Source organism: Mobula birostris, chromosome 32 (assembly GCF_030028105.1).
Source record: "Mobula birostris isolate sMobBir1 chromosome 32, sMobBir1.hap1, whole genome shotgun sequence".
Classification (NCBI taxonomy): domain Eukaryota; kingdom Metazoa; phylum Chordata; class Chondrichthyes; order Myliobatiformes; family Myliobatidae; genus Mobula; species Mobula birostris.
This window is the reverse complement of record NC_092401.1, coordinates 7,453,582-7,725,437: the sequence shown is the minus strand read 5'-3', so window position 1 is coordinate 7,725,437 and position 271,856 is coordinate 7,453,582. Positions and strand designations below refer to the sequence as shown.

General features: G+C 44.3%; 3 protein-coding genes across 3 annotated transcripts; all 3 read left to right on the top strand.

Annotated features, from left to right (window-relative positions):
- Window positions 1-23,783: 23,783 nt before the first annotated feature.
- On the top strand, window positions 23,784-50,665 carry LOC140191226 (intercellular adhesion molecule 1-like). Its single transcript, XM_072248415.1, has 8 exons — window positions 23,784-23,926; window positions 26,716-26,991; window positions 29,127-29,438; window positions 30,992-31,285; window positions 33,719-34,000; window positions 40,168-40,413; window positions 42,705-42,986; window positions 45,422-50,665. Exons 1-8 carry the CDS (start codon window positions 23,872-23,874, stop codon window positions 45,646-45,648), a joined length of 1,974 nt encoding a protein of 657 aa, XP_072104516.1. The 5' UTR covers window positions 23,784-23,871; the 3' UTR covers window positions 45,649-50,665.
- Window positions 50,666-68,304: 17,639 nt separating this feature from the next.
- On the top strand, window positions 68,305-138,089 carry LOC140191124 (vascular cell adhesion protein 1-like). The gene is made up of 10 exons (XM_072248230.1): window positions 68,305-68,889; window positions 71,524-71,799; window positions 73,544-73,855; window positions 74,992-75,285; window positions 75,955-76,236; window positions 102,928-103,203; window positions 103,725-104,036; window positions 105,260-105,553; window positions 124,472-124,753; window positions 135,790-138,089. Exons 1-10 carry the CDS (start codon window positions 68,823-68,825, stop codon window positions 135,897-135,899), a joined length of 2,505 nt encoding a protein of 834 aa, XP_072104331.1. The 5' UTR covers window positions 68,305-68,822; the 3' UTR covers window positions 135,900-138,089.
- A 2,463-nt stretch (window positions 138,090-140,552) lies between these two features.
- On the top strand, window positions 140,553-228,927 carry LOC140191287 (intercellular adhesion molecule 1-like). Its single transcript, XM_072248559.1, has 8 exons — window positions 140,553-140,829; window positions 154,711-154,989; window positions 155,626-155,937; window positions 157,305-157,598; window positions 162,013-162,294; window positions 212,610-212,903; window positions 224,982-225,263; window positions 227,253-228,927. The coding sequence occupies exons 1-8, from the start codon at window positions 140,763-140,765 to the stop codon at window positions 227,432-227,434; spliced, it is 1,992 nt and encodes a 663-aa protein (XP_072104660.1). The 5' UTR covers window positions 140,553-140,762; the 3' UTR covers window positions 227,435-228,927.
- Window positions 228,928-271,856: the final 42,929 nt, after the last annotated feature.

Here is a 271,856-nt window from a genome sequence, read left to right as displayed (position 1 = left end):
ACTTGTTCATTTATTTACTGAGAAAAATGATCCAGTATTGCACTGTTAGTTTTGTTTGTGCTCAGCCTTACAACATTCTCTTATAGACTACTTGAGTTTTCCATGGTATGATAACAGTAGATGATTTTTGAACAAATATTTCAAAGCCTACTAAAGTTATTAATGGCAGTCCAGGTAATCCAAGAGTATTATTTTCAACTATTGATCATCAGTTAAACCCAACTCCATTGAGGGAATGGTTGCTGAAAGCATCTGAGGCTAAAAGTGAGTCTTTTGCTGCATTTTTTAAACAAAAAAGAAATAATAAAAGATGTAATGTAATACAGACCTCAAGAATGAAACTCGTTGAACCTCAACCAGCTCATCACTGTGAGCGAAAGTCCTTTATGAAGATATGCTCACCTGAACTTCAAGAAATAATTACTCAGCGAAAACTGTCCAGTTGTGTTAGAGAACACAGAAGAATACAGCACAGGAACAGGCCCTTCGTCCCACAATATTGTGCCAAAACAGCTGAAAAGTAAATCAAAAAACACCCAAACGCTGATCTCTCCTACCTACACAATGTCCATATCCTTCCATTTTCCTTTCAGTACATCCATGTGCCTATCCAAATGTCCCTTAAAAGCATCCAATGTCCTTGCCTCTACCACCGTATCAGGCTTCGTACGTCCAGGCTGTATACGACTTTGATCCATGAGATTGGGGTGTCACGCCCACCCACACCCTGGTTTCTGTGAATGCTGTATGATTTACTGCCCTTGGCAATCGCCCGTCGGCAAGAAGTAACAGATCGTACACTGAATACAATTATAAAAATTATATTTAAGAATGCTAATTTAAGCAAACAGTTCTTAAAGGAAAGAAAAAAACCCAAAAAAAAGCCCATTAATCTTAAACAGTCAAATGTGCACTTCAGTTGGAGCTCATTTTGAGCTTGTCTGTCACTCACGCGCTGGACCCTTGGTCTGCGTGAGAGCACATACCATCTTCCCAATGTTGCTCGAAGTCCATCTGGAACAATATTCTCCCATGAGAATATTGGTCCTTCCCCTCTGAAGCCTGTGCTTCCCCTCCTTAACCAACAGGGACGGCATCCTCAGCCATCTTCCCTCCTGTCTTCTCCCAGCTGCCACCAGTAAAGACCTCGACCCACACCCGTGTCCCTCACAAAAACTCGCAGCGCAGCGTCCTCCCGACCTGCACCATCCCGACTGGCTGACTCCACATTCCTAAGGTGGACAACAAAGCCTCTTTCCTCAGCTCAGACCCAAGCAGGCTGAAAGCAGAACAGACTGCTCTTGCAGAACAGCTAAAGTGAAATACTGTACCTACATCATAACAGTAAAAATCTTAGCCAGGGCGTTACACTCTCCCCCACCAACAATAGTCATGGCCTCAAGACTTCGAAATTTATCAACCCACCATTAATAACACAGTTCCAAAGGAATTTTGTGATGTCAGGACCTCCAATCCATTTGTGAGTGGTAGTGACGTATTTCATAAGGGGGATAGACACAACACACTGTTCCGCTGGTGTGCCAAAGGCCAGTCAATCTGCGGCCATTTCCTGACCCTTTGAGACCTCTTTGTCCCATCGTCAGCTCCCCCAGCTACAATCACCTCTTGTGATCCTTCCTGTCTTCTACAGAGTGCCTCTCCCTGTCTACCATATGTGTCTTCCGGCAGCTCAGGTAACCCTCCCCCCCCAAACAGTTTAAGCTGGTGCAACCAGACATTGTCACGCTCCGCTGGTGCTAACCGGCGAGACCTCTCTCAGAAAGGGGTGCCTTCGTTCGCTCCAATAGCGTGGCAAGTACTCCTGGAGAAACCAACATCAGTCTCGTCAGTAGAAAACGCATCTTCGTGTCCCAACATCTTCTCAGTTACTCTTCTTTTCCAGTCCTCGGACAATCCGGCAAATTCTGGGGTTCCTGTCACTCTAGCTACTCCTTCAAGACGTAACATGATAGGTTTAGACTGGGTGTATCACACAGTTCCCCGTTTCTGCTCATCATTCTGCTCAGGAGAAACCTGCACCTTCTCAAAAGCAGCTCTGAACACAGGGTGAATTGACAAGGTTTTCAAAAAGTTCACTCCATTTGTCTATTTGCATGCTACAGCGCTCGCCAACTATCAGCCCACCGGCCACCCCTCTGTGCAATACAACACTCACCAAATATCAGCCTAACATCCTCCCCTCCGTGAATACAACACTCACCGATTATCAGCCTAACATCCTCCCCTCCGTGAATACAGCGCTCACCAATTATCAGCCTAACATCCTCCCCTCCGTGAATACAGCGCTCACCGATTATCAGCCTAACATCCTCCCCTCCGTGAATACAGCGCTCACCAATTATCAACCTACCGTCCTCCCCTCCGTGAATACAACACTCACCAATTATCAGCCTAACATCCTCCCCTCCGTGAATACAACACTCACCAATTATCAGCCTAACATCCTCCCCTCCGTGAATACAACACTCACCAATTATCAGCCTAACATCCTCCTCTCTGTGAATACAACACTCACCAATTATCAGCCTAACATCCTCCCCTCCGTGAATACAACACTCACCAATTATCAGCCTAACATCCTCCCCTCCGTGAATACAACACTCACCAATTATCAGCCTAACATCCTCCCCTCCGTGAATACAGCGCTCACCAATTATCAACCTACCGTCCTCCCCTCCGTGAATACAGCGCTCACCAATTATCAACCTACCATCCTCCCCTCCGTGAATACAGCGCTCACCAATTATCAACCTACCGTCCTCCCCTCCGTGAATACAGCGCTCACCAATTATCAACCTAACATCCTCCCCTCTGTGAATACAGCACTCGCCAATTATCAACCTAACATCCTCCCCTCCGTGAATACAGCGCTCACCAATTATCAGCCTAACATCCTCCCCTCCGTGCAATACAACACTCACCAATTATCAATGGCCTCCCTGTTCACCGACGATCAATGATATCTCGCGGCCGGGTTCCACAGAACTCCCGTTGATACACACTGCTGCAGACTCCAGAGGTGACCTGTTGGACAACATGTGTAAACTCAACAATGAATGTGGAATGTAAACCAGGAACATAATTCCAACGAAGCGCAGACTGTAATGAATCGGAGACACAGTATACAATAAATGCAATCTCTATCTAAGCTTAAACAGGAGGAAGTCTGCAGATGCTGGAAATCCGAAATGCTGGAGGAACTCAGCAGGTCAGGCAGCATCTACTGAAAGCAATAAACAGTCAACGTTTCAGGCTGAGACCCTTCTTCAGGATCTAAGCATATTCGTTAGCAGAATATTAATTATAACTCTCTATAAATGAAAACAGTATACGCTTTGAAAAATGTTATACACAAAGCTTAAAGTAAATCTATTATCAAAGTACATATATGTCACTATACAGTATACTGTCCTGAGATTCATTTTCTTGCAAAGAAACGCAATGGAATCAATAAATGTTGAACACACATTATTACAGTGTGGCACGTATAAGGTTGAAAGAAATCAAATGCAGGCTTCATTACAATCGTTGGGTTTCGATTGATTTCATTTTAAAACTGTGTTAGGTTTTGGAAGTAACTTTAATTAAATTCACAGCATTGCCTTTCATTACTTACAATCTGCAGGGCTTTTGGGGGTAACTTAGCTTTCATTTGAAAGAGAAGCAGGAAGGACATTCTTTCCCAACTCCCTACACCACACTCCAGTCCAGTTGGTGGCGATAATGCACCTTCAAGTTGGACTGCTAACAGCCATAAAAAAAACAAAGTGCAAAAGAAGCCAAACTGCAAATACACAAAAAAAAATGACATGGTAGTGTAGTGGTTAACACAACTACAGTGGCATGGGTTCAATTCACTGCCTGTAATGTGTTAGTATGTTCTCCCCGCCACCACGTGGGTTTCCTCTGGGTGCTCTGGCTTCCTCCTACAATCCAAAGACTTTTTGGTTGGGAGGTTAATTGGCCATTGTAAACTGTCCCGTGATTAGCCTAGGATTCAATCAGGAGGATAACTGGGCAGCATGTCTCAAAGGGCCTATTCCATGCTGGGATGGCAGGACTTTCATATGATGAAAGACTGGATCGACCAGGCTTATACTCGTTGGAATTTAGAAGATTGAGGGGGGATCTTATTGAAACATATAAAATCCTAAAGGGATTGGACAGGCTAGATGCAGGAAGATTGTTCCCGATGTTGGGGAAGTCCAGAATGAGGGGTCACAGTTTGAGGATAAAGGGGAAGCCTTTTAGGACTGAGATTAGGAAAAAACTTCTTCACACAGAGAGTGGTGAATCTGTGGAATTCTCTGCCACAGGAAACAGTTGAGGTCAGTTCATTGGCTATATTTAAGAGGGAGTTAGATATGGCCCTTGTGGCTAAGGGGATCGGGGGTATGGGGGGAAGGCTGGTACAGGGTTCTGAGTTGGATGATCAGCCATGATCATACTAAATGGTGGTGCAGGCTCAAAGGGCCGAATGACCTGCTCCTGCACCTATTTTCTATGTTTCTATACTGTATCTCGATAAATAAATAAACACACAATAAATAAACAAGTAGGTGGACAAATAAATAAATAAATGATACTGGGATCATGCGTATCAGAGACCTTGACAGTGAATGCTTTCTTGTATCCGATGAGGAAGTGATCTGTCTGCTGGGAAATATGTTTACATTGAGTACCCCACAGTGAGTCACAGTCTGAGACAGGGTCACGCCAGTATCACCATCAACAGATTACGTCCAGGGCTGCTTGTTTCCTAAAAAAGCCTAACTCTCTTCACACCCACGGCTATGTGGCTCAGCACAACTTCAAAACTGCCTACAAATTCACCAACACCACCAGCTTTGATTGTGCGTCGGCAGTGGGGAGAGTCAGAAGCTTCAAATGCTGAGAAACCGAGGGAAGTTCAGCATATCACCGAATACTCAAACTGACCTTGAGAGATGCACTGTAGAAAGTATCATGACTGGTCTCGTCGTGGCTTGCTATGGCAATTCCAATGCACAGGAAAGCAAGAAGCTGCAGAGAGTCATTGACTACAGCCCAGGTCATCTGACATCTTCATCGAAAGTATCAACTTGAGGGGCTTCACGGTGGCATAGAGGTCAGCATAATGTTTTACTGAACCAACAAAAGATCAGGTTCAATTCCCACTGCTGTCTGCAAGGAGTCTGTACGTCTCTCTTCATTCTTTTGTATTTAAGAAAATATATGGCAAGATCCTGTTATTTAGTCCTTCTGCCCTGACAACATCCTGGTGTACTGGTATAGAATTCCTTCCAAAGCTAATATCTTCTGATGTTCACAGAAAGCTAGAAAGCACTGAAAAGGCAGTCCAAATGGAACCATAAGTAACCACTCATTCTCTTTGTATTCCAGAACATTGGAGCCATGGGCATTTCAATTATTTTTTTGTCATTCTTGCTAGTTGTCACCAAATTCCCAGCATTCACCAGAAAATGCTGGAGAGCTGGGATTAGGTAACCAAGCACACTTTCTACTCAGGCCTGTAATGCGAATTTGCAAGTTAACTATCACCCGTTTGAATTAAAATAAATTTGCAACTTTGGAGTTCAAAGTCATTTGAAACTTCCAGGCTGAAGAATCACTTGGGATAGGGATGTTGACAGAAATGACAATAAATGCATTGAATATAATGAAAGCAGCACTGATTGCGTTTGCTGGTCATAGAATATAGAACACAGAACACCAGCACGCGGTCTTGTACCGACTTTTTAACCTACTCTAATATCAATCTCATCCTTCCTTCCAGGGGTTCCCAAACTTTTTTTGTGCCAGGCATCAATACCAGTAAGCAAGGGGTCTGTGGATCCCAGACTGGGATTCCCTGTTTCCATCCTACATATCCCTCCATTTTCCTCTCGTTCATGTGCCTAAGATTTTATTAAATGCCCCTAATGTGTCTGCCTTTACCACTACCCTGGCAGCACATTCCATGCACCCGCCAGTCACTCTGTAAAAAACTTACCTCTTGCATCCACCTATAATTTCCTCCAATCATCGTAAAAAACGCCCCCTGTATTAGCCATTCATATCACATGCACAATCCTACACACTGAGTGCTGAGACAAAATACACAACCTGACTCAGCAAGGTCTGTTCAAAGATAAACTTCTGTGAACCATGATCCTCATTTCAAAGCTCAATATTTAAAGATTATTTCAATGGTTCAATTTAATTTCAGAGAATCTATACAAAATACAACCTGAGATTCTTACTCTATGCAGACATCTACAAAACAGGAATAAACCCAATGAATGAATGACGGAAAATGTTAGAACTCCAAAAACGTAGTGCTCCTGATAAATAACCCTGATGGATGGTAGGGAGACCCCTATGATCCTCTCAGCTGTTTTCAGTCCTTTGTGGAAACTTCTGGTCCGATGCTCTTCTGCTCCCATACCAGATGGAGATGCAGCTTGTCAGGATGCTGTCAGTGGAGCTCCTATAAAATGCAGTTAAGATGGGGGTAGGGAGCCAGCTAACCTGAATCTTCCTAGGAAGTGGAGACGCTGCTGTGTCTTCTTGTTCAGGGAGGTGATGCTGGAAACCTGAAATAGAGACAGTAAATATCAGGTCAGGCAGCATCTATGTGTAAGGGGGTTTCGTCTTTTATGTTACTGTGGAGGCTAATTAAAATGACTTCTTTGTTATGTTATAATCGGGAATGCTTCTTTGTTATGTTGAACGCTGAGAAAGCTTTGCGCTAGCAGCTTGTTGTGGGTTTAGGGGGTGATAAGAGGACGTTATGAACCAATTGGTATAGTTGTTATAACTTGGTGTATCTGGAAGATTTGTATGCACGGGGTTTTGAGGGAGAAGGCGGGAGAGCGAGACGGAGGATGGACCAGGCGCTGTGATGTCCACTAACGGGGTCAGACCCTAAGGAGGACGTTCGGTGAGGAGACGGAGATGGACTCATGTGGAGCGTCTGGTCGACCACCATTGTTGGTCCCAGGCAGCCGGTCGAGGTGGTCCGAGGGGTCGCAGGGTGAAGAAAAAGGTTCTAGAGCTCCAACTGTTTTGTGCACGAAGAGATTGAAGTTTGATAAGTGTGGTTCCTTTTATTTTGCTTTTATATTTTACTCTCTATTAAGTATATAGTTCCAGTAATATCTATAAACTGTAAATCATCTATTCATATCTGGTGTTTTGTCTGTCATTTGGGCGGGGTGGGATACATCACACAGCATCCACACAAACTAATTACCCAGTTTGGCGGGGCCGAGGGCTGTTTCCCTAGACGACAGCAAGCCGAGCGACCCTGAGAGTGGCCGGGGGGGGCTACATACGGAAGGAGAAATGTTAACAATTCAGACCGGAGACCATTTGACAGAACTGTTGTAATGAAGGATCTTCAGAGTGTTTCCAAAACTTTCTACTTTAATTCAGAGTACTGAGCTGTGTCTTGTGGAGTCTTTGCTTTAGTTTTTTTTTTAGGTTGGGAATACTGTAAATATAGTGTTTGATCCATTAGCCGAAGGGAAGTGTGGTCTTTATTCTGGCTGATTATAACTTTGAATAAACGCTAAGCTGCCTAGTTTACTGAGTATAACAGCTTCCCCAGCTCATAGATTCCTGCTTCCCTCGCTTGTGGATGAAAGCGGATGAATCTTCATTTGACCCAGTCGAGAAACTTCAACATTGTGATAGAACATCGTTCAGGCCAAAGAGTGGCTCAAGAACCCCTCCACACTGAAAAATAGAAATGCACAGGAACTCACTCTTCCTGCTCTTGTGCAACAGTCTGGAGGTTGAAGGTCAAAGTCAGCCAAGATCCAAAAATCAGCATGCCTAGAGCTCAAAGGCCTGACGACTGTAAGTCCAGGCCAAGTACCAGACGTTGAAGGTTTGTGTGTGAGAGTGGGTGGATTGAGAGTGAGAAAAGAGATTGTTTTGTTGTTTCCCTTGTGTTGTTCTTGTTGCTTGTCTGCTGTTGTGGAACATGGTGGTCATACCACATTGGCAATGGAATGTGTGCTAACATTTGCAGACTGCTTCCTGCACATCCTTGGTCTGTGTTGGTTGTTAACGGAAATCTCACTACCTGTTACATGTGAGAAACAAATGGACCAGAATCTTGATCTAACAGTTATGAACACTCTCTCTCTGGAGGAGCCTTAAGCAGTCAGAGCCAAGAGGAATTATTGAGTTTCTTTCAGTATGAGGCAGCCTCTCACTGGGTCTGTATAAAATAACACTTCACTAGGTAAACCAAATTTTACCTGAACTTGGACTTCAATGAAACAAAGGCACCAGACATGCTCTGAAATCCCTGTCGACAGATGAATCAGTATGTTGCTTAGTTTGGTCTTCATACTTATCAGAGAACGGATGGCGTGAGGTATCGTTGAGAAGGGCTGCTCAATTTGTTTCCGTTTTACTTTTCTTAGAAAAACCACAAAACTGTGTCAGGGTTTCCAGTAAAAGTGATGAATGTGGTGATGAGATTACAGAGGTCTGCAGCTCCAGCAGAAACACCGTTATCCACCCCACCCCCAACATTCTCCTATTTAGGGCAGCATCATGGAAGCTGACATACCTTATTTGTTCACATTTCCTGAGCAATATAAATGTCAAGGCAGGGATAAAACACAACTTGTGTGAAAGATGTGGAAGTATATTTGTATATTTTCAAATTAATGAAGATCCATTGTAAGTTGATATCTTATTCACAATGCACACACACCTCCAAGAGGAACACACCCTTGTTGTGGTCCTTGTCTGTGCCTCAATAATGCAGTGAGCCATGTTGATGGGAGTCAGGGCTTCATGATTTGGCTCTTGGTAGGTCACCCATGCCAAGCAGGTCAAAGGGCAGAGCCAGACGAAGAGTTGTTCACTGGTTCTCCAGGTTCAGGGCTTCAGATCAGGGCTAGCAACCCTAACTTGTGAAACAAAACTGTTTCAGAAACAGCAATAAAGAATCCTTCTACATCTAAGTCCAGCGGTATTCCTGAGTCTCCACCCGGGACTTGCATGACCGACAGTAGAGAAAACAGAGGAAGCTACTGACATGATGAAGGAAACCCTCAACACCACCTGAGCTGGAGGACCTTCATTGCTGCCCTAAACACCAGAAGTGTAATGGGTGGTAAGTAAGTCACAATTCACATAAAGTGACATGGCTGCCACTACAATAAATCCTGAGAGCTGAGTTGTTTTCACAAAGTTCTCTTTTACCCATATTTTCTTATCTTCTATTTTCGTGCACTGGAAATAGAACACTAACAGTACTGACTTGTAACTCATCCCAGGGTTTTTCTACCTGTGCCCCTGGAGCCTTCCTGCCTGCATTACTCATCGGGCAGAGAAGTTCCTCACTGCTACAGAGTGTCTGGGTGAGAACTCTGCAGGAGAGGGCTTGAGGCTGTGAACTGATTCAGGGCTAGTGTGTGGAGCGGACTGTAGACAGATGAGTTGTGTGATCACTCGAGCCGAGTAAGATGTTCTCCTTGCTGGTTCCTCAGGTGGCTGTGGTGGCCAGTCTGGGATCCACATGTTCTGGTGCAGTGTAGACACGAGCACATGGTGGCTGTGGTTGCTGGTTGGGTCTCTTGGTCGCTCAGTTTCTCCTTTTACAGTGGCCGCTTGTTTTCTGCAACACAGCAGAAATCGCTCTCATGTGGCGCAGCTCCCTCCTGAACAGATTTCCCCCAAGTGTCTCTACTGAGTGCAATGGCTTCCCAGATCTTAGATGTAATGTTGAATTCCTTCCAGCTGATGTCGATGTGACCTTTGAAGTGTTTTCTTTACACACCAAAGGCTCGTTGATCTTTCTTCAACTGGAAGTAAAGGATCTGTTTGGGGAAACGTGAGTTAGAGAATACTGCCAAGGTAAGGAACGTGGTCCACAGGTTCAAGGGTGATATCGTCAACTTTTATAAAAGGCTGAATAAGTGGCTGGTTGGGCGATATAGAACCCATGTCTCTTTTTTATATTCTAAACAGGACCCTGATCCCTATATGCCTTGGGAACGGCATTCAGGACACGTTGGAAAACTTCGTCAGGGTGTGTGTGATACTGTTGACATCCGCATACTGAAGCTCCATGATAGTGGTGGTGCTGACCTGGTTCTTGGTCTGGATCCAGATGAGGTTGAAAAGCCTGTTATCCATTCTATACACGATTGGGATTCCCTGGGGCAGGTCTTGTCCAATGAGATGAAGGGAGGCAGCAATAAAGATAGCAAATAGGTTGGTTGAATGATGCAGATCTGTTTGACTCCTGTCTTCACAGTGAAGAGTTCTGATTCAGTGTCATCATTGCTGAGTAATAGGGCTGTCATGAAGCTGTAGCCTCAGTGTTTCCAAGTACTTGTCAGGACAACCATGTTTTGACAGTATACACTAGAGAACTTGGCAGTCTACTGTATCAAATGCCTTTGTCATATCTATGAAAGCCAAGTAACAGGGTTGCCTTTGTTCATGGCATTTTTCCTATAATTGGTGTGCTGTGAAGATCGTGTCTGCAGTACCTTAAGGAGGGCAGAAACCACACTGTGATTCAAGGGGTACTTCTTCAGATAGTGGAAGGAGTTGGTTGACAGGAATACGTGCGAACACTTTCCCTGTTGTTGACGGGAGGAGCTGCTTCCGTATTTCCACAATCTGCCTCATCTCCCTTCTTGAATATGGTCTCTATTGGAGCATCCCTGCACTCTGAGGGCAGTTGTTCTTTTTCCCAGACCTTCAGGGGAAAGGCATGGAAGTGGGGCAGGAGTGTGGTTCATCTTCCTTGAGGATCTTCGCTGGGACCCCAGCTGGACCCATGGCTTTGTTGCTTTTCAGGCTCCTGGTGACATGACGGATGGACCTTGTTCATACTGGGTGGTCTCCCATGTCTTCTCTCACAGGTCTCTGAAGGATTTTGTTACCAACCTCTGGTATCGCAGTTCTGTCACAGATAAGGAATTCTTGAAAGTACTCTCTCTATCAAATATTCATACCTTTCCAACCCTTCATAAAGTTTCTTTTCCTAACTTTGAGCATAGGGAGTTTACTCCAAAGTAACTTGGGCCATAGACTGCTTTGATGGTGCTGAAGAAGCTTTTCGTGTCTGGATTTCCAAGACTTTACTCCCTCACCTTGTGCTCCTCTTTTGTCCTTGTTGCCAATGACTTTCTACCAGGCACAAAAGGCTTTCCTTCTTTATCTCCATGTCATTATCACCAAACCAATCCTGACGTTGTCTGGCCTGGTGTCCAAGGATGTTTTTGCAGGTGTTGAGAATGGTGGATTTAAGCAGATCCCAGTGTTCTTTGATATCCTCTGTATATTCCTGTTTGAGGTTTTCCCCAAACGAGGCCTGAGGGTTCTGCTGGTTTGCAGTGTCAGGCAGGCTCTTGAGTTTTATTCTTGGCCTGGTCTGCTTCTTATGAACCCTCTTTTTCATGAGTCTGACAGGCATGGTGGAGTGGGAGAAGTGGGGATATACATATGCTCCTGTATGCATCAACAGTACTAAGGTGACAGGCTCGCGAGCTTCAGGTTCCCAGCTGTGAACATCACCAACAGCCTGTCCTCATCCAACCATGCCAGGAAAGATCACCAATGCCCCTACTTCCTCAGGAGGTGGAAGGAGTTTGGCATGGCCTACACCAATTTTTATTGTTGCTCCATTGAAATCGTCCTATCTGGAGGCATTACAGCTTGGCAACAGCTCAGCGCATGATCAAAAGAAAGAGCAGAGAGTTGCAAACACCACTCATCACATCAGCGATCTCAGCCACCCCTCCATGGACCCTGTCCGAATGTCTCACTGCCTCAGTAAGGCAGTCAACCTGATCAAAGATCACACACACCCCAGACATTATCACTTTGTCCTCCTCCCATCGGGCAGAAAATAGAAAAGCCAGAAAGCATGTACCACCAAGGTGAAGACTAGATTCCATCCCACTTTTATAAGATTATTGAATGGTTTTCTAGTAGAATAAGATGGACTCTTAACCTCACAGTCTACCTTGTTATGACCTTGAACTTTAATGCCTACCTGCACTGCCCTGCCTCTGTAACTGTGACACTTTATTCTACACTCTATTATTGTTTTACCTCAATGTACTATTGTATTGGATTGATCTGCATGAACAGTACTCTAGATACATTTTTAACTGTGCCTTGGTACATGTGACAACAATGAACCTATTAACCAATTCACTTGGAACATCATCTAATCAGACATACCCGTCTGGTTTTTAAGGACATATCTCATAAATTTGAAGGGGGGAACAAATGGATGTGGTGAATTCTGATTTTTAATAACTTTCTACACTGACAATATGCTATAGTTTTAATATAATCATTTAGCTGCCTCATTGTTACCCTTTCTGGCTCTGGCAGTGCCTGGCTAAAGTATATTTCTAAGACCCAAGTACTGGCATCAGGAGATATAGAACTAGCCATTATTATTGGTTTCTGAATCTGTTTAGTAGCTGTTTGGAGTTTCTGTGATCTATTATTTATAACTTATTCCAAGAAAGAGGATAACCTTTTTTTTGTTTCCAGCTATGGATCTAGATTCTCAAAGTACAACGTACATTCTCCAGGATTGCGGTGACATGAACAAATTTGGCACCTGGATAGCTATTCAATTGTACTTCCTTATTAGGGCACTTTTAATCCTGCGGACATTAGGGTCAGTGATAATTAGTGCAGGTTTAAAGGGCCTTAATTTTTAAGTTACATCAGAATTAGGGTGCCTAATTATTTGGCCCTCACTGTGCCTGTTGCTTCACTACTGCATATGGATTTAAACTACCAGCAAAGAATCTCAATAATATACTTTAATCGGCTCACAGAAGTACTACTTCTACCAACTGTATTGCGCTGGGTTTCAAAGATATCGATGCCACCATTGCTTCTGAGAAACACACTTCCCACTGAGAGAGAATTCAGCTCCTCCTCCTCTTGACATATGTAGAGGAACAGAATCAACGGTTCTCGGTGGCATCCTTTCAAGGGGGCTTCTCAATAAAAGAACAAACTAGTTCCCCTCCATCATCACCCTCCTCCATCTGTTCATGAACTGTTCATCACCCTCAACACTTTCTCCTTCAGCTCCTCCCGCTTTCTTCAGAGTCAAGGGATTGCCATGGGCATCCACATGGGCGCCAGCTGGGCCTATTGTTTCTTTGGCTGCGTTGAACAGTCCATGTTCCAAGTCTTCCCCAGTAATTCTCAGCAAATATTCCATGCTACATTGATGACTGCATTGGTGCTGTTTCATGCACCCATGCTGAGCTCGTCAATATTATCAGCTTTGCCTCCACATCCATCCACACCTCCTTCCCCTTTCTCAATCTCTACATCTCTATCTTTGGAGACAAACTGTTGACCAACGTCTTTTATAAACCTACCAATTTGCACAACTCTCTTGACTATACCTCCTCCCAACTGGCCTCAGGTAAAAATACAGTTCCTTTTCTCAGTTCCTTCATCTATGTGCTACCTGTTCCTTTCCAGGACATTCATGATGTTCACCTTCTTCAAAGAACATGGTTTCCCTTCCTTTTCCATTGATACTTCACTGGCACGTACGTCCTCCATTTTCCAAATTTCCACAATCACCCTATCCACCCGCCATGTTAACAGTCATAGAGTTCCACTTGTCCTTACCAACCACCTCACCAGCACAAGCTGAACAAAAGACTGTGTCATACAAAGAATTAATCCATTTTACAATCAACATACTAGATTAAACTCTGCTGTCCTTCCAGTCTTAAGCATGAATAATACTGGTCACTAATCAGCTATCTGAAGAAGAGGCTTCAAGAATATTCAGGCCCAGTGTGTGAGTGGTAAAGACCAAGTCGAAATATGCGCTACCAGGTTTCGTCCAAAGTGCCAAATGGATTTCACCTTCCTCCTCAGACCCAGATTTACCAAATTTGATTCAGTCCTTTTTCTATAAAATGGCCAAGAAGACTGGATGTAGCAAAGATTATGGGACAGTTAACATATTGATTGTTGTGTTGAGTGTTTCATTTCTGGACTAGCTGTGCCTCCAGTCAAACTGTTCTAGTACAGTTACAACTCTGTCCTGTCAGCAAAGACTCCAACAAATCCAATCCAGCAAATTACGGTCTAAAGTGTAAAAATCACCAAGAATTACTTGGAACCAACGTCAATAAGACCAAGATTGTGGACTTCAGAAAGGGTCAGATGAGGGAACACAAGCCAGTCCTCATAGAAGGAACCTAAGTGGAGAGAGTGAGCAATTTCAACTTCCTGGGACTCGATATCCCTGAGGATCTATCCTGCGCCCAACATATCGATGTGGCGACAAAGAAGACATGGCAGCTGCTATATTTCATTTGGAGTTTACGGAGATTTGGTATTTCACCAAATACACTCTAAAATTTCTATAGATATACCATGGAGAGCATTCTCACTGGCTGCATTGTCGTCTGGTATGGGGGTTGGGGGAGCGCTTGGCTCCTGCAGAGGATCAATTTGTTGTTAAATTAGTCAGCTCCATCATGAGCACTAGCCTCCGTAGTATTCAGCACACCCTCTAGGAGCAATGATTCAAAAAAGTAGCGTCCATCATTAAAGACCCCATCACCCAGGTCAGGCCTTGTTCTCATTGCTGTCATAAGGAAAGAGTCACAGAAACCTGAAGTCATACACTCAGCAATTCAGGAACAGCTTCTTCTCCCCTCTCATCTGATTTCTGAATGAACATTGAACCCATAAACACTACCTCACTGCTCTTTCTTCCTACTTTTGAACTACTTAATGAATCTATTTAATATACATATACTTATGTAATGTACAGTTTTTTCCCTATTATTATATTTTACATTGTACCGCTGCTGCAAAGTCAACAAATTTCATGACAAATGCCGAGTGATATTAAACCTGAGTAACACGTACAAAATGCTGGAGGAACTCAGCAGGCCAGGCAGTATCAATGGAAAAGAGTAAACGGTCGATATTTTGGAGAGAGACCCTTCAACAGGAATGGAAAGAAGAGATGAGAAGTCAGAATAAGAAGGTGGGGGGAGGGGAGGAAGAAGCACCAGGTAAAAGGTGAAACCGGGAGACGGAGAGGTGAAGTAAGTAGCTGGGAAGTCGATTGGTGAAAAAGATAAAGCACTGTAGGACAGGGGATCTGTTCATACTGATTTCTCCAACTTCCAGTAATTGACACCTGTCCCGCAATCATCATTTCCCATATGAATTTCCCTCTCTCAAGTTATCTACATACCTGCCCAACATTTCCCTCTGGTGCTCTTCTGAATTCCTTTTCTTCCATTGTCTTCTACCCTCTCCTATCAGATTCCCCTTTCTCCAGCCCTTTATCATTTTCACCGAACCCACCCAAACACCCCCCCCCACAATGCAAGCAATAGCAAAAGCCCCAAAAAGAGACCTCGATCGATCTAGAGTCCTTCAAAATCTACAGTTCATAACCCAGCACCGATATTTAAGATAGACTATCTCTCTTCCTCTCTCTTCATCAAGGGAAAGAAAAGTTGCAAGGAGGGCTGACTCCAGCAACTCACTATTCTGCTGTTACAATTATCTGTGTCACTTCTTCAGCCCAACGACCCGAGAGTGAGAGCGAGATTGCGAGAGACCTTCCTCCGAAAACATTGCGCACTGCCCTCTGTCTCAATGCTTCAGTTTCACATGATGCATCTGTTGGCGAAATCGGTGAGCAAACAGGCCATCCACAAGCCTGCTCTTCCGGGCACCTGTCTTCCAAGCTGCTCCTGGAGATAGCCCAGTGTCAGGATGCATATGGCAGGGGCCGTACCTTGAACTGTAGAACACAGGCTCCAACAAACCTGCAACTACCTTGAAAAGGAAAGAAAGACATAAGACAAGAAGAATAAACTGATGAATATATTGTGACTATCACAAGAAATTGAAATAAATTGGCATTAAAGGGAAAACAGTTGAATGATTGGACTCAAATATCTTGCAAAGTTTGTTTAGAGACACTTGTTAGAGATCAGTCATCCCAAACCCAGATATCACTGATACCATTGGTCAGGCTATTGTCCTGGACATAACCATCTTCAGTTGCTTCATCGATGGCTTCTTTCTATCATAAGGTCAGAAGTGGGGATATTTGCTCATGATTTTAATTTGTTCAATTCTTCAGGAAAGGAAGCGGTCTGTGCCTGCACGCAGCAAGACCTAGACCACATTTTGGCATGACCTGATAAGTGGCAAGTTATACTTTGCCACAAGAGTGTCATGCAATTCCATTTTCAACCAAAGAGAATTGTTACAAGAATCTATCTCTTAGTAATAATGATCAGAGAGGCAGAGAGAGAATCTGAAAGTACCTTTATTGTTTCAATGGAAAAACATGGGAATTTACACAATTATTTACCTGTGTGCACACCTACTAAGTTTCCCTGACACTCCAAGAACAATCAGAGAAGAGAAGAGGTAATACCAAGAAAGGGAGTCCATGCTAACCACGTGTTCGCCATGGTCCTGTTCTGATATCCATGTGTCCATTTATTGCCCTTCTTCCATTAGTGATAACTGGGGTAATTTACTGCTCTTTGTTCTAAATCAGTTATGAAACTTATAACTAGCTCAAATCACTCAGGGCAGACACAGACCACACCCTTCATAAACCTACATGTTACATTACATCAAAGAACACCTCACAAATAACTTCTTATTTGGATATGATTTCTAGTCCAGCAGGTTACCTGGAAAATCATTTTAAAGCCACACTAGAATTGCTGGGGGTGGGAACCGAACTGAAGAGATGGAGGAGGAGGCGGTTGGCTCACAAATAGAGAAATCTTGGAGACAGTGCGAGAGAGAGGATAGGCAGGTGATAGGGAAGGGATGTGCTCAGACCGATTGTTTGAGATGTGGCTATTTTAATGCAAGGAGTATTATGAACAAAACGGATGAGCTTAGAACGTGGATCAGTACTTGGAGCTATGATGTTGTGGCCATTACAGAGAATTGGATGGCTCAGGGGCAGGAATGGTTACTTCGAGTGCCAGGTCTCAGATGTTTGAGAAAGGACAGGGACGGAGGCAAAAGAGGTGGGGGCGTGGCACTGTTGATCAGACATAGTGTCACGGCTGCAGAACAGGAGGAAGTCATGGAGGGATTGTCTACAGAATCTCTGCAGTTGGAGGTTAGAAACAGGAAGGAGTCAATAACTAGTGACCACCCATTAGTAACAGGGATATCGACAAGCAGACAGGGAGACAGATTCTGGAAAGGTGTAATAATAACAGGGTTGTTGTGGTAGAAGATATTAATTTCCCAAATATCGATTGGCATGTCCCTAGAGCAAGGGGTTTAGATGGGTTGGAGTTTGTTAGGTGTGTTCAGGAAGGTTTCTTGACACAATATGTAGATAAGCCTACAAGAGGAGAAGCTGTACTTGATCTGGTATTGGGAAATGAACCTGGCCAGGTGTCAGGTCTCTCAGTAGGAGAGCATTTTGGAGATAGTGAAAGTTGGATAAGTCACCAGGACCGGACGAGATGTAACCCAGGCTACTGTGAGAGGTGAGGGAGGAGATTGCTGAGCCTCTGGCAATGAACTTTGCATCATCAATGGGGACGGGAGAGGTTCTGAAGGATTGGAGGGTTGCGGATGTCGTTCCCTTATTCAAGACAGGGAGTAGAGATAGCCCAGGAAATTATAGACCAGTGAGTCTTACTTCAGTGGTTGCTAAGTTGATGGAGAAGATCCTGAGAGGCAGGATTTATGAACATTTGGAGAGGCATAATATGATTAGGAATAGTCAGCATGGCTTTGTCAAAGGCAGGTCATGCCTTATGAGCCTGATTGAATGTTTTGAGGATGTGACTAAACACATTGCTGAAGGTAGACCTGTAGGTATAGTGTATATGGATTTCATGTATCCTACCTGTTTCCTCAACACCACCTGCCCCTCCAACAATCTTCATATCATCTGCAAACTTTTAAACAAAGCCATCTATTCCATCATCTAAATTATTTACATAAAGCATAAAAGGAAGTGGTCCCAACACCGACCCCTGTGGAACACAACTAGTCACTGGTAGCCAACCAGAAAAGGATCCTTTTATTCCCACTCGCTGCCTCCTACCAATCAGCCAATGCTCTAACCATGTTAGTAACTTTCCTATAATGCCATGTGCTTGTAACTTGGTAAGTAGCCTCATGTGTGGCACCTTGTCAAAAGCCTTCTAAAAGTCCAAATATACAACATACACTACATCCCCTTTATCTAACCTACTTGTAATCTCCTCAAAGAATTACAACAGGTTCGTCAGGCAGGATTCTCCCTGAAGGAAACCACGCTGACTTTGTACTATCTTGTCCTGTGTCACCAAGTACTCCATCACCTCATCCTTAACAATTGACTCCAACAACTTCCCAACCACTGAGATCAGGCTAACTGGTCAATAATTTCCTTCTGCTGCCTTCCTCCTTTCTTGAGTGGAGTGACATTTGCAATTTTCCAGTTCTCTGGCACCATGCCAGAGTCCAATGATTTCTGAAAGATCATTTCTAATGCCACCACAATCTCTACAGCTATCTCCTTCAGAACCCTAGGATGCAGTTCATCTGGTCCAGGTGACCTATGTACCTTAAGGTCCTTCAGCTTTTTGTCACATATTCACCATTCTGTACATTGATACTCTCCCCATCAGTCACAAACTGAACCATCTAGAAAATGCCTGAGCTATTCTGTCACCTCCCGACCCTGACTGCTACCAAGCAGATAATGGCATGAGGCCTTGGGAACACCATCAGCAGGATGATACCAAACCCCTCTGTCAAGTCACACTCCATCTGATTTAGAAATACACTCAGTAGCCACTATATTAGGTACAGGAAGTTCCAAATAAAATGGCCACTGAGTGTATGTTTGTGGTCTTCTGCTGCAGTAGCCCGTCCACTTCAAAGTTCAAGGTGCTGTGCATTCAGAGATACTCTTTTGTACATCACTGTTGTAATGCAGGGTAGTGATTGTCATCTTTCCACCAGCTTGAACCATACTGGCCATTCTCCTCCAACCTCTGTTAACACATGGTGTTTTTGCCTACAGAACTACCATCCACTTAATGTTTTTTTTTGTTTCTTGCACCATTCTCTGTAAATTCTAGAGACTGTCGTGCATGAAAATCCCAGGAGATTAGCAGTTTCTGCGATATTCAAACATTGTCTAGCACGAATAATCATTTCATGGTCAAAGTCACTTAGAACACATTTCTTCCCCGGACTGATATTTGCTCTGAACAACAACTGAACCTCTTGACCATGCCTGCATGCTTTTATGCATTGGGTTGCTGCCTCGTGATTGGCTAATTAAATATTTGCATGAAGAAAGCAAGTGTACGGGTGTGTCTAATAAAGTGGCCACAGAAGAGATATCATTGTTACTGGGTCAAAGTCCTCGAAACTTTTTCAACAGAATTCTGGGAGTATCTTCACCAGAGGGACTTCAGTGGTTCTAGAAGTTGGCTGAACACCACATTCGTAAGCACAATTAAAGCTGGCATTGCTGGTCTAGATCTAGAGAAAATTAATACAAACAGCTCCTCCACAGATCCAGAAAACCAAATGAATTTCTTTTTTGTCTTCTTGTTTATCAGATATCCATGATCCACTTGTTGTGCCGTTCATGATTAGTGCTGTCTGCACTAATTCACCTAGACTTCTTCAATATCATCTTCCAAAAACTGCAACCCCTGTACCAAGATGAAGAAGGGGAGCAGGCATATATAAACATTGCTCTCTTCAACTGTTCCTTCAAGTGATCAATCTGAAATGGATGTCAAGGGATGCCTTTATCGGAAAACTCACGGTGGCTGCTGTTGGTGACTTGTAACACTTTCTCAAGGTTAATTAGAAAAGGGTATTAAATTCTGGCCTTTCCAGCAGCACCTAGATCCCAAAAGTTAATAAAAAAAGAAAGTAAGATATTCCAACACCATCGGAACAGCCCACTTTGGTAGATTAGCACATCATTGTCTGTTGTATGAAACAGTCACCTCCCCTGCCTCTGGCATACAGAAACTCCAGTAAATATTCCAATTATTTGGCATCTTCAGGAATTTGGTGGTGGCAGATGAATAGATTTGCTGGGCTATTGGATATTACTCCTAATATCCCAACACAATTTTATTTCACCTTTTTATATATTTACTCAATAGTATAATACCTTTTCCAGTGAACTTAATAAGTTTCAGAAACGTGGGAAAATACATGAGCACTCTAGACTCTCAATGTCTCTCATCATCTCGTACACCTCTGTCAGGTCACCTCTCATCCTCCATCACTCCAAGGAGAAAAGGCCAAGTTCAATCAACCTATTCTCATAAGGCATGCTCCCCAATTCAGGCAACACCCTTGTAAATCTCCTCTGCATCCTTTCTATGGTTACCACATCCTTCCTGTCGTGAGGCGACCAGAATTGAGCACAGTGCTCCAAGTGGGGTCTGACCAGGGTCCTATATAGCTGCAACATTACTTCCCAGCTCTTAAACTCAATCCCACAATTGATGAAGGCCAATGCACCATATGCCTTCTTAACCACAGAGTCAACATCGGGTGTCATGGCCCAAACTGAACCATGGCAGGCATCCATGTAAGGCACTCCAATTAGCTGGAGTATGGCTAGCTGCTGATGTCCCTTTAAGACTCAGGTTGCCAATTATTACCAACCATATTCCTGTACTCAGAAGCCTTATGCTGAGCACTCAGTGCTGAATCATAGGGTTTCCATCTCTAGTACTACTGTTCGTGATTTCGCCCTTCAATTTCATCTGAGTCATCTTGATTATTTCAAGTCTGAGTATGAGTTAATTCTCGACCTTACTCTGTACTTGGGTTCTCCGCCATCCATCGCTCCCTTGTTACTCTTCACTGTAGTGTTCTGATTTCTGTGTTGTCAGTAAAAGTGCGAATACCAGCAATTCTAAATATCACGTCTAAAAAGAGGTAATCCTACACTCCTATGTAGACAACTTTAACAACCACCCCTCTAAGTCTGGCCCCCCAAAAACTAAAGTAGTGCATGAACTCAGCAGGTCAAGCAGCATCGGTGGAGGCAAAGTGATGGTTGGCATCTTGGGCCAAACCTTGCATTAGGGCAGAAAACAGAATGAAGTTAGTCAGTATATAGATATGAGAGGGAAAATGAAATATGCATGGTTGAAGCTAAAAGCCCACACTGACAAGAAGTCTGAAAGGGTGGCACACAGTCTTCACATCCCAAACACAGAGTGACCTCTCGTTCTCTATGATGACATTATAGTTATAACCAACTACAGGTTGAGTACCCCTTATCCGAAATTCCACAAGGTGCTGGAAAGTTTCACAGACAATGCACAGGTCTCAGTGGACCAGTTTTGAAAACTTACCTCACATATGTAATGAACAGAAGTTAATGAAAAACACTGCATAAAGTGAAAAATGAAGATCTCGACTGTGTACTGAAAGAGTGGATTCGTCAGTGTCAGTGTGAATGTATGCCATTTAACAGGATGCTGATCATGAAACAAGCAAGATTCCATAGAAACCATAGAAACTACAGCACAGAAACAGGCCTTTTGGCCCTTCTTGGCTGTGCCAAACCATTTTCTGCCTAGTCCCACTGACCTGCACACAGACCATATCCCTCCATACACCTCCCATCCATGTATCTGTCCAATTTATTCTTAAATGTTAAAAAAGAACCCACATTTACCACCTCGTCTGGCAGCTCATTCCATACTCCCACCACTCTCTGTGTGAAGAAGCCCCCCCTAATGTTCCCTTTAAACTTTTCCCCCTTCACCCTTAACCCATGTCCTCTGGTTTTTTTCTCCCCTTGCCTCAGTGGAAAAAGCCTGCTTGCATTCACTCTATCTATACCCATCATAATTTTATATACTTCTATCAAATCTCCCCTCATTCTTTTATGCTCAAGGGAATAAAGTCCTAACCTATTCAACCTTTCTCTGTAACTGAGTTTCTTAAGTCCTGGCAACATCCTTGTAAACCTTCTCTGCACTCTTTCAACCTTATTTATATCCTTCCTGTAACTTGGTGACTAAAACTGAACACAATACTCCAGATTCGGCCTCACCAATGCCTTATACAACCTCATCATAACATTCCAGCTCTTATACTCAATACTTTGATTAATAAAGGCCAATGTACCAAAAGCTGTCTTTACGACCCTATCTACCTGTGATGACACTTTTAGGGAATTTTGTATCTGTATTCCCAGATCCCTCTGTTCCACTGCACTCCTCAGTGCCTTACTATTAACCCTGTATGTTCTATGTTGGTTTGTCCTTCCAACATGCAATACCTCACACTTGTCAGTATTAAACTCCATCTGCCATTTTTCAGCCCATTTTTCCAGCTGGTCCAAGTCCCTCTGCAGGCTCTGAAAACCTTCCTCACTGTCAACTACACCTCCAATCTTTGTATCATCAGCAAACTTGCTGATCCAATTTACCACATTATCATCCAGATCATTGATATAGATGACAAATAACAATGGACCCAGCATTGATCCCTGTGGCACACCACTAGTCACAGGATGAACAGCAAATTGAAGGCAATTGTAAATATTCAGCAGGGTATTTGCAGAAATTTAAGAAAAGGTGTAGCATTAAATTTTTTAAGATTAGACTGCAACTAGTGGGGCACTGTCTACACCACCCCGAGCTCCCTGCCAGCCTAGTCATCATATGGGAACCCAAGCATGGGAGGATGAACCCTGGGTGCCCTCCCAAGACTATGGTCAACATGCTCCTAGAAGACAGTGGCGCGGCTAATGTAGATCAACTGAATGTACTGATGAGGGAGAGGGAGAAGTGGAGAGTCTGTCATCGTGCCTGACGCTGGTCCCCTAGGCCTGAGTCGACTTAGTAGTAGTAGTCGTGATGATAAAGGTCTGTTGATCATGAAGCAGCAGAGAAATTCATTGATGAGTTTGCCAAGATTATCCTAATGAAAATCTAACTCACTGAATGGCTACATCAGTAATTCAGAGTTGGAAATGATAGTTTTTCCAAGCTATTTGATTGCATTATTCCAAATTCCTGAAAAATCCAAAATCCGAAACACTTCTGGCCACAAACATTTCAGATTTCCCTCCATCTGTATTACCTTAACCCAGGGGTGGCCAACCTTTCACATTCCATGCGGCAATTTTTTCACACACGGGTTCAGATGCGTTTTTTTCACACACGAGTTCTATACTAACATATTTTTACAAGAATTGGATGGGGTACAAGGGTTGTATGGCACATCTGAACTCGTGCATGAAAAAATTGACGCATGGAATATAACAGGTTGGCCACCCCTGCCTTAACCCGATCCGCGGAATGTTACAGTTGAGGCACCTACGCAAATTTACTTCTGACTCCCCCGCAATGACAGAAAGAACATCTCCTCTCACGTTGATATTCAAAATAAATTCTACAGTGAAGGTAGGTTAGTTTTAGTGACTGTCTTGGAGATGCAATACCAGGAAGAAGCTGACGCTGTACCGGAGAATTAAAGAGATTCAGAGCTGTTGTTGAGAGTTGAACTGTAAACATGGTAACAAACTGCGCATTTTGCACAATGCACAAACTTGTCATGTTCCAGAAAAGCAAGGTATTCATGAACCGAAGTTTTACTAGTCGATCAGTAGTTATGCAACAACTGTAGATGTCCGAATGTTAAATAAAGAGCCCGAGTTACTGCCGGGTGGGGTGCGGTCCGCGGAACTTTCATCCCGGAAGCGCTGCCACCTCGTCACTGCTCGATACCGCCAAGCGGATCAGTACTGGCTCTTCGCGTTCATCTCGGGACTTTGAAAAAAGTTAATCAAATTCGTTCCACGTTTTCGTTTGAGATTTGATGATTATGTATTCCAGGTCGATTTCCCTTTTTGCTTTACTCTTGGTGGTAACAGGTAGGTAACTTGGTTTTAAATATTAATCAAATATGTTCGCCCGGAGACACACAGCGTTAGAGTGTAACTACGCACACAACCTGTGCATTTCGGATTGTGTGCTACTGAGTGGTTTATTAAACATAGACGCCATCTCGTTTCCAATTTCCTCGGCAATATTTATTTTGGCAAAACAGAAATTTAACGTTAGCTTAAATTCCTCTGAAGAATGGCGAGGAAGATAGAAATGAAGACTTTAGCAACATATATCATTATTTTACTCATTACGTCAGAAGCACTTTCATTCCGTTTCCTAGTCCCTGGTACTCTGTATTCTTTCAGTACTCGGTACACTCTATCACCGTTGAGCGCTGGGCTGAGTCTGACCGCGGGTCCGGTTTTGACTCCGTTTACAACTCTATACCTTTGTGTAAAACTGCAATAGCCACCAAAGCGCACATAGCCCGAGTTCCTGTACGTCCTTCCGCTATAACAGTCTGACTAGTCACCATAACGCGCCCTGATGCAAGGTCTCCACCGGAAACGTCGTTCTTTCCTTTTCCCGACACAGAAGCGATCGACCCGCTGAGTTTGTTGTTCCAGATTCCCGCATCTACAGTCACCAGTGTCTCTATGTGCCCATTCTGCTCTGGCACCACACCAACCCTTGCAAATTACTTTCCCGGGGTCCCCCAAGGGCTTTGGGGCAGCTGGAAGAAACAACATTTTTAAAAAGCGCCAATGCTGGAAATCCGAAATAAAGGCAGTTATGAAGCAAGTTCTTCAACCAGAAATGTTAACTTTGTTTTTCCTTCCTGGTCTGCTGGGTGTTTCCAGCATTGTCTGGATCATTTCAGATGGAAGAGGCTGCAAGCAGCTTTTTCTCTCCCCATTTCTTAAGCAACAACACCTCCCAAAGGACATGGGAGCTGGTGCATGGGATCACCAACACTAGTACATTCCTCATCTGGTTACACATCATTCTGACCCGGAGATACACTCTGGCTTCTTCATTAGGTAACTCCTCTACCCGATAAAGTGGGCACTGAGTATGTTTTTAAACATTATTTTCTGTAAACACAAGAAACTGTTATGTGTGAAAATGCAAGGAGATCGGCAGTTTGTGAGATACTCAAGCCACCCCGTCTGGCACCAATAATCATTCCATGTTCAAAGTCATTTAGATCACATTTCCTATTCATTCTGATGTTTGGTCTGAACAACAATTGAACCTCTTGACCATGACTACATGCTTTTATGTTTTGAGTTGCTACCACATGATTTGCTGATTAGATGTTTGCATTAATGAGCAGCTGTACGGGTTTATCTAATAAAGTTGGCCACTAAGTGTATTGTGCCATCCCTTCATCATCACTGGGTATAAATCCTGGAACTCTGACCCCACCTTCACCTGAAGAGCCGAGGCAGGTCAAGAAAACGCCTCAGGGGATATTGGGCATAGTCCATAGTTGAATCACAAACGAGAGAAAATCTGTCACTGCTGGAAATCAAAGTAATACACGCAAAATGCTGGAGGAACTCAGCAGACCAGGCAGCATCTATGGAAAAGAATAAACAGTCAAAGTTTTGGGCCAAGACTGTTCATCAGGATGGTAGTTACCTGAAACATCACTGTCACAATAAGTGGAAAAAACAAACAACTTTCTTCCCCTTTTGATATGAAAATTACTCAGTTTCTCAGTGTGGCTCTTCAGAAAATCAATTTCCTGTCCAACATTTATACCTATGGTCCATTCTGAGAGGTAGCCATGACCTTCAGACACAAGAGGTTATTTCAGATAGTTAAGAGAAAATAATTGGCTTCATCACAGAAGATGGATGGTTGTGATGCTTTTCTGACTGGAGGACTGTGACCATTGGTGTTCTGCAAGTATCAGCCCAGGGATCTCTTGTTTGTAATATAAATTAATAACTTGGATGAGCATATGGATGGTCTGATCAGTAGGTTTGCAGAGAAGTTGATGGAGTACTGGAGAGTGATGAACATTGTCAAAGGATATAGCAGGAGTTAAAGGAGGTCGGCTGGAAATTTAGACAGACAAGTGTGAGGTGATGCATTTTTGGACATCAAATACTAGAGAAATATATACAGTAAATGGCAGGATACGAGAATATTGATGTAGAGAGGGATCTTGGAGTGGACGTCCATCACTCCCTTAAAATGGAAAGGGCAGTAAAGACAGTGTGAAATGTGCTCACCTTCACTGGTGGGAACACTGAGCATGAATGTTGACAGGTACATTGCAGCTGTACAAGACTTTTTTTTAAATGTTGTGGCATATTTAGAACTATAATTATGCTGAGAAAAAAATTAAATGTTTGATTTGTATAGAAATAGACAGGGCTGGGTGCAGACAACTAAATCCATTGACTAGGCACCTTATTTCTTCCCCATATCCCCAGATAAATATAATGGTATCTTTCTTAGCCTTCTGAAATAGATTTATTACCTTGACCTCCATAACCAAGTGTTGCAGGTATTCCCAATATCTCCATCTTGCATCCTGAATCTCCAAACACCTGTTGGAATCCCTAGCCAGAGCAAACATCAATCCTGTTTCAACTTGTCAAAATATCTTGACATTTCTGTGCACTTCAGTTTGATCTCCTCCAATTCTAGTTTACACTGATCTGTTAATTCCATCACTTCTGAAAGTCTGCAATATCAGGAATCAGTCTGGTGAATCTCCTCTTCACTGCCTCAATGGGAAGTACATCCATCGTTAGGTACAGAGATCAAAGCTGCACCCAGGACTACACTGAATGATTTCCCTGTGTCTCTCTGGCAGGTAAACTGAATGGATTTGAGGTTTCCATCAAAACAAACACCCCAGCGGTGGAATTTGGACACTCCCTGGAGGTGACCTGCAGTACAATGTGTAACAACCAAACAATGATTATGGAATACAAACCAGGGATGAATCCCAACAGAACTCATGGTGATAAGTTCATTACAGATCGATTTCTGAGTATCCAGAAATGGGATCTGACAGTGCCGTGTACTGTAATCTGCTCATCTGCAGGAAAAGCAGTGCAGGAGAGGAAACTGGTGGTTCCAGTGTACAGTAAGTGACATCTCTTGTTCTAAGTAAATCCCATAGCAGAATGTAACAGGATGAAAGGAAGCAAAATGAAATTAAGTTTCACAGAAAGATGCTGTCGTGTATCAGGTGAGGTAGAGAACGGCCTGCTGGGAAATGGATTTACACTTCACTCCCCCACAATGAGTTCACAGTCTGAAAGGGGTTTAGATATTGACATTGTACAGAGATAATTCTGCAGAAATGGAGCAATAACGTTCAGAGTGTATCAGGTCAGGAAACCTATGTCGCTATTTCACAGTCCAAAGTGTTAGGTGTATGAAGGAACTGAACTTGCTTCACCTGACATCTGGAAAATAGTAGATGATTAACCTCATTTATATCTGACCATATGGGAACCTCACTGGGTAGTCCTTTTCCACAAGATGTTTGTGGGTGACATGGTAGTGTAGTGGTTAACACAACACTTTACATGCATGGGTGACCCAGTTTCAATTCCCGTCACGGCCTGTCAGGAATTTGTACATTCTCCCTGTGACCATGTGGGTTTCCTCCGGGATCTCCAGTTTCCTCCCACAGTCCAATGATGTACTGCTTGGTAGGTTAATTGGTCTTTGCTAATTGTCCTCTGATAAGGCACAGATTAAATCGGGTCTGCTGGACAGCATGGCTCAAAGGACCAGAAAGGTGTCAGGGCGCTGGAGCAGGGATCCAATTGCAGACACAGTGATATTAATTAAGTAACAAATCCCAAAGTGCAAACAAAGTTGGCGTCAAAATTCAGGCAGAGATCAAAACATCCAGAGAAATCCAAAAACCAGAATCAGGAAAGAGGCAGAGCCTTATTCACTTGGAGAGAGTTCAGATACAAATGCTGGAAAGGCTCAGGAAAACTCACTGGCACAATCTGGCCACAAAAAGGTGAAAACACAGGACTGAAATACACTGAGAATAAACAGAGAGGCAGATGATAGGTGGAGCACGATGAGACACAGGTGGCAGCAATACAGGTAATAGTGAGAAACAGGTGAGGGAGTACTCAGTAATACAGGGCCGGAGTAGAGCAGGAGCGGGGACAGGAGCACATGGCAATACAAAACCACAGACTGACGGCTAGGGGGAAAACACACACAAAAAGACAGTTCAACTGGAGGTACTGACAAAAGGCCTTTTCCGCAGTGGATCTGAATAGGGAAGTAAGTAAGCAAATAGATAAATAAGTAAATAAATAAATAGATACATAGATAGATTACTTTACATACTTGATCATTAGAAGCTAGCCTGAGTCTTCACTCTCCCGAGGGAGCACTCTCAGAGGTAATAGTGATCAGAAGAGAAGAGTACTTCTGTTATGAAGTGTTTACCTGGGACTGTCAATGACCTGTACTATTGATTTAGTGATTATTTTTATTGATCAATCTGGATCTCCAGCTTGGATATATATGGTAACTATCTTTGCCTGTTTAATTGTTATTGGTCTGATATACTACTTTTGGAAGAAAAGAACCCAACAAACAGCAGAAACCAAGTCCAACAATAAGCAGATTTGCACCAGTAGCATTATACTGTTTACATTTTAACTTGTGCTGTAAATGCACCTTGTTATTTGTGGTAATATTACTTTATGTGTAGTCTGTTAGTTTACTATATGTGTACCGTGTTGTGCACCTTGCTCCAGAAGGATGTTGGTTTGTTTGGTGGTGTACATGTGTATGGTAAAATAACTTCATACTTGAGCACCACTTGTTATTGACATTCATTAAAGTTTGAAGAAATTTTTAACGAGGTAAACTTAATATTAAACAGTATTTCAAAGTTCTGAAGTCACCTGAAATGACAATGAATGGAAAGAAAGGTGGGACAAGTACAAAATGCTGGAGGAACTCAGCAGGCCAGGCAGCACCTGTGGAAAAGAGCAAACATTCAACATTTTGGGCCAAAATCCTTCTTCAGGACTGAGCAGGAAGTGGAGAAGCTGGGGGAGGGAAGAAGAAAGTACAAGGTGGCAGGTGATGGGTGAAACTGGGCAGGCAAGGAGATCAGGTGAGAGAGGGAAACAAATATTCTGTCTGGGTAGCTTCCAGCCTGATGGCATGACACAAGTATCATCTAGATTTGTAATTTGAATGAATTTTGTTAACATGATTCTCCTTTGACAGATCGAAACTTAAGCATTGTTCCGCCTCCTGAAGTGCTGGAAGTTAACAAACCATATCAGCTGGAGTGTACTGGCCCGAAGGTCTATCCAAAGAACAAACTCATACTCACCTGGCTCAGAGAGAATGAGACTATAGCAAATATTTCCACAGAGAAACCAGGTTTCCCAGATGATGGTCCACTGAAGAACGTCCTTCATTTCAATGCAAGTATCTCAGACGATGGACTGGTGTACACCTGCTTGGCAGAGTTGATCTTGGACTCTGACACAACCAAACGGATCGCAGGTGCATTTGTGACTCTGCAAACGTACTGTGAGTTCCATTTTGAAATTGAACTGCTACCCCACACCCCGCCCCTGAATCACCCCCTCCGGCTTTTATTAAGAATAGGCAAAAGTAAGCAGTGAGTGGTCCTGTTTTGAAAGTTTTCACATTTAGTTCTTGTTTTATCCGTTCAGCAAAACTTGTTTATCTTCAACCAAGACTGAAAGTTTACAACTTCAGAGAACCATGGAAGTAGAAGAGATTATTTGGCTGAAGGTCACTGAAACAATTCCAAACTCCTGCAAATTCTGCACTCTTACCTGATACTCCCGTGTTCCTCTTGGTGGTCAGTGCAGGTGGTGGTAATAGACAGAGTCATAGAAAAGTACAGCCCACCTAGTTTGTGCTGAACCATTTAATCTACCTGCTCCCATCAATCTGCATCAGCACCACAGCCCTCCATACCCCTACCAACCAGGTACCTACCCTAACTTGCCTGAAATGTTCAAATCGAGCTCACGTGCACCACTTGCACTGGCAGCTCGTTCCACGTTCTCACAGCCATTTGAATGAAGAAGTTTCCCCTCATGTTCCCCTTAAACTTTTCACCTTTCACCCTTAACCCATGACCTCTAGTTGTATTCCCACCCAACCTCTGTGGGAAAAGCCTGCTTGCATTTACCCTATCTTTACCCCTCACAGTTATGTATAACTCTATGAAATCTCCTCTCAATCTTCACCATTCCAAGGAATTAACTCCAAACCTATTCAATCTTTCCTCATAACTCAGGTCCTGCAGTCCAGGGCAAAATCCTTGTAAATTTTATCTTTACTTTTTCAAGTTTATTTACGTATTTCCAATAGGTGGGTGACCAGAAATGCACACAGTACTCCAAATTAGGCCTCACCAATGCCTTATGAAACTTCAGCATAACTTTCCATCTCCTGTACGCAACATTTTGATTTATGAAGGCAAATGTCCCGACCGCTTTCTTTATGACTATTCTTTAGGGATCAGCCCTTCTCTTGGGCCAGTACGGGCGAAACAAAGTAGATTGAAAGTCAACAACACAGAATTGGGCCTCCCGGCCCTTCGAGTCACGCTGCCCATCAATCCACCATTTTAACCTGAGCCTAATCACACACCCATTTACAATGACCAGTTCACCCACCAATCAGTACGTCTTTGGACTGTGGGAGGAAACCCACATGGTCACAGGAAAACGTACAAACTCCTTACAGGCAGCATCGGGAATTGAACAGGGATCACCTGCACTGTAAAGCGTTGTGCTAACCACTACACTACCGTGCCACCCCAAACTAGCTGCTCACTGAGACCACACTCTTGATAAGTCAGTGAGCGTTTACTCCTGTATCACTGCCCATGGGAGGAGCAGAGTTAGATTTTTGGGATGCCTGAAGAACAGGAAGAGTCAGAGGAAGAGCAAAGTATGGAACCTGCTCATACTGACATGGGTTTGATGAACTCCTGGTTGTGTACAGAGGCTTATAAAGATCTGGTCAGTTTTGCATCATTCCATCAGTATCTGAAACAGGCCAAGGCAAACCAATATGCAGTGAATTTCTTATGTGTATTACAGCTTTTCCAGAGCCTCCAAGGATCCTCAACAGAGACTCTGTAGAAGTAAATCAGGAGACCACATTGACGTGTGAGGTCTCAAATGTCTACCCTGCTGAGAAGGTGAGATTAAGGTGGTTTCAGGATGGTGAGGAATGGAATTCAGTTGTCAGTAGATCAAATCCCACCACAGTCCAGACAACAGCTACATGGATACCACGAGAGACCGGTCTGACTGAACTCAACTGCATGGCAGATTTTCAGGACTATCCATCAGTTTCATCAAAGAATGATAGCATTACCATTGACGTGTATGGTAAGTATGCTGGATAATTGAGCACTTTGACTAGACAGTAATGTTTTAGAGTTTCCTTCCTGCTCCTAGACAGTCAACAGGCAGCAACATGGAGCAGATTTGCAGTCAATCGGTATTTCAAACAAAAATGAATAGAATTCTGGGGAAAAAGGAATATAGGCTTTAAGGGAGGGAGCTTGGGGGGGGGGGGTTTGATGTTATTATTCCTGTTTATCTTCATGAGGGAGGGCATTGGGAGTTTGGGATTTGTTCTAGCTGCCGTTTTCCATGTTGGCGATCTGATAGCTTTTGTGTGTGGCAGGGGTTGGGAGGCTTGGGGTTTGATGTTCCAGCTGCTGTTTTCTATGTGGGCGATCTGTTAGCTTATTTTGTAAAAGGGAGGGGTGGAGTGTTTGCCCAGATTTGTTTCTTTTCCTTTTTCATGCAGGGAGTGGGTAGGTCAGTGGGAGGTGGTCAATGTCTTTTCTTTCAACTCCCACAGTTTTTCTGAAATTCATGGCTATCTGGGGAAGACGAATATCAGAGTTGTATTCTGAATACAAACTTTGACAATAAAATGAACCTTTGAATCAGTTGTAGTTATTTAGCCATGGGTTTATCAATGGAGCAGGTTCAATGGAGCATGAGACTGAGCCTAGACATTAATCAGAATCAGGTTCAACACCCTTGGCACATGTCATGAAATTTATTGTTTTGCAGCAGCAGTACAATGTTAAGCAGAATAACAAGAACAAATTATAAATTACAGTAAGATGTACATATCTATATTGCAAAAAGAGAGCAAAAATCAAATACTGAGGTAGTGCACATCCATTCAGAAATCTGATGTACCAGGATAAGATTGTATTGCAGAAGCAGCGACCGGCAATTGAATTTGTCAGAGATAGAAACTGAATGTGGGATCAAAGGCTGCCAGCAAACGTATCATTAGATAGAAAGGAGACAGAAGTTTGCAGCAAAGTTAAATCAGAATCAGGTTTATCATTATTGATATGTGTTGTGAATTTTGTTGATTTGTGGCAGCAGTACAGCGCAATAGATAAAATAATCTATAAGTCACAATTAGGTATTGTGTGTGTGTAACTGTATATCTAATTGCAATTTATCATTTAATTTATGTATTGCACTGTACTGCTGCTATAAATCCACAAATTTCACAACATATATATATTGTCAGTAAAATATATTCCACCCTCACAATACACCGAAGTACTTCATACCCAAGGAATTAATTCTGTGGATTATTTACCATTGCTTTGAAGGTAAAATGCCATCTGAAATGTCTGAGAAACCACTGGCTGGTTACTGGCCAAGTCAACCCTGTTGTGGTGGTGAATGACAATTTTCCAGGATTGCTCAGACTCAAAGACATTGTAAATAAATCTGTGTGTATATGTGCGTGTTTACATGTGTGTATGTGTTTACGTGTGTGTATATGAGTGTGTAAGGGGTTTCTTTTATGTTACTGCGTAGTCTAGTTAAAATGGCTTCTTTGTTATGTTAACTGCTGAGAAAGTCCTCCCGCTAGCAGTTTATTTGGATTATGTTACTGATGGGAAGGTGAAGAAACCAATTGGGATGGATGTTATGCTTTCTGTGTGTCTGTAAGTTAGTGTGTTGTGCGGGTTTTTGGGGAGAAGGCAGAAGAGAGAGAGAGAGAGAGAGACAGAGGATGGACCGGGTGCTGTGAGTCCGCTAACGGGGTCCGACCCCGAGCAGGAGTCCGAGGTCCAGGGTGTTCGGCGAGGAGAGGAGACAGAGATGGAGTCGTGTGGAGCATCTGGTCAACCACCGTTGTTGGTCCCAGGCAGCAGGTCGAGGAGGTCCGAGGGGAGACGCTGGGTGAAGAAGGGGGGTCCCAAGCTCCAACTGTTTGTGCATGTAGTGATTGAACTTCGAGAAGTGTGGTGCCTTTTACTTTCCTTTTATATTTTATTCTCTATTAATTATATAGTTCCAGTAATATCTATAAACTGTAATTCATTTAATCGTATATCGTGTATTGTCTGTTATTTGGGCGGGGTGGGGTACATCACACAGCATCCACACAAACTAATTACCCAGTTTGGCGGGGCCGAGGACTGTTTCCCTAGACGACAGCGAGCTGAGCGACCCTGAGGCTGGCCAGGGGGGCTACATGTGTGTTTATGTGTGTGTGTGCTGCAAAGTTCCACTCTGTCGGATGCACTGAACCAACGTGTCATTTGCTTTGATGAGATTGGGTCAGGAGTGAATGATGTTGGGAACTGTGGGAGGGGATTTTGATAATTCCCACAGCACTTTCTTTAGCCACTAGACACACAGTGAGGTAGGTGGGTGCTGTATCACAGACAGACTTCAAAAGAGTTCCATTTGCTACCTCAGTCTGGTGGTACAGAAGGGCTGCAAAAATCACTTTGAGAAAGTTTCTGACAATGTTTTCTGTTGTTACAGCTTTCTCCAACCCTGAAATCCAAATCCCGATCACCACTGAGGGAATTCCAGTGAATATTACCTGCAGTGTGTTAAACGTCTCAGGGGAACTTCAACTCAGACTGAAGAAGGGAAGTGAGATATTAGTGAACAGGTCAGCCAGTACTGGGCTGACTATCTACCACACTGTGAATCCACGAGCAGAGCTGAATGGACAGCAGTTCACCTGCGAGGCCAAGCTGACACTTCACCATCACCCCAATACCATTGTTAAACGACAGTCCACCACTCTCGATGTCCAGTGTAAGTGATCTGATTATCAACACTAAAGACTGTTGAGTTCTTTATTTCAAATGCAGATGAACGAACAACAAGCGCTCCTCCCACTCCATACAGAACTCTTCAAACTACGGGAGTGTCCTGCAGTCTTCCCCCTTCCTTTCCAGTGCTGAAGAAGGGTCTCAGCTTGAAATGTCATTTCCACAGATGCTGCCTGACCTGCTGAGTCCCTCCAGCATTGTGTGTGTGTTGCTTTGTGAGCGTTTGACTGGATCAATCATCTCTCCTATTTTGATGCATCAGTACTGTGGAGACACATGGGGCCATTGTACATTAGTGTCCTGTTGTACAATGGTGAACAGTATTCTCAGTCCACACACAGCAAAATCCCAATGCGGACCTGACCGTTTGCGGGACAGGGGAGAGGGTGAATGACAGAGTGAAGACTTTAAGATATGCAAGGTCATTTTTTGTCACATAGAGAGTGGTAGCTTCCTGGAACGTGCTCGCAGAAGCAGGTACGATTTAACTTTTAATAATATTTAGACTGGCAGGGAATAGAGGGACACAGACCATGTGCAGGCAGTTAGAATGGTATCATGGTCAGTGTTCACAAGATGGGCTGAAGGGCTGTACTGAGTTATATTTTATTTTTATTTTTATTTATTGAGATACAGCACAGAATAGGCCATTCTGGCCCTTTGAGCCTCACTGCCCAGTAATACCCTCATTTAACCCTAGCCTGATCATGGGACGCTTTACAACGAACAATTAACTTCCTAACCGATACATCTTTGGACCGTGGGAGGAAACCAGGGCACCCGGAGGGGACCCACACGGTGACAGGGAGAATGTACAGAATCCTTACGGGCAATGGCAGGAATTGAACCCCGTTGGCCTGTACTGTAAGGTGTTGTGCTAACCATCATGTCCTATGTTAAATTAGCTGAGGGTTAATTAGAAGGAAATATTAAAGCAATTCATCCAATCTGGGTTAATATGACAAATAATAAGGGAACACATCCGACATATGTGTCGGGATAGGAATCTCTTGTTTTTGATGGACAAGTTATGATTTGGGAGAATCAGCATGGCTCTGTATGTGGCAAACCTTGACTGAAAAATTGGTTAGAGTTTTTTGAAGAGGAGACCATGAGGATGGTGGTCAGGAGGGACAGGGCAGAGATGGTTAACTGGATTCACAAGTGGTTTGCCAGTCGGAAGCAGAGGGGAATGGTGGAAATCGGTTTCTTGGGCTGAAGGCCTTTGGTTAATGGTATCCTACAACGACTGCTACTGACATCTTTGTTCGTTATTTATACAGTAGAAACAATTTTGCTGTGAAGGTGTGAGTTTGCAGATGGTACCAATGGTATTGTAGGCAGTAAAGAATTATCAGTAACTTACAGAGACATCCTGGTTATCTAAGAGAGTGGGCCGAGGGCTGGTCAATGGTGTTCAATCCTGATCCATTTGAGGGTGGGGCTCATACAATGAATGGAACCACCCTGGCGAGTGTAGTGGAACAAGTATTGAACAGGCAGGGACTGCCAAAGAGTCACCTTCATAGACATAGATACGTAGTCACATGTGAGAAGTTGGGTGATGCAGGCTCGTAGACCCCGAATGGCCTGTAACCATACTATATTTCTAAATAAAATAAAATTATATCCTTGAATCATTACAACAGAGGCCATTCTGCCCATCAAGACCTTCCCTGCTCATTTCAAATTAATCCATTTAGCTCCATTAGCCTTCCAGCCTACTTTCCCTTGAGCCCATCCTTCAGCCTGATTGATTCTGCTCCCTCAGCCTTCAGGAAGAGAGTTCCACCTCACAAACACACTCCACATGAACGGGTTTTGCTCAACTCCCCACGGTTGCCGGGCACTCTGACTCGAGGGACTTCCAGCTATCCACTGACAGGGTCACCTGATCACTATTTGCTCTGTCTAAACCCGAACCAAGTCAAATCATCTTCAATTCAGTTCAAGTTTAATTGTCATTCAAACACAGATGAATACAGCCAAACAAGAGAGCGTTACTAATGGGGTCAAGGTGCTAAAACACATAACCAACAGTCACACACAAGAACACATTCACGGAATAAAAGAGTCTAGGTTTGCCTCCCACACATCACCCCCCCCCCCACCCGGAATCACCGCCGTTTGATGCCCAGTTCCTACATGTACAAATCAACAAACCCATACAGAACATCAGTAAATTACAACGACACAGATTATACACGTGTATAGTCCAGATCCCCAGTAACTGTGATCATCTCTCGACTGGCCCTGATGCCCAACGGCCGCTCGGCGATACATGGCGTAGAGGTCCAGTCCTCACAAATAGAGGAATATATCGAAAAATAATAAAGACACAAGCAGACAAATCTATATGCATATAGTCCAGACCCCTCAATTCAAATGGAATCTTCAGTCAACCACAACAGCGCTGTGCTGCTCACGGTAGAGCATGACGGCTCGGAAGCCTCACCCCCCCCCCCCCCCCCCCGGCGGCGGAAAAGCAAGTGACCCCGCGGCGTGAGGCCCAAGTTCATTCAGTGGCCCCTCTGACTCCCCGTGCTCTCTCTGACCCCCTTCCAATGACCCCTGTCTGACTGCCCCTCCCGTGACCGCTCTTTGCCCTCAACCTCCTGCGACCCCTCTATGACCTCCACCTCCAACAACTCCATTTCCTGACCTACCACTCCCCCCACACACATCACCTCACCCTTCCCAACTAAAATCTTGTATTTTTTGTTTTGCCGATTCGTTTCTTTGGAGCCAGGCAACACCGACATGGCCAACATCTGTTACCTGTTTCTGATTTCCCTTACAGCGCTGCTAAGTTTCCCTCGTGAACTAATGGCGCAGTCTGGTGAAGGTAATTGTGCAAAGCTTTTGGTAACTCAGTAACCGGTGAACAACTGGAATATACAGTATTCCCACGTCAGGGAGCAAACACCAAATGATTGTGTTGGCTTTGTTCTGCTCTTTGTGGATGGAGCATACCTGGTCAGCTTTCCACGTTGTGATACTGTAACCTGACTGAAGCATTTTGTCTCGAGGTTTCCTGTCACCTGGCCAGCCTGTTAACAAAGGTCAACATAACTCTGTCCTTTGTACGTTCCCTTCTGAACCCGAAGTTCCCCTATTCTGTGACAACTGGTTTTGTAACTTGTCACAAACTAGAGAAACGCGTCTCATGTTCCCACTCATCTCAGACATGTGCCCTCGTGTTGAAAGTTCAGAGTAAATTTACTGTCAGAGTTCATACATGTCACCACATAGAACCCTGAGATCATTTGCCTCTGGGCATCCTCAGCAAATCCACAGAATAGTAACTATAACAGGATCAATCAGACGTCAATAAACTGTGCAAATACAAATTGAAATAAATAGCAATAAATAACCAGAACATGAGATAATGGTTGTGATTTTATACACCTTTATAAGATCAGCTCTCAGTCTCATACACTCCAGATAATACAGTCCGAGGCTGTCCATCATGTCCCTGTGACTCAGTTCAATAGGACTTTTCAAGGAGCAAATGAAGAGGTGTGGGTGCCCTGGGACACTTCAGAAACAAAACACACAAAATGGTGGCAACACACAAGTCCGGCAAAGTTAACAGTTCAGATCGATGACTCTTTGTCAGGCACTTCTGGGGACCTCAGCTTGGCTATGCTGGATGTTCCAGAGAACATGGAGTGGGGAGAGGTTCGAGGGAATAAGAGATCCTGAATCCAGTCCGGGATGGGTTCTGATACCTGCCCAAAACTTCTAGAATGTGCTATCTGATTTCTAAATGACATTGAACCCATGAACACTACCTCACTACTTTTTGTTCTATACTACTTATTTTTATTTAACTATTTAGTAAACATAAAAATAAATATATATACTTGGTGTAATTCAGCTTTGTTTCTTTATAATTATTGGTAATCCGTTTCATTGTGCTGCTGCCGTTAAGGTTAACAAATCGTCATTGAGCTGTACCGGTGATATTAAATCTGATCTGTAACTTCTCACCTTTCCTTTCTGTTGCTATTTCCAAGGTGGGAATATTGGAATTATACAATTTCCACCAATATTGAAGTAACAATGCTCATTTTCTCTCCTTTGAGGATCTCAGGGGATGAATGGGCTCAGTGTAGGGAGGTGTAAAGGAGTTCAGGTTCAATATCAAAATGTATGATGCACTGCCACCTTGTGGGATTACTATGAACTGCAGACTTCCTCAGCTCTCCTCAAAAGCAGGATGTTACCAATGCTTAGCAGGCATTAATGCTGTAATGCACATCTTTCACTGTTCTAAATGTGAATCAGTGCCAACTACAGGCATGAGGCTTACTGCTGTTAACCCTTGACAGAGTTCAGCAAATTACTCAGTAGATGACAAAGTAATTCCATTAGGGATAACTGTTATACTGTACTGGTATTGATTGTGATGCTTATCCCAGGCTGGGTGCGTAGAACTTGCAGGCATTAGTTTAAGCTGAGAGGGGGGGAGAAGCAACAGGAACCCAAGGAGCAACATTTTCATCAAGAGGGTACATGGAATGAGCTACCAGATGAAAAAGTTTCAAAAGTTCATTTATTATCACAGTATGTACGCAGCATATGACTCTGAGACTCGTATTCTCCAGATAGCCAGGAAACAAAGTAAAATATGGAAGCCGTTCATGCCACAGAACAGAACTTACAAATCTCCCCAAATTTCAATGGCGACGGCAACAAGTGTCAAATCCTCCCTCCCCCATGCAGAAAAACAAATCACTGAACTGCCAGAACATCAACCCCCCTCGCTATGAAAAACTTACAAATTGGGCCAAATTTAAGTTGCACAGTGGCAACAAGATGATCAAACATCAAAATTAAATCACTGATACGGCATAAAGAAAGACCGTGCAAAAACACAGATTATAAAAGACATAAAACAGAAAAGAGTCGATAAATCACAGAGCCTCAGTAACTATGTTGGTAACATTTAAAAAACCATAAGATATAGGAGCAGAATTAGGCCATTTGGCCCATTGTGTCTGTTCTGTCATTTCATCATGGATGATCCATTTTCCCTCTCAGCCACAATCTCCTGCCTTCCCCCCGTATCCCTTCATGCCCCGACTAATCAAGAATCTATCAACCTCAGCCTTAAATATACCCAGTGACTTGGCCTCCACAACTGTCTGTGGCAACAAATTCAACAGATTCACCTCTCTCTGGCTGAAGAAGTTCTTCCTTATCTCCATTCGAAAAGGACACCCCTCTATTCTGTGGCTGTGTCCTCTGGCCCTGGACTCTGCCACTCTCCTCTCCAAATCCACTCTATCAAGACCGTTCAACATTCGATGGGTTTCAATGAGATTCCCCTCATCCTATTGAATTCCAGTGAGTTCAGACCCAGACCCATCAAAAGCTCATCTGACAAGCCTTTTAACGCAGGAATCATTTTCGTGAACCTCCTTTGTAACTTCTCCAGTTTCAGTACATCCTTTCTCAGATAAGGGGCCTAAAACTGCTCATAATACTCCGTGAGGTCTCACCAGTGCTTCATAAAGCCTTAACATTACCTCTTTGCTTTTATATTTGAGTCCTCTCAAAATGGTCTGAAAGGCACTTGGGCAGGTCCATGGATAGGAAAGGTTTAGTCACATTTAGATCAAACATGAGCATGTAAGTGACATTGACTATGGAATGATTGTTGGTGCCAGACAGTGTGGTTTGAGTATCTCAAGCTGCCAACCTCCAGAGATTTTCATGCACAAGGAGTTGCAGAGATTGGTGCAAAAAACAAAACCTATCCAGTAGGCGGTGCTTCAGTGGTCAAAATCACCTTGTTAACAGGAGAGTGCCAGACTGGTTCAAGCTGACAGGAAAGTGACAGGAACTCAAATAACCAGGTGTTACAACAGTGGTGTGCAGAAGAGCATCTCTGAATGCACAACATGTTGAAATGTGAAGAGGACGGGCTACAGCAGCAGAATACCATAGAAGGTCTTCAGGTATACCTAATAAAGTGGCCACTGAGTGTGTTTGACTTGCTGTGCTTGGTGGTAGCACAGGCTATTAAAGTAAAAGTCTCTCTACTCTGAGAAGTGGAACTTGGTCAGCACCAAAAATCACCAAGAAACGATCCTGTGCTCTTAACTTTCAGCTTTTAATTTCTATTTCCAACCAACTTTACAGATTCTCCAAGGAAAGCACAGATCTCGGGAAAGCAGGACTGGATTGAAGGGGAATCCCAGACTTTAACCTGTCGTGCAGATGCCAACCCAGTTATGAATGTGAGCTGGTTCAAAGATGGAAAAACGATCGGTAGTGGTGAGACACTGCACATTCCCTCAGTCCAACTGGGAGACAGTGGTCAGTACATGTGCAGAGTCCGCAATGATATTGGTTCCACCAACTCCTCTCATCGTGCAGAGATTTTGTGTAAGTATAGGAAGTTTCTTTGTGGAATAGACCATAAGACCATAAGACATGGGAGCAGAATAAGTTGCTTTATTCCCTGTCTGTACAATATCATTACACAGTCAGATCAAAAACAGAAGCAAAATATGCCCAGGGCACAAGGGTGAATTCTGTTCCTCTTCAGAATGGCAACTCTACAAAATGGAACTTCAGCTTAATGTCTGAGTTAAAGGACGGCACTGTGCCAATGTGCGACCTCCTGAGAACATCACTGTAAAGTCAGCCGAAATGAGGGGTGACAAACCCTTTTGGGGTCGTCTGTCTAAACTGGTGATGATCTTCTGAAAAATGTCTGTTGGGTGCCATGGTAATTTTGTGCTGAGATTATCAGGGATCAATTTCATTCACCATATACACAGCATGGATTAGGCATTTGCTCTGGTGTGTTGGTGAGTGAGTGACTGTGACAAAATACAACAACATTCAACACTACAAGGGAATAATATCAAAGATAAAGTTTAAAGCATGAATGTGGAATAAAACATGCATAAATATTTAAATACAATCATGGATTTACAACGTGAACAGCATTATCAAAAATGGCTTAAAGTGTTTTCAGTGCAGTGACGTGATGGGGTTAATAGATATCATTGATTACTAAATCAGTTAAAATAGTTATGAACTCTACGAAAGAAAAAGGATGAGTCCTATTTTCTAGAGTCAATACCTTTATTTATGACTGGGACTTTATTACTCTGTAGATAGAAGGTTGAGAAGAGATTGTATGGAGGAATCCAAAGTTATGAAGGGTCAATAGGGTAAATGCAAGCAGGCTTTTTCCACTGAAGTTGGAGTGATTACAACCAGAGGTCATGGGTTAGCGTAAAAGGTGAGGTTTAATGCAAACATGAGGGGAACTTTCTTCACTTAGAGGGACGTGATGGTGTGGATCAAGCTGCCAGCACAAGTGATGTTTACAAGCTCGACTTCAATGTTTATGCAAAGTTTGGATCAGTTCATGGATGGTAGGGATATGGAGGGCTATGGTCCTGGTGCAGGTCGATGGGAGAAGGCCGTTTACAAAGTTTTGGCATGGAATAGATGGGCCGAAGGGCCTATTCCTGTGCTGTACTTTTCTAGGACTCTATTACAATGTGTAATTGTTATTTACACATAAGTAACAATTCGTGCTTTCATTAAGTTACTATTAGTAAAAGTATAACAGAGACAGATTGAAATAAATGAAAAAACTCAAGGGGCATTGCTGCATGCCAACAAAGTTTCTTCCTGTGCCATCCTGGGCACACATGCCATAGGTTCACCACCACTCCGGCCTCGATATTGTGCTCCAGTCTCTGGCGTACAACTTCAATCCAGAACGGTTTGAAACAAGACTGGTGGTGCTCCCATGAGCCACAGTGGACACAGTGAGTTAGTGCTGAGATACTTCACCTCGTGGCATGAATGAGGGTTGGTGTTTCCTGGAGAAAACTGTGGCCTGGTGGTGAATCACACCCCCACCCCCTACCAGAGAAGCAGACAGTGGGACTGCTCCCTGCACAAGGCTCTCTTAAAATGCTTCTGGTTAAAAGGAGCTCATGCGGCTCGAAAGAATCTGTTGTTTCTCAGCCTGATGACGACGAGAGTTCTGGGCTCATTGCAGAGAGAGATGGTTTGTTTACTGAGAGTGAACTCTGGATTGAAGGCTCTCGGGACTTTGACCACAGCTGCTCTGAAGTGAGCTCAGCACACAGTCAAATTTCATTTTCCAGCATTTTGGAGTCACAGTGTAGTCATGTCCAGTCGCCTCATTATAGGAAAGATGAAGAAGCTTTAGAGATGGTGCAGAGGAGATTTACCAGGATGCTGCCTGGATTAGAGAGCATGTCTTCTGTGGAAAGGCTGAGTGAGCTCTTTGGAGCCAAGGAGGATGATTGCGTAAGATTGTAAGAGGCGACAGCCAGCGCGTAATTCCCCGGCAGGTAATGGCTGTAGCAGAGGACATCCTTTTATGATGAGCCACGGAGTCAGAGGCAAGTTTTTACATAGTCAGTAGGAAGTGTCTGGACTGCACTGTCAGGGGAGGGTGTTGAGACGGATACATAAGGGACATTTAAGAGAATTAGATAGGCACGTGAATGAGAGAAGAATGGAGGACGATGGGCTGTGTAGGAGGGAGGGGTTGGGTTGTCGATGGAATAGGTTTATAAAGGTCGGTACAACATCATGGGACAAAGGGCCCACCCCGTGCTGTACTGTTCTATGTCCTATGGGAGGGGATGGTTAATTTCACTCCTTTCACTCTTTTCCAGATAAACCACGAAACACAACTATATCAGTAAATAACAAAACTGTGTCTGGGTTTTCAGTCTTCATCAGAGTATATGATGAAGTTACAGTCACCTGTCACTCCAGTGGAAACCCCCAGGTAACACTGACGTGGGAAAGACCCGGTCAGGGAGTCACAGGGGAAACCGACCTTCCTGGGGTTCTCCACATTTCCCAGGCAACATCAGAACATCAAGGAATTTACAAGTGTAGAGCCAGCAATAAACTTGGAACAGATGAGAAGCAAGTGGAAATCAAGATGGAAGGTCAGTAAGTTACCTTTGTCACAGTGCATGGATGAGAAAATAAATAAATAAACCATTTCAGAGCTAAGGTATCATCCCTGAGTGATCACCAGTAAATGCTGAGAGTTATGACATGCCCAGGATAAACAAAGGTGTACGATCTCTCTCTATATCAGACTGTGTGTGGCTTGTCGGATGGTACTCCTGCCTCGAGTCGGGAGATTGGCGGTTCAATCCCTCTTGAGTAATTTGGGCATTAAAACCAGGCTAGTGTCCTGAGCAGTACTGAGAAAGCAGTCTCAGACATACCAGCTGTCAGATGGGGTGTTAAACTGAGCTTCTGTCTGATTCCTGAGATTGACATCCTGTTATTCATTATTTTCCCCTATTCCTCTGCACACCATCAGCAAAGGAGCAAATTTGCAAACATGAGAAAGTCTGCAGATGCTGGAAATCCAAAGCAACAACACAAAGTGCTGGATGAACCCAGCAGGCCAGGCGGCATCTGTGGAAAAGAATGAACAGTCGATGTTTCAGGCTGAGACTCTTCATCAGGTCCCTTCGTGAGTCCTATTGAAGGGTCTCGGTCCGAAACATCAACTGTTTTCCCTTTGCCACAGATTCTGCCTGGCCTGCCGAGTTCCTCCTGCATTTTTTGTGTGTTGAAATGGACAAACTACCTTTAAGAGTAATGAAGACAGAAAATGTTGGGATACTCAGCAGGTCCAACAGCATCTTGGAAGAGAGAAACAGAGCTTCAAGTTGGATCAGATGAAAGATCTGGAAGATTAACCCTGTTTACTTCTAAGTATTCCCATTCTAGTGTATTTATTTCACATTTCCAGCATCTGCAGTGTTTTGCTTTGAGATCTCTGCCTCAAACAGTGCTGCTTTGTAAACGGCCTCTTGGCTGTTCATACCAGTGGCCCCAGCAGCTGTTTCTCCAATCCCTCTGTGTTTGCTCAAAGAGTGCCCAGGCAGTTCCTACAGGAGGCGGGTTAAGGTCTGTGGTGCTGACTGTGGTTTAAGTGCTTTTAAATGTTCTTGATCTGGTGGTTCATTCATTTATAGATTATTGTCTGGGTGAGAGTGTTACTCTTGAGGTTCCTATAAAATCTCTCCCCTCTCACCGTAGCTAGCTGGTGGTGTAGTGGCATCAGCATTGGACTTTGGGACGGAAGGTCCCAAGTTTGAATCCAGCCGGCTCCTGTGCACACTTTCCATCCTTGCTGGGTTGAATGTTGAGCTAGCAAGTCGGCCTCGTAAAAAAGAAATTGCCTGCTACAAAAACATCAACAGCACTGACATCCTGGAGAGCCACTACCCTTGATAGTCTGACTGATGAAGGTCAGTGTGCCAAAAGCCTTTGTCACCATACTGTCTGCCTGTGACACCACTTTAAGGAAACTGAGGTCCCTCGATCTCTCTGTTCCGCAACACACTCCAGAGCTCTGCCGTTCACTGTCAAAGTCCTACACTAACTTCACTTCCCAAAATGCAACATCTCGCATTTATATATTGATTGAGTTCCAGCATGGGACAGTCCTTTCCGGCTCTTTCTGTTCTATTGCCACCTAGCAACCCCTGAATGAACCCTAGCCTAATCACGGGACAATTTACAATGACCAGTTAACCTACCAGCTCGTACGTCTTTGGACTGTGGGAGAAACTCAGAGGAAACCCATACAGTCACAGTGGGATCATGCAAACTCCTTACAGACAGTGGCAGGAACTGAACCTGGGTTGCTGGTCCTGTAAAGCGCTGTGCTAACCACAATGTTACCGTGCCTCCGTATCTGAATTAAACTCCATTTGCTATTCCTCTGTCTACTTACGTAGCTGATCAAGATTTCCCTGTAATTCCCGATAACCACCTCCACTGTCCATAATGCCACCTATTCTTCTTGTCATCTGTAAACTTCCTAAACATGTCCCTGTATGTTCTCGACCAAACAGCAATGGGCCTAGCTCTGAACCCTGGGCACACAGCTCATCACGGGCTTCCAACCTGAGGGAGCACTCTCTGAGGTGCTGCCTTCCAGCTGAGGCATTAAACAGCCTGCTTTCTCAGGCTTGTAGCTAAAACAAAATGACACAAACTCAAAGAGCAGATGATTTCTAATGGAATCCTGGTCACTACTTGCCCCTCAATCAGCATTATTAAAGCAGATGATGGCATTGCCACATGTTTGTTTCTGGTCTTGCTGGGTGAAATTTGACCTTCACAGTCATTACTCCTCAGAAATGATTTTTATTGGTTGTGAAGTACCACGTCAAAATGTTTCTTGTGTAGTATGTGTTTTTTAGAAAATCTGAGAAAGCATGGGAGAGTAAACAGTAAGGTACATGCAATCTACAAGATTCCGGGATTTTCAGAAGGATCAGTGGCTTTACAATTGATGTATTTGCCTGAGATGGTTAATGATTCTGTAATGGCTTTTGTGCATGTTCCCCAGATAATGTTTGGAAGATGGTGCTGATAATCTTGGTAATCATCCTAATACTGTTAGTCGTGCTGGTCGTCGCCTGCATCCGAAGAAACAGAGCTCAGAAAACAGGGCATTACAAGGTCAAGAATGCAGCACCCCATAGAAATCAGGAAACCCCTTCTGGGATTGATCAGGAATCTTTTCCTTTAACAGGAGTGAATTCAGACAGAGTTCTAAACAATAACCACTCATAAACTAATATACATGATGTTACACCGATCAATTCTGCACAGATAGAACAATAATTTAAAGAATATTGTTACTGAGGGAGACTGCTGATTCTAATACTACAGTCTACTGGCAACATATACTGTGCTAAATGCAGGGACATTCCCAAGAGTGTTGATTTCCGGGCTGTTTTAAATCAATTCATTCAAAAGTTGATTTGGATTTCTACGAACACGGAGTCACCACCTGAACATGGGCATCAAGACTATTTCAGCAATAAGGGCATCTGAGCCTGACAACTTTCCGTCCCACTCATGGAAATTACCGTTGGATAACAGATTTGTTCACATGTTGCAATCATCTTCTTCTGTGGTAACTATTTGCTTAAATGACACAAATATTGCCTTTATATTATGTTACAAGTGGATAAAATGTGAGGCAACACCTTTCGCAACATTCTCATCCTCTAGTTTAAATAGTCGATATTGGATTGCTTTCTATCCCTGTAATCTCCTCCAGTTACACAACTCCCCGAGGACTTTCTGGCTGCCCATTGCTGATTCATCCCTGCACTAGGGGGAGCTGTACTTGCAGCTGCCTTCAGAGTTAAACTCTGCAGTTCCCTTCCCAGACCACACAGTGTCTCTCTCTTGCTTTTTAATCATCCCCTGGTGTCGATCGGTGTCCGGTTCTGGGAGGAGCAGAATTAAACATAGGGTGAGGGGAAGGAAAATAGTTAGAAGACGAGAGGTGAAGCCAGGTGGGTGGGAATGGTATAGGGCTGGAGAAGGAGGAATCTGATAGGAGAGGTTAGTTGACCAGAGGAGAAAGGGAAAGAGGAGGAGCACCAGGGGGAGGTGATAGGCAGGTGTGAAAAGCCAAGGACAAATCAATATTCATTTTAAAGAAATATCATAATAAAGAGAGAATCAATTTTATTTGTCATATACAATTAGGAATGTTCTGTGTGTTGGTGTGACATGCAACAAAAACAACAATAGTAAAGACTAATATAAAATTAAAGTTCAAAGTAGAGATATGGTGTCAAATATGCATAAATATTGGCATATATTTGTCCACCCTTGTTCAACACTTGACTACCGTTCATGTTCTGCATTTAGAACAAGGTCAGATCTGGGAGGGAGAGTAACTCAAATAATCTTGCAGCCAGAATAGTTCTGAGAGTCCATTGAAATTGTGGTTACTGCCAGAGGAGCTTGTGCTCTGGAACTGGAATTGGAATGAGTGCATTATCGTCGTATGTACAGAGATACAGTGAAAAGCTTGCCTTGGTTACTGTACATACAGATCAATTCGTCACACAGTGCACTGAGGCAGTACGAGGGAAAACAATATCAGAACACAGAGTAAGGTGTAACAGTGACAGAGGGCGTAGTGCAGGCAGAAAATAAGGTACAAGAGCATAATGAGGCAGGTTGTGAGGTCAAGAGTCTATTGTACTGAAACAGCAGGGTAGAAGCAGTCCCTGAGCCTGTGCTATGTGCTTTCAGACTCTTGTATCTCCTGCCCATACGGAGAGGGGTGAAGAGAGAATGTCCGGGGTGGGAGGGGTCTTTGACGATGCAAGTTGCTGTACTCAGGCAGTGAGACATGTAGACAGAGTCTCTGAAAAGGAGGCTGGTTTCCATGATGTGCTGAGCTGTGTCCACACTGTTACATCCCTCAAGGAGATCAAAATCATTGTAGACTGTGTAGGTCCTTTGCCAAAAACTAAACCTAGACATCAATATTTATTAACTATTATGTGCACAGCGTCTAGGTTTCCAGAGGCAGTACCTCTTAGGAATATAACAGCCAAAACTGTGAAAAAGGCTCTTATAAAATTCTTCACTTATTTTGGGTTGCCTAAGGAAATACAATCGGATCAAGGTAGTAATTTTATGTCTAGATTGTTTCAGCAGATAGTTTATAAACTGAGAGCAAAACAGATTACCTCATCTGCATATCATCCAGAATCACAAGGAGCCTTGGAGAGATTTCATTCTACCCTTAAAAATATGATGAGGACATATTGTGTGGAAAATGAAAAGGATTGGGATGAAGGCGTACACTTATTACTTTTTGCAGTACGAGAGGCAGTGCAGGAATCATTAGGTTTTAGTCCTTTTTAACTTGTGTTTGGGCACAGAGTTCGAGGACCTTTAGCCTTGTTGAAGGAAAAGTGGATTAATAAAGAGGTACACACTAACTTGCTGGATTATGTTTTAAAATTTAAAGAAAGATTACATAAAGTTTGTAGGTTGGGCAAAGAAAATTTAAAATCAATTCAAGAAAAGATGAAGACTTGGTATGATAAGGAAGCTAGGATGAGGTCATTTAAGCCTGGAGATAAAGTGTTGGTTCTTTTCCTAGTGCAAACAAACCCATTACAAGCTAAATTTCATGGTCCTTATGAGATTAAATCCCAAGTAAATGATGTAGATTACGTGATTAAAAACTCCAGATTGAAGAAAACCAACACAGCTGTGTCATATAAATATGATAAAACTGTATTATGAGAAACAAAATGCTACTATGACTGTTGTGGTCAATAATAATGAATTTGATCCCACTGAAAGCTTAATGGATGATTCATCTGAAATTCATTTTAAACGCAACGTTATTTCAGCTGGATTACCAAACTCAGAAGTTCTGGAAAATATTGATGAAAAATTAGCTCATTGCCAGCCAGAGCAGAGAGAGCAGATGAAACAATTAATTTTTAAATATAGGGATTTATTTCCGGACGTTCCTAGAAGAACCACTATAGCTACACATGATGTAGATGTGGGAGATTCAAAGCCTATAAAACAACATCCATATAGAATGAATAGGGAAAATGTGAACTTGCTGAACAAGAAATTAAGTATATGTTAGAGAATAATATTACTGGACCTTCAAATTCGAATGGGAGTTCACTATGTGTTATGGTGACAATAGTATTAGGTTTTGTACAGATTACAGGAAGGTGAATGCTGTGACAAAGATTGATGCATAACCAGTCCCTAGGGTAGATGATTGTGTGGATAAGGTTGGACAAGCCAAGTTCCTTACAAAGATTGATTTGTTAAAAGGTTTTTGGTGTGTTCCATTGATGGATAGAGGTAGGGAGGTTTCTGCATTTGTAACTCCATCTGGGTTATGTGAATATAATGTTCTTCCATTTGGGATGAAGAATGCACCAGGTACTTTCCAGAGGATGATTAATAAGGTGATTCATGGGATAAAAGATACAGATGCCTATATTGATTATTTAGTTACGGGAAATAATATGTGGAAAACACATATTACTGCGGCGGTGGAGAAACTATTTGAAAGACTTTCAAAAGCTAACTTAACTATTAACTTAGCTAAAAGTGAATTTGGTCATGCCACAGTGACCTACCTTGATTATGTTGTGGGTCAGGGAAAATTAGCACCTGTTCAGGCGAAAGTTCAGGCAATTTTAGAAGTACCCAGTCCAACTGGTAGAAAAACTCTCAGAAGATTCTTGGGTATGGTAGGATATTACAGAAAATTTTGTAAGGATTTTGCGAACATTGCTCTTCCATTAACTAACCTCTTGAAGAAAAATGAAAAATTTGTTTGGACAGAGCTTTATCAAGAGGCCTTTGATAAATTCAAAACTATTGTATGTTTTCAACCTGTGCTCAAATCTCCTGACTTTGAAAAACCATTTTCATTAGCTGTAGATGCTAGTGATGAAGCTGCAGAAGCAGTGTTACTTCAAAGAGATGAGGGTGATGAAGTTGATCGTCCGGTAGCTTATATTTCTAAGGAATTTCATGTCCATCAAAGAAATTATTCAACAATAGAAAAGGAATTATTATCTCTTGTTTTGGCTTTACAACATTTTAAAGTGTATGTCAGTACTACTCATAAACCACTCACAGTTTATACCGATCATAATCCGTTAGTGCTTTTGAGTAAGATGAAAAACAAAAATAGAAGATTACTAAATTGGAGTTTAATGTTACAGGAGTACAATATTTTGACCACTCATATTAAAGGTAAAGATAATGTAATTGCTGATTGTCTATCTAGATGTTAAATGGACAATGTAATTTTTTTTATGGAGTGGTATTTTAACATTTGTAAGACTCCTACTGTATATTAGTTTGTAAAATGCTGAAAGATAATACTGTGTATATTGTGTATGTTGTAAATTTTATACCTTTGTATTTTTTTTGGTAAATTGTCAATTATTAAAATTTTGTTCTTTAAGAGACCAATTTTTTTGGTGGGAGGTGTTACATACCTCTAGGAGATCTTGTGACTTTCTTGTGAGAATGATGTAATGGTTTTTTTTTGGAGGTCACCTGATGTAATTTTCCCGCCGATGTGAGGTCACGTGATGACATGTTCACCACAGGTATAAAAGGGGAAGACCCCTGGTGATGCAGTTAGTTTAACAGTTAGAAAGTCAAGGAGATACTCCGCTCCACTGTGTTTTTGCAGTATGACGCAGTTTTGATTTTAAATGGAGTTTTATGTTCTAATGTAATGTACAGAAGTCTGGACCGGCAGTCTGATAATCACTGCCCGGTTTGTTAAAGTATCTTTTCAGTAACATTGAAGAGTGAAGACGGGACCCTGAAGGAGACGTTTGACGGGTTTGGAAAGGATCGACCATTATTGAATTCGTTCAAGAAAGAGTGATCTGCATGAGATAGCCTCTGCTAAAAGTGTCAGAAAGGCTGTGCAAGATTTATTCTACGAAGGAGAAAGGTCAGTGCCTTTAAAACTGTTTTATTTCCGTTCATCATGAATCCTGTGGAAAAGGCAGGATCCGACTGGGAGTGGCAGTGACGTCATGTCTGCGAGGAACTCGTTACTTCATGGAAGTCTCTCCTAATTGACTGTATAAATCTCTTGGACTTTAAAATTTACCATTCAAAGAACTGTGTTTGAATTTATCGCTTTAAGAACTAGTACTGAGTAGTGATTTACTGAATGGCTGCATTGCCGTTTACTTCCAGTTAGGGTTTTCGTTTTCTTTTTCATTGTTTATCAGGGTTTAATAAATGTTTGTTTGTTTATAAATCCTGACTCAATATATTCATTGTTGCCAATCACGTGACAACGCCCTTTGCAGTTTCTTGTGTTCACGGGCAGAGCAGTTGTCGTACCAAGCCAAGAGAGGCTGTTTCCCATGCTGCACCATATTAAAAATCGGTCAGCGTCAACGGGGTCACATCTACTTTCTTTAGCCTCCTGGGGAAGTAGAGGCATTGGTGACATTTCCTGGCCATGGGATCTGTGAGGATGGGCAAGGACAGACTCATCCACACTGCTGGGAACTTCAAGTCCTTAACAGTCTCAACCACAGGTTATGCAGACAGGTGCGTGTGCATCCCACCACCCTCCACCGACCAACTCCCACCCAGACCTCCTGAAGTCAATGACCAGCTCTTTGGTGTTGCCTGCACTGGGAAGGGTTGTTGTCTATCTGTCTCCTTCCTGTACACTGACTCAGTTGTTTGTCTATCTGTCTCCTTCCTGTACGCTGATTCAGTTATTTCTCTCTCTGTCTCCTTCCTGTACACTGATGCAGTTATTTGTCTATCTGTCTCCTTCCTGTACGCTGATTCAGTTATTTCTCTCTCTGTCTCCTTCCTGTACACTGATGCAGTTATTTGTCTATCTGTCTCCTTCCTGTACGCTGATTCAGTTATTTCTCTCTCTGTCTCCTTCCTGTACACTGACTCAGTGAGATACAGCCCAGTACGCAACCTATTAGTCAGGTATTCCCAAACTTTTTGATGTCATAGACCCCTACCATTAACTGAGGGGTCCGTGAACCCCCAGCTGGGAACCACTGGTATGAGTGGAGTTAGAGCAGAAATCTGGCAGAGTGTGGAATGCTCTACACCAGTGTAATACAGTGACAAACACATCCTCACCATTACTGTACCCCAGTGTTACACAATTACAGACCTGTCCGCACTAATACTATACCCCAATGTTACACAATGACAGACCCTTCTCCATCATTACTGTACCCCTGTGTTACAAAATTACATACCCTTCTCCACTATTACTGTACCCCAGAGTGTTACACAATTACTGACCTGTCCCCACCAGTACTGTACCCTAGCATCACACAATTACAGACCCTTCTCCAACAGTACTGTATCCCAGTGTTAGGGAATTGCAGTCTCTTCCCCATCATTACTGTACCCCAGTGTTACACAATTACAGACCTGCCCCACCGGTATTGTACCCCAGTGTTAAACAATTACATAGCTGTCCTCACCAGTACTGTACTCCAATATTAAACAATTACAGACCCGTCCCCACTGTTTCTGTACCCCAGCATTACACAATTACAGACCATTCCCCACCTGTACTGTACCCATATTACACAATTACATACACTTTCTCACCATTACTGTACCCAAGTGTGATACATTAACTGTCAGATGCCCATTTTATTCCTGTATCTCCTAATTTTTGCTGAATTACTTTTCGTGTTAAATTCATCTCATTTCTGCCTCAGTTTTGGATTCACCCAGTTCTGTTTCTGAAATCAAAATAATCAGACTCACTACTTTTCACTGCCTTAAGCATACTGTTTTTACATAACTACATTGTGGACTCAATCGAACTGCAAATACTTTATACTGTATTATAAACTGTTTCTGTTATATCATTACAAGCATATCAGTACGTGTTTCACTGTCATATCTTTAAGCTTTTGTTGCAGCCGGTGACTGGATATTTATTGTGTGTTTCATTACATAGACACCAATAAACCATGTCTTGTGCAGACAATATTTTCAGCACTGCTGTTCATGTTCCTACCACTCAGCAACATTGTCGATATTGATATAAAAGGGTGTTTCTAGCCAACACATTTGTATAAGTAAATTTTAATGAAATGAATGTGTACTTTGAAGAAAATGTGTTTTGTCAGTGAAGCACGATTAAACATCAATGTTGGTAAAAAGAATCTTTTCACACCATGGTTGGTGTTGGAAGTAACTGAAGCCATGTCTCACTCGGGTGTACTTGATCACACATCAGGCACAATGGCCAACACCCACAGGGTCTGCAGACGATACAGTATGGAACAGGCTCATCTGGCCCTTCGAGCCACACCACCAGCAGCCCACCGATTTAATCCTAGCCTCATCACGGGACAGTTTACAATGACCAATTAACCTCATAACCAGCAACCCACCCAGTTAATCGTACCCTCATCATGGGACAGTTTACAAAGAACAATTAACCTCATAACCAGTACGTGTTTGGACTGTGGGAGGAAACCAGAGCACCCGGGGAAAACCCACGCACTCCACGGGGAGGATGTACAGATGCCTTACAGAGGATGTTAGGACTGAACTCCTGATGCTCTGATCTATAATAGCGTTGTGCCAACCGCTAGGCCATTGTGGTGCCCTCAAGACTGTGCACCAGAACCAACCACCCAGTGCTTCATAGAACATAGAAGCAACAGTACAGGAATTGGCCATTTGGCCTGACCACATAAAAAGCAAATCAAAAACACCCAAACGTCTATCCCTCCGATCTACACCATGTCCATATTCCTCCTCCATCTTCCTTACATCCATGTGCCTATCCAAACGTCTCTTCAAAACCTCTAATGTATTAGCATCTACCACCATACCAGGCATTCACCACTCTGTGTAAAAACTGACCCCTCACATCCACCTGGAACCTGTCCCCTCTCACATTCAATGCCACCCGTCTGGCACTAGACATTTCAACCCTGGAAAACAGATACTGTTTGTCCACCCTATGTCTGCCTCTCTTGTACTTCTCTATCAGACTACCCCTTAGCCTTGGGCAATCCAGAAAAAGCAACCCAAGTTTATCCAGCCTGTCTTGATAGCATGTGCCCTCTGAACCAGGCAACATCCTGGTAAACCTCTTCTGCAGCCTCTTCAAAGCCTCAACATCCTTCATATCATGGGGCAACCAGAACGGTATGTCATTCTCCAGATGTGGCCTAATCAGAGTAATACTGGGCACAGATCCCTGCGGAACTCCACTACACACAGACCTCCAGTTCAAATAAGTCTCTTCAACCACTACCCTCTGAATTCTATGGGCAAGCCAGTTCTGAATCCAAACAGCCAATTTGCTGTGGACCCCATGCATCTTAATCTCCTGGACTAGCCTCCCATGAGAGACTTGGTCAAATTCCTTACTAAAATCCATGGAGACGACATCCACTGCACTACCCCCGTCAACCTCTCTAGACACCAGTCTCTGGTCTTCATCAACTCAGCCACATTAAGTTCTTTGCTGAGTCACGTCCTCCAGTTAAAATCTGTTACTCCTGGATTGCCTTAAAAGTAGTCATGGCCCTTGTCCTGTTCAGTAGTAAGTTGGTCACAGAGTGACACAACACAGAGATGTTCCCATTGGCCACTGTGTTCACGCCAACTGAGATTAAATTCCATCAGTCATGGCTCTGCCCACATTACCAACTCATCAATATCACCCAGCAGCCAATAACACTCCTGTCAACAAAACAGTCAATGTTCATCTCATCTGCACACTAACCAACTGCATTCACCTCCAAGTTCATACTTATAGCAGAAGGTAGGAAGGCCAGCAGCGATTCCTGTGGTACACCACAGGTCACAAGCTTCCAACCACAAAACCAACCACTTCATCATCCACACGTGCCAGTTCAGCATCTAATATGCCAGTTTTCCCTGGATGCCATGGGCAAGTCCCACTCTCATTCCATCTTTTACCGTGCGCGTCTGCATTACCTCTCTGTAATAGAGTACATTGAACCTTAAATGTGCCCATCCACTTCTCCACAACTTCCTTCAACTTGCATTCTGAATCCTTCAAGTCTGGCTTTGTTGAACATGGATGGATTGAGGTTTGGATTGGTGCAAACTCTGCTCTAAAATTTGGAGATTTTCTGAAGGTGATCGGTGGTACGTAGGTGGCTTCTCCCACAATGATTCTCTTTCTAAGTTTGGTTGGAACTTCTACATCAGGGGAAATGAGGTAAGGCCCAAACAGGAAAGCTCAGAACTCATTCACGTAGTTCATTAAAACTGGATGAAATGCCAGATTTATACTGTCCTTTCTGTGTTTAAATGCACTTGCTGGCCTCTCTCTCCCTGCATGTAGTTAATCCTGTTTTCAGGTGCCTTGTAAGCTACCTTCCACCTCTAGATATTGTCTATCCTCTGACTTTCCTTGATTTCAGAGAGTACTCTCTATCCTGAGACCTTCTCATTCTGTTTCTGACTCTGTGCAATGTGCCCCTTAATCACTGTAACCCATAAATGCAACTCTTTCTCTAAGCACTCCCTACTTAAATCCAAGATCAATTCATTGGTAATTTAATAATACAGTCTTGATTGAATCATCTGAATAACTAGTATAGAGGAAATAACACACTGAACCACTATTACACTAAGTGCAATCGTGTCCCACCTGCACTTTGGGAAGTCTGATCACTTGGCTGTACTTCTACTCCCTGAGTATAGGCAGACACTAAAGACTGCAGCACCAATAATGAGGATCAAGAAGGTATGGACCAGGAAGACACAGGAGCACCTACAGGGCTGCTTTGGACTGTGTACAGGGAGTTATCTTCAAGCCTGGATGAGTATGCCACACTTGTCACTGACTTCATTAAAACCTGTGTGGACGAGTGTGTGCCTATGAAAGCTTACTGTACATTCTCAAACCAAAAGCTGTGGGTGAACCAGGAGATTTGTAGTCTGCTGAGGGCTAGATCAGTGGCATTTAAGTCTGCTGACTCAGGTCTGTACAAGAAAACCGGGTATGACTTGCAGAAGGCTATTTCAAGAGCCAAGAAACAATTCCGGGAGAGGTTGGAGGTAATACTAGATACATGTCAACTCTGGCAGGGGCTGCAGGATATTATTTCCTACAAAGCAAAACCTAACGTTATGAATGGCATTGATGCTTCAGTACCAGACGAGCTCAACACCTATTATGCTCGCTTTGAAAATGAAAATAAAACCACAGCTATGAGAAAACCTGAAGCATTTTTATGCCACTGTGACGTCTGTCTCAGAGGCTGGCATCAGGCTGTCTTTGAAGAGGGTGAACCCTCACAAGGAAGCAGGGCCCAATGGAGTCCCAGGCCAGGCTCTGAAAACCTGAGCCAACAACTGGCAGGAGTGCTCAAAGACATTTTCAATCCTTCATTGTTACGGTCAGAATTTCCCACATGCTGCAAAAGGGCAACAATTATACCAGTGTCCAAGAAGGGCAGTGTGAGATGCCTCAATGACAATCGTCCAGTAGAGCTCACATGTGCATGTACAGTGATGAAATACTTTGAGAGGTTGGTCATGGCTAGAATCAGCACCTGACTCAGGAAAAACCTGGACCCACTGCAATTTGCCTACAGTCACAATAGGTCTACAACAGATGTGATCTGAATGGCTCTCCAGGCAGCCTTGGATGTCCTGGACAACGCAAATACTAATGTCAGAATGCTGTTCATTGACTGTAGCTCAGCATTTAACACCATCATTCCTACAGTCCTGATCGAAAAGCTACAAAACCTCGGCCTCTGTACCTCCCTCTGCAACTGGATTCTCGACTTCCTATGAGAGGCCGCAATCTGTGCTGATTGGAAGTGACATCTCCACCTCACTGACAGTTTACACAGGAATATGTTTCTTGGCCCACTGCTCTACTCTCTCTACACCCATGACAGTGTGGTTAGTATAGCTCAAACAGCATTCTAAATTTACAACCATTGTTGGCAGAATTTCAGATGGAGATGAGGGTGTACAGGAGTGAGGTATACCAGTTAGCAACAACATTGCACTCAACATCACCGAGACCAGAGAGCTGATTGTGAAGGGTGAGGTGAAGGAGCACAAACCAATCCTCATAGAGGGATCAGAAGTGGAGAGAGTGAGCAATTTCAAGTTCATGGGTGTTAATATCTGTGAGGATCTAACCTGGACCCAACATATTGATGCAGCTATAAAGAAGGCAAGACAGTGGCTTCATTATACTTCATTAGGAGTTTGAGGAGATTTGGTTTGTCAAATAAATTTCTACAAATGTACCACGGAGAGCATTCTAACTGGCTTTCCACCATCTGGGATGGTGGGGGGGGGGTAGGGGGTGGCTACAGCACAGGACTGAAATAAGTTGCAGGAACTTGTAAAATTAGTCAATTCCATCCCGGGCATCAACCATCGTGGTATCCAAGACATCTTCAAAGAGTGGTGCCTTCGGAAGGCGGAGTCCATCACTGAGGGTCCTCACCACCAGGGGCATGCCCTCTTATCATAGTTACCATCGGGAAGGAGGTACAGGAGCCTGAAGGCACACACTCAGTGATTCAGGAACAGCTTCTTCCTCTCTGCCATCTGAGTCCCGAATGGATGTTGCACACATGAACACTACCTCACTACTTTTTTACTTGTTTTTTGCACTACTTGTTTTAATGTAACTATTTAATAGACATATATAAACTTACTGTAACTCAGTTTAATTCTCTCTGTTTGTCATGTATTTCATTGTATTGCTGCCATAAAGACAACAAATTTCACAACATATGCCGGCAATATTAAACCTGATTCTTATTCTGAACTAACCCTTAGCAGAGCGAAGATGTTTTGAAGCAGGACAAGTTTTGTATTGAGTTTTTCAGCATGTTAAAACCTGTTATCTATTTTCCACTAATCTTCACACCATTTGAGCTGCACTAGAGTCGTCTTGCTGTTAATGTGCTGACTTGGTAACAGGTGCAACAGATAACACTAATACAGACTAGAAGTCTCTTTGTCAAGTAAGCAAACTCCTCAAGGCTTCCTTTCCAGCCTGTTGTCAGTTTGAAAGGTTCAGCTCTGACACTAAGAAACCACAGCACCTAAGGAATAAGAATTTCAGTCAAATCTTCATCTATTTTTGTTTCACTATGAGTTATGCAGGCATCTGCAAGTTATGACTTGTACAATGGTGGCATGATGTAGATTTTAACCAAGTGTACAGACCAACAGGACTGCACTTACTGACAGGATCACAGATCAGATCCTGAATGTCCAGCAATGGGGCTTCACATTGTCTTGCTGTGTATTCAGAAAACAGAGGAGGACAGAACAATTGGTCATGGCATCTTTTGTTCCAAACACACCTGATAACATAACATTTAAAGGAGAAATAAAAAGAAACCTGAATAGAAAGATATTGCCATGTATGAGGTAGTGATTGCATGCTGGGAAATGGATTTTCACTTCACACCCAGACAGTGAGTTCACAGTCTGAGACGGGTTCAGTGGAATGACATTGAACAGAGGCAACTCTCCAAAAAAAAAAGTGAAGGAAAACTCAAACTCAGGTCAGGGATGGGGTGCTGCCATTTCACAGTCCAGGGTGCTGATGCATAAGGACACTGTACCAACGACAACTTCAGACAAACAACAAAGGGAGACGTGCGTAAGGTGGAGCAGACTCTGTTTCCTGAGACTCAGCCTGGGCTCTCTGACAGCCCTGGGCTTGGCCAAGTTCCTTTAGGCCAAGCAGTTGTGGGCAGGCCTCCTGCAGTTTTCAGAGAGCGTGCTGAATTTCCTGAGATCTTGCTTGACCCTTATTAGTGTACTTGAAGTTTATTGGCTGCTCTCCCTGCCACCTTGTTAGGGTGACATCCTCAAAATAAGGCTTTAAGCCTTTCAGGACAGAAACAAAAAGAAATCTTCACCCAGACAGCAGTAGAGATTAGTGCAGGAAAGTGGTGCTGAGGATAAAGGCCATTAGCTCATTCTTTTTAAAACATTGGGGGTCTGTTTGCTATCTTCCAGCCTGTAGGAAATGCTTTCAGATCAGTGTCAGCCAGCATATCCACACTTGGTCACCTCTTCAAAGCCGTCAGATGCAGTTCATCAGGACTTGGGGACCTGCAGCCTTTTAGTTAGCTCAGTCCCTCCCTCTCAGTGTTTTTCACTGACACCTCTGTCAATTCCTTCTCTCACAGGATTTCCCCCCACCCGCTTCAGCCTGCAAAAGACCGACATCAATTTTCTTTATATATTCATTCAAGGGAAGTGGGTTTTGTGGCTGAGCCAGCATTTGATTGCCCATCCCTCGCTGCCCTAAGATGGTGACGATGAGCTGCCTCCTTGAACCACAACGGGCCTTGAGGTTTGAGCTTTCTCACTGAAGAATCTCTTACTACCTGTTTTCATATTCTGTGTCAGTTTGCTCCTGTATTCTGCCTCACTTTTCACGATAAAGCCTCCGTCCTCCTTTGCTGATTTCCCAAACCTCTGGCTCTGGCATTGTAATCAGCCTTCTCCTGTGATCTAATATACAAACCTTGACTTCTCTTGCCAGCCACCATCAGAACTCTTCTCTTTTTTGTGCCTTCATGAGAGATAAATATAGTGTTTACAACTATATACATGAATTCTTTGAAAAGTTATCCGTTTGTGGTTTATTGCCAAATACTTTAGTTAGTTTCCCAATCTATCTTAGTCATCTCACAACTCACGACTTCTCCAGTTTGCTTCCTTTTGATTTAACAGTCTGGTTTCAAATTGAGCTAAATGACCTTTGAACTTGATACGAAATTCTAAATGACCTTGTGAGATCTTCAAATTAACCATTTCTCATTAAACAAAAAAATGCTTACAACTAATGTGTTCCTTCATTGGTTTCTCGTCATGGAAGATATCCCAATAATCCAGAAACATGGGGTGGCATGGTAGCATACTGGTTAGCACAATGCTTTACAGTACAGGCGTCCCAGGTTCAATTCCCGCCCCACCTGTATTTTCTCCCATGACCACATAGGTTTCCTCCAGGTGCTCTGGTTTCCTCCCGAAGTATAAGATGTATTAGTTGGTGCTTATTAGTTATTGTAAATTGTCCCATGATTAGACTGGGATTAAATCAGGGGATTGTTGGGCAGTGTGGCTCAAAGAGCCTGATGGGCCTTGTCTGCATTGTATCTCATCAAAAAAACTGTTTTAAAAATCTTATATACTCCATAAATTTGTCCTGCACACTATTGCTGCTGATTGGTTTGCCCAGCCTGTATGCAGCTTCATGTCTCGTATAGTTAATGTGTTTTTCTAGTTACACACACTTCTAATCTCATGAATTTTATACCCCACCCACATGATGAGAACTATTTAAAGGCCAATATACTATTTGATTTTCTGAGCGACATTTTTTCCCTTTACTGTCTTTGTCCCATCCTTTGAAACCATTGCTGCCCAATTCCTTTTCCATTTGTCTGTCACTTCTAAAAGTAAACTCAAATACTTCATTCCCATCCTTGGCCATGTTACAACCCAACTATGAAATGGATATTTGATTGTGCCCTTTTGCTTTTGGTTATTCTGCTATTTCTTCATGTAAAGAACCTTCAAGTTTATCTTTGCTTCATGAATTCTCACTGGAGTTACACCTCTCTGTCCCTTCCTGATGCATTCAGCTGGTCTTTACCCATTTTGCTCACCTACACTATTGCTTAGTCCTTTAATTTTTAAAGTTTCCCCTCACCCCACTGCTCCCCTGTCCATGCCTCCAATCCCAATCCCTGATGATCAGTTTTAAGCCACAGATATTTAATTTACTTAGTCTCTGGCCCTGGCCCATTTCAAGTGAAAGCACCAATGTGACACTTCCCTCTTTCCTAGTATTGGTGTCCCATGAACTGGAAGATATTTCTCCCACAGCAATCTTTGCACCATGCATTCTCTCCTCCAAAATCATTCTCCTTGTCGTCAAGTTCTGCTTTTCCAATTCATCATTAGCTGCTCATGTTTCTTAGCAGAATCTTCATCTTTGTTTTATCAATGTCTTTGGCTCCCAGATGGAGAAAGTCCAGAGTGTTTCTCAGCATAACCACTGACAAAGGGCTTTATCGCTATAACAGAGTGATATCTGCACCTGCACGCTGGCAGAAAGCTATGGGCCAGGTTCTGCAAGGCTGCCCAGGCGCTCAGTGTTACCTGGATGATATCATTGTTACAGGCAAGGATGACAAGGAACATCTCCAAAGCCTCAAAACAGTGTTAAAAGCTCAGAGCATGTCGCGACAAGTGTGAGTTCTTTAAACCAAGCATCACTTACTGTGGCCACACAACTGATCAGCAGTGATGGATGGCCCAAGGTCAAAAGATGTGTCACAGCTGCAGTCCTTTTTAGGATTTGTAAGTGACTATAATAGGTCCCTGCCAAACCTGCTCCATCTCTTGAACTCACTACTATAGATCGAGAAGAAATGGCAGTGGACAAAGCAGTGTGAGGTGGCTTTCAAAAAGGTAAAGGAAATGGTGACATCAGATGCTGTAATTACACACTATGATCCCATCCTCATCACCATCTTTAAGTTTTGCAACTTCAAAACATTAAACTAATTCAAAGAAGACGCAAGTGTCCGGGAATGCGCACGTAACCGCATTTACTTTAATCAAAGGACACACGTATCACATGGTAGTATAATGACATGTGTAATTAACATATTTATACACATAACCTGGAATTAATTATTTAAATGAACAAGAATCCCTCATTAAACAACATACAGTACGAGGGGTGATTAATAAGTTCGTTTGATTTTGAGAAAAGATGGGACTCATTTGCTCGTTATTATCATTTGAGCTAATTGATAGATATTTTCCACAATCTAATTGCAAATTTTTTGGTATATTTTCTTTTCTTGCTGGCGGTTTGATGTTTATTTTTAGAATCTTTTTGTATGACGCATGGCTCCGGGGTTGTACACCTAATGGGTTCTTTTTTTTCCCTCACTTTTTCTGCTTAGTAGGTTTTTTTTGTTATCACAAAAATTTTTTTCAATCTTTAAGATAACGTCTTTTTTGAGACATTGTAAGTGTTGTTACTTCAATGTGCTCGTGTTATTTCTTTTGTCTAACATAACAATAAAAAGATCTGAAAAGAAAGATAAGTTCATGGCTTACGGTGGAAGGACTCAATTTTAGAAAACCTAGCACATTTATTTTTCCTACACTTACATACTTAGTCCAGCGGTCGTGGACCATACGGGTCCCTTCTTTGTAGAAGTTGACATCTTGGACCTTCAGAAAGTGGTCCACTGCAGGGGTGATTGATAAGTTTGTGGCCTAAGGTAGAAGGAGATGAGTTACTAACTTCAAACTTTCTGCATTTTCTCTCAGAGTTGAACTGCATGTGTATGTAACGAGAGCGGTATAACTCATCTCCATCTACCTTAGGCCATGAACTTACCAATTGCCCCTGCTATGGGCCACCTGGAGGTCCAAGACACTCTCGTTACATGCACGTGCAGTTCATCTCTTTGAGTGAGAATGCAGTAAGTTTGAAGTTAATAGCTCACCTCCTTCAACCTTAGGCTACGAACTTATCAATCACCCCTGCTGTGGACCACTTCTACAAAGAAGGGATCTGTATACTCCTCAACCGTTAGTCTAAGTGTGTACATGTAGGAGGGGACTACGTTGAAAAATAAATGTGCTAGATTTTCTAAAATTGACCCCTTCTACCTTAGGCCACAAACTTATCAATCACCCCTCATATATACATAATTACTCAAATATTATTGAAATATCACATACACACAGAAGTAAGTTCAAAACTTTGTTGATAGGAGCATAGCAGAGGGGTGAGGAAGCACCGAAGTCTCAAACTTGGCTGCAATCTAGAACCTGCAGACCGGAGAAGAGGAGCAACTCACTGTTGGTGGGGAGGAGCATTGCTGAAACTGTGGAAGTACTGTGTGTAAATTGTGCACAAGGACTGCTGTGTAAATTGTGCAAGATGTTCAGAAGTGGGAGGGTGCATCTTGTGGTCTTTCAGTTTCTGTTTGCTGGTTGTGAGGACTGGGATTTTTAACCAATAACTAACGGTGAGACTGTGCTTTATTCCAAGACATGAGCACTGGGACTGAAATGCTATTCCTGACAAGGAGTGTGATGCTCAGTTTGTTTTTATACAGGACACTTTAGCACTGGGGCTGATAGTAAATAGTTTTCTGATAGTAAACTCAAAGTGGTAATATATTTTGGACTTTATTGTGATTGTGGGGATCGCCTCTGATCTGAACTGCATATATGCACAACTGGACAATGAATGAACCCATGAATAATATCTCACTTTTTTGCCCTCTTTTTGCACTAAATTCATCTTCTTTAAATATACGACTATTTCTTATTGTAATTTATAGATTTTTATTTATTGCCACAAAACACCAAATTTCATGACTTACTACATGGCAGTGATATTGAATTTTGATTCTGATTCTGAGGAGGGAGATCAGAATTCAGTATGTGATTGAGTTTGGGCTTCTTTCATGGGAGAGGCTGTTTAATCTCATCCTTTGGCAAATTCACCACAAAACATAACTACGTGGTAAATACAGAAACTACTTTCCAGGAAGTCAATAAAAACACTTCGTGCATTAGAGTGAGATGATCTCAATCAAGGAATTCATCCTTCGGGACTTCTCCCCATTTTTCTTTGCTAAAAACTTAGATGAAAGCAAAAATGAAGGGTTATGTTCTGTGTAGGAGGGAAGGGTTAGATTGATCGGGGAGTAGGTTAAAAGTCGGCACAACATTGTGGGCCAAAGGGCCTGTATTGTGCTGTACTGTTCTATGTTTCCTGAGCAACATCAGAACATGAAGGAATTGATACTCATGGAGCTGGAAACGGACATTGAACTGATGAGAAGGAACTGGAAACTCAGGATTAAAAGTCAGCTATTTTATCTTATTCACAATTCACATTAGGGGATATGGTATATAATTAATGTTTCCTTCACTCCAAGTAAATCTCGAGAGCTGAGTTGCTTTACAAAGTTCTATTAACTGTAATCCATATTTCACCCTTTTCTTTATAAGTCTCTTCCATCCATGTGACTGAAAGCAGAACAAACTGAGAAAATAGTGCCTGTCTTTGACACCCTGCTCTGTAACCACTCTCCACGCTCATTCATATCAGAGCTCAAGCAGCCTCCCATCTGGTCATTTCTCATCTGCTGAAGAAGCTGCTCACCGCCACTCTGTTTTCCCAGACTGTCGGGGCAATAATTCTGGAAGAGGAGAGTGGACTCCATGAATCCACACGCTGCCAGACTGTGGGCAGTTCACTCATCTGTATCACACAACTGGCCTTCCAGTCCAGGGCAAGTTCAGTCCAAAACAAAAACAGAAACTGCTGCAAACACCGAGTAGCTTGACCTTGGAAATGTCGAGAGGAAGGAGAGACCTGACATGCACTGGAGTTGTGAGAAAAGAGATCAACAAGAACTTCCCAAGAATTAGAAGCAAAATACCCAGTGAATCAATAGAGGCGAAGCCTCCGATCATGTGATTTGTTCCTGCTGAAAAGAAAAAGGAGGAAATAGTTGATGACAAATAGCCGTTGAGCACTACAGCACAGAAACAGGCCCTTTGGCCCTTCTAGTCCATGTTGGCCTGTTTTGGTGCCTTATCCCATCTACCCCCAGCCAGATCATAGCCCTCCACACCCCTCCAATATCTATCTAAACTTCTCTTAAACTTTGCAATTGAACCTGCATCTGCTATTTCCACTGGCAGCTTGTTGCACATTTCCAACACCCTCTGAGTGAAGAAGTTCTCCCTCAGGTGGATCTTTCACTCGGTGACATGGGTTCCCAACCATTTTCATGCCATGGACCAATACCATTAGGCAAGGAGTCTGTGGACCCAGGCTGTGAACCCCTGATGTATGACCTCCAGTCTTAGAAAAAGTCTGTGTGCATTCATGCTATCTGTATCTCTCATTGTTTTATTTACTTCTATAAGATCTCCCCTCATTCTCCCTCATTCCAAAAAATAAAGTCTGAACCCATTCAACTCTCCCTATAAATCAGGTCCTCAAGTCCTGCAATGACTTTGAAAATTTTCTCTGCACTCTTTCAACCTTTAGTTTGTTAGGTGTGTTCAGGAAGGTTTCTTGACACAATATGTAGACAAGCTTACAAGAGGAGAGACTATACTTGATTTGGTATTGAGAAATGAACCTGGTCAGGTGTCAGATCTCTCAGTGGGAGAGCATTTTGGAGATCGTGATCACAATTCTATCTCCTTTACAATAGCATTGGAGAGAGATAGGAACAGACAAGTTAGAAAAGTGTTGAATTGGAGTAAGGGGAGTTATGAGGCTATCAGGCAGGAAATTGGAAAGTTGAATTGAGAACAGATATTCTCAGCAAAAAGTACAGAAGAAATGTGGCAAACGTTCAGGGAATATTTGTGTGGAGTTCTGCATAGGTACGTTCCAATGAGACAGGGAAGTTATGGTACGGTACAGGAACCGTGGTGTACAAAGGCTGTAATAAATCTAGTCAAGAAGAAAAGAAAAGCTTACAAAAAGTTTAGAGAGCTAGGTAATGTTAGAGATCTTGAAGATTATAGGGCTAACAGGAACGAGATTAAAAAGGAAATTAGGAGAGCCAGAAGGGGCCATGAGAAGGCCTTGGCGAGCAAGATTAAGGAAAACCCCAAGGCATTCTACAAGTATGTGAAGAGCAAGAGGATGAGATGTGAAAGAACAGGACCTATCAAATCTGTCAGTGGGTAAGTGTGTATGGAACCGGAAGAAATAACGTAGGTACTTAATGAATACTTTACTTCAGTATTCACTATGGAAAAGGATCTTGGTGATTGTAGTGCTGACTTGAAGTGGACTGAAAAGCTTGAGCATGTAGATATTAAGAAAGAGGATGTGCTGGAGCTTTTGGAAAGCATCAAGTTGGATAAGTCACCAGGAACAGACGAGATGTACCCCAGGCTACTGTGGGAGGCGAGGGATGAGATTGCTGAGCCTCTGGCGATGATCTTTGCATCATCAGTGGGGATGGGAGAGGTTCCAGAGTATTGGAGCGTTGTGGATGTTTTTTCTTTATTCAAGAAAGGGAGTAGAGATAGCCCAGGAAATTATAGACCAGGGAGTCTTACTTCAGTGGTTGGTAAATTGATGGAGAAGATCCTGAGAGGCAGGATTTATGAACATTTGGAGAGGTATAATATGATTAGGAATAGTCAGCATGGCTTTGTCAAGGGCAGGTTGTGCCTTATGAGCCTGACTGAATTTTTTGAGGATGTGACTAAACATATTGATGAAGGAAGAGCAGTAAATGTAGTGTATATGGATTTCAGCAAGGCATTTGATAAAGTACCCCATGCGAGGCTTATTGAGAAAGTAAGGAGGTATGGGATCCATCAGGACGTTGCTTTTTGGATCCAGAACTGGCTTGCCCACAGAAGGCAAAGAGTGGTTGTAGACGGGTCACATTCTGCATGAGGCATTTGATAAACTTCTCCATGTGAGTTTCATTCAGAAAGTAAGCAGGCATGGGATCCAAGGAGACCTTACTTTGTGGATTGAGAATTGGTTTGCACACAGAAAGCAAAGAGTGCTTGTAGATATTCTGCATGAAGGTCGGTGATCAGAGGTATTTTGCAGGGATCTGTTCTAGGGCCCCTACTCTTTGTGATTTTTATAAATGACCTGGATGAGGAAGTAGAAGGGTGGGTTAGTAAGTTTGCTGATGACACGAAAGCTGGGGGTGTTGTGGATAGTCTGGAGGGTTGTCAGAGGTTACAGTGGGACATCGATAGGATGCAGAACTGGCAGATGGAGCTCAAGCCAGATAAGTGTTAGGTGGTTCATTCTGGTAGGTCAAATTTGAAGACAGGATATAGTATTAATGGGAAGACTCTTGGCAGTGTGGAGGATCAGAGAAATGTTGGGATCGTGTTGATAGGACACTCAAAGCTGCTGCACAGGTTGACAGTGTTGTTAAGAAGGTGTATGGTGTGTTGGCATTCATCAACCATGGGATTGAGCTCAAGAGCCGTGAGGTAATGTTGCATTTATCTAAAACCTTAATTAGACCCCACTTGGAGTACTGGTCACCTCACTGCAGGAAGGATGTGAATGCTATGGAGAAAGTGCAGAGGAGATTTACAAGGATGTTGCCTGGACTGGGGAGCATGCCTTATGAGAATAGGCTGAGTGAACTTGCCTTTTCTCCTTGGAGCGATGGAGGATGATAGGTGACCTGATAGACCAGGTTACATGGTCGGCATAACATTGTGGGCCGAAAGTCCTGTAACGTGCTGTAGCCTGGATTGGGGAGCATGCCTTATGAGAATAGGTTGAGTGAACTTGCCTTTTCTCCTTGGAGCAATGGAGGATGAGAGGTGACCTGATAGACTAGGTTACATGGTCAGCATAATATTGTGGGCTGAAAGTCCTGTAACGTGCTGTAGATTTCCATGTCTATGTTCTATGTTCTTCTATAATTTTAACGTTACATCCCAACTACTATACTCAGTGCTCTGATTTATGAAGGCCATTGGGCCAAAAGCTCACTTTATGACCCCATATTCCTGTAACGCCACTTTCAAGCAATTATCAATCTGATAATTCGCTGATCCCTTTGTTCTACACTTCTCACTCTGTAAGTCCTATTCTGGTTTGTCCTCCCAAAGTGCAACACCTCGCACTTGTCTGCATTAAATTCCATCTGCCACTTCTCAGTCCATTTTTCCAACTAGTCCAGATCACACTTCATACTTTGATGTCCAGTATCTTGGTGTCATCCACAAATTTGCTGATCTATTTTACCACATTATCATCTCAATGTTTAATATGTATATATATTTATTGATTGAGATACAGTGTGGAGTAGTCCCTTAAGGCCCTTCGAGCCACAACATCCAGCAACCCCCAATTTAACCCCAGACTAATCATGGGACAATTTACAATGACCACTTACCTCACCAACAGTGTGTGTTTGGACAATTTACAATAACCCTACCACTGGTGTGTGTTTGGACTGTGGAAGGAAACCAAAGCGCCTGGAAAAGCAAAAATAGTGCAGGAGCGATTAACTGGGCCAGTCAAGGTGAAAAAGTTGAGCAAAGTTCAAAGTAAAATTTATTATCAAAGTACATATATGACAACATGTACAACCCAGAGATTCATTTCCTTGTGGGCATACTCAATACATCTTTAGAATAATAACCAAAACAGAATCAATGAAGGCCGCACAAACTTGGGCGTTCAGCTGGTGAGCAAAAGGCAGCAAATTGTGCAAATACAAAAAGAAGAAGAAAAGAATTAATAATATCGAGAACATGAGATGAAGAGTCCTGGAAGGTGAGTCCATTGGTTGTGTTTACATTACAATGATGGGGCAAGTGAAGTTATTCCCTCTGGTTCGAAAGCCTGATGGTTGAGGGGTAATAACAGTTCCTGAACATGGTGGTGTGAGTCCTGAGGCTCCTGTACCTTTTTTTCCTGATGACAACAGTGAGAAGAGAGCATGTCCTGGTTACTAGAGGTCCAGGATGATGGATGCTGCTTTCCTCTGACAACATTTCATGTAGATGTGCTCAGTGGTGGGGACGGCTTTACCTGTGATGTACTGGGAAGTATCGACTACTTTCTGGAGGATTCTCGTTCAAGGACATTGATGTTTCCATACCAGGCCGTGATGCAGCCAGTCACCACTCCCCATTACACATCTACAGAAGTTTGTCAAATCTTGCAGATGTTCAGCCAAGTCTACCAGCCTCTTGCTCTTTGCCGCCCAAGGAAGTTGTTGGCGTGTGACCGCCTCTCTCTTTCATCCTCGATGCAGTCGGAGAATGGTGCCGGAGTTCCGGTTTATACACTGGACTCTGTAGTTGACGTTATGATGTGTGTCTGGTTTCTTGTCACTACTATTTTTTTTCTTGCTACTTTGGGCGTTTTTGAATTGGGGCAGCCTGCAGAAAGCGAACACAGCTGACCTGAATATGCCTGGACTCTTAATTGTGCGTTTCAGTTTCTGTATTTTTCGCTCTTTTATTTGTTACATTTGCGCAATTTGTTTTTTTTATTCTGCTCGTGGGGCGGTTGATATTTTTCTCTGAACGGGTTCCACGGTTTTCTTTATTTCGTGGCTGTCTGCGCGGACAATGAATCTCAGAGTTGTACACTGCATAAGTACTTTGATAATAAATGTACTTCGATTCTCTGAATCCACCCACAAAGTGAAGTCGCCCTGAGCTCCCTGGATACCTCGTACTGACCATGAGAAATTAACTCTGTCCCACCATCACGGACGCTGATTGATGGCCGGAGCGGATATGTTTGGTCCCACCCACCGACATCGATAGCCGCGGATCACCAGTACAAGAGCCCGAACCTCGCCAGCTCCGGATCACGCCCTCCTTGACATGCACTCATTATGGGTTACACGCAGATTTCCGCGGGCGGTTATGTTTTATTTCTCACAGCACTTTCCGTCATAACAGGTAGGTCAAATACCTTTAAACGTAATAACTGTTCATTCATCTGTTTGAGCTCACAGAATCAGAAGCTGAATGTTTATAACTGTATGTTTCTGCGAGGCGGTTAGAGTGCGTCTCGTGAACGGATCTTCAACCGGCCACATTTGATGAAAGTGTCCCTTTATTCTGCATAACTTGCCGGGAGCGTTTCAGACCGTTTCACGGTTACTCGTTCCTTTTTTCACTGGGCGAAAGCTTAGCCGGTCGCAGACGCCACGCTTCGTTGGGCTCCTTCCTGTTCTCTGTGTTATCCAACTTCTATTAAGCTTCAGGTGACCGACTGCTACCCTGACATTCTCCTGTAAAATGTCCTGGCACAATTTTGAATACATCGTTCCCTCAACGATTGCAAACTGTCCAGGCACTGAGGCAGCAACGCAGCCCCAAACCATGACGATCCTTTCACCATGCCCACATTTCGGATGAGAATTTAGTGTTGGTGTGCCGTGCCATTTCTCCTCCGAACAGTTTCTGCCAAAAAGCTCAACTTTTGTTTCATCTGTCCACAGAACATTGCCCCAGAAGTGCTGTAAAACATTCAGGCGGTCTTTTGCAAACTTGAGACATGCAGCAATGGCTTTTTTTGGAGAACAGTAATTTCCTCCGTGATGTCCTTCCAGGAAAACCATTCTTTTTTTATATAGTGGACACATGTACAGAGACTTTAGCGAGTTCTAGAGATCTCTCCAAATCTTTTGCTGTTACTCTTGGGTTCTTTTTCATCTCCTTCAGCCCCGCACTTCAAGCTCTTGGTGTGATCTTTACAGGACGCCCATTCCCAGGGACAGTAGCAACAGTTTCCTCCATTTGCAGACGATTTCTCTTACTGTCGACTGATGAACACGTAGTTTTTGTAGAAGGCATTGCCCCAGAGGTTCACATACTTTTCCCAGCAAATACATGTAATATTGGGTCATTTTTCTCAATATATAAATAAACAAGTATAATGTTTTTGGTGTTACTTATTTAATTGGGTTCTATTTATCGAGTTTATGATTTGCATAAAGATCTGATCATATTTTAGGTTATATTCATGCAGAAGTAGAGACAATTCTACAGGGTTCACAAACTTTCCACCACCACTGTGTTTTATAAGATGGGCAGTTGCCGGCTTCCTATCTCATTTTTTGGCTTCACTTTATGAAAACTGCAGAAATTTATCATTAATAAATATTGTAAAGTTAGTCAGCTCCATCGTGGGTAGTAGGCTCCGTAGTATACAAGAAATCTTCAAGGACTGGTGCTTCAGAAAGGCAGCGTCCGGCATTAAGCAGACACATCACCCAGGGCATGCCCTCTTCTCATTGTTACCATCAGGAAGGAAGTACAGGAGCCTGAAGGCACACACTCAGTTCAGGAACAGCTTCTTCTCTTCCGCCATCCAATTTCTAAATGGACATTGACCCATGAGAACTACCTTACAAATTATTATTATTTCTGATTTTGCACTTATTTTAATTTAACTATTTAATAACCATACACCTTTACTGTATTATAGTTCTTTTCTATATTTATCATGTATTTGATTGTGCTGCTGCCGCACAGTTAACAAATCTCACAACATATGATGCTGATATTAAATCTGAATCTGATCATTTCTGCTGAATGATGCTTGACAAGACAGACCTTAATTATCTCGAGGCAAAACTTTTGCAGAATTCGGTAATCGACCATAATACTGTTTGACATCAGATCCACCCATTTTAGAACTGAGTAGTATCTAATCTTTTTGACTGAAAATATCCCTTCAGTTTGAATGTGCAAGGGCCAAAATTATACTACCAAAATCATCCTGTCTGAGATGTCACTGTGTTGGGATGGACAGTAGTTTTTGATGGACTCTAGATCTTGGTCTCGGGGGGTTTTGCTTGCATGGTGGGTGGTGGGTTGGGGGGTGCTTATGCTTTTGCTGGGGAGAGTGGAGTCAGAGGGATGGCTGATGATTTTGCTGCTTGTTCATGGGAGGAGGAGGCTCTTTAGGGTTAGAATGTTTTCTGTCATTCATTCTTTGGGTATTTCCTTCTGTTTCATGGATGTCTGTGAAGAGCAAGAACTTCAGGTTGTACACTATATGCATTATCTGATATTAAATGGAACCATTGAACCAAACATTTATTTTGTGTGGAACAGACAGTAATGAAGTTTGTTCAAACTGTGCACACAAGCGGTGCCCGTGTTTCCTACATAAATGCCACTGGTGTCTCAAAGTCTGTCTTCCTTTTCACATGTGTTTAGTAATTTGGTCTTCACTACATGTGAGTGAAGATTTTTCTCCACAGCTCAATCCCTGCACCCTGAAATTGCAATCCCTTGTTTACACTCATCAGCTGGGGAAAACGTACATCCTGCATCCAACCTCTCGAGATCTGTTAAAACATTATGCATTTGATTCAATTTTCTCTAATTCTTCCAAACCTCAATGTACGTGGGCATAGTTGTCTCAATCTCTCTTCATGTGCCAGTCCCGCCACCCCCGGAATCAGTCTGGTGAACCGTACCCTCACTGTCTGAACGGTAAGTATATCCATTCTCAGCTGAGATTGAACTGCACACAACACTTCACTGCACAGATTCCATTTCCCTGTGTGTCTCTGGCAGGTAAGCTGAATGGATTTGAGGTTTCAGTCAAACCAAACTCTCCAGTGGTGGAATTTGGACACTCCCTAGAAGTGACCTGCAGTACAACATGTAACAATCCATCGATAATTCTGGAATATAAACCAGGGGTAAAGCCCATCAGAACTCATGGTGATAAGTGGATTACAGACCGATTTCCAAGTGTCCAGAAATGGGATCTGACAGTGCCGTGTACTGTAATCTGTCCATCTGCAGAAAAGAAAATCAAGGAGAGCAAACGGGTGGTTCCAGTGTACAGTAAGTGACATCTCTTGTTCTAAATACGTCCCATAGCAGAGTATAACAGGATGAAAGGCAGAAACATTAAATTATGTATCACTTGAAAATGTTCCACAGAAACTGAGACTGTCATTGACATGGGGGGGGGGCACTGGGAGGACCCAAATGCAAGGCACAGACACTGAAGTACTAGGAACAGTACTTGACTAGAGAGCTGGGACAAGAAAACAGACTTGGGCTAGGACATTGGCTAGGCAAGTGGGACCAGGACAAAGAACTGGGAACTAGGAGCCTGGGCTTGGACTCCAAGCCGGAGACTGGATAAGGACCCAGAACCTGGGTCTTGACTTGGGCTCAGACCCCAGAACTAGGCGAGAACATGACATGGCTTGGGTACTTCAAGGTGAGGACATGACGAGGCTTGGGTTCAGACTCCGAGCCAGAGTCTGGACAAGGACCCATAACCTGGGTCCTGACTCGGGCTCGGACTCCGGAACTTGGTGAAGACATGATGTGGTCTTGGGAGACAGGACTAGACGAGGCTACAGGTCAGAACGAGAGACTCCTGGGCAGGACGGGGGAACTCCAGCACAGGACAAGGGAACTCCAGCACAGGACAAGGGACATGGACAGCACGAGAACACGAAGCCTTGACTTGGTACTCAGGAACAGCCGAGCCTTGGACTTGAGATGACAGGAACCTTGGAACCTTGGACTTGGGACATCAGGAACACAGAACACAGAGCCTTGGTTTTGGGGAGGACAGGAACACAGAGCCTTGGCCTCGAGCACGGGAACACAGAGCCTTGGACTTGAGAGACAGGAACATGGAACAGAGCCGTGACCCCTCCATGGGAACAGGACGTAGGGCCGGGACTCATACATGGAATGCTGAGCATGAGAAGAAGGCTCCCAACACTAGGTAGCAGCAAACAGCCAGACCTACCTAGTGAAGGCGTGGACACAGAAACAGTTCCTAACACTAGGTAGTGGCAAACAGCCGGACCTACCTAGTGAAGGCATGGACACAGAGACGGTTCCCAACACTAGGTAGCGGCAAATGGTCAGACCTACCGAGTGAAGGCGTGGAGACAGAAACAGTTCCTGACACTAGGTAGTGGCAAACAGCTGGACTTATCTAGCGAAGGCGTGGACACAGAGATGGTTCCCAACACTAGGTAACAGCAAACAGCTGGACCTACCTAGCGAAGGCATGGACACAGAGACAGTTCCAACTCAATGATAGACAGTTCCTTATCTTAACACAGCAAGGCTCCAGTCTCGTTCTGGTGGTTGAATTGACAAGGTTGCAGGCAAGGCTTCAGAAGGAAGGGGAAGGTAAGGGAACAGTCCCGCCTCAAGGTAACAGCAAAGACAGCCTGGCTTACCCAACAGAGGCAAGGACAGGAAGGGACAGATCCAACCACAGGGTAACAGCAAAGATAGCCTGACTTACCCCACAGAGGCAAGGAAGGGATACTGACAAGACAAACCTGCAACCACACTCAAACCCAGGGCCACTTATATTCCCAGCTCCAAGATCAGCATCAGGTGCCTACGATTGAACCCAACTGAAACAAGGATAGCCGGAAGACCCGGAGTCTGGAGTCCACAGACCGGACCGTGAACAGAAATGCAGACTTCACAGACCGGACCTTGACAGTCATAGGGTAGGAAGATCCACAAGCACACTGGTTGTTGGGTTAACTTTTGATTTGGAATGTTCCAATCTCTACCGTCAATCATGATTCTCCTTTAACAGATCGAGAGATAAGAGTTTTTCCACCTCCTAAAGTTCTGGAAGTTAACAAACCATATCAGCTGGAGTGCATTGGCCCGAAGGTCTATCCAAAGAACAAACTCGTACTCACCTGGCTCAGAGGGAGTGAGACTATAGCAAATATTTCCACAGAGGAACCAGGATTCCCTGAAGATGGTCCATTGAAGAACGTCCTTCATTTCAATCCAAATATTTCAGACGATGGACTGGTGTACACCTGCTTGGCAGAGTTGATCTTGCACTCCAATGCCAGAAAATCTGTCACAAATGCCTCTGTGACTCTGCGGACTTACTGTAAGTTCCACTTTAACAATTTGCTGCTGCTTTGGGAATAGCTTGAATGGAAATATCTCGTTGAAAGATGCTATGTTCTGATAATTTTCACATTGTATCTGGGGAAATGAGAAGCTGGGCATTTATGCAGCTGTCCAAGATGTTTAACTAACGGGGTGTAAATGTAAATTGTCTACAAGAGAAAATCTGCAGGTGCAAGGTATCCAAGCAACACACACAAAATGCTGGATGAACTCAGCAGGCCAGGCAGCATCTATGAAAAAAAGTACAGTTGACGTTTCAGGGCGAGACCCCTGGGCAGGAATAAATTGCCTGCTTTTTTAAAAAACATTTGGGGAGCCTTCAACGCAAATAGTTACAGTCTGAACTCCAGATTAAAAATTAGTTTCACTTGATTTCAGCCTGTCAGCGGAGGCCCTGGCCTGACACCCACTGTCAGTGTAGTGGGAGAAGGCAGAGTGGGTCCATTTGAAGGGAAGTCTGTCAACATCATGACAGATGTAAGAGGATGTGAGAGTCAGTCAGTTAGTGGTGCTTGGTCATGCAGTGGCAAGACAGCACAATGCCCATATGGCAAATCCTCCTACAGGAGGTGCTGGAAGCCCCTGTAGATATGAGATTAGTTGATGCTCAGTGCAGCCACTGCGGTTGGTTGTTTTCCAGTATCCTGTCTTCTGCCTAGATGGCGGCTGAATGCCCCCAACAGTGAAGGGGTGTCTGATGGAATTGCATTCACTCCCATTCCACACCTTGCTAGTCAGTAGAGGTACTGGTCAAAGAACACACCTTGATACAGGATCAACAAAATAACCTGCTAAATTTATTCCTCTAATCGCCAAACTGAAGCTGAAACTCAACTGGGATGTTAAAACAAGGTTCAAGTTAAGGTTACATTGAGTTTAATTAATGACTGCACAAGATCATAAGGACGACTGCTTGCAGCTGGAGCAGAAGGCAAAGTGAGAAACTTGAAATTAGAGGAAGAGAGGTCTCTCAAGAATGAAGTATATGACATTTAAGTGATGGATTAGGTGTAATAGCCTCCCAGGGTGTGTGACCCGGCCAGTCTCCAGCTTCATCTGTCAGTATTTACCACTGCAAACCAAACTGCAGTGAATTTCTTGTGTGTCTTGCAGCTTTTCCAGAGCTTCCGAGGATCCTCAGCAGAGACCCTGTAGAAGTGAATCAGGAGGTCACACTAACATGTGAGGTGCCAAACGTCTATCCAGCTGAGAAAATGAGATTACGATGGTTTTGGGGCGGTGAACGACAGAATTCAGTAACAAATCGGTCAGATGCCACCACAGTCAGGGCAACAACTACATGGACACCACGAAAGACCGGTCTGACTGAAGTCTCCTGCACAGCAGATTTTGAGGATTATCCATCAATTCCACTGAAGGATGATAGTATTTCCATTGAGGTTTACAGTGAGTATGTTCACAGCACTCAGACAAGGACCAGAACTTAGCTTCCTGTTGTTAGTCAGTGGTGTTTCCTCAAGCAGTTGTGTCAGCATTGATTAAACTGGCAGCCCGAGACACAAAACGTCCCCAGTCAATGGGGCCATTTCCCAGTGAAATGATTAGCTTTTAATTGGAAGATGAGCATAAAGCTGCAGATCTGTAACAAATTATGGTCTTACAGGGTGGTGGAGCAGGCTCAATGGGCTGTGTGACTAGGTCCTGTTCCCAGTTTTATCTTTGGTTGATGATGTTTCCTGAATATACTTACCTGAGAAGTTGTTAACAGTAAGTAAATCAGTCAGAATTTTCTGTGTAATGAAAACTGAAATTGTGCAATCAAAATCAAGAAACAAACATCTCACAAAGAAATAAAGAAGCAATTTGAAGTGAGACAAATTTAAAAAAACTACATGTGGTAGGAGTCCATTGTTCTGGGTCAGGGATGAATGCCAGCTGTGATATTGGGAATTGTGTGGGGATTTTGATAATTATCCAGCCACATGACACACAGACGGGTGGATGTGATGTTCCAGGCTGACCGTACAGATGCTTTAGCTACATTAGTCCAGTCAGGCAGAGGGAATGCAGGACTTGCTTTGAGAAAGTTTCGAACAATGTTTTCTGTTGTTACAGTTTTCTCCAACCCTGAAATCCAAATCCTGATCACCACTGAGGGTATTCCGGTGAATATTACCTGCAGTGTGTTTAACGTCTCAGGGGAACTTCAACTCAGACTGAAGAAGGGAAGTGAAATATTAGTGAACAGGTCAGCCAGTACTGGGCTGACTATCTACCACACTGTGAATCCACGAGCAGAGCTGAATGGACAGCAGTTCACTTGTGAGGCCGAGCTGACACTTCAGCATCACCCCAATACCATTGTTAAACGACAGTCAGCCACTCTCACTGTCCATGGTGAGTGACATCACACTGGTACCGCCGGGTAGTGATGTGTGAGGTTATCTGTTGCTAGTTATTTTCATTTTCTTTTTATCTTTGTGGTATATATCAACTAATTTTTTTTTAAACAGAAAAGTTTAATTAATAATTCTGGATATGCGTTGATAGTGGGGAAGAAAGCACAGGACTACAGGAGTTAACAATGTTCCAGACATGAGGTTCAGTGTTTAAAAAAACAACGGGCTACAACACTCGGACTTGGGCTATCTATATTTCTAATATTACTTAAAATATTTAACTGTTTTCCTGCTATCGTAATTATATGTGCTGTGCGTGACTGTTCCCATTGTGTTTTGCACCCTGGCCACGGAGGAATGGTCTTTCATTTGGCTGTATTCACGGGGATGGTTGAATGACAATTAAACTTGAACTTAAATGAAATAGGTATGGGGAAGTGTGTGTGTGTGTGTGTGTGTGTGTGTGTGTGTGTGTGTGTGTGTGTGGTGTGTGTGCTGTGTGGTGTGTGGTGTGTGGTGTGTGTGGTGTGTGGTGTGTGGTGTGTGTGCTGTGTGGTGTGTGGTTGTGTGTGTGTGTGTGTGATGTGTGTGGTGTGTGGTGTGTGTGTGTGTGTGTCTGTCTGTCTGTCTTTCAGGGGGGAAATAAAGCAAAGGAATACACAGTAAAAGAAATACAGGGATAAAGGGGACACAGTGTCGCCCACCGATCCCTGAATATTGCAGAGGATTGAGCTGAGGACATCAGAGGAATTCCTCCCTCTGAGTGAGACCCTGAGGGGAGGCCTGATAGAGGTTTAGATTAGATTATGAGGACACGCAGTCCTCTTTTAATGTCATTTAGTAATGCATGCCGGTAATGCAGGTTTATCGGATTATGAGAGGCCGAGACAGGGTAGTTAGTCAGTCATTTTCATCGGGGAGCAATATCAGGTGCTAAAGAACGTAGCATCAAGACGAACAGTTAAAAAGTTTAAAGGTGGTGTGTGGGTGAGTATTTAACAGAGTGGTAGGCGCAAAAGGGATGCAGGGTGTTGGTAGAATCAGTAGTATTTTAGTGATTGATCACACTGTGACCATGCAGGGAATGAAGGCATTATTGATCACTTACAGACAGATTGGTTTCGTTTAACTTGGCTTCATCATCGACACATGTTATGGACTGAAGGGCCAGTCCCTGTGCTTTATTATTCTATATTCCATCCACTGATGGCCTGAGCACCCCCAGAATGGAGAATCGTGTGCCCCTCTGCAATGTCAAAATTCTAATGTTATTCCTCCCCATTCCTCCTCCTCAAATCCTTCTCCCTCTCTTCTCCTTATCCTCCCCCTTAGGTCTTCTATTCTCCTGCCCGGCTTCCATTCATGCCTCATCTCTGCAGCTTGCTTGGTCTCTCTATCCTCACTCCTTCTCCTCTTTCCTGACACCTCAGTTTCTCCCTTCACCCTTCCCTACCCCCTTCCTCTCACTCTCTGTGCTGTTATCTCTCATCTTTTTTACCGTCTCTACCCACACCCCTCCCCGCCGTATCTTTGCTTGTACTCTGTCCCAAACGCTTTCATTTCCTGCTCCTTCTTCCTAATCAGAGTTTCAGATTGATACAGTAAAGAAACAAACTTTGGCCACCTGCCCGTGCCGACCATCGCTCACCCACTTGTATCGATCCTGTGCTCCTCCCATTGTCCTCCACCACCTACTGCCTCTTCCCTCTTGCATGAAGTTTCATAATTGTATGACCAATTTAATCTTTAATCATTCGCAGCAAATTTCAAAGTTACCTTCAAACATGCTACTGTGTGCGATAAAAATCTTTTGACAAATTTTACTTCTTGCATGCGTCTATTGCTTTTGCAATTTTTACCCTGTGATCTTGTGTTATATTTCAAACCTGGCTTTCAGAGCTAAGTTGCCCGATGTTTGGGAGCTTCCTTTAACGGTTTCTTTATGGTTGTCAACTCCAATTATTGCCAAAACAACCGCATTGGGCACTTTCAAGTTCCTGAGTATCAACTTTGCAGAGAATATATCCTGGGCCTGACATATCGATGCAGTTACAAAGAAGGCAGGACAGTGGCTTGATTTCATTCGGAGTCTGAGAAAATTTGGTATGGCACTGTGACAAAACAGGCTGGCAATGCTAATTCTCCCACTAACCTCGCCCCGTTGCCCGGTTAGTCACTCTTCCTCGTTCCGTCCCTGGTCTCGTTTCCCCAGTAGTTCACAAACTTTGCCCTCCCGCTCTGCAGTTTTTGGGAGTTCAGCACTTACGCACCCCACCAGTCAGACAATAGCTAGTTTGGCTAATCAAAATAATCCCCTCAGTTAACGTGCTGCACTGGTTTATAATAGATAAAAATAAGGATTCTGGACACAGACATTTCAAACAGTTCATTTATATTCAGTCATGGCATTACATTGGTTTGTGGACAGCACAACAGCCCCCCAAAAAACTGGAGGGGCAGTTTGGGGTGTCCTAAAGTAATCCCTGGGCTAGTGGGAGCAAGCGCACTGTGCCCTACCGAAGGCAACACCACTGGTGGGGAGGTATCATTCTTTTATATTCATCTGAGTATGTGTACACTGATTTATAAGTTTAACCAAGGCATTTGTTGTGGAATAAATCTTAGGAAGTTAGAATCCACATTTAAAAACTTCCAATTCTGCATCTGAAATAACTACTGTGGTCGGGCCACGTAATTACAACCCGCCTCCCCCGACCAACAGTAGAGTTTCCTGTTCCTTCTCGGCCAGCTGGAGGCAGATTTAAACCCTCCGCCTGGTTTTGCTAGAGAGGTTGTGGAGGTTGGAGTTGACAGTTATATTGGAAAGTTAAAGACAAAACGTGTCGTGGAGAAAGCTGTCAAAAGAAGCTGTAGAAAGCTGCGAACTCGATCAGCGCCGTCGTGGGCAAAAGCGCCCCCAGCATACAGAACAGTTTTAAGCAGCAACCGCTCAAAAAGGCGACATCCATCAGTAACGAAACCCATCACATGCTCCCTTCTCATTGCTACCATCAGGAAGGAGGTACAGAAGCCTGAAGGCACACACTCAACAATTCACTAACAGCTTCTTCCCCTCCACCACCCGATTCCTGAATGAGAATTTAAATCACGAGCACAAGAAACATAGAAAACCTACAGCACAATAAAGGCCCTTAGGCCCACAAAGTTGTGCCGAACATGTCCCTACCTTAGAAATTACTCGGCTTACCTATAGCTCTCTATTTTTCTAAGCTCTATGTACCCATCTAAAAGTCTCTTAGAAGACCCTATGGTATCAGCCTCCACCACCGTTGCCGGCAGCCCATTCCACGCACTCACCGCTCTCTGAGTAAAAATCTTACCCCTGACATCTCCTCTGTACCTACTCCCCAGCACCTTAAACCTCTGCCTTCTTGTGGCAACCATTTCAGCCCTGGGAAAAAGCCTCTGACTATCCACAGGATCAATGCCTCTCATCACCTTATACACCTCTATCAGGTCACCTCTCATCCTCCGTCACTCCAAGGAGAAAAGGCCAAATTCACTCAACCTATTCTCATAAGGCATGCTCTCCAATCCAGGCAACATCCTTGTAAATCTCCATTGCACCCTTTCTATGGCTTCCACATCCTTCCTGTAGTGAGGCGACCAGAACTGAGCACAGTACTCCAAGTGGGGTCTGACCAGGGTCCTATGTAGCAGCAACATTACCTCTCGGCTCCTAAATTCCACAATTGATGAAGGCCAATACACCCTATGCCTTCTTAACCACAGAGTCAACCTGCACAGCTGCTTTGAGAGCCCTATGGACTTGGACCTCAAGATCCCTCTGATCCTCCACACTGCCAAGAGTCTTACCATTAATACTATATTCTGCCATCATATTCGACCTACCAAAATGAACCACTTCACACTTATCTGGGTTGAAATCCATCTACCACTTCTCAGCCCAGTTTTGCATCCTATCAATGTCCCACTGTAACTTCTGACAGCCTTCCACACTATCCACAACACCCCTAACCTTTGTGTCATCAGTAAACTTACTAACCCATCCCTCCACTTCCTCATTCAGGTCATTTATAAAAATCACGAAGAGTAAGGGTCCCAGAACAGATCCCTGAGGCACACCACTGGTCACTGACCTCTATGCAGGATGTCACCCGTCTACAACCACTCTTTGCCTTCTCTAGGCAAGCCAGTTCTGGATCCACAAAGCAACGTCACCTTGGATCCCATGCCTCCTTACTTTCTCAATAAGCCTTGCACGGGGTACCTGAACAAATGCCTTGCTGAAATCTATTAACACTACATCTGCTGCTCTTCCTTCATCAATGTGTTTAGTCACATCCTCAAAAATTCAATCAGGCTCATACGGCACGACCTGCCCTTGACAAAGCCATGCTAACTACTCCTAATCATATTATACCTCCACAAATGTTCATAAATCCTGCCTCTCAGGATCTTCTCCATCAACATGCCAATCACTGAGGTAAGACTCACTGGCCTATAATTTCCTGGGCTATCTCTACTCCCTTTCTTGAATAAAGGGACAACATCTGCAACCCTCCAATCCTCCAGAACTTCTCCCATCCTCATTGATCTTTGCGTCATCATCGCCAGAGGCTCAGCAATCTTCTCCCTTGCCTCCCACAATAGCCTGGGGTACATCTCATCCAGTCCCAGCGACTTATCCAACTTGATGTTTTCCAAAAGCCCCAGCACATCCTCTTTCTTAATATCTACACGCTCAAGCTTTTCAGTCTGCTGAAAGTCATCACTACAATTACCAAGTTCCTTTTACCTTACTTTACTTTATACTTTATTGTCACCAAACAATTGATACTAGAACGTACAATCATCATAGTGATATTTGATTCTGCGCTTCCCGCTCCCTGGATTACAAATCGATAGTAAATATTAAAAATTTAAATTATAAATCATAAATAGAAAATAGAAAAATGGAAAGTAAGGTAGTGCAAAAAAACCGAGATGCAGATCTGGATATTTGGAGGGTACGGCCCAGATCCGGGTCAGGATCCGTTCAACAGTCTTATCACCGTTGGAAAGAAGCTGTTCCCAAATCTGGCCATACGAGTCCATAGTGAATACTGAAGTAAAGTATTCATTAAGTACCTCTGCTATTTCCTCCAGTTCCATACACACTTTCCCACTGTCACACTTGATAGGTCCTAATCTTTCACGTCCTATCCTCTTGCTCTTCACGTACTTGTAGAATGTCTTGGGGTTTTCCTTAATCCTGCCCGCCAAGGCCTGCTCACAGCCCCTTCTGGCTCTAATTTCCTTCTTAAGCTCCTTCCTATTAGCCTTATAATCTTCTAGCTCTCTAACATTACCTAGCTCTCTGAACATTTTGTAAGCTTTTCTTTTCTTCTTGACTAGATTTATTACAGCCTTTGTACACCACGGTTTCTGTATCCTACCATAACTTCCCTGTCTCATTGGAACGTACCTATGCAGAATTCCACACAAATATTCCCTGAACATTTGCCACATTTCTTTCGTATTTTTCCCTGAGAACATCTGTTCCCAATTCAAGCTTCCAATTTCCTGCCTGATAGCCTTATAACTCCCCTTACTCCAATTAAATGTTTTTCTAACTTGTCTGTTCCTATCTCTCTCCAATGCTATTGTAAAGGAGATAGAATTGTGATCACTATCTCCAAAATGCTCTCCCACTGAGAGATATGACACCTGACCAGGTTCATTTCCCAATACCAAATCAGGTACAGCCTCTCCTCTTGTAAGCTTATCTACATATTGTGTCAAGAAAATTTCCTGAACACACCTAACAAACTCTACCCCATCTAAACCCCTTGCTCTAGGGAGATGCCAAACAATATTTGGGAAATTAATATCTCCCATCATGACAACTGTTATTATTACACCTTTCCAGGATCTGTTTCCCTATCTGCTCCTCTATATCCCTGTTACTATTGGGCGGCCTATGAAAAAACACCCAGTAAAGTTATTGACCCCTTCCTGTTCCTAACCTCCACCTACAGAGACTCCGTAGACAATCCCTCCATGGTGTACACCTTTTCTGCAGCTGTGACACTATCTCTAATCAACAGTGCCACACCCCCACCTCTTTTGCCTCCCTCCCTGTCCTTTCTGAAACATCTAAAACCCAGCACTTGAAGTAACCATTCCCGTCTCTGAGCCATCCAAGTCTCTGTAATGGCCACCACAGCACATGTCCAAGTACTGATCCATGCTCTAAGCTCATCCGCTTTGTTCACAACACTCCTTGCGTTAAAATAGACATATCTCAAACTTTCGGTCTGAGCGCCTTCCTTCTCTACCACCTACCTATCCTTCCTCTCGCACTGTCTACAAGCTTTCTCAATTTGTGAGCCAACCTCCTCTTCCCCAGTCTCTTCATTTCAGTTCCCACCCCCCCCCAACAATTCTAGTTTAAACTCTCCCCAATAGCCTTAGCAAACCTCCCCGCCAGGGTATTGGTTCCCCTGGGATTCAAGTGCAATCCGTCCTTTTTGTACAGGTCACTCTTGCCCCAAAAGAGGTCCCAATGATCCAGAAATCTGAATCCCTGCCCCCTGCTCCAATCCCTCAGCCACGCATTTATCCTCCACCTCATTCTATTCCTATTCTCACTGTCCCGTGGCACAAGCAGTAATCCCGAGATTACTACCTTTGTGGTCCTGCTTCTCAACTTCCTTCCTAACTCCCTGTAGTCTTTTTTCAGGACCTCTTCCCTTTTCCTACCTATGTCATTAGTAACAATATGTACCACAACCTCTGGCTGTTCTCCCTCACACTGCAGGATACCTTGGACATGATCTGAAACGTCCCGGATCCTGGCACCTGGGAGGCAAACTACCATCCAAGTTTCTTTCCTGCATCCACAGAATCGTCTTTCTGACCCCCTAACTATAGAGTCCCCTATCACTACTGCCATCCTCCTCCTTTCCCTACCCTTCTGAGCCACAAGGCCAGACTCTGTGCCATAGGCACGGCCACTGTTTTTTCCCCCAGGTAGGCTGTCCCCCCCAACAGTATTCAAACAGGAGTACTTATTGTCAAGGGGTACAGCCACAGGTGTAATCTCTGGTACCTAACTCCTCCCCTTCCCTCTCCTGACTGTGACCCACTTGTCTGTTTCCCGTGGCCCCGGTGTGACCACCTGCCTATAACTCCTATCTATCACCTCCTCACTCTTCCTGACCAGGGGAAGGTCATCGAGCTGCACCTACAGTTCCCTAACTCGGTCCCTCAGGGGCTGCAGCTCAACACACCTGGAGCAGATATGGCTGTCCAGGAGGCTGGGAGACTCCAGGATCTCCCATGTCTGACACTGGGCACAGAAAACTGGCCTTATACTTCCTCCTTTACACAAATAACACCGGTAAGCCTACCTTGTCTTGTCCAAGTACTGCCTAAGCCCATTGAGCCAAAGCCCTATCACTCTGCTGCCTCTCACTCCGCTGCCCGCTGGATATAGCGGTCTTCTTTTTAAACCTTTCATGCTCTATTGTCTGACATCATGCGCCTGCGCAGTCTCGCCTCTCTTTTACCCCGAGTAGTAAAAAACTCCCTTCACTCCAAAAAATCAGCCGTTCACTCGCAGCCTTCTTGCTCCAAATCTCACTACTGAATAATCCTCACTACTTTTTCTCACAACTTATTTAATTTAACTATTCAGAATATTATATAGACTAGCTAAGTTTTAATTGATACATCTGACTTTAGCTACTCCTTCTCAAATTCTCAGGGTGAATTCAATCATATTATGATCACTTGTCCCTAAAGGTTCTTTTACCTTAAGCTGTCTCATCAATTCTGGTTCATTGCACAACACTAAATCTAGAATAGCTGATCCCCTCAACCAGAAGCTAACCCCTCTTGGGATCCAGCACTAACCTAATTTTCCCAATCTATTTGCATATTTAAGTTCCCCTTGACTATAGTAATATTGACCATTTGGGATCCATTTTCTATCTCCTGTTGCAATTTGTAGGCCACATCCTTACTACTGTTTGGGGGTCTGTATACAATTCCCATAAGGGTCTATTCACCCTTGCAGTTCCTTAGCTCTCTCCACAATGATTCAACACCTTCTGACCCTATGCCATCTATCTCTAATGATTTGATTTCATTTTTTACCAGCAGAGAAACACCATCCCCTCTAACTTACTTTCTGCCCTTTCAATACAATGTGTATCCTTGGACATTAAGCTCCCAGCTATAATGTTTCAGCCATGATTCAGTGATGCCTACAATATCATACCTGCCAACCTGCAACTGTGCTACAAGTTCATCTACCTTATTCTGTATACTCCACACATTCAAATACAACACCTTCAGTCCTGTATTCACCCTTTTTGATTTTGTCTGCCTTGTACATTGCGACTCATCCTGTTTATTGCAATTTTGCCCTATCAACAGCCTCTCCTCACTACACATTGCCTCTGTATACCAGTTACCTCATCTTTAGGACTGTTATCCACCTTTCCTATGATACCTCTTGCATTGAAATATATGCAACTGTGGACACTAGTCACACCATGTTCAAACTTTTAATTCCTAGCTTTGTCTGAGGTCTTACCAACATCTGCCTCCACAATCTCTCCACTAACCTTTCTGGCACTCTCGTTCCTATTCCCCTGCAACTCTAGTTTAAACCTCCTTGTGCAACACCAGCAATCCTTCCCGCTAGGATATTAGTGCCCTTCCAGTTCATCCATTCTGTACAGCTCCCACCTTCCCTGGATTGGATCATTTCTTCGACAGTTTGAATGGGGCACGACTGCACAAGCGCATGAAAGCTGGCCCATGAGACAGTGGGAGAGTTTAAAAACTGAGCAAATTAATGGAGCGGGCAACGGAGTAGTGGGAGACAGAGTAGGAAGGCTTTGGCTCTAGAGGCTTCAGTGAGCAGAGGCTGAGGAAGAGCTTGTTCCCAGTGAGGTAAGGCTGGGTAAGTTCCTTTAATTAATCTAATTAACTTAGGAATGGGTAATGGAGGCAGCAGTCAGGGCAGTCAAGTGCTCCATTTGCAGGATGTGGGAAGTCAGGGTGAGCACAATTGTCCCTGATGACTACACCTGTAAAAGGAGCATCCAGCTGCAGCTCCTGACAAACTGAGTTAGGGAACTGGAGCTGGAGCTGGATGAACTTCGGATCATTCGTGAGGCAGAGGCAGAAATAAACAGGAGTTACAGGGAGATAGTCACCCTTAAAAGTCAGGAGACAGGTAGCTGGATGACTGTCAGGAGAGGGAAGGGGAATAGACAGAATGAGCAGAGCACCTCTGTGACCATTCCCATCAATAATAAGTACATCATTTTGGATACTGTTGATGGGGACGACCTACCAGGGACAAGTTGCAGTGGTTGCGTCTCTGGCACCGTGACTGGACCCTCAGCTAAAAAGGGAAGGGGGGAAAAGAGGAGAGCAGTAGTGATAGGGAATTCGACAGTTAGGGGGACAGACAAGAGGTTCTGTGGAAGAGATCAAGAATCCAGGATGGTCTGTTGCCTCCCTGGTGCCAGGGTCTGCGATATCTCGGATTGAGTTCTCGGTATTCTCAAGAGGGAGGGTGAGCAGCCGGATGTCATGGTCCATGTAGGGACCAATGATGTGGGCAGGAAGAAGGAGGAGGTCCTGCAAGGAGAATTTAGGGAGTTAGGTGCAAAGTTGAAGGACAGGACCTCCAGGGTTGCAATCTCAGGATTACTACCTGCGCCACATGTTAGTGAGGCTAGAAATAGGAAGATAATGCAGCTAAATACGTGGCTAAGGAGATGGTGCAGGAGGGAGGGCTTCATGTTTCTGGACAATTGGGCCTTGTTCCGGGGAAGGTGGGACCTGTTCCGATGGGACGGGTTGCACCTGAACTGGGGGGGGGGGGGGAACTAACATCCTTGCAGGAAGGTTTTCAGGGGGAGGGGAACCAGAGTGTTAGAGCAGATAGTGAGGTTGAGGAGGATAAAGGTCATGCGAGAACTGCAAGTATAGTGCATGGAGTAAAGCCAGATCTAACATATAGAGAGGCTTTGAGGAAAGAGAAGCAGAATAAAGGGTGTAAAGGTAGTAAGGTAGAAGGGCTACAGTGCGTGTACCTCAATGCAAGAAGCATCAGGAACAAAGGTGATGAACTGAGAGCTTGGATACATACTTGGAATTGTGATGTAGTGGTCATTACAGAGACTTGTCTGGCACCAGGGCAGGATTGGATTCTCAATATTCCTGGATTTCAGTGCTTTAAAAGGGATTGAGGGGGGGAGAGAAAGGGGAGGAGGGGTGGCAATACTGGTCAGGGATAATATTACAGCTCCAGAAATGGTGGGTAATGTAGCAGGATACTCTTTTGAGTCAGTATGGGTAGAAGTCAGGAACAAGAAGGGAGCAGTTACTCTATTGGGAGTATTCTATAGGCCCCCTGGTAGCAGCAGAGATACCCAGGAGCAGATTGGGAGGCAGATTTTGGAAAGGTGCAAAAAATAACAGGGTTGTTATCACCAGTGACTTTAACTTCCCTGATATTGATTGACACCTGATTAGTTCCAATGGTTTAGATGGGCCAGAGTTTGTTAAGTGTGTCCAGGACGAATTCCTATCAAAGTATGGTGACAGGCCAAGTAGGGGGAATATCATACTAGATCTAGTATGAAGTAACAAACCAGATCAGGTCACAGATCTCTCAGTGGGTGAGCATCTGGGGGACAGTGACCACCGGTCCCTGGCCTTTAACATTATCACGGAACAGGATAGAATCAGAGAGGACAGGAAAATTTTTAATTGGGGAAGGGCAAATTATGAGGCTAGAATTTGCGGGTGTGAATTGGGATGACGTTTTTGCAGGGAAATGTACGATGGACATGTGGTTGATGTTTAGGGACCTCTTGCAGGATGTTAGGGATAAATTTGTCCCGGTGAGGAAGATAAAGAATGGTAGGGTGAAGGAACCATGGGTGACAAGCGAGGTGGAGAATCTAGTCAGGTGGAAGAAGGCAGCATACATGAGGTTTAGGAAGCAAGGATCAGATGGGTCTATTGAGGAATATAGGGTAGCAAGAATGAAGCTTAAGAAGGGGCTGAGGAGAGCAAGAAGGGGGCATGAGAAGGCCTTGGCGAGTAGGGTAAAGGAAAACCCCAAGGCATTCTTCAATTATGTGAAGAACAAAAGGATGACAGGAGTGAAGATAGGACCGATTAGAGATAAAGGTGGGAAGATGTGCCTGGAGGCTATGGAAGTGAACGAGGTCCTCAATGAATACTTCTCTTTGGTATTCACCAATGAGAGGGAACTTGATGACAGTGAGGACAATATGAGTGAGGTTGATGTTCTGGAGCATGTTGATATTAAGGGAGAAGAGGTGTTGGAGTTGTTAAAATACATTAGGACGGATAAGTCCCCGGGGCCTGACGGAATATTCCCCAGGCTGCTCCATGAGGCGAGGGAAGAGATTGCTGAGTCTCTGGCTAGGATCTTAATGTCCTCATTGTCGACGGAAATGGTACTGGAGGATTGGAGGGAGGCGAATGTTGTCCCCTTGTTCAAAAAAGGTAGTAGCGATAGTCCGGGTAATTATAGACCAGTGAGCCATATGTCTGTGGTGGGAAAGCTGTAGGAAAAGATTCTTAGAGGTAGGATCTATGGGCATTTAGAGAATCATGGTCTGATCAGGGACAGTCAGCATGGCTTTGTGAAGGGCAGATTGTGCTTAACAAGCCTGATAAAGTTCTTTGAGGAGGTGACCAGGCATACAGATGAGGGTAGTGCAGTGGATGTGATCTATATGGATTTTAGTAAGGCATTTGACAAGGTTCCATACGGTAGGCTTATTCAGAAAGTCAGAAGGCATGGGATCCAGGGATGTTTGGCCAGGTGGATTCAGAATTGGCTTGCCTGCAGAGGGTCGTGGTGGAGGGAGTATATTCGGATTGGAGGGTTGTGACTAATGGTGTCCCACAAGGATCGGTTCTGGGACCTCTACTTTTTGTTATTTTTATTAACGACCTGGATGAGGGGGTAGAAGTGTGGGTTGGCAAGTTTACAGATGACACAAAGGTTGGTGGTGTTGTGGATAGTGTAGAGGAGTGTCAAAGATCGCAGAGAGACATTGATAGGATGCAGAAATGGGCTGACAAGTGGCAGATGGAGTTCAACCTGGAGAAGTGTGAGGTGGTACACTTTGGAAGGACAAACTCCAAGGCAGAATACAAAGTAAATGGCAGGATACTTGGAAGTGTAGAGGAGCAGAGGGATCTGGCGGTACATGTCCACAAATCCCTGAAAGTTGCCTCACAGATAGATAGGATAGTTAAGAAAACTTATGGAGTGTTAGCATTCATAAGTCGAGGGATAGAGTTTAAGAGTCGCGATGTAATGATGCAGCTCTATAAAACTCTGGTTAGGCCACACTTGGAGTACTGTGTCCAGTTCTGGTCGCCTCAATATAGGAAGGATGTGGAAGCATTGGAAAGGGTACAGAGGAGATTTACCAGGATGCTGCCTGGTTTAGAGAGTATGCATTATGATCAGAGATTAAGGGAGCTAGGGCTTTACTCTTTGGAGAGAAGGAGGATGAGAGGAGACATGATAGAGGTGAACAAGATAATAAGAGGAATAGATAGAGTGGATAGCCAGCGCCTCTTCCCCAGGGCACCACTGCTCAATACAAGAGGACATGGCTTTAAGGTAAGGGGTGGGAAGTTCAAGGGGGATATTAGAGGAAGGTTTTTTACTCAGAGAGTGGTTGGTGCGTGGAATGCACTGCCTGAGTCAGTGGTGGAAGCAGATACACTAGTGAAGTTTAAGAGGTATTTAAGGTGGGGGTATATGGAGGTATTTAAGGTGGGGGTATATGGAGGTATTTAAGGTGGGGGTTTATATGGGAGGCAGGGTTTAAGGGTTGGCACAACATTGTGTGCCGAAGGGCCTGTACTGTGCTGTACTGTTCTATGTTCTATTTTCTATGAAGAGAGCCCAATGATTGAAAACTCTATGCCCCCTTCCTACACCAACTCCTTAGCCACATATTAACTGTATAATCTTCCTAGTTCTGGCCTCACTGGCACATGCCATGGATAGCAATCATGAGATCACAACTCTGAAGATCCTGTCTTTTAACTTAATACCTAACTCCCTGAACTCCCGATACAGAACTTGTTCCTCGCCCTACCCATGGCATTGGTACCTACCTGGACCACGACTTCTTGCTGTTCACCCTGCCACTTAAGAATGCTGAGGACTTGATCTGAGATATCCCAGACCTTGGCACCCAGGAGGCAACATACCATCTGGGAATCTTGTTCTTGCCCACAGAACCTCCCATCCGTTTCCCTAACTAATGAATCCTCTGTCACCACAGTGTGCCTCTTCTCCCCCTTCCCTTCTGAGTCACAGAGGCAGACTCAGTGCCAGAGTCCCGACCACTGTGACTTTCATCTGTTAGGGAATACCCACCTGACAGTATCCAAACTGATATACCGGTTGCTGAGGGGGATGGCCACAGGGGTACTCTGCACTTCCCTTCCTGACTGTCACCCAGTTTCCTGTGTCCTGCACCTTGGGTGTAACTCCCTCTCACTTCTGAACCATTACTTCCACAATGTTTTTGTCTTAGGTTTCAAAACTGTCTTTCAGAGCTGAGTTGCCTAGTGGGAACTTTCCTTAATGGTTTGAATGCTCTTGTACACAAGCCAGGTATCAAAGCGTTCGCAGATCTGAAAATCTCTCTTTCTGCCGATGGGGGGAGGTTTCTCCACTATGACTATATGAGAACATCAGTATCCTGTGGTTGGCAACGGTTCCACAGGCTTACTGCCGACTTCAACACAAAACAAACTCTTCAATTCTGACCTGCGCATAACCTCCCAGGACACTTGCCAACTCCAGTTACTGACAACTGCACTGGGCTAAGTTCCTGTTTCAAGCCTGGGTTAATAGGCAGGCTCCTCATCCCATCAGAACCATATGGGTGCACCGCGCTTACCAGTGAACTCGAAGTGAGAACTGCGTTTCAGACTCCAGTGTCTGCCTTTGAATTAGTTTAACGTTTTGAAGTTACAAAATATAACATTGGCATCAAGGTGCTTCAAAATGAACATGAGGTGGCCTTTGACCTGTTAAAGCACAATAAGATGTTTGAACTAAAAAAGAGACAGCGAGTAAGAGAATGCAGCCAACACACGCAGAGATGTCGAGTTTGAAAAAAGGCCATTAATGGAAAAATTCAGGGTTCATAAAGTGTGAGTACTGGATGATAATAATCATTAAAAATCAGAAATGGCCGGCTATTTCGGAAAGATCGACTTGTTGGATTACACCACGGGTAATTGGCTCATGTATACTGAGCTATTGTAACAGTATTTTGAAACAGATGAAATAGTCAATGAGAAATGAGTACCAATTTTGTTAAATGCTTTGAGTTTCAAGGCATACAGTTTGCTTCAAAGTTTACTGCTCCAACTAAACCAGCCAAACTGACCCTTCCTGATGTTGTCAAAGTAATACAGGAACACTTGAAACCAAAGCTATTGTTTATTGTAGAATGATTTGGGTTTCAGAAGTGGAATCAAAAAGAAGGGGAGTCCTTTTCAGCATATGTGGCTGAATTGAAGAGATTGTCTGTGCATTGTCAGTTTGCTAATTCGCTTAATGGTGCACTGGGAGATTGTTTCATTTGTAGAATCTCAAAAGAAAACATTCTAAAACTGCTCCTAACTGAAGCACAACTTGTATTTGAAAGTGCAGTTGAAATGGCTGTTTTAATGGAAACTGCAGACAGTGATGCAATTGAGTTGCACTCAGGAAGGAAAGTGAGCATGAATAACTTTGCAGCGTCTATACAGAAACCAACCTAGTCAAACAAGTTATGTTACCATTGTGCCAGCAGCTCATATACACCAAACAAATCCAGATTTAAAGGCGGAACTCGCAGAAAATGCAACAATTAGGTCAAATGCAAAGAGCATGTCAGGTGGACAAAAATAAATGGATTGCACAGGAAAGAGAAAGAGATAAAAAGTCAAGTTTTAGTTCCAAAAGCAGCACCAGTCTGTGTGTTGTTGATGAAAAATGTGAGAGTGATGAGAGTGAGACAGGACTATGTAGCCTTGAGATTTACAGTGTGTAAACAAACAACAGACAGCAATATGGCTTACACAGAGTGAATGGAAAATTTATGAAAATGGAATGAGATACTGGCTCAGCTGTCTCAGTCATTTCACATAGTAAGTTTGACCAGTATTTCAAAGACACTGAACTGAAGGCTGCAGATTTCCAACCAAGAATTTTATACTGAAGAAAAGATTATTCCTGTGGGAAAGATGTTATCCCATAAAAGTAGAAAAGCCTCTACGGCACTCTAAAATGATTATCTCATCATGGTTCTGTTGTTTCTGGGTGGTTTTAGTATGCTTATTAATTTCTGAATTTCTCGCAACAGATACTCTTCAGAAATCTATTCATTAGCCATAAAACACTAAGATATTGTGAAATTCATTACATAGATGTAAGTCAATTTTGAACATGAAGATGTGGGAATAAATATCAGGCACGAGGATTGAGTGGCAAATATGAGAATCAGGGAAAAATATGTGTTTTGAGAATAATCAATAGTTTTATAATCAATGTCAATGATTATATAAATTCAATTGTCAATGACTTGTACAACTGCCTTTGTGATTGTTTTATAGATTCACCCGGGTTACCAACATGGATAATTCCAGTAGTTCTACCTTTGGTAATTGCTGGAATCCTCATCACTCTATCACTGACCATCTGCAAGAAATGCAGACACGAAAGGCAATGAGCTGGGAGTCTAATTTAGAAAAACAATGCTGGAAATGTAATGTAATGCACAAGTGTTTAAGACAAGAATATTCAATATGAATGGCATAACATGCTGATTGTGGGGAGATGTTCTAATGATGCTGTAGATCTTATTCTTATCGAGGAAAGCTTCTGGCTGCAGTGTTAATACGTAGCTCTATTTTACCTGCTCGTTGGTCGAAGCGCTCGGCAGAGGTTGGTGCTTGGTGCTCGGTGTTGGAGGGCTGGTTGGAGTTTTCAGACGGACTCAGAGTCGGCTGCGGTCGGGTGCTTCCAATGCATCGGCAAGTTTGTGGTGGTTGGAAGTTCATGGCAGGGAGAGTTTCTCCCTTCTACCGTCTGCATGAGATGATGGGGCTACCGGGACTTGAGACTTTTTTTTCTACCGTGTCCATGGTCTGCTTTTTATCAAATTACGGTATTGCTTTGCACTGTTGTAACTATATGTTATAATTATGTGGCTCTGTCAGTTTTAGTCTTGGTCTGTCCGGTGTTTCTGTGATATCATTCTGGAGGAACATTGTATCATTTTTTAATGCATGCATTTCTTAATGACAATGAGCAAGGACTGAGTGTCCTCATAATCTAATCTAATATAATCATTGCCAAGAATGCTCTGCTTTGGGAGGGGGAGGGGGCAGTCGGAACCAGTGTGTAACAATGACTCCCACGGATACTAGATCATCACTTGACAACTGGAACAGCAGTGAAAGCCACTGAGATTGCAATTGTCCTGCACAACAATGGGAATGAAGTTTGGATCATAGACATTCCTGATTTACTTTGAGCTCTATTAACACATCCTGGATTCAAGCAAGTGGCAAAAACCTGATGTCAGTTTGACTGCAGATTAGTTCAATATATTCTCTCTATTTCTGACCAAATTGCAATGTTATATTTTCTACCTTTCAGTTTACTGAGGCAGCTCCAGATTCGCGGGGATTTGGGGATATCGTAAAAATGTAACATTATCTCTGCAGTCAATTCTTAAACTTCTCTGGATAAAGACCGTCAGGTGAGAGGGACCGGCCAGTTTTGAGTCACCTCACTCTCTCCATTCATTCCTTAGTGACGTTAATTATGTTAAGGTCTTCATGATCCGTTTCAATCTCCCTTCCTGGTGCAAGTACCAGAAATAGCACAGAACTCGATTCCTCTAAAAAGAGCTGGCAAAAACATTATTGTAATGATACAACGAGTCTTGATCAAGTTGTTAGATCTATCTAGTGGGAGGCAGGGGGCTTTGGGGTTCTTAGTTTCTTTTATGTCTTTCATTCTTTAGGGGTTTTCTTCTGTTTCAAGGATGTCTTTGGAGAGCAAGAATTTCAGGTTGTATGTTGTAAGCATTCTGATATTAAATGGAACCATTGAACCCTCACCCTTCCCCTTCCAATATTCCTCTGCTCTACCCATTTTTGTCCCATTTCCCTCAATTGCAGAAACCATTGCCCCACCCTTTCCATCAACCCTCATGATCTATCTATATTCCCTTCACCATCCTTGTTCCATCCACACACAGTTGGCCCACAGACTCAGCCTCCCTTCCCCATCTGGTCCTCTATCTGCCATCCACCTCCCTACTAATAGATCCCAATCTCAACTCCTTGCTTATAAGATACCAGTACTGGTGGCCCTTTGTGTTCTTGCTTATCTACCTACTGTACCTGTCTCCACAATCCCCTCCTCCCACCTTGCTCCACCTGCCCCTCAATTTTCCCCTCTCTTTTTCTGCCTCCATCTAATTCACTTGCCATTGTCTAACTGCACTCCAAGCCTTTTTCCTCCTCGACCTGGCACAGTGATCTATCACCTTCCACCTTGTCAGCTCACTAATCACTTTGGTCTGTCTCACCACTCATCCTGAGGGACCATCTCACTTCTCCCACTCTGTCATGATGAAGGGCTTCAACTCAAAACAACATTTCCTTTTCTCCCACTGATGCTGCTTGAACACCCTGCAGATTTCTGCCAGTTGAATATCTGATGCAGGCAGTTATAATTTTACTATCTTCTTTCTCTTTATTCTTGTTCTAAATACTCCCTCTTTATCTTTTCTTGGTCAATATCCCTACTTCCAAAGCTGCTTCCAGTCCTCAGGCTTATAGATTCTTGGGACATCAGTGTTTGTTTCCAGTACAGATTTCTGATTAGGCAGTGGTCTTTCGAATCTAGATCTAGAGTTTCCTGTAATATTTCAAATAACTTATTATGCTTCACCTTCTCAAATTCTTTTGTGTAGTTGATAAAACAGACAAATCTTTTTGCACTTGAATAGCTCATTCTGATAATAACCTTAATGTCAATATCGCGTTTCTTGTATCTTCGTCTTTGTTCTAAATACTCCCTCCTTATCTTATCTTGGTCAATATCCCTGCTTCCTAAACTGCTTCCAGTCCTCAGGCTTACATGCTTCTTTAGACATCTGTACTTTTTGATAAGCTTCTCTGAGGAACTTGCAAAAGTTGAAAATATTTGATGCAGAAGTTGGTTACTCTGTATTATGTATTGTCTTTACTGTGACAGTAAAAAATGCTGACATAAAAATAATGTGCATCTTTTCCTGTTCTCATGAAGTACTATGTATTTAATTATAGTCCTGTCCAGAGATGAGTGTGTTTTATAGGCCAATTGATTAGAGTTCAGGACGTGCATGTCCTTGTGTGGGTGAAATGTAAAACATAGGAAGCATTGGTGAGCATGAGTGACAAGAGTTATTGAATGTATAGTGAAAAATAAAGGGTGCATAAGCAATGTTTAAGAAGCTGAAATCAGACAAAGCCCTTGAGAAAATAAAGGAAGTAGGAAAGAAATTGACCAGGAATGTGGAGAAATACAAAGGGCCAAGAAGTGTCCTTGCCAAGTAGGATTAAGGAGAATCTCAAGGCATTTTATAGGTGCATTGTGAATCAAAAGTGTTGGTCCAATTCTGGACGATAGAGGGCATTTCGAGAACCATCACAAATTATCTGCATCACTCCCTCAAAAAATCCAGGCAAGCTTGTGAGCAGGAACCTCTCCATGAGAAAGCCAGGCTGACCATCACTAAAGTCTATCCTTTTCCAAATCAACATACTCCCCCTTGATCTTACCATCATCTATGATCTTCTCTCTGGTAAGCACCAATGAAAAGTTCTCATTGAGGACCTTATCCATTTCTCTTGCCTTTGTGACCAAATGCCCTCCATTGTCCTTGATTGCACATAACTTTTTTTGACTCTTACCATCTTGCTTCCAACACACCTGTAAAACGCCTCGAGATTCTCCTGTTGCTGCCATTATTTGGGGTATTGAGTATAAAGATTGGGAAATCATGTTGCAGCTGTATTAAACTTTGGTTTGGCCACATTTGGAATATTGTGTGCAGTTATTTGAAGGCTTTGGAGTTAGAGGGCACAGAACAGGTTTACCAGGATGATGCCTAGATTGGAGTGTATTACCTGTAAGGAGAGAATGGACCAACAGGTGTAGCAGTTAGCACGACAGTATTACAGCTTCAGGTGTTAGACTTTGGATTTCAATTCCAGCACTGTGTGTTCTCCCTATGACTGCCTTGGTTTCCTCCAGATGCTCCAATTTCCTAACACAGTCCAAAGACATACCAGTTAGTAGGTTAATTGGTCATTTAAAATTATCCTGGGATTAGGCTCATGTTAAAAAAGTGGGTTGCTGGGTGGTGTGGCTCATTGATCTATCACATTGGCAGGGTATTGGGAGCAAGGGTGGACCCAAATGCAAGACACATCTTGAGAGGTTACTTAGATTTAGTTTATTGTTTGATATCAGGCGAACTAGGCAGGAGCAGGAGTAGCGAACTGGACAGGGACTGAGGACTACGACTAGGCTGGGGCCAGGGGTCTGGGCTAGGACTCGGAATAGGCTCCCAGAACTAGAGGAGACATAAAGAGGCTGGGGTATGGACTCCGAGCCAGAGGCTGGGCAAGGACCCAGTACCTGGGTCTTGCCTCAGGCTCAGACCCCAGAACCAGGCATGGACATGACATGGGCTAGGAAGAGGAAGAACATGGAAAACAGAGCCTCAGTCTCAGGAGAACAGGTACATGGAACCATGGACAGATACACAGAACAGAGAGCCGGGACCCCTACTTGGGTACAGGACATAGGGCCAGGACTCATGACCCTCTGCAGGGCAACAGCAAGACAGCCTGACTTACCCCATGGAGGAGAGGATAGGACAAGACATGACTCCCCACAGGGCAACAGCAAGACAGTCAGATTTACCCCACAGAGGCAAGGACAAGACAAGACCAACACGAATGAACACCAAACAGTACCTATCTAGCCCCGGTGATGGAACTAGACCAAAGTGCAGGCTGGGGCTGCAGATGAGGGCTAGAGGCGAGAGGCAAGAGGGGCAGAAGGGATTCTGACAAGGAGGTGGGACATGAATCACAGACCACCAGGGCCAGGACTAGACTCAAAACTGGGAAGCCGCCAGGGCCAGGACTTGACATGGTACCGTGGCGTGGTACTCGGATGCCACCGGGGCCAGGGTGTGGGCGTGGTACTCGGATGCCGCCGGGGCCAGGGCGTGGTGCTTAGAACCTCCGGGTAGTGCCGAGCTCTCGACTCGGCCCGGGAACAGTAGACAGCGGCTCTTGATTCTCTCCAGCGGGTTAACCGCCGGACCCACCTTGAAGAGGAAAGTTTGCAGGCTCGCTTCGGCGAGGTAACTGGACAGGGTTGCTCCGGTGAGGAAAGGCGAATTACCGGCACTCACTTCGGGCAGAGACCAGGTTTACTCCAGCTAGATAACATTGACACACCGTGACTTTACAAACACTCCCACACCGAACGGCTGAAACCCGGAGACTGTAAACTACCGGTTCAGCCGAGCGTTAATTGCCTCTAATCACCAAAGTCGAGGGACACGGGAAAACGGGGAATCAACGGTCTGGATCGTAACATAAACAAGGTAAATTTAAAGGGACCCCGATCCGGACCTTGACATGATTTGAAAGAGCCTGCTTTACGCTATATCTCTAAAAGTATTTAAAATAAACAAATAAAGTTAAATTGTTTTCTCTAGTGTATCACAGAAGAGAAGGGGTGTGTAGTCAGAGACTTTACCCCAGGTGATAAGACCTAGACCAAGAGGCCTGTTTCTGTGTTCTACTAGTCCATCTTGGAGGAATGCTACTTTTTGGGTACATATGAATTATGTTGCTACTATGTGACTAATATTTGTAGGGTTTATCAAGGGTCAGAAGTAATGATGTCGTAAAACAGCGTTTCATGCCAACTGCTGTGGTATAGTTCTACAAGTAGGTACCTTGGAACTTCACCTCCTTCAGATTCTCCCGTGTCAAAGACCATCTTAACATGGGAACCCACTGCCATTGTCCATCATTACTGTGAGAACCTGTTTTAGAAGTCTGGGAGGAAATCTTTGCCAAAGGATTACAGCAGTGCAAAGAGCTGCCTGACCACCACACTCTCAAGGCAAATTAAGGATGGACAAAAATTAAATGAAGTTAACAACGAATCCAGCTTTTGACTCCCTGCCTCGATTAAACCTGGAATTTGTTCTGAGACTAACTGGGTCAACTCAACAATGTGGCTGCCTTTTGATGGGCTGATGCTTACTCCACCCATCAGTCTCATTTCCAGTGCCCGACAGCTCTTGATGTTCAGCACTCACATCGTGGAAAGGCATGGATCGTAAGCTCTTGTAATGCTTCGCAGTGTTGACGCAGTGTGGTAGGGTGGAGCAAAGGAAAACCATCAGCCTGGCCTGAGGGGCCAAATGTCCTCCACCTGCCGCGAATTCCCTTCACCATTGGGAGCTGGCAGCCAGGTGCATTGGGCAGTTCTGCATGGGGCATGGTATGAAGATGGAAGGAATATTCTCCTTTACACAATTACAATGATAACCTCCTCCCTTTTGCTGGTATTAATTCATGCAATGTATTTACGGGACACAGATCTTTCTTCTCTGACTACTCCTGTGGCTGTGGACAAGTTGCTTCCACTCTTTCCTGTGGGTTCTGCGATGGTCAGTGACGCTAATGAGGGACGCCCAGAGTCTGCCGCAGTCAACCCAAGACACTGCTCAAACAGAACAGACCAGTGCATAATGCATTGAGGGAGCACATGGTAAAACAATATCTGAATGGAGAATAAAGGAAACAGCTACAGAGAAAGTGTCTTCTTCTTCTTTTTCTTGCGCCCATAACTCCTGGTGGAGTCATCGGGGCGCCGTCATGACGAGCTTTGCACCAGCTTTTTGGTGTGCTCGTCATACGGCGTGTCTTGGGCATCAGAAACCTGGCAGAGCCCATCCCTCTCCAGGTTTGGCCACAGCCGATTTCCTCCAACTCGGTGGCTCACCTTGGTCGTGAACACGTGGCCGTTATAGTTCATCTGAGAAACTTTCCGTCCGGGCCGGCGACTTCATCATGAAAGTCACTCGCCCAGTGGTGCCGTGTTAACACCACCCCCTCACGTGGTTTAGCCCGCCAGCTGAAGCGGTCTACCGGGCTATGGCGCTTGGAGCCAACACGTGAGAGATTTAGGAGATGGATGAGGACCAGTGATGCCCGTCCACCCTGTCTAGTAGGGAGCAGCATGCCAGACATCAAAGGTACTACCAGAGAGAGTGGTACAGAAGATTAAATAGGATATAAGATCATAAAGGGGTGAAATACGGTTCAACTTATCATACTAGGGTATTAATTAATATTCTTATAACAGCAGGTTCGGCAGGATCTGGCCACATGCCGTGAGTGTGCAGGGAGTGTAGAGGAGGGAGCTGGTGGTGGAACTTTGTGAAGCAACACACACAGAGTACTTAAGGAACTCGGCAGGTCAGGCATCAGCTATGAAAATGGAGAAGTAATTGACCTTTCGGGATGAAACACTTCTGTGGGACTAGAAAGAGAGAAGGAAGAACCCAGAATAAGCGGTTCGGGGAGAAGGGGAGTATGCTAGCTAGAAGCAAGATAGGAGCAGAATGGGGGAAGGAAGTGAGATGCTGAGAGGTGATAGGTGGAAAAGGTGAAGGGCTGAAGAATGAGGAATCTGATAGGACGGAAGAGTGTACCATTGGAGAAAGGGAAGGAGGAGGGGCGCCCCTGCTCTAAAGGTTAATTTGCAGGTTAAGTCAGTGGTGAGGAAGTCATAGGCAATGTTAACATTCATTTCAAGAGGACGAGAATATAAAAACGAGGATGGATTGCCAAGAAATTATAAGGCACTGGTGAAGCCTCACTTGGGGTATCGTGAGCAATTTTAGGCCCCTTATCTAAAAAAAAGTTGTGCTGCAGAGGGTTCCAGAATAGAAAGAGTTATGTTATCATACGAAGAATGCTTGTAGTTTTGGGCCTCTACTCACTGGAATTCAGAAGAATGAGGGATGACCTCACTGAAAATTATCCAATGTTGAAAGGCATTGGAGGAGGAATGTGCAGAGGATATTTCCAATGCTGGGGGAGTCTAAGATCAGAGGATACAGCCTCAGAATAGAGGGACGTCCATTTAGAACGGAGATGAGGAAGAATTTCTTTAGCCAGAGCGTGGTCAATCTGTGGAATTTTCTGCCATTGGCGACGATGGAGGCGAAGTGATTGGGCAAAGTTAAAGCAGAGACAGATAGGTTCTTGATGAGTCACGGGGAGAAGGCAAGAGAATGGGGGTGAGAGGGAAATTTATTAGCCATGATGAAATTTCTGAGCTGAGTCGATGGGCCGAAAGGTCTAATTCTGTTCCTCTGTCTAATGGTCCTATGGACCCGGCACGAACACCCACTCATTGCGAGGAGGGTTAGGAACTGAGGTGGATCAGACCACGCATTATGTCAGCTCAATGGCTTCTGCCTTTGGGCTGGACTCGGTTCAGGGACGGGGATGAAGAAGAAAAGCGGGAGGAAAATTCTCCGACAAACTGAAGCTGAGCTGATGATTTTGGAGAGTCTGAGAGCTGAGGTTTCGGAAGAAAGTTGAAGACCTTGTGGAAATTGTCCGAGTTCACAGAACTTTCACAATCACAGTCTGAATGTGAGCTGGAGATCTGCAGGTGCTTGTAAGACCAGGCATTTCCGTATATTATCGCTTGAGCGAACTTCCTCGAAGCGTTGGAGCTTCGTGTTCTCACTGAGACGATAGAGACGCTCTTATTCAGTCGTGAGAAACAGATTTCTCTTCGGGAGCTTTCTGGCGTTTATCAAAGACTGAGGGTTTTGGCAAAACAACGTATCCCGCCGGCACTTTCGAAAGCTATGGATTTCAGGCCGATTTCACTGGGCGAATCAATTTTCTTTTTCACTTTACTCTTTATCGTAACAGGTAGGTAAAATGATTTAAAAACATTCAATATACACGTATTTACGCGGACTCACAGAGAATCCGATAACTGTACTTAGTATCTGTGCCACACACACAAAGCATTGGTCCTGATGAAGGGTCTCGGCCCGAAACGTCGACTGTTGACTCTTTTCTATAGATGCTGGCTCACCTGCTGAGCTCCTCCAGCATGTTGTGTGTGTTGCTTGGATTTCCAGCATCTGCAGATATTCTTGTGTAAATAACTGTGCATTTTTACAACGTGCGCTTTATTCTGCGAACCGTTGCTCGTTTCTCGTTTTCCTTCGTTGTCTTTGGCTTGGCAGAACGAAAAGAGAAATTTCACATTGATTTGTGCCTCAACTGCGGAATGGCTAGAGATATAAAAATGGGAAAATGGGCACCGAGTAAATATTTACACAATTCATGGACGGGCTTTCAAACAGTTTCACACGTTGTGAATTGCACATGTCGTTTTGCCCATGATGTGGGAAGAGTGACATTTTGTTTCACGGTTACTGCTCTCTGCTCCCATGTTCAGTATTGAGGACTGGACACGGGCTGATGTGTTACAGACCTCGTGATTCTTGGTGATCCACTCCGACTCCCCGTCTGAGCATGAAATTGCGGATCAGCCGCCAAGATTCAAGTGATCCCAGATACAATTCGGCCTATTTATTTATTTCTTCTGTTTTAACGTGAAAGGGGGCATGCTTATACTGACAGACATTCATATTGTGTGCAAATAGAAATCATTGTCCCCCAGACCGTGGTGAACAAACCTCGGTCTAAGTACACCACTGTGCAACGGGGTGTTGGATTTTCTAACGAACAGATATCAGAGAGTCCGAGTGCACAACCGTTCCTCCTTCACTATCATCCTCAACACAGCTGCTCTCCCCCCAGCCCCCCACCCCCAGGGTGAGCCCATTGCTGTACACTCTGCTCGCACATGACTTGACGGACAAACACCCGAGCAATCACAATGTCAAGTTCACCGACGACACAACAGCGGTGGGACTCATCACCAACAACGATGAGATGACCTACAGAAAGGGGGTCGAAGAGCTCAAGGACGGGTGTCAGGAAAATAAACTCGCCATTAATGTCAGCAAGACAAAGGAGATAGTTATGGACTTCAGGAGAACTCACACCTCTTACTACATCGGCAGCACAGTGGTGGAAACTGCGATTGGTTTCAAACTCCTGGAAGTATTCATCACTGATAACCTCTCGTGGTCCCACAACCACTTCCTCCACAGTCACGAATGCGCATCAACACCTCTACTTTCTGAGGAGGTGAAAGAGAGCTGAGCTTTGTACATCCAGGCTAATAGCATTCTACAGATGAGCAGTAGAGAGCATCCTGTCAAACTGTATCAGTGCATAGTACAGAAACTGCACCATGACGACAGGGAGGCCCTACAACAGATAGTCAGGGCTGTCCATTGCACAGGCCACACCACCCGAGGTGCCAGAAAAGGGCCAGTAGCATCTTGAAGGATCTCACCCACCCTGCTCATGGACTGTTTGTCCCACTCCCATCAGGGAGGAGTCTACATAGCATCCATACACCAGGACTATCAGACTCAAAAACAGATACTTACCCAAGCAGTAAGGCTGATCAACACCTCCACCCAGTAATTCCACCACCTCTTTATTATTATTTGTCAGTCACCTTCTGCATCAATTTATGGACATACAATCAATGGATATATATTCAGTAAGCTATCTTACGTATTTATATTTATTATGTTTTAATTATTACTGTGTTTTTATCGCTTGTGTTTTTTCACCTGCATTGGATCCGAACTAACAACTACTTTGTTCCCCTCTACACTGGTTTACAGAAAATGATATTAAAACAATCTTTAATTCTGAGTGTTGAACAACAAGTGTCCTGTGTTCTCTGAATAACTCCATGTGTCACCGTTGTCTCAATTTCTACCCCACCCTTCTTCAATACATTCAGTGACTTGACCTTTCTCTACATCTGTCTGAAAATTTTTCTCCACAGCTCGATCCCTCCATCCTGAAACTGCAATTTGGCATGTCTCTGCAAATCATGTCTTAGGGAGGAGTCAAATCAGAGCCACCCATGTTAGAACAGAGTGACTTTTAATGTCTTCCTGACTTGAAAATATTCCTTCTGTTTGAACACAAAAGGCCAAAATTACAGTGACAAACATTTATATTATGTGGAAATAGACAGGAAACTAACTGCATAGATTAGGTGCCCTTCACTACGATTGTGTGAAGATTTTTCTCCACACATCACCCTGCATCCCGAATCTGCAAACCCTTGTTTACTCTCCTCATCCAGGGAAAGTATATCTCCTGCATCCAACTTCTCGAGATCTGTCAAAATGTCATATATTTGATTCAATCTTCACTAAATCTTCCAAACCTTCATGTAAGTGGGCCACATTGACTCAATCTCTCTTCATGTGCCCGTCCTGCCATCCCCGGAATCAGTCTGGTGAACCGTCCCCTCACTGTCTGAATGGTAAGTATATCCATTCTCAGCTGAGATTGAACTGCACACAACACTTCACTGAACAAATTCCATTTCCCTGTGTGTCTCTGGCAGATAAACTGAATGGATTTGAGGTTTCGATCAAAGCAAACCCCCCAGTGGTGGAATTTGGACACTCTCTGGAGGTGACCTGCAGTACAACGTGTAACAACCCAGTGACGATTCTGGAATATAAACCGGGGATAAATCCCAACAGAACTTGCGGTGATAAGTGGATTACAGACCAATTTCCAAGTGTCCAGACATGGGATTTCACAGTGCCCTGTACTGTAATCTGTGGATCTGAAAACCATGAAGTGAAGGAGGACAAATGGGTGGTCCCAGTGTACAGTAAGTGAAATCTCTTTGTTCCAAATACGTCCCAGAGCAGAGTATAACCAGACAAAAGGCAGCAACATAAGATATGTATCATTTGAAAACATTACGCAGAACGATGCTGTTGTGTACCAGGTGAGGTAGAGAACTGCCTGCTGGGAAATAGATTTACACTTCACTCCCCCACAATGAGTTCACAGTCTGAGACATGTTCAGGGATTGATATTGAACAGAGACAATTTTACAGAAATTCTGTAGAGAGTCTCAGGTCAGGAAACGTGTGTGGCTGTTTCACACTCCATAGTCTTGGACCAATGCGCTGATTCACAGGATTAGTGGGTTAATGGACATTCAGAGGTGAGTCTCACGGTGACAGAGCCATAGTTTGCTGTGACAAATGAATGGATTTCTTTTGGTGCAGACTGAAGAGATTCATCAGACTGGGAATGTCACATGGTAGGAAGATCCACAGGCACATTGGTTGTTGAGTTGAATTTTGATTTAGAATTTTGCCAATCATGATTCTCCTTTGACAGATCGAAACTTAAGCATTGTTCCATCTCCTGACGTGCTGGAAGTTAACAAACCATATCAGCTGGAGTGTACCGGCCCGAAGGTCTATCCAAAGAACAAACTCGTACTCACCTGGCTCAGAGAGAATGAGACTATAGCAAATATTTCCACAGAGAACCCAGGTTTCCCAGAAGATGGTCCATTGAAGAATGTCCTTCACTTCAATGCAAGTATTTCAGACGATGGAATGGTGTACACCTGCTTGGCAGAGTTGAACTTGGACTCTAACACAACCAAACAAATCGCAAATGCATCTATGACTCTTCAAATTTACTGTGAGTTCCATTTTAACAATAAATTTACACCTGATTTTGGGAATAGTTTGAACTGAAATATTCTGTTGAAAATAAATACAGTATTAACATGCTGCCTTCTGATCATTTTAGTAAAGCGCAACCAAGAGTGATCTTTATGGAACAGAGGTTGTAGTCACGAATTGGCTACTCCAATGGAGGAAGTGGGATTGAGACTTACTGTAGGAGCAGAAAACAAGATGTAACAGTTAACACAATGAAGTAATTGAAATCTCTGCAGATGTGTAAATCATATGTGCGTAGTGAAGGTGGACTGTTATCACTCAGAAAGCATGAAAGTGATCCGTGTCGACAGGCAGAGGGAATGGAATATGGAATGAATACTTTGTTCACTCTTTACCAAGGGAGAATATGATGCCAACACTCAGAGAAAGCAGAGGGAAGAATGAGAATGGGCAGGTAAATATGAATGGGAAGTTATTAGCAAGATAACCATGCTTGAAGTTTGTAACTCATCTGGTGCAGAGAGGGTGCATCTGAACTGCAGAAGGATGGAGACTGTAAAAGGGCTTGACATAATCTTTCAATCCTCCTGGACTAGGGAAGGTGCCAGAGAGGTGGGAGATGGCACAGAGGTCATGAGGAGGTCATCAGCAGCTGCTGGTCCATCACTATAGTGGCAGTGATGGGGAATATGTTGGAAACATTAATATGGGAATACTTAAAGGGGCATGAAGACAGTTGAGTTTATAAAATAACCAACAGAGTTTGTAGATGAAATTGAGTTCTTTGATGAAGTAATAGCGGGCTTTGATGAAATTGAGTGATATCCTCTTAAGGATTTTCACACTGTGTTTGACATAGTCCCATACTGAAGTGTGGTGAGTGAAAGCGGCTCATGGAATATTCTGCTCAGTTGGACTAAGGAGTAAAAGTTGGCTTAAAGTCAGAAAGAGGAAATTTAAGTCTCGTCTGTGATGCTAAAACAAGATTCAAATTAAGGTGATATTGAGATCAATTAATAAGTGCACGATGTTGTATGTACTACTACTTGTGGCTGGAGCACCAGAGAGAGTGAGAAACTGAAAATTGGGAAAACATTCTGAAGAATGAAGGACGTGACCATTAAGTGGTGGATTAGGTATAAGGTCTCCCAGATGTGTGACCTGGCCAGTCTCCAGCTCCGTCCATCAGTATTTATCACTGAAAACCAAACTGCAGTGAACCTCTTGTGTGTCTTGCAGCTTTTCCAGAGCCTCCGAGGATCCTCAGCAGAGACCTTGTAGAAGTGAATCAGGAGGTCACACTAACATGTGAGGTGCCAAACGTCTATCCAGCTGAGAAGGTGAGAGTACGATGGTTTTGCGACGGTGAGCAACAGAATTCAGCAACATATCAGTCAAATTCCACCACAGTCAGGGCAACAACTACATGGACACCACGAGAGACTGGTCTGACTGAAGTCTCCTGCACGGCAGATTTTGAGGATTATCCATCAATTCCACTGAAGAACGATAGCATTTCCATTGAGGTTTATGGTGAGTATGTTCACTGCACTCAGACAAGGACGAAAACTTATTTTCATGTTGTTAGTCAGTGGTGTTTCCTGTAGCAGTTGCATCTCTGTTGATTGAACTGGTAGCCCAAATCACAAAACATCCCCAGTCAATGGGGCCATTTCCCAGTGAAATTACTAGTTTTTAATTGTAAAATGGTGATCAAGGAATATAAGCATAAGGCTGCAGGCGTTAGGACATGCACCCAATTTCATCAACTTCCGGGGTTTAGACGCTCTAGCTCTCTGGAATATGGATAGCTGGCATGGTCCCTTTGAAGATTCAGGCTGCCCTGCTAATTGGAAGCCCTGTTTTGGCTCCAGTATTTAATATTTAAAGAGAACCTGAATTGAAGCTCTCTGCTTAGGTTTGGTGGGTTCGGCTCGGCTCGATTTTTGGTTGGAGAGAGCTTGGCTTGAAGGAGTGGCGGTTGGTGGCGCTGGCTGTGGATAGTGTGAGGATGTTGGGAAATAGTGTAGGTTCAGGTAGGCAGGGGGATCTGGAAAAGAAACCACAAATAGAAGGTTCGGGTGAGTGGGGGTTGGTGGAAGGTGGTTGGAATGAAGTGGAATCTAGATCTGGAAAATGGAAAATGAAACTTAATATTGGAATGATTTCAAGTGACAGACAGGAAAGGCAAGATATTTTGTAAAAAAAAGGGAAGAAGGTTTCAAGGTACTGGTTAAATTTGACCAGGAACAGCCTTCTTCAATCAATCCTATTAAATTAATTTCAGAATTAAAATTGGCCATAGGGAATATAGGTTGTGCTCGTACTTTAAGAGGAGGGAATGTATTAATCATTTGTAAGGATAATAAGCAGTGTGAGAAGACATTACGATTAAAGACTTTACTTGGTAAAAAGATGGTGTCTATGTTACCAAATGAAAATAGAGGTATTAGGGGTGTTATAAAGAGTGTTCCTGTGGAAATTTTGATAGAAGAGGTTAAATCTCATCTATTGTGAGGCAAGGTTAAGGAGGTAAAGAGATTGCAAGGACAGGAGTCAGAAATAGGGAAAGGATGGATAGTTTATCTGTATTGATATGTTTATGAAGTGAATCTCCCTGATAGTTAGTTTGGAGTATGTTAGATATAATGTTCAAGGTGATATTCCACCCCCGCTTAGATGTTATAAGTGCAGAGGTTTGGCGTGTTGAGGCACTATGCCGTGGGAAACTAAGGTGTAGTAAGTGTGGTGCGGAAATAAGTATGAAATAAGTGTTAAGTTTAAATGTTGTAATTGCGGAGGAGACCGCAGCAGAGCTTAGAGAGGATGTGAAGGCAGCTGAAGTTGAACAGCTTAAGGTATAGTTAAGTGTGTCTTATGCAGAGGCCTTGCAAAAGGTTAAACTGAACATTGATAAACTATTACCAGTCAGAACAGAATGTGAAATCAGCAGCTATATGTCAGCATCATACTTCTCTTACTAAAGATACTTCCTAGTTGATAAAATGAAGTTTGTGATGTTCATCGCGGATTTGGTGAATTGTTATGCTCAGACATCTAGTCCTACTGAGAAAATTAAAATTATTGTGAAAGCTGCTGAAAAGTATCTGCATATGGCTGGTGTTATGTGGGAATGAAGCTCTGATGGGTGAGGTACCTGTATTTCAGTCTCCTTGTGAAGGTACATAATCGGTATAAGAATATTGCAGTGGAATGCGAGAAGCCTGATTTCTAATGGTCAAGACTTTGAGAAGTTTATTTCTGATTTATCAAATCCATCTGATGTTGTATGCATTCAGGAAACCTGGTTGTTACCACATTTAAGTTTTTCCTTGCAGGATTATATTATAATTAGGCGTGATAGATTAGTTTGTATAGAGGGTGGTGTTGCAAGTTTTCTGAGGAAAGGGATTGGACATAGATTTGTGGATGTAATTGAAGTACTTGATTCAACTGGTAGGGGCATTAAAACAGTAAATTTTTACAACACTTCTGGAAAGCTTTCGATTGATTTGTTGGAAAGCATATGTCGGAAGCCAGCTGTAGCAATGATAGTATTGGTGATATCGATTTTCTTTGTGTGAATTTAAGAAAGCTATTAATAGTGCAGATCAGATGGCTCCAGGAAAGGATGATGTATGTTATTGTATGTTTAAACATATGGCCAACAGCTCTCGACATAATATTACAATTTTTGAATCTCACTTGGTGTTTAGGCTATCTCCCCTCCTCATGGAAAATGGCAGTAGTAGTGCCTATTCTAAAACCTGGGAAACCCCCATCAGATCCTTCTAGTTATAGACCAATATCGTTAAAGTCTCACTTGTGTAAACTTATGGAACGCACAATAATGGAGCAGTTGAATTAATATTTCGAAAAAAAGGTGATATAATGTTTTATCAGAACCGATTTTGGAAGGGTAGAATGATATTGCATTGAGTTTTATGTTTGAAAGATGATATTTGGAAAGCACAGGTAAATAAAAGTTGTATTAGCAGTATTTTTTGTTAAGGGCAAAGCACATGATATGTTATGGGAAGAGGATCTTTCAAATAAATTACAGAAATTAGGAGTGAGAGGAAGACTATATAATTTTCTTCTGATTTTTTTATTTGGTTTGTCTATCCAGGTAAAGGTAGGGAAAGTATACTCAGGCTTCTATGAGATGGAGAATGGGACCCCACAAGGCAGTATTTATAGTCCTTTATTGTTTTACTATTATGATTAATGATATTTTTTCTGAGATAGATACTGAGGTGGGTATATCACTTTTTGCAGATGATGGAGCATTATGGATCAGAGGTAGAAATTTCAACTTAACTGTATATAGGATGTAATTTGCAATTAAAAAGGTTGAACAGTGAGTAAAATAGATGAAGTTTTAAATCTCTCAGTAGCTAAAACACATTAAATGTCTTACAAAAAGGTTTATAGACCTGCACTTAATTTGAAATATTATGGTCAAACACTTGAAGTGTCAATGGTAAGAAGTTTTGGCCTGTGTCTGATTATAAGCTGATATGGAAGCACCATCTCAGTAAAATAATTAACAAATGTAGAGGGGCATTAAATATCCTTAGGTGTCTATGTGGGTATTCTTGGGGTGCTACACAAAAAATCTCTAACCATTTACATAGAATATAGAACATAGGAATCTACAGCACATTACAGGCCCTTCGGCTCACAACAGTGTGCCGATCATGTAACCTACTCTAGAAACTGCCTAGAATTTTCCCACTGAATAGCCCTCTATTTTTCCAGGTCCCATGTGTCTATCTAGGAATCTCTTATAAGAACCTAATGTATCCATCTCTATCACCACCGCCGGCAGTGCATTCCATGCACCAATCACTCTCTGTGTGAAAAACTTACCTCTGACATCCCCTCTGTACCTACTTCCAGGCATGTTAAGACTATGCCCCTCGTGTTAGCCATTTCAAGCCTTGGAAAAAAACCTCTTGTTATTTACACGATCAATGCCTCTCATCATCTTATACATCTCTCTCAGGTCACGTCTCATCCTCCACTGCTCCAAGGAGCAAAGGCCAAGTCCACTCAACCTATTCTCATACGGCATGCTCTCCAATCCAGGCAACGTCCTTGTAAATCTCCTCTACACTCTCTCTATAGTATCCACATCCTTCCTGCAGTGAGGTGACCAGAAGTGAACACAGTACTCCAAGTGGGGTCTAACTAAGGTCTTTTATAGCTGTTACATTACCTCACAGCACTTGAACCCAGCGGTTGATGAGATGGAGGCCAACACACCATACGCCGCCGTAACAACACTGTCAACCTGCATAGCAGCTTTGAGTGTCCTATGGATATGGACCCCAAGATCTCTCTGATCCTATGCACTGCCAAGAGTATTACCATTAGTTTTATATTCTGTCTTCAAGTTGGACCTACTAAAATGAACCACTTCACACTTATCTGAGTTGAACTCCATCTGCCACTTCTCAGCCTAGTTCTGCATCCTATCGACGTTGCGCTGTAATCTCTGACAACCTTCCAGACCATCCACAACACCCCCAACTTTTGTGTCATCAGCAAACTTACTAATCCACCCTTCTACTTCCTCATCCAGGTCATTTATAAAAATCACAAAGAGGAGGGGTCCCAGAACAGATCCTCGGAGAACTTGTTTATTTATATTTTACCTATTTTATATTTGTTTATTTCGATCTGTACTTGATTATGGCTGTATGGCTTATGGATCAGCTTCGTCTTCAAATTTAAAATGTTTGGAGGTGATCCAAGCACAGATGTTAAGATTGTGTTGGGGAGCAGTAAGGCTGTCCCCTGTTTCAGCTTTACTTGTTGAAATAAGACAATTACCCTTACTGTTGTGGTGGCTGAAGTTGTTGTTAACATACCGGATTGATTTGAGAGGGCAGAGAAATGATCTCCCTGTTTAAAAAGTGTGTTGGAAGTCTGTTGGGAACATCACAAGAAGAGTGTTTTTGGTTCTTATGTGGTTGGGTTCTTATCACGTTAAGAATATGAGTTTGCTGGATTATGCAAGATGTCCCACTGCAGCTTTTTTGGTAACCCCACTGTGTTTTTTTCCAATGACCATAATTGATCTTAGGTTGCATGATTTAATGAAGTCCAAGGATCCTGAAATGCCTGAGAGTCTGTTGGTTTATCAATATGTTAAGGAAAATTATTGTGATACACTAACCATTTTTACGGATGGATCGAAAGATAATTTAACAGGGAATGTCAGTGTGGCTGTTTTGTGCCTGAGTTACAAGTAACGAAGAAATGTCTTATTAACATTTATCAGTATAGACTGCAGAGCTGGTTGCCGTCATTGGGTGGAGGAAATCCATCGTTGGAAAGTTATAATTTGTTCAGATTCTTTTCCAGTTTTGACTAGTCTGAAAACAGGTCATTCTAGCAGTAGGTCAGATTTACTGCTGGAAGTTCTTCGAACTTTATTTCATATTCAAAGTATTGGTTTACATGTCTACTTCTTGTGGGTCTCTGCACAGAGGGGTGTTGAGGGGAATGAGCAGATTGATTGGGCATATTAAGCTTAATTATTCCTTTTACCTTGTTGAAAAACATCACTCTGGGATGTGTAGCTTTTGTTATCATTATGAAACAGTTTAACACGCTATTTTAGCTTATCAGGTTGAAAGAAAGCAAATGCAAGATGGACTATTATCTTTGGGGTTTGACAGTTTTCATTTAAAAAACATTTATTTTTCAGTTTTCATTTACCACATTGTGGCAGACACTTTAATTCACGACATTGTTTATTTTCCGTTATTTAAAATCTACAGGGCATTTTGGAGTAATTTGGTTTTCAGTTGATAAAGAACTAGTAGGGGTTTTATTTCCCAACTCTCTACACCACACCAGTCCAGTTGGTGGTGGTAATGCACCTTTAAGTTGGACTGCCAACTGCCATTAAGAGTCAGAACAAGAAGGTTCTGTGGTCGATTGTCAGTTCAATTTTGGATTCTCATCTTGCGTTTAGTTTAGAACCCTGTCTTCTTCTCGGTCTCGTATCCGGTCTCGGATACTCCAGCACCTGTGTCCTTACTATCCCGCCTAGGGGCCTCATCATGGTACGATTGAGACAATAGACAATAGGTGCAGGAGTAGGCCATTCGGCCCTTTGAGACAGAACCACCATTCACTGTGATCATGGCTGATCATCTACAATCGGTATCCAGTTCCTGCTTTATCCCCATAACCTTTGATTCCGCTATCTTTAAGAGCTCTATCCATCTCTTTCTTGAAAACATCCAGAGACTTGGCCTCCACTGCCTTCCGGGGCAGAACATTCCACATATCCACCACTCTCTGGGTGAAAAAGTTTTCCTCAATTCCGTTCTAAATGATCTACCCCTTACTCTTAAACTGTGGCCTCTGATTCTGGACTCACCCATCAGCGGGAACATGCTTCCTGCCTCCAGCGTATCCAATCTCTTAATAATCTTATATGTTTCAATCAGATCCCCTCTCATCCTTCTAAATTCCAGTGCATTCAAGCCCAGTCACTCCAATCTTTTGACATATGACAGTCCCGCCATCCCAGGAATTAACCTTGTGAACCTATGCTTCACTCCCTCAATAGCAAGAATGTCCTTCCTCAAACTTGGAGACCATAACTGCACACAATACTCCAGGTGTGGTCTCACCAGGGCCCTGTACAGCTGCAGAAGGACCTCTTTGCTCCTATACTTAATTCCCCTTGTTATGAAGGCCAGCATGCCATTAGCTTCCTTCACTGCCTGCTGTACCTGCATGCTTGCTTTCAGTGACCGATGTACAAGAACACCTAGATCTCATTGTACTTCCCCTTTTCCTAAATTGACTCCATTTAGATAATAATCTGCCTTCCTGTTCTTACCAGCAAAGTGGATAACCTCACATTTATCCACATTAAACTGCATCTGCCATGCATTCGCCCACTCACCCAGCCTGTCCAAATCACACTTCATTCTCATAACATCCTCCTCACATTTCACACTGCCACCCAGCTTTGTGTCATCTGCAAATTTGCTAATGCTACTTTTCATCTCTTCATCTAAATCATTAATGTATATTGTAAACTGCTGCGGTCCCAGCACTGAACCCTGCGGTACCCCACTGGTCACCACCTACCATTCCGAAAGGGACCCATTGATCGCTACTCTTTGTTTCCTGTCAACCAGCCAATTTTCGAACCATGTCGGTACTCTGCCCCAATACCATGTGCCTTAATTTTGCCCACTAATCTCCTATGTGGGACTTTATCACAGGATTTCTGAAAGTCCAGGTACACTACATCCACTGGCTCTCCCTTGTCCATTTTCATAGTTACATCTTCAAAAAATTCCAGAAGATTAGTCAAGCACGATTTCCCCTTCGTAAATCCATGCTGACTCAGACCTATCCTGTTACTGCCATCCAAATGTGTCGTAATTTCATCTTTTATAATTGACTCCAGCATCTTTCCCACCACTGATGTCAGGCTAACTGGTCTATAATTCCCTGTTTTCTCTCTCGCTCCTTTCTTGGAAAGTGGGACAACATTAGCCACCCTCCAATCCATAGGAACTGATCCTGAATCTATAGAACATTGGAAAATGATTACCAATGCGTCCACGATTTCTAAAGCCACCTCCTTAAGTACCCTGGGATGCAGACCATCAGGTCCCCGGGACTTATCAGCCTTCAGACCCAACAGCCTATCCAGCACCATTTCCTGCCTAATATAAATTTCCTTCAGTTCATCCATTACCCTAGGTCCTTTGGCCACTATTATATCTGGGAGATTGTTCGTGTCTTCCCTAGTGAAGACAGATCCAAAGTACCTGTTCAACTCGTCTGCCATTTCCTTGTTCCCCATAATAAATTCACCTTTTTCTGTCTTCAAGGGCCCAATTTTGGTCTTAACTATTTTTTTCCTTTTCACATACCTAAAGAAGCTTTTACTATCCTCCGTTATATTCTTGGCTAGTTTACCTTCGTACCTCAATTTTTCTCTGGGTATTGCCTTTTTAATTATCTTCTGTTGCTCTTTAAAAGTTTCCCAATCCTCCGGCTTCCCACTCATTTTTGCTATGTTGTACTTCTTCTCTTTTATCTTTATACTGTCCTTTACTTCCCTTGTCAGCCACGGCCTCCCCTTACTTCCCTTAGGATCTTTCTTCCTCTTTGGAATGAACTGATCCTGCACCTTCTGCATTATTCCCAGAAACACTTGCCATTGTTGTTCCACTGTCATCCCTGCTAGGGTATTGTTCCATTGAACTTTGGCCATCTCCTCCCTCATAGCACCATAGTTCCCTTTGTTCAATTGTAATACTGATACTTCTGATTTTCCCTTCTCCCTCTCGATTTGTAGATTAAAACTTATCATATTATGGTCACTACCTCCTAATGGCTCCTTTACCTCGAGGTCCCTGATCAAATCCGGTTCATTGCACAACACTAAATCTAGAATTGCGTTCTCTCTGGTAGGCTCCAGTACAAGCTGTTCTAAGAATCCATCTCGGAGGGACTCCGCAAACTCCCTTTCTTGGGGTCCAGTACCAATCTGATTCTTCCAGTCTACCTGCATGTTGAAATCCCCCATAACAACTGTAGCATTACCTTTGCGACATGCCAATTTTAACTCTTGATTCAACTTACACCCTTCATCCAGACTACTGTTTGTGGGCCTGTAGGTAACTCCCATTAGGGTCTTTCTACCCTTAGAATTTCTCAGTTCTATCCATACTGACTCTACATCTCCTGATTCTATGTCCCCCCTTGCAAGGGACTGGCTATCATTCCTCACCAACAGAGCCACCCCACCCCCTCTGCCCATCAGTCTGTCTTTTCGATAGAACGTATACCCTTGAATATTCATTTCCCAGGTCCTGTCCACTTGAAGCCATGTCTCTGCTATTCCCACAACATCATACTTGCCAATTTCCAACTGTGTCCCAAGCTCATCTACTTTATTTCCTATATTTTGTGCATTCATATATAATACTTCTAATTCATTACTCCCTTCACCTTTCATATCAATTCCTATTTCATGTTTCCTATAACATGGATCCAGTGGGGTATTGGAGCCTTTTTGTCAGCTGTGGCCAGCCACAGCAAGAAGATGTCAAGACAGAGCCTGGAGATACACCACCTCCAGGTTGTCATGTGCTAACTATCAAAGGGAGAACTCCAGAGTCATTCAGGTGAGGCTATGGGTTGCTCTGCGGTACCAGTACAACTTCCGGCCCCAGAGAGATTCAGTAATGACCTGGTCTCTTGCCGTGGCTTCTTTACTCAATATTCATTGGTGTTCAACTGCCAGCCGTCCCACTACTCTTTGGAGAGCAGAAAGATGGCCTTAATGACCTCTGTCCTGACTGGGAGAGCCCTCACCTGAGCCACCGCGCATTGGGTGCGAGGGTCGGAGATTTGCTCCGATCTGGAGAAAATCATGGGTGCCATGAGGAGGGCGTTCCATCATCCTGCTGAAGCAAACAGAGATCGGACCGTCTGATGAAGGTGTGTCAGGGTAGTTGGTCAGCAGCCGACTACGTCACTGAGTTTCGGACTTTGGTCCAAGAGTGGTCTTGGTCACTCTCTACCACCACAGCCGCCCAAGCAAATTAAATGATACCCTTGGCTTGGGGAAGCTGGTAGAGGACTTGGAGGCTCTGATTGATCAGTCCATCGCCTTGATAATCGCTTGCCAGAGCGAGAGTAGGACTACCTCAAAAGGTCGGAGAGGGCTAATCCGAGCCTGGCCTCAATGTGTCACAGTTCCACGTCACGACCTCTGACAATGACTAGCCCATCTCCTGTTTCGGATCCTGTCAACCCATGCAAACCGGGCACGCCAGACCCTCCATCGATGAGAGGTTCCTGCGTTAGAGTTGGGGTCGCTGATATTACTGCGGGGAAGCAGGTCACCTGCGGGCCGAATGTCCGAAGTTCAGTGTCAGGTGGACTGTGATGGTTGCAGTCACCACTCCCAACCCCACAGGTTTCGGTGTCATGCTGAAGGCAGAGATCTCCTGGGGAAAGAATCCACAAAAGGAGAATTCTTTGTTTGGACCCAAGGGCAGCTGGTAATTTCCTGGATTTGGGGACTGCCCGTAACCTCAACATACCGCTGCAGGAGTTGAGCCAGCCTGTCATGGTCCAGTCCATGCAGTCCGCATTCCGGTTCACTGTCCGGTCCGTGGACTCAGGACTCCAGGTCTTCCAGCTGTCCCTTGTTTGAGTTAATCATAGACACCTGCTTCCCATCTTTGGGCTTGCAATATAAGTAGCCTTGGGGTTGAGTGTGGGTTGCTGGCTGGGAATTGATGTGTGAATGTGGTTTGGAACTTGTTGAGGGAAAGAGAGTGGGGAAGGAATGGGAATTGCTGGGAGGGGGTTGTGTGGGTCTGGTAATGGTGGACAAGATGGCAGGGGTTGAGGGAAACAAAGTGGAGAAGTAGTGGCGTAGGAATTTGGGATCAGAAGTCGGCAGCTGGGGAGAGATGGATTATTTTGAAGGGAGAAATAAAGGGAATGAGATAGTGAGGGGATGGATGAATGAAAACTGAGACAAAGGGAATAAAAGAATAAGAAATGACAGTGGAGAGAGCTCTGAAAGTGAGGAAGATGAACAAGTTCACAGAGTAGGTGTTGTCATAATTAGGTTTAATGAGAAGGCTCAGGAACATATGAAGAAAATTAACCTGTTTGTACTAACAAGAACTCTGACAAATAAGATAGGGGAAATAGTATTTGCAAAAGTCCTTAATGATGGCAACTTATTGGTAAGATGTGTGAATGAGGAATAACTTGAGAAAGCACTCAAGCTAAAAGAGATAGGAAAATGCAAGGTGGATTACACAGGGAGGGTGGGAGCACAAAATAGTGGTTGTAAAGGAGTGATCACGGGGGTACCAATGAGTATAAATATGGAGGAGTTAAAGAGGAATATCAAAGAAGGGAAAGTAATGAATGTTCAAAGACTGAAAACAACAAAGGAGGGAGTGAAAAAGGAAAGTGAATCAGTATTGATTGAATTTGAAGAAGGAGTGGCAAGGAAGGTGTTCCTGGGTTTCATGAGTTACTCAGTAAGGGTGTATGTGCCAAGGCCACTGAGGTGCTATAATTGTCAAAGGTTTGGATGCATAGCTAAAAACTGTAAAACGCAGAGGAGATGTGCTAGATGTGGGTATAATCATGAATATGGAAAGTGCGGAACAGGAGTGCAACCAAAATGCTGCAATTGTGGAGGAGCTCATAATGTGGCATATGGTGGGTGTGAGGTTATGAGACGGGAGAATAAAATTCAAGAAATAAGAGTGGAAAAAAAAATCACTTATGCAGAAGCTGTAAGAATGTCAAGAGAACAGAATAATGCTCCTAATGAACAGGGAGTAATAGGGATACGAGAGATGCAACAAAGAACGAATGACAGGATTTATGTAGACAAAAAGGCTCTAGTAACATTCATTGCAGGAGTGATTAATAGTACTGCTGAGGTAAAGTCAAAAAGTGACAAAATTCAGCTGGTGGTAAAAGCAGCAGTAAACCATTTACGGTTAATAGGACTGACATGGGAGGAAGTGAGGGAGAACCTCAGTAATCAGTCAAGCCAGGAAGTGTCATGAGTTGGTAAATACTAATTATGGTGATTCTTTTACAATGGAATGCAAGGAGCTTACTGGTCAATAGCCAGGAATTCAAGCACTTTATTAAAGAAATGGTTGTAGTGTGTATTCAGGAAACTTAGTTGAAACCAACTTTAGACTTTGTGATATATGGGTATACAATGATAAGGAAAGATAGAAATCTAGGGGGAGGAGGGGGTTGTGCTATGTTAATCAAGCAAGGTATACCATATACGGTACTGGAAAAAGGAAATGATCAGGAATACATAGTGGTGGAAGTGTGGGAGAGAGGGGAGGGAGTGGTTATAATTAACTACTACAATCCATGTAAAAGGTTGGATTTGGACAGCCTATTAAGGATACAAGGACAAAACAGCCATAAAGCAGTGTGGTGTGCAGATTTCAATGCTCATAGCACAATATGGGGGGATCAGATTACAGATCCAAATGGAAAGGTAATTGAAGATTTGATGGAAGAAAGGGATTTGGTGTGTATGAATGATGGTAGAGGTACAAGGATAGACATAACAACAGGAACTGAGTCAGTATTAGATATTACGTTAGTGTCTAATACGTTGGCTGCCGTTAGTAACTGGGGAGTTTGAACTGCTTCAACAGTAGGCAGTGAACACTACCCAGTTTTACGTTCAGTGGGTGAAAGAGTTGAATTAAGATGAGATGGTGGAATCCCAAAGTGGGTGTTTGGAAAAGCAGACTGGGGTAAGTTCCAGAAGTTGAGTGAAGAAGCATTGACAAAGATTGATATTTCTGGAAATATAGATGAATAAAACAGCCAGGTGACTTCAGCAATCATTATGGCAGCAGAAGGATCTATACCCAGGAGTAAAAATAGGATGAATAGAAAACTGGTACCACAGCGGACAGAGGAATGTTGTCAGGCTGTAAAAAACAGAAATAGAGCATTCAGGTTGGTTAAAAGAACCCATAATATGCAGCATTTAATATAAATATCAATATAAGAAAGCACAGGCAGTGGTGAGAAGAACTATACGTCAAGCTAAAAGGGCAAGTTGGAGGAGCTTTTGCAACAAAATAGGAAGAACAACACCTGTGGGAGAGGTATGGGGAATGATTAAGAGGATGGGAGGAGATAGAAGGGAATGGGAATATCCAGTAATGATATCTGAGGAGGAAACGACACTCTCCAGTAGGGATAAGGCTGAGATCATGGCCAAGTCATTTGTACAGATACACAGTTCAGAAAATTTGTCTGGAGAAGGAGAAGGGAAAGAACAATGAGTCAACACCCAGGTGTGTTAAACAGGAGGGAAGGAACAGATGATATAATTGATGATCCATTTACGTTAGCAGAAATGCTGAGAGCAATAAAGAGATCGAGACCAACCTCCCCAGGGAAAGATCTGATATTCTCTATGATGCTAAAAAATCTAGGAGAAGGAGCGCTCTTGAAGTTGCTGCATTTTTATAACAGTGTGGGAGGAGGGAAGATTACCAAGTGCATGGAAAGAAGCAGTAGTAATTCCAGTAAGGAAACCTGGCAAGGATCCATCAAAACCCACTAGCTACAGACCAATAGCGTTAACATCAAATATATGTAAGATAATGGAAAGGATGATAACAGAAAGGTTGTTGTATGAACTTGAGAAGAGGGGAATGCTGGCAAGTTATCAGAGTGGTTTTAGAAAGGCAAGGAATTCCATGGACTCAGTTATAAGGTTAGAGACTGAAATAAGGAAGGCCCAGGCAAATAAAGTAATAAATAAGGTAGTTGCAGTGTTTTTTGACATTGAAAAAGCCTATGGTATGATGTGGAAGGAAGGATTATTAATTAAACTGCACAAGATGGGGGTTGGTGGGAGAGTTTTCAATTGGATTAAAGATTTTTTGTTTGGTAGAAAAATTCAAGCTCGGATTGGATCAGAATTATCAAAACAGTACATAGTGGGAAATGGCACACCTCAAGGTAGTGTGATTAGCCCGTTACTTTTCATCATTATGATCAATGATGTCTTCACAAAGGTACCAGTGGATATAGGTAGGTCACTGTTTGCGGATGATGGGGCCTTGTGGAAAAGAGGCAGGAACATGGAGCATATAATCAGGAAACTACAAGAAGCAATTGATAAAGTGGTGGAGTGGGGTTATGATTGGGGATGTGGATTTTCAGTAGAAAAAACTCAAATTGTATTTTTTACCAGGAAAAGAATTGAGGTAGGGAAGAAGTTAAGGATGTATGAGATTGAATTAGAAAGGGTTGAATCATTTTAATTTCTGGGAGTTATATTTGATTCACGATTAACATGGGCAGACCATATCAGGAAAGTTGAGGAGAAATGTAAAAAAGGGAAAGTGGATGTGATTCAGGCTCAGGCTTTGAGAGTGTGCAATGGGGCTTTTAAAATGTCACCAGTGTCAGCCCTACAGGTAGAAATGGGAATAATGCCTTTGGAACTAAGAAGTTTGCAACTGATGGCAAACTACTGGGCTAACTTGCAGGGGCACAATGATTCTCATCCTGCTAAAGGAGTGTTGCAGGAGTGCTGGGAAAATGGGAGGTTTCAGAGGGATACCTTTAGTCTGGTAGGGAATGACATTGCTAAAGAATGTGGAGTGTTTGATCTAAGGCTAAGTCCTTCAGTAGTTTATCCGGTTGTAGCTCCATGGAAGCTTGTATGGCCCGACATAGACTGGCATTTGTTAGAGGTAAAAAGGAAAGGAAGATCTAAAACTGATTTGGTAAATGCATTTAACTGTCATGTGATGGAAACGTATAGTGATTATACTCACATTTATACGGATGGTGCGAAGGAACCTGAAACAGGAGTGACAGGGTTTGGGGTGGCTATACCAGCAAAAGAAATTAGAATCAGCAGAAGAACATCTATTAAGTTAGGGGTGTTTACAGTGGAGATGCTGGCAGTGTTGGTTGCATTGTGATGGGTGCAGAAAGCCAGACAAGTCAAAGCATTGATATGCTCAGATTCATCCTCAGTTCTAGCAAGTTTAAGGTCTTTTCACACAAACAGTCGGCAACCTGTACTTTATGAAATCCTTCAGTTAGTTGCAAGCATTGCAAATCAGGGAGGTCAGGTAAAATTTCTATGGGCTCCAGCACATGTAGGGGTGAAGGGGAATGAGAGGGTGGATGAGTTGGCAAAGAGGGTGTTAAAGAAAGAAAACATAGAAATGCACATTAGTATCAGTAAAGCAGAGGTTAAGTGTGTAATCTGGGAAAAAGTCAACCAAATGTGGCAAGAAAGATGGGACAGGGAGGGGGAAGGGAGGCATTTATATCAAATACAAAAAATGTGTTGCAGATACTAGGGTAGTTAGTGGAAACAGAAGAGAGGAAACTGTGTGGACTAGGTTAAGGCTGGGACACTGTGCATTAAACAAAACATTGAAAATGATAGGGAAACACAGGATTGTGTGAGGAATGTCAGGAAGAGGAGTCAGTAGAACATGTAGTTCTGAGTTGCAGCAAGTATGGGATACAGAGAGAGATGATGAGAATTAAACTAAGGGAATTGGGGGTGCAGGAATTCACATTAAAAGGGTTGCTGGGCATGGGTGAGAGAGCACAGGTTAGGGTATTTTTAACTTGCTTAAGGGGTACAGGGGTTTTTTATATGATATGACTGATAAACAGGAATAGGGAACTAGGATGGCCAAAGATGGGAGGATGAAGTATAGGTTAGGGGGTGTGTGTGTGTGTGTGTGTGTGTGTGAGAGAGAGAGAGAGAGATTGGGTGAAGGGATTTAGAATGTACGTCTATTGCACACTCTGGAGCAGAAGGTGGCGGTAATGCACCATTAAGCTGGGTGCCAACCGCCGTAAAACAAGACACAGGCAGACAGACAGTGCGGGCTGCTGGTTTGTCTTGTCAGTCCCCCTTGGAGCAACCTGCTGGTGGAAGGCTAGTCAAACCATTTGTGATCTCTAGGCCTGGTTGGAGGACCACTGCCTCATGGAGCCTTGTTGCCACTCGTTGGCGTGGTCTTTGCGGTATGGATTCGGCTGTTTCCCGGGCGAGCTGAGTGGCTGCCAGCCACCCCAAGCTAGGTAGGGATCTGGCTGTTTCCGCAGCCAGCTGAGGTTGCTGGCCGAACTGAGACTCGGAGCTTCCCCGGAGCAGAGATGGAACTGTCTGTTGTTCTTTGGTGTTTGTCTCTTCTTGTCCCTGCCTCTAGGGTAAGTCAGGCTGTTTTGCTCTTGCCCTGTGGGTGGAGGGGGGGGGGGGGTATCTGTCTTGTCTTGTCCTTGCCTCTGTTGGGTAAGTCTGGCTGTTCTACCATTACCTGATGGAGGGACCTGTCCCATCTTGGTGTGGAGATGAATTTGGGTCCTGGCTTGTCTTAGGATAAGTCCTGGCTCATGTTAGTGTCGTGTTAAAGATGAGTCCCGGCTTGTCGAAGGATAAGTCCTGGCTCTACGTTGATGTTTAGTTCCCAGTCGGGGTCTCAGCTCCAGCCTCTGAGTTATCAGCCTCCGCATTTCAAGACGAAGATCCCGCAGCCAAGCTCCAAGAGCCCAAGCCCCGAGGATCCCACAGCCAAGCTCCAAGAGCCCAAGCCCCCAGCCTGTCTCCAAGCTCAGGCCTCTAGACCCCAGCCACATCCCGTCCTTGAGCCACGTCATGTCCTTGCCTGGTTCTGGGGTCTGAGCCCGAGGCAAGACCCAGGTTCTGGGTCCTTGTCCAGTCTTGGGCTCGGAGTCCAAGCCTTGTCTCCTAGTCCATGGTTCCTAGTCCTGGTCCCGCTTTCCCTAACCCAAGTCTGCGTTCTTGTCCCTGTTCCTTGTCTGTATCCTGTCATGTCTCTACTCCAGTCAAGTCCTGTTCCTTGTACTTCAGAGTCTGTGTCTCACATTTGGGTCTGTTCCCAGCACCCCACCGTGACACAGCCCCTGCCTGCTATTGTCCTGGATGGCCTTCCGTTTGGTTCCGGGCAGATCCGGCAGCAGACTTCCATGACACTTCACACGCTCTGGATCTTTTCAATGAGTTCAAATTTCCTGGTCCCAATCATCTTATTTTCACTATGGATATCCAGTCCCTATACACTTCCATTCCCCCCACCTCCCAACCAGGAAAGCCTCTCCATTTCTTTCTGAACACCAGACCCAACCAGTTCCCCTCCACCACCACTCTTCCTCCGTCTGGCAGCTCCGGTCCTCGCTCTCAATAATTTCCCCTTCTGCGCCTTCAAACCAAAGGTGTAGCCATGGGCACTGGCATGGGTCCCTGCTATGCCTCCCTTTTTGTCGGCTACGTGGAACAGTCTATGTTCCAAGCCTGCACTGGTATCACTCTCCCACCTTTCCTACGCTCCATCGATGACAGCATTGCTGCTGCTTCCTGCGCCCCTGTCGAGCTCGTCAACTTTATCAACTTTGCCTCCAACTTCCACCCTGCCCTCAAATTTACCTGGTCCATTTCCAACATCTCCCTCCCATTTCTCAATCTGTCTCTATCTTTGGAGACTGCTTATCTACTAATGTCTTTTAATCCATTGATTCTCACAGCTACATGGACAAGACTTCTTCCCATCCTGTCCCTTGGAAAAAATATCATCCCCTTCTCTCAGTTCCATGGCATCTGCTCTCAGGATGAGGCTTTTCATCCCACTCGAAGGGGTGTCTCCCTTCAAAGAAAGGGGCTTCTCTTCCTCCACCATCAACGCTGCCCTCGCCCACATCTATTCCATTTCACATATCTCTGCCCTCGCGCCACCTTCCTGCCACCCCACCAGGGATAGGGTTCCTCTAGTTGTCACCTACCACCCCACAAGCCTTCATGTTCAGCACATAATTCTCTGTAACATCTGCCATTTCCAACAGGATCCGCCCCCCCCCCACATGCTTTCTGCTTTCCACGGGTACCGCTCCCTACATGACTCCCTTGTCCATTCGTCCACCCCCCCCCCCCCCACCACCACCACTGATCTCCCTCCTGGCACTTATTCTTGCAAGCGGAACAAGGCAACAAGTTCTCCACATCTCCACATGCCCCTACACTGCCTACCTCACTACCATTCAGGGCATCAAACAGTCCTACCAGGTGAGGCAACACATCACCTGCCAGTCTGTTGGGGTCATATACTGGGTGTGTGTGTGTGTGTGTGTCCCCGTGTGTGTGTCCTCCCCCCCCCTCTTCTCCCCCCCCATCGATCTTCAACTAAATACCACAAACTAACATTAATCAACATCGTAAGACTGTATCTTTTTACCCCTAGACTTAAAGAAGCTTGGTTTTTCAAATACATATATTTCCTCACTTACTGATATACTTATTCAGATATAATCGTTGCTGACCTGATTAATTTATCTTCACTTAGTTTACTGTATTGCGTAGTTACTAATAAATATTATTAGTTAATAGCAATACTGGACTCCAAAGTGTTTTCCATCTCTGCTGGTTCTTCATTCCCGTCACGGGGTTCGTGACACACCTATCACCCACTACCTTGTATTCTTCCCCTCCCACACCTTCTTACTCTGACTTCTCATCTTCTTTTCTTCAGTCCTGATGAAGAGTCTCAGCCTAAGAGATCGACTGTTTACTCTTTTCCATAGAAGCAGCATCTTGTGATGTTTGCAAAGAAAAAGAATTTATTGTACAGTATACCCTTCTCTGACACTAAATGTACCTATTGAAGCCTATTGATAGCCAACATTGGTCTTGCGGATGAGGTTAGAGGATCATGCAGAGGACACTAGTTTCTGTATCATTGAGTTTCCTCACATTATTCCCAATCATCTGGCACCATTGGCTGTCCCAGCATAACCCTCCCATAAACTGGAAAAGGAAGGGAGGATCATTGCATGGTGCTGTCACTGCAAGAAGGCATGTTTTTGGCTTGATAGTCCAACTTCCAGATTCTCCTACAAGGCCACACTCGGGTTGGAGAAGCAACTCCTTATAGTCCATTCGGGTGGTCTCCAACCTGATGGCATGATCATCGATATCTCCAACTTCGAGTAATTTGTTTCCCCTCCCCTTTTCTATTTCCCCTTCTGGATCCACCTCATACACTTTCTCTTCCTCACTTGCCAATCACTTCCCTGTATACACCCTTCTTCCTTCCCCTTTTTCCACTTTCCACTCCTACCAGATTCCTCCTTCAACCCTTAACATTTTCCACCTATCATGTTCCAGATTCTTGCCTTATCCCCACCTAACTTCTCACTTGGCTTCATCTATCACCTTCCAGCTTGGACTCCCTCTACCTTGTTCTGATTTTTCCCCCATTTCCTCACCAGTCTTGATGAGGGGTCTTGACCCTCTCCATAGATGCTGCCTGACCTGCTGAGTTCCTGAATGTTGTGTGTGTTCCCAGTAAGAACTGTAAATCAGTCAGAATTTTCCGTGTAGTGAAAGATGAAGTTGGACACCAGCATGCAGGAAACTCAACTGAACGTGATTGATAACTTCTGCTTGTGGAGTATGTGAACTCCTCCCACATGGGAGTGGCTGACTGAGTGGCAGAGAAATAAGACTATTAACTACCACTACGCCAGGAAGTAAATCAGTCAGAATTTCCTATGTAGTTAAAGCTGAAACTGAACAATCAAAATGAAGAAACAAACAGCTCACAAAGAAATAAAGAAGCAATTTGCAGTGAGACAACTGAAAAATATTTTAAAATTTGCAGAAATCCAGTGTTCTGGGTCAGGGATAAATGTTGGCTGTGATATTGGGAATTGTGTGGGGATTTTGATAATTATCCAGCCACATGACACACAGACGAGTGGATGTGATGTTCCAGACTGACCGTACAGATGCTTTAGCTACATTAGTCCAGTCAGGCAGAGGGAACGCAGGACTTGCTTTGAGAAAGTTTCTAGCAATGTTTTCTGTTGTTACAGCTTTCTCCAACCCTCAAATCCACATTCCGATCACCACTGAGGGTATTCCGGTGATTATTATCTGCAGTGTGTTTAACGTCTCAGGGGAACTTCAACTCAGACTGAAGAAGGGAAGTGAGATATTAGTGAACAGGTCAGCCAGTACTGGGCTGACTATCTACCACACTGTGAATCCACGAGCAGAGTTGAATGGACAGCAGTTCACCTGCGAGGCCGAGCTGACACTTCAACATCACTCCAACGCCATTGTTAAACGACAGTCCACCACTCTCACTGTCCATGGTGAGTGACATCACACTGGTACCACCGGGTAGTGATGAGTGGGGTTATCTGTTGCTAGTTATTTTCATTTTTTTTTTTTGTCTTTGTGGTATATATCAATGATTCTTTAAACAGAAATGTTTAAATAAGAATTCTGGATACGTGTTGAAGAAAGCATAGAACTACAGGAATTATCAACGGCCAAGTGTGAGGTTCAAGCTTTCAGTGAATAGTGGGCTATGACACTCAAAAGCTCAAATTTCATTCATTATCAAAGTGTGTATACATGCAAGCAATTAGCAGTCTGAACTGAAGTCCACAGAGTCCATCCACAGACCCTTGTTTCAGCACAGAGATGAGTAAACCTCGCCAGTAGCGAGCTGAACCGGCCTGACCCTCGCCTCGGGTCCCGACACCCCGATCACTTCAATCTGGCCCCACACCTAAATCTTTGTCCAAACATTAGGTTTGATCTCTTGGGTACACTCTGGGGCCTGGACCCTGCCTCCTCAGTTCGGCCTGTACCTGATCTTTCTGATTCGGGACTAAGAGAGTTGTAAAAGAGCGCCTGAAGGCTTTGTGTGTCAATGCAAGGAGCATTCATAATAAGGTGGATGAATTGAAAGTGCAGATTGTTATTAATGATTATGATATAGTTGGGATCACAGAGACATGGCTCCAGGGTGACCAGGGATGGGAGCTCAACGTTCAGGGATATTCAATATTCAGGAGGGATAGACATGAAGGAAGGGGAGGTGGGGTGGTGTTGCTGGTTAAAGAAGAGATTAACACAATAGAAAGGAAGGACATAAGCCGGGAAGATGTGGAATCGATATGGGTAGAGCTGCGTAACACTAAGGGGCAGAAGACGCTGGTGGGAGTTGTGTACAGGCCACCTAACAGTAGTAGTGAGGTCGGAGATGGTATTAAACAGGAAATTAGAAATGTGTGCAATAAAGGAACAGCAGTTATAATGGGTGACTTCAATCTACATGTAGATTGGGTGAACCAAATTGGTAAAGGTGCTGAGGAAGAGGATTTCTTGGAATGTATGCGGGATGGTTTTTTGAACCAACATGTCGAGGAACCGACTAGAGAGCAGGCTATTCTGGACTGGGTTTTGAGCAATGAGGAAGGGTTAATTAGCAATCTTGTTGTGAGAGGCCCCTTGGGTAAGAGTGACCATAATATGGTGGAATTCTTCATTAAGATGGAGAGTGACACAGTTAATTCAGAAACAAAGGTTCTGAACTTAAAGAGGGGTAACTTTGAAGGTATGAGACGTGAATTAGCTAAGATAGACTGGCAAATGACACTTAAAGGATTGACGGTGGATATGCAATGGCAAGCATTTAAAGGTTGCATGGATGAACTGCACCAAATGTTCATCCCAGTTTGGCAAAAGAATAAATCAAGGAAGGTAGTGCACCCGTGGCTGACAAGAGAAATTAGGGATAGTATCAATTCCAAAGAAGAAGCATACAAATTAGCCAGAGAAAGTGGCTCACCTGAGGACTGGGAGAAATTCAGAGTTCAGCAGAGGAGGACAAAGGGCTTAATTAGGAAGGGGAAAAAAGATTATGAGAGAAAACTGGCAGGCAACATAAAAACGGACTGTAAAAGCTTTTATAGATATGTAAAAAGGAAAAGACTGGTAAAGACAAATGTAGGTCCCCTGCAGACAGAAACAGGTGAATTGATTATGGGGAGCAAGGACATGGCAGACCAATTGAATAATTACTTTGGTTCTGTCTTTACTAAGGAGGACATAAATAATCTTCCAGAAATAGTAGGGGACAGAGGGTCCAGTGAGATGGAGGAACTGAGCGAAATACATGTTAGTAGGGAAGTGGTGTTAGGTAAATTGAAGGGATTGAAGGCAGATAAATCCCCAGGGCCAGATGGTCTGCATCCCAGGGTGCTTAAGGAAGTAGCCCAAGAAATAGTGGATGCATTAGTGATAATTTTTCAAAACTCGTTAGATTCTGGACTAGTTTCTGAGGATTGGAGGGTGGCTAATGTAACTCCACTTTTTAAAAAAGGAGGGAGAGAGAAACCGGGGAATTATAGACCGGTTAGCCTAACGTCGGTGGTGGGGAAACTGCAGGAGTCAGTTATCAAGGATGTGATAACAGCACATTTGGAAAGCGGTGAAATGATCGGACAAAGTCAGCATGGATTTGTGAAAGGAAAATCATGTCTGACGAATCTCATAGAATTTTTTGAGGATGTAACTAGTAGAGTGGATAGGGGAGAACCAGTGGATGTGGTATATTTGGATTTTCAGAAGGCTTTTGACAAGGTCCCACACAGGAGATTAGTGTGCAAACTTAAAGCACACGGTATTGGGGGTAAGGTATTGGTGTGGGTGGTGAGTTGGTTAGCAGACAGGAAGCAAAGAGTGGGAATAAACGGGACCTTTTCAGAATGGCAGGCGGTGACTAGTGGGGTACCGCAAGGCTCAGTGCTGGGACCCCAGTTGTTTACAATATATATTAATGACTTGGATGAGGGAATTAAATGCAGCATCTCCAAGTTTGCGGATGACATGAAGCTGGGTGGTAGTGTTAGCTGTGAGGAGGATGCTAAGAGGATGCAGGGTGACTTGGATAGGTTGGGTGAGTGGGCAAATTCATGGCAGATGCAATTTAATGTGGATAAATGTGAAGTTATCCACTTTGGTGGCAAAAATAGGAAAACAGATTATTATCTGAATGGTGGCCGATTAGGAAAAGGGGAGGTGCAACGAGACCTGGGTGTCATTATACACCAGTCATTGAAAGTGGGCATGCAGGTACAGCAGGCGGTGAAAAAGGCGAATGGTATGCTGGCATTTATAGCGAGAGGATTTGAGTACAGGAGCAGGGAGGTACTACTGCAGTTGTACAAGGCCTTGGTGAGACCACACCTGGAGTATTGTGTGCAGTTTTGGTCCCCTAATCTGAGGAAAAACATCCTTGCCATAGAGGGAGTACAGAGAAGGTTCACCAGATTGATTCTTGGGATGGCAGGACTTTCATATGAAGAGAGACTGGATGAACTGGGCTTGTACTCGTTGGAATTTAGAAGATTGAGGGGGGATCTGATTGAAACGTATAAGATCCTAAAGGGATTGGACAGGTTAGATGCAGGAAGATTGTTCCCGATGTTGGAGAAGTCCAGAACAAGGGGTCACAGTTTGAGGATAGAGGGGAAGCCTTTTAGGACCGAGATTAGGAAAAACTTCTTCACGCAGAGGGTGGTGAATCTGTGGAATTCTCTGCCACAGGAAACAGTTGAGGCCAGTTCATTGGCTATATTTAAGAGGGAGTTAGATATGGCCCTTGTGGCTATGGGGGTCAGGGGGTATGGAGGGAAGGCTGGGGCGGTGTTCTGAGTTGGATGATCAGCCATGATCATAATAAATGGCGGTGCAGGCTCGAAGGGCCGAATGGCCTACTCCTGCACCTATTTTCTATGTTTCTATGTTTCTATGGGACGGCACTTAAATCGTCCAAACATCAGGTTCAGGCTTTTCGGTATGCTCTGAGGCCTGGCCCATACCACCTCGAATCAGTGTGCACCCGACCTTTGCGATTCGGCCCGGCGCTTAAATCATTTGAACCTCGGTTCTTTCTCGCTCTTGGTGATTGCTGTGCTATATTATCAATTTTTAATATATTTGTAATTGTATGTTTTTCTGTTATCATAATCATACACACTGCGTGTGACTGTGTTTTCCACCTTGGCCCGGGAGGAACGCTGTTTCATTCGGCTGTGTTCATGGGGATGATTGAATGACAATTATACTTGGCGAATGGTTGTACAGGCTCACTGCTGACTTTGGACACAAAAGAAACTCTTCAATTCTGACCCGTCCATAACATCCCAGCACTTTTCCCTCACGGTTGCCAACTGCAGTTACAGTGAAAACAACCGCACAGTGCTAATTTCCTGTTACATGCCTGCAGTGATACTCAGCTGTGGGGAGAGGCTCCTCATCCCATCAGTCCCACACGTGCGCGCCCAGCTTGCAAATAAACCCAAAGTTAGACCCGCATTTCAGACTCAAATATCTTCCTTTGAATTAGTTTAATGTTTTGAAGTTACAAAATGCAACATGAGCAACAAGCTTTTTTAAATGAACACAAGGCAGCTATTGACTTGTTAAAGTGCAGCAAGACATTCGAACTACAACAAAAGATGGCGAGCAAAAATACGCAGCCCAACATGTGCAGTGACGTCAAGGCAAATATAATCGGCAATGAGAAACAAGTACCAATTTTGCTAAGTGCATGCAGTGGCGTATCTAAGGTATGGCAGGTATGGCACGTGCCCTGGGCACCACTTGAAAGGGGGCACCACTGAGCAGTTTCTATTAAAGTCAAACAAGCCATCCTCGGATAGTGAAAAAAGAATTTTCTTCAGATGTATGATCTGTCTTTGATTATGATGGGTGAGAGGCACCAGGATGGCCTTATTTCAGAGCATTGTGTAAGAAGACCATGAAATGTTTCTTCATGAAGAAGGAAAGTGGAGCTGAAGGACGGAAGAGATGAAAGTTGGAGGCAGAGGAAGCCAAGAAGTGGAGCAAGTTCTTCATGCCCTTCTTTGAAAAGCCTGGAACAAGTAGTTCGACACGTCCCATAGAGTCACCCGCACCTGCTACAAGTTTGTTAGAATCCAAAGGTGGATCAAGTACAAATGCATCACAAGCCGAGGAGGAAGTCAAGTCAGATAAATCGGACTATGATGAGATTAAGAGTAAGGCTGCCACAGAGAACGTGGACATGACAGGAGGGGAAGACGATGGTGGTGGTGATGTTGAGTTTATTGACGAGATTTTACCTGACGAGATTGAACCTGACGACACTGAAGCTAATGAACTGGATGGTGTCAAACAGCCTTGAATTGTGATTGAACAGCTTGACATTGAACTTCTGAAGTTTGATAAGGATACTGGAAAAGCAATTCTGCCTGACGTGTTGAGAACAGAAATAATAAAGCTGGGTTCAGAGTATTTGCAGAAAAGTGAGGGGCCTTTCCTACCAACAAATAACCGCTCAATGAACAAAACTTAGTTCAAGCGGAAATTGGGAAATAGTCGTGGTGAGGAAGTGACTCGCTCATAGCTGGCCTCTTCCCCTTCTTAAAAAGTCTACATTTTATATCTGTTGTCTTCTCTATTCCCGGTCAGACCATCAATCCTCAGTGGAGCAGGAAAGTGGATTCGACCAGTGGAAAGCACCTGAAAGGATTAGTGTTCATGAAATGCCAAGAATCATCGGGAATGCTTCACACAGTGGAAAGAAATTTAGCTGAAAACAGGAATTATTGACGTGGTATTTCAGTCACAGATTGAGAAGGAAAAGCAGAAATGGCGTGATATCTTGACAAGAATCCTTCACTGCATAAAATTCCTTGCAACTCAGAACCTGGCTTTGCGAGGACACAGGGAGTCACTTCAGCTAGATGATGACTCCAATGTGGGAAATTTCCTTGGCTTACTGAAACTACTGGCCATCTTTGACCCTGTCATAAAAGAACACCTCACTCATTTGGAAAGTCATCCTGGATCCATGTCTTACCTTTCACCGGGATTCTAGAATGAATTCATCCACATGATGGCATCCACTGTTCACCAGAGTTTGCTGAGAAGCATTCGTAAAGCATTTGTACTATGATCTCATGTTTGACTCAACTCCCGATCAGGCACACCGTGAGCAGATGTCAGAAGTAGTGAAATATGTGGAAGTTGATTTTGAGAGGAAAACAGTTTGTGTTAGAGAGTCCTTCCTTGGTTTTATCCAGATAAGCCAGAAGGATGCTAAGAGCTTGGTTGAAGACATCTTGAAAGAGCTAGAGAAGGACGAAATGGAGCTACAAGATTGTTGGTCACAGTGCTATGACAATGCTGCTGTGATGGCTGGACACAGAATTGGTGTTCATCAAAGAATAAGTGCGGAAAAACAACCTGGCAGTGTTTGTGAATTGCGACAATCACTCACTCAACTTGGTGGGTGTACATGCAGCCAAGCAGGATACAGTGATGGTCACGTTTTTTTTTTTGAACCATTGAAGCTCTCTACGTGTTTTTCTCTCGTTCAACATGGTGCTGAGAAAAACTCAAAAACGTCGTGCCTGTGGTTGTTGAGTAGGAAACCAGGTGGAGTGCAAGGACAGAAGCAGTGAAGTCCGTCAACAAGTACCTTGAGGCGATACTTCAAGTTCTCCAGGACATAACAGACAATGCAAACGAGACCAGTGACACAAGAAGTAATGCAAGGCAGCTGTACAACCGCATGTTGAGTTACGATTTTCTGATTTTGCTAGGATTTTGGAATGAAGCACTCATTCGCATTGACCGTATTCAAAAGAGGCTGCAGGATCCTAGCATGAACTTCCACGATGCTGCACTGGATTTGACAGCCCTCCAAGATCATTTTTAGTGTGTTGGTCAGCGAGTCACTCGAAGGAGGAGTCGGTCTCTGTCAAGAATAGAATATTGATGTTGAAAGACGCCAGAGACGAAAGAAACGAATGGCTGATGAGAACTCGAGAGACGCTGGGTTAACAGCTAAGGAGGAAATGGGAAGAGTCATGAAGGGAACACTCGACCGTCTTCACAGAGAAATGGATGAAAGGTTCGCTCATTTGCACGACACTGACGCCAAGTTTGGGTTCCTTCTCGATGTGGAGGGATTGTGTTACGATGCCGACAGTAATGACCTAAAGAAGAAGTGTGAAAATTTGGGCGAATTGTACAGCTCTGATGTTGATAGACAGCAGCTGTATGAAGAAATTTTGGATTGCAGAATGTTACTATCAAGGCAGATCAACATGAAAATATCAAGACCTGAAGAGCTTGAATTTATTGTTCAGTATGGAGATGAGAGTATCTTCCCCAATCTTCGCATTGCTATTCAGATCATGCTAGCCATCGCAGTTTCCATCGCCAGCTGAGAGAGATCATTCAGCAAGTTAAAACTAATACTTCCGTATTTGAGAGCCTCCATGGGTCAAGGCAGACTCTGTGATCCTGCTCTGCTGAGTGTAGAAAGAGAAGAAACTGAAAAAACTGACTTTGGTCACATCATAGATCAATTTGCATCAGTGAAAGCAGGGAAGGTGCAATTATAATTTTCATAAAGTGCCATAATTTGTTAATTAAAAAAATGAGCTTGACTTGTATTTTTGAGCTGATATTATGGTAAAGTTATCTAAAAGATGGGTGTCAGATGTTTGGACAGGGGCACAATTTCAGTGCTTGCCATAGGCGCTATTTTCCATAGATACGTCCCTGAGTGCATGGGGTGTAAAGGCATACAGTTTACTTTGAAGTTTGAATGCTCCAACTAAGCCATCCAAAATTAGCTTTGCTGATATTGTCAAAGTAATGCGGGAACATTTGGAACCGAAGCCACTGTTGATTGCAGAACGCTTTAGAGTGGAATCAAAAACAAGGAGTCCTTTTCAGCGTATGTGGCTGAACTGAGGAGATTGTCTGAATATTGTCAGTTTTGTAATGGGCTTAATGATGCACTGAGAGATCACTTAGTTTGTGGAATGTTAAAAGAAGGCATCCAAAAGCTGCTGCTAACTGAAGCACTACTTTAATTTAAAGGAGCAGTCTAAATTGCTGTTTCAATGGAAACAGCAGACTGATGCAAATAAGTTGAAGTCAGGAATGAAAGTGAGCGGGAATACATTTGCAGCATGTAAACAGAAACCAGCCTGGACAACAAATTTTGTTACTGTTGTGGCAGGGGCTCGTGCAGACCAAACAAAACCAGATTTAAAGGAGAAACTTGCAGAAAATGCAACAAAGTAGATCGCATACAAAGAGCCTGTTGTGTAGACATAAATAAATCGACTGCACGGTGAAAGACAAAGATCAAAAAGAGAAGTTGCACTTTGAAATAGAACACCAATCTGTATGCTGTTGATCAAAAATCTCATTTCATTTCAATTTAAAAAATCTTTTTATTATTATTGAAAATCAACAAAAAATACATTAAAGTAATCTAGTCAACATATCAATATGTACAATAAGAATTAAGTTATCAAATAACTGATTAACAAAGCTAACCAATATATCAATAATAAGAAGAAAAACAATGTTAAAACTAATTTTTTTGGGGGGAGAAAGAAAGAAGGAAAAAAGAACCCCTACCAACTAAAACAAAAAAAACCTTACTAACAAAAAAAAACACAGAAAAAAAACCATTGGGAGCACAACCCCGGAGCTATACGCCATACAAACTTCCATAAAAGAAAAACATCAATCCGCCAACCAAATCTATTTACACAAGAATCAGAAGGGAACCATCTTAATTAACTCAAATCAAATGATAGTAGCGGGCAAAAGAACCCCACCTTTTCTCAAAGTCAAATCGAGGATCAAAAGTTCAACTTCTAATTTTCTCCAAACTAAGACATAACATCACCTGAGAGAACCATTGTATCAAAGTGGGAGCAGATACATCTTTCCATTTCAATAAAATAGCCCTTCTGGCTAATAATGTGACAAATGCAATTACATGTTGGTCTGATATAGAAATACCATGAATATACTGAGGGATTATACCGAACAAAACTGTTGATTTATTAAGTTGTAAATTAATTTTTAATGCTTTAGAAATTGTAGAGAAAATTTCCAAAACTGTTTCAATACAGAACACGACCAAAATATGTGTCAATGTAGCTGTCTCAGTTTTACATCTATCACACTGATTATCAACATTAGGAAATATTTTAGACGGTCTCTCCTTTGTCAAATAGTACCGATGTACAATTTTAAATTGAATTAGAGAGTGACTGGCACAAATCGAAGAAGAGTTAACCAACTTCAAAATTCGCAACCAATCCTCTGTTATCAAGGTCATGTTAAGCTCTCTTTCCCAGTCTTGCTTCATCTTAAGTGAAGGATAATTGTACTGTTGTAATAGTAAATTATAAATTTTCCCAATAAAACCTTTCACTAAAGGATTCATTTTTAAAGTAATGTCTAACAGGTCAGAATCTTGTATATATGGAAAATTACTTAAATATTCTTGTAAGAAATGTCTGACCTGAAGATATTGCAAGAAATGTGAGTACGAGAGAGAATATTTAATTATTAATTTCTCAAAAGACATCAATTGGCCTTCTTGAAACAGATCCATGAAGGAATAAACTCCTTTAAAAATCTTCAAAAGTTCCTTCAAAAATCTGATAATAGTGGCAGTGACTTGGGTCTGTAGCCTTGAGATTTACAGTGTGAAAGTTAACAATAGACAAGCAATATGGTGTACTCCAGAGGGAACGGCAAATACATTTAAATGGAACTGGATGCTAGCTCAGCTGTTTCACTCATTCTACAAAATGAGTTTGAATATTAATTCAAAGATACTGAACCGAAGCCTGCAGATATCCAACTAAGAACTTATACCGGAGAAAATATAACTCCTATGGGAATGACATCCGTAACAGTGAAACGCAACAACCAACAGGGCACATTGAACTTGTATGTGGTAATTACAAGAGGATCAGCATTGTGGGGATGTGATTGGCTGAGACAACTACAACTTGATTGGAGATCCATCCACGATTCTCATGCAAAGAAGCCATCCAAAAGTGAAATGAGAAAGGGAATGGATGATGCCACAGCTGTCTCCATGCTGAACACCATGAACCGCTGTCCAACAAAGGAGAAACAGGTGTTGGTGCCAAACTCTGTGCCTCTGGCTGGAAAGCAAATTGGACCAAGGAAGGACCATGCTGCTCAGAGGAATCATAGAAGTGGTGAAAACTGTGGTCCAACTATGACAGTTTTTGTTGACGACATGTCTGCGAAAGCTTCTGATATTTAATCAGGAAGTTAATTGCAAAACATGGCTTGGTTTTAAGCTGAAAGAGTTCGAAGAGCTTCAGGGAAGTTGCAAGTATTTAGCTTTTATGAGTATAAAGAACAAGAATCTACACAGTGTCCATTAAGGTTATTGCATGAATTTCAAGTGGGAGACAAAGAGCTGTTTGTGGAAGTAGATACAAAGACCAAAGCCCAGCTGGATGAAGGGAAGGCCAGAAAGAAAGGAGTCAATGGAAATAGGAAAACAGAGGATTCATCAGAAGATGTTGTGGATGAGGAAACCACGAGACAAGATCCGATCCTTAAGGGGGTAATAGAAAGATTAATAAGAGAATACTCCAGTCAGTGAACTAAATGAGGAAGCAGGATCCTGCAGTCTCGGAATCAAATCCCACAAACACCACGGAGGGGGCCCCAGAACCTGAGATGGTTTTCACAGCCACAAGTCTCACCTGTGAAGCAGAATGATATCTCACTTGTTAGTAAATATCTTATTCTGCAAGAGTAAGAAAGCCTCCATAGCAATTACATCTTTAGGCCTGAATGGGACTATTCAAAAAATTTACTATGCTGTAGATGTCTATGTATAGTAGTTGTATTATACAGGATATTCTGTATATAGTTAAATGCATTCTATATTGATTTGGAGTTTATCACCAAGCAGGGAGGAGTATTATTTATTTAATATCTCAATAACATTTGAGTAATCTTGTATAGATATTGTTTATGTATTCTTCATTTAAACAATTAATTACAGATTATATGTTACAATATATTAATTGCATACGTCATCGCGCTACCACGTGACAAATGCAGTTCTCGCTTCAAAGTAAACTCAAACTTGCACCCACATTTCAGGCTCCTATGTCTTCCTTTGAATTTGTTTAACGTTTTGTAATTACCAAACATAATAGTTACCTCTCATATACTCATCATGGTCTTGTTGTTTCTGGGTTCTTTCAGTATACATATTGATTTCGGAATTTCTGACAACAGATACTCTTCAAAATTCTATTAGCCGTAAAACTCAGTAGGATTTTGTGAAATTCATTACATAGAGCATTTGAACATGAAGATATGGAAATGAATATAAGGCGCGAGAATTGAGTGGGAAGTGCGAGAAAGCAGAGGAAAATGTGTGTTTATAAAAATGATCAATAGCTTTATAATGAATGTGTTTGCTTGCAATTGTCAATCTTGTATAACTGCCTTTGTGATTGTTTTATAGATTCACCCGGGTCAGTAGCATGGATAATTCCGGTAGTTCTATTTTTGGGAATTGTTGGAATTCCACTCGCTCTGACACTGATCAAGAAATGCAGACACCGAAGGCTGTGAGCTGAGAGTCTATGGAAACGATGTCGGAAATGTAATGTAACGCACAAGTATTGAAGACAAGAGTATTCGATATGAATGGCATACCATGCTGATTGTGGACAGATATTCTAATGATGCTGCAAATTGCATTCTTATTGAGGCAAGCTTCTGACTGCAATGTTAATACGTAGCCCCACTGTACCTGCTCATTGCCGAGAATGCTCAGCTTTTGGGGGGGGGGGGGGTGCAATCTGAAGCCGTGTGTTACAATGATTCCCATAGACACTGGAGCATCACCTGCCAACTGGAACAGCAATGAAAGCCACAGATTGCAACTGTCCTGCACAACAATGGGAATGAAGTTTGGATCAAAGACATCCCTGATTTACTTTGAGCTCTTTCAAATCATCCTGAAGACTGGATTCAAGCAAGTGGCAAAATCTGATGTCAGTTTGACTACAGTTGGCTTAAATATATTTCTCTCTCTGTCTTACTGAATGCAAGGTTACATTTTCTACCTTTTCAGTTTACTGAGGCTGTTCCAGAGTCATGGGAATTTTGGGACTTCATGAAAATGCACCCATTTGCTCTGCAGACACTTCTTTAACTCCCTGGGGTAAAGACTGTCAGGCCAGTGGGACTGGTCAGGTTTTATTCTCCTCACTCTCTCTAGAATTCAATCCTTATAGATAGTCATAGTCATACTTTATTGATCCTGGGGGAAATTGGTTTTCATTACAGTTGCACCATAAATAATAAATAGTAATAAAACCATAAATAGTTAAATAGTAATATGTAAATTATGCCAGGAAATAAGTCCAGGACCAGCCTATTGGCTCAGGGTGTCTGACCCTCCAAGGGAGGAGTTGTAAAGTTTGATGGCCACAGGCAGGAATGACTTCCTATGACGCTCTGTGTTGCATCTTGGTGGAATGAGTCTCTGGCTGAATGTACTCCTGTGCCCACCCAGTACATTATGTAGTGGATGGGAGACATTGACCAAGATGGCATGCAACTTGGACAGCATCCTCTTTTCAGACACCACTGTGAGAGAGTCCAGTTCTATCCCCACAACATCACTGGCCTTACGAATGAGTTTGTTGATTCTGTTGGTGTCTGCTACCCTCAGCCTGCTGCCGCAGCACACAACAGCAAACATGACAGCACTGGCCACCACAGATAGTAATCATTTTAAGGTCCACATGGTCCTTTTCAATCTCCCTGAGCTGAAATCCAGGAATAGCACAGACTTGATTCTCCTAAAAAGAGCCAGCAAAAATGTTACTTCAATGAACCAATGTGTTTTGTACAAGCGCCAAGCTGGTAGATATATTCTGCCCCCTACTTCCAATCCTCCTCTGTTCTCCCCATGGTTGTTCCCTTTTCCATAAATGCAACAACCCTCACTGCCCCTTCCAGTCCATCAACTCCTATGATCTATCTATATTCTCTTCACCATCCTTGTTCCATCCACACACAGCTGGCCCATACACTCACCCTCTCTCCCCATCTGATCCTTTATCTGCCATTCACCTCCCCACTCATGGATCCAATTTTCAACTTCATTCTCACCAGATACCAGCACTGGTGGCCCTTTGTGTTCCTGCTTATCTACCTGCTGTATCTGTCTCCAGACCTCACACTCCCCTCCTCCCACCTGGCTCTATCTGCCCCTCATTTTTCCCTTCTTTTTCCGCCTCTGTCTCATTCACCTTCCATTGTCTCCTAACTCTACTCCAAGCCTTTTCCTGGTGCAGCTGCCTATCATCGTACACCTCTCCTCAGCCCAGTAAATCATTTTGGACTTCTGCCTCATCGTTCCCCCTGAGAGACCATCTCACTTCTCCCACTCTCAGTCCTAATGAAAGGCTTCAACTCAAAACAACATCATTTTCTTCTCTCCCACGGACACTGCTGGACTGACCTGCAGATTTCCACCAGTTATTTGTTTGATGCAGACTGTTATTTTAATTTCTTCTTTCTGTTTTATTGTTCTAAATACTCCCTCTTTATCTTATCATGGTCAACATCCCTGCTTCCTAAGCTGCTTCCAGTCCTCAAGCTTATACATTTCTTGGGACATCTGTGCTTTTTGATAAGCATCCTTGAGGAACTTGCAGAAGCTGAAAATATTTAATGCAGGAGTTGGTTACTCTATTGTGTATTGTCTGTACTTTGGCTTTAAAAATTCCTGCCATATAAAAATAATGTGAAGCTTTACTGTTCTCATGAAGTACTGTGAAATTTTTTTAAGGTCTTGTCCACAGATGAGTGTGTTTTAAGGGCTAATTGATTGTCCTTGTGTGGGTGAAAATAAAATGTGGGAAGCACTGGTGACCGAGAAGGATGAGAGTTATTATACATTTAGTTAAAATAGAAAGACAGCATATGTACAGTTTAGGAGTCTAAAATCCAACAAAGCCCTTGAGAATATAAAGGAATCAGGAAAGAAATTCAGTCATGAAGTTTGGTGGATTAAAAAGGGCTAAAAAAAAATGTCCTTGCCAAGTGGGGTTAAAGAGAATCATAAGGCATTTTATAGGTGCATTGTGAACAAGAAAATAGGAATCAAAAGGGTCGGTCCAGTCATGGACAATGGAGATCATTTGGTCACAAAGGCAGAGGAAGTGGATGAGGTCCTTAATGAGAGCTTTTTATTGGTGAATATCATAGACAATGGTAAAACTAAGGTGGAGTATGTTGATTTGGTAAAAGGGACTTTTTTGCAATAGTCAGCCTGGCTTTCTCATGGGGAGATTTGCTCTCACAAGCTTGAATGGAATTTTTGAGAGACTGACACAGATACATGAACATTAGTACAGTATTTGACAAGGTACCTACCTAATGGTAGGATGGTCCAGAACACAAGTGGATCTGCGGATGCTAGAAATCTTGAGCAATATGCTTTAGCTAGACCAACTCAGCAAATCAGGTAGCATCCATGGCGAAGATTATAATCGAAATTTCAGACCAAGAAACTCGTCTGTTGTAGGGTATCTGCACCAAATATTGGCAAGTTGACATGTATTCTCTTCTATAGATGCTGCCTGACTTGATGAGTTCATCTAGCTAAATCCTCTAAACCAGACTTTACAACAGATCAGTGTCTTGGCCTGAAATGTTGACTGTGGATTCTCCACCATAGACGCTGCCTGACTTACTGAGTTCATCTAGCTAAAGCGTGTTGCTCAATATTTCCAGCATCTGCAGATTCCCTTGTGTTCTGGACCACCAGTCCATTAGGTACCTTGTCAAACACTATAGTGATGTCCATAAGGACGATATCCATTGCCCAACTATCACAAATTATCTGCGTCACTCCCTCAAAAAATCCAGTCAAGCTTGTGAGAGTGAACCTCCCCACGAGAAAGCCAAGCTGAACATGGCTAATAAGTCTATCCTTTACCAAATCAACATATTCCCCCTTAATCTTATCATCTTCTATGATCTTCTCTCTGGTGAACACCGATGAAAAGGACATCAACCACTTTCCTCTGCCTTTGTAACCGAATGCCCTCCATTGTCCATGATTGCACATAACGTTTTGACTCCTACCATCTTGCCTCCAATACACCTATAAAATTCCTCGAGATTCTCCTGTTGCTGCCATTGTTTAGGGCATTGAGTATAAAGATTGGGAAATCACGTGGCAGCTGGTGCAACTTTGGTTTGACCACATCTGGAGTACTGTGTGGAGAACTGGTTTCCACCTTATAGGAAGGCTGTGGGGGCTTTGGAGATCAGGACCAGTTTCACCAGGCTGATGCCCGGGTTGGAGTGTATTACGTATAAGAGGAGAATGTAGCAAGTGTAGCGGTTAGCACAATGCTATCACAGCCTGAGGTGTCAGACTTCGGAGTTCAATTCCAGCACCATCTGGTCTCGCTGTGACTGCCTTGTTTTCCTCCAGATGCTCCAGATTTCTAACACACTCCAACGACATACCAGTTAGTTGGTTAATTGGTCATTTAAAATTATCCCGTGATCAAGGTCATGTTAAAGTGGGTTGCTGGGCGGTGTGGCTCATTGATCTGGATGGGCCTGTTTCATGCTGTATCTCTAAAAGAATTAAAGATCAATAAATAAAGTTGAACTGTTTTCACTGGTATATCACAGAAGAGAAGGGGTGGGTAGTCAAAGACTTCACCCCGGGTGATAAGACTGGTGCAGACAATGTGGGCCAGGAGGCCTGTTTGTGTGATCTACCGGTCTATCTTTCAGGAATGCAACTTTTTGGGTGCATATGAATTAATGAGGATTGCAGTTTGACCAATATTTGTCGGGTTAATCAAGGGTCAGAAGTAATGATGTCACACAACTGTATTTCATGCCAAATGGTGTGGTATAATTCTATAAGTAGGTACATTGGAATATCACCTCCTTTGGATTCTCCCCACCCCCGTGTCAGAGACCATCTTGACATGGGAGCCCACTGCCATTGTGCATCATCACTGTGAGAACCTGCTGCAGAGGACTGCCAGACAATCTTCAACAGAGGATTGCAGCAGCTCAGAGAGCTACCTGACCACCACGGTCTCAAGGCAAAAAATTAAGGATGGACAAAACTTGCTGGTCTGCTCAATCAGAAAATTCAATAAAGTTAACAAAGAATCCAGCTTTTGGATCCCTGCCTGGATTAGAGCGTTAACGCGAGTGTGAGCTGGAGATCTGCAGATGACTGTGAGACAGTCAGCTCCAGGCATTTCCGTTTATTATCGCTTGAACGAACTTACTCGGAGCGTTGGAACTTCGTCTACTCGCCGAAACCACAGAGACGCTCTTATTCAGTCGTCAGAAACAAATTTCTCTTCGGGAGCTTTCTGACGTTTATCAAAGACTGGGATTTTGGCAAAGCAACATATCCCGTCTGCGATTTCGTAAACTATGAATTTCTGGCCGATTTCACTGAGCAAATCAAGTTTCGTTTTCACTTTACTCTTTATCGTAACAGGTAGGTAAAATATTTTTTAAAATATTCAGTATACATATATTTACGCGGACTCTCACAGTATTAAATGGTAACTGCACGTAGTAACTGTGTATTTTTGCGTTGTGTGCTTTATTCTGCGGACCGTTACTCGTTTCCGGTTTTCCTTCGTCGTCTTTTGTTTGGCGGAACAAAAGAGAAATTTCACATTGATCTGTACTTCAACTGCAGAATGGGTAGAGAGATAAAAATGGGCACAATTCAAAGAGCTTTAAAACAGCTTCACATTTAATGATTCGTACACGCCCATGATATGGGAAGAGTGACATTTTGTTTCACGGTTACTGCTCTCTACTCCCATGTTCAGTATTAAGGACTGGACAGGGGCTGATATGTTACGGACTACGTGCCTCTCGGTGATCCACTCCGACTCCCCGTCTGAGCGTAAAACAGTGGATCAGTCGCCAAGATTCAAATGATCCCAGATACAATTCGATTAGTTTTTTGTTTGCTGCTAATTACACTTACTGGGCCACTTTATCACTTACCTCCCTGTACCTAATAAAGTGGCCACTGAGTGTATGCTTGCGTTCCCCTGCGTTGCAGCCTATCCATCGACGTGTTGGCTTTTCTGCACACCACTGTTGTAATGTGTGGTTATTCGAATTACTGTCGCCTTCAGTCAGCTTGAACCAGACTGGTTATTCTCCTCTGACCTCATGAACAAATCATTTTCACCCACAGATCTGCGGCTCACTGGATGTTTCTTTCTCGCTACATTCTCTGCAAAGAGAATGACAATCTCAGGAGATCAGCGGTTTCTGAGTAACTCAAACCATCCCAACAATCATTCCATGGTCCAAGTCACTTCGACCACGCCTTTTTCCCATTCTGTTGGTTGGTTTAAACAACCACTGAGCCTCTGGTTACACGCACAAAATGCCGGAGGAACTCAAAAGGCCGGGATGCATCTATATAAATGTTTCAGCAGTCAACCATTCGGGATGAGAACCTTCATCAGGTCTGGGAAGGAAGGGGAGACGTCAGAAGAAGTACAAGATGGCAGTTGACGGGTGAAACTGGGAGAGGGGGAAGGGGTGAAGTAAGGAGTTAGGAAGTTGATTGCGGGAAGAGATAACGTGCTGGAAAGGGAGGAATAGAACATAGAACATAGAAATCTACAGCACACTACAGGCCCTTCAGCCCACAATATTTTGCCGACCATATAACCTCCTCCAGAAACTGCCTAGAATTTCCCTACTGCATTTTTCTCAGCCCCATGTACCTATCTGAGGAGATCTGTCTGATCCTCCACACTGTCACGAGATTTAACATTAATACTATATTCTGTCTTCAAATTTGACCAACCAAAATGAACCACCTCACATTTGGAAACATAGAAACATAGAAAACCTACAGCACAATACAGGCCTTTCGGCCCACAAAACTGTGCTGAACATGTCCTTACCTTAGAACTACCTAGGCTTACCCAAAGCCCTCTGTTTTTCTAAGCACCATGTACTTATCCAGGAGTCTCTTAAAAGATCCTATTGTTTCTGCCTCCACCACCACCGCCGGCAGCCCATTCCATGCCCTCACCACTCTCTGCATAAAAAACTTACCCCTGACATCTCCTCTGTACCTACTTCCAAGCACCTTAAAATTATGCCCTCTCATGCTAGCCATTTCAGTCCTGGGAAAAAACCTCTGACTATCCACATGATTGATGCCTCTCATTATTTTGTACACCTCTATCAGGTCACATCTCATCCTCTGTCACCCCAAGGGGAAAAGGTTGAGTTCATGCAATCTATTCTCATAAAGCATGCTCCCCAATTCAGGCAACATCCTTGTAAATCTCCTCTGCACCCTTTCTATGGTTTCCACGTCCTTCCTCTAGTGAGGTGACCAGAATTGAGCACAGTACTCCAAGTATGGTCTGACCAGGGTCCTATATAGCTGCAAAATTACCTCTCAGCTCCTAAACTCAATCCCACGGTTGATGAAGGCCAATGCACTGTATGCTTTCTTAACCACAGAATCAACCTGTGTAGCAGCTTTGAGTGTCCCTGGACTCGGACCCCAAGATCGCTCTGATCCTCCACACTGCCAAGAGTCTTACCATTAATACTATATTCTGCCATCATATTCGACCTACCAAAATGAACCACTTCACACTTATCTGGGTCGAATTCCATCTGCCACTTCTCAGCCCAGTTCTGCATCCTATCAATGTCCCGCTGTAACCTTTGACAACCCTCCAGTCTATCCACAACATTCCCAACTTTTGTGTCATCAGTAAACTTGCTAGCCCACCCTTCTACTTCTTCATCCAGGTCATTTATAAAAATCACAAAGAGCAGGGGTCCCAGAACAGATCCCTTGTGGAACACCACTGGTCTGCAACCTCCATGCAAAATATGAAATATCTACATCCATCCTTTGCACTTTGTGGGCAAACTAATTCTGGATCCACAAAACAAGATCTCCTTGAATCCCAAGCCTCCTTACTTTCTGAGTGAGCCTCACATGGGGAACCTTATTAAATGCTTTACCGAAATCCATATACACGACATCCACTGCTCTTCCTCCATCAATGTCTTTTGTTACATCCTCAAAGAATTTAATCAGCCTCATAAGGCATGAGCTGTCCTTGACAAAGTCATGCTGACTATCCCTAATCAGATTATATCTCTCCAAATGCTCATAAATCCTGCATCTCAGGATCTTCTCCAACAAGTTGCCCACCACTGAAGTAAAATTCACTGGTTTATAATTTCCTGGGTTATCTCTACTCCCTTTCTCAAACAAGGGAATAACATTTGCAACCCACCAGTCCTCTGGTAATTCTCCCGTCCCTACTGATGATACAAAGATCATTGCTAGAGGCTCAGCAATCTCCTCCCTCGCTTCCCACAGTAACCTGGGGTATATCTCATCCAGTCCTGGTGACTTACCTAACTTAATGCTTTATCGAAAGCTCCTGCACATCCTCTTTCTCATTGTCTTTATGCTCAAACATTTCAGTCATCCCCACAATTGCCTAGGTCCTTTACACTGGTGAACACTGAAGCAAAGTTTTCATTAAGTACCTCTGCTATCTCCTCCAGTTCCATACACACTTTTCCACTGTCACACTTAATTGGTCCTATTCTTTCACGTCTTATCCTCTTGCTCTTCACATACTTGTGGAATGCCTTGGGGTTTTCCTTAATCCCGCTTGCCAAGGCCTTCTCATGGCCTCTTCTGGCTCTCTTAATTTCATTCTTAAGGTCCTTCCTGGCAACCTTGTAGTTTTCTAGAACTCTATCAATACCTAGTTTCTTGAACCTTTTGTAAGTTTTTCGTTTCCTCTTAACTAGATTTTCCACACCCTTTGTACACCATGGTTCTTTTACCCTACCATCCTTTCCCTGCCTCAATGGAACATACCTATGCAAAACGCCATGCAAATATTCCCTGAATATTTGCCACACTATTGCCATGCATTTCTCTGAGAACACCTGCTCCTAATTTATGCTCCGTTCCTGCCTAACAGCATCATATTTCCCCCAACCCCAATTAAATGTTTTCCCAAATTGTCTGCTCCTATCCCTCTCCAGCACTGCGGTAAAGGAGATAGAGTTGTGATCACTACCTCCAAAATGCTCTCCCACAGAGAGATGTGGCACCTGACCAGCTTCATTTCCCAATACCAAATCAAGTACAGCCATTCCTCTAGTTGGCTTATCTACATACTGTGTCAGGAAATCTTTCTGAACACACCTAACAAGCTCCACCCCATCTAAACCCCTTGCTCTAAGGAGATGACAGTCAATATTAGGAAAGTTAAAATCTCCCATCACAGCAACCCTATTATGGTTCCGGTGACGTCATCATTCAGAATGGCGGCTTATATCAACAGCTCCTCTGGAAAAACACGTATTTTGCCCCGTTAATCCATCAAATGCAAGATCTTTCGAAAATACCTGAAATGATAAGGGGAGCAGGAATGGGGAGAAAGAATGGAGATGAAAAAGCATCACTGCGGAGCCTATGGAAGAGAGAGATGCAGCGCATGGCTGTCCTACACGTGCGCGTGGTGGCCAGGCTGACGCAGGGCCTTGTTCAGGCGAAGCAGCAAATATGATAAGGGTTTTGGAAGAGATAAGGGAAGTCCAAAAGGATATAAAGCAACAACTCAATGTCAATCAGAGCTCGCCAACGTCAATCAGAAAATAGCAGTGGCAGAGACTCGAATTGAGAAGGTGGAAGATCTGTTTAAATGAATATACTGCCCAGACTACTATATCTCTTTCAGACCCTACCAGTAGAGATTAACCAAAATCAATTCAGTGAATGGAACAAGATGCTGTCAAGATATATATGGCAAGGTAAAAGGCCTAGGGTTCATCTCAAAACTTTGCAATTAGCCAAGGAAAAGGTTGGGATGGGGCCTACCTTCTCTTAGAGATTATTATTTTGCAGCACAGTTGAGAGCTGTGATATACTGGTGCAACCCATCATATGACGCTCAATGGAAAAACATTGAGGAGAGGATACTTTCCATCCCCATACAGGCAATTTTGGCTGATAACAACCTACAAAGTTACATAAATAATATTGACAACCCGTGGGTGAAATGGACTCTTAAAATATGGAAAACTATTATAAAAGAATATAAACTAGACAGAGACATTGCAATTCTTAAATGGTGTGCATATGACTTGGATTTTACGCCGAATAAACTGGATGCTAGATTTAAGAGCTGGACAGCTAAAGGAATAACAGCTATTTGAAATATAATGAAAGAAGGAACACTGTTCAGTTTTGAAATATTCAAAGAGAAACACTTATAAGAAAAACAAGACTTTTCTAGTATTTACAGATGTGACAGTATGTTAACAGGACGGTTAAAAATGTACCCAATGCAAATACATGTCTGATCGAGCTATTTAGAAAAGAATATAATTCAGACAATGGTAGTAGAATAATTTCAAGCATTTATAAGGGTTTGTCAAATCTTAAAACACATTTGACTTCATATATTAAAACAAAATGGGAGAAGGAAGGAGGGATAATAATATCTGAGGAAGACTGGACAATAATATGGAGGTATCAATGGAAGTGTACCAGTTCACAGAAATGGAGGGAGTTCGGGTGGAAACACTTGATTAAGATATTTTATTACACTCTCTCAGAAATCCCATTATGATAGTAACCCCCCTGTTTGCTGGAGAAATTGTGGAAATCAAAATGCAAACCATTATCATATTTTCTGGGAATGCCCCGTTATCAAAGACTATTGGAGTGGGATACATAATGGCCTACAAGACATCTTTAAATGTGAAATACCCTTAGGGAGTAAGACCATATATTTTGGGTATATACCTCAAGAATGGTTGAAAAGAGATAAATATTTAATGAATGTACTGCTGGTGGCTGGTAAAAAGACCCTTACCAGGAAATGGTTATCAGAGGAGAGCCCAACTTTAAATGTATGGATGGAAATTACAATGGACATTTACAAAATGGAGAAGATAACAGCATCTGTTAATCATAAATTGGAACAATTTTATTCATACTGGAAAAAATGGTTTAACTACATAATACCTCATAGGCCTGATTGTATTCTCACAAGTCAATGAATATGTTGTAAAAAAAATCACTCCCTACTCTGTACATAGTTTTCTTCTTTCGATTGTTCTTTCTTTCCTCTCCTTTCCATAAGTGTATATCTCAGATAAATATTATGTGGAGATCTGTGACAAATATGATTATATGATATATATGTACAGTATCTGAAATACATCTTATGGAAATGTTTGTTTGATGATGAAAATCAATAAAAAATAAATTACAAAAAACAACAACAACCCTATTATTATTGCACAATTCCAGAATCTGCCTCACTATCTGCTCCTCAATGTCCCTGTTAAACTTGGGGGTCTATAAGCAACACCCAGTAGAGTTATTGCCTCCTTCCTGTTTCTGACTTCAGTAGATAATCCCTCCATGGCTTCCTCCTTTTCTGACCCTGTGACACTGTCCTTGATTAGCAATTCTGCTCCCCACTTTTTTTTGCCTCCCACCCCATCCTTTTTGAAACATCTAAAGCCTGGCACACTCAGTAGCCATTCCTGCCCCTGAGATATCCAAGTCTCTGTAATGGCCACAATGTCATAGTCCCACATATTGATCAGCACTATTTTCATCTGCTTTGTTTATGATACTCCTTGCAGTAAAATAGACACATCTCAAACCATCAGACTGAGTGCATCTTTGCTCCATCATCTGTCTATCTTTCCTCACAAACTCCCTACAAGCTGTCTCTGCTTGTGCTGCAAACACCCCACCTCCGCCTCTCCACCGGTTCCCACCCCCTTGCAAATCTGGTTTAAACCCTCCCCCAATAGCCTTAGCAAACCTCCCTACCAGAATATTGGTCCCCCTTGGATTCAAGTGCAACCCATCCTTTTTGTACAGGTCACATCTGCCCCTGAAGAGGTCCCAATGATTCAGAAACCTGAATCCCTGCCCCCTGCTCTAATCCTTCAGCCACGCATTTATCCTCCACCTCATTCTATTCCTATACTCACTGTCACGTGACACAGGCAGCAATCCCGAGATGTCTACCCTTGAGGTTCTGCTTCTCAGCTTTTTTCCGAACTTCCTGTGTTCTGTTTTCAGGACCTCCTCTTTTTTCTACCTATGTCGTTGGTACTAATATGTACCACGACTTCTGGCTGCTCACCCTCCCTTTTCAGGATATTGTCGACGTGTTCAGAAACATCGCAAACCCTGGCACCTGGGAGGCAAACTACCATCTGTGTTTCTTTTTTACCCTCACAGAATCACTTATCTGTCTCCCTAACTATGGAGTCTCGGATTACTGCTGCCATCCTTTTCCATTCCCTACCCTTCTGTGCCACAGGGCCAGACTCACTGCCAGAGGCACAGCCACTGTTGCTTCCCCCAGGAAGGTCATCCCCCCAACAGTACACAAAATGGAGTACTTATTGTTAAGGGGACAGTCACAGGAGTGCTCTCCACTACCTGATGCTCTCCCATCCCTCTCCTGATAGCCACCTACTTCTCTGTCTCCTGTGGCCCTAGCGTGACTATTTGCATGTAGCTCAATCACCTCCTCACTTTCCCTAACAAGCCGAAGGTCATCAAGCTGCAGCTCCAGTTCCCTCTCGGTCTCTAAGGAGCTGCAGCTCAATGCACGTGGTGCAGATGTGGCCGTCAGGGAGGCTGGAAGTCTCCTGGATATCCCAGATCTGACACCCAGAGCAGAAAACTGGCCTTGCAGTCATACCCACTATTCTCAAGTTAGCGGCAAAAACAGATATAAAAGAAAGTAACTTACCTCCTTACCTCGCCTAGACCCGTCCTCGCAGAGGCCCTGATGAGCCAAAGCCCCTATTACCCTGACTCAGGCTACTCTGGTGACTGCTCCACTAGACAGTGACTCCTCTTTTATCCTGGAACCTTCTCAGTGGCCTTGTGCGATGACGAGCGACTGCGTCTGTGCACTTCTCCCAATAGAATCTGACAGGAGAGAATCCAAGCCATGGAAGAAAGGGAGAGAGAAGGGAAACCAGAAGGAGGTGATGGGCAAGTAAGAAGAGAAGGTGTTGGGAGGAAACAAGAATGGGGAATGTTGAAGGGGTGGAGGGGTGCCATTACCATAAGTTCAAGAAATCGATGCTAAATCCATCAGGTTGGAGGCTCCCCAGACAGAATATTAGGTGTTGCTCCTCCAACTTGAGAATGGACTCATCATGACATGGACTGACAGGTCAGAATAGGAATGGAAAGTAGAGTTGAAATGGGTGGCCGTTGGGAAATCCTGCTTTTTGTGGTGGACAGAGCAAAGTGCACCAGTTACAGTAGATGACTCCAAAAGACTCGCAGGTGAAGTGTTGTTTGGAGCCCTGAATGGTAGTGAGGGAAGAGGTGTAGGGGCAGGTGAGACACTAGTCCCACCTGCAAGGATATGTAGCAGGAGGGAGATCAGTGGGGAGGGAGGAGTAGACAAGGGAGTCACATAGGGAGCAATCCCTGTGGTAAGTCAGGGGGAGGGAAAGATGTGATTGGTGGTGAGATCTCGTTAGAGATGGTGGAGGTTATGGAGAATTATGTGCTGGATGTGGAGGCTTGCGGGATGGTAGATGATGACAAGAGGAACCCTCTCCCAGGTCTGCCAGCGGGAGGATGGTGTAAGGGCAGACGTACGCGAAATGGGAGAAATGCAGAAGGGAGCAGCATTGATGCTGGAGGAAGGAGAGCCCCTTTCTCTGAAGAAGGAGGGCATCTCAGTTGTTCTGGAATGAAAACCCTCATCCTGAGAGCAGATGCGGTAAAAATGGAGGAACTGAGAAAAGGGTATGGCATTTTTACAATGACAGGGTGGGAAGAGGTATAGTTCAGATAGCTGTGAGAGTCTTTGGTATATTAATGACATCAGTAGATAGACTGTCTCCAGACATGTGGAGAGAGAGAGATGGAGAAAGGGGAGAGAGGTGTCAGAAATAGTTCAAGCAAATTTGAAGGCAGGGCGGAAATTGGAAGCAAAGTTGATGAAATTGACAAGCCCAGCATGGGTGCAGGAAGAAGCAGCAATGCAGTCGTCGGTGTAGTGTTGGAGGAGTTGGGGAGCAGTGCCAGTGCAGGCTTGGAACATGGACTGTCCCACATAGCCAACTAAATGGCAGGCATAGCTCGGACCCATGCGAGTGCCCATGGCTATACCTTGGGTTTGAAGGAAGTGGGACCACCCAAAAGACAAATTGTTGAGGGTGATGGCCAGTTCAGGCAGTTGGAGGAGACCGAGGATGGAGGGGAACTGATCGGGTCTGGTGTCCAAAAAGAAATGGAGAGCTTTAAGGCTCTCCTGATGAAGAATAGACATGGCTTCTTGACCATGTCTACATGCTTTTATGCATTGAATTGCTGCCACATGATTGGCTGATTAGATATTTGCATTGTCAAATCAAGTCAAGTCACGTTTTATTCTAATTTCAGCCATGCAGAACATAGTAAAAATGAGACAACGTTTTCCAGGACCATGGTGCTACATGAGACAATACAAAAACAACACTGAACTATGTAAGAAAAAACACAAAAACTACACTAGACTACAGACCTATCCAGGACTGCATAAAGTGCACAAAACAGTGCAGGCATTACCATAAATAATAATAAATAATAAACAAGACAGTAGGCACAGTAGAGGGTATAGTAGGTTGGTGTCCAGCCAGGCTCTGGGTATTGAGGAGTCTGATGGCTTGTGGGAAGAAACTGTTACATAGTCTGGTTGTGAGAGCCCAAATGCTTCGGTGCCTTTTTCCAGATGGCAGGAGGGAAGGAATTCATATGAGGGGTGCGTGGGGTCCTTCATAATGCTGTTTGCTTTGCGGATGCAGCTTGTGGTGTAAATGTCTGTGATGGCGGGAAGAGAGACCCCGATGATCTTCTCAGCTGACCTCACTATCCGCTGCAGGGTCTTGCGATCCGAGATGGTGCAATTTCCGAACCAGGCAGTGATGCAGCTGCTCAGGATGCTCGCAATACAACCTCTGTAGAATGTGGTGAGGATGGGGGGGTGGGAGATGGATTTTTCTCAGCCTTTCCAGAAAGTAGAGACGCTGCTGGGCTTTCTCTGCAATGGAGCTGGTGCTGAGGGACCAGGTGAGATTCTCCACCAGGTGAACACCAAGAAATTTGGTGCTCTTAATGATCTCTGCGGAGGATTCATCGATGTTCAGCAGAGAGTGGTTGATCTGTGTCCTCCTGAAGTCAACAACCATCTCTTTTGTTTTGTTTACATTCAGAGACAGGTTGTTGGCTCTGCACCAGTCTGTTAGCCGCTGCACCTCCTCCCTGTGTGCTGACTCATCGTTCTTGCCGATGAGACCCGCCGCGGTCGTGTCATTGGCGAACTTGATGATGTGGTTTGAGCTGTGTGTTGCAGCACAGTCATGGGTCAGCAGAGTGAACAGCAGTGGACTGAGCACACAGCCCTGGGGGGCCCCCGTGCTCAGTGTGATGGTGTTGGAGACGCTGCTTCCAATCCAGACTGACTGAGGTCTCCCAGTCAGGAAGTCTAGGATCCAGTTGCAGTGGGAGGTGTTCAGGCCCAGTAGGCTCAGCTTTCCAATCAGTTTCTGAGGAATGATTGTGTTGAGTGCTGAACTGAAGTCTATGAACAGCATTCGAACGTACGTGTCTTTTTTGTCCAGGTGAGTTAAGGACTAAAGTGGCCACTGAGAGTATCGGACCACTAACCACAATGTGTGAACAATCTCCTCTGGCACAGCAACACTTACGCACTCACATCGAAAAGACTAAATTACTGCTATGTACTTTTCACTGGCCTTCCAAATCAATCTATTGACAACCTTCAACTTAGTCAGAGCACCACTGTTAACAAAAACCAGGATGAGGGAGCATATCACTGCTATACTAGCTACTCCGCACTGATTTCCTGTACAATTTAGAATTGATTTTAAAGTCCCTTACTTGTTCTTAAATGGTCTGGGACCAGAGAACATCACAGAATCTCTTTTGTTTTATAATCCTACTGAGCTCTCAGGTCTTCTTCTGCCGGTCTCTTCAATTTAAACAATCTTCCTCAAAAGATAATTGGCAGGTCAGCTTAAAAAAATAGGCTTGTAAACTGTGGAATTCAGTCCCTAAAAGTATAAGGGCTACAGATACAGTTGACACTTTTAAACACCAACTCAAAACCTATTTGATGTATATTCACCTGTATTCTACATTCACAGTGTAAAGCACTTTGAACTACGTCATTTGTTCGATAGCCTCTGGTTTGTGTCCCAGCAGCACTGGTCCACGGGTCTCACCTCTTGATCCATAGCCATCTGGAGCCTCGCCGGTCCTGATGAATCTCTTCTGTGCAGCCAACCAGCCCCCACTGTTCCCCACTCACCCCCCACCCCCTGCGTAATGCCAAGGAGATGGACTTTCAACAAGGTTGCTAACTGCAGTGTCTGTGGCTGCAGATTTCAGCTGTTTAGTTTTAAACAAGAATACTTGATGACTGATATGGGAGCTGCACACAAAATGTCTCCGCTCTCTGGCACTATTCCGTGATATTGTTCTTTCCTTTAGTTTGGGACTTCCCTAGAAAACAGATCTTCACTACAGACCCACTTGGGTTAGAAGTCGGTGGTATCGTTATGATCTGATGACCGACAATATTTTTTGTTTTAATGTGAAAAGGGCATTGTTATACTGACAAACATTTATATTGTGTGGAGATTGAAATGGGGTGCAGGCAACTAACTGCATAGACATTGGCGAACAAATTCCTACTTCTCTGTCTGGATACACCACTGTGCAACGGGGTGTTGGACTTCCTAACAAACAGATATCAGAGAGTCCGGGTGCACAACCGTTCCTCCTTCACTATCATCCTCAACACAGCCGCTCTCCCCCCACCCCCCCACCCCCAGGGTGAGCCCATTGCTGTACACTTTGCTCACACAGGACTTCACGGCCAAACACCTGAGCAATCACAATGTCAAGTTCACCAACGACACAACAGCGGTGGGACTCATCACCAACAACGATGAGATGACCTACAGAAAGGGGGTCGAAGAGCTCAAGGACGGGTGTCAGGAAAATAAACTCGTCCTTAATGTCAACAAGACAAAGGAGATAGTTATGGACTTCAGGAGAACTCACACCACTCCACCCCTTACTGCATCGGCGGCAGAGAGGTGGAAACTGCGATTGGTTTCAAACTCCTGGGAGTGTTCATCATTGATAACCTCTCGTGGTCCCACAACCACTTCCTACACAGTCACGAAAGCTTATCAACACCTCTACTTTCTGAGGAGGTGGAAGAGAGCTGAACTTTGTACATCCAGACTAATGGCATTCTACAGATGAGCAGTAGAGAACATCCTGTCAAACTGTATCACTGCATAGTACAGAAACTGTACCGTGATGGACAGGAAGGCCCTACAACAGATAGTCAGGGCTGTCTATTGCACCGGCCGCACCAGCCCAGCTGCCAGAAAAGGGCCAGTAGCATCTTGAAGGATCTCACCCACCCTGCTCATGGACTGTTTGTGTCACTCCCATCAGGGAGGTGGCTACGTAGCATCCAAGCAAGGACCACCAATCATTTCAGTTTTTCTCCATCTTCAACTTCTTCTTTTTATTCTAATTTTGTTTTTGAAACTGTTGGAGCCTGTGACTTCCAGTCTGTAGTTCAATTGAATGAGTTCGCACCCTGCTGTCCCTGAGAGAACTCCAGGAGTGAAGCGTAAACACAAGCTACCATGAGGGGAAGCTCGGAGACGAGACGAGGGGCTGTGAACATCTCCATATCTGGCTGATTGAAACGTCAAGGAAGATTGAAACATCAAGGAAAATCTGGAGGAGAGTGAGCAGTTCTTGTAGGGGCCGCTGCTTCAAGTCGTTGTCGTTAGAGGGGCTGTGGGTTCATGTCACTACCCCTGGAAGGGGCTTCAAGGTCCCAGTGCTCTCGGAGATGTTACTGATATTCTGATAATTTTGCATTGGACTGTAGTTCATTTTGGCCTCTTTCTGTTCTATGATTTTTGTGTGTGTTTTCGCCCATTTTTTCTTGTTGCCGATTGGTGGCTGGGAGTTTGGGGTTTGATGTTCTTGCTGTTGTTTCTCCATGCGAGTGATCTGTTAGTTTTTGAGTGAGGGAGGGGTTAGGTGGGGGGGGTTATTTTTGTGAGTATATGTTTCTTTTGCTTTTTGTGTGTGTGTCGGGGGTGGAATACAACGAGAGGGTGAGGAGGATTAATGTCTTTCTTTCAAATACTTCTATCGTTTTCTGCATCCCATGGCTATCTGGAGAAGACAAATCTCAGGGCTGTATTCCGCATACAAACTTTGAAAATAAAATGAACCTTTGAACCTTTGAATTTCAAAAACAGACACGTTCCCCAAGAAGTGAGGCTGATCAACACCTTCACCACAAACTCCATCAGTACTTTATTATTTCTTGTAAGTCATCTTTGTATAGCCTAACATAGCTGTATGGACATACAATCAATCTGTGTGCATAAGCCATTTAATGTAGTTATATTTATTGATTTTTTAATGATTATTGTGTAGTTTTATCTTTTGTGTTTTCTTTTGCACCTTCATTGGATCCGGACTAACAATTATTTTGTTCCACTTGGGTACAGGAAATGATATTAAACAATCTTCAATCTTCCTTGTTGAACAATGGATGCCCTGTGTTCTCTAAATAACACCATGTGTCATTGATGTCTCAAATGCTACCTCTCCTTTCTTAAATACATTCAGTGACTTGACCTTTCTCTACATCTGTCTGAAGATTTTTCTCCACAGCTCAGTTCCTCCATCCCAAAACTGCAATTTGGCATGTCTCTGCAAATCAGATCTTAGGGAGGAGTCAAATCAGATTCACCCATGTTAGAACAGAGTGAGGTTTGATGTCTTCATGACTTGAAAATATTCCTTCTGTTTGAATACAAAAGGACCAAAATTATGCTGACATTTATATCATGTGGAAATAGACAGGAAATAACTGTGCCTTTCACTACAGCTGTGTGAAGATTTTTCTCCACACATCCCTCTGCATCACAAAACTGCTACCCCTTGTTTACACTCCTCAGCCAAGGAAAGTATATCTCCTGCATTCAACCTCTTGAGACCTGTCAAAATGCCATACATTTGATTCAATCATCACTAAATATTCCAAACCTTCGTGTAAGTGGGCAGAATTGACTCAATCTCTCTTCATACGCCCGTCCTGCCACCCCCGGAATCAGTCTGGTGAACTGTCCCCTCACTGTCTGAACGGTAAGTCTATCCATTCTCAGCTGAGATTGAACTGCACACAACACTTCACTGAACAGATTCCATTTCCCTATGTGTCTCTGGCAGGTAAGCTGAATGGATTTGAGGTTTCGATAAAAACAAACTCCCCAGTGGTGGAATTTGGACACTCCCTGGAGGTGAACTGCAGTACAACGTGTGACAACCCATCGATGATGAGTGTGGAATATAAACCAGGGGTAAATCCCAACAGAACTAAGGGTGATAAGTGGATTACAGACCGATTTCCGAGTGTCCAGAAATGGGATTTCACAGTGCCCTGTACTGTAAAATGTTTATCTGCAGGAGGAGAAACGAAGGAGGACAAATGTGTGATCCCAGTGTACAGTAAGTGAAATCTCTTGTTCTGAACACATCCCACAGCAGAGTATAACAGGAAGACAGGCGGCAAAATACGATTATGTATCACCTAAAACGTTTACACAGAAAGATGCTGTCGTGTATCAGGTGAGGTAGAGAACGGCCTGCTGGGAAATGGACTTACACTTCACTCCCCCACAATGAGCTCACAGTCTGAAAGGGGTTCAGATATTGACGTTGTACAGAGATAATTCTGCAGAAATGGAGAAAGGAAGTTCAGAGACTCTCAGATCGGGAAAAATGTGTTGCTTTTTCACAGTCCAAAGTGTTGGACCAATGTGCTGAATCACAGGATTATTTGGTTAATGGATATTCACAGCTGAGCCACAGAGTGACAGATGAATGGTTTCCTTCAAGGGTTTCAAAGGTACATTTAATGTCAGAGAAATATATACTATATACATCCTGAAATTCTTTTTCTTCGCAACCATCCATGGAGATAGAGGAGTGCACCTAAGAATGAATGACTGTTAAATATTAGAACCCCAAAGCCCCACCAGCTCCCCCCTCATACATCTAGGGTGAGGGTAGATCCACAGGCACATTGCTTGTTGGGATAATTTTTGATTTAGAATTTTGCCAATCATGATTCTCCTTTAACAGATCGAAACTTAAGCATTGTTCCACCTCCTGACGTGCTGGAAGTTAACAAACCATATCAGCTGGAGTGTACCGGTCCGAAGGTCTATCCAAAGAACAAACTCGTACTCACCTGGCTCAGAGGGAGTGAGACTATAGCAAATATTTCCACAGAGGAACCAGGTTTTCCAGATGATGGTCCACTGAAGAACGTCCTTCATTTCAATGCAAGTATTTCAGACGATGGACTGGTGTACACCTGCTTGGCAGAGTTGAACTTGGACCCTAACACGACCAAACAAATCGCAAACGCATCTGTGACTCTGAAAACTTATTGTGAGTTCCACATAACAATAAATTTTCTCCTGTTTTTGAGAATAGCTTGAACTGAAATATTTTGTTAAAAATAAATACAGTACGAAGATGCTGCCTTCTGATTATTTTCTCATTATTCCTATTTGATTCATTCCATCAGATCTTGGGAAGTGAGAACCTGGGTGATTTTTGCAGCTGTTCAAAAGTTTTTTTCAAAGTGTAAATGTAAATACCCTGCATATTTATTTAACATCCTGACCAAACTCTGGTTAATTAAGTAACTGTGAGAATTTTGAAGTATTTAAGACTTTTTCTTGGCCCATAGGCTGAGAGCTCAGACTCTGAACTGAAGCATTGCCTCAGTGTCCATGTACCTAATGTAGTGGACCCATGTGAGCTATCAACGTGCTCTGCCCAAACCAGACCTGTTCTGATGGGGGAAAGGTCCATTGGCAAAGGTGGCCTAACTTCAATTGGAGGAAAGGAGATTTGTGTCATAAAGTACAACCAAGAGGGATCTTTATGGAACAGAGGTTGTAGTCGCAAGCTGGCTAATCCAATAGAGGAAGTGAGACCCAGGCTTCCTGTAGGAGCAAAAAATAGGATGAAACTGAAAAGAAGGGGAAACAGTAAATCTGAGGATAAAAGCAACAGTTAACACAATAAAGGAATTGGAAACTCTGCAGATGTGGGTAGTGAAGTTGGACTGGTATGCCCAAGGATGGAGACTGTAGAAGGGCTTGACATAATCTCCCAATCCTCCCCGAACAGGGAAGGTGCCAGGGAGGTGGGAAATGACAAAAAGGTCATATATGGGTCAGCAGCAGCTGGCCCATCAGTATAGTGGCAGTGATGGGGAATATGTTGGAAACATTAATGTGGGAATACTTAAAAGGCACGAAGACAGTTGAATTTACAAAATAACAAGTTTGTAGATGAAATTAGTTTTTGTGATGAAGAAATTGAGTGCTATCCTCTTGAGGATTTTCACTCTGTGTTTGACATAGGTCCCATATTGAAGTGTGGTGAGTGAAAGCGACTCATGGAATATTTGGTTCCGTTGGACTAAGGAGTAAAAATTGGCTTGAGGACAAAGAGGAAACTTAAATCTCGTCTGCGATGCTAAAACAAGATTCAAATTAAAGTTACACTGAGATCAATTAATGAGTGCGTGATGTTGTATGTACCACTGCTTGTGGCTGGAGCACCAGACAGGGTGAGAAACTGAAAATTAGGGAAAACATTCTGAAGAATGAAGGACGTGACCATTAAGTGGTGGATTAGGTATAAAGGTCTCCCAGATGTGTGACCTGGCCAGTCTCCAGCTCCGTCCATCAGTATTTACCACTGCAAGCTGAACTGCAGTGAACTTCTTGTGTGTCTTGCAGCTTTTCCAGAGCCTCCGAGGATCCTCAGCAGAGACCCTGTAGGAGTGAATCAGGAGGTCACACTAACATGTGAGGTGCCAAACGTCTATCCAGCTGAGAAGATGAGGGTACGATGGTTTTGGGGCGGTGAACAACAAAATTCAGTAACAAATCAGTCAAATGCCACCACAGTCAGGGCAACAACTACATGGACACCACGAGAGACCGGTCTGACTGAAGTCTCCTGCACGGCAGATTTTAAGGATTATCCATCAATTCCACTGAAGAACGATAGCATTTCCATTGAGGGTTACGGTGAGTATGTTCACTGCACTCAGACAAGGACCAGAACTTAGTTTCTTGTTGTTAGTCAATGGTGTTTCCTCAAGCAGTTGTGTCAGCATTGATTAAACTGGCAGCCCGAGACACAAAACGTCCCCAGTCAATGGGGCCATTTCCCAGTGAAATTACTCATTTTTAATTGGAAAATGGTAATCAAGAAAGATGAGTATAAAGCTGCAGATCTATATTGAATTATGATTTTACAGAGTGGTGGAGCAGGCTCAATGGGCTGTGTGACTAGGTCCTGTTCCTAGTTTTATTTTTGGTTGATGATGTTTCCTGAACATACTTACCTGAAAAGCAGTTAACTGTAAGTAAGTTTCTCCACAACTTCCACCATCTTCAATGGAATCCTTCCACCAAGCACATCTATACCTTCGCACCCCCATACCCCACTCTCCACATTTCACGGGATTCACTGTTTATGTGATCCCCTTGACCATTCATCCCTCCCCATTGATCTCCCTCCTAGCACGTATCCCTGCACGTGGAACAAGTGCGACACCTGCCCATTCACCTCCTCCTTCACTACCACTGAGGTCCCGAAACTGTCCTTCCAGGTGACTCAACACTTCACCTGCATGTCTCTCAGGGTTGTCTACAGTATCCAGTGTTCCCAGGGTGACCTGATGTACTTCCGGGGATCACTTTTTTGAGTACCTTTGCTCTGTCCACAACAGGGATAACTCTCTGGTGGAAAACCATTTTAATTCAACTCCCCATTCCTATTATGACAGGTTGGTCCCTCTCTATGACCACGATGAGGCCACCCTCAGGTTGGAGAAGAAACACCTGGTATTCCATTCGGGTAGTCTCCAATCTAATAGCATGAACACTAGGAGTATTAGCATATTTCAATGTTAGGAGTATTAGGAATAAAGGGGATGAACTTAGAGCTTGGATCAGTATGTGGAACTACGATGTTGTGGCCGTTACTGAAACTTGGCTGGAGGAAGAGCAGGATTGGTTGATGCAGGAACCAGGGTTTAGGTGTTTTAAAAGGAATAGGATGGGAGGTAGAAAAGGGGCGGAGTAGCATTACTGGTCAGGGATAGTATCACGGCTTTAGAAAGGGAGGATGCTGCAGAGGGAGTGTCCACTGAGTCAGTGCGGGTGGAAGTCAGAAATAGGAAGGGATCAATCACTGTGCTGGGAGTAGTCTATAGGCCCCCAAACAGACCTTGGGACACCGAGGAGCAGATAAGCAGGCAGATTTTAGAATGGTGCAGGAAATACAGGGTTGTAGTTATGGGTGCTTTCAACTTCACTCATATTGACTGGCACCTCCTGACTGCAAGGGGGATAGATGGGGCTGAATTTGTCAAGTGTGTTCAAGAAGGATTCCTGACACAGTATGTGGACCGGCCGACGAGAGGAGAGGCCATACTGGATCTAGTTCTGGGTAATGAACCTGGTCAGGTGGCAGACCTCTTGGTGGGGGAGCATTTTGGTGAGAGTGCCCACAACTCCCTTAGCTTCAGCATAGCTATGGAAAAGGATAAAAACAGACAAAATGGGAAAGTGCTTAACTGGGGAAGGGCTAACTATGAAGGGTTGAGGCAGGAACCAGCAAGAGTAAATTGGAAACAGATGTTCAAGGGTGAAAGCACAGAAGCGATGTGGAGGAAGTTTAGGTCCCACTTGTGCTGGGTTCAGGGTAGGTTTGTCCCACTGAGACCAGGAAAAAATGGTTGGAAAAGGGAACCATGGCTGACGAAACACGTGAGGCAACTCGTCAAGAGGAAGAAGGAAGCATATGTTAGATGTAAGAAGCAGGAAGCAGGAGGGGCTCATGAGAAATATAGGGTAGCCAGGAAGGAGCTTAAGAAAGGACTTAGGAGAGCTCGAAGGGGGCATGAGATGGCCTTGGCGTGTAGGATTAAGGAGAACCCCAAGGCATTCAATGCATATGTGAAGAACAGAAGGATGACAGGAATGAAGGTGGGGCCACTAAAGGATAAAGAAGGCAACATGTGCCTGGAGGCGGAGGAGGTTGAGGAGGCCCTAAATGAATACTTTGCTTCAGTATTCACAAGTGAAAAGGGCCTTGATCAGGGTGAAGTCGAAATAGAACAGGCCTGTGTGCTGGACAATGTGGAGATTAAGGAAGAAGAAGTGTTGGATATTCTTAAAAACATCAAGATTGATAAGTCCCCAGGGCCGGATGTGATATACCCCAGGTTGCTGTGGGAAGTGAGAGAAGAGATCGCTGGAGCAGTAGCTATGATCTTTGAGTCCTCTTTGGCTGCAGGGGGGGTGCCAGAGGGTTGGAGAATGGCAAATGTAGTTCCCTTGTTTAAAAAGGTAATAGGGAGAATCCAGGGACCTATAGACCGATGAGTCTTATGCCGGTGGTCTGCAAACTATTGGAAAGGATTCTTAAGGATAGGATCTACGAGCATTTGGAGAAGTACAGTCTACTCAAGGATAGTCAACATGGCTTTGTGAAGGGAAGTTCGTGCCTCACGAGCCTAATTGAGTTTTTTGAAGAGGTAACAAAAGAAATTGATGAGGGTGGAGCGGTAGATGTGGTCTACTTGGATTTTAACAAGGCATTTGACAAGGTCCCCCATGAGATACTCATCCAGAAAGTCATGAGGCATGGGATCAGTGGAACCTTGGCTGTTTGGATAAAAAATTGGCTTAAAGGAAGAAGGCAGAGGATAGTAGTGGAAGGAAAGTATTCTGCCTGGAGGTCGGTGACTAGTTGAGTGCCGCAAGGATCTGTCCTGGGACCCCTGCTCTTTATGATTTTTATAAATGGCCTGGATGAAGAGGTGGAAGGATGGGTGAGTAAGATTGCGGATGACACGAAGATTGGAGGAGTTGTGGATGGAGCTGTAGGTTGTCGAAGGTTACAAGAGGACATAGACAGGATGCAGATTTGGGCAGAAAAGTGGCAGATGGAGTTCAATCTGGATAAGTGTGAGGTGATGCATTTTGGAAGGACAAACCAGAAGGCTGAGTTCAGGGTTAATGGTTGGTTACTTAGGAGTGTACATGAACAGAGGGACCTTGGGGTTCAAATCCATACATCCTTCAAGGTTGCTGCACAGGTTGATAGGATAGTTAAGAAGGCCTATGGGATGCTAGGCTTCATTAATAGGGGGACTGAGTTCAAGAGTAGAGAGGTCATGTTGCAACTCTACAAATCTCTGGTGAGACCACACTTAGAGTATTGTGTTCAGTTCTGGTCATCTCATTATAGGAAGGATGTGGAAGCTATGGAGAGGGTGCAGAGGAGATTTAGCAGGATGTTGCCTGGATTGGAAAACAAGTCTTGTGAGGCAAGGTTAACAGAGCTGGGACTTTTCTCTTTGGAGCGTAGAAGGATGAGAGGGGACTTGATAGAGGTCTACAAGATTATGAGAGGCAAATGGGTGGATAGCCAGTACCTGTTTCCCAGGACATGAATAGCAAACACCAGAGGGCATATGTACAAAGTTAAGGGAGGAGAGTTTAGGGGAGTCATCAGGGGTAAGTTTATTACACAGAGGGTTGTGGGTGCCTGGAAAGACTTGCCAGGGATGGTGGTGGAGGCTAAAACATTAGGGGTATTTAAGAGCCTCTTGGACAGACACACGGATGAAAGAAAAATAGAGGGTTACGGGGTAGTGTGGGTTTAGACTTTTTTAAAGGAATATATGGGTCGGCACAACATCGAGGGCCGAAGGGCCTGTACTGTGCTGTAGTATTCTAGTGTCTAGTGTCTAGTGAACATCACTACTTCCAACTTCTGGTCATTTATTTCCTCTCCCCCTTCTTTCCATTTTCATTTCCCCTTCTGTATCCCCTCATGCTCCTTTTAGTCTCACCTGCCAATTACCTCCCTCTGTTCTCCCTTCCCCCTTTCCTTTCTTCCATGATTCACTCTCCTCTCCCAGCAGATTCCTCCTTCACCCCTTTCCATTCTCCACCTCTCACCTGCCGGCTTCTTACTTTATCCCCATCTACCTTCCCCCTCACCTGGCTTCACCGGTCGCTTTCCAGCCTGTACTACTTCCCTCTCCCCTAACTTCTTCTTCTGGCCTTTTTCCTCTTCCTACCCATCATGATGAAGAGTCTTGACCCAAATTTCAACTGTTTATTCCTCTCCATTGATTCTGGCTGACCACTGAGTTCCTGAATTTTGTGCGTGTTACCAGTAAGAACTGTAAATCAGTCACAATTTCCGGTGCAATGAAAGCTAAAATTGTACACCAGGGCATCAGCATGCAGGAGTCCCAACCAAACATTATTGATAACCCTCTACTTGTACAGTATGTGAACTCCTCCGACATGGGAGTGGCTGACCGTACAGATGCTTTAGCTACATTAGTCCAGTCAGGCAGAGAGAATGCAGGACTTGCTTTGAGAAAGCTTCTAACAATGTTTTCTGGTGTTACAGTTTTCTCCAACCCTGAAATCTACATCCCGATCACCACTGAGGGAATTCCAGTGAATATTACCTGCAGTGTGTTTAACGTCTCAGGGGAACTTCAACTCAGACTGAAGAAGGGAAGTGAGATATTAGTGAACAGGTCAGCCAGTACTGGGCTGACTATCTACCACACTGTGAATCCACGAGCAGAGCTGAATGGACAGCAGTTCACCTGCGAGGCCGAGCTGACACTTCACCATCACTCCAACACCATTGTTAAACAGCAGTCAGCCACTCTCGATGTCCCGTGTAAGTAGCAGCAACAGATCGGCACTAAAGACTTGTGATGGCTTGAGGTTATCTTTTCTAAGGTTCAGGGACAAGAGAGGAAAAGATGTTTAGGGTCCACATCCCACCGGCCCAACGGGCGCAAGGTTGTCAGTACAAACTTACACAGTGGCCTATAGTATTTGTATATTAACACAAAGATTTTATTTTAAGTAAATGAGATTACCAAGTAGTAAGGCTTATTTATTCTCTGCCTAGGCACCATTATTGCACAGCCCGACCCAATTAGGGAAAAATTATTGATCACTATACCAGGAAGGGATTCTCTTGTCTTTTACACAATGCAATCTTAATTTAGCATCTTATCAAAAGACAGCACCCAGTAATTCCTCAGTACCACATTAGATATTCAGCTGAGATATTACGCTCGAATTGCTAGAGTGTGTCTGAAATCAGAAACAACTGACTGAAAACTGACTGAGTTCCTGGACACAACAGCCCACACGCTTGCACGTTTCATTGTTGAGTCCCAGCACGTTCGATGTTTTACATCCTGACGCTGATCAAAGTTCAAAGTAAATTTATTCTCAAAATATGTATATGTTACCATGTGTTACGTTGAGACCTATTTCCCTGCAGGAATTTACAAGGGCGAAGTAGAAATATAGTGGAATTTCATGAAGTATTCTGCATAATCTCACAAAAACTAAAAAAATCCAATGTGCAAAAGAAGGAAAATAGTGCAAATAAAAAAATACTGAGAACAAGAGTTGTAAAGGGTCGTTAAAAGTGAGTCTGTAGGTTGTAGAACCAGTTCAGATTAGTGACGATTGAAGTTATCCTCCCTGGTTCCGGAGCTGATGGTTGGTTGTAGGGTAATAACTTCCTGAAGCTGGGGGTGTGGGACATTAAGACTTCTGTAACTCCTGCCCGATGGTCGTAGTGAGAAGAGAGCTTGGTTTGCATGATGGGTGCTGCTTTCTTGTTACAGCGCGCCATGTCATCACTCCAGTGTCGATCAGGTGTTCTGCGTACAGGATGACGACCTCAGTCTCCTCTATCTCCACATGACACCACATCCTGTGTGCGTGTGGAGGAAATTAATGGTCCCAAAGATCACCAACCTATATCAGTTATACTGAAGGTTAATAGAAACTTTCATGGAATTGGAGACCAAGTAAGGGATAAACCAGAGAGTAACGATCAATTATGTTTTTAAAAATTTTATTCCTAAAACGAATAGGCCATTCTGGCCCTTTGAGCCACATCGCCCAGCAATCCCCTGATTTAATCTGAACCTAATCAGGGGACGATTTACAATGACCAATTAACCAACCAACCAGTACATCTTTGGAATGTGGGAGGAAACTAGAGAACCTAGAAGAAACCCACGCAGTCATGGGGAGAACGTTCAAACTCCTTACAGTGACAGGAATTGATCAATGAAGGAACTGAGCTTGCTTAAGCTGAATTTGGAAAGTAGTAAACGATTAACCTCATTTATATCTGACTGTCTGGGAGCCTCATTGGGCAGTCTATTTCTCCAAGATATTTGTGGGTGGCACGGCAGTGTAGTGGTTAGCACAACGCGTTACGTGTACAGGTGACCCAGGTTCAATTCCTGTCACTGCCTCTAAGGAGTTTGTACGTTCTCCCTGTGACCATGTGGGTTTCCTCCGGGTGCTCCAGTTTCCTCCCACAGTCTAATGATGTACTGGTTGGTAGGTTAACTGGTCTTTGTAAATTGTCCTCTGATTAGGTGCAGATTAAATCAGGACTGCTGGGCAGCCTGGCTCAAAGGGCTATTCAGACCTATTCCGCACTGAATCTGAATAAGGAAGAACATAGAACATAGAATAGTACAGCACAGTACAGGCCCTTCGGCCCACAATGTTGTGCCGACCCTCAAACCCTGCCTCCCATATAATCCCCCACCTTAAATTCCTCCATATACCTCTCTAGTAGTCTCTCAAACTTCACGAGTGTATCTGCCTCCACCACTGACTCAGGCAGTACATTCCACGCACCAATCACTCTCTGAGTTAAAAACCTTCCTCTAATATCCCCCTTGAACTTCCCACCTCTTATCTTAAAGCCATGTCCTCTTGTATTGAGCAGTGGTGCCCTGGGAAAGAGGCGCTGGCTATCCACTCTATCTATTCCTCTTATTATCTAGTACACCTCTATCATGTCTCCTCTCATCCTCCTTCTCTCCAAAAAGTAAAGCCCTAGCTCCCTTAATCTCTGATCATAATGCATACTCTCTAAACCAGGCAGCATCCTGGTAAATCTCCTCTGTACCCTTTCCAATGCTTCCACATCCTTCTTATATTGAGGCGACCAGAACTGGACACAGTACTCCAAGTGTGGCCTAACCAGAGTTTTATAGAGCTGCATCATTACATCGCGACTCTTAAACTCTATCCCTCGACTTATGAAAGCTAACACCCCATAAGCTTTCTTAACCACCCTACCCACCTGTGAGGCAACTTTCAGGGATCTGTGGACATGTACCCCGAGATCCCTCTGCTCCTCCACACTACCAAGTATCCTGCCATTAACTCTGTACTCTGCCTTGGAGCTTGTCCTTCCAAAGTGTATCACCTCACACTTCTCCGGGCTGAACTCCATCTGCCACTTCTCAGCCCACTTCTGCATCCTATCAATGTCTCTCTGCAATCTTCGACAATCCTCTACACTACCTACAACACCACCAACCTTTGTGTCATCTGCAAACTTGCCAACCCACCCTTCTACCCCCACGTCCAGGTCGTTAATAAAAATCACTAAAAGTAGAGGTCCCAGAACAGATCCTTGTGGGACACTACTAGTCACAATCCTCCAATCTGAATGTATTCCGTCCACTATGACCCTCTGCCTTCTGCAGGCAAGCCAATTCTGAATCGACCTGGCCAAACTTCCCTGGATTCCATGCCTTCTGACTTTCTGAATAAACCTACCATGTGGAACCTTGTCAAATGCCTTACTAAAATCCATGTAAATCACAGCCACTCCACTACCCTCATCTATATGCCTGGTCAGCTCCTCAAAGAACTCTATCAGGCTTGTTAGACACGATCTGCCCTTCACAAAGCCATGCTGACTGTCCCTGATCAGACCATGATTCTCTAAATGCCCATAGATCCTATCTCTAAGAATCTTTTCCAACAGTTTTCCCACCACAGACGTAAGGCTCACTAGCCTATAATTACCCAGACTATCCCTACTACCTTTTCTGAACAAGGGGACAGCATTCGCCTCCCTCAAATCCTCCGGTACCATTCCCCTGGACAACGAGGACATAAAGATCCTAGCCAGAGGCTCAGCAATCTCTCCCCTTGCCTCGTGGAGCAGCCTGGGGAATATTCCGTCAGGCCCTGGGGACTTATCCGTCCTTATGTATTTTAACAACTCCAACACCTCCTCTCCCTTAATATCAACATGCTCCAGAACATCAACCTCACTCATATTGTCCTCACCATCATCGAGTTCCCTCTCATTGGTGAATACCGAAGAGAAGTATTCATTGAGGACCTCGCTCACTTCCACAGTCTCCAGGTACATCTTCCGACCTTTATCTCTAATCGGTCCTACCTTCACTCCTGTCATCCTTTTGTTCCTCACATAATTGAAGAATGCCTTGGGGTTTTCCTTTACCCTACTCACCAAGGCCTTCTCATGCCCCCTTCTTGCTCTTCTCAGCCCCTTCTTAAGCTCCTTTCTTGCTTCCCTATATTCCTCAATAGACCCATCTGATCCTTGCTTCCTAAACCTCATGTATGCTGCCTTGTTCCACCTGCCTAGATTTTCCACCTCACTTGTCACCCATGGTTCCTTCACCCCACCATTCTTTATCTTCCTCACAGGGACAAATTTATCCCTAACATCCTGCAAGAGATCTCTAAACATCGACCACATGTCCATAGTACATTTCCCTGCAAAAACATCATCCCAATTCACACCCGCAAGTTCTAGCCTTATAGCCTCATAATTTGCCCTTCCCCAATTAAAAATTTTCCTGTCCTCTCTGATTCTATCCTTTTCCATGATAATGCTAAAGGCCAGGGAGCGGTGGTCACTGTCCCCCAGATGCTCATCCACTGAGAGATCTGTGACCTGCTCAGTTCATTACCTAGTACTAGATCTAGTATGACATTCCCCCTAGTCGGCCTGTCCATGTACTGTGACAGGAATCCATCCTGGACATACTTAACAAACTCTGCCCCATCTAAACCCTTGGAACTAATCAGGTGCCAATCAATATTAGGGAAGTTAAAGTCACCCATGATAACAACCTTGTTATTTTTGCACCTTTCCAAAATCTGCCTCCCAATCTGCTCCTCTGTATCTCTGCTGCTACCAGGGGGCCTATAGAATACCCCCAGTATAGTAACTGCTCCCTTCCTGTTCCTGACTTCCACCCATACTGACTCAAAAGAGGATCCTGCTACATTACCCACCCTTTCTGTAGCTGTAATAGTATCCCTGACCAGTAATGGACCCCTCCTCCCCTTTTCCCCCCTCTCTATCCCTTTTAAAGCACTGAAATCCAGGAATATTGAGAATCCATTCCTGCCCTGGTGCCAGCCAAGTCTCTGTAATGGTCACTACATCATAATTCCATGTATGTCTCCAAGCTCTCAGTTCATCACCTTTGTTCCTAATGCTTCTTGCATTGAGGTACACACACTTCAGCCCTTCTACCTTAGTACCTTTACACCCTTTATTCTGCTTCTCTTTCCTCAAAGCTTCTGTATATGTTAGATCTGGCCTTACTGCATGCACTTCTTTCACTGCTCTATCGCTCTGGGTCCCATCCCCCTCGCAAATTAGTTTAAACCCTCCTGAACCATGCTAGCAAACCTACCTGCAAAGATATTGCTCCCCCTTGAGTTCAGGTGCAACCCATCCAATCTGTACAGGTCCCACCTTCCCCAGAAGAGATCCCAATGATCCAAAAATCTAAAACCCTGCTCCCTGCACCAACTCCTCAGCCACTCATTCAACTGCCATCTCCTCCAATTCTTACCATCTCTGTCACGTAGCGCTGGCAGCAATCCTGAGAACGCCACCCTTGAGGTCCTGTTCTTCAGCCTTCTGCCTAGTTCCGGAAACTCACACTTCAGGACCTCATCCCTCTTTCTGTCTATGTCGTTGGTCCCAACATGTATCACAACTTCTGGTTGCTTTCCCTCTCGTACCAGGATGGCGTGCACCCGGTCAGAGACATCCTGGACCTTGCAACCCAGGAGGCAACAAACCATACGGGTGTCCTTCTCACGTCCACAAAATCTCCTGTCTGCTCCCCTGACTATAGAGTCTCCAATGACGACAGCTCTCATCTTCTCCGTCCCACCCTTCTGCACCACCAGGTCAGACTCAGTGCCGGAGGCCCTGCCACCATGGCTCACACCTGGTCGGTCGTCCCCGCCAACAGTATCCAGGATGGTAAACTTATTATTCAGGGGAATGGCGATAGGGGTGCTCTGCACTACCTGTCTGCTCACCTTCCCTTTCCCCCCTCTGACTGTCACCCAACGACCTGCTTCCGACAGCCTAGGTGTGACTACCTCCCTGTAGCTCTCATCTGTGACTGCCTCATTCTCCTTTATGAGTGGAAGGTCATCCAGCTGCTGCTCCAGATTCCTTACACGGTCTTCCAGATCGCCCAGCCGTATGCACTTCTGGCAGATGTGACTCTGCGGGAGAGAGGAGTTCCCCCAAGACTGCCACATCTCACATGAGAGGCACATCACCATCTCAGGAGACATTGTAAGAACTAACTGCGAGCTAGCTTGTCCTCCGCCTCTTCTCGTCAAAGCCTCTCGAGTCAAAGCCTCAAAGCTCCACTCCTTCACTGGCCCACTCACTCACTGGCTGCTCCACTTGAGCTACCCCTCTATTTATCTGTTCGAGCTTTTCAAAATGCTTGGTCACCTGACCTCAACTACCCAATCAGCTGCTTTCTGCTGAGTCTGAGCTATTCAAATCTTGATTGTCTAATCAACGGCTGTCTGCTGATCTATTCAAATCTTGATTGACTTGATTGCACAGAAGTAAGCAAGTAGATAAATAAATAAATAAACAAATAAATATATAGATAGATTGATTGTTTACTTTAGATACTTGATCATTATAAGCTCGCCTGACACTTCGGTCTACTGAGGAAGCATTCTCAGAGGTAAGAGTGATCAGAAGAGAAGAGTACTTCTGTTATAAATTGTTTACCTGGGACCATCAATGACCTGTACTGTTGATTTTGTGGGTTTTTTTATAGATCAACATGGATCTTCAGCTTGGAAATACGTGGTAGCTCTCTTTGCATGTTTAGCTTGTATTGCTCTGACACACTACCTTTGGAAGAAAATAAACCAAAAAAACAACATAAACAAAGGCCAACAATAGTTGGACAAAACCCAATGGAAACACCTCCATGAAAGAAAATTATACCTGGAAGATAATATACTGTAATCTACAACAATTAAGACAAAATTTGAATTTAAAATTGTAAAACAGATAAATTCCAGACTGATACTCCAACGATATTATTGAGCTGCAAATCTAAAGAAATGTCACTGTCTTCAATAAGTACATGTTACAAAGTGAACAAGATGAAGATGAATTGTGAGATGATATATTTCACCAGTGTCTCCGTAATGATGAAGCCTTTTATAAAGATTTCCAATTCCCAGCATTCTGTAAACTCTTCCAGCTATTCAACCCGCCCGGGACTTACTCCTGCTCAAATTCCGGTCTCTGAACTTGAAAAACAGCAAGTCCTGGTTTTTGCCACTTTTCCACAAGGAGGCCTTCAGCTGCTGACGTTTTCAGTCTCTGTACCTCCCTCTCCTGTTTTATCATTCTCATTTAAACCCATCTCCTTGACAAAGGCCTCATCACTGCAAGTAACTTCCCCTGGTGTGGGATGGTATCTGACTTTAAGAGCCCAAAAAATTCAAGCAGGTGACCATTCTGTTTCTCAAACCGAGTTCACTGCCTACAAATAGCAAGGGTGGGTGATGCGCAAACCTCACATCTGTCAATTCCCTTCTAAGTATTGAACCTCTCACTCTCCCACGTCCTAATGCATCTCCAACTTCCTTAAACACTTCTTAATTTGATTAACACCCACAAAAATGCTGGGGGATCCCGGCAGGCCAGGCAGCATCTAAGGAAATGAATAGTCGCCGTTTCGGGCAGAGACCTTCAGATGAGTGTAGCTATCCTCTTTTGTTCGAGAACCTGTTGCTTGAGACGTAGCGACTGCTCTTGAACCTGGTGGTACAAGTTCTGTGGCTCTTGTACCTTCCACCTGATGGCAGCAGTGAGCAAAGAGCACGGCCTGGGTGGTGAGCATCTCTGATGATGGATGCTGCTTTCCTACGACAATGTTTTATGTAGGTGTGCTCAATGTTTGTGATGTGCCCATGATATACTGGGCTGAATCTACTACCTTTTGTAGGATTTTCCATTCAATGGCATTGGTGTTCCCATACCAGGCTGTGATGCAGCCAATCAATACACTCTCCACTACACATCTATGGAAGTCTGCCAAAGATTTTGATGTCATTCCAAATCTCCACAGACTTCTAAGGAAGCAGAGGAGTTGTTGTGCTTTCTTTGCAATTGTCTTTATATGATGGGTTTGGGACAGGTCTTCTGAGATTGTAAGACCCAGGAATTCAAAGTTACTGATCCTTTCCACCTCTGATCCTTCACTGAGGACTGGCTAATGGATCCCTTTGGTTTGGGGTTAGAAGCCTAATGCTTAAGTCATCCATCAACTCATTTGAGAATATAAGAGGAAATGAGGGGGAAGGGCAGTAAGTATACATAATAGGAATACCTGGATTTCCAGAAGTTCTGTTGCTTGATGTAAGGATTGTGAAAGGTTATTTGGGAGAGTGACTGACAAGAAGACGCAAAGAATTTGGAAAAAGAAAGGTCCAGCTATTCACTGATCAATCAGTTCAGGCACATGATGCCCATCTTTGAGTTATCCCCTTCAGCTAAAACTTATTGCTCCTAACTTCTATTGAAAAGAGAATTTCCTCTTGAAGAGCAGGCTGTGGCTCCTTCAGTGCCTGTCGACACATTCACCTGTCCCTTCTGCTCATCTACAATGGCACCCTGTAACTGAGTATTATGAAGCTTACAATGCATGATGCACTGCTGCCCCTTGGGTTTTTTAAACCCCATTCATTATATAAAAAAAAGATGCATAATGATTATCTTCACTACCCAATGAAGCAGCAAATAACATTCTACAACCCAACAGCAGAGAGATGCTTTGACAGGAACTGTCTCACACCGGCTTGGTTGCAAGAACACGTGACGCTGGAGGATGTTTTGAATTCTTCGCAGACCGGGTGAACACATCAGTAAACGGTTACAATACCAATACCATTTAGAAATCTGTTATCTTTCAATTGTCTTTTTCAATAGTTAATATTCAAAATTTCTGAACAGGTTTTTAAAAATGCTTCTTTTATTTCAATGCCTGTTATACTTTTATTACGAGTAAAACGCTAAACATGTGTAAATAACAAAAATGACTCAGTATTTCCTTAATAAGAATCAGAATCAGGTTTAAGTTCACTGGCAAATGCTGTGAAATTGGTTGACTGCGTGGCAGCAGTAGAATGCAATACATAATAATAGAGAAAATATGTGAGTCACAGTAAGCATATTAACCAATTAAACAAGTAGTGTGAAAATGAAATAAAATAGGTAGTGAGAGAGAGTTCATGGGTTCAATGTCCATTCAAAAATCAGATGGTGGAGGGGAAGAAGCTGTTCCTGAATTGCTGAGTGTGTGCCTTCAGGCTCCTGTACCTCCTTCCTGATAGTAACAATGAGAACAAGGCATGTCATGGGTAATAGGGGACCTTAATGATGAACGCCGGTCCATAATTGTTGTTACAAATTCATTAATCGCTGATAATCTCTGCTCAAAATTACCATGGCAGAAGAGAAAATTTTTTTAGAAGACTATTTCCAATCTGAGCCACATATTCTCAGAAAGGCTCGTCACCGCACTGTAGAGAATGGCATCCTTAAGGCACTCTGCCGGGTGAGACAGTGGACAAAACAGAGAACAGATAGAGTCTCTGAATTTACCTGAAAGAGACCTGGTGTTCTGATCAGTGGGATAAATACCACAGGATCACAGTCTGCAGGCTTTAGAATTAACAGACTGGATTGTGTTTGGTATTTAGTGTTAAAGAGACATTCTGTGCAATATCACAACTGCTTCTAGGTTTTCTAATATTCTTAACAGTCAGTCTGAAGTTAGTGTTTACTTGAATCCAGCCTGCTTTGTAAATAATAAGGTAGAAAATCTTAATGCCAAACCAAGGGCAGTGGTGAACAGAATATGCTGTGAAATATCATCTATTGTTATCATACCATAGAAGACTCAAGTAAATTCAAAAAAGAATGTTCTTAACGCAGAGGCTGAACTAAACTAACAATTCACTATGAAATCTTGATGGTTCATTTAACTAAATACAACACAGCAGTTCATCTTGAGAGGCAGTCATACTCTTCTAAAGTTATTAATGACAGTCAAGGTAATCCAAGAGTATTAACACAAAATACTCCGCAGATGCTGGGGTCAAAGCAACACGCACAAAACGCTGGAGGAACTCAGCAGGTCGGGCAGCATCCGTGGAAACGAACAGTCAACATTTCGGGCCAAGACCCTTTGTCAGGACTGAAGAGAGAAGGGGCAGAGGCCCTATAAAGAAGGTGGGGGGAGGGTGGGAAGGAGAAGGTTGGTAAGTGCCAGGTGAAAAACCAGTAAGGGGAAAGATAAAGGGGTGGGGGAAGTGAAGCAGGGAGGTGATAGGCAGGAAAGGTGAAGGAGGAATAGAGGAAAGCACGATGGGTAGTAGAAGGAGGCAGAACAATGAGGGAGGTGATAGGCAGCTGGGGGAGGGGGCAGAGTGAACCTGGGATAGAGGGTGGGAATTACTGGAAGCTGGAGAATTCAATGTTCATACCAAGGGGCTGGAGACTGCCCAGATGATATATGAAGTGTTGCTCCTCCAACCTGAGTTTAGCCTCATCATGGCAGTAGAGGAGGCTATGTATGGACATATCTGAATGGGAATGGGAAGCAGAGTTGAAGTGGGTGGCTACCGGGAGATCCTGTCTGTTGTGGCAGACGAAACAGAGGTGCTCGACAAAGAGTTCCCCCAATCTGTGTTGGGTCTCACCGATGTAGAGGAGATTATTGTTTTCAATCCAAGAGTATTGTTTTCAACTACCGATCATCTGTCCAGTTCCATTGAGGGAATGGTTGCTGAAAGCATCTGAGGCTAAAAGTGAGTCTTTTGCTGCATTTTTTTACACAAAAAAAAATAATAAAAGATGTAATGCAATACAGACCTCAAGAATAAACCTTGTTGAACCTCAACCAGCTCATCACTGTGAGCATAAGTCCTTTACGAAAATAAGTTCACCTCAACTTCAAGAAATAATTACTCAGCTAAAACTGTCCACTTGTGTTAGAGAACACAGAAGAATACAGCACAGGAACAGGTCCTTCGTCCCACAGTGTTGTGCCAAAACAGTTGAAAAGTAAATCAAAAAACACCCAAACACGAATCTCTCCTATCTACACAATATTCATACCCTTCCATTTTCCTTACAGTACATCTATATGCATCCAAATGTCCCTTAAAGGCATCCAATGTTTTTGCCTCTACCACCATACTGGGCAGCCTATTCTAGGCATCTACCACTGTCTGAGTATCAATCAGGTTTTAGATTAAATCATAGTACAGCAATTGCATTGCTTAAAGTGGTGAATTGAATGACCAATGGCTTAATGCCAACACAGGTAACATCAGTTCTTATTCTCTTCGATTAGAGCACAGCATTTGATACCATAGATCACAGCGCTCTCATAAACTGTCTTAGTTAATGGGTAGGTCTTTCTCATACTGTCTTAAACTGGTTTCAATCTTATATAGCAAGAAGAAAATTCTTTGTTAGTTGTGGTGATTATGTGTCCAAAATCCATGAGATTGTGTTTGGTGTGCTGCAAAGATCGATTCTTGGGCCGTTGCTGTTCCCACTCTTCATGCTCCTAATAGGTCAGAATATTTCGAAACACGAGGTGAATTACCAAAGCTATGCAGACGACAGTCTGTTAGTCTCCCCTTTTGCTGTGAAGTAGGTGACATCTCTCTGTTGAGAGGGTGAGACAGAGAGACAGAGGCACGTGGAAGTGTCAGGTAAACAGTAGTTTGTGTTGACTGCAGATCGTGGTCTCTTTTTGGGCGCTTGGCTGTTGCTTGGTGGGTGGTGGGTGCTGACGGTTTCTGCTGGAATGGGTGGTAGGGGGAGCGGAAGGTGTTGATGCTTTGCTGCTGCTTGTGCAGGGGAGGGGGGATAGGGGGCTTTGGGGCTCTAAAGTTTTTCTGTTGCTTATTCTTTTGGAGGTTCTTCTGTTTTTCGTGAAAGTCTGCAAAGACTAAATATTTCAGGTTGCAGGCCATATACTCTCTCTGATAATAAACAGAATCATTTAGACCACATGAACACACAACTGCATCGGTAAGACGATAAGACAAAGGAGCAGAAGCCGGCCATTCGGCCCATCGAGTCTGCTCCGCCATTTTATCATGAGCTGATCTATTCTCCCATTTAGTCCCACTCCCCCGCCTTCTCACCATAACCTTTGATGCCCTGGCTACTCAGATACCTATCAATCTCTGCCTTAAATACACCCAATGACTTGGCCTCCACTGCCACCCAAGGCAACAAATTCCATAGATTCACTACCCTCTGGCTAAAAAAATTTCTTCACATCTCTGTTCTGAATGGGGGCCTTCAATCCTGAAGTTATGCCCTTTCGTACTAGACTCCCCCATCATGGGAAACAACTTTGTCACATCCACTCTGTCCATGCCTTTCAACATTCGAAATGTTTCTATAAGGTCTCCCCTCATTCTTCTAAACTCCAAAGAATACAGTCCAAGAGCGGACAAACGTTCCTCATATGTTAACCCTCTCATTCCTGGAATCATTCTAGTGAATCTTCTCTGTACCCTCTCCAACGTCAGCACACCCTTTCTTAAATAAGGAGCCCAAAACTGCTCACAGTACTCCAAGTGAGGTCTCACCAGCACCCTATAGAGCCTCAACATCACATCCCTGATCCTATACTCTATTCCTCTAGAAATGAGTGCCAACATTGCATTCGGCTTCTTCACCACCAACTCAACCTGGAGGTTAACCTTAAGGGTATCCTGTACAAGGACTCCCAAGTTCCGTTGCATTTAAGAACTTTGAATTCTCTCTCCATTTAAATAATAGTCTGCCCGTTTATTTCTTCTGCCAAAGTGCATAACCATGCACTTTCCAACATTGTATTTCAATTGCCACTTCTCTGCCAATTCTTCCAATCTATCTAAGTCTCTCTGCAGACTCTCTGTTTCCTCAGCACTACTGGCCCCTCCACCTATCTTCATATCATCAGCAAACTTAGCCACAAAGCCATCTATTCCAAAATCCAAATCGTTGTTGTACAACATAAAAAGAAGCGGCCCCAACACAGACCCCTGTGGAACACCACTGGTAACCGGCAGCCAATCAGAATAGGATCCCTTTATATCCCACTCTCTGTTTCTTGCCAATCAGCCAACGCTCTCTCCACGTATGTAACTTTCCCGTAATTCCATGGGCTCTTATCTTGTTAAGTAGCCTCATGTGTGGCACCCTGTCAAAGGCCTTCTGAAAATCCAAATATACAACATCCTCTGCATCTCCCTTGTCTAGCTTACTTGTAATTTCCTCAAAAAATTGTAATAGGTTTGTCAGGCAGGATTTTCCTTTAAGGAATCCATGCTGAGTTCTGCCTAACTTGTCATATGCCTCCAGGTACTCTGTAACCTCATCCTTAACAATCGACTCCAACAACTTCCCAACCATCAATGTTAAGCTAACAGGTCTATAATTTCCTTTTTGCTTCCTTGCCCCCTTCTTAAATAGCAGAATGACATTTGCAATTTTCCAGTTCTCCGGAACCATGCCAGAATCTATCGACTTTTGAAAGATCATCGCTAATGCCTCCGCAATCTCCACAGCTACTTCCTTCAGAACACGAGGGTGCATTCCATCTGGTCCGAGAGATTTATCTACCTTTAGACTATTAGCCATTCATATCACATGCACAATCCTACACACTGAATGCTGAGAGAAAATACACAACCTGAATCAGCAAGGTCTGTTCAAATATAAACTTCTGTCAACCATGATCCTCATTTCAAAGCTCAAGATTTAAAGATTATTTCAATGGTTCAATTTAATATCAGAGAATGTGTACAATATACAACCTGAGAATCTTACTCTACACAGACATCTATGAAACAGAAATAAACCCAATAAATGATTGACAGAAAACGCTAGAACCCCAAAAAGAACCCTCCCCCTCCCATGTACCAGCAGCAGCAAAACCATCGCCCTAATGACCTGAGGGAAGAAACTGTTTTCCTCCTCGCTGCTCTGGTCTTTATGCATGAGAGTCTCCTGCCTAATGGTAGAAAGGTGAAGAGGATGCTGGATGGATTGTGGGGTCCTTAATAATACTAAGGGCCCCGCATTCGTAGCGCTCCTGATAAACGACCCTGATGGATGGTAAGGAGACCCCTATGATCCTCTCAGCTGTTCTCACAGTCCTTTGTGGAAACTTCTGGTCCGATGTTCCCATACCAGATGGAGATGCAGCTTGTCAGGACACTGTCAGTGGTGCTCCTATAAAATGCAGTTAAGATGGGGGTAGGGAGCCATGCTAACCTGAATCTTCTTAGGAAGTGGAGATGCTGCTGTGTCTTCTTGTTCAGGGAGGTGATGCTGAAAACCTGAAATAGAGACAGTAAATATCAGGTCAGGCAGCATCTACGGAGGGAGAAATGTCAACAATTCTGACCGGAGACCATTTGACGGAACTGTTCTAATGAAGGATCTTCTGAGTGTTTCCAAAACTTTCTATTTTAGTTCAGAGTAGTGAGCTGTGTCTAGTTTTTTTTAAGTTGAGAATATTATAAATGTAGTATTTGATCCATTAGCTGAAGAGAGTGTGGTCTTTATTCTGGCTGATTATAACTTTGAATAAACAAGCTGCTGCCTAGTTTACTGAGTATAACTGTTTCCCCAGCTCGTAGTTTCCTGCTTCCCTGGCTTGTGCATGAAAGCGGTTGAATCTTCATTTGTCTCAGTCGGGAAACTTCAGCGTTGTGATGGAACAACGTTCAGGCTGAAAACAGGCTCAAGAACCCCTCCATACTGAAAAATGGAAATGCACAGGAACTCACTCTTCCTGCTCTTGTGCAACAGTCCGGATTTCGAAGGTCAAATGGTCAAGATCCAAAAGTCAGCATGCCCAGAGCTCAAAGGCCTGACGACTGCAAGTCCAGGCCAAGTACCAGACGTTGAAGGTTTGTGTGTGAGAGTGGATACTTATACTTATATATTTATACTTTATACTTTATTGTCGCCAAACAATTGATACTAGAGCGTACAATCATCACAGCGATATTTGCTTCTGCGCTTCACGCTCCCTGGAGTACAAATCGATAGTAAATATTAAAAATTTAAATTATAAATCATAAATAGAAAATAGAAAAGGGAAAGTAAGGTAGTGCAAAAAAACCGAGAGGCAGGTCCGGATATTTGGAGGGTACGGCCCAGATCCGGGTTAGCGTCCATTCAGCAGTCTTACCACAGTTGGAAAATAGCTGTTCCCAAATCTGGTTGTATGAGCCTTCAAGCTCCTGAGCCTTCTCCCGAAGCGAAGAGGGACAAAAAGTGTGTTGGCTGGGTGGATCGTGTCCTTGATTATCTTGGCAGCACTGCTCCGACAGCGTGCGGTGTAAAGTGAGTCCAAGGACGGAAGATTGGTTTGTGTGATGTTCTGGGCTGTGTTCACGATCTTCTGCAGCTTCTTCCGGTCTTGGACAGGACAATTTCCATACCAGGTTGTGATGCAGCCTAGAAGAATGCTTTCTACGGTGCATCTATAAAAATTAGTGAGGGTTTTAGGGGACAGGACAAATTTCTTTAGCTTTCTCAGGAAGTAAAAGCACTGGTGAGCCTTCTTGGCAGTGAACTCTGCTTAGTTGGATCAAGTCAGGTCATTTGTGATATTGACCCCAAGGAACTTAAAGCTTTTGACCTGTTCCACTTGCGCACCACCAATGTAAATGGGGTCATGCGGTCCTCTACTCCTTCTGAAGTCAACAACCAATTCCTTGGTCTTGCTGACGTTGAGGGATAGGTTATTGTCTTCGCACCATGCCACCAGATTTTTAATTTCGTCTCTGTACTCAAAATCGTCATTACCCGAGATATGGCCTACAATTGTGGTGTCGTCAGCAAACTTATATATTGAGTTCGATAGAAACTTGGCTACACAATCATGGGTGTACAGTGAGTACAGCAGGGGGCTGAGTACACAGCCTTGTGGGGCACCAGTGCTCAAAGTGATTGTAGAGGAGAGCTTGTCCCTATTTTTACAGTCTGGTTCCTGTCTGTGAAGAAGTTGAAGATCCAGGTGCAGATCTGACTGTTAAGGCCCAGGTTCCGGAGCTTAGAAATCGGTTTATTTGGAATGATGGTATTACAGGTAGAGCTGTAGTCAATGAAGAGAAGCCTTACGTATGCATCTTTATTCTCCAGCTGTTCTAAGGAGGAATGTAGGGCCAGAGAGAAGGCATCTGCCGTTGACCTGTTGCTCCGGTAGGCAAATTGCAAAGCGTCGAGGTTGACCGGTAGGCTGTGGTTGATGTGTGCCATAACCAATCGCTCGAAGCACTTCATAGCAATTGGTGTCAGAGCCACAGGTCGATAGTCATTCAGGCATGTCACCTTGCTCTTCTTCGGCACTGGGATTATCGTTGCCTTCTTAAAACACGAGGGTATCTTAGACTGAAGCAAAGAGCAGTTGAAGATGTCAGCAAACATTCCAGCTAGCTCACTTGCACAGGCCCGGAGAACCCGTCCTGGTACGCCACCTGGGCCCGTCCCCTTCCTTGGATTTATCTTCAGGAAGGCCCTTCTAACGTCCTCCTCGATGACGATGAATCTCGATGCCACCAGGTCCAGTTCATCTGGAGGGAGCGGGACGCTCTTCTTCTGTTTGAATCTTGCGTAGAATACGCTAAGTTTGTCAGGAAGAGAAGCGCCACAGTTATTGATATTCCCAGCCTTTTCTTTGTGCCCAGTGATTTCATTTAGACCCTGACATAGTCTACCGGCATCTCTCTGGTTAGCCTGGGCTTCCAACTTGGCATGATATTGCCTCTTGGCACCCTTAATGGCTTTCCGGAGTCCACGCCTGGATTCCATGTAGCAACTGGCATCCCCGGACCTAAAAGCCGCAGCTCTAGCCTTCAAAAGGGACTTGACCTCATAATTCATCCAAGGTTTCCAGTTAGGGAATACCCGGATCGTCTTGCGAGACACACAGTCCTCTGTACATTTCCAAATAAAGTTCATGACAGCTGAGGCATACTCATTGAGGTTAGCTGCCGAGTCCTTGAATACTAACCAGTCCACTGATTCAAAGCAGTCACGGAGGACCTCATCCGTTTCCTCTGTCCAACGCGACACCACTTTTGACACTGTGACCTCCCGCTTCAGTTTCTGTTTGTATGCCGGGAGGAGGAGTACAGCCTGATGGTCTGATTTTCCGAAGTGAGGTCGTGGGACGGAACGGTAGGCATCCTTGACTGCTGTGTAGCAGTGGTCAAGTATATTCGGGCCTCTAGTGGGGCAGGAGACATGTTGGTATAACTTTGGCAGCACCTTTCTGAGATTGGCCTGGTTAAAGCTCCCCGCTGTAATGAGCAAAGTCTCCGGATACCTGGTCTCAAGTTCACTGATGTTGGCATACAGCATGTTCAGAGCACACTCCACATCCGCCTGGGGGGTAATGTAGACCGCTGTCAGTATGACTGAGGTGAATTCTCGTGGCAGATAGTAGGGGCGACACTTCGCTGACAGGTGTTCCAGGTCCGGGCTGCAGGAGCTTGTCAGTGCCACTGTGTCTGAGCACCATGCAGTGTTGATCATTAGGTAGACATCACCTCCCCCCATCTTGCCCAAAGACGCCGTGCGGTCCATCTGATGGATCAAAAATCTCTCCGGTCAGATGGCACAGTTGGGGGTGGCAGGGGAGAGCCAGGTCTCGGTGAAACAGAATACACAGCGGTTCTGCATCTCCCTGCAGTAGGTGAGCCTCCCTTTAAGATCATCCACCTTGCTCTCTATGGCTTGCACATTAGCTGGTAGGATGGTGGGCATAGGGACCCTGAAGCCCCTCAGCTTCAATCTGACCAGCAGCCCAGCTCTTTCCCCACGCTTCCTCAGTAAGTAGTGCATCTTTCCAGGTTTCCATTGATACAGTGTGTTGTTGTCAGCTCTTTGAGGTTGGTGGACACGTCCTGCGAGGATCAATCAGCAGGTCACGTCGTCGGGCGCTCCAGGTCGGGCCAAGTGACGGGGGAGGCTCCGCTGCCACTTCCAGCTGCCGGGGGCCCGGGCTATCGATTGGGTCTGGCCCCGAAGCTGACACTTAATCCCAGAGGGCCGGGCTCCTGGCTGAAACAAGTCCGTGAGCCGAGTCACGGTTGCAGAGGCCTTTGCACCTGCAGAGCCTCGGGCTCGATTTCCGAGGTTGGCGGAGGCTCACTTCTGGCAGCTGTCCACCAAGCTCAAAGAGCTGACAACAACACACTGCATCGATGGAAACCTGGAAAGATGCACTATTTACCGAGGAAGTGTGGGAAAAGAGCTGGGGCTTCAGGATGGATTGAGGGTGAAAAAAGAGCTTGTTCTGCTGTTTCTGTTGTGTTGTTCTTGTTGCTTGTCTGCTGCTGCTGAACATTGTGGCCATACCACATTGGCATCGGAATATCTGTTAACATTTTCAGACTGCTCCCTGCACGTTCTTAGGCTGTGTTGGTTGTTAACAGAAATGACGCATTTCACTGCCTGTTATTTGTGATAAATGTACGGATCGGAATCTGGATCTGACAGGTATGAATATTCTCTCTCTCTCTCTGGAGGAGCCTTAAGCAGTCAGAGCCAAGAGGAATTATGCCGAGTTTCTTTCAGTTCGAGGCAGCCCGTCAGTACCTCCAGTTGAACTGTCTTTATGTGTGTTTTCCCCCTAGCTGTCAGTCTGTGGTTTTGTATTGCCATGTGCTCCTGTCCCTGCTCCTGCTCTACTCCGGCCCCTGTATTACTGAGTACTCCATCTCTCATCTGCCTCTCATTATTACCTGTATTGCTGCCACCTGTGTCTCATTGTTCTCCACCTATCATCTGCCTCTCTGTTTATTGTCAGTGTATTTCAGTCCTGTGTTTTCACCTGATTGTGCCAGTGAATTTTCCTGAGCCTTTCCAGCATTCGTATCTGAACTCTATCCATCTGAATATTGACTCTGCCCATTTCCTGATTCTGGATTTTGGATATCTCTGGATGTTTTGATATCTGTCTGAACTTTGATGCCAACCTTGTCTGCACCTCGGGACTTGTTACTCATTTAGATCAATGTGTGCTCTCTGCTCTCCAATTCTGCCATGGAAAAGTCCAGCAGTGGCTCTACTCTGCAGTCACTAAGAACTTCCTTAATACAGGATGGGTCTTCCAGACTGAAAGAGCTAACAGTGGAATCCACTCTCACCTAGTATTGGGTCTGTGATTGGATCCCTGCTCCAGTGTCCTGACACAGCCTCTCTCTGGGACTGTATAAAATAACACTTCACTGGGCAAACCAAATTTTAGCTGAACTTGGACGTCAATGAAACAAAGGCACCGGACCTGCTCTGAAATCCCTGTCGACAGATGAATCAGTATGTGGTTCAGTTTGGGCTTCATGCTTATCAGAGAACAGATGGCGTGAGGTATCGTTGAGAAGGGCTGCTCATTTTGTTTCCGTTTTACTTTTCTTAGAAAAACCGCAAAACTGTGTCAGGGTTTCCAGTAGAAGTGATGAATGTAGTGATGAGATTACAGAGGTCTGCAGCTCCAGCAGAAACACCGTTATCCAACCCACCCCCCCCCCCCCCCCCCGCCGCCACATTCTCCTATTCAGGGCAGCATCATGGAAGCTGACCTACCTGATTTCTTCACGTTTCCTGAGCAATATACATGTCAAGGCAGGGATAAAACACAACTTGTGTGAAGGAAAGGAATTATATTTTCAAATTAGTGAAGATCCATTGTAAATTGATATCTTATTCACAATGCACACACCCCTCCAAGAGGAACACACCCTTGTTGTGGTTTGAGGCTTCTGTGCCTCAATAATACAGTGGGCCATGTTGGCGGGAGTCAGGGCTTTATGTTTTGGCTCTTGGTAGGGTCACCCATGCCAAGCAGGTCAAAGGGCAGAGCTAGACGAAGAGTTGTTCACTGGTTCTCAGCACAGGGCTATCAACCCTAACTTGTGAAACAAAACTGTTAAAGAGACAGCAATGAAGAATCCTTCTACATCTGAGTCCAACGGTATTCCTAAGTCACCCAGGACTTGCATGACCAACAGAGGAAGCTACTGACATGATGAAGGAAGCCCTCAACACCACCTGAACTGGAGGACCTTCATTTCTGCCCTAAACACCACAGGTGTAATGGGCGGTAAGTAAGTCACAATTCACATAAAGTAACATGGCTACCACTACAATAAATCCTGAGAGCTGAGTTGTTTTTACGAAGTTCTCCTTTACCCATATTTTCTTAACTTCTATTTTCGTGCACTAGAAATAGAACACTAACAATGCTGACTTGCCACTCATTCCAGGGCTTTTCCACCTGTGCCCCTGGAGCCTTTCTGCCTGATGAGCAATGCAGGCAGGGAAGTTCCTCACTGCTACAGAGTGTCTGGGTGATAACTCTGCAGGAGAGGGCTCGAGGTTGTGAACTGATTCAGGGCTAGTGTGTGGAGCGGACTGTAGACAGATGAGTTGTGTGATCACTCGAGCCGAGTAAGATGTTCTCCTTGCTGGTTCCTCAGGTGGCTGTGGTGGCCAGTCTGGGATCCACATGTTCTGGTGCAGTGTAGACACGAGCATGTGGTGGCTGTGGTTGCTGCTTGGGTCTTTTGGTCGTTCAGTCTCTCCTTTTGCAGTGGCCAACTTATTCTCTGCCTCACAGCGAAGGTCGCTCTAATCTAGCACAGCTCCCTCTTGAACAGCAAGCATGAGAAAATCTGTAGATGCTGGAAATCCAAGGCAGAACACAAAATGCTGGAGGAATTCAGCAGATCAGGCAGCATCCATGGAAATCAATAAACAGTCAATGTTTCAGGTCGAGAAAATTAAACAGTTTCAACTAGTCATCGCCCTCAACAATTTCTCCTTTGGCTTGCCCCACTTTCTTCAGAATCAAGGGATTGCCATGGGCACCCACATGGGCCTTTCTTTTCATTGGTCATGTTGAACAGTCCCTGCTCCAAGCCTTCCCTTGTAATGCTCCCCAACTCTTCCTCCGCTGCATTGATAACTGCTTTGGTGCTGCTTCATGCTCCCATGCTGAGCTCATCCATTTCATCAGCTTTGCCTCCAACTTCCACCCACACCGCCTTCCCCTTTCTTGATCTGCTTCCATCTCTGGAGCCAAACTGTCAACCAACATCTTTTATAAACCTACAGATTCACCTACTTATATTAACTATACCACTTCTGAACCGGTCTCCTGTAAAAAAAAAAAAAAATACTGTTCCCTTTTCTCAGTTCCTTCATCTCTGCCCCAGCTACGTCCAGGACATAAGAGGTGTTCTCCTTCTTCAAAGAACAGGGTTTCCCTTCCTCCACCATTGATGCTTCCCTCGCCTGTATGTCCTCCATTCCCCAAACGTCTGTGCGCACCCTATCCACCCACCACATTCACAGTGATAGAGTTCCACTTGCCCTTGTCTGCTACCCCATGAGCTGCTGCATCCAACACATCACTCTACACAACTTCCATCACTTCCAAGGGGATCCTACCACCAAGCATATCTTTACCTTCCCCCCTCTGCTTTCCACAGGGATCACTCTCTCCATTATTCCCATGTCCACTCATCCCTCCCAACACTTATCCCTGCAAGTGTCTGAGGTCCTACACCTGCCCATACACCCCCCCCCCACCTCCATTCAGGGCCCCAAAACAGTCCTTCCAGGTGAAGCAGCACTTCACCTGCTCATCTGCTGGAATCAGCTGTTGTGTCCGGTACTCCCAATATGGCCTCCACTGCATTGGTGAAACTCGTTGTAAATTGGGGGACCGCTTCGTCGAGCACCTTGACTCTTTGTCTGCTCTGCCATTTCATCGTGACTGATCCATTTTCCCTCTACACCCCAAAATCCTGCCTTCTCCCCATATCCCTTCATGCTCTGATTAATCAAGAATCTATGGAACTCTGCCTTAAATATACCCAATGACTTGGCCTCCACATGGCAACAGATTCCACCAACACAGTCTGTAACGACACAGCCTAGCATATCCTTCACTGCAACATTACTAAGAATTCAGAACATCAGTGGGGAGTGCAGCAGGGCATGTCAGCAGCAGCACTCGGCATAGCTAAAAACAAGACCTCAACCTAGCTAAGCAAAGGGCAAGTGTGTCCTACACAGAATTAATCTATTTTACAATCATCATACTAGGATTAAACTCTGTGATCCTACCAGTCTTAACCATGGATAATTGTGGCCACTAATCAGCTATCTAAAGCAAAGAGACTTCAAGAATATTCCCATGGGCATATATGGTGGGGTCCAGTGTGTGAGTGGTAAAGACAAAGCTGAAATATTTGCTACCATGTTTAATCCATAGTGTCAAATGGATCCAGATTTATCTAATTTGATTCAGTCCTTTTTGTATAAAATGGCCAAGAAGACTGGATGTAGCAAAGGTTAAGGAACAGTTAACATCCTGATTATTATGTTGAGTGTTTTGACTCTGGACTAGCTGTGCCTTCAGTCAAAATGTTCTAGTACAGTCACACCACTGTCCTGTCAACACTCTAACAAATCTCTCCAATCCAGCAAATTACTGTCTAAACTGTAAAAATCACCAGAAATTACTTGGACTCAACATCAGTAAGACCAAATAACTGATTATGGACTTCAGAAAGGGTCAGATGAGGGAACACAGACCAGTCCTCAGAGGGATCAGAAGTGAAGAGAGTGGGCAGTTTCAGATTCCTGGGTGTCAATATCTCAGAAGATCTAACCTGGGCCCAACACATCGATGCAGCTACGAAGCCAGCACAACCACTGCTATATTTTATTAGGAGTTTAAAGAGGTTTGGTTTGTCACCAAATACACTCAAAAATTTCTATAGATGTACCATGAAGAGCATTTTAACTGGCTGCGTCACCATCTGGTATGGGGGTGGGGTGAGGCGGGGTGGGGGTTGGCTACTGCATAGGATCAAAATAAGCTGCAGAATTGTAAATTGATGAAGCTCCACCATGGGCACTAGCCTCCATAGTATCTAGAACATCTTCAAGGAGCAATGCTTCAAAAAGGTGGTGTCCATTATTAAGGACCCCCATCACCCAGGTCATGCCTTGTTCTCATTCCTACCATCAGGAAGGAGGTACAGCAGCCTGAAGGCACACACTCGATGATTCAGGAACAGCTTCTTACCCTCCGCCATCCAATTTCTGAATGGACATTGAACCCATGAACACTACCTCAACTACTTTCTATATCTTTATTTTAGCACTACTTATTTAATTTAATTGTTTAGTAAGTATATACTTAATGTAATTCACAGTTTTTTCCTCTCCATTATCACATATTGCAATGCTTCAACCTCATAAAAGACTTGGTCCAAATATGCACTTCAGGGTTGATTTTCAAAGATGAAGTCAATGATTAACATCAAGATATCTTTGTATTGAGTACTGCGTTAAAGACTCTGAGAAATGGTTCAAATGATTCAACTTAATATCAGAGAACATTCAACCTGATATTGTTACACTTCGCAGACCTCCACAAAACAGAAAGAAAACACAGCAGCACATCTGAATGCCACACATTCACCACTCTGAGCATTGATACTCTCGTCCACCAGTCAAAAACTGAACCACCTACAAAATGTCACCTCCCAACCCTGACTGCTACCAAGCAGATAATGGTGTGAGGCCTTGGGAACACCATCAGCAAGATGATACCAAACCCCTCTGTCAAGTCACACTCCATCTGATTTAGAAATACACTCAGTGGCCACTATATTAGGTACAGGAAGTTCTGAATAAAATGGCCATTGAGAGCATGTTTGTGGTCTTCTGCTGCAGTCGCCCATTCACTTCAAAGTTCTAAGTGCTGTGCATTCAGAGATATACTCCTGTACATCATTGTAACGCATAGTAATCTGAGTTTTTGTCGCCTTTCCATCAGCTTGAACCAGTCTGGCCATTCTTCTCTGTCATTAACAAAGTGTTTTTGCTTTAAGAACAACTATTTACTAGATGTTTCTTTTCTGTTTTGTTTTTCGCACCATTCTCTATAAATTTTAGGGACTGTCGTGTATGAAAATCCCAGGAGATCAGCTGCTTCTAAGATACTCAATCACCCCGTCTGGCACCAACAATCATTCTATGGTCAAAGTCACTGAGATCACATTTCTTCCCCATTCTGATATTTGGTCTGAACAACAACTGAACCTCTTGACGACGTCTGCATGCTTTCATGCATTGAGTTGCTGCCTCATGATTGGGTGATTAGATATTTGCATGAACAAAGCAGGTGTACAGCTGTATCTAATAAAGTGGCCACAGAAGAGGTATCATTGTTACTGGGTCAAAGTCCTCGAAACTTTTTCAACAGAATTCTGGGAGTATCTTCACCAGAGGGACTTCAGTGGTTCTAGAAGTTGACTCAACACCACATTTGTGAGGACAATTAATGCTGGCATTGCTGGTCTAGATCTAGAGAAAATGAATACAACAGCTCCTCCACAGATCCAGAAAACTGAATGAAATAATTATTTTTTGTCTGCTTGTTTACCAGATGTTCATGATCCATTCGTTCATTATTTGTCATATCGTTTATGATCAGTGTTGTCTGCACTAATTCACCTAGACTTCTTCAATATCATCTTCCAAAAACTGCAACCCTTGTACCAAGATGAACAAGGGGAGCAGGCATATATAAACATTGCTCTCTTCAACTGTTCCTTCAAGTGATCAATCTGAAATGGATGTCAAGGGATGCCTTTATCGGAAAACTCACGGCGGCTTCAGTTGGTGTCTTGTAACACTTTCTTGAGGTTAATTAGAAAATGGTATTAAATTCTGGCCTTTCCAGCAGCACCCAGATCTCAAAAATTAATTAAAAAAGAAGGTAAGATATTCCAACATCACCAGAACAGCCCAGTTTGCTAAGTTAGCACACCGCTGTCTGTTGTATAAAACATTCACCTCCTCCGCCTCTGGCATACAGAAACTCCAGTAAATATTCCAAAAACTTGGCAACACTCACAACATGCTGAAGGAATTCAGCAGGTCGGGCAGCATCCGTGGAAAAAGAACAGACAACATTTGGGCCAGAAACCTTCGTCAGGACTGAAGAGGGAAGGGGCAGAGGCCTTATAAAGAAGGTTGGGGGAGGGTGGGAAGGAGAAGGCTGGTAGGTTCCAGGTGAAAAACCAGTTCGGGGAAAGATCAAGGGGTGGGGGAGGGGAGGCAGGGAGGAGATAGACAGGAAAGATGAAGAAGGAATAGGGGAAAGCACAATGGGTAGTAGAAGGAGGCGGAACCATGAGGGAGGTAGTAGACAGCTGGGGGAGGGGGGGAGGGAATTAACGGAAATTGGAGAACTCCGTGTTCATACCAAGGGGCTGGAGACTACCCAGATGGTATATGAGGTGTTGCTCCTCCAACCTAAGTTTAGTCTCATCATGGCAGTAGAGAAGGCCATGTATGGACATATCCGAATGGGAATGTGAAGCAGAGTTGAAGTGGGTGGCAACCGGAAGATCCTGTCTGTTATGGCGGACGGAGCAGAGGTGCTCGACGAAGCGGTCCCCAATCTGCGTCAGGTTTCACCGATGTAGAGGAGGCCGCACCGGGAGCACCGGATGCAATAGATGACCCCAACAGACTCACAAGTGAAGTGTTGCCTCACCTGGAAGGGCTGTTTGGGGCCCTGAGTGGTGGCAAGAGAGGAGGTGTAGGGACAGGTGTAGCACTTACGCTTACAGGGATAAGTGCCGGGTGGGAGATCCGTGGGGAGGGACGTGTGGATCAGGGAGTCGCAGAGGGAACAATCCCTGTGGAAAGCGGGGAGGGGTGGAGAGGGAATGACGTGCTTAGTGGTGGGGTCCTGTTGAAGGTGGCGGAAGTTGCGGAGGATAATGTGCTGGATTCGGAGGCTGGTGGGGTGGTAGGTGAGGACAAAGGGAACTCTGTCCCTGTTGTGGTGGCAGGAGGATGGGGTGAGGGCCAAAGTGCGGGAAATGGAGGAGATGCGGGTGAGGGCATCATTGATGACGGCAGAAGAGAAACCACGATCCTTAAAGAAAGTGGACATTTGAGATATCCTGGAACGGAAAGCCTCATCCTGGGAGCAGATGCGGCGGAGATGGAGGAATTGGGAATAGGGAATGGCAGTTTTGCATGTTGCAGGGTGGGAAGAGGTATAGTTGAGGTAGTTATGAGAGTCAGTGGACTTCTAAAAGATCTCAGTGGACAGTCATCTTTTCCACTGGGTCCTACGGCTCGTCTTATCAGCTCCAGATCCAGCTCGGACCGAGGTCCTGACCCTCTCCAGACTGGGACCGCTCTTACTGCCGCTGGGTCCTACCATTCGTCTTATTGACCAGATCCCAATAATTTGGCACCTTCAGGAATTTGGTGGTGGCAGATGAATAGATTTGCTGGGCTATTGGATATTACTCCTAAAATCCAAACAATTTTATTTCACCTTTTATATTTACACAATAGTATAATACCTTTTCCAGTGAACTTAATAGAGCACAGAACAGTACAGCACAGAAACAGACCCTTCAGCCCACAATGTTGTACCAAACCAGCTAAAGAGCAAATCAAAAACTTCCAAACACTCATCCCTCCTCCCTACACAATGCCCATAACCCTCCATCTTCCTTACCTCCTTGTGCCTATCTAAATCTCTCCTAAAAGCCTCTAATATGTTTGCCTCTACCACCATACCAGGTAGCGCATTCCAGGTATCCACTACTCCCTGAGTAAAAAAACTTGCTGCTCACTTCCCCTTTGAAACTACCCCTTCTCACCTTCAGTGTATGCCCTCTGGTATTAGACATTTCAACCCTAGGAAACAGACACTCTCCGTCTACTCTGTCTGTGCCTCCCATAATCTTGTAAACCTCTATCAGATCTCCCCTCAGCCTCTGCCGTTCCAGAGAAAACACCACAAGTTTATCCAGCTTCTCATGATAGTACATGCCCTCTAAACCAGGCAGCATCCTGCTAAACCTCTTCTGCACCCTCTTCAAAGCCTCAACATCATTCCTATAGTGGGTCGTCCTGGTCCACTAACTCAGCCTGCATTCCTGACCCATGCCTCTGGCCAAATACACTGCATTCCAGATAGTGGAGTATCAGGATTTCCAAATATAAACGTTGAAAATCACCATAATTGTTACTGTATTGTAAAGCCTCAGCATCACATCCCTGCTATTGTATTCTAAACCTCTTGAAATGAATGCTAACATTGCATTTACCTTCCTCTCACTGACTCTACCTACAAGTTAACCCTTAGGACGTTCTACACAAGGACTCCCAAGTGCCTTTGCATCTCAGATTTTTGGATTTTCTCCCTGTTTAGAAAATAGTCTGCACATTTATTTCTACTACCAAAGTGCATGACCATGCATTTTCCAACATTGTATTTCATTTGCCACCCTCCTGCCCGTTCTCCTAATCTGTCCAAGTCCTTCTGCAGCCTACTTGTTTCCTCAACACTACTTGCCCCTCCACTAATCATCTTATCATCTGCAAACTTGGCAACAAAGCCATCTATTTCATGATCTAATTCATTAATATTGTGGCTAGTGGTCCCAACACCACTAGTCACTGGCAGCCAACCAGAAAAAGGATCCTTTATTCCCACTCTTTGCCTCCTACCAATCAGCCAATGCTCTAACCATGCCAGTAACTTTCCTGTAATACCATGGGCTCTTAACTTGGTAAGCAGCCTCATGTGTGGCAAGTTGTCAAAGGCCTTCTGAAAGTCCAAATATACAACATCCACTGCATCCCTTTTATCTATCCTACTTGTAATCTCCTCAAAGAATTCCAATAGGTTCGTCAGGCAAGATTTTCCCTTAAGGAAACCATGTTGACTTTGTCCTATCTTGTCCTGTGTTACCAAGTACCCAATAACTTATGCTTAACAATTGACTCCAACATCTTCCCAACCGTTGAAGTCAGACTAACTGGTCTATAGCTTCCTTTCTGCTGCCTTCCTCCTTTCCTAAAGAGTGGAGTTACAGGATACCAAAGTCTAATTATTTTTGAAAGATCATTTCTAATGCCTCCACAATCTCTACCGCTACCTCTTTCAGAACCTCAGGGTGCAGTTTATCTGGTCCAGGTAACTTATGTACCCTTAGGTCTTTCAGCTTTGAGAGCACCATCTCCCTTGTAATGGTAACTGCACTCACTTCTCTTCCTTCACACACTTCAACACTGCTGGTATCTTCCACAGTGAAGAGTGATGCAAAATACTCATTTAGTTCATCAGCCATCTCCTTGTCCCCCATTATTATTTCTCCGGTCTCATTTTCTAGTGGTCACATATCCGCTCATCTCTCTTTTATTTATTTTTTACATGCTTGAAAAAGCTTTCACTATTGCTAACTTGCTTTCATATTTCACCTTTTCCCTCCTAATGATTCTTTTTGTTGCTCTCTGTAGGTTTTTAAAAACTTTCCAATCCTCTGTCTTCCCACTAATTTTTACTTTGTTGTATGCCCACTCTTTTGCTTTTACATTAGTTTTGACTTCCCTTGTCTGCCATTTGAGTATTTGCCATTTGTTTTGCCATTTGAGTATTTCTTTGTTTTTGGAATACATCTACACTACACTTTCCTTATTTTTCTCGGAAACTCACGCCATTGCTGCTCTGCTGTCATCCCTGTCAGCACCTCTGTCCAATTAACTTTGGCCGACTCCTCTCTCATACCACTGTAATTTCCTTTACTCCACTGAAATACTGCTAAGTCAGACTTTACTTTCTCCCTATCAAATTTCAAGCTGAACTCAATCATATTTTGATCACTGACTTCTAAGAGTTCTTTTACCTTAAACTCTCTAATCACCTCCAGTTCATTGCATAACGCCCAATCCAGTATAGCTGATCCCCTGGAGGCTCAACGGCACACTGCTCTAAAAACCTATCTCTTAGGCATTCAACAAACTCTGTCTTGAGATCCACTACCAGCCTGATTTTCCCCATTCGATCTGCTGTCATAATGTGGGGGGGGGGGGGGGTGTGCACTGCGAGTGGACTCAAATGCAAGACACAGACACTGAAGAACAAGGATCAGGACTAGGACTAGAGTTAAGCAAGAGAAGTGGGGAAGAAAGGACATTGGACATGACACAGGCCCGGGACAAGACAAGGATACAGGGCCTGGGCTGGAACTTGACTAGGATAGCGGAACCAGAACATGGAAGTAGGAACTAAGAGCCTGGGCTTGGACTCCAAGCCAGAGACTGAATAAGGACCGAAAATCTGGGTCTTGACTCGGGCTCGGACCCCGCATCTAGGCAAGGACAAGACGTGGCTACAGAACGAGGAGGGGCAACAGGACTGAATGTGAGACTCCTGGAGAGGACAAGGGAACCCCAGCACTGGGCTGGGCAAGGTACTCCTGGGCTGGGCGAGACACATGGACAAGACGAGAATACAAAGCCATGGCTTGGACAGGACAAGGTTCTTGGATCGTGGCTAGGACTGGATGAGACCCCGAAGCTTTGACTTGGTTGAGGGAGAGACAGGAACGCAGAGCCTTGGTCAAGGAAGAGACAGGAACATGGAAAGCAGAGCTGGGATCCCTCCTTGGGTACAGTACATAGGGCCGGGACTCATTACACAGAATGCAGAATACAACAAGGTGGTTCCCAACACAAAGCAGTGGCAGACAACTGGACCTACCTAGCGAAGGTGAGGACACAAAGACAGATCCCAACACTAGGTAGCGGCAATTGGCCGGACCTACCTAGCAAAGGCGAGGACACAAAGACCGATCTCAACACTAGGTAGCAGCAAATGGCCGGACCTACCTAGCGAAGGCATGGACACAGAAACAGTTCAAAACAACGATAGACGGTTCCTTATCTTGCTCCAGCGATTGAACTTGACAGCGGTGCAGGTGAGGGTTACAGGCAAGGCAAGGCTTCAGGCGAGGCAAGGTGAGGCGAGGCAAGACTTCAGAGAAGGCAAGGCAACAGAAGGAAGGGAAGGGATTCAGACAGGGGGGTATAGACAGGAACAATCCAGCAACCAGAGGCAGTGACTTCTTCTTCTTCTTCTTCTATTTCTGGCTGTTTAGACACATCTAGGCACATTACAGCCCTCCGCAGGATGTATAATTAATTATAGAACTTCAAGGAACTCAAATTCTCGAATACAACCTAGTCTCACGTATAAACTGAAAAATAAACTCTTCAATCAGATGTTGATTCTCTTGATGGCCAAACAAAGATTTAATAGAAAACCAAAATAAATTTAAGCCAGCTAGCCTCTTGAACAACATGCTTCTTTCAATTTTGTATCGATTACAGCTCAACAAAACATGCTGGACTGTCTCTGGACTACCACAGTCACATAATCCAGTAGGATGTTTTCCTATTATCTTTAAATAATAGTTTAACCCACAATGCCCCAATCTAAGTCTTGTTAATTTCACCACATCTCTATGACTTAAAAGGTAACAGTCTGAGACCTTTTTAACTAGTGGGTGACTAGAAAAATAATGCCTGCCCCTTAATTCATTTCTCCAATCCTCCTGCCACTTCTTCTCTATACCTTTTTAAATCCTACTTCTCAATTCTGCTCTGCCTAGGGGAACTCTAATTTCTACTTGCCTGCTCTGTAAGGAAGACTTTGCAATGCCATCCACAATTTCATTTCCTTCCACCTCAGCATGCCCAGGTATCCATGAAAATCTAACTGCACAACCCATCTTCCCTACTCTAAACAACACTAAGAGAATCTCAACAACTATGTCAGGATGAGTTTTTGATTTATTCCTTTTATAGCCTCTAAGGCAGCAGCAGAATCCAAACAGATGATAACCCTACGTGGTTGAGAGTCTTCTACTCACCATAAGGCCCAGAGGATTGCTAATAATTCTGTTGCAAAGACAGAAACACCATCTGAAACCCGGTGACCAATCTCAACTCCAAGTTGAGACACATACATCCCAAATCCTGCCCTAGCGCTCTCTGGGTCCACTGAGCCATCAGTAAAAATCTTCAGATAAGATCCCTATTTATTATTTAAATATTCATTTGTGATCAATGCTGATGAAATTGCACTGCTTCCTTGAAGCTGAAAAAGGAGGAATAGGTCTACTTCCGGTTCTGGAAAGAGCCAAAAAGGGATGGGTGGCAAGTAAATTTGGTCAGCTATGTCTTCCTCAGTCAGTTTCAATTTCACAGCCCAGTTATTAACCAGATCTAAAAATGGGTATCTTTTAATTTTACTTTGGCGCTCCGACTTCCCCTGCAAAAGACACTTTGGTGGACAGCTGTGATTGAATCCATTTAGCTTTGCTCAATACTGCAGGCCCACCTGAATTCATCTTAAGTGCAGAGGCACTTCTCCCATCTCCACACATCAATCGGAGGCTGAATCCTGAAGCTATTTTTGAAGCCAGCCCAAACGAGAATCGGCTGCCTCAACAGAAACTGGGGAAAACTGGAAAACCTGGAATACGGAACATGGACCAGACTGTGATCCGGGATGCGGATTTCATAGACTGGACCATGACACCTGCATGTTGAAATCTCCCATGACTATCATAACATTGCCCTTTTGACACACCTTTTCTGTTTTCTGTGGTCCACATCCCAACTACTGTTAGGAGGTCTGTGCATAACTGCCATCAGAGTCCTTTTACCCTTGCAGTTTCTTAACTCAACCCACAAGGATTCAACATCTTCTGATCCTATGTCACATCTTTCTGCTGATTTGATGCTATTCATTACAAGTAAAGCCATGCCACCCCCTCTGCCTACCTTCCTATCCCTCCAATACAACGTGTAACCTAGGACATCCAGCTCTCAACTACAGCCATCCTTCAGCCACAATTCAGTGATGACCACAAAATCATACCTGGCAATCTGTAACATTGCAACAAAATCATCCTATACTGCACGCATTTAGATACAACACTGAGTACTGCATTGGCTACCCTTTTTCATTCTGCATCCCTGATGCACTGATACTCCCCCGTTGGCTACAATTATGTCCTATCATCTGCCTGTCCTTCCTGACAGTCTGACTGTACGCTATCTTTGTCTTTTTTTACCACTCGTCCTATCCTGAGTCCCTTCACTCCGGTTCCCAACCTGCTTCCAAATTAGTTTAAACCCTCCCCAGCATTTGAAGATCTTGATCGTATATTGAAAGAGTGGACTCATCAGCGTCAGAGTGAACATTCACCAGTTAACAGCATGCTGATCATGAAACAAGAAAAGATCTATCATGACAAACTGAAAATTGAAGGCAGTTGTGAATTTTAAGCAGGTTGGTTACAGAAATAAAATAAAGTACTGTAAAAACTCAGCAGGTCAAGCAGCATTGGTGGAGGCAAAGTAATGGTCATAACTTCAGGTCAAGATCTTACAGTAGGACTGAGGAAACAGAGTGAAGATAGCCAGAATATAGAAGGGAGGGGGAAACGTAAATTATGCGTGGTTAAGGCTAAAAGACCACACTGACAAGAAGTTTGAGAAAGAGTGGCGCACAGTATCCACATGCCAAACACAGAGTGACCTCTCATTCTGCATAATGGCAGTACCGTTCTAACCAACCACAGGATGAGTACCCCTTATACGAAATTCCAAACTCTGAAAACCTCCGAAATCTGAAATTGTTTTGAGAGCTGACCGGATGTCACAAATGGAAGATTCTGCAAGGCGCTAGGAAAGTTCCCAAGTGGCACAGATGACTCCGTGCATCACAGAAGGTTTTGAGAAGTGACCTCACATATGTAATGAACAGAAGGTAATGAAAGCACAATATAAAGCCAAAAAAAACATGAAGATCTTGAGTTTCTATTGAAAGAGTGGACTCGTCAGCGTCAGTGTGAGCGTTCGCCACTTAACGGTACGCTGATCATGAAACAAGCACAGCTCTATCCGGACGAACTGAAAATCGAAGGTATTTGTGCATATTAGGCAGGTTGGTTGCAGAAATTTAAGAAAAGGCACGGCATTAAATTTTTGAAGATTTGTGGTGATAAAGCATCTGCTGATCACGAAGCAGCAGAGAAATTCGTTGATGATTTTGCAAGATCTGGATGATGAAAATCTAACATGCTGAACAGCTGCATCGAAACAGGTGTAATGAACAAGTTACAACAAGGAATCCTTACATGCAGCAAATAAATTCAGAGTCGGAAATAAAGGTTTTCACAATCTATTTCATTATATTATTCCAAATTCCGGGGGGAAAAAAGAGATTAAGAGATTCAGAGCTGATGTTGAGAGTTGAACTGTATACGTGGCAACAAACTGCGCATTTTGCACAATCAACAAACTTGTCATGTTCCAGAAAAGCAAGGTATTCATATTCATGAACCGAAGTTTTACTAGTCGATCAGTGGTGATACAACAACTGTAGTTGTCCGAATGTTAAAAAAAGAGCCCGAATCAGTGCCCGAAGGGGAGGGTGGGGGGGGGGGGGGTGGAATTCCGCGGAACTTCCATCCCGGAAGCTCTGCCACCTCTTTACTGCTCGATGCCGCCAAGCAGCTGAGTACTGGCTCTTCGCGTTCATTTCGGGACTTTTTTTGAAACAATTAATCCCATTCGGACCACGTTTTCGTTTGAGATTTGATTATTATGTATTCCAGGTCGATTTCCCTTTTCGCTTTACTCTGCGTGGTAACAGGTAGGTAAAGTGGTTTTAAGTATAATCAATATATTTGCACGGAGTCACGCAGCGTTAGAGAGTAACTGTACATACAAACTATATATTTCGGATTGTGCGCTACTGAGCGGTTTATTAAGCATGGACCGTTATTCATTTCCTGTCTCGTCGCAATCTTCATTTTGGCGAAAAGACATTTTACGTTAACTTGAATTCCGCTCAAGAATGGCGAGGAAGGTGGAAATGAAAACTAGACACCGAGCAAAATAGTTGCATGATTCAGGAATTAAATTTAAATTTAAGAATATATCTCATTATTTTACTCATTACGTCTGAAGCAATCACTGTTCTCTGTACTCTTTCAGTACTCTGTACACTTGCTCACCGTTGAGCGCTGGGCTGAGTCTGACCGCGGGTCCGGTTTTGGCTCTGTTTACAACTCCGTATTTTTGTGTAAAACTGCAACAGCCATCAAAGTGCCCATAGCCCGAGTTTCTGTACGCCCTTCCGATATAACAGTCTGACCAGTCACCATAACCCGCCCTGATGCAAGGTCTCCACCGGAAAGGTCGTTCGTTCCTTTTCCCGACACAGAAGCGATCGACCCGCTGAGCTGGTCCGGCAGGTTGTTTGTTGTTCCAGGTTCCCGCATTTGTAGTCGCCGGTGTCTCCATGTGCCCATTCTGCTCTGGCACAACACCAAATCCCTCACAAATTCCCTTCCCGGGGTCCGCCAAGGGCTTTGGGGCAGCTGGAAGAAACCACATTTTTAAAAAGCGCCAATACTGGAAATCTGAAATAAAGGCAGTTATGAAGAAAGTTCTTCAATCAGAAGTGTTAATTTTGTTTTTCCTTCCTGGATGCTTCCTGGTCTACTGGGTGTTTCCAGCATTTTCTGGATCATTTCAGATGGAAGAGGCTGCAAGCAGCTTCTTCTTCCCCAATTTATTGACGAACCACACCTCCCAAAGGTGCCACACCGATCACAAAAAAGGACATGGGAGCTGGTGCATGGGATTACCAACACTAGTACATTCCTCACCTGGTTACACGTCATTCTGACCGGGAGATACACTGTGACCACTTCATTAGGTAACTCCTCTACCCGATAAATTTTGGACTGAGTGTATGTTTGTGATCTTCAGCTACTGTAGTCCACCTACTTTAAGATTTGATAAATTGTGCATTCAGAGACGCTCTACTGCACGCCACTGTTGTAACACATAGTTATCTGAGTTACAGCTGCCTTCCTGTCAGCTTGAACCAGTCTAGACATTCTCCTGTGACCTCTCTCATTAACAAGGCATTTTCACACAGAACTGCCACTCACTTGACATTTTTGTTTTGTTTTTAATGCCATTCTCTGTAAACTTCAGAGACTGCCGTGAGTGAAGATCCTAAGAGATCGGCAGTTTCCAAGATATTTAAGCACTTCCTGTGTCTATACCCACTCATGGGAAAGGCTTCAGGAGTGAATCCTAAGGGAAAAATCGGAAGCTGGAATACCTAAGCCAGTGCTACATTGAGTTCAATGCTGACTGGCAGCTCCTGGGACACTTTTGTACCAAACTGTATCGGTTCCTTTGGGTTCATCAGATGCATGGAGAGGGGCAGCTTGCTACATAGGCAACAGCTTGCTCTCCATATCATACTGCCCAGGCTTGCATATCTAGACAGCTAGGATGCAGCATTCATGGTCAACTCTGACTGACAGAAGCCCTCATCTCACCCATCTGGCACCAACAATCATTCCATGTGCAAAGCCACGTAGATCACATTTCTTATCCACTCTGATGTTTGGTCTGAACAACAATTGAACCTCTTGACCATGACTACATGCTTTTATGTTTTGAGTTGCTACCACATGATTTGCTGATTAGATGTTTGCATTAATGAGCAGCTGTATGGGTTTATCTAATAAACTTGGCCACTGAGTATATTCTGCCATGCCTTCATCATCAATGGGTATAAATCGTGGAACTCTGACCCCATCTTCACCTGGAGAGCCGAGGCAGGTCAAGAAAACGCCTCAGGGGATATTAGGCATAGTCCATAGTTGAATCACAAACGAGAGAAAATCTGTCACTGCTGGAAATCAAAGTAATACACACAAAATGCTGAAGGAATACAGCAGACCAGGCAACATCTATGGAAAAGAGTAAACAGTCAATGTTTTGGGCCAGGACTGTTTATCTGGATGGTAGTTATCTGAAACAATAAGCGGAAAAAACAAACAACTTCCTTCCCCTTTTGGTATGAAAATTACTCAGTTTCTCATTGTGGCTGTTCGGAAAATCAACTTCCTGTCCAACATTTATATCTATGGTCCATTCTGAGAGATAGCCTTGACCTTCAAACACAAGAGGTTGTTTCAAATAGTTAAGAGAAAATAATCGGCTTCATCACAGAAGATGGATGGTTGTGATGCATTTCTGACTGGAGGACTGTGACCGTTGGTGTTCTGCAAGTATCAGCCCAGGGATCTCTTGTTTGTAATATCAATTAATAACTTGGATGAGCATGTGGATGGTCTGATCAGTAGGTTTTGTAGAGAAATTGATGGAGTACTGGAGAGTGAGGAACTTTGTCAAAGGATATAGCAGGAGTTACAGGAGATCAGCTGGAAATTTAGGCAGATAAGTGTGAGGTGATGCATTTTTGGACATCAAGTACTAGAGAAAAGTAGAGAATAAATTGGATACTTGAGAGTATTGATGTACAGAGGGATCTTGGGGTGGATGTCCATCGCTCCCTGAAAGTGGAAAGGGCAGTAAAGACAGTGTGAAGCATGCTCACCTTCACTGGTGGGAACACCGAGCATGAACATTGACAGGAACATTGCAGCTGTACAATACATTGGTTCAGCAATATTTGGAATACTTGTGTAGCTATGGTCACCTCATCGAGAAAGGATGTAGAAGATTTGAATAAGTGCGTAAGAGATTCATCAGAATTTTGTCTGGATCTATAAGGAGAGGCAAGAGCATCGGATGCCGAGAGGCACCATGATAGAGGGCATAGATAGGGTAGAGAGTCAGTGTTCCTCCCAGGTTGGAAATGTCACAGATTTAAGGTGACAAAAGCTTTAAGGTGCCCTTGCAGAAGCTTCATGTGGATTTTGCCAGACCATTCATGGGCACAGATTTCTAGGCAGTAGTCGATGCAGCTACAAAGTGGCCAGATGTGTTTCCAATAGTCTCCACTACAGCTTTGCACACTGTTGATGTGTTGAGAAGCCTCTTCTCAAGACTGCTGTTCCAGAATACTTAGTCAGTGACAATGGACCACAGTTTGTTGTGGAACCATTTGTCGTTCCTGAATATGAATGGAATAAGACACGTTGCACCTGTACTGTACCACCCAGCTCAAATGGTTTGGAGCAAAGTTTTGTCCAGAATCTAAGGAACGATCTGTGAGCGATGTCATCAGAACACAGGGCACTGAATCAGAACCTCAACTATTTTCTCTTTGCATATCGCAATGCAGCACAGTTCAAAACCAACAACTCACCAGCTATGCTTTCCTGGGATGTCCCTTGTGCTCACACTTGGATTTTCTCAGACCCAGTCTGAGAAGGAGTTTGCAGGACAAGCAGCTGAGACAAACTGAGGGTTTGATGTTTCACTCCTGAACAAGCAATCCTGGTGAGGGACAACAGAGACGTTCAAAAGTAGGTACTTGGAAAGATTAAGGACAGCACTGGAACATTCTCCTGCACAGTGGGGATTGTGTCTGATGTCATCTGGAGATGACACGTCGATCAGTTGAGGATAGCGGAGTCAATTGTTAGAGAACAAAGGTGTCCAGAGCTGTCGGAACCACTTCCTGCAGTCCCAGAGTCAAGTCTCACAACCACCACGGAGGAGGACCCAGAACCTGAGATTGTTTGATAGTCACAAAATTCACAAGCCAAGCAGAGTGATCCTCTTGTCAGGGAAGACTTTATCCAACAAGAGTATGAAATCCTTCACAGTGATTAAATCATCAGGCCTGAATTGGGCAACTTAAAATTTATTATGCTGTGGATATCTATATAGTTATTGTATTATACAGTATACTGAACATACAGTGCCTATCAAAAAGTATTCGCTCTCCCTTGGAAGTTTTCATGTTTTATGTTTTACAACATTGAATCACAGTGGATTTAATTTGGTTTTTTTTACACTGATCAACAGAAATGATTCTTTCGTATCAAAGTGAAAACAAATTTCTACAAATTGGTCTAAATTTATTACGATTATTAAACACAAAACAATTGATTGCATAATTACTCACCCCCTTCAAGTTAGTATTTAGTAGATGCACCTTTGCAACAATTACAGCCTTGAGTCTGTGTGGATTGGTCTCTACCAGCTTTGCACATTTGGACCCTACAATTTTTCCCCATTCTTCTTTACAAAACTGCTCAAGCTCTGTCAAATTGCATGGGGATCATGAGTGAACAGACCTTTTCAAGTCCAGCCACAAATTCTCAATTGGATTGAGATCTGAACTCTGACTTGGCCACTCCAGGACATTAACTTTGCTGTTATTAGGCCATTCCTGTGTAGCTTTGGCTTTACGCTTCGGGTCATCGTCTAGCTGGAAAACAAATCTTCGTTCAAGTCACAGTTCTCTTGAAAACTGCACTGAGTTTTCTTCGAGGATTTCCCTGTACTTTGCTGCATTCATTTTACCCCCTACCTTCACAAGGCTGCCAGGACCTGCTGCAGTGATGCACCCACCTCCATGCATCAGGGTTTTTGATGATGTGTGGTATTTTGCTTACACTAAACATAGTGTTTAGTCTGATGGCCAAAAAGCTCAATTATGCTTTCATCAGACTATAAAACCTTCTTCCAGCTGACTTTAGAGTCTCCCAAATGCCCTCTGGCAAACTCTAGCCGAGATTTCATGTGAGTTCTTTCAACTGTAGCTTTCCCTTTTCCTCTCTCCCATAAAGCTGTGGCTGGTGAAACACCCAGGCAACAGTTGTTGTATGTGCAGTTTCTCCCATCTTAGCCACTGAAGCTTGTAACTGCTCTAGAGTTGTCATAGGTCTCTTGATGGCCTCCCTCACTAGTCATTTTCTTGCACAGTCACTCTGTTTTTGAGGACGGCCTGCTCTAGGCAGATTTACTGTTGTGCAATTTTCTTTCCATTTCTTGATGATTGACTTAACTGTACTCCAAGGGATATTCAGTGACTTGAAAATTTTCTTGTATCCATCTCCTAATGTGCTTTTCAATAGCCTTTTTGCCAAGATGCTTGGAGTGTTCTTTTGTCTTCATGGTGTAGATTTTGCCAGGTACTGATTCACCAGCAGTTGGACCTTCCAGTTACAGGTGTATTTTTCCAACAATCAATTGAAACACCTTGACTGCACACAGGTCTCCAAAAACAAAATTATCTTATTGTATAAAGATTCACCCCCCCCCCCCCCTTTAATATAACACACTAAATCATCACTGGTGCAGCCAATTGGTTTTAGAAGTCACATAATTAATTAAATGGTCCAATCAGTTATTTTGTCTTTTATATTTGTAATTAATTTAGATCATTGGTAGAGATCGGTTTTCACTTTGACACAAAAGAGTCTTTTTCTGTGGATCAGTGTCAAAAAAAGCCAAATTAAATTAAATCCACCGTGATTCAACGTGGTAAAACAATACAACAAGAAAACTTACAATATTGTAAATGTAGCAGTAACTGTATATAGCTAATGTATTATTTGATGAGGCATTCTTTGTTTGTTTACATAATTCATTCTGGGTTACATGTAAGACGTTTGTGAATGGCACACGTCCTAACATATGTGAGTGCCTCATGAAAGGAAAAGGAAAACTTGGTAGACAAATATCCCGGCTCCCACGAACTTTACTCAATTAGTTTCTGGAGTTACCAAGCATAACATGCCCATTGGGAGAGCAGAAGCAAACAAGTGTCTATAGTCAATGGATCTTTGTTTATGTTGGCTGCTTTACTGAGGCAGCGAGAAGTATAGTACAGACACAATGGGTTGAAGGGCCGCTTCCTGTTCTGTACAGCTCTATATTGTACAAGAATGTGCCTCTGTCTGCAGTCTCTACAGAAGCAGTGTTGTGAGCTTTTTTGATTGTTCAGTCAATATTCCTTCAGATGGTTTCCTCTATTAATTTGTATGTCTTCTCCTCAAAAATAAAATCACCACAGTTGTATTGAGTACAGGAGAAAGGATGTTCTATCAAAGCTGTATAAGACATTGGTAAAGCCAAATTTGAAGTATTCTGTGCAGTTTTGTTCACTTTGCCTACAGGAAAGATGTAAATAATTTTGAAAGAATGCAGAGGAAATTTACAAGGATGTTCCTGGGTTTGGGGGACCGGAGTCATAAGGAAAGATTAAATAGGTTAGGACTTTATTCCTTAGAACATAGAAGACTGGGAGGAGATTTGATAGAGATATACAAAATCATGAGGGGTATAGGTAGGGTAAATGCAAGCAGGCTTTTTCCACTCAGGTTGGTTGGGACTACAACCGGAGGTCATGGTTAAGGGTGAAAAGTGAAATGTTTAAGGGGGACGTGAGGGGAAACCTCTTCACTCGGAGGGTCATGAGAGTGTGGAACAAGTTGCCAGCACAACTGGTGCATGAGAGCTCAATTTCAATGTTCAAGCAAAGTTTCCATGGGTACTTGATAGGAGGGGTATGCAGTGCTTTGGTCCCGGTGTAGGTTGATGGGAGTAGGCAATTAAGATGGTTTGGCATAGAGGGACTGAGATGCTGTACTTTTCCATGACCCCATGACTCTATAGTCAAATGACAATCACTTTTTTTTAATATAGTGTCATTCTGACTGAAAATATTCTGTTTTGTTTGAAATATGGAAGAACTATAATTACACTGAGTAAAAATTGAAATGTTGGATTTATATGTAAGTTGACAGGGCTGGGTGCGGGCAGCCAACTCCATCAAATCAGTACCCTATTTCTTTCCCATATCCCCAGATGAACATAGTGTTATCTGTCTATCCCTCCTTAAATAGATTTATTACCTTGACCTCCATAGCCCTGTGTTGAAGATATTCCCAATATCTCCATCTTGTATCCTGAATCTCCTAACACCTTTTAGAATTCCGAACCAGAGCAAACATCAATCCTGTTTCAACTTGTCAAAATATGTTGACATTTTTGTGCATTTCAGTTTGATCTTCTCCAATTCTAGTAAGCAAAGGTCAGTCAACTTAATCTCTTCTGAAAGTCTGCGATATCAGAATTCAGTCTGGTGAATCTCCTCTTTACTGCGTCAATGGAAAGTACATCCATCGTTAGGTACAGAGATCGAAACACTGAATGTTTTCCATTTCCCTGTGTGTCTCTAGCAGATAAACTGAATGGATTTAAGGTTTCGGTCAAAACAAACCCCCCAGCGGTGGAATTTGGACACTCTCTGGAGGTGACCTGCAGTACAACGTGTGACAACGCATCGATGATAAGTGTGGAATATAAACCAGGGATAAATCCCAACAGAACTGGGGGTGATAAGTGGATTACAGACCGATTTCTGAGTGTCCAGAAATGGGATTACACAGCACCCTGTACTGTAAAATGTCAAAATACAGTGAAGGAGGACAAACAGGTGGTTCCAGTGTACAGTAAGTGACTTCTCTTGTTCTGAACATATCCCATAGCAGAGTATAACAGGATGAAAGACAGCAAAATAAAATTACGTTTCACTTGAAAACGTTACACAGAAAGATGCTGTCGTGTATCAGGTGAGGTAGTGAACAGCCTGCTGGGAAATAGATTTACACTTCACTCCCCCACAATGAGTTCACAGTCTGAGATGAGTTCAGATATTGATATTTAACAGAGACAATTCTACAGAAATGGAGAAAGGAACGTTTGAGAGTGGACAAATTTGTTCTCAGGTTAAGAATGTGCTGATATTTCACACTCCAATGCTTTGATACGTAACACACTGATCTATGGGGGAGTGTTAGGATCCAGTTAGGTAATGGATATTCATAGCTGGGTTTCACAGTTACTGCGATAGATGAAGATTATTCATTTGCTGTGGCTTGAAGAGATTCTTCAAACTGGGGATGTCACAGGGTAGAAAAATTCATATTTGTAGTTGGGATACAGACTGTTCCAATGATTACTGTAATCCTTGATTCTCCTTTGACAGATCGAAACTTAAGCATTGTTCCACTTCCTGAACTGCTGGAAGTTAAGAAACCATATCAGCTGGAGTGTACTGGCCCGAAGGTCTATCCAAAGAACAAACTCATACTCACCTGGCTCAGAGGGAATGAGGTTGTGAAACATATTTCCACAGAGGAGCCAGGTTTCCCGGAAGATGGTCCATTGAGGAATGTCCTGAATTTCAGAGCAACTACTTCGGACAATGGACTGATGTACACTTGCTTGGCAGAGGTGGTCTTGGACTCTAACACCACAAAACCCATCACAAACGCCTCTCTGATTCTGCAGACTTACTGTGAGTTCTTCATTAAAGATGTTTTCTCCTCCTTCTGACGATAGATAAAACTTAAATACTTTATTGATAGTTAATACTGAGAAAGAAACCTGTGACTATTTTTTGTTGCTCCTATTTAATCTACTTTATGAAATCTGTCAGTTAAATATCTTGGACACCATCAAAAATGTTCACTTGTCCAAAGTGTGACAATAAATTGCCTGCACATTTTATAACAGCCAGAGAATCTTTAAAAAAAAATTGCCAAAGTCTTGGCATCAACTTGCTATTTATGGACATTTGGGTCCAAAATGGTAGCTCAGGCCCTGGCCTGATTCCTCAGTCACTGCAGAGGGAAGAAACCTAAAGCAGATCCTCACGGAGGGAAGACCATCTAACATCATGACGGATGTGAGAAAGCTTGGTAAAGTCAGATAGTTAAGGGAGCTGAAGGCAGCTTTCCATGGTTACTGTACGAAACTTGATCGAATTTCTGTAGGCCAAGCAGCTGTATGCAGGGGTCTCCAGAAAACATAATTTAATTTAATTTGCAAGGCCTTGTTCGTCTGTTATAACTTTGGAGACATTCTGTACAGTGGTGAGTTTATCAATTGGACAACAGGCAGACTTCAGCCACTGAGCCTGTGGATTTGCCTTTACTGGTGTGTGGTAGTTAATAGTGTTACTCCTCTGCCACTCAGTCAGCCAGTCCCACATGGGAAGAGTTCACATAGTCCACAAGCAGAGGGTTATCAATAACATTCGGTTGATATCCTACATGCTTGCGGCCTGATGTGCTCTGCACTATCTCTTAATAACAAATACAACATGTTGTCAGAAGTGGTTGAACGTCGATAAGTTGGTGCTAAGAGCAAGTGAGAAAGAAAGAATTTACAGTAAAGCTGTTGTTGTTCACATCTTTGAAAAAATGTCCAGAGACTTCACCTAAGCTGTCTTTGCTAGCTGCTAAATGAGTTGAGAAAGAGCCAGGGTTTCTAGGCAACACCTTCAAGCTACACTCAAAGGTGGATACATTGTAATAGTCTGGGGAAGTGCAGAGCCTCCACTAGCCTGGGGAAGTGCACAGAGACACAGCAGAGAAGTCACAGAAGTTAGTCCAACCCTCAGGGAGAGAAAAGAAGATTTTTGTAGTCCAAATAAATAAAACAATAAATAAACAAGCAAACAAGCAAATGAAGCAAGTAGCTCTATTACCTACAGCTATTTACCTAATAACCCCCCCCCCCCCCGAGATATCTGATTTCTCTAAACTGGAGGACTTTGAGAGATATTTCACATGCTTTCAGAGATTTAGAGTTGCAAGCAATTTCACTCAGGCTTCGGAAGACCATCAAGTAACGATATTGATATACTGCAGTGGTGTATGGAAACTGGAGGCATATGCATCAAGAACTTCTACTGAACAGTATTATTCCCAAATCAAAAAGGAGACACTGTCTCTTGTGTGGGCTTGTGAATGCATCAGCTGCTACCTGATAGACACTAAATTCCAATTTGAAATAGACCACAAACCTCTTGTCAGCATCCTGAGTTCAAAACACTTGGATAACTTACCTCCACATCTGCAAAGATTCAGAATGTAGTTTATGCAACTCTGTTATGACATTGAACATGTCCCCAGCAAATCTTTCACAGCACCACACACTCCATCAAGGATGCCACGCGAAAGTGATGGAAACTGACTCTGCCTCATGGAAGATACCAACCATCCACTTAGCTCAGGTAACTGAAAGCCTTCCTGCAGCACAGAGTAAACTGAATGAAATTCATGCTGAGTTAAAAAAGGACAAAATCCACATCAACATCAGGTAATACTGTCAGTATGGATTCCCAGCTGTTCCAAAAGGAGCTCACAAACTCAGACCTTACTGGCTTGAAAGAGACACACTCACCATCCTTGATGGCTTGCTGCAACAGGGCTCTAGATTCGTCATTCCTGCTTCTGTGCACACCAAGCTCAGCAGTCAAATCCACCAAGGACATCAAGACATCGAAAAATGTCCCCTAAGAGCAAGGCAATCTATGCCGTGGCCTAGTCTGAGCTCACAGCAGGGAAATTTTGTAAAGCAATTTGAAGCATGCAGAAAACCGTACAAAAATCATGCTGAACCTCCCTGTCCCACAGAACTCCCAAACTTTCCATGGCAAATTGCAGGCACAGACGTTTCCGAGCTGAGAGGAGACAAGTATCTTCTGAAGAGACAGAAAAGGGACAGCTTTTGGCCGTGGCTGAGGAGGAAGGGCAGAAAATGGCGGACTGACTAACCCCATTGGTAGCTGCAGGAGGTGTCCGGGTGACATCCCTGGCACTGTTCCGCCACCAGGAGGTGTCCCGGGGCCAAGGAAGTGGAACATCAGTGAGTGGTGAGCCCTGGCTGATGACCCTGCAGCTGTCCTAAGGGCACCTTTAGAGGTGGGACAGGCACCAGTGCCAAACAGGAAACTACATCTTCCTGTAAATCCCACTGTGGATTACTACTCATGGAATGTTAGATTAGATTAGATTATGAGGACACGCAGTCCTCTTTTATTGTCATTTAGTAATGCATGCATTACTAAATGATACAATGTTTCTCCAGAATGATATCACAGAAACACATGACAAACCGACTGAAAAACTGACAAAAACCACATAATTATTACATATAGTTACAACAGTGCAAAGCAATACCGTAATTTGATAAGAACCGACCATGGGCACAGTAAAAAGTCTCAAAGTCTCTCGAAAGTCCCATCATCTCACGCAGACGGTGAAACTCCAGCGCCGCAAACTTGCCGATGCAGCATCCTGGAAGCATCCGACCACAGTCCGACTCCGAGTCCGTCCGAAAACTCCGAGCCTCCGACCAGCTCTCCGACACCGAGCACCAAGCACCATCTCTGCCGAGCGCTTCGACACCGGCCCTGGCAACAGGCGATAGGCAAAGCCGAGGATTTGGGGCCTTTGTCTCCAGAGATCCACGATCGCACAGTAGCAGCGGCAGCGAAGCGGGCATTTCAGAAGTTTCTCCAGGTGTTCCTCTGTGCTTCTCACGTCTGTCTCCATCAAATCCTGATTGTGCACGGCCCCCTAGTTAACACATATGATATCATTTGGAAGGGCCACGCGCGCTGCGTCGTGCCACCATCTTCTCCTCCCTCCTCAGTGTCTTTGAGGTATCCAAGCAATCCTCCACATCCTCAGCAGCAGTTATAAAGCACCTAAAAGCTAATTCGTTGCCATGGAAGACCAGAGGCACATACATCAGACAATGGTCCAGAATTCAGCTGCTCAGGATTCAAAGCCTTTGCTCGGGACTATGAGTTCTAACACCAGACACGGTACCCGCAAGCAAATAGAGAAGTTGAAAGAGCAGAGCAAACTGTTAGGAGTCTCATACTGAAGGAAAAAGACCCCTACAAAGCACTTCTAGAGTATCACTCCACATCTATTGTGAATGGCTGCAGTCCATCAGAGCTGTCAATGGGCTGGAGACTGAGAACAGGCCTGCCAGTTTTTCCTTCAATCTCACTTACTGGACTTAGACAAAGTGAGAAACCGTGAGACAACACAGCGTGAGAAAATGAAGAGCATGCACGTTCTCAGATACAGGGCAAAACCTCTGCCGTCGCTCAGGAGTGGTGAAGCTGTTTGGGTTTCAGACCAATTCACCAAAGGAACAATCGTCCGGCAGCATGAACCACAAATATTTGTGATCAGAACATCATGAGGCCCTTGTGGCTAAAGGGATCAGGGGGTACGGAGAGAAGGCAGGTACAGGGTTCTGAGTTGGATGATCAGCCGTGATCATACTGAATGGCAGTGCAGGCTCGATGGGGTGAATGGCCTACTCCTGCACCTATTTTCTATGTTCCTATGAGGTGAAATCAGTTGGAATAGGCATGTTCTCGTGTGCCTTCAACACTCATGAAAGGCAGAGAAAGGAATAGAGTGGCTTGATTCTTATGACAAAGACCACTTACCTTAGGTGGCGCACCTGTTTAAGAATCTCAATCCGCTCCAACGCTTCCAGGAGCCTATTCCAGATTGGGTTGTTTATCTGTCCCACCACAGAGATCGACTCCATAGCCTAATAGCTTGGGGCAAGTGACTAAAGAGGCAGAATAATCCTTTCACTTTGCTGGAGTGTACAGGTAGTCCACCCAGAGCTCCATAAAATTTAGTGTTTTTTTTTAAGAGCTCCAATGTTGAAAACATTTCACAAAATGAGACCATTCTTAAGAAAAGGAATTGGTGAAAAAAAGGAGGAAGAGAGAGAGAGAGAATTCTGATGTTGGCAATTCTGTTTCCTTGTGTTTATGTAGGGAGTATAAGTTACATATTATGGGTAATGTGAGCTGAATTGCTTAATTGCAGCGACTATAATTTCAATGCAGTTCTACAGACAAGATGTGCATACTGAGACAAACAAGAGAGAACCTGCAGGTGCCGGAAATTTGAGCAACACACACAAAATGCTGGAGGAACTCAGCAGGCCAGGCAGCATCTAGGAAAAGAGTAGAGTCAACGTTTTGGGGCCCGAAACCCTTCAGCAGGACAGTCCTACCAAAGGGTTTTGGCCTGAAGTGACAACTGTACTCTTTTCCTAGGTGCTGCCGGGCTTGCTGAGTTCCCCCGGCATTTATTGTGTATTTCATGTACATACTGAGTGTTTTTTCAAGGTGGGGTGATGTAGTGGTAGCTAATAACATTATTCCTCTGCCACTCAGTCAGCCACTCCCATGTGGGAGGAGTTCACATACTGTGCAAGCAAAGGGTTACCAATAAAGTTGGGTTAAGTGTCCTGCATGCTGGCGTCTTGGTGTGCTCTGTGCTATCCCAAAATAATGAGCATAATATTTACCGCCACGTATGCCAGTCAGGGCAGCACGTGAGTGTCCAGCACAATCAGCACAAGCTAGGCTTGTTCTCTTGGGGATCTCACTTTGGTAACTGTTGCCTAAGATTTATGGGATGAAAAGAGATCTCCTGAAGATTGCAACGAAGGTGAACTTACCGAAGAGATACGTGAGGCCAGTTGGGGGAGAAGTGGGAGAACCAAGGACACAGCTCACCAGATGACAAAAGTGATACAGAATACAATGAAACCAAACAGATACATGGTTCACTTATACACTCAATGGTCTCTTTGTTATGTAAAGGAGGTATCTCTGTGTGTTCAGAGAAGCTTGTCTGCAAACCACTGTTGTAATCTGTGGCGATATGAGTTACTGTCACCTTCCTGTCAGCTTGAATCAATCCGGCCATTCTCCTCCGGCTTCTCTCATTAACAAGGCATTTTCGCCCACAGAATGGCCTCTCGCTGGATGTGTATTTTTTTGTTTTTCACACCGTTCACTGTAAAGTCTAGAGACTGCTGGTGCGTGAAAACCTTGGGAGATCAGTAGGTTCTGAGATACTCAAACCACCCTGTCTGGCACCAACAATCACTCCACAGTCAAAGTCACTTAGATCACATTTCTTCCCCATTCTGATGTTTGGTCTGAATAACAAATGAACCTCTTGACCATGGTGGCATGCTTTTATGCATTGAGTTGCTGCCAGATGATTGGCTGGCCCCCAACACCTAAAGAGGTAGCCACTAAGTGTAGAAATAAATGGAAGTCACTAATTATTTTGCCACCATAAGATCATCCCACTCTTTGTGCATAGGAATACATCATGCCAGAATGCAATTCATCTGCCTTTTTCCATTACAAACTTTGGCTAAACAAATTGTTTTCCAGGGCGTATCACTCTTGTGAATAGACAAATAGCTATCATATGTATGTTGTTTCTAGAAGAGAGGACGTTAAATGATCTATTTCCTAGAATGATATTTCAGGCAAGGTAAAGACAGTGCAATGTGAGACAGAATCCATTTATAGAATGGATAGATTTTCCCATCCTTAATTAAATTCAAGTTTAATTGTCATTGAACCATACATGAATACAGCCAAATGAGACAGCGAAGTTGCTGAACACAGCACCGACAGTCACACAGCACAAAGCACACATAGCATGTACACGATAGCAAGCACATAAAGGTAAGACACAGCCACGCAATAAAAGAGTCTAGACTGAAGCTGCAGAGATTTGTAGTTGACCACAATGGAGCTTGTCTTCTGCCAAGTGAACGCTACGGGTCAGCACTGACTCCAGCCTAGGGGCCTCACCACACCACCCCTGGTGGATCATACTGGCTTCAACGCCTCTCGCCTTGTGGTTGTAAGCAGGTGAGACCGTGGCTTGAGGCCTAGTTCTCGCATATACAAGAGAAGAAGCACAAAATCCTTGATTTCTGCAATCATGCAGCATTAGCAGGTTGCTTTGGCAAGTAAGGTCAAAATAAATCCAAAGGGTTTCTACTGTTATATAAATAGCAAAAGGATAGTGAGGGATAAAATTGGTTCCTTAGAGAATCAGAGTGGACAGCTATGTGTGGAGCCAAAAGAGATGGGGGAGATTCTTAACAATTTCCTTTCTTCGGTATTCACTAAGGAGAAGGATATTGAATTGTGTAAGATAAGGGAAACAGGTAGAGAAGTTATGGAAACTATGATGATTAAAGAAGAAGTAGTACTGGAGCTTTTAAGGAATATAAAAGTGAATAAGTCTCCGGGTCCTGACAGGATATTCCCTAGGACATTGAGGGAAGTTAGTGTGGAAATAGCAGGGGCTCTGACAGAAATATTTCAAATATCATTAGAAACAGGGATGGTGCCGGAGGATTAGCGTATTGCTCATGTTTTCCATTGTTTAAAAAGGGTTCTAAGAGTAAACCTAGCAATTATCAGCCTGTGAGTTTGACGTCAGTGGTGGGTAAATTGATGGAAAGTATTCTTAGAGATAGTATAAATAATTATCTGGATAGACGGGGTCTGATTAGGAACAGTCAACATGGATTTGTGCGTAGAAGGTCATGTTAAAAAAATCTTATTAATTTTTTTGAAGAGGTTACTAGGAATGTTGACGAGGGTAAAGCGGTGGATGTTGTCAGTAAGGCCTTTGACAAGGTCCCACATGGAAGGTTGGTTAGGAAGGTTCAATCGTTAGGTATTAATATTGAAGTAGTAAAATGGATTCAGCAGTGGCTGGATGGGAGACGCCAGAGAGTGGTGGTGGATAACTGTTTGTCAGATTGGAGGCCGGTGACTAGTGGTGTGTCTCAGGGATCTGTACTGGGTCCAGTGTTATTTGTCATATACATTAATGATCTGGATGATGGGGTGGTAAATTGGATGAGTAAGTATGCAGATGATACTAAGATAGGTGGAGTTGTGGATAATGAAGTAGGTTTTCAAAGCTTGCAGAGATTTAGGCCAGTTAGAAGAGTGGGCTGAGAGGTGACAGATGGAGTTTAATGCTGAAAATGTGAGGTGCTACACTTTGGTAGAACTAATCAAAATAGGACATACATGGTAAATAGTAGGGCATTGAAGAGTGCAGTAGAACAGAGGGATTTAAGAATAATGGTACATAGTTCCCTGAAGGTGGAATCTCATGTGGATAGGGTGGTGAAGGAAGCTTTTGGTATGCTGGCCTTTATAAATCAGAGCATTGAGTATAGGAGTTGGGATGTAATGTTGAAATTGTACAAGGCATTAGTGAGGCCAAATTTGGAGTATTGTGTACAGTTTTGGTCACCGAATTATAGGAAAGATGTTAACATAATAGAGAGAGTACAGAGAAGGTTTACAAGAATGTTACCAAGGTTTCATCACCTAAGTTACAGAGAAAGGTTGAGCAAGTTGGGTCTTTATTCTTTGGAACATAGGAGGTTGAGGGGGGACTTGATAGAGGTATTTAAAATTATGAGGGGGATAGATAGAGTTGACGTGGATAGGGTTTTTCCTTTGAGAGTGGAGAGATTCAAACAAGAGGACATGAGTTGAGAGTTAAAGGGCAAAAGTTTAGGGGTAACATGAAGGGGAACTTCTTTACTCAGAGAGTGGTGGCCGTGTGGAATGAGCTTCCAGCAGAAGTGGTTGAGGCAGGTTCGATGTTGTCGTTTAAAGTTAAACTGGACAGCTATATGGACAGGAAAGGAATGGCGGGTTATGGGCTGAGTGCAGGTCGGTGGGACTAAGTGAGAGTAAGAGTTCGGCATGGACTAGAAGGGCCGAGATGGCCTGTTTCCATGCTGTAATTGTTATATGGTTATATGGTTATTAGCTTTTATACATAAATGGCTACATGGTTGGTTTGACTTTGTACCGTTCTTCTTAGGATGAATGCTTCCCAACGCCAAAGGGGAGTCTGATGGAAACACATCTGGCTGCAACTGTACACCTTGATAGTTAATAGATGTGTTGGTCAAGAGTAGATTCTGAAACAGGGATACCAAGATAACTTGATAAACTTATACCCTTCACGGTTAATCTGAAGACCGAGTCACAAGAGGGATGTTAAAGCCAGATAGAAGTTAAACTTACCCTGAAGTTCATTAATGAGTGCACCGGGCTGAAGAACAAGGCTGAATTTTAATCTGAATATTTGGAAAAAATAAGACCGTAAGATACAGGAGCAGAATTAGACCATTTGGCCCAACGAGTCTGCTCCACCATTTCATCATTGTCCCTCTCAGCCTCAATTTCCTGCCCTCTCCCTGTATCCCTTCATGTCCTGACCAATTAGGAAATCAGTAATCTCATGAATGAAGAGTATGTGTCTCTCCAGTGGTGGTTTAGGTATGACGGGCTCCCAGGATGTGTGATCTGGCCTGTTTCCAGCTGTGTCCGTCAGTATCTGAAAGACACCACAGCAGAATGATAAGCAGTGTATTTCTTATGTGTCTTGCAGCTTTCCCAGAGCCTCCCAAGATCTTCAACCGAGACCCCGTAGAACTGAATCAGCAGGTCAAGTTAACATGTAAAATCCCAAACGTCTATCCTGCTGAGAAGGTGAGAGTAATGTGGACTGAGAATGGTACAGAATGGAAGTCCGATACCAATGTGTCAGGTCACCTCACTGTCTGGGCAACAACACCATGGATACCACACGAGACTGGTCTGACCGAATTCGTCTGTACGGCAGACTTTGAGGATTATCCCTTCATTCTACCAAAGACGGACTCCGTTGCTATTGAGGTGTATGGTAAATATGCTGGATGTTACAATTATTATCGGTCCTGATTGTTAATGCCTGCCACTTTTCCCTAGATAGTGAGGTTGCTTCAAATGTTTGTGGCACAGTTGATCAGAATGACAAAGTAGCCAATGAGTATAATTGACATTGAAATTAACCAATGAATGGAAGCAAAAGAGAGACATGGGAATGAGGTGACTATGTTGAACTGATGTAAACATGAATGTGGATTGTCTGCCCAAGGCCTGCTACTATCCCATCTTTTCCTTTGTATCTAAGGCTATCTTTCATATCAACTCATATAATATTTAGTAAAATTAAGATCCAAGGAAAATAAAACATATTTATATATGGATAAGAAGTTAACTTAAGGACAGAAAACAGGGTTTAGAAAAGATTTATTCTTAAACTGTGAAAAATACAGCTAATCCCTCCTTACAAGTCAAGCAGTCTAGTCCTGGCAACATACTTATAAATCCTTTCTGCATCTTTTTCAGCTCAGTGACAACCTAGGCAAACATGGCATTCTCCAAAATGTTCCCCAGCTGACACTTCATCCACTTGGCCATCTACATTCGCCCAGATAAGGTCCGATAATGCTCCTTCACTCATTGTTCTACCCTATACTCAATCAAAAAAGCTCTTCTTGTCAGGGTCACTGGCAAACTCAAGTTCAGGAATCCCAGACACTTCGGCAATTCAAGCAAAACAAGAGATATACAGTACTACAAAAATTGCCGGCAAAACTAACAAGAGCTCAGGCAGCACACGCAAAATGCTGGAGGATCTCAGCAGGCCAGGCAGCATCTAGGAAAAGAGTACAGTCGACGTTTTGGGCTGAACCCCTTTGGCAGGACTGGAGAAAAAAAAGCTTTAAAAGGTGGAGGAGGGGAGACAGAGATGCAAGGTGATAGGTGAAACCTGAAGGGGGGGGGGATGAAGTAAAGAGCTGAGAAGTAAATTGGTTAAAGAGACAGAAGGCCATGGAGGAGCACTAGAGGGAGGAGATGGGTGGGCATTCAGGCAGTCTCTACAGAATCTTGTAGAACTGAATCAGTTATGATACACGGAAGTCCCCAGTCAGAGCTTCACCAGACAAGCATTCACAATGACGGAGCAAAGAGGGGTTGGCAACTTCCCCTGAACTACACCCTGGAACAGGTAGGAATTCTGACAGCCGCAGAGTTGAAATGAAGCAATAGGCCACAAGGACAACAACTACGATACAAGACATTGGAAATCCCGTGCTAATTCACTCACCCCAAACTGAGTAGAAGTGATAAATACAAAGCAAGCTTAACAATCCCCATGATCCCAAATGAGACTCCTGCAACACAAAGTGAAAACCCAGCGCTAGTCCGAAGACAAACAATTAGACGTAAAAAGTAAACAATCCAAGGAACATTGCAAACCCACGAGCTTACACCGAGAAAATACAATCCACATGCTAACTGAAAAAAAAATCTTTTAATTTAAAAATGACCCCTGATTGTGATACTTCTGGGCAGATTTCAATCTTTAACTAACTGCTCTCAGGATGAGGCTTTTCATTCCAGGATGAAGGAGATGTCGTCCTTTTTTAAAGAAAGGGACTTCCCTTCCTCCTCCATCAACTCTGCTCTCAAACACATCTCCCCCATTTCATGCACATCTGCTCTCACTCCATCCTCCCGCCACCCCACTAGGAATAGGGCTCCCCTGTTCCTCACCTACCACCCCACCAGCCTCCGGGTCCAACATATAATTCTCCGTAACTTCCGCCACCTCCAATGGGATCCCACCATTAAGCACATCTTTCCCTCCCCCACACCCCCAGATTTCCACAGGGATCACTCCCTACGCGACTCCCTTGTCCGTTCGCACCCCCCCCCATCCCTCCCCACCGATCTCCCTCCTGGCACTTATCCTTGTAAGCAGAACAAGTGCTACACATGCCCTTACACTTCCTCCCTTACCACCATTCAGGGCCCCAGACAGTCCTTCCAGGTGAGGTGACACTTCACCTGTGAGTTGGCTGGGGGTGATATATACTGCGTCCGGTGCTCCCGATGTGGCTTTCTATATATTGGCGAGACCCAATGCAGACTGGGAGATCGTTTCACTGAACACCTATGCTCTGTCCGCTAGAGAAAGCAGGACCACCCAGTGGCCACACATTTTAATTCCACATCCCATTCCCATTCTGATATGTCTATCCACGGCCCCCTCTACTGTAAAGATGAAGCCACAGTCAGGTTGGAGGAACAACACCTTATATTCCATCTGGGTAGCCTCCAACCTGATGGGATGAACATTGACTTCTCTAACTTCCGCTAATGCCCCACCTTCCCCTCGTCCCCCATCCGTTATTTATTTATTTATATACACACATTCTTTTTCTCTTTCTCCTTTTCCTCCCTCTGTCCCTCTCACTATACCCCTTACCCATCCTCTGGGTTTTTCCGCCCTCCCCCTTTCTTCCTCCCTGGGCCTCCTGTCCCATGATCCTCTCATACCCCTTTTGCCAATCACCTGTCCAGCTCTTGGCTCCATCCCTCCCCCTCCTGTCTTCTCCTATCATTTTGGATCTCCTCCTCCCCCTCCCACTTTCAAATCTCTTACTAGCTCTTCCTTCAGTCAGTCCTGACGAAGGGTCTCGGCCTGAAACGTCGACTGTACCTCTTCCTAGAGATGCTGCCTGGCCTGCTGCGTTCACCAGCAACTTTGATGTGTGTTGTGTGCAATATTTCCTTCCTTTTTCGTTCCCTCATTCCTCTTCCCTCCCCATCCCATTATCAATCTCTAACTAACCGTGGAATATTTCCTTCCTCCCTCTTTCATTCTCTCACTATTGTCATAGCTGAAAATTCTATATCCTGGAATACTGACTTGACAATCCTGCCATCAGTGATGGCAATATTGTAGATCACTTTCTTAATCAAAGCTTTGAGGTCATCTGCTTTACCGGTTATACACCTTGCATTAAAATAAATGCAATTTAGTGGTGACTTTTCTTCACGCACACTTACTCATTTGCTTTGTCTTTGAAACATACTTTTTCTCCTCTAGGTGCTCTATCTGAAACACTGTTCTGAGCTCCTTCCCCTGCAACACAATTTAAACCTTCCACCTGCAAATCTGCCAGCAAGCATGTTAATCTCCCACTGTGGCTAACTTGCAACTCATTCCACTTATGGAGGTCCCAGCTTCCTCAGAAACAGTTCCAATGATACAGGAAGCTAAAGTCTATCCTTGAGCACCATCCCTTTAGTCACACATTGATCCCACCCATCCCTATATTCCCATATTCACTGGCTCGTGCCACCAGAGGCAATCAAGAAGTTAAGGATGTGGTTTTAGGGTTCCTGGGGCACATGATTAAATAGGCCATCGTCAGCATAGCTTCCTCAAGGGAAAATCTTGCCTGACGAATGTGTTGGAATTCTTTGAGGAAATAACAAGCAGGATGGATAAAAGAGAATCGGTAGATGGTGGGTATTTGGATTTTCAGAAGGCCTTTGACAAGCCGCCACACATGAGGCTGCTTATCAAGTTAAGAGCCCATGTGCAGGATTTCCCTAAATGTTAATTTGCAGGTAGAATGTGTGGTGAGGAAGACGAATGCGATGTCAGCATTCATTTCAAGAGGAATAAAATATAAAAGCAAGGATGTAATGTTGAGGCTAAATACAATACGGCTGAGGCCTCATCTGGAGTATTGCGAGTCAGAAAGGATGTGCTGACACTGGAGAGGGTTCAAAGGAGGTTCACAAAAATGATTCCAGGGTTGAATGGCTTGTCGTATGAAGAGCGTCTGATGACTCTGGGCCTGTATTCTCTGGAATTCAGAAGAATGAGGGGCGCCCTAGTTGAAACCTATCAGATGTTGAAAGGCCTCAACAGAATGGATGTGGAGGAGATGTTTCCTATGGTGGGAGAGTCTAGGACCAGAGGACACAGCTTCAGAATAGAGGGGTGTCCTTTTAGAACAGAGGTGAGGAGGACTTTCTTTAGCCAGAGAGCGGTGAATCTGTGGATTTTTCATTGTTACTGACAGCCGTGCAAACCAAGCCTTTACGTATATTTAAGGCAGAGGTTGGTCGATTCTTGATTAGTCAGGGCATGAATGGATTAAGGGAGAAGGCAGGAGATTGGGGCCGAGAAGGAAAATGGGTCAGATATGATGAAATGGTGGAACAGATTTGATGGGTTAAATGGCTTAATTCTGCTCCTATATCTTATGGTCTAAGTTACAACCTTTAAGCTTCTGCTCTTCAAATGGGCACTTAGCTCCCTAAGCTCAAGCCACAGAACCTCATCTCTCCTCTGACCTATGTTATTGTTACTTACATGTACCATGACCTCTGGCTGTTTACCAAACCATTTCAGAACGTCCTGCAGCCACTCTGAGATATCTTTGATCCTAACTTCAAGGAGGCAATGTATCAACCTGGAGTCTCTTGCAGCTACAGAAACCATCAGACCCTTTGGAGAGACAGGGTCTGATTTGGGTTTTGCTCTGTGGGAAGTCATGCCTGACAAATCTTTTGGAGTTCTTTGAGGAAGTAGCTAAGGGGGTAGGTGAGTGTAGGTAGGGCAATTTATGTTGTCTGGATGAACGTTAGCAAGGCCTCTGACAAGCTCCCTCCCGGCAGGCTAGCCTGAACAGTTAGATTGTACGGGACTCGGGGAGATGGCTGATTGGAATCAGAATTGGCTCACTGCAGGGAACTAGAGGGTGCTGGTTGAGGGTTGTTCCTCTGACTGTGGGCCTGTGTCTGGAGGTGTACCATGGGGGTCGGTGCTTGGACCTTCATTAGTTGTAATTTATAGAAATGATTCGGATGTACCCCCTTCTCGTTGCCACCATCAGGGAGGAGGCACAGGAGCCTGAAGACCCCCACTCAATGTTTTAGGAAGAGTTTTGTCCCCCCTAGCATCAGATATCTGAACAATTCATGAACACTGCCTCCTTATTCATCTTTGACACTATTGATTGGAACAGTAATTTTTTTTATACCTTTTTCTGTACTGCAGCTACAGAACAACAAATTTTACAAGATGTGTCAGTGATAATAAGCCTGATCTGCTTGTGATAAATGTACAGCCATAGTTAGTAAGTTTATGGATAATATTACACAGTGGTAGCTGCAGGTAGTGTGGAAGTTAATGAAAAATTACAGAAGCTTCGTGATCAGCTTGGTAATGTTGGCTGAGAATTGGCAAACGGTTGGTAATCCAGATAAATATGACGTGTTGCATTTTGGGAGATCCAACCAATGCCTTTGAGCGGAAAATCATAGAAAAGGCAGTGGATTCGGCCCAGTACATCACAGGTAAAGTCCTCTCAACCATTGAGCACGTCTACATGAAACGTTGCCGTAGAAAAGCAGCATCCATCGTCAGAGATCATCACCACCCAGGCCATGCTCTTTTCTCGCTGCTGCCAGCAGGTAGAAGGTACAGGAGCCTCAGAACTCACCCCACCAGGTTCAAGAACAGTTACTGCCCCTCAATCATCAGACTTTTGAACAAAAAGGGAATAACTACACTCCTTCTATTTCTGGTGTTCCCACAACTGATGGTCTCACTTTAAGGACTCTTTACCTTGTTATTTTGTGCTCGTTGTGTATTGCTATTTATTTATATCTGCATTTGCACAGTTTGTTGTTCGCCGATCCTGTCTACAGTTACTGTTCCATAGGTTTGCTGAGAGGGTTCACAGGAAAAGAAACTGAGGATTGTACGTGGTGACATGTATGTACGCTGACAATAAACTTTATTTTGAACTTTGAAGCTGGGTAGGACTTATACAGTGAGCACTGGGGAGTGTTATGGAACAGAGGGACCTAGCAGTTCAAGTGCACAGTTCACTGAGAGTAGTGTCACAGGTAGATAGGGTGGTGAAGAAGTCATTTGGCATACTTTATACACGTTCAGCACAAATAATTTCCATTAATATATATACTTAATGTAATGTATAGTTATTATGATTATGTATTGCAATAGTCTGCTGCCTCAGTTTAACAAACTTTATGATTTACAGTACGACTGTGATACTAAACCTGATTCTGGTTCACTGGTACCCTCAGGGCATTGAGCGTAGAAGTTGGGAAGTTATATTGCAGTTATATGAGATGTTGATAGGGCAGCATTTGGAGTACTGTGTACGGCTTTGGTCACCCTGTTATAGGAAAGATGTTATTAAACTAGAAAGAGTGTAGAGCAGATTAACCAGGATGTTGCTTGGACCTGTGGTGGGGAGGGTGATGGAGGGGCTGAGATACAAGGGGAGGTTGGGTAGACTAGCACTCTATTCCCTGCAGTGTAGGAGGTTGAGGGGCTGACCTTATAGGGTATCATGAGGATAATAGACAGGGTGAAAGCACATAGTCTTTTTCCAAGAGAGGAGGCAATGAAAATGAGGGGCCAAGGCTTAACATCAGAGGCCAGAGATTTAAACTTCAAAAGTTCAAAGTTCAAAGCAAGGTTTATTATCAAAGTACATATATGTCACCTTATATAACCCTGAGATATATACTCAGCAAATCTATAGAATAGTAACTATAACAGGATCAGTGAAAGATCAACCAGAGTGCAGAAGATAACAAACTGTGTAAATGTAAATTAAGATCAAAAACAATAAATAATGAGAACATGAGATGGTGAGATAAAGAGTCCTTGAAAGTGAGACCATTAGTTGTGGGAACATTTCACTGATGGGGCAAGTGAAGTTGAGCGTAGTTATCCCCTTTTATTCAAGAGCCTGGTGGTTGAGGGGTAGTAACTGTTCTTGATCCTGATGGTGTGAGTCCTGAGGCTCTTGTACCTGCTATCCGATGTCAGCACGGCCTGGGTGATGAGGATCCCTGAAGATGAATGCTGCTTTCCTACAACAGTGTTTCATGTAGATGTACTGATTGGTTGGGAGGGCTTTACACGTGATGTACTGGGTCAGATTTACCATACAAGGCTTCCATACCAGGCTGTGCTGCAGCCAGTCAATATACTCTCCACCACACATCTATAAAAGTTTATCAAATTTTTAGATGTCATGTCAACTCTCCAATTTCAAGGCAGCTTCTTCACACAAAGGGAGATGCACACATAGAATGAGCCTCCAGAAATAGTGGTTGAGGTGGGCACATGGTGACGCCTTTTAGATAGTCCACGGAACTGTTTATTTCACTTTTTCTACATCTTTTTATTTTAAGTGTGTTTCTGGAACTGTTGAAGCCTGTGACTTACAGTTTGGAGACTGATTGAGAGATCTAGCGCTCTTTGCTGTCCCGAGAAAGTTCCAGGAGGCATGCGCAAGTGGCCTCGAGGGGAAGAAACGATGTGTGAGCCCATGGTCGACTCCATTTCTCATCGTTCAAAGCATCGAGGAAGAATGAAACATCAAACCGCATGCGGAGGTGAGCAAGTGCCTATCGCTGACTACCTGCCTCTTGCTCTCTGCTGTGATGGATCTCTCGCTGCTGCCGGATAAGGTGCCTGTGTGTTACGGATCATGGAAGGTCCCTCTCCCTCAATGTTACCGAAGATCTGCCCTCTGTGGATTGGACTGTGGACTGAAGTTCAAACTAACTGTAGTTCAAATTGGTCTCCATCATTTAGTCACAGTCATAGTCATACTTTATTGATCCCGGGGGAAACTGGTTTTTGTTACAGTTGCGCCATAAATAATTAAATAGTAATAAAACCATAAATAATTAAATAATAATATATAAATTATGCCAGGAAATAAGTCCAGGACCAGCCTATTGGCTCAGGGTGTCTGACCCTCCAAGGGAGGAGTTGTAAAGTTTGATAGCCACAGGCAGGAATGACTTCCTATGACGCTCTGTGTTGCATCTCGGTGGAATGAGCCTCTGGCTGAATGTACTCCTTTGCCCACCCAGTACATTATGCAGTGGATGGGAGACATTAACCAAGATGGCATGCAACTTGGACAGCATCCTCTTTTCAGACACCACCGTCAGAGAGTCCAGTTCCATCCCCACAACATCACTGCCCTTACGGATAAGTTTGTTGATTCTGTTGGTGTCTGCTACCCTCAGCCTGCTGCCCCAGCACACAACAGCAAACATGATCGCACTGGCCACCACAGACTCATGGAACATTCTCAGCATCGTCCGGCAGATGTTAAAGGACCTCAGTCTCCTCAGGAAATGGAGACGGCTCTGGCCCTTCTTGTAGACAGCCTCAGTGTTCTTTGACCAGTCCAGTTTATTGTCAATTCGTCACTTCTAGGTTTTTTTTTCCCATTCTGTGTTTCCAGTCATTCTTTCTTGTTGTAGTTTGGTGCAATCGGTAAGTTTTTTTTTCTGTGTGAGGGAGTGGGTTGGTGTTCTTGTTGCCATTTGGCATGATCTGTCAGGGAAGGGGTTCGGGTTGGATGTTCTTGCTGTTTTGTGAGATTTGTCATTCTTTTTCGCGCGGTGGGGTTAATGATCATGTTCCCATTTGCAGTGTATGGGTTTTTTTTGTGTGGGGTACAGGGCTGCTGACGTGTTTCGTTGAGCGACTACCATGGTTTTGTTTGTTTCGTGGCTATCTGGTGAAGACGAATCTCAGAGTTGTATACTGCATATGTACTTTGATAATAAACGAACCAAGTGCATTTGAATCTTTAGATAAATACATGGATGAGGGGGCAATTTGCCAAACATGAGCGGTGGGACTAGCTTGCTCAGTGACACAGCTGGCATGAACACGTTGAGCCAAGTTTGCAAAGGGAATGAATTAGCTGGCTGCCCTGACTACCCTCCCTCGATACCCTCCCATCTCTACTGTATCAGTGACACGAACAACTCACCAACTGTGCTGTCTCCGACATTCTCTGCATCCCAGATTCTCCATAGCCTGACCATCCACAGCCCCAACTGCTACTGGGGTCCAAAAGGAGCTGCAGCTGAGCGCACAACCTCCAGGTGCAGATGAGGGAGATTGGGGACATTCCCAACGTCCACTATTGCCCGCGTCCCACAGCAGCAGTATACCAATGCCCTGGCCTCTGTAACGTATAATGAGTAAGCTTTCAAGGTTCAAAGTAAGTTTATTATTAAAGTGTGTATATGTCACCAGGTGCCACCCTGAGATTCATTTTCTTGCAGGCATTCAGAGTTTAGAACAAAGAAAGACAATATAATCAGTGAAAAGCTACACACAAAGTCTGACAAAAAAAAAACAATGTGCTAAAGAAGGCAACCTGTGCAAGTACAATAATAAAAAAGAAAGAAAGAAAGCTGAGATTGTAATTTATAGAGTCCTTGAAATTGAGTCCATAGGTTGTGGAATCAGTTCATTGTTGAGGTGAGTGAAGTTATCCATGCTGGTTCAGGAGTTGATGGTTGAAAGGTAATAACTGTTACTGAACTTGCTGGTATGAGACCTGAAGCTCCTGTACCTCCTTCCCAATGGCAGAAGTATGAAGAGATCATGGCCTGGGTGGTGGAAGCCCTTGATGATGGATGCTATTTTCTTGTGCCAGGGCCACAGTCTCTCTCATAACGGTCACTCCCGCGAGAGCTTGCCAGTGGGATAAAACTCCATAGAAACCATAGAAAAACTACAGCACAGAAACAGGCCTTTTGGCCCTTCTTGGCTGTGCCGAACCATTTTCTGCCTAGTCCCACTGACCTGCACATGGACCATATCCCTCCATACACCTTCCATCCATGTATCTGTCCAATTTATTCTTAAATGTTAAAAAAGAACCCGCATTTACCACCTCTTCTGGCAGCTCATTCCATACTCCCACCACTCTCTGTGTGAAGAAGCCCCCCCCCAATGTTCCCTTTAAACTTTCCCCCCCTCACCCTTAACCCATGTCCTCTGGTTTTTTTCTCCCCTTGCCTCAGTGGAAAAAGCCTGCTTGCATTCACTCTATCTATACCCATCATAATTTTATATAACTCTATCAAATGTCCCCTCATTCTTCTACACTCCAGGGAATAAAGTCCTAACCTATTCAACCTTTCTCTGTAATTGAGTTTCTCAAGTTCCGGCAACATCCTTGTAAACCTTCTCTGCACTCTTTCAACCTTATTTATATCCTTCCTGTAATTTGGTGACCAAAACTGAACACAATACTCCAGATTCGGCCTCACCAATGCCTTATACAACCTCATCATAACATTCCAGCTCTTATACTCAATACTTTGATTAATAAAGGCCAATGTACCAAAAGCTCTCTTTATGACCCTATCTACCTGTGACGCCACTTTTAGGGAATTTTGTATCTGTAATCCCAGATCCCTTTGTTCTACTGCACTCCTCAGTGCCTTACCATTAACCCTGTATGTTCTACCTTAGTTTGTCCTTCCAACGTGCAATACCTCACACTTGTCTGTATTAAACTCCATCTGCCATTTTTCAGCCCATTTTTCCAGCTGGTCCAAGTCCCTCTGCAGGCTCTGAAAACCTTCCTCACTGTCTACTACACCTCCAATCTTTGTATCATCAGCAAATTTGCTGATCTAATTTACCACATTATCATCCAGATCATTGATATAGATGACAAATAACAATGGACCCAGCACTGATCCCTGTGGCACACCACTAGTCACAGGCCTCCACTCGGAGAAGCAATTCTCTACCACCACTCTTTGGCTTCTTCCATTGAGCCAATGTCTAATCCAATTTACCACTTCTCCATGTATACCTAGCGACTGAATTTTCCTAACTAACCTCCCATGCAGGACCTTGTCAAAGGCCTTACTGAAGTCCATGTAGACAATATCCACTGCCTTCCCTTCATCCACTTTCCTGGTAACCTCCTCGACAAACTCCAATAGATCGGTCAAACATGACCTACCATGCAAAAAGCCATGTTGACTCTCCCTAATAAGTCCCTGTCTATCCAAATGCTTGTAGATTCTGTATCTTAGTACTCCCTCCAATAACTTATCTACTACCTACGTTAAATTTACCGGCCTATAATTTCCCGGATTACTTTTTGATCCTTTTCTAAACAATGGAACAACATGAGCCACCCTCCAATCCTCCGGCACCTCAGCTGTAGACAACGACATTTTAAATATTTCTGCCAGGGCCCCTGCAATTTCAAGGCTAGTCTCCTTCAAGGTCCGATGGAACACCCTATTAGGTCCCGGGGATTTATCCATTTTAATTTTCCTCAAGACAGCAAGCACCTCCTCCTTTTCGATCTGTACAGTTTCCATGATCTCACTACTTGTTTCCCTTAATTCCATAGACTTCATGCCAGTTTCCTTAGTAAATACAGACGCAAAAAACCTATTTAAGATCTCAAACAACAGGAATTCTGCAGATGCTGGAAATTCAAGCAACACACATCAAAGTTGCTGGTGAACGCAGCAGGCCAGGCAGCATCTGTAGGAAGAGGTGCAATCGACGTTTCAGGCCGAGACCTGAAACCACTGCCTTCCCTTCATCCACTTTCCTGGTCACCTCCTCGACAAACTCCAATAGATCGGTCAAACATGACCTACCATGCACAAAGCCATGTTGACAAGCCCTGGCAGAAATATTTAAAATGTCGCTGTCTACAGGTGAAGTGCCGGAGGATTGGAGGGTGGCTCATGTTGTTCTGTTGTTTAAGATCTCCTCCAGTTCCTTTGGTTCCGCACATAGCCGACCACTCTGATCTTCAAGAGGACCAATTTTATCCCTTACAATCCTTTTGCTCTTAATATACCTGTAAAAGCTCTTTGGATTATCCTTCACTTTGACTGCCAAGGCAACCTCATGTCTTCTTTTAGCCCTCCTGATTTCTTTCTTAAGTATTTTCTTGCACTTCTTATACTCCTCAAGCACCTTATTTACACTCTGTTTCCTATACATTCATACAACTCTCTCTTCTTCTTTATCAGAGTTGCAATATCCCTTGAGAACCAAGGTTCCTTATTCCTATTCACTTTGCCTTTAATCCTGACAGGAAAATGCAAACTCTGCACTCTCAAAATTTCTCCTTTGAAGGCTTCCCACCTACCGATCACATCTTTGCCAGAGAACAACCTCCACCTTATCCAGTCCCTGCCCTTTGAAACCTTCACTGCTACTGCTACTCATCCGGTGTCCTGCTGGTAAGACAAACCTTAACAATGTTCTCCGTCATTGCAGTTTTCTCCAACCCTGAAATCCAAATCCCGATCACCACTGAGGGAATTCCAGTGAATATTACCTGCAGTGTGTTTAACGTCTCAGGGGAACTTCAACTCAGACTGAAGGAGGGAAGTGAGATATTAGTGAACAGGTCAGCCAGTACTGGGCTGACTATCTACCACACTGTGAATCCACGAGCAGAGCTGAATGGACAGCAGTTCACCTGCGAGGCCGAGCTGACACTTCACCATCACTACAACACTATTGTTAAACGGCAGTCAGCCACTCTCGATGTCCAGTGTAAGTACATACTGGTATCAAAGCAAGACAAGGTTTTTATTTATATCAGCTTAATTTAGAGAAGCATCTTTGTCTTTGAAGTCCGCACGTAACACAATTACAAATACTGTACATTAGATCAGTGTGTAATAACACTGGACAACAAATTTTTTTTCAAAACTGTTGCTCCCTTGTTTTTTTTATGATAGACCGCTTGAAACTGAACACAAGTATAATTTCAGACTACTTGTATCACATAAGAATTTGGAGGAACAAGAAACAACAAATTTCACGACACATGCCAGTGATAATAAACCTGATTCTAATTCTGATTAACTTTTATTGAATATAATGCATTCCATTGCATTACGGTGCTGGCTCTTTGCACTAGTTCAAATAAGCTAAGAATATTTTGTTGATGATTTTCGTTTGTACTCAGTGTCTGAGGCTTCTCACTTGTGTTCAACAATAATCAGCCAGCATTGATGGATTCCAGTTGCCCTGATACCGTTTCTCCATGACCGCAATGTCCTGGTGAAACCTTTCACCATGCTCGTCACTGGCAACACTAGAGTTTGCAGGGAAGAAATCTAAGTGGGACTGCTGAAAATGAATCTTTAGTGACATGCTGCACTTCATGGTTCTGCATGCTTGAAGCATGTTGTTAATCAGGTGCACATAGTTTGGTGCTCTGTAGTTGCCAGGAAAGTTTTCAACAACATCCTTGAATGCCGAACATGTGATTTTCTCCGATCCCACTAGAAATTCTTCAAATTGGTGACCTATTTGATTTGCAGACCAACAAAATTGCTTTTCTCAATCTTGGCGTCTGTTATTCTGATTTGAATTATAAATTGAAATAACCAATATGGGTGATTTACTTTAAAAAATAGTACATTATGGGGAAATTTTCATGATCAGCAGCCCACGATCCATAAGATACGCCCAAAAGTATTCAGGAAGCAAAATCTTTGTTGTCCAGTGTAATCAATACTGAAAAAGCTTCTTACTGTAAGGACACAAATGTCTTTTAACCCTTTTAACCCATACTTCTACAGTAGAGCTTTCAATATTTAGCTTATTTTGGGGAAAAAAAGCTGAATCAGGTTAAATTAAATGGTGCAACATGTTTTTTTGAAACAACATGAAATTGTTGTGTACAATACATCAGTGGATAAATTGCAAATATTGCATTGTAAGCTTTCAACAGAGGTTCAGCACATCTACCTGTCTTGAGTATTGAGTATTAATCACCCAGGTTTTCAACCTGGTCCTCTGTTCATTTCCTCACATAGATGCTGTTTGACCTGCTAAGTTCCTCCAGTGTTGTATGTGTATTACTCCTCAAAAGGTACTTTGTAAAGCATTATGTAAGTGTGTAAGTAAACGATGATGTTGTTATTTATCGTAAGGAATGTGTTTGTAAGTGAGAAAACATGGGACCGGCATATGGAGCGATACATGCAATGTGCTGGAGAAGCTTAACAGGTCAGAGGGCATCTATGGATGGGAATAAACAGTCGACATTTCAGTCCCAGACCCTTCACCAGAATGGAAAGAAGTCAAGGGAAGAAGTCAGAGTAAGAAGGAGTGGAGAGGGTTGAAAGTAGTCCAAAGTGGCAGCTGATAGGTGAAACTGGGAGAGGGGGAGGGGTGAAGTGAAGAGCTGAAAAGTTGATTGGTGGAAGAGATGAAAGGCCGGAGAAGGAGGAACCCGATAGGAGAGGACAGAAGACCATGGAAGAACGGGAAGGGGAGAAGCACCAGAGGGAGGTGATGGACAGGTAAGGAGATAAGGTGAGAGAGGGAAACAAGAATGGGAGAATAGTGAAGGAGAGGAAGGTGGGGGCAATTACCAGAGGTTCAAGAAATCAACTTGCATATAGAGTCTGGTTGCATTATGAAATCAGGCAAAGCTCATAGAATGTTGAAAGGATCAGGGTTTTACAATAAATATATTTACCTGGAACTGTTGACAATTGTGTAACAGCTTTTATGAATGTTCAACAGGTAAAATGTGGAAGAATTGGATGTATTACTTAATCATCATAGCAATTATACTGCTGCTGTTGGGATTCATGTGCTACAAGAAGCACAGAGCATCTAAAACAGGAAATTATGAGGTATCAAATGCAAAGGCCAACAACAATAATGAACATCAGAACAATATTCTTCTAGTCCAGGGACTCTGAAGCTGGAACATAGCAAACTGCAAACAAAGTCAACCAATACAAATGGTATTAAAAACTGCTGGTTCTGTAAGATGCCACAATGTTCCAATTGTCATTGATGATATTATTCCCAATCCTTAGAATTTGCCATTACTTAGTATTTCATAATATATTTGCAAAGGACCAAGTGGACACATACACTCAATGGCCTCCTTATTAGGTACACCTGCTTGTTAATCGAATATCTCATCAGCCGACATTGTGGCAGCAACTTAATCCATAAAAGCACACAGACATGGTCAAGAGGTTCAGTTGTTGTTCAGACCAAACATCAGAATGGGGGAAGAAATGTGATCTGAGTGACTTTGACCATGGAATGATTATTGGTGCCAGACGAGGTGGTTTGAGTATCTCAGAAACTGCTGATCTCCTTGGGTTTTTTATGCACAACAGTTTTTAGAGTTTACAGAGAATGGTGCAGGAAACGAAAAAGAAACATCCATTGAGTGGCAGTTCTGTGGATGAGAACATCTTGTTAATGAGAGGTCAGAGGAGAATGGCCACAGTGGTTGACAAGCTGGCAGAAATGCGACGAATAGCCACATATTACAGCAGTGGTGTGCAGAAGAGCTTCCCTGAATGCACATGTCGAACGTTGGAGTGGGTGAGCTACAGCAGCTTAAGATCATGAACGTACACTCATTAGCTACTTCGTTAGGTTCAGGTGGTCACTAATAAAGTGACCTCTTGTGTATTTAGTAATGGTTACTTACACCGTACCATAATTTGTTTCTGTTGTGATACTGTTTGTGCCTTTTGCAAGCAGTTAGATCTAAGCTTTAATGACTGTAGTTTCTGAGTAGATGCTGTATATTTTATAAAAATACTCCTATTTTTCAATAAAGACATATTTTATTGTACTTATGCCTTGGAACATGGGAAGATTGAGGGAAGATTTGATAAAGGTATACAAAATAATTGCTGGCTGGTGGTGTAGTGGCATCAGCACTGGACTTCAAGGCAAATGGCCCCCGAGTTCAAATCCGGCCAGCTCCTCACGCACTTTCCATCTGTGCCAGATTGAGCGTCAAGCCAGCACCTTGGACTTGTTAAAAACAGTAGATGCTAAGGAAATGGCAAAACTGCCACCCGATGTGTCGCAAGATGTGGAAAGGAACAGCAACACAAAATTATTAGGGGTACAGATACAGTGAACGTATGGAGGCTTTTTTTCTGAGGTTTTCCTCTAAGGTCATGGGTTAAGGGTGAAAGGTAAAAAGTTGAAGGGGAATGTGTGGGGAAACTCCTTCACTGAGAGAGCCGTGAGAGTGCAGAACAAGGTGCCAGCACAAGTGGTGGCATAGGTAGCGGGCTCAGGTCCTGGTGCAGGTTGATAGGAGTAAGCAGATTGAATGGTTTGGCACAGAATGGATGGTCCAAAGGTCCTGTTTCAGGCTGTATTTTTCTATGACTCTATCTATAACTAAGCAAGTGTTCTGTAATGATATAATAAAGACTTACTTTGTAAATATTTGTGAAAGTAGATTTATTGAAGTAAAGTATTATAATTTAATAGTGAAGCTGTCATGGTCCGGTCCATAAAGGCTGCATGCCAGTTCACGGTCCAGTCCATTGATCCTTGTTCCCGGTTTTCCTGTTTTCTCCCTTGTTCTGTTGGGTGCTTTGTTTAATTGAGGCACCTGATTCTCATTTCGGTCTGGCACATTAATACCTCTGCAAACCAGGGATTGTTTGCTGGACTGTTCCCTTCTCTTCCCCTTCTTTTCCTTCTGAAGCCTCACCTGCAACCTTTGTCTGTAACGCCGTCAGGTTCAACCGCCAGAGCAAGACTGGGGCCTTGCTGTGTTAAGATAAGGAACAGTCTGTCATTGTTTGGAGTTGTCTCTCTGTGTCCTCGCCTTCGCTAGGTAGGCCCGGCTGTTTGCCGCTACCCTGATTGGAGAACTGTCTCTTCATGTTCAGTGTTCTGTGTATAGAAATAGCCTCGGCCCTTGGTCCCGTTCCCAAGGAGAGAGTCCTGGCTCTGTGTGCTGTGTACAAGGCCCGGCCCTATGTCCTGCTCCCAAGGAGGGGTCCTGGCTCTGTGTTCCATGTTCCTGAGTTCCAAGTCCAAGGCTCCGAGGTTCCAGTCTCCCAAGACCAAATCAAGGATTCGTGTTCTCGTTCTGTCCATGTGCCTCACCCAGCCCTGTGCTGGAGTTCCCTTGTCCAGTGCTAGAGTTCCCTTGTCCTGTCCAGGAGTCTCACGTCCAGTCCTGTAGCCACGCCACAACCTGTAGCCACATCTTGTCCTAGCCTAAACCCGGATTCCGGTTCCGAGTCAAGACCTAGGTTCCTAGTCCTAACCAAGACCCAGGTTCCAGGTCCTTGTCCAGGCTCTAGTTTCGGAGTCCTGTGTCCCTAGTCCAGGCTCCTTGTTCCTAGCTCCTTGTCCGGGTTCCGTGTTCCTTGTCCATGTCCTAGCCCAGGCCCTGCATCCTAGTCTCGTCCAGGGCCTGTGTCAATGTCCAGTGTCCTTCCTTCCCCACTTCCCTTGCTTTCTTGACACACCGAGTGCTGTTCCTAGTACTTTAGTGTCCGTGTCTTGCACTTGGGTCCACCCTTACGACAGAAGCACGATTAAATACAAATCTTGGGGAAACTTTCTCCTTCACAACATTCCCCCCTGTCTCTTTCTTCTGCTGTCATCTAGTAAGGTTCCTTTCAGTGTAAGGGACTGCACCTTGACACTGTCGAAAAGGCTCGGTTAGATCAGCTCAACAACATTATGTTCTTCACTGAGTTGTCCCTCAAAGTGTTACTGTCCCCAGAAGATAAGGTCAATCTGTGACTCACCAGTCAAGGTATTGAGTACAGGGGTTTAGCCGTCACTTTCGCAGCTGCATAAAACATTGGTAAGGCCACATTTGGAGTACCACCTTTAGTTTTGGGTTGTGCTGCCTTAGGAAGCGTGCCAATAGACTGGGAAGGGTGCAAAAACAATTTTTCAACTATGTTACTGGGACTGGAGGGTTTGAGTTGTAAGGAGAGGCTGGATAAGCCAGAATGTTTCCACTGAGGAATAGAGGGCTGAGGGTGACCTTCTAGAGGTTACGTAGGCACAGAGCAAGGACCACAGTGGAGTCATATGTTTAAACGTTCTTACTGAATCGTTAGGCCCGGTACTCGCTGGGCAACTTGCTGGGAAGTGGTGAACTGAGCCCGCCGAGACAGAAACACATGCACTTGGAAGCCCAAGCCGAGGAAGAGAGCCACCCACATGTAGGAGGCCCGACTGATTCCGTGCCCGATCACTTGCTATATTCGCACGGTCAATCCAATATGGTTCAATAAGGGTTTATAAAATCAAGAGGGGCATAGATAGAGTGAATGGCCATAGTCTTTTCTCCAGCATAGAGTTAAAATGCTCTGGACGGCATGGAGTTAAAATGAGAAAAGAAAGATTTAAAGGGGAACTGAGAGGCAATGTCCTGCAAGATGATCATAACCTTGTAGAGATTGAAGACCTGTGTGCCTCAATGACCAGGAGAGCGACACTGGCTGGAGTCAGGGCCCTGTACTTTGGCTCCTGGTAGGGTCACTCATGCCAAACAGGTCAAAGGGTAGAGGACAGACTAAGTGTGGTCCACCGGTTCAGGGCTTCATCTCAGGGCTAACAACCCTGACTAGTCAAAAAGAATAGTGGCAGAAACAGCAATGAAGACTCATTCTATAGCTGTGTGTGACGGTATGGACAGACAGAGATGGAGGACCTCCATTGCTACCCTAAACGCCAACAGCATAACGGGCAGTGACTAAGAGAGGCAATATCTTCGTGCAGAGAGCGGTGCATAAATGGAACGAGCTGCCAGTGGAAGTGTTAAAGGCAGGCTATGGGGTGTCAGGGAGGGGTAGCACCTCTGGTGGGGGAACATGTCGCGTCCTTTTCAGGGCGGTTAGCCCACCTTTGGTCCCCACCTGGCACTCAGCTCTCACCTGTGGCTCCCCGTAGCTGTTTGCATGCGACAGCGGCCACACCCCGGGCAACGGCTTCGACAAGCCGGCTAAACCAGTTGAGGGTAGCCGACGGGTCGCAAACCCTCGGTGAGGTAGGGAGTTGTCTATCCCAGCATGTGAAGACAGACTCCGGCGGATTGAGCGGACGAGACCAATGGAAGGTCCAACGGTCAAGAAGGCGGCCTCTGCAAGCATCGTGGAACGTGTAGAGCAGGACAAGACACAGAAGACGTCCTGGTCATCCACTGCACCTAGTCTCATCTCTAGCCGTCTCGACGCTGTCTTACCACTGGACCCAGATGGGAATTGGGAAGAGAGAGTGAGGCTGACACTGCGCAACTCTCCCTCACTTAAATCCAAATCAAGCGCTGGTCTCGACACCATCATCACCATCATCATCACCCTCTAACCTGTGAAGTCCTGTGGCGGTGGGCGAGTGGCGAAGCAGCAGGTGTGGATACACCAGGAGCTGTAGTCACGGACCTGCAAACAGGCGGCTCAGGTCTAAAGGTCGTTTCTCGCTGACCCAAGCAGCAGTGAAACTCGGCGTCTAGCTGGGCGACTGAGCAGCCCTCTTTAGGAACGCACCGCTCACCTCCGTAGTATGAAGAAGGGGCTAGAAAAGGTTTCCTGCTTCATTACACCCTGGCCAGTTTACCACAGCTGGCGGGGATCACGTCTTGGCGGCCGAACAAACACAACAAAACGCAAGGTGATACCGCTCACCATTGGCACTTGGAAGGTGCGCACGCTATTGGACAACTCGGCAGCAAACAGGCCAGAGAGAGGAACAGCCTTAGTTGCCAGAGAGCTTGCAAGATACAACATTGGCATTGCAGCCCTGAGTGAGACTCGTCTTGCCAACGTGGGTCAGCTGACTGAACCTGGAGGTGGATACACTTTTTCTGGAGCGGTCGCGGCAGCGATGAGCGTCGTGATGCTGGAGTCGGATTCACCGTCAGGAGTCACCTTGTTCGGAAACTTGCTAGTCTCCCGGAGGACGTGAATGACCGGTTCATGACACTACAGCTTCCGCTACAGAACAGAAGTCAAGCCACCCTGATCAGCGCCTATGCCCCCACAATGACCAACCCAGACGTGACAAAAGACAGGTTCTATGAAGAACTAGACGCCCAACTGTCTGCAGTGGGCAGCACCGACAAGCTGATCTTGCTCGGCGACTTCAATGCAAGAGTAGGGTGCGACTCTGCAGCCTGGCAGGGTGTCATTGGGAGACATGGAGTGGGCAAATATAACAGTAACGGCCTACCCTTACTGAAGACCTGTGCAGCACACACCTCCTCATCACCAACACAACTTTCCACCTGCCTACCCATAACAAGACCTCCTGGATGCACCCCCGTTCTAAGCACTGGCATCTTATCCACTATGTCACTGTCAGGAGAAAAGACAGGCAGGATGTCAGAGTGACCAAGGCCATGTGTGGTGCTGACTGCTGGACAGATCACAGGCTCATTGTCTCCAAAATGAAGCTCCACATCAGACTCAAGAGGAAGCAAGGCTATGAAAAGAATCAACGTGGCCAGGCTGAAGAACTCCAGCATTGCTTCAGCACTGGCTGAAGATTTAGAAACCAAGCTTGCAGCCTACACCTTGCAGGCAGCGCTGTGGACGACTGGGATCGCTTCAGGGATGCTGTCCATTCATCTGCACTGAAGATGCTAGGGCTCTCTACCCGCAAGCAGCACGACTGGTTCGATGAGAATGATGAGGAGATACAGGCTCTACTTGTTGAAAAGTACCGCCTTCATCGTGCCCACCAGAACGATCCATCGTCAGCTGCCAAGAAAAACGCCTTTACCAGTGTTCGCAGGACAGTCCAGAATAAACTGCGTAAGAAGCAAGATGCCTGGCTGAGCGCCAAGGCAGATGTAATACAGGGATACGCTGACAGAAACGAGTTGAAACGATTCTATGAAGCCCTCAGCACTCTCTACGGACCTCAGTCTATTGGGAGTTCCCCCCTCCTGAGTATAGAAGGTACAACTCTCATTACAGAGAAGGCTCAGATCCTGCAGAGACGGGCTGAACACTTTGATGCCGTCCTCAACCGACCGTCATCTATTAACGATGAGGCGATAGACAGGATTCCCCAGGTCGACATCAACAGCGCCATGGATAACCCACCGGTAGTAGCCGAAGTCACGGAAGCTGTCAGCCAGCTATCCAGTGGCAAAGCCCCGGGGCAGACGCCATACCTGCAGAGTTCTACAAAGCCGGTGGTCGTGTGTTTATTGAGAAGCTCACCGAGTTGTTCCAGTCTTTCTGGAAGCAAGGATCCATTCCTCAGGAACTTAAAGATGCATCCATCTTACACCTCTACAAGAGGAAGGGCAATCGACAAGTATGCGACAACCACCGAGGAATCTCGCTGCTCTCCATCGCAGGAAAAACCCTTGCAAGAGTCCTGCTAAATCGTCTGGTCACTCATCTGGAGCTGGGCCTGCTGCCAGAGCCACAGTGTGGCTTTCGCAAAGGTCGTGGGACTATTGACATGATTTTTGCCGCACGGGAACTTCAGGAGAAGTTTCAGGAGAAGTGTCAGGAGCAGAATCACGAACTCTACCCAGCTTTTGTTGACCTCACGAAAGCCTCCGACGCTGTCTGCCAACAAGGCCTGCGGAGGATCATGTCAAAGTTCGGCTGCCCCGCTAGATTCATTCAGCTGGTACGTCAGTTCCATGATGGCCTGAGTGCTGGACGGCGGGGAATCCTCTGAGGCGTTCCCAGTCACCAGTGGTGTCAAACAGGGTTTTGTGCTCGCACCCACACTGTTGAGCATGATGTTTACTGCCATGCTGAATGATGCCTTCCAGGACAGTGATGCTGGAATCAGCCTCAAGTACAGAGTGGATGGGAAGCTCTTCAACCTGAGGAGACTTCAGGCTATTACCAATGTGAAGGAGACTGTTCTGAGGGACTTCCTCTTTGCCGATGACTGCGCCCTGTATGCCGGCTCGGAGCCGGAGATGCAAGTCAATATGGACAAATTCTCCAGGGCTTGTGACAACTTTGGACTCACCATCAACATCAAAAAGACCGAAGTCATGCAGCAGCCTGTCCCTCATGCACCGTACACAGAACCCAAAATCACAATCAAAGGACAGAAACTACAGGTGATGGACCAGTTTACTGACCTTGGCAGCACCCTCTCCCGAGCAGTGACTATTGATACAGAAGTTAACTGCAGAATAGCAAAGGCAAGTTCTGCTTTCGGTAGACTGCGCTCCACTGTATGGGAACGTCGAGGAATCAGTCCAGCAACAAAACTGAAGGTCTACAGAGCCGCGGTACTCGCTACCCTCCTGTATGCCTGTGAAACGTGGACTGTGTATCGAAGGCATGTTAGACAGCTCAACCACTTCCACATGACTTGTCTTCGCAGAATATGAGGCATCAGATGGCTGATAAAGTACCAGACACTGAAGTTCTCTCTAGAGCAAGTCTACCATCAGTCCACACACTGCTGATGAGAGCACAGACCCGGTGGGCAGGTCATGTCATCCGCATGCCGGACGAGCACATACCCAAACAGCTCCTTTTTGGGGAACTCTCTGCTGGAAGGCGCTCGCATGGAGGGCGGAAGAAACTTTACAAGGACACACTAAAAGGCCTCCCTGAAGTGGCTTGACATAGACACGACCACCTGGGAAAAGCTGGCACAAAACCGCCCTACCTGGCACGGCCTCATCCACAAGGGCTGTCAGGGTTATGAAGCAAGGCGCACTGCTGAAGCACAACATAAGCACGAGCTGTGCAAGTCCAGAGCCACCAGCGCAACAACTGCAGTGCCTACATGTGTCTGCCCAGCATGTGCCAGGACATTCCGTGCCCGAATTGGCCTGACCACTCATCTTTGGACTCACCGCATCCAGTCTCAAAGTGACTAATAGTGTCGAGCTCTTCATCGACGTTGACGACGGACGAACCTAAAGGCAGGTACAAATACAATATTTAAAAGATATTTCTTCAGCGGTTTGAACAGGGCACGTCTGTGCAAGCGCGTGGAGGTCAGCCAGTGAGAACAGTGGGAAGAGTTTCAAAAGAAGACAACTTTATACAGCGGGCGTCGGAGGAGCGGGCGACTGAGTAGTGGGAGACAGAGCAGGAAGTCTTTGGCTCAACGGGGTTTCGGCGATAAAGGGTCGAGGCGAGGTACGTTACGTGTAAAATTACAGACAGGAAGTATGTGTGTGAGACCGGTTTTCAGTGCTTGGTGTCAGATGTGGGAAGTCCGGGAGACTCCCAGCCTCCTGGAGGGCCACATCTAAACCAGGTACGTCGAGCTGCAGCTCCTTAGGGACTGGGTTAGGGAACTGGAGCTGCAGCTCGATGACCTTCGTCTGGTCAGGGAAAATGCGGAGGCGATAGAGCGGAGCTATAGGCAGGTATAGCACCCCAGGACCACAGGAGACAGAGAAGTGGGTAACAGTCAGGAGAGGGAAGGGCAAGAGGCAGATGCTAGACAGTACCCCAGTGGCTGTCCCCCTTAACAATAACTACTCCTGTTTGAGTACTGTTGGGGGAGACGGCCTCCCTGGGGGAAACAACAGTGGTCACTCCTCTAGCACAGAGTCTGGCCCTGTGGCTCACAAGGGTAGGGAAAGGAAGAGAATGGCAGCAGTGATTAGGGACTCTGTAGTTAGGGGGTCAGACAGGTGATTCTGTGAACGCAGGAAAGAAACATGGATGGTAGTTTGCCTCCCAGGTGTCAGGGTCCAGGATGTTTCTGATCATGTCCATGGGCTCCTGAAGTGGGAAGGAGAACAGCCAGAGGTCATGGTACGTATTGGTACCAACCACATCGGTAGTAAAAGGGAGGAGGTCCTGAAAACAGACTACGAGGAGTTAGATTATGAGAACACTCAGTCCTCTTTTATTGTCATTTCGAAATGCATACATGCATTAAGAAATGATACAATGTTTCTCCGGAGTGATATCACAGAAAACAAGACAGGCCAAAGACTAACACTGACAGAACCAATAATTATAACATATAGTTACAGCAGTGCAAAGCAATACCATAATTTGATAAAGAACAGACCATAGGCATAGTAAATAAAGTCTCAAAGTCCCGAGTCGATCGACTCCCGAGTCCCCGATAGCAGGTGGCAAAAGGGAGAAACTCCCTGCCATAAACCTCCAGGCACCGTCAATTTGCCGATACCTTGGAAGCAGCTGCCCACAGCCGACACTGAGTCCATCCGTCCGAAAACTCCGAGCTTCTGACCAGCCTCTCAGATACAGCCTCCCGAGTGCCATCCTCTGCCGAGCGCCCTCGACCTCTCCCCGGCCGCTGAAACACGCAAAGCCGAAGATTTCGGGGCCTTCAGCTCCGGAGATTCCGGTTACCACACAGTAGCAAAGCAGGAATTTCAGAAGTTTTTCAGATGTTCCGCTGTGCTCTCACGTCTGTCTCCATCAAATCAGGATTGTGCACGGTCCCCTTAGGAAAAGTATGAGGTGAAGGATAAATGTGTGGCTGAGGAATTGGAGCAGGGGGCAGGGATTTAGATTTCTGGATCATTGGGACCTCCTTTAGGGCAGGATTGACCTGTACAAAAAGGAGGGATTGCATTTGAATCCTTGCGGGGGGGGGGGCAATATCCTGGCGGGGAGGTTTGCTAAGGCTATTGGGGAGAGTTTAAATTAGAATTGCTGGGAGGGTGGGAATCGAACTGAAGAGATGGAGGAGAGGGTGGTTGGCTCACAAATAGAGGAAGCTTGCATGCAGTGTGAGAGGGAGGATAGGCAGGTGGTAGAGAAAGGATGCGCTCAGATGGATGGTTTGAGATGTGTCTATTTCAATGCGAGGAGCTTAGAGCGTGGATCAACACTTGGAGCAATGATGTTGTGGCCATTACAGAGACTTGGATGGCTCAGGGGAAGGAATGGTTACTTCAAGTGCCAGGCTTTAAATGTTTCAGAAAGGACAGGGAGGGAGCCAAAAGAGGTGGGCGCACAGCACTGCTGATCAGACATAGTGTCATGGCTGCAGAAAAGGAGGAAGTCATGGAGGGATTGTCTACGGAGTCTCTGTGGGTGTAAGCTAGGAATAGGAAGGGGTCAATAACTCTACTGGCTGTTTTTATAGACCACCCAATAATAACAGGGACATTGAGGAGCAGATAGGGAGACAGATTCTGGAAAGGTGTAATAATAACAGGGTTGTTGTGGTGGGAGATTTTAATTTCCCAAATATTGATTGGCATCTCCCTAGAATGAGGGGTTTAGATGGGGCGGAGTTTGTTAGGTGTGTTCCGGAAGTTTTCTTGACACAATATGTAGATAAGCCTACAACAGGAGAGGCTGTACTTGATCTGGTATCGGGAAATGAACCTGGTCAGTTGTGAGGTCTCTCAGTGGGAGAGCATTTTGGAGATGTTGATCACAATTCTATGTCATGGTCCAGTCCATGGACTCCAGACTCTGGGTCTTCTGGCCGTCCCTTGTTTCAGCTGGGCTTAATCATAGGCACCTGATGCTCGTCTTGGGGCTGGGAATATAAGTGGCTCTGGGTTCGAGTGTGGGGGCTGGTTCATCTTGTCAGTATCCCGTCCTCACCTCCATGGCGTAAGTCAGGCCATCTTTGCCGTTACCCTGCAGTTGGATCTGTCCCTTCCTGTCCTTGCCTCCATTGGGTAAGCCAGGCTGTCTTTGCTGTTACCCTGAGGCTGGACTGTTCCCTTCTCTTCCCCTTCCTTCTGAAGCCTTGCCTGTTTCACCGTCAAGTTCTACCGCCGGAGTAAGACCGGAGCCTTGCTGTGTCCAGATAAGGAACTGTCTACCGTTGTTGGGAACGCTCTCTGTATCCACACCTTCACTAGGTAGGTCCGGCTGTTTGCCACTACATTGAGTTGGGAACCATCTCTGTGTCCACATCTTCGCTAGGTAGGTCCGGCCATTTACCGCTACCTTGTGTAGGGAACTGTCTCTGTGTCCATGCCTTCACTAGGTATGTCCAGCCATTTGCCGCTACCTTGTGTTGGAAACTGTCTCTCTGTGTTCTGTGTTTGAGTCCCGGCCCTGTGTTCTGTGTTTGAGTCCCGGCCCTATGTCCTGTTCTCAAGGAGGGGTCCTGGCTAAGCCTTGAAGAACCCAAGCCTCGTCATCTCCTCACCTAGTTCCGGGGTCCAAGCCCAAGTCAAGACCCAGGTTCTGAGTCCTTGTCCAGCCTCTGGCTCGGAGTCCAAGCCCAGGCTCCTTGTTCCCAGTTCCTTGCCCTGGTCCCACTTTCCTATCCAAGTCCTAGCTGAAGTCCGTGTTACTGTCCCAGCTCCTAGTCTGTGTCCTGTCCCATCTCTAAACATAGTCCAGTCCAGTTCCTAGTACTTCACTGTCTGTGTCTTGCATTTGGGTCCGCTCCCAGCGCTCCCTGTTATGACAGAACGAACCAGCCATAAATGGACCCAGCAACACAGACACTGCTGTCTAACTCTCGTCATCCTGTGTTCCCTCCTGATTGAATACCGCAACACCCCCCCCTCGACCCGCCCAGGTCGTCCTTATTCCTGGAGAGCCTCTTCGGTCACCCGGAGGATCCCATGGGGGGTGGGGGGGGGGGGTACTGTCATGGTCTGGTCCATGACGTCCGCGTTCTGGTTCACAGTCTGGTCCATGGACTCCAGACTACTGGTCTTCAGGCTGTCCCTTGTTTCATTTGGGCTTAATCATAGGCAGCTGATGCTCAACTTGGGGCTGGGAATATAAGTGGCCTTGGGTTCGAGTGTGGGAGCTTGTTTGTCTCGTCAGTATCCTGTCCTCGCCTCTGTGGGGTAAGTCAGGCCATCTTTGCCATTACCCTGAGGCTGGACTGTTCCCTTCTCTTCCCCTTCTTTCTGAAGCCTTGCCTGTTTCACCAGCAAGTTCTACCGCCGGAGTAAGACCGGAGCCTTGCTATGTCTAGATAAGGAACTGCCTATCGTTGTTGGGAACTGTCTCCGTGTCCACGCCTTCACTAGGTAGATCGGGCCATTTGCCGCTACCTTGTGTTGGGAACCATCTCTGTGTCCACGCCTTCACTAGGTAGGTCTGGTCGTTTGCCACTATCTGTGTGGAGAACTATCCCTACGTGCTGTTCCAAGGAGGGGTCCCAGCTCTGTGTTCCATGTTCCTCTCTCAAGTCCAAGGTTCCGTGTTCCTATGCTCTAGACCAAGGCCCTGAGCATCCAGTCCTCGTCCAAGGCTCCGAGCGTCCAGTCCTCATCCTAGGCTCCCAGGTTCCTGTCTCCCAAGACCACATCATCTCCTTGCCTCGTTCCGGAGTCCGAGCCCAAGTCAAGACCCAGGGTCTGGGTCCTTGTCCAGTCTCTGGCTCGAAGTCCAAGCCCAAGCTCCTTGTTCCCCGTTCCTTGTCCTGGTCCTGCTCTCCTAGCCAAGTCCTAGCCCAAGTCTGTGTTCCTGTCCCAGATCCTAGTCTGTGTCCTGCCCCGTCCCTACGCCTAGTCCAGTCCAGCTCCCTTCAGTGTCTGTGTCTTGCATTTGTGTCCACTCCCAGTGCCCCCCGTTATAACATTATATCTCTTTTACCATAGCATTGGAGATTATAGATTATAGATTATGAGGACACGCAGTCCTCTTTTTATTGTCATTTAGTAATGCATGCATTAAGAAATGATACATTATTCCTCCGCAGTGATATCACAAAACACAGGACAGACCAAGACTGAAAAAACTAAAAAAACCATATAATTATAAAATATAGTTACAACAGTGCAACAATACCATAACTTGATGAAGAACAGACCATGGCACAGTAAAAAGTTCAAAGTCTCTCAAATGTCCCACATCTCACGCAGACGGGAGAAGGAAGAAAACTCTCCCTGCCATGCCCAACCACAGTCCGACTCTGAGTCATCCAAAAACTTCGAGCCTCCGATCAGCCCCTGACACCAAGTACCAAGCACCATCTCTATCCAAATGATTCGACCTCAATCTCGGTTGCCAGCAGCAGGCAAAGCCGGGGATTTTGGGGCCTACCCTCTGGAGATTCTTGATCACGCAGTAACAAGAGCAGTGAACGGGCATTTCAGAAATTTCTTCAGATGTTCCTCTGTGCTTTCACGTCTGTCTCCATCAAATCAGGATTGTTCACGGCCCCTATTTAACGGATAAAATATCATTTTTCACCGGAGGGCTGCGCGCGCATGGCGCACTATCTTCTCCTCCCGCCATTCCTAGTCGAGAGGGATAGGAACAGACAAGTTCAGGAAACGTTTAATTGGAGTAAGGGGAAATATGAGGCTATCAGGCAGGAACTTGGAAGCATACACTGGAAACAGATGTTCTCAGGGAAACGTACTGAAGAAATGTGGCAAATGTTCAGGGTATATTTGCGTGGGGTTCTGCGTAGGTACGTTCCAATGAGACAGGGAAAGGATGGTAGGGTACAGGAACCGTGGTGTATAAAGGCTGTTGTAAATCTAGTCAAGAAGAAAAGAAGAGCTTACGAGAGGTTCAAAAAACTAGGAAATGATAGAGATCTAGAAGATTATAAGGCTAGCAGGAAGGAGATTAAAATGAAATGCGGAGAGCTAGAAGGGGCCATGAGAAGGCCTTGGCAGACAGAATTAAGGAAAACCTCAAGGCCTTCTACAAGTATGTGAAGAGCAAGAGGATAAGACATGAGAGAATAGGACCAATCAAGTGTGACAGTGGAAAAGCGTGTATGGAACCAGAGGAGATAGCAGAAGTACTTACTGAATACTTTGCTTCAGTATTCACTATGGAAAAGAATCTTGGCGATTTTAGGGATGACTTGCAGCGGACTGAAAAGCTTGAGCATGCAGATATTAAGAAAGAGGATATGCTGGAGCTTTTGGAAAGCATTACGTTGGATAAGTCACCGGGACAGGACGGGATGTACCCCAGGCTACTGTGGGAAGCGAGGGAGGAGGTTGCTGAGCCTCTGGCGATGATCCTTGTATCATCAATAAGGATGGGAGAATTTTGAGGAGTGGAGGTTTGCGGATGTTTTTCCCTTGTTCAAGAAGGAGGCAGAGATAGCCCAGGAAATTATAGACCACTGAGTCTTACTTCAGTGGATAGTAAGTTGATGGAGAATATCCTAAGAAGCTGGATTTATGAACATTTGGAGAGGCATAATATGATTAGGAATAGCCAGCATGGCTTTGTCAAAGACAGGTCATGCCTTATGAGCCTGACTGAATTTTTTGAGGATGTGACTAAACACATTGATGAAGGTAGAGCCGTAGATGTAGTGTATATGGATTTCAGCAAGGCATTTGATAAGGTACTCCATGCAAGGCTTATTGAGAAAGTAAGGAGGTATGGGATCCAAGGGGACATTGCTTTGTGGATCCAGAATTGGCTTGCTCACAGAAGGCAGAGTGGTTGTATACAGGTCATATTCTGCATGGAGGTCAGTGACCAGTGGTGTGCCTTAGGGATCTGTTCTGGGACTCGGTGATTTTTATAAATGACCTGGATGAGGAAGTGGAGAGATGGGTTAGTAAATTTGCTGATGACACGAAGGTTGGGGGTGTTGTGGATAGTGTGGAGGGCTGTCAGAGGTTACAACAGGACATTGATAGGATGCAAAACTGGGCTGAGAAGTGGCAGATGGAGTTCAACCCAGATAAGTGTGAGGTGGTTCATTTGGTAGGTCAAGTATGATGGCAGAATATAGCATTAATGATAAGACTCTTGGCAGTGTGGAGGATCAGAGGGATCTCGGGGTTCGAGTCCATAGGACACTAAAAGCTGCTGTGCAGGTTGATTCTGTGGTTAGAAAGGCATACAGGGCATTGGCCTTCATCAATCATGAGATTGAGTTTAAGAGCCAAGAGGTAATGTTGCAGCTACATAGGATCCTGGTCATACCCCAATTGGAGTACTGTACTCAGTTCTGGTTCCCTCACTACAGGCAGGATGTGGAAACCATAAAAAGGGTGCTGAGGAGATTTACAAGGATGTTGCCTGGATTGGGGAGCATGCCTTATGATAATAGGTTGAGTGAACTCGGCTTTTTCTCCTTGGGGTGACGGAGGATGAGAGGTGACCCGATAGAGGTGTACAAGATGATGAGAGACATTGATCGTGTGGATAGCCAGAGGCTTTTTCCCAGGGCTGAAATGGCTGGCACAAGAGGACATAGTTTTAAGGTGCTTGGAAGTAGGTACAGAGGAGATGTCAGGGATAAGTTTTTTATGCAGGGAGTGGTGAGTGTGTGGAATGGGTTGCCGGCGGCGGCGGTGGAGGCAGATTCGATAGGGTCTTTTAAGAGACTCCTGGACAGGTACATGGAGCTTAGAGAAATAGAGGGCTATGGATAAGCCCAGGTAGCTCTAAGGTAAGGACATGTTCAGCACAGCTTTGTGGGCCAAAGGGCCTGTCTTGTGCTGTAGGTTTTCATTGTTTCTCTATATTGATAGGTACGTCGGTATGAATGATGTAGAGGGATGTGGGTCAAATGTAGATAAATGGGGTTAGCTCAAGTTGGCTGTTTGTTCAGCATGGATGAGTTGGGTTTGTTTCTGTGGTATATAGCTAAAGGACTCATTCACTGTACCAAATGCTAACCTATTGCAAGTCCACTCTCATATAAATTTTGTTCTTGAACACAAGAGATTCTGCAGATGCGGGAATTCCGGAGCAACAGACTGAAATGCTGGAGGAACTCAGCAGGTCAGGTGGAGTGTGTTGTTGCTCTTTCTCATCACTTCCAGTATATCGAACTCTCATTTCCTCCTGACCTACTCTGAATTATTCAATCCTGCCCTCTGTTTACCCCTCCTTCGTCTGCGAACCGCTCACAGCAGAAGCTCCCAATGCCTCGGCCGGCCTCAGTTTCGCAAGCTCTATCTCTGCAGACTTAAGACTTCCAAAAAATGTTTATTTCAAGTAAAATTTCAGCTACTTTTCTAAAATCTTGCCCCCCGCCCCATTCTGCATACACTGAGATCTTACTCTCTTTCTGTGTGTGGCTTTAGGATGCTGCTAAACTCAGAACGAACAAAGTGAGTCATATCTAAATTCAAAATGAAACTGTTTTCCTCCTGGTGTTATAAATCTAGTCATATCTTAAGTACATGGAACGTTGTTCAAATGTTGTTTAATGGCAGTTGACAGACCAACATAAGGTGCATTACAATGAGTATATATGCGTATATTAAATCGTTAAATTAAAAATAGTGCTAAAAACAGAACTCTCGCTTCGGCTAGCGGCTAAATATAGGGAGTGATCCAAATACCATGAGGTCATCCAGATACACCAATACCTCAAGTAAGTTCATATCCCCCCACCGTCTTCTCCATGACCCGCTGGAAGGCTGCAGGAGCTACCGAATGCCCTGGGGCATCCTTTCGAATTGGAAAAATCTTAGGGGATTTATAAATGCCGTTTTCTCTTTGTCGGCCTCACTCATGGGGATCTGGTAATATCCGCTCAAGTCCAGCACACTGAACCACTTCGCACCACTCAGACAGGCCAGCTCGTCTTCAATCCTCGGGACAGTATACTGGTCAGGGACGGTCCGCCTGTTCAGAGTCGTACAGTCCACACACATCCGTACCTTCCCATTCTCCTTTCGGGTCACTACTACTGGGGACGCATACGGGCTTTGGGACTCGGTGATGATCCCGGCTTCCTTCAACTTACACAAATGCTGCCGAACGTCCTCCAACAATGCAGGGGCCAGTCGCCGTGACATTTCTCTGAGTGGGATATCCTCAATCACCCGGATAGTGTGACGCGTGTTCTTGGAACAACTCACATCAAACTCATCAGTGGAAAAGACACCTTCCAGCTTCAACATCATCTCTACCAACCTCCTCTTCCAACCCGGCGGCATCGGGGAGTGCCCAAAGTTGAATGACTCAGCGGTCAACTTTTCCCCCTTTTCCAATAGTTTCTCCCCGGCGTGTCTCACAGGGACAGTAGACGTTACTGTCACTAGGAACAAATGCACCGGGGGCATCCCCCGCTTGAAGGTGACCTCCCTCTTCGTGGTGTTCCTGACAATCACTGCCATCCTGCGTTCCTGTACAGCCGAGGGCTTCTGCAATTCAGGCCTCACCAGTACCCCAGCAAGAAATCCTGACTCCCCCTCGTCGTCTTCCCGGAGCGTCCACCGAGAGGGCTTCACCCTCAGGCACACTGGGAAATCTGGGGTCTCCATCACTTCCCCAGGCCGTACCACCATTGGCTTCGACTGGGTGAACCACACAGTCCCTCGTTTAAATTCGGTATCTGGCTCAATGCTGCCATGCATTTTCTCAAAAGCAGCTCGAAACCCCGGGTGCACGGACAATGTTCCCAAAAAGCTCTCGCCAGCCTTCTCCTTGCAGGCCCCCATGAGCCTCCATACCAGAGGGATGCTGGTCCCCACCAGAACTGAAACGCCGCCCGTCTCAGCAAGGTCTGGACAAACCGGCACCGATGTATCAAGGACCTCCGACACTCCCACATCGGCTTCCGAGAACTCCAACTTCACCGACAAATAACCATCATACGGATAATCACTAGCATTAAGCCCGCAAATCTCCAGTGCCCTGAATGGTGTCAAGGGTAAATGCTTCATTACCGGCTGTAAAACAAACAGTACAACAACGTGACCTGCGACCCTGTGCCGAGTTTGGCTTTAGCATAAATACCCTCTATCCATAGCGACACACTGGAGCGTGGTCCCAATAAACCTTCAGGAATTGGGCCTTTCCCTTTCGGGGGTTCCTTGGTACATTGCTGGGAACGTGTTCCCCCAGAAACACCAGGCCGTTCCCTCACTGGGTCTCCTCTAAGTTTTCCCAACGACTCTCCCTGCTGAGGTACCCGGGAGCTCACTCTCCTTCTGGCGCGACTCCTGCTGCCAGCAGCCCTCCGCATTGTCCGTACCCTCGGGGAATCCCCCCCCCCCATCAGCTCCATCATATGGGGGGTTCACACCCACTGATAACAGCCGACATACTGTATCTCCGTTCTCAACTCTGCCACAATCTCCTCTACGGCTCCCCAAGGGTAGGCTGTCTGTGGCCACTTCACCGCAGGGGGCTATTACCGAGGACTGTACCCTGCCGACAAGCCCTCCGGCGCCGCCGCCGCATTCTCCTCTTCCCGTACCTCTCAGATCGGCTCAACAAAAGATGGAGGGGGGCGTCTTACGAGACTGTCGGAGACCCCAAGCAATCAGGTCATGGGACTGGGCGCTTCTGGCTACCCGGTCCATTCTTAACTGATCCACCTCAGCCGCCTGAATGACCCCTCTGCGCTGCGAGCAACTTAACTGCCTCTCTAGCCGAAAAATAAAAGCAGAAAGCTTCTCCCCATTCTCCTGACGCATGCTCTGAAATCCCACCAGGAGCTCCATTGGGCTTCCAGTCGGGCAAAAGCATTGTCTAGTGCTTGCAGATAATTGACAGCTGTCACTGTGGGAGATTTCAACCAGACGGCTCTCCCAACGTCAGCGGCCCGTCCATTCAAGCGTTCAACCAATCCCTGTCGCCTTACATCATCAGAGCACTGCCACTCATCTAACAACTGAGAGGTCTGCTCCACCCAAGCCTCATACTCCTCCTCCCCTTTAGGGGTGGGCGTAATTCCAGAGAACAGGTAGAGCCAAACACAGCTGGGACTTTGAATCTGATTTTTCCATTTATTCGCCAGAGAAGTAAGGGTGGATACTAACTCAGAATTCTCACTCTTCACCAGAGGATGTGGATTAATTAGACATTCCAAATCCGACAACTCTTTCCCCTCACTCCTCAGAAATGATAGAACCCTGTCTTTGAAATCTCCGTCCCCAGCTACATCAGCGCTGGTCTGCATTAAAACGAGAGCTGCACCCACCATTTTATCAAACCTCTGCCCACAATTGCAACTTCAACAGTACTTAACAGTGGAATTAACAATTCATCCAGAGTACAAATATCTGCCCCACTGGTTCATTGCTCACAGTAATCACACAATCAGAGTAATCAGAGTAATGGAATCAATCCCGAACGTAGCCCCCACAATTTGTAACTCTTCCTTCGGCTAACGGCTTAGTATAGGAGGTGATAGTCCCTGGCCTGGCCAAACTTAAGAAATCTCCTTTGGGTGGATGCTGCGCGATGTGTCCCCTGTTACAAATCAGTACCCCGAATAACAAACAGTACAGCGATTAAACAATTAAGCTTTATAATTCTTACCCTAACTATATGGTTAGTAAAGAAAACGGAAAAAAAAGGAGGGCCCAATCTTATGGAACAGTCTATTGTGCAATGTTGGAGCTCACAGATCAGCTGATAGTCCACCATCGACCTTCTCCAATCGTGACTGCCCTTCGGACTCTCGCTCCAAGTCCACTCTGTCCAGCAGTCTACCAACTCTCTCCATTCGCGTCTCCTCATCTCTCCCCAGCCAAAAGATTGTGAAAAGTCTCTCTTCCAGACTCACAAGAAAGAACAACAGCATTCCAAACCCCGTTATCTCTAGACATAACCCAAACATTGCTGCTACAGAGAAACCATTACATTATCAGTGAAACCCTGCAGCATGTTACACAGAAATAATAAAAAAAGTGATGTAGTGTTTATGGGTTCAATGTCCATTTAGAAATTGAATGGCAGAGCTGAAGAAACTGTTCCTGAATTGCTGAATGTGTGCTTCAAGCTTCTGTACCTCCTTCATGGTGGTAACAATGAGAAGAAATCATGACGAAGGGTCCTGACGAAGGGTCTCGGCCTGAAACGTCAACTGTACCTCTTCCTAGAGATGCTGCCTGGCCTGCTGCATTTACCAGCAACTTTGATGTGTGTTGCTTGAATTTCTAGCATCTGCAGAATTCCTCTTGTTTGCGAAGAAATCATGTCCTTGGTGGGGAGGGGGTTCTCCTTAATGATGGACGCTGCTTTTTTGAGGCACCATTCCTTGAAAATCTCTTGGATACCATGGAGGCTAGTACTAATTTTACAACTCTGTTAGGCCCCAGCCTTTGTAGACTCTATAGGAACAACCTGAACCAAAAACTAATCTAAACAAAACAAAACAAGGCTGGGCTAATATATTACATCGAATACAATCATTAATGTCGTTAACTCCGCTCCTCTATCCATATATTCTAGGTTAATAAAAAGGAATTCGGAAAAGGTCAAGCTACATCATATGAAAGTGTTGAATAAATGGCCTCCAAGTCTCTTCGAATTTAACCGAAGGATCGGAAGAGACGCTTCTGATTTTTTCTAAATTTAAACATGATATAGTTTGGGAAAACCATTGAAATGTAGTAGGGGGATTGGTCTCTTTCCAATTCAATAAAATGGATCTTCTAGCCATTAATGTAACAAATGCGATCATTCGACAGACTGAAGAGGATAAAGAGCTATGTTCCATCATTGGCGAACCAAAGATTGCCGGAATAGGATGGGAGTTGTAAATCAATATGCAAAACTGTTGAAATAATATCAAAAAATCTTTCCAAAATTTTTTCAAAAGAGGGCAAGACCAGAACATATGAGTCAAAGAAGCCACGTCAGAATGACATCTGTCACAAACAGGATTTATATGAGAGTAAAAACGAGCTAGTTTATATTCCACACTACTGATGTCAGACTCATCAGCCTATAATTTCCTGGTTTATTTCTACAGCCTTTCTTGAACAGTGGAACAACATCCTCCTGCACCTCACCTATCACTAAGGATGATTTAAATATCTCTGCCAGGGTGCCAGAAACTTCTGCATTTGTCTCCCACAGGATCAGAGGGACCACCTGGGGACTTATCCACCCGATTTTCCCTCAGAACAGCAAACACCTCCTCCACTGTGATACGTACAAGGTCCATGAAGTTGATGATTCTTTGCCTCACTTCTATAAAATCTGTGTCTGTCTCCTGAGTAAATATAGATATAAAAAATGTATTTAGGACATTCCTCATCTCTTTTGGCAGTATTAGATTTAAACCACTAAATAAAGGCATATCCTGTAAACACTTAGCAAAACATCACGTAGATACTGTAAAGATGTGGAAGAAGGTCTTGTGGTCAAATGAGGCTAAAATTGATCTTTCGGGCCTCAACACTATGCAGTAGGTGTGATGTAATACTGCACATCAGCCAGGCAACATCTTCCCTACTGTTAAGTACGGTGGAAGTAGCATCATACTATGGAGATGCTCTACAGCAGCAGGGACTGGAAATCTGATCAGGATTAATGGGAAGAGGAATGCTGCTAATACAGAGAGATCCTGGATAAAAACCTGCTTATCTCTGCCAGGAAACTTAAACTGAGGCAGAAGTTCATCTTTAAGCAGGACAATGGCCCAAGGCACACTGCCAGAGCAAACATGGAGTGGCTTCAAATGAAGAAAATTTATGGCCTTGAGTGATCCAGTCAGAGTCCTGACCTTAACCTGATCAAACATCTAAAACATAGAACAGTGCAGCACAGGAACAGACCATTTGGCCAAAACGTTATGCCAAACTAGCTAAAAAGCAATTCAAAAACACCTAAACCCGACTCCCTCATTCCTACACCATGTCTAATCATTCCATCTTCCTTACATTCATGTGCCTATCCAAACATCTCTTAAAAGCCTCTAATGTATGTGCCTCTACCACTATACCAGACAGAACAATCCAGACGTCCACAACTCTCTGCATAAAGAACTTAGCCCTCACGTCGCCCGGCGGGAACCTACCACTTCTCACCTTCAATGCATGCTCTCTGGTATCAGACATTTCAACCCTGGGAAACAAGTACTCTCTGTCCCCTCTGTCTATGTCTCTCATAATCTTATAAACCACTATCAGATCTCCCCTCAGTCTCCAGCACTCTAAAGAAAACAACCCAAGTTTATCCAGTCTCTCATAATAGCACATTCCCTCCAAACCTGGAAAATCTCTTCTGCACTCTCTCCAAAGGCTTCCTATAGTGGAGTGACCAGGACTGTATGCAATACTGTGGATGTAGCCTAATCAGAGTTTTATAAAGTTGCAGCACAACCTCCTGACTTTTGAACTCAATGTTTCGACTAATAAAAGCAAGCATTCCATAAGCCTTCTTAACCACCTTATCAACCTGGGTGGCCACTTTCCAGGAGCTATAAACTTGGATCCCAAGATCTCCCTGCTCAGCAACACTGCTAAGGATCTTGTCCTTAACAGTGTTATGTATCCTTGCATTTGCCCCACTGAGGTGCGACACCTCACACTTATCTGGGGTGAACTCTACTGGCCATTTATCAGTCCATATCGGGAACTGATCTATATTGCACTGTACTCTTTGCCAGTCTTCTACACTATCCACAACTCAGTCAATCTTGGTTTCATCCACAAATTTACTAACCAACCCATCTACGTTTTCATCCAGGTCATTTATATACATCACAAACAGCAGATAAGCACGAGTAAGTGTCTTCAACCACTACCCTCTGTCTTGTATGGGCAATCTAGTTCTGAATCCAAACAGCCACTTTGCCACAGAGTTTATGCATCTTAATCTTCTGGATTAACCTCCCATGAGGGACTTTGTCAAACATCTTACAAAAATCCATGTAGACAACACCTACTGCCCTATCCTCATCAATCTCTCTTGACACCTTGTCAAAAACAAAGTCAAGTTGGTAAGGCACGAAGTACTACACACAAATCAAAGCTGCTGGTGAACGCAGCAGGCCAGGCAGCATCTCTAGGAAGAGGTACAGTCGACGTTTCAAGCCTGACCGTCCTGACGAAGGGTCTCGGCCTGAAACGTCGACTGTACCTCTTCCTAGAGATGCTGCCTGGCCTGCTGCGTTCACCAGCAACTTTGATGTGTGTTGCTTGAATTTAAAGCATCTGCAGAATTCCTCATGTTTGCATTACTACACACAAAGCCATGTTGATTCTCCCTAATTAGACACGGGTTTCAAAATGTTTGTATGCAGTATCTCTGGCAAGATCTCAAGATTGCTGTCTACTGCCACTCCCCAACTAACCTGGAACAGCTTGAGCAACTTTGCAAGTGGGAGTGGGCAAATCTTGCTCCATCACATTGTGCAAAGCTAATAGAGACATCCAAAGAGACTACTGGCTGTAATAGCTTTGAGAGCTGGTTCAACTAGCAGTGAGCAAAAGAGGATGAACACTTTTGAACTGCTGACGTTTCAGTTTTTGATGCTTTACAATTTTCCATGTTTTTGGGCTCTAGTCTGAATAAAAGGAGCATGAGAGTCACAAATAAAAAATCTCAGTTAAATTGATCAAAGTCTCTGGTTGTAATACTCATTAATGTGAACAAAGGGTTGGGGGTTGAATGCTTTTTCAATGCACTATAGACTAGCTACGCTGAGGTTTTATTAACGTTGTAAGAAGTTGTACCACACCTTCCTACTTTTCACAGTTTCTTTTCTGGGAAATTAGAACATTACACTCCATGGCCACTTTATTAAGCACACCTGCTTGTTAATACAAATATCTAATCAACCAATCATCTGGCAGCATCTCAATGCATAAGAGCATGCAGGCATGGTCAAGAGATTCAGTTGCTGTTCGGAGCAAACTTTAGAATGGGGGAGAAAAATTATCTCAGTGACTTTGAATGTAGATTAATTGTTGGTGCCAGATGGGGTGATTTGAGTATCTCAGAAGCTGCTAATCTCCTGGGATTTTCATACACTACACCCTGTAGAATTTACAGAGAATGGTGTGATAAACAAAAACAAAATCCAGCAAGTGGCAGTTCTGTGGGTGAAAATGCCCTATTAATGAGAGAGGTCAGAGGAGAATGGCCAGACTGGTTCAAACAACAGCAGCTCAAATAACAGATGTGTGTGGTAGAGCATCTTTGAATGCACAGTATGTTGAACCTTGAAGTGGATAGACAGATCAGGCAATGTGAAGTGCTATGGAAAATCAGCAGAGGCAGGAAATATAAGGTATAGGAGCAGAACTAGAAAATTTGGCTGATTGAGTCTGCTCTGCTGTACTTGTGCCTGAATTACAGGTAACAATAAAGAAACGGCTTACTAACCATTTATCAGTACATACTGCAGTGCTAGTTGCCTTCATTCTGGGCTTACAGTAGGTGGAGGAAATCTGTCCTTACAAAGGAAACTCTTCAAAACTTTATTTCCCATTCAAATTATTGGTCTACGTGTCCTCTTCTTACGGGTCTCTGCATATAGAGATGTTGAGGGGACCAACAGGGTTGATTATTTGGCCAAAAATGCTGTTAAAAGTTCACCTGTGGATATAACCTTCCACTTAACAAATCAGAAGCTAAGGGGTGGGTTGTTGGGGCTAAGCATTAGGGGATTATGGCAAGACTTGTGGGACAATGGGCATAAGAAGAGACTCCTTTACAAAGTACATAAAACTGTTGGTACAAGGGGGTAAGACAAGAAGGGAAGGAATTATATTGACTTGACTTAGAGTTGGGCATACTATAGTTAATTACTACTTTTACCTTCTTGGAAAACATCACTCTGGGGTATGCAGGTTTTGTCATCATTATGAAACAGTTGAACACATTCTTTGATAATGTGAAGCATATAAGCTTGAAAGAAAGCAAACACAGGCTGCACTACAGTCTTTGGGGGTTGAAAGTTTTCATTTCAAAACTTAAGTTATGGAAGTGACTTTAATTTAATTCACAATATTGTTTTTCATTATCTATTATCTATAGGGCTTTTTGGAGTAATTTAGTATTCACTGAATAAAGAATTATTAGGAGTTTTATTTCTCAACTCTCTTCACCACACTCCAGTCCAGTTGATGGTGATAATGCACCTTCAAGTTGGGGAAAAGAAGAGGAAGAATAATCAGCTGCTGGAGAGTCAGTGTCCTGGTAAAAATGACACCATGAGACAAAAGAACACTGAGCAAATCTGCGAAAAAAATTATAGAAAAGCACAAGTCAGGAGATGGATACATGAAAATTTCCCAGTCACTGAATATCCCTTGGAGTACAGTAGTCAATAAATGGAAAGAATATGGCATAGCTGTAAATCTGCCTAGAGTAGACCATCCTCAAAAACTGAGTGACTGTGCCAGAAAGGGACTAGTGAGGGAGGCCACCAAGAGACCTATGACAACTCTAGTTGAGCTACAAGCTTCAGTGCAGACTTGGGGAAGAAATGCATCATTCAGAAAATTGGTGATTTTACACACTGCTTCTGGACATGTACAAGATCCCCAGTCAATTGCTGACAAGTGAGGGAAAGAATTATAGTGTTGTCAATTAGGATACTTATTCCAGTAACTTGTGAATTATGAAACGAGTCTCCAAGTGAACCAAGGTCAAAGTTCTCTCCCAGGCTGTTGTTCCCTAGTATTTGGCACCAGATCACATTCATTTGGCAATGTTGACCTGACCATCTCATCTGATTGGCCAACATTCTGTAACAGACATTTTCTTGCTCTGACACATGAAGAGTTTACCAGCTGGACAGAGAGAAAACTCAAAATCCCCTTGAAGTGCAACATCATGAAGATTCCTTGGCTCCTCTTGATTTTCTTGTGTCTCAAATTGGAAGAGTACTTGAGATAGACTGCAAACCTGGAATCAGCTGCACATACTGTAGAGGCCTATGTAAGTGCAGAAAGTCCCAAGCCGCCCACCCCACCAGCGGAAAAGTTGACACTTTACACATTCGTGTCATTAGCCATAACCATGTGCACAAAATGGAAGTAATCTTCAACTCCCATGTGATAAAGAAAGCCTTCAGAAGTAGAGTACATAGCTGATAAACACTTCCAGTGACTGTAAGCTACCTCTTTCCCATTCCAGTTAATAGCAAGCTCCCAAAATGCTGTATGCCAGAATTAGATCCACAGGACTCATTACTTAATAACATGTTTCCATAGCTGAAAACAATTTTTAAAAAATTACTTGCTCCAATCATCTTTTAACACACACCAATGACTGAGGAGAGGCAACAAAGCAACAGGCTCCGAAACATATTAAACTGAAAAAATAGTTCATATGTCTCTATGGATGTTAACTCAGACTACAACCTTGCAGTGGGGTTTGGAGGTCTGTGTGTCTCAATGGGTTATTTGAAATTGTTGCCTAAGTAGATCACAGAACCAAGGGCGGTAATACCCGCAGGAGAGATAGATACTTTCTTCCACCCATCCATTGATCAAAGCTGCTGAGGCAGTACGCAGGATGGCGACAAGCTTTATAATCCAACAGAGGGATGACTGACAGATACACTTTCAATGCATCTTGGAATGGAATATTTACAAAATCTTATGTACTTTTATGCAGGCGCCATGGCAGCGTAGCGATTAGCGCAACACTATTACAGCTTGGGGTATCGGAGTTTGGTGCTCAGTTCCAACACTGTACGTCCTTCCCAGTGGAATGTGCTGGTTTTCCGGGGTGCTCCACTTTCAGTCCAAAGACGTACCGGGTCGGCTAACTGATTGTTATAAATTGTCCGGTAATTAGGTTAGGCTGAATTGGGGTTGAGGTTGCTCAGGCAGTGTAACTCAAAGAGGTAGTGTGGCCTACTCTGTGTTGTATTACAGTGGCACAGTGGTGTCGTGGTTAGCACAACGCTTGACAATACAGGAGATCTGGGTTCAGTCCCTGCCATTGCCTGTAAGGAGATTTATACGATCTCCCCGTGACCGCGAGGGTTTCCTCCGGGTGCTTCGGTTTCCTGCCGCTGCCCAAAGACTACTTACTGGTTGGTGGGTTTAATTAGCCATTGTAAATTGGGGGATTGCTGGGCAGCAGGACTCGAAAGGCCAGAAGGGCCTATTCCACGCTGGCTCTCAATAAAAGTAAATAAGATAAATTATAAGCCAAATTGTTGGATTGAACTGAAGGCAACCATATTCCTCAACAGGAAGGATTTTAAAAACAGCTCAGTTACAAATGCCTCACTTTACTAAATCATACATCGATGTTGGAGCAAAAAAATTGCACATTAGAAAACTTTGGTTCTCCTTTGGCTGAGTTATTTTCTTCAAAGTTCAAAGCACATTATCAAAGTAAGTGTAAGTTATACAACCTTGAGATTCATCTCCTTACGGGCAGCCACAAAACAAGAAACCCAAAAGAGCCCAATTTTTTTCTAAAAAAAGACCAACACCCAAAGCATAGAGGCAGGGAAAAAAAAAATAATCAAACTATGCAAACAATAAAAGCAAGCAATAGCATTCAGAATGAAATTGAGTCCATAGACCCCAGAACAGTAGTCCTTTCTACCATACTACAGCAAATGATGAACACCAGTTATCAGATTCAAAGGAGGCATTATTAGCATATTGATAAACTGTTTATGCATCATTACATTTTTCCTTTGTGTAAAGAAAGCTTCTTTGACTTACTGTAGACAGTTATCATTTTCGTTAAGATCGATGAACGTCCAGATGAGCATTTCACTTGACATACCACTTTAACAGGCCATGACTGAACACTTGGCACCGAGTAGGTCAGCTTGTTGTTTTGCATTGTTGAATTTTGATCTTTTATTCCTTCCATTATTATTGATGCTGCTGAACACATTGCAGCGCAAGTCACTTCCAAACGGTGTCCAATTTCCACAGCCGGGGGTTCTGCACGTATCAACATTAGATCTTCAGCTCCCACTTCTGACAAGAGAACAAATCACAATGAATGTAGAGATTCAATGCTTTCAGATGATGAATAACCAAGACCCCAGCCGATTTTGAAAACAGATAAAGTAGAAATAAAACCAAAATGAGAGAAATATGTAGTATGACGAGCAGCATCTGTGGAGAGAGAAACAGTTAATCACGTAAAGTTTATTGTCATTTAACTATATACATGTATATAATGTATACAAATCACATAATGTATACAGCAACAAGACAACGTTTCTCTGAACCAGGGTGTAAAGCACAGTAGTAAACATAATACAGAACCCACGATAATTTATGAATGCAAGGATAAAATCTACAGATGAATCACCCATAAGTAACACACTAAAGTGCATTAAAATTAAATACTGTAAGGTATGGATCAGATTAACCAGCGACTCTTCAAATACAATGTAACTGGTTGTTCAGAAGCCTGATGGACTGGGGGATGAAACTGTTTCTCATCCTGACCGTTCTTGTTTTTATGCATCATAGTCAGAGGTTGCCGGATGGATGGGTGGGATCCTAAATAATTCGAAGGGCCCTGTATATGCAGTGCTCCTGATATATGTCCCCACTGGATGGTAGGGAGATCCCTATGATCCTCTCAACTGTTCTCACAGTCCTTTGTTGGGACTTCTCACCTGATGCTCGACTGCTCCCATACCAGATGGAGGTGCAACTTGTCAGGATACTCTCAACGGTGATCCTGTAAAATGCAGTTAAGATAGGGCTTATAATGTTTAATATTGGTAACTTTGTCAGAACTGGCCAAGCTTGATTCAAAGTTCAAAGCTTAAAGTATGTACATATTATACAACCCTGAGATTCGTCTCCTGACAGGCAGCCACAAAACAAAGAAACTCAAAAGAACCCATTTTAAAAAAAGACTGCCAAATATGCAGAAAGAGAAAAAACATTTTGTTGCTTTTGCTGGTGAAAACGGGGCGGGGGAGGGAGACGGTTGATGCTTTTGCTGCTGTCTGTGCATGGGAAGATGAGGGAGGCTCTGGGGTTCTGATATTTCCATCATTCAACGCTGAGGTATTTTCTGTTTCGTGGATGTCTGCGAAGAGTCAGAATTTCAGGCTGTGTCCTGTATACATTCTCTGATATTAAATTGAACCACTTGAACCGTTTGAAATCATGCAAGGAATAAAAGTAAGCAAATAGCATCCGGAACGACAGTGAGCCCACAGACACAAAGTGCATTACGCTGGAGTAGGCCACATCCTCAGCCTCAGTTCAGTGCAGAGCCAGATTAACGCCACAGGGCAACAATCAGAACTAGCCAGACACTTGCCTATGGACCTGGTACCCTGCCTTTTCAATCCACCTGGCCTGGCATTAAGTCGTCTAAACATTGGGTCATTCGTTATTCCAAGTCCCGGGCCTTGTTGCATCAATACCCTCTGAGCCTTTGATGCAAGCCCCTCCATTGCCTTCCTTACAAGAATTTTTATTTTATTTGGATACAATGAATAATCAAGCAGCATTTTGCTTAAGGACTTACTGGTTTTAATCATTATTCACAAGGAACAGGGCAAAAACTTCCCATAAGAAACAGAATCCCAGATACGAGTAAGGGTACTAACATTGACACTATAACTGCAATAGAATTACCAAAGTCAATATGAAATAACAACTTCTTTGTAACTTCCAAGAGTGTCATAGAATGGAAACAGATCTTGGGTCCACCACACCCACGCTGACCACCAGCCACTGAATACAAGACGATCAGAGATAGGAGCAGAATCGGGCCATTTGGCCCATCAATTCTCCTCTGCTGTTTGATTATGGCCGATTGATTTTCCCCCTCAACCCCATTCTCCTGCCTTCTCCCTTTGATGCTCTGACTAACCAAGAACCTATCAATCTCAATATTAAATAAACCTGGTGACTTAGTCTCCATTGTCTGTGGCAATGAATTCCACAGACTTACTATAGTCTGGCTCAAGAAATGTCTCATCATCTTTGTTATTAATGGACATCCTTGCATTTTGAGGCTGTGCCCTCTGGTCCTAGACTTCCCCACTAATGGAAACATCATCTTCATGTCCACTCTATGTTAGCCTTTCAATATTCAATAGGTTTCACTGAGATCTTGCTCATTTGTCTAATCTGCAGTAAATACAGACCCAGAGCCGTCAAACACTTGTCGTATGTTAACTCTTTCAATCCTGAGATTATTCTCATAACACACATAAAAGTTGCTGGTGAACACAGCAGGCCAGGCAGCATCTCTAGGAAGAGGTACAGTCGACGTTTCAGGCCGAGACCCTTCGTCAGGACTAACTGAAAGAAGAGCTAGTAAGAGATTTGAAAGTGGGAGGGGGAGGGGGAGATCCAAAATGATAGGAGAAGACAGGAGGGGGAGGGATGGAGCCAATAGCTGGACAGGTGATTGGCAAAAGGGATACGAGAGGATCATGGGACAGGAGGCCCAGGGAGAAAGAAAAGGGGGAGGGGGGAAAACCCAGAGGATGGGCAAGGGGTATAGTGAGAGGGACAGAGGGAGAAAAAGGAGAGAGAGAGAAAAAGAATGTGTGTATATAAATAAATAACAGACGGGGTACGAGGGGGAGGTGGGGCATTAGCAGAAGTTTGAGAAGTCAATGTTCATGCTATCAGGTTGGAGGCTACCCAGATGGAATATAAGGTGTTGTTCCTCCAACCACCTCTTCTGGGCCGTCCTGCTTGGTGGCGCGATAATATCGGCGCCAGACTCCAGAGCGAAGGCTCCCGAGTTCGAATCCAAGTCGGGTTGAGCGTCGAGCTAGCAACTCAGCCTCATAAAAACAAGAATAGCTTGCCATGGAAACACCGTCATGACGGTGCCCCAGTAGCTCCACTACTGAGTTAAGGGCTATTCTTCTTCTTCTTCCTCTGAGCCAGTACATCCTTTCTTAGATATAGGACCCAAAATCGCTCTCAGTACTCCAAATGTGACGTGAGTGTGATGGTATTCCCGAGTCTCCACCCGGGACTTGCACGACTGAAAGTGGTGAAAACCGAGAGGAAGCTACCGATACGATGAAGGAAGCCCTGAACACCGCCAGAGATGGGGGACCTTCATTGCTGCCAGCGGGGTAACAGGTAGTAAGTAAGTATCACTCAGTCATCTGATGGAAGCTGTCCTTGACACTGGTGGCATGTATGTTCATTCTTTTTTACCTTCTGGCCCATGGGAAGGGTTGGGGGGGAGCTGAGGAGGGAATATAGAACATGTCGGTAAGTTCTCTGGTGTTGTGAGCTGCTTTAACGAGACAGTAAGACATAGACCGTGGAAGGGAGGCTGGCTTCTGTGATATGCTGAGCTATTTCAGTTTTCTGCAGTGTTGTTAGCCCGGAGCTGAAGCCCTAAACCAGGAGGACTGGACCACTCTTAGTCATGCCTCTACCCTTTGACCTGCTTGGCATGAGTGACCCTACCAAGAGCCAAAGCATAAAGCCCTGGCACAGGTCAACATAACTCTCTGGGTCATTGAGGTACGTAAGCATTCAATCTACAACAAAATTGCGGCCCTCTTGGAGGATCATTGAGTGAAGACCTGGTACAATAGGATGGACTCTTGACCTCATGGTCCACCTCATTATGGCCTTGCTCCTTACTGTCTGCCTGCACTCCCTCTTTACTGTAACACTTTACTCTGCATTCTATTATTGTTTTCCCTTGTAGTATCTCAATGCACTGATGTGGTGAAATGATCTGTATCGAAAGTTTTTCACTACACCTCAGTACATGTGACAATAATAAACCATTTTACCTTTGTTTTCATGGCTTCAGACCAAGTACCAATGGTCCCAGTAATATAGGAACACATCTGACAGACCCACAATTGTAAAGATAACCGAGAATGAGAATTAATGTATCAGACTTGAGGAGGTCTGGTATAGTGGGGGGGGGGCGCGGAGAGGGGAGGCTACTGCACAGAATTGAAATAAGCTGCAGAGAGTTGTAAACTTAGTCAATTCCATCATGGGCACTAGCCTTCGTAGCATCCAGGACATCGTCAAAGAACAACACCTCAAAAAGGTGGCATCCATCTTTAAGGACCCCCATCACCCAGGTCAAGGCTTGTTCTCATTTTTGTCATCAGGAAGGAGATTTAGAAGCTTGCAGGCAAATGCTCAACGATTCGGGAACAGTTTCTTCCTCCCGCCATCCGATTTCTGAATGAACATTAAACCCATGAACACTACCTCACTGCTTTTTTATTTCCATTTTTGCACTACATTTAACTTACCTATTTAACAAATATATTCATACTGTAATTCATAGTTTGTTTTTCTCTATTATTGCCTTCAATTGCTGCCAGAAAGTCAACAAATTTAATGACAAATGGTGATATTAAATCTGATTCTGATAACGTTCAGTACTTATTGTAGCCAAGCTGCATAACTAATTCCTGCGGAAGAGTGGAGCCAAGGCACTTGGAAAATAGAACCTTAAGCACATCAGTCACCTTGTTCCTCAGTCTTCCTCATCATCACGATGTTATTCTTCTGTCTGTAAACTGACTCGCCAAAATTAGGCCATTAAATGTGAGGAATGAGAGGCACATTCATACTGATAGTACCAGAGGTAATGTTTTCAACAGCTTTTAAAGTGAAAATTATGTTGGAGTTTCCATCAGCTCCAACAGTGGAGGAGCAAGGTTTTATCAATAAAAGATTCTGATTATTTTTATTTAACTGTATATGCACATTCCCAAATTTTTAGGCTAGGTTTCCTTCTGGAATCTCCAACTAATGTATCCTGTGAAAATATGATCCTGCACCCCTCCCAACAGCCAGATGAGGAAGCCCGGTAGCGTAGTGGTTAGCACGACGCTTTACTGTACCTGTGACCTGGGCACAGGAGTACATTCAGCCAGAGACTCATTCCACCGAGATGCAACACAGAGCATCATAGGAAGTCATTCCTGCCCGTGGCCATCAAACTTTACAACTCCTCCCTTGGAGAGTCAGACACCCTGAGCCAATAGGCTGGTCCTGGACTTATTTCCTGGCATAATTTACATATTACTATTTAACTATTTATGGTTTTATTACTATTTAATTATTTATGGTGCAACTGTAACGAAAACCAGTTTACCCCGGGATCAATAAAGTATGACTATAACTATGACTATGATTATTTTGTATTGCTGTCATGGAATCTGTGGAATATCGACATAATTGCCTTCTCTCAACATTTACCCTGGACTACAAATCTTTCTCTCTCCATCACTACTCAACTCAATACCACGAACTGAACTGAACTTTACTCATCAGCGTAAGACTGTATCCATTTACCCCCTAGGCTTGAAGAAGCTTGGTTTTTATATTTCCACACACACATATATATACACACACACACACACACACACACACATATATATATATATATATATATATATATAAAATCATTGCTATCCTGTTTGATATATCTGAATTTATAGTACTGTATTGCGTAGTTACTAATAAATAGCGTTAGTTAATAGCAATACCAGACTCCAAGTGTTCTCTATTTCTGCTGGTTCTTTAACCCATCACTGGGTAGGTGACAATGACAAACTAATTTTCCAAGTTAATGATGTGGGAAATGTGAACTTATAAATACAATGAGAGATATCTTCCTCATATTGTGTCACAAATGAACCTCCGAGGTACCCTGGCAGTTAGTGAATAACTGGTCAAAATTTTACTTGTGAATATTCAAAATGATCGCTACATGTACTGGAATAGCAACAGTCAATATGCATTGAGATAATTCATTATAAATGACCATTTCTACTGTGCACAGCCATAAAATGTTCTTTAAATGCAGATTTTTTTCATCCTTGCATATTTTTTTCTGGCTGAGCAAAGATAGTGAAGCAGCATTTAATTGGACAATAATGACATGCCTGCACAAGATTACACCTTTTCCTGGAATTAAAGGTGTATCTACTAATCTTGCAAGCTGGGTGTTGGCGGGTGATGTAGATATCTTTGTGCTCTCTCACTCAGATGAAGTTGCACTCTAACTGGTGCCTATGCTTGAACCATGAGTGTTGCCATGACGCCTTGCCCTTGTTTCTCTGACAAACAAGTATCCATTTTAACGTCATTGTGCTCCAATTACTTTGTAAAAGGAAGGATCCTGCTAGAACTTGACTTCTCTGCTCCTTGACCATCACTCCTTGCAAGAGGGGCTTGTGTCCCTGGCATTGATGCTGCTCAGAAATATCAGTTGTTCTGGTGACGAGTACAAAACCTGAAATGTTAGCTGTTTCTCCAGAGATGCTGCCTAACCTGCTGAGTGTTTCCAGCTTTCCCACATTTATCTGTATCCTTTGTTCCCATTGGAATGTGAACCAGGAGTTTTTTCCACGGTCAGAATCATAGTCCACAAGGTTCAGGGTTGAGGTGTCTGTACCGTTGACCCAAGTGTGCTGGTTCTAAGTTGAATTGAGCCAAAGGGTCATAAGCCAGAACAATTTCCACAGTAACTCACTGAGACAGTAAACTCACTCATGCTTGAAGGTGAGACACACTCCCTGATGACAATGTTCCTCTTCTGCCCGAGGCATAAATACAAGGCCACATACAGAACAAAGTAACACCACCTTGCTCCCTCCTCTCTGCCACAATTCACTCAGTCGCTGGTGAGATTAGCCTTTAGCCATCCCTGATATTCCAGATTCAGAACTTCATATTATGGATTAGTGTGTCTCATATTTGTACTTCATGTTTGTCACAACCATAGACTTTGCTGCGGAGTCTGGATGTCCTCACGGGCAGGCAGCTAAAAGGGGTTGGCAATCACACTCGTGAAAGTGCACATTCCAGCTCATTAGGATGTGTTTTAACTCACTTCCTTTTGTTTTAATCTTGTTGGGTGTTAACTAAAACATAGTGATGGTAATACTGCCCACTTCCCTTAGTCCACGTTCCAGGAAGGAAGATTAGAACTTAGATTGATGCTGCAAAGGAGCGGTATTAATTTAGAACTAAATTCCTGCTTCTGAGCTGCAGGGATGGCATTAGATTTTAAAAGAACATGGAAGAGTACAGCACAGGAAAAGGCCATTCAGCCCACAATGTTGAGCTGAACCAGCTAAAAAGCAGTCAAAAACACCTAAACACTAATCCCTCCTACTGACATAATGCCCGTAATCCTCCATCCTCTTTATAGCCATGTGCCTATCCAAATGTCTCCTAAAAGTCTCTAATGTATTTAGTTTTTTTTAACCTAGCTTGAATTTTTAAGTTTTAGATTCTGATTTAGTTTTCATTTCTGCTGTTGTGTCTCTCTTTCTGCACTTGGGCCATCACCAAGCACCATGTCAGCAAGACTCAACCATTAAAGTGGACCCAACAGAGAGTGAAGTGATGACCTTAGCCCTGAATTTCATTGGTCAGTTAGGAGAGAAGTTAAAGTGAGTGGAGGCTGGGTTGGCAGAAGTGACACACGCAATGCGACAATTACTTTCAGAGCAGCAAGTCCAGTTGTCAGCACTTACAGTGACAGTTCAGCAACTCAGCACAGACAGCGGAATCCGGTGGCAGATATTCCTGCTTACACCGCTGTTCTGCAGCTCACTACAGACAGCCAGAATCAGGTGGCAGCTCTCACTGTTACAATTCAGCAGCCTTCAGCCAGAACAGTACTCTCAGCATCAGCACCTCCCACATCTGCTATCACAACAGTCTCATCAGCCTCAACTACTAATGCCCCAATTCCCTTGGCAGCTTTCGAATCAAAACTGAGGCAAATACTCCGGTGACCCTGACAGCTACAGGGATTTTATTACCCAGTGTGAGCTGACTTTCTAAGCATAGCCAGGTCGGTTTAGTGATGGTGGGAGGAAGCTGGCTCACATGGTGAATTTCTCAGATGGACCCAAACTTATCCTGTTCAGCTCTCTAAGAAAAAGCAGCCCAATCTGTCCAGCGATTTGTAGTTGAGTTCAAGAGAATGATCCCCCAGTATGGAGTCAGGGGTTGCCCAGCAGTCCCTGGATCTGCACCAAGGTAGAAAGACAGTGAAGGGCTATGCAGTAAAATTCCCCATGCTTGCGGTTGAGACGTGGTGGAATGAGAGATCCTCATCACTACTTTCCAGGGTAGTTTGAGCATAGAGGTCTAGCAGCAGTTCACAGTGGGTGATAAACAGGACAGCATGGATGACGTGACAAATCTGGCCTTTCAAGTAGACAATCAGGCAACTGAGTGGCAGGGAGATAATGTCCCAAGACTCCTACTCTTTAGATCACTTTCTATCTTCACCCCCTTTCTCATCACACAGTACACAGTTCACAGTGGAGCCAATGTAGGTGGGTGGGTATGCACCTATCTCAGGAGGAACGAGATCAGCACAGCAGAACAAGTTGCTGTTTCTACTGTGGTGCTCCAGGACACTTGTGGATATCATGTTCCAAGTGCCCTGTAAAAGAAGTTCTTGTGATGGGGGGGGGGGGGGGTTGCGGTCTCAGCTTCAGGCAACTAGGAACCTCAAGGATATCTCTCTGGTTCAGAGATGGGGAAAACTCCCTCTCAACAATTGAGAGTTTATTATGTCAAGATTCTGAATGGTCAGCCTCTGGGCCCTCACAAGACCCAGCTTTCCACAGAATCATTCCAACTTGTGCCAGAAGGCAACCATAGGGAACAGTTCTCCTTGTACCTGTTTGATTCACCTGAACTTCTGCTGGTGCTTGGCCATCCTAGACTACCTCAGCACAACTCAGAGACCAACTGGTCCTTCAAGGTGCTGCCAGTGTGTGGACCAGCATGCCTGTATACCTGTCTGGGTCTAGCTCAAGCCCCTGTTAGCATATTCCTTCTTGTGCCAACTTTTGGTGGTGTTCCAGCTGAATTTGATGACCTTCCTGAGGTCTTCAGTAAGAAGACCACCTCCCTGCCTGCACACAAGGTAAATGACCACATCATTGACATGCTACTGAGTTCTGTTTTCTTTTCCCTTTAAGACTGTTCGCATTAAAGAGTGAACTATCGACCTGCTTCAGTGTTTCCAACTCCAGACTTGGGCCATATCTGAACCTGGTGACAGAAGCACCCTCCACCCTATCAAGTTGCACAATCCCTATATCACATAGAGTGAAACTCCCTCTGCGCTTTGACACTGAAGCAGGCCAATAATTCAGACTCTAATGCAAACAGTGTTAAAGGGAAAAGAAAATTATAAACACTGAGCCAAACAGGGCCGTTAACTAAAACTCACAAATGGAAAACGAAGCCTACACTGTGGCTGAAAAGAGCTAAGAATAAAACGAATACCGCTAGTCTTCAGATTCAGTTGACTCGACAGTTTAATTTCTCAGGCAAGGCGGAAAGCAAGCAGGCAACGAAGCGTTGCTGTGTCCAAGTCTCGGCAAGCACTACGACAAGTATGGAGTTAAATGCTATCACAATGAAATAATAATTAGCTGACGTGTGCATATTCACAAGCGCAATTGCCGTATTTATTGCGCTGCTGAATCCGTGGTTGTGACACCTATTGTCTGTGCCTGACATCATCGATGAAGATTCACCCGGTATTCCATGTTCCCAAGCTCAAGGCAGTGACTTCCTCCCCCCTTGATCCAATCACACCCCCCCCACCCACTTGGTGAATGGGTTCCCAGTCTATTCTGTGCAGCTCCTCCCAAGAACCTAGCTCCGTATGGGTATAGTCTGGTACCTTGACAACGGGGAGATATGGCCATTTAACTCCCTTCCTATTTCAGTCTGGTCAAGTCTTGTCCGAAGCGTAGCTATCAAAACACGCTCTGCATACATTTTTCCACAATCCTGGATTTTAGATTGACGCTGCAAAGGGGCGGTATTAATTACGTTATTTACGTTTTTTTGACAAAACTATAGGATTTTACTTACCTCACATATACACAAGGTATAGACATTCAATATTTACAAGACAGTAAGTATACCCAGATTAAAATATGGTTACTACCGTCTATAAAACATTTAATACCCGGGAAGGGGGCACCGCTCCCGAAAGTGCCCCACTGTACCCATTGCCACCGCGTGCTCCCTCTCCAGGGACAGCCGGGCACGACTCTTGGAAGAGGGGCAGGCAGTCGGCCCGGGCAGCACCTCCTACCTTCGGCCGCCTCGACCCGCGAATGGCCATCATGGCCAGGCCCAGGAGCAGAGGTACCGTCGACGTTTCGGGTCGAGACCCTTCGGCAGGTCCGGGGGAAAACCCCCACGGGGAGGACGGACAGACTCCTCACAGAGGACATTGGAACTGAATTCCGAACTCCTCCGCCCCGCTGTAACAGTATCGCGCTAACCGGTACACCACCCTGGCGCCGTTTATTACTTCCGAGCCTCAGCGACGGTGTTAGATTTTAGTTTGAGTTTTAGTTAGTGAATCTGTTTTTTCCCCCCTCCCACTTTCGTTCTGTACAGTTCTTTTAAAACTAAGTTCATTCTGTTGCTGCATCTGTCTACAGTTGGGCCGTCACCAAACATGTCGTCACATTCAAGGCCGAGCCAGCGTTGAATTGTCCATCCCTCGCTGCCCTGAAGAAGGAGGTGGTGGACTCCCGTCCTGAAACACTGCAGTCGATGAGGTGTCGGTGTACCTACAGTGCCGTGAGGGAGAGAATTCCTGGGGAAGGTGAAGGAATGGCGATCTATACTCAATATATTCACAAAAACCCAGTGAACCGCATTTCTGTGGGTGACAACGTCTTGTTAGTGAGCGAGGTCAGAGGAGACAGGCCAGATTGGTTCAAGCCGACAGGAAGGCGACAGTAACTCTAATAACCTGGCGTTGCAACAGTGGCGTGTGTCCCAACCTTGAAGCAGATGGGCTACGGCAGCAGGAGACCATGAACATACACTCCGTGGCCACTTTATTAAGCGGGAGGCACCTAATAACATGGCCACCGGGTACATTTCCAAGTCAGGTGCTGTGCGGCTCAGAGAGCAATTGTGTGTGGTTTCTGCTAAACCAGCGGTAATATCTGTCCACTGACCACAGACGCGTGTGGGCTCAGCACCGCAGCCCGTACCCGGCTCCGGCTAGTGGACACGAGGCTCACTGTCTCGTGTTCCCGGGAAGCAAATGCCTCCATAGCGTGTCACATATCTGCTGATGGAGGAAAAGCTAAGAAGACATTCCAAGACCTTAAATTCTTCCCCACAAGACATTCTGACATTTCGGTAATTTAAGACAATAGTCTAAATTCTGCACGGAGTGTTTGGGTCACCAGGGGGCGAACCATGGGGTGGCCTGGTAGCTGTCCAATATTCCTCATAGTTACAAAACTTTAGTTCAGTGTCAATAAAGATTTTCACTAACAGAAACATTGAATACAACAAACAGTCGAAGATTTGGCTCCGCTTGTGATCATTTCCCCGAGTTCGTCACCAGTTCCTACGTACACCACACACAAGCCAAGAATCGCGTTCTCTCGGCGCTTCAGCTCGCTGCTCATTTCGCATCCAATGTGGATCCGATTCCTTTAAACCCTGCCGGTGAACCCTGCTCACCACCCTTTAGGACAACGTGGTACAAATCACAACCTGATTCCCCAATCTCCCCGTTCAATTTGACTTATACTGTCAATTCTTAATTGATTACGTTTTGACGATTCCCCTACTGGTGTGGTTGGTGGAATATTTAATACTCCAATTTACTGCGCTGTGACTTTTACGCCTTGCCGAACCGTGCAGCCGACCCACTGACGATAAAAGATAGAAACAGAAAACCTACAGCACAATACAGGCCCTTCGGCCCACAAAATTGTGCCGAACATGTCCCTACCTCAGAAATTACCTGAGTTACCCATAGCCCTCTATTTTCCTAAGCTCCATGTACCTATCCAAAATTCTCTTTAAAAACCCTATCGTATCCACCTCCACCACTGTTGCCGGCAGCCCATTCCACGCCCTCAGCACTCCCTGAGTAAAAAACTTACCCCTGACATCTCCTCTGTACCTACTCCCCAGCACCTTAAACCTGCGTCCTCTTGTGGCAACCATTTCAGCCCTGGGAAAAAGCCTCTGACTATCCACACGATCAATGCCTCTCATCATCTTATACACCTCTATCTGGTCACCTCTCATCCTCCGTCGCTCCAAGGAGAAAACGACGAGTTCACTCAACCTGTTTTGACATAGAACATAGAATAGTACAGCACCTTACAGGTGCTTCGGCCCACAATGTTGTGCTGACCCTCAAACCCTGCCTCCCATATAACCTCCCAACTTAAATTCCTCCATATACCTGTCTAGCAGTCTCTTAAACTTCACGAGTGTATCTGCCTCCGCCACTGACTCAGGCAGTGCATTCCATGCACCAACCACTCTCTGAGTAAAAAACCTTCCTCTAATATCCTCCTTTTCATAAGGCATGCTCCCCAATCCGGGCAACATCCTTGTAAATCTCCTCTGCACCCTTTCTATGGCTTCCACATCCTTCCTGTAGTGAGGTGACCAGAACTGAGCACAGTACTCCAACTGTGGTCTGACCAGGGTCCTATATAGCTGCAACATTACCTCTCGGCTCCTAAATTCAATTCCACAATTAATGAAAGCCAATACACATTCTCAACCACAGAGTCAACCTGTGCAGCTACTTTGAGTGTCCTATGGACTCTGACCCCAAGATCCCTCTGATCCTCCACACCGCCAAGAGTCTTACCATTAATACTATATTCTGCCATCATATTTGACCCACCAAAATGAACCACTTTACAGTTATCTGGGTTGAACTCCATCTGCCACTTCGCAGCCCAGTTTTGCTACTATCAATGTCCCGCTGTAACCTCTGACAGCGCTCCACACTATCCAAACACCTCCAATCTTTGTGTCATCAGCAAACTTACTAATCCATCCCTCCACTTCCTCATCCAGGTCACTTAGAAAAATCACGAAGAGTAAGGGTCCCAGACAGATCCCTGAGGCACACGACTGGTCACTGGCCTCCATGCAGAATATGATCCATCTACAACCACTCTTTGCCTTCTGTGGGCAAACCAGTTCTGGATCCACAAAGCAATGTCCCGTTGGATCCCATGCTTCCTTGCTTTCTCAATAAGCCTTGCATGGGTACCTTATCAAATGCCTTGCTAAAATCCATATACACTAGTGGTCCCCAAACTCCAGGCCATGAAGAATGCAGCGGTGCAGCGGTAGCCAGACCACACCCAGCACATCTTTACGGGAAAAAACGAAATAAGCAAGCTAATTGATTAGGTGCCACCCGGCACGTACATGTCGGCCCAGATCAGAGGCAATTGCCCATTGCGTCGCCTCTGATCTGGGCCAACATTTATGTGCCGAGACAAATCCTGACGAAGGGTTCCAGCCCGAAACATCGACCGATCTTTTCCACAGATGCTGCCCGACCTGCTGAGTTCCTCCAGCGTGTTGTGAATGTTGCTTCTTGTTTGGTGCTGCCAATAATCTGTTGTGTCATTTCCCACTTGCACCATAATTGAGAACAGTTGAACGTAATTAATACACGTAAAGCAATAATTTCAAATGTAAATAAAACTGCAATAAAAACACTTTCAGCACAAGCAGTAAAACAGGGCATGTAGGGCTCTCAGTATACTAGGTGGACTGTTAACTGTTGATCGCTTATTACCAAAATGGCTTCTCTGAATTGTTATATTAAAATGGCTTCTTGTAGTGTTAACTGCTGAGCAAGGGGTTCTCTGTAACTGCAATGTTTGGGTTATACAGGGAGATAATGGAAATTGTATTTATTTGTTAGCCAATGGAAGTCATGTTCTGTTATCTTGTATATGTGTGCTGAGCTGAGGAGCGCGGGCTTTACGGGAGGCGAGCGGAGAGGACAGTTGTGTGAGGAACGGACAGCGGTTCCAGGGTGGCGGATACCGGACCTCGAGGATTCGGAGGGTGGCCGGAGTCTCGGAAGGACGTTGTGGATGTAAGCAGAGGTGTGAGCTCCAACGTATTAAAATATTATGTGCACAAGACTGATAAGTTACTTATCTGGCGCCTAGTTTTTTGTAGTTATTTCTACTAACCTATCACCAAAAATTTGCTATAAAGTAAAATTCTTTACTCGCACTTGGTATATTGTTTTCATATTTGTGTTGTGGCTGTTCATTGGGCAACTCGCACTGTATCCGCACCAAAGTGATTGCACTGTTTGGCGGGGTTGACGGCTATTTACCCAAGGCACTGGGGGGTCAGTAGGGCAAAAACCCTTACATTTGGGGGCTCGTCCGGGACAGACGGGTGCTGACGTCAAGGATATGGGACTGCCGCCGTGTATCGGTGACCTCAGTGAGGCGGGGCCATGGGGTGTGCACACTGTCAAGGAGGAAGGGTTTGAAGAGACACCAGAGGAGTTGCCTGAAGCTACGGGCGGAGATTTCAGCCAGCAGGTCCAATCGTTTTTGAAGGATGAAGCAAGGGAGTGGTCGGATTTGGAGAATGTAATTGGTCCTTGTGCCCCACGGAAGGGGGAGGGCTCTGAGTTGGCCTCAGCCATTAACTCTTTGGTGAACCGGTAAAACCCCAATCCCCGAGGGGGAAGAGGATTACAAATCCTGGTTAGAACATGCCTCTCAGCCCCTAGGTGAGGTGAGGTGAGGTGAGTGGCAGTGATCTGAGGAGGAGAAGCGGCAAAGATTGGGGGACAGTTTGAGAGGGGTGGCAGCTGAGGTGGTAAAAGGGGTGAGAGTTAACCAGCCCCGGCTTCTTGGATCGAGTGTCTAGTTGCCCTAGAGGAGGCGTTTGGGCTGACGGGAAGCACAGTGGAGCTTCTAGGGGGGGTTCAGAATCTGCGTCAGGAGAAAGGGGAAAAGGTTTCTGAGTATCTTCTCCGACTTGAGCGTAGGCTAAATTGCTTGAGGTGCCAGGGGGTCATTTCGGCCGGCGAGGTGGATTGGATAAGGATTGACCAGGTAGTCAGGGGGGCGCAGAGACATGATGCGATCACTAAGAGCCTCCGGCAGTCTCGTAGAGCGCGCCACCCCACGCCCCATCTTTTGTTCAGTTGCTCAGAGAGGTCAGGGAGGAGGAGGATGAATTGGAAGCGGAAGAAGTCCTCAGTAGGAGCCTCTTGTGGTGAAACGACCGGGGTCCGTTCCACGCGGGAGGCACATAAAGGGGTCGCGGCAGGTGGGGTCCCTCCGTGGGAGGGGAGTAGCAAGGAAGGCCCCTCCCAGAAGGGACGGACGGCACTGAGGCCAGGCGGAGGCCGGGGTCCGGCAAAGCGAGGCGTGTGCTATAACTGCAGGGAAGAAGGGCACTTCAGGTGGGAATGTGAACGGCAGGGAGCCCCTCGGAGGGGGAGTCCCCGGGTGTCCCAGCAGGAAGAGGGGTCGGGAAACTTAGAGGGGACTCAGTGAGGGAACGGACTGGAGTCTCTGGGAAAATACGTTCCCAACAATGTGCCGCAGGGCCTTTGAGAGAAAAAGACCCTGCCCCCGAGGGATTGGTGGGGCCCCGATCCAGCGTGTCGATACGGATCGAGGAGATACATGCAAAAGCCATACTTGACACAGGGTCGTAGGTTACATTACTGTACCGGTTGTTTTACAATCAGTATCTGGTCTATCCACCCCTGACACCTTTCAGTGCACTGGAGATTTGGGGCATCAGTGATGGTGATTACCCGTACGATGGTTACTTGTCTGTGAAACTGGAGTTCCTGGAAGCTGAGGTGGGGGTGTCTGAGGCTCAGGAGACCCTGATACTGGTGTGCCCCGACCCCGGTGAGACTGGGGGTGTGTCAATTGTGGTGGGGACCAACACCCCTATTGTGCGGGGACTCCTGGAAGCCTGCAAGGAGAAGGCGGGTGAAGACTTTTTGGAGACCCTGTCAGTGCACCCAGTGTTCCGAGCTGCTTTTGAGGAAGCATGGGGTCGCTCTGGGCTGGACGTGAGGAGTGAACAAGGCACTGTGTGGTGTGCCCAGTTGAAGCCCAGGGTGGTGCGGCCGGGTGAAGTAGCAAGAGTGAGGGGGATCCCTAGATTCCCGGGGGTGCCTGAGGGTGAAGCTCTTTTTGTGGACACCCCGGAAGATCTCGATGGGGAGTCAAGATTCCCTGCTGGGGTGCTGGTGAGACCTGAGTTGTAGAAGCCCTCGGTGGTGCAGGCACGCAGGCTAGTGGTGATCGTCAGGAACACTACTGCACGGGAGGACACCTTTAAGCGAGGAATGCCTCTGGCGCATTTGTTCCCGGTGACGGTGATGCATAGCGCCCCTGTGAGGCCAGCTGGGGAAGAGCAGTCGGGAAAAGGCCGAAGTTGACTGCTGAAGCTTTTAACTTTGGTGCATCACTTGTACCGGAGGGTTGGAAGCGGAGGCTGGTGGAGAAGACGTTGATGATGACAGATGTTTTTTCCCTTAACGAATTTGATGTGGGTTGTTCCAGGAGCAACTCGCCACACCATACGGGTGACTGTGGATACGCCGTTTACGGAACGATCACAGCGACTGGCCCTGGCTGATGTGCAAGACGTGCGGCAGCAATTGGGCAAGTTGAAGGAGGCCGGGATCGTCACGGAGCCCCGGAGCCCTTATCTCCTATCGTAGTGGCCCGGAAGAAGAATGGGAAGGTTCGTATGTGTGTGGACTATAGAACACTGAACAGGCGCACCATCCCAGATCAGTACACGGTCCCCCAGGTGGAGGATGCATTGGCCTGTCTGAGTGGGGTGAAGTGGTTTAGCGTGCTAGATTTGAGGAGTGGGTATTACCAGATCCCGATGAGTGAGGCCGATAAGGAGAAGACAGCCTTCATTTGCCCCTTGGGTTTTTATCAGTTCGGACGGATGCTCCAGGGCATATCCGGGGCCCCTGCCACCTTCCAGAGGGTCATGGAGAAGACGGTGGGGGATATGAACCTGCTCGAAGTGCTGGTATATTTGGATGACCTCATAGTATTTGGATT

Bases quoted from the DNA above. Each gene is read 5' to 3' on its own strand.
- LOC140191287 (XM_072248559.1), top strand. From the start codon at position 140,763: ATGAATTTCTGGCCGATTTCACTGAGCAAATCAAGTTTCGTTTTCACT. The intron at 212,904-224,981 runs GTAAATATGCTG...CCGTCATTGCAG, and splicing joins CGTTGCTATTGAGGTGTATG to TTTTCTCCAACCCTGAAATC. The intron at 225,264-227,252 runs GTAAGTACATAC...AATGTTCAACAG, and splicing joins AGCCACTCTCGATGTCCAGT to GTAAAATGTGGAAGAATTGG.
- LOC140191124 (XM_072248230.1), top strand. From the start codon at position 68,823: ATGGGTTACACGCAGATTTCCGCGGGCGGTTATGTTTTATTTCTCACA. The intron at 73,856-74,991 runs GTAAGTTCCACT...TGTGTCTTGCAG, and splicing joins TGTGACTCTGCGGACTTACT to CTTTTCCAGAGCTTCCGAGG. The intron at 76,237-102,927 runs GTGAGTGACATC...TGTCTCTGGCAG, and splicing joins AGCCACTCTCACTGTCCATG to ATAAACTGAATGGATTTGAG.
- LOC140191226 (XM_072248415.1), top strand. From the start codon at position 23,872: ATGATTATGTATTCCAGGTCGATTTCCCTTTTTGCTTTACTCTTGGTG. The intron at 23,927-26,715 runs GTAGGTAACTTG...TCTCTCTGGCAG, and splicing joins TTTACTCTTGGTGGTAACAG to GTAAACTGAATGGATTTGAG. The intron at 40,414-42,704 runs GTAAGTATAGGA...ACTCTTTTCCAG, and splicing joins TCATCGTGCAGAGATTTTGT to ATAAACCACGAAACACAACT.